This window comes from Zosterops lateralis (assembly GCF_965231275.1).
Source record: "Zosterops lateralis genome assembly, chromosome: Z".
NCBI lineage: Eukaryota > Metazoa > Chordata > Aves > Passeriformes > Zosteropidae > Zosterops > Zosterops lateralis.
The window spans coordinates 40,638,207-40,926,564 of NC_139800.1; the positions used below are offsets into that span (position 1 = coordinate 40,638,207).

The following is a 288,358-nucleotide window of genomic DNA, read 5'->3' on the forward strand; positions in this document are numbered from 1 at the left end:
TTCAGCCTCTGAAAGAAAGACATCATATTGAAAACCACCCAGTTATTCATCGTCTAGGACCCACTTCTTTATTAGTAACATATAAGTAAGAGTAGTTCTTAGCTAGAGCTCACTACATTAGGCAAGTTATTATAGTCCTCTGTGCTGGTGCATAACTTTTTCCATACACAACTCTGTGGGCCAGTAACAAAGGGTATTCCAAGTACCTAAAATCCCAAAACTTGGTTAAAATCCCAGTTATCCTAAGTCCTAGGTAATAAAATCCTGCACACACCTGTCTATACATGTGCTGATGGGCAAAATGGCAGATCTCTCGCAATAAGAGCAGAGGGATGTCTCTTTGTATTGCATGTCTTCCTCAGGGCAACATGCCAGTGAAATGTCACTGCCTGACTTCACATTGGTGTTACAGCCTACCTATTTGCACATCCCAGGGAACAGCAGTCCTCAGAAGCCATGAGATTCAGATTGGCTGCGACTGTCAAAAAAACATTTAAACTCTGTTACTCAGCACTAATTTTTTGGACAACCCAAAGAGTTGCACATTGTGTAGTGAGCTGGAAGAGCTTCTTCTGGTGTGTGAAAGTCCTCCTCAACCCTGACAGCCCCTCCAACAAGCCCATGTACACAAGAAACATGAACATCATTCTGTGTGTGACCTGGTTGCCAAAACATTATTAGCATTTTGAATCTAGCCTCTCCATTACTTTGGTCTCAGTCTTTTCATTTGATTGAAAAAAACCCAAAACTTTTTCTCCCTCTTGTGGAAGTGCATATCTGTTGGATGTAACAAAGGAAAAACTGAGGAAGAGGAAAAGCTTCTGCAACACGTACTGCCAGCCCCAGAACCTTGTGATTTACTTCCATGTGAGGTCATAGGGATTATAACTAAGGACACTGAAAAAAAGATTTCACATTTACATGTAAATCAAAAACATAAACTAATGCTTTTGATAGGATAAAAATGTAAATCTTCATACCTCAGAGTATAAGCCAGTCATTGCCATTTCTGTCAAACAAGGAAGTCCTTGGCCAGCAGCCAGGCTGGCAGTTTGCTGTTCCTTCCTCTGGAGGATCTGTCACAGTCAAGCTCATGCCTCAGTGCCAGGCAGAGGACTGACCTGCTCCAGAGAGGCAATTTCTTGTTTTGATACTTCCTCTGTTTGGACATAACAACGTCTCTGATCGCTTTTGGTAAAATAACTCTCTTGTTAAATTTAACTAAGTGTTCACTAAACTGTGTTGCAGTGTCATTCTAATGTTGCCAAAATCTGCTTGTACCCAAATTTATATTTAGGCCCCTAGAGATGTTCAGCTGATTACACATTCTTTGGAGGGACAACCTTTGCTCAGTTTTATCTGCACGAGGGTGTTTTCGCATTTCTGGCAAGCCAGAAATTCTAGCTCTTCAATCTTTCATTCACTTGCAGAAACCATATGACAACATTTCCATCTTGGAGAGGGGACTTCTCTGGCTCCAGAATCACTGTCAGCAGGGGCCTCTGCCTCCAGGAACAACCACACAGGTTGTTCTATCCCACAACCACATAGTTGCTCTATCCCAGGTCCAAGAAATACATGGTGCTAGGTTAACCTGCAAGCATAGTGTTATGTTATTACAGGTCTTGACATAATGAACCAAATTCTGAGCTGCTGTAAATTGTTACCCATCTGACTATACAGCCACTTCTGGAAAACCACATCCAGACAACCAGATGGTGCAAGTATGCCAAACTTTCCATCTTGATGTATATTATATAGGTATTATTTAGCTAGCAAAAGTAGACTGCAAATGAAACAAGGATTTTTGACCTTTATCAGCTGTGAACTCATCTGCTACTTTTATGTGTCCTGCAAAGAGCAGAACAGTAGTATCAATCTATTTTTAAAATATTGTTAAGTGGACAGGGACAAAAGCAAACCTTAGCTGGGTGAAAAAATTGAAAGAATGTAAGGAAATAGTAAAAATGTGTCTGAAATAACATAGAAGAAACTTATCAGTAAACTTTATAAACTTTATCAGTAAACAACATTCAAGTTTCATACAGTAGTAATTCTTAGGTACTTACAGAGAAAATGTTCTTGTTACATTTAGGTATTAAAGACTTCCCAAAACCTCAACAAGAAGTTTTCAAATAAATTAAAAGAGATGGTCTTTTTTATTTGACAATTATATTAGTATGCAAGTAAGGGTTGGCATTCAGGTACCTAAATGCTAATGGATTATCTGAGATGCTCTAGTACAATCAGCCTGGTCTCCCTTAAGCCATCCTTTATCATACTGTCCCATGTGTCTCAGACCTTGCTGGGTTGACAGCTAAATTTTATGTGCAGGTCACTATTATAGACTCCTGATCACTATCCATTTTAATTTCTGAGATTTTTTCATATTTTTATACCAATATATACTTTCAGAACTCATTGGTCATTCAACAAGGACTAGTAATTAAATGAATTAAATTTATTTCTCTGTAAGAGAAATAAATCTTGTCCATTGTGATCAACCAAGTCGAACAGGGCTGATGTCGTTTTTTGTTTTATATATTGGTCAGAGCTTCCTTATACAAAGAAATTGTACTGTTGGGAAGTACTGCAGCATCCCAGGGACTAAAATCTTTTAGTTCTTCTTCCACTGTGCCTCTTCTACATTTAAGGATTTCACAGAAGAGCATGTGATACATTTCAATCAGGAGGTGACAAATCTGTTGTTTAGATATCTACTGGGAAGATTTGCGGAGGTAGTAAAAATGAAGGAAACTGCAATATTGTTGGACATGGAAACCATTAAGGGAAGTAAGGGTCCAGGGGAGAGAGGAACTGTCAGAGGAACCTTCAGACTGGATTTTTAACTGCAGAAAAATTACCGTAGTTATTAGGATGTGGAGAAATCAAGCACTGACAGCACTGTAAATTCTCTTTAATGGGCAGAAGTTTCCTTTAAAATTCAGTAAACTGTGAATTAAATATATGTCAGCTTTTCTATTAGTGAATTCTGTACACCAGTGCTAATTTCTGACACAGATATAAGGGTTTCTAGCACCTAGGAAATGCAGAATTTTGTTAGATAAACAAAATGTAAACAGTGGCATAAGTTTATGGAATCAGTTCTGAAATGGATAGGTGAAAAAGGAATGCGGATGTTCTCACGTGAGTCATTTCGGGTAACAAGCTCCAAGGCCACTGGATAATTGAGTTGTCACTGTGCTAACTTACTATTTATTATCTGTTCCCAGAAGAGTTGTTGCAGCAGACTATATACTTAGTGACAGGCAAACTTGGAAAATGGTGTAGAGACCCGGCTTGTGCCCGTAGTCTCCACTGGCCACAGCTGGATATATTCACATGTGAGACAAAAATAAATTAAAAAAAATAATTAAAAAAATATTTTTTGAGACATTTGAGTACAAGATAAAAGAGCATATGTTTCCATTTTATCCCATATCCAATATGATCCCTAAAATTACACATTACTTCTGAGCCAGTTACATAAAAATGTTTCAAAGATGAAAAACCCTCAAAGAGTAACATTGATAAAAATTCATATAACGCATTATTGAGCAGCAGTGGTATGAGACTAGTAAATATGATAAAATTGTAACATTCAGCTGTTTATAAGTTATCTACTATGATCTGTCTCTTAAGGAAACTATTAAAGGCTCCTTTTTTCTATCTACATTCATTTTTACGCAGTAAAATTCCTTCCAAATTTCAGATCACCATTTTGAAGAATGCGTTCAAAAGTTCAGAACGCCCAAGCTACCTTTATTTCCTCCTTTCTGCAGAACTCATTGTCATGTCTGCTTATAGACAGTTTATATAGACTTTATATTATGTTTTCTTTGATGATTATATTAATTTTTTAATTTTGTTTTATTTACAGATGCACAGTGTATTTTGCAAGTAACTTACAGTTTTTTCATATTGGAGTCTTCAGACTTTTCTCCTTTTGCAGACTGTATTTTTCCATATTCATACTTTAGAGAGGAGTTTTGGCATACGTCAAATTGTGGAAAGAATGCTTGGAGAGGTCAAGGAAATTTGAGGAGGGTAATTTTTGAATTCTAATTAGTGAATCATGGAAGTCTTTACTTCTAACAACATCAAAACCAAATCTGGAATAAAGTCACTAGGTTTGGCAGATGTAGGTCACAAAGTAGTTGATAGTGAGAGCATTACCCTGGTACACCTTTGGCTCTTCCCTAATATTGACTCTCATCTTTAAATTATAAGAACTGTTAGTAGCAATAACACATTAGGCAGGTAAGAGAAAACCACATTTCTGTATTGCCTGGCCAGATTGCTTTCCTGGCTCTGGTGACAGGTTTTTATGGGTAGAGCTACTCTGCTATGCCGTGCGACTGAATAGTGGGTCTGAGAGGGACTTCATCTCTCATCTGTTCTTCCACAATGTCCAACACCATTATACCCTTTTCACTTCTTTTTCAGCTTACTGCTACCTCAGGTTCAGATCCTCTACTTTTGACCAGACTGTTAAATCAGCAGTTAAAATGAATCACTGACATGTCACTGAAAAGAGATTTTATTACAAAGACAACTCCCCATTATCTGTGTTTTTAAAGATTCTGGTGATTTGAATTTTTAGGGACACGTTATATATTATTCAGATCCAAAAAGAGGTGTGAATAGGTAAGACTCTGCATTTGCATTTAAAGAGCCTTGAACCATAAGAAATAGATGGCTTTCAAAACTTAGAACCCCAGAATTAAGACAGTTTTGGAAAAAAAAAAAGAAACTATTTGCTTTCACTATATATGCATTGATGTCTGGTTTTAAGGCTAGAGATCTCCTAAATAGCTTTGCCTTTTCTTAGTTTCTGTGTGGTAGGCAGCAATAAAGGCTTGCCAGATGTTTATTTTGCAACTTTAGATAACTACGAAGTAAATCACAGGATTATTTTTTATTCAAGGTTTAAGTACAGACATGACATATCAAACGGTGAAATTGTCATTATATATGATGTTCTTAAAATGAAATAATTCAGCATTTGAATATGCTGTACTGCACCACATTGCACCAGTTACTTATTTAAAGAGCTGTCAGTGGGTGGATTATTAGAGCTAGATGTCAAAGGTATAAAGCAGAGGCAAACTGATAATCATTAAATCTGCAGGAATGAGAAATATGGAATTAACCTAGTAGAAAATAAATTACAAGAAACCTTGTCAAGAATGTTAGGTTTTTTTGTATACCTGAATGAATAAAGTTTTGCATTATAAATTCAAAGAATATTTATATTTAGTATTGCATTTGCAACATACTGAGAGTGAAATTTGGATCTAAACAGAGAATAAAAATTAATGATTTTTGAAATTTTGTTAGGTTAACATGAAACATAATCTCTTTTGTAGCCAGATATCTTGCCCGAGTCTAATTCTTTCTCATCTACAATAAAGGATTAATAAATGTCAGAATAGCATTTTTTAAAACAATGTGAATATATTTGGAAATTTCTAAGACCATTGTCTATATTTTTCAAGGGAAAAAAAAATGCCAGCCATTAGCACAAAGCAAAGGAAAAGGATTCAAACATATTTTCCTTTTTTTTTTTTCCCTCAGCTTTTTGTAGCAGTACTGAATAATATGACTATGATTTAGGCAAATAGTCTAGTCAATCCCAGGAGACAGGGCCTTAAAGTCTGGAAGTCATTTACACACAGAGCTGCAAAAATCCATTTGACTCCTCATGTTTTTCCTTCATTATGAAATGTCAATTCTTCTTGTGATAATACCAACAGAAATAATTTATTGGTGCTTTAAGGAAAATATTGGGGTATTGTCTATTTCAATGTCACAATATATTATATGCGCAATATACTATATAACATTATAACACTACTATGTATATATATATATTTATATATATAATAATCTACCATATATAACACAGTAGTCTATTTTGTACGTAATATATAGTAGATGATACAATATTTTGCTGCAAATATGTAGCATTTTGTTGCATGCTGAAAGACACTTTCAAATGTCTGAGGAAGATTAGGGAAGAAGGAATGGCAACATCCAGCAATGCTGATTACGCCAGTTAGCTCAGGTTACCTTCTGTTGTTCAGAGCTGACTCAAGTTATGTGTCTAAATTTATTTGCAAGAAAATGGAATAAATTAACCTTGGCCACTAATAGGGTCTTCTTTGTTTGACCCAGAAAATATCTCATCTGTGGGAATGGAACAAGAAACATTTGCAATTGGGATGGGTAGGGTGCCAAACTGTAGTCTTATTCTTACTCCTTTTAAGTTTTATATATTTATATATTTTCTTCTCCATTTTTTCTGCCTGTTGCTTTGCTCCCTGACTTCACCATAGGAATGGTTTTGCAAACAGGGAGCAAATCATGAACAAAAATATTTTCTTTCCTGTGTACATTTAAGTTGCTACATACTATCTATCAAGATAGTGAACAGGGGCACTGTTTAAAGAATAAAGTTGTTTGGCCTTTGACTTCTAGCTCTTACTTAAGGTTTTACGATATCTCCTCTTTAAATAATATAGAAGTAGCAAAATGTATCCTCAATAGACAAATGAAGTCTTTGTATTTCCAGATTCTCGGCTCCAAACTAGGACTTTTAAATGTATTGTATAGGATGACTTTGAGTCCTTGTTTAAAAAGTATTCCAGATATTTTTCTTTTGGGTTTAGCACCAAAGACTGGGGTGAGCCAGGAAACCAGGGAATAGCAATGTTGCTGCTTGCAGGGGACATTTGCTTATTATTCAGGTTTGCTGAGAAAGAGATTTCTAATGTTAGTATCTTTTCTTACAGTATTAAGCATCATAATCTATTTTTCCTTCTGACCCATGGTAGCTCAGCAAGGTATATTTTTTTACTACTGCCCGAGGGGTTTGTAAACTATACACCTTGAAACTGGAAGCAAGCTAATCCTAAATCTGATTAATTTTGACTGAAATACTTTCACATTTGCCACTATGTGTTCATAGCATGAACTTTGACTCAGAATTAACATACAGTATACCCACCCTGGTATTCTTTATTAATGTATTTTCTCTCTAGCAAATGTAGAAAGGTTAGAGACAAGGACACATTACTGACTTGCAGGTACATCTTCTCAGGTGTGTTATTTACCTGTTCATGAAATGCTGCACATTTTATTCTGGGCCCCAGTAGATTTTGTCTGTGTGCTGGATTTTTTATTTGTAGCATCACAAGACAAATTCATTCTTACTTGGCTACAAAAAAAATCTCAGTGCTTATCTTCAGATTTCACATCAACAATGAAATTTGCAAGTTCTACTTTATTATGAAACATTATCTTTCAACATAATGAAGGATGAGCTTTCAAAGCATCACTTGGATTTTGCAAGTAGAGCAAGAGAAAATTAGTAGAAGTGGAAATTTTGAGAGACATCAATCCTACATGTAAAATTAAAATACTTCCAACTAGGAAGTAGCAGTGTCTGAAAGGCTAGCTTTATTTTTAGATTATTTTTTCCTCCCTGCAGGCAGCCCAGTGACCTCTCTCTTTACTTACAAGGTCTGCTCTGGGGCAGTGAACAGCACTTCTGAAAACAGGGAAAAGGTTCTGATTGCAAGCAAGCGAAACAGTAAGCTGAACTTCTACCTTTATCATCTCCCTCTTGTCTTGCACCATGACATGCTACTTTGGCTTTTGCTCCTGTGTATTTGAAACCTGGGAAACAGTGCTGAGAAAAACACATTTTTGGTGCCATTATTTATGAGAATGCTTGCAGCACATGCTTCTGCACTGCTAACAACAGAAGCCCTACAGACTATACTGCCATAGTTTTACCTTGACTGTTTTCTAGCTCTTGCTGCAATAAACTAATTCTAAAAGAAAATTTACTACTATAATCATGTCACTACAATAATTTTTTATGTTTATGTGCTGCATATAGTACCAGCTTGTTAATACTGCTTCACAGAACAGTCACTTTCTGTTTTTACATATAGTCTTTTTCCAACCTAACCTCACAAGCTGTTTTCTACAGTTTCATTCTGTATAAGAAATAGATAAGAATCCTAATGGTATTAAGAAACTTGAAATTCCATTAGAACTCGCACCAAATGCTGCAGGGAAGGAATACATTTTTCAAAAAAAGTCCTCTTTTTGAGAGGGTGAATGTGAGGCAAGGATGGGCTTCCTTTTTAAGTGATAGAAAATTACAAATCAATATGCCTGCTGTAATAACAAAACATTTTTAAGTGATGAAACTGGAAGTACTTTGCCTTTGATGTAGTGAAAGTGAGGCAAAATAAAAACAGAGCAGAGGGAAGAAACAAAATGAATTGCTGTACATAACATATATATTTATAACATATATAGCATTTCTGGATCTCTGTGTTGCTGAGGTCATGAAGAAACTTTGGCAATTAGATCCTAAAGACAGACAACTTTATGCTTTTTTATAATTTTCAAGTTTTTCTCAATAATATGAACTCTTAACCTTCTTTAGATAGACCTAGGAAGCTATAAAATTTTTATTCCACTCTGTCTCTAATGCACCAGTTTGTAGAATCTCTTACACGAACTTTTCCTTAAAAATCCTTAAAAGAACTTCTTTGACTGTGTCTATATTGATTCAGAAACTACAAAATTTGCTTTCTCATTTTCTGGTGCAACACAGATAATTTTGTGCAATGAGCCTGAATTTCCACCAAACAATGTTTCAATTTTAATGTCACATTAAATGTGCATTAAATGTAGGGAAGCTTAATCCACAGCTTCAGTGGGCCTAATAAATAATGGCAGCAGCCACCGGACCACCTCTCCCTCTTTTCTACTCAGTGTACCAACTACCTGCCACCAAAGGAGTCCATTTAATTTCAATGAAGTAGAGGCACTGAGGAAGGCCTCAGATCCTTGAAAAGGGTTCTTGAGGCTTCATTCTCCTACTCAGTGCTAGAACTGCAGTAAGTGCCACTACATCTGCTTCAGTAATTTGAATCCAAGTCAGGTTTTTTAGCTGATTTTTTTTAACGTGGATTCATAAACTCCTGACAACTTCATTTTAATCCACAAAGAAGATTCTCATGTTGCAAAAATCTTAGTCTAAAACTCTTTTTATATGTACTTCTTTATAATTTCATTATAAATTATAATTATAATTTCTTATATGTCATTATAATTTCTTATATGGTGTATTTAGCAAGGAAATTCACTTTTTGAACTATTGATGTCTAGTTTATGAAATTCAGAACTTTAAATATACACATACAATGTTTGTACATGATCTAAGGAGAACTTTATATTGTGAAAATGTACCTTCTCTTTTCCTGAAGCTGAAGGCACATTTTAAGTCAATCCTATTTGCTCTTGCTTGCTGTCAAGTGGTTTCACTTCAGATTATAAATGCATATGTATTTCACACAAGATTATAAATAAAAGAGGTTTCCAGACCTTTTTCATTGCTAGCTTTCTGTATACCTTAGCTTTCTAAGTGCCATCAATTTGACTCTCATTACTTTTGTTGGTTTAGAATTGAATAACATTTTAGTGAATATAATGAATTGATAAAGGTGAAGAAAAGTTTTTTTAGCTCTGTCCAAAGAAAAAACCACAATTGCCTAAAAAGTATTTTTGTTTTTATTTCTAATTTTCCTCACTTCAGGCTCTTTATTTCCTTTCAAACCTGCTATTTCTGGGAAATAGAAAACCTCACAGTCCATTTGAAGCAACAATAAATAGAAAGCTGTAAAGAAAGGAAAAAAATGACAGTCTCATAAGCTAAACTTATCTTATTGCAGTCATTCATACATCCAAATTTTTTTAACTCTGTTTCTTTTTAACTAGAGTATTAAAATGATGTCTTCTAACATTGATTGAAATCTTTGTTAATAGAAACTTTACCTCTTTATCTACTAAAAAGTCCCATGGTATTATGCTTCCACAATCACTGAAAAGTGATGTGGAAGAACATATTTTATTTTGTAGTGACAGTCTCATATTTTCTTCAGTGGAAAAATTACTAATCTAATGTTTATGTGGAATTATTTTCCATAACTAAAGAGGTATTTCTGTAAATTCAAGAACTGAAAGTGTAGAGATGCCCTATGCATTTTGCTAAATCCTCGGCTTAGAAATTTCATATGATCAAAGAATTCTGAAATCACTCTAAGAATAAAGATCCAGAAAAAAATCCAAAACAAATTTAGATAATTTAAAATGATAAAAGCTAAAAAGGCAAGACAAATACATGAGGCAATAAAAATGTGTTAGATCTTAACTAGGAATAATTGTCAATTTAACATGTCCAGCTTTCACTATATATAAATGATATATATATACACCTTTCACTATATATGTCTGCCTTGCACTATATATAAATACCTCCTGTATTTTCACTGTTCCTGGTTATATATTTAATACCTTGAAAAGGAAGAATCCATCTGAGCTGTTTTAGCCTTCCTTCTCTTGCCCTGATTGTGCAGATGGCCAGAAAAACTTTTGAAATAAAAAGGCAAGGCGCTGAGGGCTTGAGCACTGCCATTCTGAACTGGCTTCCCTGTCTGGCTTTGCTGAGGATGACGCTGAATAAGGCTTCAGTTTGCCTTCACCAGCACTTTCATCTGAGAGCATTCCAAAGAGCATTGCCAGCAGGTCTCAGAACATGCCCACAGGCAAGGTCAGCTCCACAGGGCAGTAACTGCCTGTCAGGTACATTAGGAAAAGAAAACCATTATTATATAATGTGGGAGAGCTAACCTAGCAGTGCAGTATTTGAAACATGTATATTTCTTGCCCATTTAATAAATTATCCAGAATGGTTTGTTTAACAGATACACTTTCATATAATAAGCATGTGTACAATGAACTTAGAAATCATTGTTACAATATTTTTCTTTTAAATAATCATTTTTAGAAATATGTATCTAAAAATAAAACCACAGAATGAAATAATGTCTATGGTCTGCATTAAAAAGTCAAAAACAACTGATATCAGTGCCCTAGCAAAAACAGTTTTGCCATTGATGGTTTCTTGATAGTTTTATCTTTCATTCCTACAGAAGACATAAAAACTGTATATCCCAGAATTATTCTAGTGCATTTCAGGGAAACAAATATTTACTTAAAAGGGAAATATATGAGTAAGACCTCGTTCTCCTAAATATTGATTATCACAGCCTGAAGAGTAGGTATGGGTGTAATTATTCCATATGAAGTGCTTTCAATATAAGCCTGAGCTTTTATAAGTCCCTTTTAATGTTTCTTGGGTATACATTGTTGTCAAAGAATTCAATTCACTGACAAGTGACTCATAGCTTTTAGAGAAAGTGAGAAACATAGACAAATACACGTAGACAGAAAAAAAATATTTTTAATACTATTTCCTACTGTTTAAAGAACTGTGGCTAAGGACAGTCTTGTAATTTGATAGTTTAAAAAAAAAAAAAAAAAAAAAAAAAAAAAAAAAAAAAAAAAAAGCAGGATTTTAATTAGCACCAGCTATAAAATAAAGGCATAGATTTTTTCTTTTATTTTTATTTTATATTTGAAAATATCATACTGGAGGAGATGCAAACCAATTACACCTCCGATTTATTGAATTACAAAACATTATTTATTTAAAGACAAATTTAGTAAAGAATTGTTCTGTGTGGAGGCAAATTGAACTGGTGTTTGAAGTTCAGTGGATATGGAATGGAAATGGAATAATGGGATCAACTTCTAGCCCTGTCAGTTTTCCTGTGTTTTGGGCAATTCAGTTACTTTGCCTGGTTCTGTCATTGAGTAGATACTGTTCAAAATTCTTTTCATTTTATACTGTATGTCTACAAGTGTGTGTATTTTTCCATTACTGCAACAGGATCAGTAAGTTAAAATATCTTGACACTTCTAAGATAAAAATAATAATTTTGACATTTTAAATTTTCAGCCAAATTATAGGCAATAAAACAACAACACAAAACAAAAACCCAAACAAACAAACAAACAAACAACAACAGCAACAAAACCCACCAAAACCCCAAAAAACTCCAAACCGAAACAATAAAAATCCAGAAAGAGTGATGTACTGAATAAGGAATACACAGTCTAGGGAAATCCACAGTTAAAATTATTAAGCCACCAGATACACTAATCTCTTAAATTCTGCAAGTGTATCAACTGCAAGCTATATATACACTGTACCAGACAGTTTGTATTTCTCCAGTGAGAGTTTTTGAAAAGAAATGACTGAAAGTTTATAATAATTATTTTAAAAAAATAAAGAATCCTGAAACTTTTTAGTGTTTCAACTTGTTTAAGGTTTGTGTTGTTTGTCTGTGTATTACTGAGTGTATCCTAAAGACATGCAGATATTTGACAGTCTATTATCACATATTGCCCTGATTGTTTTCAACAGTTTTCTCTTCATTTTTAAGTAACTTTTTCTTTTATTGTAGAATATATAATTTTACAATATGTTGAAAAAATGTAATAAAATTTGATATACAAAATGTATTCATAAACTAATTCAATCAAGAACTTAGGGCAAGATGAACATTTCTTTAATTTATACTGAAAAAAAGCAATACTGTCTGATAGGCTTTGATTTGTCATTGCCGTAATTCTATTTTATTAGCTACCATTTAAGAAGAATCTGACATCTAGAACTTACATAAAGAAAAGAGCTAGTGGCCATTTGACTAATGCTGGTTCCCTTCACCTCATGGAGCCACATCATTTCTAGTACCAAGAAGTTCCCACTCTAAATAAAATAAAAAAGCAAGAGATATGATCCCAGTCTGAATAAAAACATTATTGTTCACTCTACCATTGATCTTCACACACACACACACACACATGCACAGCATACAACTGCAAAAATGTAATGATTGCTGAATCTCTTTTTATAGCATTTGCTGGAACACTATCTTTTTACATAGTCTAGTTAGATATTTATATAGGCTTTGATTACAATAAATTAAGTGTTGTCAGTTTGAATAGAAATAAAAATGTACTAATAAAGAAATTTGGCTGATTAACAGTGTTTATAAGGTCAGTAGTGTGCTTTTCAGAACATCCAATCAATGTGATCAGTTCATAAATACAAACTCAATTTGTGGAGAGAAATAGGTCTATGTTTCAGTATATGCTGGGGTCATCCATCTGGAAAGTAGCTTTTGAGAAAATTACCTGGGAGTCCTGGTGGAACAAGGTTGAACATAAATCAGCAATGTACCCTCACTGCAGGGAAACCCAGTCGTATCCTGGCTGCAATAAACAAAGCACTGACAGCAGGTCGAGAGAGCTGATCCTTCCTCCACTCCTCAGCACTAGAGAGACAGGAAAGGGCCACAAAGATTATTAAGGCATTGGTGGTCTCTCCCATGAACGAAGACCAAGGGAAATGGGACTGTTCAGCCTGGCCAGGAGAATACTTAGAGGGGAATTCAACCATGTACACAAATGACTAAAAGGGCACGTGTGAAGAAGGCTCTTTCCATTGCTTCCCTGTGACAGGACAAGAGACAGCAGGCATAAACAGATGTACAGGACACTCCTCCTCAACATCAGGAAGCACTTTTTTTACTGTGAGTGTAACTTATCACTGATGACATTACTGAAAGAGATTGTGAAGTCTCCATCCTTAGCTACTTTTGAAAGCAATCTTGTCATGGTTACAGGGAACTTCTTATAGGTGGCCCTGTCTGAGTAGGGAAATTGGATCACATGACCCCTAGATCTTCCTACCATTCTATGATTCTGTGAGCTGAAATCTTTGTAATTTTTTTCAGAGCACTGAACAGGTAGCTGCCCCCTGAATCAACACAAGTGTTTTAGAAGGTTTTGCTTATCCTGACTGAGGGAGGAGGCCTGACTTCTGCCACATGTTCTTAAGGCATTATGAGGTTTTGTTTTGCCTGATGTTGTCGGACACTTGTCTTCTAGAGCAAGATAAAACAGTTTTGAGTGAGATATCTCAGTTTGGAGGTAAGTAGCTAGCATGGTGTAAGTTTGTTGACCTAACCAAATGAATTACAGAGCATTATGCATGGATTTCTTACGATGCTGGGAATTTGAGGGCAGAATTATTTAAGAAATTTTTAAACTATACCTTCCTTCCAAATTCACTGTTCTTAATGCATCACATGGCCTGGAGAGGCTGAATTGCATAATTTCTCTGACATTGTCAACTAGACAGGGAAAGAACTCTGGTCAGCTGAGCTATGGGGGTCCTAAATTTTTATTGTTTCTAGAAATGGCTTCAAGAGGATACCAAAAGTTGTATTGATGTGGGTTTTTTTTTCTGCTAACAAGAGGAAAAATCATCAGGTCCTTTTCCTTCTTTGCACCATCCTCTTTGGCTCCCTGGACAGACCAGGACACTGCCAGCCTGTCAGGTTGCGTGTACCCTTTCTCAGGTCTGAGCAAAACTAGCCACCCTTCACCCTCTTTTTATTGAGTGTGAAATAAGAAAAGTTTCCAGGTGAGGTATGTCTCTGTGTGTCTGCTGCAGGTGACCCTGTAGCATAGCGTCTGTAGAAACAAGTATGCATGCTTCCTCCCAGATTCTGGCTGGCCCTAGAACTGCAGAGGAGCTACATGGCTGCTGATGTTTGGTCAGCCAGAACGGATCACACTGTCCTTGGGAGACGTTGGCACCAAAGATTGGTGGCAGGAGCTTTTCCCATGAATTCATCTCAGGAGCACTGAAACACAGTTTGGAAAGATATTATTCAGCAAGATGGAAACAAAACAGACATGAGCTGGCACTGCAGACACCTATTGTGAGCTATTTCATGGTATAGCAGACACCTTATGGAGAAGCAATCTCCATTGGAGCTACTTTTTATGTAATTACAACTGTAGGTTCTCCACTAGATATATGATTATGTGCAAAATATAAGGAAATTCCTAGATGAATTTAAAAAAGGCCAGTGTGAAACAGTAAGACATATTTCCTGCAAGCATGTTTAGCTTTTAGGTATGTTACAGTATACCACAGAACCCTAAGGTGAACTTGGTAGTGGTGAAATGACTCTTAAAGACTAGTACGTGTCAGAGTAGGCAGGCCGGTACTGTACAAGAACAGCCTTACTGCCATAATATAGATTATTTGACTAATTTAAAAAGCATTTCTTTTCTCAAATGTAGCACTAAACAATTCCAGAATAGTGAATAACAAGCATTTACTAATGCTTGCCTAATTAGTTTCTAACTAAACAGGTTTGCTTGTAATCATAAAATAATACTGTGAAGGGAACTCTAGACACTCAAAGATCTTCCTGTTTCAGGGGGCTGTTAATTATTTTTCAGGGAAAATGTACCAGACATAGAGAGAATGTACAGAGTAAGTGTTTCATGCTGTGCTGAATTTACATATTGAAGTACTTTACTGAGACAAACAGACATCTAAATATCAGCTTGAAACTAAAATTTATTAGTTTGTTTTTATAAAAAAAATTCTAAAGTTCATAAGCTTGATGACATGCTCTCAAATAAGCACTTCATATGAATTGAAAAATATCTGTACGAGAATATCATAAAAGCAAACTTTCAGAACTTTATAAAAAGTTTTATCAACAAATTCTGTTCTATATTCTTCTCCTTTTCTGTGAATTTCGTCCTTTTATTCCTATTATGACTTCTGGGAATAAATCATAAATCCCCCAGAGTATACTCTTTAAAAAGAAATGAACTTTATAAATGTGTCACGTAAAAGAATACATGAAATATTTTTAAAATTCTATTCCATATTTAACTGCTAACTTCATATATGATTTATCTGTAAAAAAATTGAAACATAGAATTTTTATGCCTATGAAAAAAATATGAAAAATTCCTTTAAATTAGATGTATATATTTTGCATTTGAATGTCAAACCAGAAAAATCATATCAACACAACACCAATAACTTAAGTGTGAGTTGCTGATTTATACATCATGACACTAAACAATCCAGTAGAATTTTAATTTCATGGGGTATATTTGCTGTGTAAGAAGAAGATCCTTTCTGGTTTTTCAGTTGAAATACCCTAACGGGAAAATTATTTTCTGTTTCTACCTGAACATATCAAAGCATTTTACAGGTGAAGTTTTTGAACTGCCATAGTGAGGGGACCATGGCTGAATGGTTACCATTGTGAGAATCAAACCTCTCTTTCTACTGCCATTGAGTGCAGTGAAGAAAAAAAAATTACATCACATAAAGAATGTTTAATAATACTTTTAATTAAAAAATAGAGACGATATATCTTGGGGATGCAACTACTGAAATATTATGAATGTTTTCTTACCAAGTCTACAGTTCTTGAATTCAATATTAACATCCTATATGACCCTTTAGAAATAATTTATTCACAAACAGGGTGGGATTTAGCTAAAAGTAGCAAAGCCTTTTCTCTTTGTTGTGAGGGTGTTTGGATGGGGTGGGTAACCAACCAAAAATACCCCCAAAACCACAAAAAGAACAAAAAACCACATACAGTATGTTTACTTTTAAATTTGATGCTTCATATAGAATACACAATGTTATTTTATCTTGAAAAGGACTGTTTCTTTGTGCAATAGACTTAAAGGTATTAGAAAACAATACATTTTGTATCTTGTCATGTAGAAAATAAAATACGGCATGCCTAGCAGTTACTCATGGCTAGAAGCATGACTCCATAGTAACTAAAAAATAGCAGAAAATGAGGTTAATGAAGCTACTAAGAACATTAAAACATCTATGCGTGATTCTCCCTTTGAACTAAGAAATTAGCAGGAAACATTTTGTAAGAATGTAGATGTGCTGCTGCAATTCCTGTTTTGTGTTTATCTGTATGACACCTATCTTGTTTATTTCAACTATTTCCCATCTATTTAGATGAAAATGTTCTGGGCTCTAATTTTCAGATATAAGAAGATGTGCAATCAAATCTATATTCCATCAAGTAGTCCAAGGTCTGTTTTTCTACTATTTATTCATGAATACTCTATGGAAAAAAAGTTACTCTATGGAAAAAAGAACAGGAATATACTATTTTTTTCTGACTGAAAAAACAGGACCATCTCCTGAAATAAATGTATTAAAACAAATATAGATAATTAATATTAGTTACCATATCATTTTTTGCTAAATAAAAGGTAAAATTTCTATTATCATGCTGTCTATTTACATAAAAGCTTTCATCTCCTACTGTCTTCACAAATATTAATAAAGCAAGCTAGTCAAAATGTCAATATATTCTTTTCATTGTATAAATGGAGTGTTAAGATTAATGGCTTTTTTCAAGGCCACACATCTAAGGGTAGGATAGATATTCTTGGCCTGCTCAGAGTTCAGTCCACAAACTGTAAAGAAGTGTGCTGAAATTCTATTAATGAAATAGTTTATACGCAGTTGTGCATCACTGAATTTATAATACGTAGTGAGGGATGTCTTGCAGATTTCCTGGTTTTAATCCAGACTTTATTATGGCTACTTTTTAGATAAATGAACATTGGCCTTATAAATTGCTTGCAAGGCACTGTTACTTTTGAGGAAAGTAAACCATCAGTTCACAGACTCCAAAAACATTGCACTGTACTTGAATTAAGTTCTTGCATGTATCAGTATGTTAAAGACAAAAATACTGTGCTGTGCTAAAAAGTATAACATACAAAGATTACCAGGCCCTATCTGGTATCAGTTGGCTGGTAGAATAATACAAGCATTATTTTAGTATTTATTTTTATGCTGTTATCACTAGGTTCCTGATGACAAATCCACAGTGATGAAATCTGGTCCAACTCATTGACAATTTATCTTCTATTTTCTTGGACTTCAGAAAGATTTTGAGTATCTGTTTCTCTTCTGCAGATTTAGGAATCTTTTTTTGATGTCCACTGTTTTACCTAATCCAAAGGCATAAGCCCCGGTGCTACATAAAATTGGGTGACTGACTGGGAGAAGTACACTTCCATTGATTTGGTAAAGGACAAACCAGCTGGGTAACAGATTATAATGAATTTGAGCTTTTTTAGGATACATATTACACAGTAGCTTAGATATGATGTTCAATGTAGTGATTTATGTGTGCAGGGAATTTATTTTGATATCAGTCAAATGCTTTCTCAAGCCCTAGGTTTAACTAAAAAACAACTTAAAAAGAAAAAAATAAGTCCTGTCTGTGTGAGAGGGATGTTGCAAGTTTTTCTATTAGTAGTCTGGTTGTCTATCTCTTACAGTCCTGGAGGAGACTTCAAGGTTTTATTTTTTGCCCACACACATATTACACACATGTTTCCTCATAGGCTGAAGTTGATTTTTACTGTAGATTTACTATTCTATTTAATGAGGGTTTTAGGAATGATTTATTCAGTGTTATTTATACAAAATTTTAGAAACATCAATATTTCATCATACATCAGAAATTCACATGAATATGAGTGAGAAGTTTACATCAGTCTTTGACATAAGGGAATCTGTCTCTGTCTGATTCTTTTCTTAGATATAGAAAGAGCAAAGATTAGGAGGTTTGGGCAATGTATCCAAAGAACAGTGCCAGTTTTTATCAAAAATTACTTTTCAGACAGTCCTTCTCAAATAAAGATGTACATGATTTCTTAGCAAAGCACGGTTTATGAACACCTTTGTTGTTGTTTCTGTTTCTCAAATTAGCAGCTTCAGAATTTTTGTACTCATACTCATTAAACCTTCTTTCCTTACCACCAAAATGCTTCAGGAAAAGGTTAAAAAAAAAAAAGTTTAAAAGACATATCCTTTCTGTTCTGTATTCTTTTAAGCATGTTGTTGTGTGTACTTAAAAAACCCAACACTGAAACTACTTCCATCCCTTTAGATATGTATCTTTTCAGTCAGATTTAGTTTCTGTAAGATTTTTTACTTTTCTTCCTTCTTGATAATGCAATCTCATTAAATGTTCAGAAACGCTAAAAAATTGCCATAGTTTTGGCTGCAGAATTAGGTCCTTAATTTGCAAAATACTGTGATACGTTTCTGTATATTTACTCCAGAGAATATGCATTACACTCAGAGACTAGGCCATAAGCTTTTTCTGGAAATATTTTTTCTATAACGAAGAATATTCTTTTCCTGTAGCATCATACAGCTTATGCGGCTATATCTCTGCCTTGAGTGTAAAAGACTACAATTACTTCTAAAGGTAATTAATTTTATTTCAAAGTATATTTTCTTATTGATCCTCTGCTAACTTGCATGTTACATGTTCTGAATTTATACAGATGATTCCTTAAAGGAATTTTGTCTTTTATATGCCTTTTTCCTTGTACATCACTGTCATGAATAACAAACTGTAGATTTATTTTGACACTGAATACATTTCATGTTAAGTTGCGCACTTGATTTATAACATATTCTTCATTTACACAACACTGGATGTATTGGAAAATGTTTCCCCAAAACCTAACTAAATCGTATTTATACACTGAATGTTGAGGAGATAAATAATTATAAGCCCTTTGTAGCTAGAGCCCACACAAAGCTTTAAAAATGTACCAGCATACGTGCTGCTATTTATTTTCTAATGCACTTAAGAAAAAATATATTTGCCATGGAAAATGTGTCAATGCATAGCAAATTTGTTGGATTAGTGCTCCAAAATATCTATAAATAACCACACTCACCAATATATTATGTGCACTTCTACATATATTTACTGTTGAAAAAAAAAATCAGTATATTGTTGTCAGTTTTAAACTTTTTAATACAAATTCTTTTAAAAAATATTTTCCTCACTTTATTTTAAAAAGTCTTTATTAACAGTGAGGTGGAAAGTCACACAATGGAGTAGAGAATCAAAAAAGGGACAGCACAATGTTGTATGACGTTTTAGCGCACTTCGGTGCCACCATTTTTTTATCCCCATAGAAATGCAGCAAGTAATGAAAAATGCTGCTTCATTGATTTCAAACATGTATGTCTTAGATCAAGGTGACAAACATATGATCACTGTTCCTACAGATGAAAATGGGCATTTGCATCTTCAGGGAGACGCAATTGATTTATTCTACAGATCTACAGATGTTCATTCAACAAAATCCATATATCTTTTCCCTCTTAGAATCCCTCAAAAAATAAAATGCCTTAAAAGAAGACTTTGAATGAAAAGATGTGCCACTCATACAGGCACATTTATCCTTCTCCACCTTTTTAGCTAGTCTGTGAAATAGGGATTTTACTAAGCTTTTCCCTTCCTGCTCCTTTTTAAAATTCTGAGGATAGGGAAAGAAAATATTCATTTGGAACAAAACAAAGTAAGGAAAGAGAACTTTCTCTCTGTGAAGACACACAATAAAACTTTACAAGGCAATAAAACTAAGAGCAAGTGATTGAAAAGTCAAGTTTACATTCTTCCAACTTGTCCTGTTGTGGGTAAACTTTAGGCTTTACTAGGTTTATATGAACAACTCTCATATGAGAGTTAAGATAAAAGACAATCTGTCTTTTATCATTCAATCAATGTCCTTTGGTGTAATATAACCATCATCTTGTAAGTTTTGTCCCACATTGTTACTATATCCCACAATAAAACACAGAGGTCACAGCCTCAAAAAGGAGTCATAATTTTCACTTCAAAATAAGTAGATGAGAAGGTTCAAAGCAGTAAACTTAATAATTCAAAGTCTTCTTGTCATGATTCATGTGAGGCTTTCACCTCCACCACTCCCCATCCACAAACAGGGTATTTTTGTCACTTATTGGGAATAGTCCAGTACTCTGGCCTCCTCCCTAAAGGTGACCTCTTGTCATGAAGCAAATGACATCAAAACCATAACATGGATACAGTTCTTGATCCTGCATCTTCAAACTGATTAATCTATCAGAGATGCAAACAGAATTGCAAAATATCAAACCAAAAAAGCCCTACATGTTTATCTGAACAATTTATGATTGCAGAGCACCCAGGCACCCAAGAAAAAAAGGATTTTTTTTCCTAAAAAATTAAGTAAATCTGTATAGCAGGAAGTAGAAAGGAATGATAGAATTCTGACTGGTGGAAGAAAATAAGTTTTAAACAGAAATTATCTGCTGGATATTTATATTTACAATTACCATTTATGTAAATTAATCTAAGTATTAAAGGTTTTGGCACACCACGTCAGTTTTCCATGTCTTTATAACGTTGTTGAACACCCATGGTAAACATTTTCTAAACTTCACTTCACAATCAGCTTTGATTTTTCGAATAGAAAAACAATGACTGTTCTCATTGCTTTCAGTGGGAGTAGATATAAATCAATTCTGGAAGATATTTAAATTTCAGACTCAAGCCTGAAAGGTCACAGAAATTCTGTTTGTTTTCTCAGATCCAAGCTCTAGACACCCAGTCATCTGACTGGGGAAAACCAAAAAATACTTTGTGTGGGTCAATTATCTCAATATTGTCATCTAATGCCATTTATGATGCCTTCTACCCAATTCCTGTATTCCTCTTCAAAAAGACATTTACCTTCTGTAGAATCTATGACATTCATGTCAGGCCACACAAGTATTTCAGATACCCTATGATGTCTAAAGTGACCTTACAATCTTCTTTTTACACAATTCAAACCTAGCCTTCATATCTAACAATTTGTTTGTACAACATAGATAGCTCTCTTTACTCTGTCAGCATAGTAAACACCTGTTTAATTTTGAGTGGTGTAATCAGACCCCATCTCACAGGTATAGTAGGTACCATTAAGAGTGCAGAACGGAAGTGTTCATGTAGTATTCATGTAGTTCGTGTTCATGCACTGTATAATTTCTGTAACTTAGAAAAAATTAGTCTTGAGGTCTGGAGCAAATCATAGATACATAGTTCCAGAAATACATCTCATATAGTGCACTGAGCATTACTTCTTGACAGAAGCATTATCACTAATTTCCAGGGACAGTAATATTGATCATCTTTTGGTGCTTTCACTCTTGATAAATTAACTATTGCTAGTCTATTACTTGATCTTTCCAAGCAAAGGTCTTGCCTTTTGTCCCCCAGTTTTATTCAAAATGCCCAGAATGCACATAAGTTTCTTAGTGCCACCACCTGACCTTAAGTGAAAATCTACTGCAAAAGAGATTTTAAAATATTTCAACCCACTGTACACTCATCAGTCCTGCTAAGCCCGCCAAAAGGAAGGGATAATGAAGACATCAGTCACATCCCAGGGGAAATAAATAAAATTTGTTCTGGACATCAAATGCCATGGCTCAAAAGCAGATGCTGACAAAAGCCAACAGCAGCTCACAAGGCATTTTCAGTTTGAGGAAGTAAGACGGATCACCATAATGCAGCACAGCAGAATTTCTTTAGTAACACAAAGTATTAGAATCTACCTTTCACCTTAAATGAAAAAATCATCAATCAAATTTTAAAGAAAAGGATAAAAATAAATTCATAACAATTTTCCCATTCAAAAATCATATTCAATGTGTACATTAAACTTCATTTGTAGAAGGTCACATTAGAACAGTTGGAAACTACCAACAATGAAATTGGTTACAATATCTAATTCACTGTTACATAAAATGCATTTACGGTATAATAGCTAAGGAATGCATGTAATTTAAAGAGGCCTGCTACAGCAATCACTGAGACTGAACATATTGAATATAATAAGTCTCAAATCCATTGCATTTAGAGTAGTGTGCAAGAGCTTCTTCTGTCCAGTGAGAGCCCCCTGGCTTAGCAAGAAAGTCAGACTGTCACATTATTATATTAGATTAAATCATTAATGACAATCAGAAGAAGTATTCCTTTTGATTTTCATTGGCTGTGTTTTGCATGCTGAGCTCACTTTTCAATGCAGATTCAGCACTGTCTTCATTTTCAGATCCTTTTGTCTCATTTTTTGAGTATATGCCTTTCTTTTTATAAATGCGTATGGCTATGGCCGTGATGCAAAGTAAGATGAATATGACAACTGCTATCACACCTACAAGAAGAAAAGAGAGAAAAAGTAATGAGAAAGGACAGACAGATATTAACATGTAAGCCAGAGAGCAGGACAAAGAAGGAATGATTACATCACATAATGGAAGGGCTTACAGGAAATCCTCAGAAATGAGAAGACATAGCTGCTTTCAAATCAGAAACAGCACTCTAATATAAGTTTCATGGTGATTGTTTTGAAATTTTGCACCCTAATAATAATAATAATAATAATAATAATAATATTAATATACAAAATTTACAGATCATTATATCTTCTGAAATTTTTTAATGGAAAATCACTAGGGGCTTTGGAGTATTTTCAGTAAGAGGGTTTCTTTTTCTCCTTCACTGTCAAGCCCTAGATCTCTGCTGGTTTGGGAACTCAAGCCACTGCAGATAAGGAACAGTAAGGTGAGATGTTTCTCACAGAGATAAGCAAGATCTTACAGATTGCCAGCCCATCTCCTCTCTTCCTCATTCATCCTTTCAGAATGGTCTTAGGACCTTAGCTTCATGAGTCAGAGGATGGACAGGAGAGGAATTTGAGGAGATGTGAAACAGAAGGGAAATGGATCATGTTCGTCAAAGAGGCAGAAAATAGGACTAGGCTGCTGGGATGGAAAGAGCACTAAGCAGTCTGGATAACAGCTGTAATGTGATAGCCAGGCTACAGTAGACAAAGGGACAGTCCGTTGCACAACTTGGCCACCACTGCAAGAAAAATAAAAATACGTAGTCCCTTAGCACTGTAGATAAAAACAGAGCACATGCCAATTTTCTTGATCTCTACTATAAGCAGCCGTCCATCATTGTAGGAATATAAACGTTTTAATACAGTAGATCCTTCTCTGAAATGGACTTTGGAATAAGTAATTCTTGTTTTTATTTTTATTAACTAGAACCATCATTCTTTTATTTCAATCACTGTAGATTCTCTCTCTAAGGACTTTTCTATAAACCTATTTTGTCTGAAATAGCTGAACTGATACCATTCTCAATTATATTCATTTAAGGGTGTTTAACCTTAAATTTTACTGAATGTTGCACAGTTTGCTTTGTTTTAACTTTTAAACAAACAGGCAGTAGAAAAATTGAGTGCATATTCCCAAATGTGTATAATAACAAAAAAAATGGTATCGGCATTATTACCTTAAAAGGATTGTAACCATTATAGCTTGAAGTTAAAAAATTACTTTGTTGTTAGCATACTTAAAAATCCCCACCCACTCTAAGTTATCTAGTACATAGTGATCTTTACATACAGATACTTATGTAAAATAATATTAATCTTTGAAACACTAAAGCAAGTTTTGACAAAGCTAGACATATAAAAACTCAGAAAACATACTTGTAAAATCTGATCTTCCTTGAAATCAATGGTAAAATTTTCATTTGGTGTGTGTAAAATTATACAGACATAGGTATCTCTTTACAAGCAGGGAAGCTTTTAGACTTAATAATCCCATTTTAGTATCTCTGGTACTACTCTCTTAAAGGTCACTGCTCATGCAGTGTGCTTTTGGATGCACTGACCAAAGCAGGTATCATTGATTAAATGGAAGACACAAAAGTGACTGCAGGTTCTTATCCTAACTCAACCATTCAGAGACCTAAACAATTTTAACTTCAATGAAAAGCCTGGACAGTTTTATTCTACTAAATTCCACTATTTCCTCTGTCTACAGAGGCTTTAAAAACTCTCAGAAAGTAAATATTTTCAGAATCTAGAAGACAGAGGGGGTGACTTTTTCATTCCACTGCCCTTTCTGTCAAAGCATCTACGCAAACTGAAACGGAATTATACTGTAAAACCATCATCTTTATGAGTGAAAACAAGTTATGGTTCCTCGCTTCCTCCCAAAAGAAGAAATATTCCCAGAAATTCTCACAAAGGATGATTGTCATAGGAGAAGATACTATACCTTGAAAGAAAATTAGAACTGACAGAGACATATACTTGCTTCAATAACGGTAAAAGGAGTCTAGTTTCTAATGAGGGTCCAAAACCCCAAACTGTCCCTATTAAGGCTCAGTTGAGTACTTCTCATTTCTCCTAAGAGACAGAACTGGTAGATTTCATATGAATATCCACATGAGATGAATCCTTCACATAGGATTCATATGAGATGGATCTTAAGGATAATCATCCCGAAAGGCACCATGATGGAACTGTACATCCTGATTACCAGTCCTCTACTTCAAGCACACACATATATCCTAAGCTTTATGCTCTATTTGTTCTGACAGAAATAAACAGTAAAGGGACTTTCACGATATTCACCTCAGAAGTAACTGAATTCTACATGGTTCTTCCTCTATTCCTCTGATTAAAAAAAAAAAAGTATTTTGAAAAAAGTTTATGAATGGTCATTTGTAGTTCTATTTGAGCTGATAAAAATGTCCAAAAGAAATAAGAAGAAAATAAAGAGATTGTATGCCAAACAACAGTAACTATTATTACTGTTATTATTATTATTATTTTAACATGCATTTTAAGCTGTAAATCAATTCAAGTGGAAGTCCGTCCAAGAATACATTTCCCTCCCAACAGGAAACCAGAATGAAATTTCCTCAGACTGTCAGAGGACTGATTAAAGCAGTGTTAAGCCTCACACTGTCAATAAAGTCTTTGTTGTTCAGATTTATTAAAGAAGATTTTAAACTTGAGTTTGTAGCAAAAAGTAATTTTTTTTTGGCAAATCAAGAAAAAAATATGGTTCTTTCTTAAATATATGCTTTTTCACGACAAATCCAAGGACTTTTTAAACTCATAGACACCACTGTTATGTAGGTTGAAATTCTGTCCTTACTAAAATGTTTTTCAGCAGAATGTTCAATATATGGAAATATGACATTAATTTATTTAATAAGGAGAGTGTGATCAAATGTATCTTAAAATAACACTTGACTTTTATTTAACTACCAACTGTAGTAAAATTATGAGTTTTTACTAGTTTCTGTATGCACACAAAGCTAAACTGACCTCACTTTATCACTGACAGATTCACAGTTAGAAAAAAAAGTTTTCTGTGGGTTTGTTACAGTCCCTATTACCTCCAATAATTGCAGAGTCACTTCTGATTGCATTAGCTAAGGGCTTGCCCTCATCTATTGGTCCAGAGTGATCTGCAGCAGAAAAAAAAAAGAAAAAAAAAGAAAAAAAAAGAAAATGACAGAAAAATAGAAGACATTTTTTTTAAAAATTTTCACACTGTTACAGTTCATTTACAATATGGTACAGTGGCAGCAGTGTGGGTCAGTAAGCATGCATAGAACATCACTGTAGATGACACTTTGCAGAGATTTAAAAAAAAAAAAAAGTAAACATTCAGATGAAAAGAGAAAGGCTAGAGAAAAGCAATTGCATATAAAAGAGAATTATTTACAAACTACTCCTGAGATGTTAACCCACATGGAAAAATAAAAAGTCAGTTGTGATTCAGGTCATGAGTATTTTATTTGGATTTTGCTTCAGAGATCAGAATAAGTGATAACCATATGCTACCTGCAAATGAATGGGTTGTTTCACTTGATGTTGAGTCAGCTCCAGTTAAAGTTCCACAGTTGGATTCAGTGAAACGCCCTTTTACAATGACAGGGGCTGAGCTGCTTTGGTGCAGTGCAGCCTTCAAAGGAGCAATGTGGTTGAACTGCACTGAAGATAGACAGCCAACAAACCCCTGAGAGTTTGCCTTCATAGTCTCCTCATCTACATCGCTGTTTTCTGTTAATCAAAAGAAACAGAACACAATTAATCATAGTGCAAATGTACAAAATAAAGTGTCAGAAGAATAAATGAATAATTAACCTGTATTCCTCTGAGTATATATTGAATTGCAGCAAGATATGTAGATTCACTGAATCCCTTTCTTGTCTGACTTTATTGAAAAGACATTCAGATACATTCAACAGTCATCCCTCCCTTTTTTTGAACAGATGACAGTTGCTAATCTGCTGAGGGGAATGCTTTTAAATTTGTACAGCAAGTTCCAGAGCAAAAAGTTTCTATCGTAAATAAAGTATTTAAATTAAAATGCAACATTTCTTAATTCTGCAGAAATATAAGACTGAAGAATGAACTCCAGAAAAATGCTTTATATTGGATTTCTTCTCACAAATAAATATTTTTGGAACATATTCATTCCATAGACTCAAAAAGCTACTCCATTCCAGCACCATCAAGTCTGTCAAAACAAAAACCCTGAAGATCTCAGATCCCCAGATCCTGGAAATCCATCAAGATATTTTCTGTAAAATTTTTAAAAATGAGTGAGTGTTCAGATTTACTATACATTTTAAAACATGATACCATTATTGGTACTACAAAGAGGGCGGAAAAAAAAAGATGCCTCCTCGCTGTTTCTCTTAAGTTGCCTTTCTGAAAGCATGTGACAAGTACTGTGCATATTAGAACTCTCTGTTAATTCACCAGGTAATGCTGGTGAACCACTTTTGATGTAGAAAACAAACTGTTTGTTTACTCTGACAGTTCTAATTTAGGCAAAAACTCTGGAAGTACTAGCTATAAAGGAGGACTCATAAGGGAAATAAATTTGCAAATAAAATGGGAATTTCACGTGATTAATTTTCACTTCCAACTTGTCCTGAAACCCACAAATGAACTTCTGATCTTTACAATACCTATCATAACAATTTTAAGTTTTATAGTGCATTCCTCAATAAAATTTAGGTTAACAGCTAAAAATGGAATAATGTGCTCAGGCAGAATGTTGCAAAATAGCAGAGTAGCATTTTCCTCCACTAATCTCTGCTTATTGCAGTGATAATAGACTACTAGATAGATGGATGTCAGCCAAAAGTCTCCTCATCTACACTGATAGATTACATAAGATACTGCTGTTAAACTGTCTCTGCTTTCTTTGCAGCTGTTTTCAGTATCTACCTCTATGCACTGAAGGATCTGCTAGGATGGGATGTGTTAAGAAAAAGATTAACAGTGAAGTGGCAAGAAAACATTTTCACAAACCCTCTGTGACAAAAATATATACTTCTAAATATGAGCCAGATTGAAAACCTCAAGAGGAGGGTGATTTCTGTTATTTTTTAGTTCCTGTATGAATCATTTATTAAACTGCATATATGTATAATAGGGAAAGAAATATTTTACATCCTTTGATTTCACTTGATTCCTAAACTAGACAATATTCCTGGGATAAAGTAAAGCTTTATATTGGGTCAGGCAATCTTGATGATAAAAGTGAAAGGGCTTAGGAAAGACCACCATCATCCACTTTCCCATTAAAATAAAATTTAAGTGACTGAAAGTGACACTCAAAAACAACTCAAGTTCAACACATCACAGACCAGGACACTCAGGTCCCTTTCTGCAGTGCTGTTTTACAGCCCCTCATTCCCCATTATGTCCTTACATCCAGTTACAGATTCTGGAACTTGTCTTTGTTAAACTTCATACAGCTGGCAACTGCCCAGCCCTCTAATTTGTTGCTGTATCTCTGCAGGGCCTTTCTGCCTTCATGGAAGTCAGCAGTTCCTCTAAATTTAGCATCATTGTCAAATTTACCATACCTCTGAGTTCTGCATCCAAGTCATTTATGAAGACGTTGGGGCCCTGTGGAACCCCATCAGCGACAGGTGCCCAGTATAATGCCACCCCATTCACTGCAACCCTCTGTGCCTGACCCATGAGCCAGCTGCTCACCCATCACATTATGGGCTTATGCAGCCATGGGCTGGACATTTTGTCCAAAAGCATCCTTTGGGAGACAGCTTCAAAGAACTTACTGAAAAAGATTACATCAACTGACTTCTCTTGATCAATGGTCATAAAAGGAAATTGGGTTTGATAAGCAAGACTTTCCTCTCACAGACCTGTACTGGCTGTGACTAATGACTGCATTGCCCTTCAGCTGTTTTTCAACGCCTTCCAGAATAATCTTCTCCATAATTATACCAGGCACTGAAATGAGACTGACAGGCCTGTACTTTCCCATCTCAGCCTTGTTACCCCTCTTGAAACCTGAGACAACATCAGCAAGCTTCCACTCTACTGGAACTTGTACAGATTCCATCATTCAAAAACCACTGAGAGAGGTCTGGCAGTGACATCAGTCAGCTTTTAGAGTATTCTTGCTTAAATAGGTCCCATAGACTTAGAGGGATCCAGCTGGAGCAGGCAATTCTGCACAAGTTTTGTTTGAAGAAAAAAACTTAATCATATTCAAATGCAGAAGAGCTCAGAAAAGTACTTTTCTAACTGAAGATAATTCTTTAAAAAAAAAAGCTTCCTTCTGTGGCTTACCTGAACAACATTTTCAAGTACAAGAAATACATGATTTCATATTTCCTTAACTCTTTACATTTAGACCTCCTCACTGTAACAAACACATACTTTTTTCCTCTTCCTTTGTGAGTGTTCCTCAGCCTCTAGATAGGACTTCATTGGAATCAGATCCAAAAGCAATCATATTTCTAAAAGAAATAGTAACTCTCCTTTGAAAGGGGAAAAAACATGTTTTCTTCAGGACAGATCCTGAGACAAATTGGGCTGAGTGCCCCAGAGGTTATTGTAACTCTGTGCTTTGCACTGCTGTGTCATTGCAAAGCCATCATATAACTGAAGAAAATCCCACTTCTGAATTTTTGTAAATGTATGGCCCTTTGGAAGAGACAATACTGGTCCTGGTCAAAAGACCAATAGATTATTTGTCTAAAAATGTACATTTCCATAAATTTGAGTGAGTGCATTTTTATGTAAATTGATTAAAGTTTTGATATGATATTTTATAACAAAGATAAAAGATGCTTTTATTCTGTACTGGTCACTGTGGTATTAAGCTTATGTGAATGTGACTGCAATAAACTACTACACTTCAAAATATTATACATTCCTGATTCAATTTTATCATCAAATTGTAAACTTCGGAAATATTTGTAAAAAAATTTCTTGTAGTAGTTTACATTTCAGCTAATAATGCTTTAAAGTTATGCTTAGGTGATCTTTTCTCTTTTCCATTGTCTGTGCATATCTACACACAAGTTCTTTTCTGGTGTGTGAGTTTTATATATAAAATCTACATTTCAAAAGTATATATTTGTGTTAGAGGTACTTAGTTTTGCAGTAAGAAAAGAAATCAGCTACACTGAGATTCTCCTAATGATGAAACAATAATTCAGATTTTTTTTATGGTCTACGAACATAGTTTCTAAATTTCTTTAATACATTTTAAGCTATTTAGCATTTGGTAATTGCTCTCATTAAAATAACTAACACTGTATCACACTATTATATATTTTAAATTATTCTATCTTTTCTAGATAACACTCTCATAATTGAAAACAACAATCACCTATTTGACAGATAAAGAATTATTTGGATCTCCTTATCCAAATATTTGCATACAACAGCTCAACGTCTAAATAGGGACTGGTGACAGGTGGTGCTTCTCTGGAGTCCACACTGATACCATTTCTGTTCAATATCTTCTCCAATAATATCGAGAGTAGGATTGAGTGCATCTGAAGCAAGTCTGTGGATGACACTAAACTGAATTGTTCAGTTGACATGCCTGGGAGATGGAATGCCTCTTGGAGGGACATTGACAGGCTTGAGGACTGGGATGAAGTAAATCTCATGAAATTCAATAATGGCAAGTGCAAAGTTATGCACCCTGGTCTGGGGAACCCCCAATATCCATACAGACTGAGGGGTGAATGGATTGAGAGCAGTCCTGAGGAGAAGGACTTGGGGGCATTGGTGGACAAGAAGCACAACATGGGCCAGCAGTGTGTACTTGCAGCCCAAAAGCAATTTGTATTCTGGGACTGTTCAGGGCCAGGTTGGATGCGGCTCTGAGAAACTGGGTCTAGCGGAAGGGCCTGTCATAGGGGGGTTGGAATGAGGTGATCTTTATGGACCCTTCCAATCCAGGCCATGCCATGATTCTGGGCTGCATACAAAGCATTGAGGCCAGGAGGGGAGGGAGGTGACTGCAGCTCTCGTCTGCTCTGGTGAGACCCCACCTGGAACACTGCATCCAGCTGTGAGATCCCCAGCAGGAAAGGCATGGATTTGTCAGAGCAAGTCTAGAGAAGGACTGTGAAGATGATCAAAGTACTGGAGCAGCTCTCCTATAAAGACTGAGAGAACTGGGGTCATTCAAGCCTGGAGAAGTCTCCAAGGTGATTTTATAGCAGCCTTCCAGCACCTAAAGGAGGCTACAAGAAAGATGAAGAGTGACATTTGAAATGCACATGTAGTAATAGGACAGATGGGAATGGCTTTAAACTGAACAATTATAGATTTAACCTGAAAATGAGGAAGAAATTCTATGCTGTGTGGGTGAGAGACACTGGAACACATTGCCTAGGGAAGCAGAGCATATCCTCATAGGAAGTGTTCAAGACCACTGGATGAATCTTTGAATGACCTAGCCTGGAGGAAGTTGCTCCAGCACACAGCAGGGGTGTTGGAACTAGATTTTTCATGTCCTTTTCAACCCAAAACTTTCTAGGAGTCTATGAAATTAATTTAGAGGAAAGAGAAATAGCCTTTAAATCTGCACCAGCACCAAATCTTCTTCTAGCATTGGGTTTTACCAATGTGAAAGGTAGGAAAATAACAAGATTTTGAGAATTTTAGTCCAGGCTATTGCTATATTCTTTTAACACCATCAAAAAAATGGTCATTGTAGATAGGCAAATTTCATTTCGCTCATTATTGCAGAGAAACACATATTTTGAAGAATCACCATGAGACAAAAAAATCTCCAAGATTTGACTTACATTATTCTTCACTGTTTCCATCAAAATCTAATCACAGGAAGTTGTTCAAGTACGATACAAGATTAATAGTATTATAGCATCTTCGTGTACTATTTCAATTAGATTTGTTTTTTTCTCCAGAATAGAAAACAAAGTTGTGTTTCTTAATGCTTGATTGCAAAATGAGAGAGAAGTGTACAATTATTTTTAATAGAACCCACCTGATCATTTTTTCAGGAAGCACTTATTTGTGATTGTATCTGTATTTCAACAAGACTGAAGTTTCTTGATTTTGACTCTAAGTAAATCCACAACAACAAATGTCTTTCAATGGCATTCATGTTATTATTTTTCATGCCCCACAATGACATTTTGATCCATGTCTCAGAAAAAAACCCTGCAGTTTTAGAAAACACTGCGGTGTTCCACTCACCTAAAATCTTGCCAAGTGTGAGAGACTTGATTGCATTGAATTCTGTGCCTGAAGACAGAATAAACTTCATTCGTTCCTTCTGGTTAACCTATAGAATGATACAGTGGGAAAGAAAGTAGAATAATGGAAGAGATAGTAGTCAATATTTCAAAAAAGCAGGTAAGATCAAGGCTAAAAGTAAGAGGGTCTGAGGGAAGAATTTGTTATTTATAGTATAAAAACATCAGGAAATAGATTATCAGCTTCCTCAGATCACTGATTATAACTGATATTCTTAAGCATACAACTTAATAAGCCTTTATTTTTCTTATTGATTTGGCTGATTCCTTCTTTTTCACCTCTAAGAAGAAAAAAAATAGCAAATCTTTAAGAATATTTTAAAAAGACACTCAATATTTAACTTCATAAAGATCAAATATTATATTGTAAATACTCTGCCTCTTAGGGTACCTCTAGAACAACTTCAGGCCAAGTACCATTACAAACCCAAGTTATAGCCTCAAAATACTAAATTGTAACATACCAGTATTTTGAATTTAAAAAAAAAAACCAACAAACAAACAAACAAACAAGCAAAAGACCAAAAAAAAAACCAACTCCCCCCCAAAAAACCCCACAAAAACAAAAACAAAAAACCCCACAACTTTTTACATGTTAGTATCAACCATTAAAAAATACACGTTTCTATTTTATCATGGAATTTCTAAAAACCCCAAAAACATCCTCCTTAATAGCCACATTTCTTTGATGATGTAAAAGAGACCAAAGAAAGCTTTAAAAATAGATTTAAATTATTATTTTGGTGGTAATATATTTGTACTGTAGTTTAACACATAATTTAAATTAAAAAAAATGAAAATTCAAGACCTGAAACAAACAACAGCAGCCATTCACATTTACCAAATTTTGAAAATATAGCCATCAAACAATTAACTGCATTTTCCTACAAAATTATGAGGTGATACTGACCTTCTGAAATAAAAAAAAAAATTAACATCAAAGAGATTGGCTAACATTAATTTTGACTGTGCATCATGAGAGTGTTAAATTTGCTTTGATTACATGAGATATTAAGGCACATTTTATCTGGGGGTAATTGCCTTGTTGCAAGTAGTTACTTCATTTTGTTTGTCTACTTCTTTATGATAATCCACCTTCCTCCCCACCTCCCCAACAAAATTACCTCTACAAAGAGCCTTTCCTCCTCTCTATTAATCTTCACGCGCTGTAGCTGTCCATCAGCCATGCTTTTGAAATTGATGCTGAAGACATCAGGATCTTGATGGCTATCTAGCTTGTACCTAATCTGTAAACTTCCTGCAGGGATAAAGAGAGCAAAGGTGTAGTACCCTCCATATAATATAAGCAGTATAGATCATTTACTGCTTCACAGAGGTACTTCAAGGGGAAAACACATGCTTGATCTGTTTAAGGACTTAGCCATAAGAAATAGATATAAGTGAGAAATTAAAGGCAACAGAATGAGTAATAGCAATGTTGGAAGAAGGATATAGTGGAAAAAATAGTCATAAATTGTCTCAATTTTGATTATTGAGTTAAAATCTGGGCAGAAATTTTATAATTATTTTTAAAAAATCAGCTGAGAAAGACTCAGTCTGGTAGCTATCATAATTATGACTTATCAAAATAACTCATAATTCTCGGATAATGTTTTCCCTGTCCAGTCCTGTAAACCTCTGCCCATTTGAAAATTAAATATAATGCAGTGTACTAACTCCTAGATCACTTTCCATTCTTATTGTTAACTCCCAGAATACCATCTGTACACAAATAATCACACAAAGACTTAGAGAAGAGCACAGAAGCAATGTAGTTTCCTGGTCGAAAGTCCATCTCAGCTGCAGATGGACCACAACTTTCTACTCATGCTCCAGAAATCAAGTCTCACATCAGACCCAGGACAATCATGAACAACACGTATTCCATGTCACATGACAGTGAGGATAATACTGCTGTTCTATATCCATATATGTTCTAGGAAAGCACAGAACCTTCCTTGAGCACTGAACCACCGTGACTGTAAGGAGTCTTTGTTCATAAACCTGAAGATTTAACTCTGTGTTTTTAATTAAAAAAAAACCCCACAAAAACAACAACAAAAAACCCACCTAGATGTACATGAAAGTACTGAGAAGAAAGACCCAACTAATAATTAATGTTCAGCTTAAATAGAAACATCAATAATGTTACATGTACTTTTACAGGTATGTATATATGTATGTGTATTTTCATAGGGATATAAGTAGCTTATGAACACAATTTAATGAAATGACCTCTGACTAATTTGGAAATGGATAATGCACTTTTGAAAGTATTTTACTTCATTAATTAGTTTGAGAATGGCAATGAATAGGCTTCATGAATAGAACACAGCTAAGATAAATTTTAATTTTCATTTCCAATCTTTAAAGCCCAAAAAAATTCTAAAGGATTTTCAAAAATAAACATTTTTGACATGATAAAAAACCAGTAGTGAAAGTTGAAAGTACAGTAAGGAGGAGTTTTTCATGTGGAAAGAACTGCTTGATGCAGCTGAAAAACAGATACCATATTAAAAAAACCCAAGACAATATGTAGTTTTTGATTCTGTGTGTTTGTGAGTCTGGAAATCAGTGGGAATCCAAGCTAACATTTATGATGCTCACTAGTGTTTAAGGCATCCAGACTGAAAACTCACCGTTCCTGGTGAGGATGACTGAGAGGTACTCCTTGTAGAAGGAGCCGACATAGAGCAGCAAGCTTGGTGTCCGTGTTGTCCGAAAGGCAAATGTAATTGCTTCCCTGGTCAGTGTCATGTCAGCATAGAAAGAAGAAGCATGAGAACTGGAATTTTTAGCTAACGTGTAGTATTCCTGAAAGTTGTATGTCACAGAAGTGCCAGTCCAAAAATAGGCAGAGATCTCTGAAATAAAAAGTAATTCAATATTTAAATATAATGCAAAATAACACTAGAGATCTTTTTTTGTTTGGTTGGTTCTTTTTTTCCTTCTGCCACACCACAGAAGAAAAGAAAATGTATTCTAGACTATTGTGATAAAACCAAAAAGTAAACACAAATTAAACTAGCATTTAGAACTACAGAGAAATATAAGACAAAACCTGGTCTAGGGCAAAAGCTCATTTAGATGTGTGTTTTAAATATCTGTCTAATGAAGAAGTGAACTTTTTATAGGTTATTTTCTATTGATCAGCCTAGTCCTCAAGCCCAATGTATTCTATCTTGTACATATTCTGCTCCTACAAAGAAGTAGGTGCAGCAATTTGAATCCTAACATACAGATTAGATTTAGCCTGACACATCTCTGTGGTAGAAGAAACTGGTCAGGTGGGAGAAAGAAAAGCAAAACAGAAACTAGTTTATGTTCTTCTTATGAATGAATCACTTATAAATAGCTTCTGTAATTCTGGGATTTCTCACAGCTGTTTCCTGCTAAAAGCAATTGTCTTAGGGTTTTGGATCACAGCTTTCACACGTAGGTGAAATTTCTTGAAGTTTCTATGATCTGGCCCAATATTTGACAAAAAGCTGACTGACAGTTATTATTTAGGTCATCCCACACTTTTAGGAACAGAAGCTACTCTGTCTGCTGAATATTACAGTGCAACCATCAGTCTCTTCTGATGCAGACGAGGAAAACATCATTCCTCATACAGTAGGAACATAACATAGATCTGCAGTGCTAGATACAGAAAGTCTTCAGATGGGAAGGGTTCCTCCCTTTTGTGACGCAGTGATGGCAGGGCATATTTTGCGCTAATTTAGAGGAAAATGAAGTTGTGGCACATAAGCTACTTAATACTTTGCAGAATGCATTTAATACGTGGAGGAAGCAAGAGTTTTTTTGCAAATCTGAATCACATGCAAATACCAAAATTTCCAGATAAATTTCCATTTTTGATATTCAGACTTGATGACTAGTGATCATTAGTATGATAACTTCTAGTTATCATAACTAGTATGATAACTTCACCAAAGATATATTTTAAAAAAACTCTTGGAAAATGGGCTCAGTCCTGCTTGCAAAGATCTTACTTTCTTCTTACAGCAAAAAGTTGATTTAAGTTCTTCTGTTTATTGGTTTGCTTTTCAAAATCAGATTTAGTTTTGAAAGATAGAAATCCAAATGCTGTACCATAAAAATATAGTTCCTAGATTTACTATAGTATCAAAGAATCAAAAAAGTTGCATGAAGGTGCTGGTCCTCTTGGATAATATGGTTCCTGCTTAAATGGTACATATATTGAAGTCTTTACTGAAAGAACAATGTTTAGCAAATCTTACAGATACTGAGTAAATTCAGCCGAATATTTACCTACATTATGCAAACCAAGTATTTTGCAAGCATTTAAACATATCTGTAAGGGGATGTGAAGATCTTTAGCTGGACTGTATGGTCCTTTTTTTCATCCTAATGTTTTCAATAACTGAAAAAGCTAAAAGACATGCTTGCCTTTCTTACAGAATGGACCAGCATAGGCTGAAAAAGTGCAGTCACAGGAAAATCCATTGTATTTCTCTCTACATTTTCCACCATTGTGACACAGGTTACCATAACTGCTACAATGTCCAGGACAGCCTGGTTCAACTCCTGGTGTTATCTTTGCTCTCTCTTCCAGATCAAGGGCCATTCCATTCAACCGTAATGAACGAATGCATCCCAAAAATCCCTTCTGCCTGGATGCTGTTCCACCTGAAAAAAAATTTATAGGAGCTTTTAAACTTTAAAATTATTGATATGCAAAACCATCTTTATAATTTACAGTCTATGAACAGTGTATTAAGACTTTCCAAAACACAAGCTTATTCATGTAAAAATATTTATAACTAGCTTTAAAAGTACTTCTGGTTTCTGTTTTGTCAAGTAATTACAGAGAGGGAGAAGGAAAGGAGAATAAGCTGTATAATTTCATTCTTTCAGTATTCTACCGACTGATAAACTGACCTGTGTATATCTGTCTGTAAATCTTATGGTATGGATGATAATACCTATATAATTAATTTTTTTTCTGTAGAAGCTGGCAGGTCATGGCTTGAACAGGTGAACTGTTAAGAACTGGTGGGATGGCCAAGCTCAGAGAGTGGTGTGGGAATTACACCCAGCTGATGGCCAGTCACTTGATTAGGTGACCTAATCCCCAGGGCTCAGTGTTGTAATATTTATTACATTTATTGGTGATTTAGGTGGGAGTACTGTGTGCACCTGCAGTAAGTTTGGAGATGATACTACTCTGAGTGGGAGTGTTGGTCTGCTGAAAGGTAGAAAGGAGCTGCTAGGGGATCTGGACAGGCTGGACTGGTGGGCTGAGGTCAGCATTGTGAAGTTCAAAAAATAAGAATTCTGCCAATCCTACACCTTGGTCAAAACAACTCGATGCAAGTCTGTAGGCTTGGAGAGGAGCAACTGGAAAGCCGCCTGCTGGAAAATGATCTGGGGTTGCTGGTCAGCAGCTGAACATGAACCAGCTGTGCCCAGGTGGCCAAGGCTGATGGCATTCTGGTCTGTATCAGCAACAATGTGGCAGCAGGAACAGGGCAGTGATTGTCCCCCTGAACTTGGCACTGGTGAGGAACACCTTCAGTGTTGTGTCCAGCTCTAGGCCCCTCACTCAAGTAAGACACTGAGGTGCTGGAGCATGTCAGGAGACAGAGAATTGAGTGGATAAAAGGGTTAAGAGAGTAATTCATGTGAGAAGCAACTGAGGGAACTGGGAGTGTTTAGCCTGGAGAAAAGGAGGTTAATGGGTGACCTGATCACTCTCTACAACTGCCTGAAAGGAGGGTGTAGACATAAGGGGGTCAGCCTTTTCTCCCAGGCAAACAGCAACAGGACAAGAAAGCATAATCTCAAATGGTGCCTGGGCACGTTCATGTTGGACATTAGGGAGAATTTCTTCACTGAAAGGGTGATTAAACATTGTAACAGGCTGCTCAGGGATTTTGAGAAGTTCCAACTCCTGTATATGTTCAAGAAATAACTGAATGTGGCATGTAGTACTGTGGTTTAGTTGACAAAGTCATATTCATTCAAAGGTTGGGCTTGATGAACTTGGATATTTTTTCCACCCTAATGATTCTACAATAATCCTCAGCTGGTGTCTGTTTGGTTCTGCTTTGTCTCAGAAGGAAGCTGCCTGTTCTTCAATAATAGGAAGGTTAACACCCCTCGATGGAGAGGAATACCTGCCAGGTTATATCTGACTACCAAGCATAAGTGACAACTACACAGAGCAATCCTAAGACTAACAAGAGTTGTTGATTCAATCTTTTTCACTGTTCCTTATTTTTAGTGCATTTCCCGATAGCTAACATTTTATTCATCTGTGCTGCTTAGTAAGGTGTGCAACTGACATATCATCTCTCTTGTTCTTTGTTGTACAACTTACTCTGATGTTTCTTGTCCTTTGTTCTCTTTTAAAAAGCAAAAGCAGAAACATTCCACAATGTGTGAGATTGTCAACTATAATTCTCATACACTTCCAGTTCTTGTTTGTATAAATGCTTTCATGTGATCATTCATTTGAAGTTTTTTCAGTTTCAATGTTGTATAATGTTTGGCGTTACATGGAATATCTTGACATAGCTATTGTTATTTTCAGCTATAATGGAACAAAACCACTTGGTGGTGGCAATTTCATGTCATCTTTTAATCAAAATATAAAATTCTTCAATGTTTGTCTAGTCTCCATCTTCTTCCCTTGATACCTTTTAAGGCACAAGTACAAATTTTTATCAGAGCATGCAAGATTTCCCTCCTTATTTCATTTTTTTATTAGCACTCACATTTTTTGCAGCTACAGTTTAAGAACACTATTGCCCTTAAATGTATTCCTCCCCAACACACATAAATAAAACTTACATTAATTTAGTATGAATTTCTCAGAGCAGACATAAAGATCTTTTTAAAAGTAGGGCCAGCTTTAAATGCTCTTATATTGTACAACATATATTTACACCAGAAACTCATGAATTCATAATAAGGCAATATTACATTAAGAACATTACTGTGGATATAACACATAGCTCTATATAGCTTTTTGTAATAGCTAAGTAAATACTAATTAATTCCTTTTTAAATTAATTTCTACTTTTTCAGCATTATATATAATTGCCTTAATGTCATGCTTTAACCTGAGAAGTTGTGGATAAAGAGACACAACAAAATTTCCTGGAAATTACAGAAATGGCAGAACTTCCTTCAGTAAATTACATCTTCTCAAGAAAAGGTGCAAATCTAGATCCTTGCATTGTCCTTCAAACAAACCTCAAAAGAAGTAAACTTCCTTTGAAATACTCTCCTGGAGTAACTATTGGCCAAGGCACTTGGAGATCTATAATCTCAAAATAGTGAACATCTCCACAGATTTTTTACAAAGTTTCTCATGTCATTGTACAAAGTACTTCCAAATGATCAACAATAAATGTTGCCAACATTTTTTCTTCCCCTCCTCACTGTAGCATTTTCATATTTTTTATGATGATAGCTAGGAAATATTATGTGGAGCACTTACCTACAAAAAGCTGGCTGTTGAGCTGCAAGCGAATATGTCCATCAGGTGGAGCACTGTGTGATCTTTGAGGAAGCTGATCTATTTGTAAGGAAGCCTCTTTGACATTCCGTTCAGCCTTCACATAATGCCACTGATTGTCATTTAAGGAATGGCGTGATTGCACTATGACTTCGCTGGGTCCATTCCCCACGTCAAACGAAAAAACCACTTCAGATGGAGCTAGAAAGAGGATAGCAGTAACAGACATTTAAATTATTTCATAATTAATTGAACGGCAAAATAAATAATAGCAGAATAAGCTACTTTAAGGTTAAGCCTACTATTTCATGGGATAAGACAGATTGTTTTAGAGGGAGAATTTACTCCAGGGGCCTGCAGCTCATTCTTCACACTCACTGACATTGCAAGAGCAATGATTTATGCACTGCATGGAAACCAATCAGTTTGTGGACCCCTGGAGAGCACAGTAGTCAAGAAACAGTGAAATGTGCTAGCTTTGCAATTTTTTGGTTTGGATGAAATGCATCTCTTGATTACATGATAATTGATTACTGTTGTTAACTATATTTAAATTATCACAGCTATAATCCAACCAGCATCTTTTATTGTCTATTCACTTTTGTTATTTATTCATAAGTCTTTACAAACATCAGAGGGAAGATTTTGATCGGTTCATAAAATTATGATTTAAATTGAGCTTTCTTCTAAGCAACTCTCACATTACACAGTTTCATGGTTTGCCCAGAAATCTGTAACTAAATCTTCGGATATCAAAATAAAAAGATGAATATGCCAGAAAACTGAAGATCTGAAAATTCTGAATATTTTCTCTGAAAGTCTTTCTTTCATATATTCAAAGACTATCATGTATGAAAAAAAGTATTCCCTAGACAATGGATAGCCATAATTTTGAATTAGTAAGGATTTCATTAGAGGATTATAGAGAAGATTTCATAGATCCAAAAAAAAGCTTCCTATTTATGTCATTGAATTCTGACAGAAAAGCAAAAAATTTAGAAGTCAAAGGAATTAGATGAGCTTCAAATAGTGTTTTAAAAAGGAATTTATTGAACTAGAAAAAATATTCTATGTAGTATTTTTACTTTCTTTTCACCTTTAAAAAATACATTAGATATTTTAAAACATTTAAATCCACTTTGGCCAACCTTTAGACTGAGTAATGTCACACATTTGCAATCCTTTAAGCCCTAATCTTCTTGCTATAAAGTATTTTTTATGTAATATTTGATCCTAAGACATAAAAATAAAATGGGAAATATATAAACGGTTTCACTTAGTAAATAAAATAAAGTATATTGTAAAGTCAATTTATAAATGGAATGCCTTTTGTAATGAGTTACCTCCTCTGCTTCAAAATCAACAGTTTTACATAATAATAATATTTAACTGATGTCTAAGCGGAGTTCCTCAGTAAAATACATTAATTTTAGGATAAATTTCTTTTATTTAGAAAAAGCTGAGAATTCACTCTGCCTTTATAAAGGGATAAAAGAAAAAAACAAAAACAACCACAGTAGGAGAACAAAAGCAACAGAAAGTCCATGTGACTGGCTAAAAAGAATTTCTACTGAATGTTACCTTCTGCAGAGAGGTCTTTGTAATCTTCTGGATACTGTTGGAGTTAAGCCTGAAAACACAAGTTCTGCTTTGAACTCACTGAATGGGCCTATTAAATAGCATATCAGAATGACACACCTGATAAATAATGTTACTGTTTAGATTTTAAAGGCAAGAAAACACATAATAAAGATTTTGAAATAACCACTGAAGTTGGTACCACTAAAAAATTAATATAATCTTGAAAAAAGGGAAGCAATCCCTGAAGTTCCATATACAAAGGCTGAAATAACAAGAATTGGCATATAGTTATCCACTGTAGTCTCTGAAGACTAATCAGAATATGTCAGAAAAAGTGATAAATATAATCACTTAACATTAATATTATGAATATTTTTGCTAATAGCAACAACACTGCAAATTTGAAAGAAAATTTGGATCTATAAGAATCACCAAGAAAATATCCTATGGGATGTAGAAGGATGATACTGGGTCTTTAAATTCGTTATCCTGCAACAAAAGACACAGGCACAGAGCCTTTTGGTTATTTCTTAGGCAGCAGAAGAGAATGCACATCCAGGAGTTCTCTTCTGGCACAAATATATTTTTTGGGTCCTACCTACATTGGTGTTACTTTAAAACTATCCAAGCATTGCAGGAACACTTGTAACCCGAGTGCATTCAAACATGGGCAAAGCACAGCTATAGACTGGCAAAGTGGAGTGGAAGATGTAGTTGATAGTAATCATGGAGAGTAGTCAGTGGCTAGCTGTGGCTAGAACAACTAACAGAAAACACAGCTACAGAGAACCACCCAGAGCGGAGCATCATTTGCAGAAGCAGAAAGAGATTACCAACTAATATGCTGCAGAATGCAAAGTCCTAGCATTTTCCTCAAGGGAAGCAGTTGAACTTCATTCATCCTAGACAGTAAGTTCCAAATTTGGGCAAAGGCCACCAGTAGTTGCATATTGGACTGTTCTGAACTATTTGCAAAGAAACTGCAGAAGCCCAACCAAATCAATACACCATGGTGTTTCCAGCCTTACTTTAAATTTCTGTTTAACTCTTTGGAAATAAACCTGTAGTGAGCATTCAATACAAAATACTCAGACTTTTGGCTAGAGCATGTAACCTTTGGTCCTGTAAGTATTTAGCAGAGTGTACTTTTCAGAGTTGAATCAGTTTTGTTGCTTTCAACCACTACTTCTGCTGGAAATCAGTAAATCAGGAAGAAGTTCAATGTGCATTTATAACTTATTGCAAAACAAAAATAAGGGATCAAGTATCTTCTTTAAGATAAGTATCTTCTTTTACTTAATCTCTGTTTTAAAATATAGTTAGGATGCACTCACCATTTTTGCAACAGTGTTCTAGAATGTATACACAGATGCACTACAGTGTTTATAAATTTATAAAACCAACAGAATAGCTCTAAGTTTCACATTTCCTATTAAGTTTCTGCATCTGTAATTTTTTATTTGAAGCTAGACTTCAATGTCTAAAGATCACTACCCCACGCATAAAAGAATTAGATATAAAGTTTGAAAACAATCAATAAAATACTACAAAAAAATCAGTCATCCAAAGTACTGAATGTCAAATGTTAATGACATAATATGGTTTAAACATATTCTCACATCATTGTCTTAAACAGTGACATCTGACATTTACATTATTTTTATTTATTAAATAAAAAAAATTTGAAACTATTAACAGAACATCAAGTGTAGTCTGATAATTTACATTCGCATTTATAAAAAAGGATATGGAATTTTATATGATGATGAAATCTAATTCATCTTATACCATATGAAATGCTGAAGTTGATTTTTATTTTTTTGAGAAAAGTAGTCTTGATGGAAATACATATTACTCATTTCTGATTGATATTTTCCTCAATCAAAAAAGACATTTCAGGGTCCACTACAAGCAATCCTCCATATAATTTACATATGACATACAAAAAATAATAGGTCTGTCTACTCAACAAATTAGGGTGTTTATGAAAATGAAGAAAATTCTCTGTATGTACAAACAAATGAGATAACTTTCCTTTTTTAAATCCTGAAATTACAGACCAATATGGCCTTTTTCTTTCTCTCACACCTCCCTACTCATATAAAGTAATTTAAAATCCATAAGAATGCAGTGGTCTTTATGTTCATGAATGAATGGGACATGTGACATGAGTCTGTCTTCCTATTATTATTATTCTGAAGAAAAACTTGTAGTCTTCTGATAAATGTCTGAATAAATTCAGTTCTCAGAAACATTCTTTTAATGCTTCTATGATTTAAATGTATATTTTGAAAATGGAAAAATTATTTATCAGACAAGACTATCATCATTGCTTTAGAGAGCCTCCACTGAAGTGCTGATCCAGTACATTTTCTGTATGGCTGAGTTTACAATGCTACTGTCCTTTAAATTGTTCACAGAGCTTTAACAGAAGGCAGTTCACACTGTCAAAAAACATGGCAAAAACAATGTTGAAAACAGGGTACTTTTCAAATAGAGCACTATAGTTTGAGATGATGAAAAACCAATTCATTAAACACTACACAATAGTCTATAATTAAACTACCTACAGAAGGTGTTTTCCTATTTGTTTCATTAACAGAAGATGCTAACATGGACAAAAAAAATGAGAAAGCAGAATAATTTAATTTTTAATAAAAATATTTAATGCTTCCATAGCAATATTTTGCAATACAACATATAGATTTATTTTACACTTCTCCAGAAAATACTGGAGTCTGATAAAAAAACTGATTTGAAAAAAAAAATGAGGCGCTTGTCTAATCCCAAGGTAAAAAGTGTTCTAAAGAACTCTCAGAGTCACCAGGCAAGCAGAAGACTTTTCAATTAATGTGATATTTCAAATTAATTCAAAAGACTAATGAAAAAAATGTTTCATCCTTTCAAATTCTCTCCCCTTTAATAATAAGCAATGTAAGAATAATGCATTGAGTCAATTAAGATAAAGATTTCATTTTATGTTGGTCACCTTATGTCAGATTTAGTGGGATATTTAATTCTCTCGTAGGCAACAAAAGACTATTTCTACTTGTAAGTCTAAGAATTTTGAGTCTGCACAGATTAAATGAAACAAAATTGGAAAAAAAAAAAAGAAAAAGAAAAAATATGAGAATGCTTGACTTAAGATATTGTGCCACAAAATATCTTAGTCACGCATGGTGACTGAGTGAATCTTCCAGCAGCCACAAAAAATGCCTGGCCTTAAAATCTGGAGGAATAGAATTTGGCAGCAGAGATGCACTGAACACAAGAAGCAGAAACAGTCTTAGCAGTCAGGGGCTGATTGCTGTGCCCTTAGATTAGGAAACCTCTGGGGCAGAAAATTTCTTCAAATGGATACTTGTTTAGTCTCAGTGCTGTGATTTTTTTTTATAAGATCTGGTAGTAGTAGAAGAAATAATAAAGGTAGAAAACAGTTTTTAAATACTCTCCCTTTAAATTAAATAAAATCCAATTTTTATAATAATAACAACAACAAAAATACCATCAGTCATGTTACTTACACTGTAACTCTATCCTTATGAAGTCTTGAATTCCTAGGTTCTCTAAAAACACTCCTGAGGAAGCAGTAGTTTTAAAGAAAAATGAGACATCTGCACTGAGTTCTCCATGGAAGGTGGGGAAATGCAGGTAGGATGTCTCTGTGTTGAAGGAAGCTGAATTCCAAAATGTTCCTGGTTAACAGAATGAAAATATGAGAGATACAGTGTTATCTAACATTTCTAGTGTAAGTTTTATAACTGATAAACAAAGGGAAATCTCCAGGTCTAAGTTGCAGTGTTCAAATAGTCTCACATCCACAGAAGCTGCCCTAGAAATTCGTAACAAAAAAAGGGCATTATCAGAAATGTGGAATATTGTTTATCAAGAATAAAGGTGTTCAGCACAGGCAACAAAACCTCAATTATTAGGAAAAAAAAAATCATCTCAGCTGGGAAGTCTGGTCATGGCCTGATGTATCCTTTCATGAAGTAAACAATCAAAGCACCTCTGAATGAAGTGCTACACCTACATTATAGTAATGCTATAATGTAGTTACATTACATTACATATAGTAATACTCTGTTTAGCCTGGAAAAAAGGAGGGTTGTGGGGTCCTTATTGTTCTCTGTAACTGCCTGAAAGGAGGCTTTAGTGAGGCAGGAACCAGTCTCTTTTCCCAGGTTACAAGTGACAGAATGAGAGGAAATGGCTTCAAGTTTAGATTAAATATGACAAATACTTTTTTCACTGAAAGGGTTGCAAAGCATTGTAATAGACTTCCCAGAGTGGAGTCACAATGCATGAAAGTGTCTGAAAAACTTGTGCATATGGCACATGAGGTCATGGTTCAATGGTGAACATGAGGGTGGTGCAAGGCTGACAGTTATGACTTTTTATCTTAAAGGTCTTTTCGAACCTTTAAAACCCTAGGATTAGTTAGTACAAATTATGAGAGCTGTTAAATATATTTTTACATAACAAGGAAAAGAGACTTGTTATCATTGTAGTCCAGTGAAATTTGCCAGGTATCCTATATTCAAAGAATGTAGGACAAATATCCTTGCAGTTACTGTAGAAGAAATCAAAGCAATAAATTTCAGAACTTAGTAAGTTAGCATAGGTATTTTCCTAGTTTTATTTATTTTTAAGCTAGCATTCAATCACAATTTGCAAAATTTTGTTACTGATTATTAAAATGCTGATGTAAGTTCTCTAATATCACCCTTTTCTAATAAGGACATAACCTTCATTTATGCTGTTCAACTAGAAGTACCTTGTTAATATTGCTGAATCCTTACAGATATATCAGTATTTATTTATTATGCTATATTGCTTTCTAAACCAAATAAGGAATTCAATACTCTTATCTGATTGATCACACTCATTGCATATTCTCCTGATAATGTTGTAATCATGGTTGAACAGTTATGCAAAACTGTACTGTATGTGGAGGTGTAGTCCACAGCAAGTGAAGTAAAATTGAAGTCCATTCCTTCATTCCACCAGTGTTCTTAGCATTTTAGGAAGAGTTTGGATCCCAAACGTAGAAAACCCTGGAAAACCATCATGGCAGGATTTTCACACATATTCTGGCAATTTCTCACTGTGACTTTTGACATTCAGGAGTACTGGCAGCTCTAACAAGTTAAAGTAGCCATGGGGACAACATTTACATGGTAAGGCAGCTGTGAACAGATGTGAGGGGAGGGGAACACATAGCTTTGCACCTCGCTCTCCTGTGCTGCCTTATGGGCTTATTGAGGATCCCAACCTGTGAAAACTGCCACCAGACAAAAGCAGGAGCCTTACATATTGGCATCAATTTTAAGCCCATATTCCTCAACTGTTTCAGGTCATGGCTCCCACAGAGCAAACTTCACAACACTTGTGAGTCAAGTGTATCACAGCTATTTAAAAACAATGGGATGGCTGTTACCAGTAATTCAAACACAATGGGAAGTTTAATACTGTAATTTAAACAAAATTGGTACAACATTGCCAGCCTTTAAGAAGAGAGGAAACAGTGGCAGTAACAGTCCAGTAAAGTAATGATAAATTAGCTTCAATGAAGAATTTGAATGATATTTGTAAATCAAAATTGAGTCCTTCGGGAAGGGCAGGGATAGGAAGTTTTACTTTTTCTCTCTTAATTTACTGCCCTTTCTTGTCTAACTGTTCTTTTTCTCAGCTCTGAGAACTATGTGATTTATAAAGCAGGTTAAATACAGGGTTAGGAAAAGTATATTACAAGATATCTTATATTGTTGTAAATCAGGTTGGGAAAAGAACTTCTTCAGTTTACGACATCTGGCTCACAGTCACCCATCTAGTTTTCTGGAACTGTCAAACACCATTTGGTTGGGAAATCAATATAATTTAGCATTTTATCTAAGAAGTAAGACTGCAGCCTTCTATGTACAAAAAAAGAAGGAAGATCCTTCTAAAGCTATTTTTATTGAAAAAACTTACATAAGATTTTTTGGCATATATCAACTAGTTTTACCAAATTAAAACTGTAAAACAAAAAAAAGAGAAAATAATATTAAGACAGCAAAATTAGTCTTTTCAAAACACTCGTGCAATTGCAATTTTTAGCACTCTACAAGTTCCTACTTGAACTGAAATCTGTTCATAATTTGTATCAATTCCTTATGATATATCTAATGGTTGCATCCTCATTCTGCCAGCAGGGACACTGAGTGTTGAAGCAGAGAAAATAAAGATCTTAAGTTGCCAAACAGTATATTTTATACTTTTAAACCATGGATAAAAGACCAGAAGGGAAAACTATGGTCATCTAGTTCAATGTCTGATATGACAGCGACTATATAAATTCCCTGAATCAATTGTCTGAAAAAGAGAATTTAGTCTAGGAAAAATATTCAATTGATTGCATTAAAAAATGTCAATTTTATGGAAAATTCAAAAATGCTTTTACTCTCAGTCTGTGCATATGTATGAATTCACACACAGTCTAGCTTCAAATCCCAAACATTAAATAATTTTCTGATTTCTTGCTTTCAAGAACATAATTTGAAATTTCTTCCTCTGTGAAACTCCTTTTAAGTTTAACACATCACCTCAGATTATGCCCAAATTCAGCAGAGATTTAAATGCTTTCATTAAAAAATGAATCTCAACTTCTTTAATGCTATCCTTTAACCTTACATTCTCTTCCTATATTGTGAAACTGTAATCACAGACTAGTATTAAACCTCTTGATTATGCAGGAAGCTGCAAAGACAACCTAAACAATGTTGATTAGACAGAGGTTAGGACAAATATGAATTAATATTAATTTATATAAGGCTAAATAAGGGGAAAGAGTTGAACATACAGTTTACAAATACTTTTGTTATTGAAAGTAAAAGAAATGCCCTGATTTCTCAGGGTAATGAAGAGAGATGAGACAGATTTTTTGCTAAATTCCAAATTTACTGTGCTGTTTTAATTAAAGTATCACTTATGATTGGTTAATACTGTTAGTCTCTGTTACATCCAAAGCTCACACAATTTGTTTTTTCCTTCTTCATTTAAATGTCAAACAGATATTGAATGGATTATCTGCTTGCATTTACATGCTTGCACTGTCATTTTGCAGTTGAATTTACTTTTTTTTTAATTCAGCCAAGTAAATGACACTCCATCAAATACCTTACTAGAGTCTATCAGTCCTTTCACCAATACTACCCTTATCTTTCTTTAATGTAAATTCATGCTGAATGGTATATTTAAAATGCATTATAGTATCTTTATATTATTTTTTTATTAAGATCTATACCATCAAATTTTTTTGGGCCCAAGAATCAATCTTATGCTGACAGATTATAATCACCCATTTAATACGCATAATTTTGGTATATTAGCTATATTTCAGTATTTTGGATTTATTTATACATCCTAATACTTACTGGAAATTCATAGTAAAAGATCAGAATATTTCTACTCAGCTCTTGTAATAAAAGAACAAGAACAAAAAACACCCAACATAGAAGAGTGGGTTTTTTTTAATCTTTTCATACTATCTTTACTGGAATTTATTCAGCATCTAGCTTTTACTTCAATAATGACAAAAATAATGGAGATAATGCCTTCTTTTTTCATGAAGACCACAGAATTTCTATCTGGTAATGTACTAAATACTTTGTTCATTCTCATATGGTTCAAAATCTTTCCTGCTATCCTGCTCAGTTGATATAGGTTAATGTTAATCTTCCTTATATTTAGATATATTTTTCAATCCAGCAGTCTTACCATACAATTTATTAAACATATTGTATTGTAGAGCAGAAGAGGGAATTTAGAAATTAATCAGTAATAAATCAGTACTTTATTTTGAAGGTGACAGAAAAGTGTGAGTGCTACTTATACGTGTGGTGGTGAGTGTTGCCTAATACTATTGAGTTTTTTTAAGTGGCCATATTTTTCTAGAATATTTTTAGTACTTTCACTGTACCTTGGCATCTTATAGTTAGGTTACTTTATCACAAATGCTGAAAAAAGTCAATAACATCTGAATGCATCTTTTTAAACTTTATAAAATAAACTCTATCTATATTGCCTTTGGGTTTTGGGGTTCTTTTCTTACAGAAGGCTACTCTTTCTTGTCTTGCTCTGACTAATATGGTTAGTTTTTCTTACAAGTAACATACTTCATTGAAGATATTAGTCTTAAAAACCTAAAATAAAGAAGCCAAGTATAGTAATGGAATGTTAAATAAAGAGTGAAAATAAAAAATATGCAACAACAAATAGACAACTCCTGCTGGACTGCATTCGATGCACAACTTTTCAGAAGCACCCAAATAAGTAATTCTAAATTGGAAATTTAGTCAGCGGAGTGCATAGTTTATGACAATTCAATTCAACCAGTTATTCATAGTTCTACTTTATTTTGTTGTGGGCATAAACAATTTTTATTTTCTCCCAAGTTCTTGTCCCACAAGAACTTGATTATTGATATAATAAGAATTTATGATCTTTTAGATTTGAGTCATTTAATGAAGTAATGAACATATTATAAATACCAGTAAACCTTCTCCTCCATGTTTTTTACGTGGTATACTAGTCAGTTATTCTGAAAAACTTGTCTGCCAGATAGAACAAAAATTTATTTAGAAAAGGATATTCCCCTGCGAAATACAATTGTATCATTTAGTTCTGGAGAGCAACAGAAGAAAAAATAAACAATGATCTCTTTGAAAAGTAGTCAAATCACACTGTAAGCTCAAGAATATCTTCTTCCTTGTTTGACAGCATTTCTGAAAAATGGGTATTTTCCACTGGACCTTTTTTGCATTCTTTGCTTTTTGCATTCTTGCAAGGTAATTGTCATTAAAAGTATATTTAATTAAACCCTCATGGGTGTCAACCTCAGGTTAGGAAAAAAGGCTAATAATGGTCTGCTTTCTTTCTGCAGCTTCAAATCACCCCTAGAAGCAGTGGCCTGGCAAGAGAGTTTAAATTTCATCAGTTTTGTCTAGTGTAAAAATTAATATGTAGAATTCAGAAATTACTGCAAGTCATAGCTCTTTACATTATCTGTAAAACTAAATATTAAAGAAAATGTTCATTATCAAATCCACTCCTTATATACAATGACCATTGGAAAAAATCTAAGTCCTACACTTAGTATTTATTATAACACACAATATACTGTACTTAGTATTTATCATAACACACAATATACTGTATATGAGGAATTATAATAATATATTTTAATACAGTCTACATATTATTTATATATATATATATATATATATATATATATATATATATACATAAAATTTACTATGTAGGATATATCACAGAATCAATTACATTGCAAAATGTAATGATTTTACATTACATCCAACTTTTAACTGGACACCACCTTGTCAACTAGACAATAGAACTGAGTGCTCTGTCCTTTTTCCTTAAACACTTCCAGGGGTGATGGCTCCACAGACTCCCTGAGCAGCTCTCCAATACTTAACAACCCTTTATGTAAAGAAATTCCACTGATGTCCAGCCTAAATGTCCCTTTGTGCAGCTTCAGCCTAGATCCTCTTGTCCTGTCACTGTTGTCTGGGCAAAGAGACTGACTTCCATCTGGCTGCACTCTCCTTTCAGGTGGCTGTAGGTAGTGATAAGGTCATCCCTGAGCCTCTTTTTCTCCAGGCTGAACACCCTCAGCTTCCTCAGCCTCTCCTCATGAGACTTACCCTCTAGGCCCTTCATCAGCCTCATTGCTTTTCTCTGGACTTCATTATATATCGTGCTATTAAATGTTTGTACAAGAATTTCATAATATTATACATTATAAATTTATTTTATTATACATTATACATATAATATTTCATAATATTATACATTATAAAATATTATATATATATAGAATGCCACAAATTATATAATAACTTGTATTTAGATATTATATTATATACACCCATAGAATTTGTGGTTTTCTTAACAAATTGCACTTTGACTTTATGTCAAAATCTATGACATAATTATTTTCCTTCAGAAATTTTATTGTTTTCCCGAAATTTAGTTCTTTCCTCCTTAAAAACATGTCTTCTCATAATGTCTTTATGATGTAAATGACTGAGAAAAATTGCATGATTTAACAATAAAAATCAATGTTCTTATTCCAAGGTTTTTTGCTGTATTATGACCATGAACTGTTATTTTCTGAAATCTTTTCACTGAGCTTATTTCAGATCAAAATTGCTTCTTTTTGAAGTCAAATACTACAATGTCGTATGACATTACAAGAATATTTCTCTGACGTTCAGACTGAGTTCTTGTGCTTGTTCTCATATTTTAGAATTTCCAATCACAGCTTGTCTAGAAATACTGTGATCATTCATCATCAGTGTGAAATATTGCAGCAATTCGATCACCCAGACTAAGAAAACATCAAATGAAGTTAGGGAGGTCAAGGTGTGTCACAACTGTCTGTATGTTTTAAAGATTACTCTGAGGAAGCTAGTTGACTTCCATGTTTTAAGATCTGTCACATCTGAGGTCAGGTTAGATAATTAATAATAGTTGGGAACTTGGTGAGTAGTGGAATTCAACTTCTTTCCCCCAGTAATTAGAACTACATAAGCTCTAAATGTTTCTGTCTCATTGCTGCATTTGTCACTGGCTTCATTGTCTGTGGCCACAGTGGAGTCCTGCAGCATCACGGGCTGAGTGAGCATGGCCAGACAACTGAGAGAGGTGGTTACCCCCCTCTATTTGACATTTATAAGAGAACACCTGCACTGGGCTTCCAATTTCCTTTCCCCTAGCAAAGGAAAACATTAATAAGAGTAAGTGTTGTGGAGGCCACCAGAATGTTCAGGTCTGGAGCACTTGTCCTACCCTTGAGGCTGGAGGAAAAGGGGTGCTTCAGCCTGTGGAAGGAAAAGATTTTCTGGAAACCTGATAGCACACTCCAAAACCTAAGGGGAAGTCATCAGAGGGTCTTTGCATTGGTGTAAGGTGTGAGTATCAAAGCCAGTGGTTATGAGGAAAGCACCAAGTTTCAGGCTTTATAAAAGAAAAAGAAAGTCTCACTGAGGACAGCCAAGTAGTGGAAGAGGCTGCCCAGAGAAGCAGTGCAGGCTTGGGTGCTTCACACATCAGTTTGACACTGAGAAACCAGATCTCAACTCATGGATAATTCTGTCACTCTGAATTAAACCACAATACTATATCATAGCCCCATGATATGTACGACAAATGATCAATTCAGAATCAGATGTCACTAGTGAAGCGAAAGAACCCAATGGAATTTTTAAGCCTTATAAATTTTCATAAGAAAATTAGAATTCAGTGTTGAAACACACATCTGTTAACAAATCTTCCAGGCATGACACAAAAATAAATACATACTAATTTATTTTTTAAAAATCTATGTACTTTCCTGAGTGAGCTTAAAAGTATAAATCAGTACTTTACTGGTATTTCTCTTATAAGCTGAAGAAATTTGAAAACCAAACATGATATCATATGATGAAGGAGGAAAATCATGTAAAGAATAAAAAATGTCTAAATATTACATCTATTATATATTAAATGTAATAATTATTATAGATAACAAGTAAAATCATGAAAACTCACAAGGTAACATGTGATTTAAAGAAATTTACCTAATTGAATATTATAATAACTTACTCATCAAATATGGCCCATCCAACTCTTCAGTTGAGTTCTTTGGGGTTATTTATAGCATTTATTCTCCTAATTCCTAATTTTTGGTTACAAACTGCAGCACACATAGAACTTTGTGTAATACATTACTATTGAACATAAACCAAACGTTCTCTTTGAATAGGGAAATTATTAAAAACAAAAGTATCACAACAGATCTTCAACAAGGTGTCAGTTTTGCACAAACATATTATTCTGGTTACCACATATATGTATTCAGAATGTAAACCTAGAATTATTGTGCAAAATTATATAATTTAAATTCTTACATGCAGTTGAAAATTTGCATGTAGATATTGCACACACTGAATCACTCTCCTACAATATAGTATTCCTGGCTGCATAAAAATTCAGAGGAGATAATACATGCAACGTTTTGTGATAGATGCATGCATAGCTAGTGAAGGTTATGCCCCCAGGACATGCTAACCAACTATGAACTCCTCTTCATGTAATGCTTTATTCATAATTTAATTCCAGTTGGATAAACCAAAATATCTGTTTGAAAACTATTATAACATTTTTTGTTATCACTAGTGATGTGTATAATGAAAAATACATTTTTACAATTTTGATGGTTTGCACTGGATGATGGTGGTCTTTTTTCTAATTCCAAAAAGAAATGGATGGAATTTGTAGAGAAATCTATCTTAGGCTTGTAAGAAAGAACATTTAAAAGTTATTGCAAACAAAATGCATCACTGTTTAGCAAAACTCTTCAGTAGTTACTTACTATCACCACGGCAAAGCAAAGGCCCCAGTTTGTAAGCGACTTCCGAATTTGGTCTGTCAGTATCTGTGATCACAATTTCAGTTACTGGTAGATGGTCCTTGTAGGAGAGGAAGCCAGTATCATTAGTCCTGAAAAGGGAAAATGAAAGCCACAGCTCTCCTAAATGTTTCCAATAAATATTTCATTATAATTGACACATTCCTGAGGAAAAGGAAAGAAACTAAGAAACTTAAAATAAAATAAAAAAGGCTGCCTAAGTATGTGTGTGTGTACATGTGTTTGTACATGTGGGATACAAAAAACTGTGAACAGAGACTTATGATTTAGGGTTGATATTGGGCTCATTTGACAGGACTGAAATAATTCATTGGAAGTGGGTGGTTTTATGGTTGTGCTGATCTACACAAGTGTGAGAAAATTCCTTTTTAATAAATGGGCACCTAACTGGCTGCCTAAGACAATGTATTTGCTCAAGTCAAATTTGAAAATTAATTTTATTTTGCTGAGGACATACTGTATCTGTAATTGGCTCCATCATTAAAACTGAATATTTAATGGCTTAATATAACTTTCAAGTAAGTCCAACTTCTTTAAGGTTTTTCCACCTTGACAAAAGTTTTTAAAAAATCAAATAGAAATGTACAAAGTCATGCTGATTACAGGAAAAGCAGTATGCTACAAATATGAAACTCGCAGAAAAGCAAATACGCAACTTTGCTCTGCAACTCAGAGCACACATCTAGTACTTGTAATATTATCCCTAATTCCTTGTTAGAAATCTTTGTTGACTTAGTGCCGGAACTGAATTTTTAAATTACATAAGCATCAGTCTTGGCCCTAAAATTCCTTTCCCTAAATCCATGGAAATGTTCAGTTACTAAGGATTGTTCTGGAAAACAATCTGTCCATCCAATTCATTCAATCTTCCCTCTAAAAGGCAAAGCAAATAGTTCAGAATGAACAGCAGAAACTCATAGAGGAGAAGTGATCTAGAAGCCCCATCGCTCAGAGATTAAAAATGAGACATACCTCAGGAAGAAATCCATGTTTCTCTGAGAATGTCATTAGGCTTAGCAACCTTGTCTTTCAGTGCACAGTGCACTGGGACTGAGACAATAGGGAGAGACTCTGCCTTCGTGCTGAATAAAATTAGTGACTTTTTTCTACTCTCTCTATCGTCATCATCTTCCTCCTGCATACAATTTGTTTACCTGTTTTGGAGCACAGTGCATACAAATGGACATTTTTTTAGTAAACTATTTTGCTTAACTGATGAATGCAAAATATATGGTTTTTTAAATGTTAATTTTTCATGAGGTGAGATATTGCAGGTTTCTAATTTAGTACAGAAAGAAAATCTCTGAAAACACCAGAAGCAGTTGCTTCAGTAAAATGATGCTGTAAACAAAAGGAAACTGAACAGAAATTATATTCTGTGGAGAGGATTTGCAATTTTTAAATTGTTAGGACCATATTTTTTAAAAACAATATTTCTGTTCTAGAATTCGAGAGACTTAAAGTTTTTGATTGGTCAAATAAAGAGTTTAGAGTTAAATCTATGTCTGATGTATGAAACAAGATAGGTTTCACTTTAAAAGTACACTGTCAGTGTTTCAAAACCACGGTGTGTAACTAGTTCTCTGTGCTCAAAATGCATCTCAAATAAGCATTGTTTCTACCTACTTTTTCCATCCAGTGAACAGTGTCTAGTCAACTGATTCAAAACAGTAGCCTCTAGGGAATCAAATACAACTTCAATCACAAGTACCAAAATGAGTGTACTCATAATCTCTGTAACACTGGAGTCACTGGGAAGAATCTCTACCATCTAATCTCTTGTAAGTGTCAAAGTGGATACAAACAGAAATATAAACCCAGAGTTATTATACTCACAATTTAATATATTCATAAACATCTCAGCAACTTACTAGAAGTGGATGTGCTTGTGAAGACATGCATATAATCCTCTCATCTACTGTATTTATAAATATGTTACCATGATAAATTAGCCTGTATATGTGAGCATGGATTGAATGAATGATAAAACTGAACAAGAATATTTTACATCTATGAGCAACTGTCCTATTTTTTCCCTCAAAATGCATTCGTCTTTCAGCATTAATTTTTGTGATAGAAATTAATATTGTTTTCATTTTCATACAGCATAATAATAGGAAAATTCTTAGTGTTATGTGTGTTTCTTTAATCTTTCCATTGGAATAAACATTACAGATATAACCCTGTGAATTTTATTGCAATAGCAAATTCTTTTCTCTCAAAATCTTTAAAGGCTGTGAAGAATTGTTCTTTGATTAACTCCTTCTTATACTTTCATTTCTGTGTCTGTTGAATTCCCTGCTCATTTGAGGGAATAAGCATTTTCCAAGCCAACTCACTACTTGCTTCTTTATAGGAAAGGTGGACCCTCAGAAGAAAAAAAAAAAGTATTGCTTGATTTTGCACACATCAAGCTGCTCCTAAGCATTTTTTTTTACATTTTCCCACTTTCAAAAAGAATAGATGTTGGTGTATTTTTTAAAATGCATATATTAATGTATTCACTGAACTTGATTTATGTAAGTTAAATGGACTTCAAAATTTTTAGAACGTAGAAGTTTCTTCAACTGAAGATCTTTCATCTGATAAGTCCCTCTGCTTTATCAAATCCTATACTTCACTGGAGCTATTGTTGAGAAAGTTGTATCTGATCCCACTACATGAAAAGTCAGGTTCAAATTTGACATTCTAATAAGAACTCATGACCATGTCCCTGTATTATTTACTTGGAAGTTATTGCAAAAGACACCAGAGAGTTTTAGGCAAGGGGAAGACGTACATCCTAGAAATCCATTCATTCCATTTGAGTAGGACTCCATATGAGTGCTTTGCTTCATTGATAGCAAGAGTATTAATTTCAATTATCTATGTTGTAGATTTTAAAGAGTGTAAAAAGTCTAAACCTTAAAGTGTGGTTATAAATTATGCTAAAAATTTAACCTTTTTCACATTTTATTTTAACTTTAATTCCATACAGAAGTCTAAAACTAACTGAAGTTATGCTAAAGAATTATTGTCTAAATCTATAACATACAAAATACTAGAAGACTAGAAAGTATGTGCAAGATTAAACCTTAATTTATATACCTTAATTTATATACCTTATATGGTATATAGCAATAACTTGGTGAAAAATTATGCTCTATAGCAAAGAATCAGATGAAACTATGATAACTTAGATTTGCAACTGCCTTGGTATTATAAATGTGCTAAGGCCTGTCTATTTTCTTTATTTGCTTTTAACAAAAGAAGTATTGGGAATAATCAACAGTAAAAAGTCACCATTCATCCCTGTCCGCATCACAGTTGCAGTAATGCTGGGAATCAATGCAGCTTCCCTCCAGTCCACAAGCACATTTTTGTACAGCAGGAAAGGAACCTCCCCAGTAAGTATGAGTTTCATTTGTTCTTCCAATCCACCAGCTCAGTGGCATCCCATCTAAAAAGCAGGTTAGAGAAAATCAATGCCCAGTCTTGTCTCCTACCTCTCTCAGGTTTCCCATACAAATAATTTTCCAGAAGTTTAAGAAGACAAAAATCCCTGCTCAAATCTAAAACCTTTAAATGACCAGGAAAAAATATATTTCCACCTTCACTTGGTAATTATTCATTTTAATACTTGTTATCATGTATTAAGTGATTGTCACAGATTTTTGCTTGCATTAGTGGAAAAGGGAACTCGCAGTACCTAGTTCAGCCAGCCATGACATTAGAATAATTTATCTTAAGCAGTCCATTTATATAATTCATTTTAAAATGGTCCATGAAATAGGAGATATAATCATCCTAAAAATCAGGGTAGTTTATATTCCCAAGTAAAGATCAATTTCAGATGTTGGAACTACCAGAAATAGAATGAGGAAAGTCACAGAAATGGCCTCATTCAACTACCAAGAGTACTACTACCCACATCTGTGATGATCTTTAAACAGCCGAAGAGTGGTGTTAATCAGAACTGTCCAAAACCAGCTGTTAGGTCATGGACAGCAGATTCAGAATTTATATATTCAGAGACAACAGAAATCATGTTAATGGTGCTTCCATAAGCAAGATGATATACCTAGTGAGCAGAAGTGAGGTTGCTCAGGACTATTATATCTCTCTGTGGTGCATCCAGTCAGCATTGTTTGCAGCAAAATGATAAAACTGTATGTTTCCTTAGTGTTACAGTACTGCAGAATAAGCTTAGAGATATTGCCAAGCAAGCATAGCAACAAAAGAAATATCTACAGAACACATAATATCTAAACAATATGAACCATAAAGATAAACCATCTCAAATGAGATGGAAGAAGGGTGATGGATGCATGGAAAGTTGAGGCATTAGAAGAAATCAAGTGCTGTTAAATTATAGTTTCTTAGAGATGCATTCCTTTTTGTTTCTGCTGGAGCTCCAGTTTCCGCACCTGGCCCCCATGAAGAAGCTGGAATTTATTCCAGTCTCAACCTTACTTACAACTGCTACTGCTTATTAAACCTCACTCTTAGATAAGACCTCTGCTACACTGACAATCTTTCAGATCGTGAACATATTGACTGCATTCATTACCACACAACTGTCAGCCCAGCAGGCCGAAAAACAGTGTGAATAGTTTTTCAAAAAGTCAAGCTTGCATAATGGCATCAATGTCCAATATCAGTGTTTGTGTTTGCAAACCATCACAGGAGGAAGAAAACCCAGAGACTGTGTATAAATAATTTATCAGACAACACTTTAAAAAGGTTCTAACAACGAAGACTGTAAAAAGCAGAATATTTCTGCTGCTTTAACAGCATGTCTTAGGTTTATATTGTAGGAATGAATTATCATTCCCAGTGTTCCACTAGGGACATTGGGGTATGTTTAAAAGCTGGTCTCAGTTATTTGTTCATACAGCAGGGTGAGGAGAGATTATTTACTGAAATGCTGCAAGTTCATACTGATTAGCACAGATTTTTTTCCCTGCCTTGGCAGAAAGTACTGCCTAGGCAAAAAAGATCCATTAATTACAAGTTAGGGATTTCTTCATAATGATCAAATAAATATATTAACTGATGACTTTAATGAGATCATTTGCAAATGCTATCCGGGCTGATTGAATACAATGCATTCCTAAAATATAGTCACTTAAAACCTACTAGGTGGACTGTCTGTTCCAAAAAATATCTCTGGTAAACATAATCAAATTCTCTATTTCTCAGGCATACCTAGCAAAGATTATAAACAGCAGAAAGGAGAGTGATTAAAATGTGTTAAAAAAAGAATGATTTTAGAAAATTTATAGAAATCTCATATAACTTTCACATGTCTATTTATTCTTAGCATTCAAAAATAAATTTTAGATGACTTATCACAAGTGGCTGGTTGTACACTTTTAAACCCTTTATTTTAGCATATTTATGTGCATATTATAAATATGCAGCTATATGTAATATAAGCAGCATAGCAATACAGATAGTGAAATACTTTAGCACATTTACATGCAATCTCCTTGGACAAAAAAAAATAAATTCTTTAAACTTTCTGCTTCAGGCAAACCAGGCTTTTGAACATTTAAACATAGCTTTAATTCGGAGTCCACAGTAAAAGGAAGGTTCATTGGGACATCTTAAGGAGCAGGTTCACTTTTTTTTGCTGTGGAGCTGTTTTCAAACAGATATTCTTACAAGAGCAAACACCAGCCTAAGAAGCCCAGAGATATCCATGCCATAATTAGGGAGAATGTGTAAGGAAAGAGCATAGACATAGAACCTGAGAGGGCTTCACGCAGAGGCATTCTCTCTGCTTAGTAGGAAAGAATGCCAAGGAATCAATTTTTAGCATCGTAAGAGTTTCTGGTGCACAAGTCAAAAAATTTTGCTAGGTTTTTCAAAAAAACAGTAAACAATGAGGGTTTTACCTCCACACTATTTGGAGTGCTTAGATGTTCAGAGTAAAGTCTTTTAACACCAGCTTTGTGTCAGTAAGAGTTAAAATTTAAATAGACTACATAAGTTCACTTTTCTTTAAGTAGATCAGACCTCTCTTTATTTTGTAAAGCAATTATAATTTTGTCAATAATCCGCATTTTAACTACTGAGCTTTTAAAGAATGTTTATATTGGACAGTGGAAATTCAATGTTATTGATGTATTTTGTCAAGTAGTCACAATATGCACATTAAATGCACACATTAACTTCTTCTGGTATCTACACATCAATTTTGTTCTTTTAAGAAGATATTTCCCCAGTAATAATTTAATTCCTTCATTAAAATTAAAAATTCTTGGAAGACTAAACAAGAAGGGATCATTTAATAACAATCTCTGTTAATTTAAAAGTCTTATGAGAGAAATTAACTTGAGAATTTAATTCTCTGAAAGAAAATCATTATAAATCGACACTTTTATTTTTCTGGTTCAAATATCTCTTGCCAAATCTGAGAACTCAATATTTGAAGTAATTCAAACTCCATAGTAGCAAAATGCCATAGCCTTGTTAGAAATAAATAACTTTAGTAGCCAGAAAAATAAAAGGCACAATGCAACATAATGAGGTTTGTCTGCTTTACTTACCTGACTTATCTAAAATTCTTGACTTTTTGCAGTAGTAAGCAAGCTCCTGTTCACAGTGATCTGCAAAGTTTATTGTAGCCTGAAGCTGGTCTAGGCTGGCAGAATACTTGAAAAACACAGTGTGTGGGTTCTCCCGATTAGCACTTTTAACTCTGGTTAGGTTGGTGCTGTTATGCTGTATAATTGTCCACGTTGCATCTTTCAAAACACACATGAAAAGTAATAAAGAATGAGAGAGTTGCATAAGTTAGTATTGAAAAGAGCATGTATGATGAAATCAGCCAAACTTCAAGATAACTTCTTCATAATGGGTAGCCTTTTGGAGCCCAAGAAAGGAATATAAATCATTGAGCAAAAATGAAAACAATTATTCATTGTTTCTATTCATAGGTAGATCATTGTACCATGACTGTAACAGGTATTCAGCTAGTTAGGATTATTGAATAAGGAAAAAATATGTGATGACACCCAAATATTAGTATCAGAAATAAAATATTGTTTACTTGGTAAATTGCAATGAAAGATTAGAAGGAAAAAAAATACTATTGTTACTTTCCCCAGGCTTAAATAATGCATAAAATAACATTAATTCTATCCTAGAATCTGCCTACATTAAATACATCCTTACAGCTTGAATTAATTTATTTTTCTGAAGCAGAAGTATCTTGTGCATACTGTTTGCTATAAAACTAAGATTACATGAAGGTGAATTACCGTCACATAAAATTAAATAGTAGTCATGGTGAAGGCTCATATCATTCTTCTGTTTTGTATTTTGCTAAGACTATTCACCTATGAATAGGAAAAAAATGGGTTTATTCTGTTTCAACTCCCACTTTCAAAACCTGTAAGTCTCACTCTCCTGACCAAAACCCCTTTCAAGGTAGGGGTGAGAAGGCTACCAGTTAAAGCCCATCTGGTACAGTCAAGTCAAGTTTAGATTCATGGTCAGCATAATTTTGCATTTTTGTGGCAAGTGTAATTTGAAAAAACATGAGAAAAACTATTTTTTCCTCTATTTTAGTATTGATATAATATTTTGGACATTCCAATAGTAGTATTCTAACTATATTTTATTTAATCAGCTGCCTATAGGCCACACATGGCAGATATTATAAAATTTCCATAAAGAGGAAAGAATTATGGTCACTTAAGTACTAGTCAGAAAAACGAAATTAAATATCCTTTTTCTAATTATAAAAACCAGCTAGGAATACAAATTTAAATTTTGATTCCTTTGTTTTGGGTGCTAGTGGGGGGCTTTTTGGTAGATGAACATACATACAGACACAAATACATCTAAACATTACACTGAACACAAAAATGAAGACAAGCAATTTGGATATTCAACTCAGTCACACATCCCAAAACTACAAAAAAAGAGAGAAACAATTAACTGCAAAGTTTGTAGGATTTTAACTGACAGTGTGGACCGTAGGCCTTTGAATCTGAAACTGACCTCCAAGTATAAAATCAGGGAATGGTACCTCCCTCCCAGCTGCCTGAAAATAGAGCCCCATGAATGTGAAACACAAGGCAGTGTAGCAAGAAATATGGGCATCTGCCTTCCCTGCCTCTGGTGGGAAAAGGGAATACCAGTCATGAGGAAACTGGAAACAAAACAAATATAGAAGATTCATCCTGTCAGAATGCATCTTGAGATGAAGAACTGATCAATGATGTTTGCTTAATGTGGTGAATAAGGAGTGACTGAGGAAAACAGGAACAGCTGTTCATGGACACACAAGGATAAATCAGACACTACACTGTACCTTGGAGAGTTATACCCACTTAGAAAAATTGTCATCTTTCTGCCATGATTCTTTGGTCTCTTTTAGCCTCACAGGACACTAGAATATTTCCTTTTAAGAGCCTGTGCCAATCTCAAGTATGCTCATTGAGAGGAAGCTCATTTCACTGTAGAAGTCAAAGCCAGGAGCTGACATGGTGAGACTAGATAAATTGCTCCAGTCAACATCAAAGTCTTACTATAGGGTTTCTAAATCAAGTTCTCAACACTTAGGGCATATCTAGTCCTAGTCAGTTCAAATCTAGCTTATTCATATATTCTTTTATACAGTTTTAACTGCATAAAAATAAATTTTTGTCAAACATAATAAAATGTTCCCACCATTTTGGCTGGAAAGCAATTCAAATTAAAAGAGGCTAAGTAAACAGTACAGGAGACACCCACAAATCCAGCAACAATGAATTCCAAAAAAACATTTAAATTTAAGCTTATTTGAAAGGACATATACCAATATATCATATACCATACAGAGAGAACATTAACTGCTTTTTCAAAAAGCAGACCAAAAACAAACTCTGACAGTTAAAACATCTAGTTATATACATTACCAGATTCAAAGAACTGGTTGCAGAAGGGGAACAGGGTTTCCAAAGGTGAGGCTGCAAGGGTCCCAATGGTTGCATTTGTATTGACCAAAAGATCACCTTGCAGTTTGCAAGATGAAGTTTAATATCTATATTCCTCTCAAAAAAGGCCAGATCTAAATCAATTTTTTTCAGAAAGCCATCAGGGAAAGTCAGCAAATTTCTCATAAAATATAACTTATTTCTCGTTTTCTTAAGTATCCTCAAGAGGCTGCAACTTCAGTGATAACAAAGCTGCTCCCCAAAAATGAACTCGTATGACATTGTCTCCATATGGAACACATGCCCCATTTATGCAAAACCTACCAGGAATGCTGTGTTAGCTTCACAGCCTGACTCCTGTTATAATTCTAATTTTTATGCCTAATTATTTGCCCAATATCCTGAGCTAAGGAGTCACCTTCATTTTGTTGTACATGTTTACGTTAAAGTCATGAACTGCAGAGACTTCTCACTTGATAACTAGTGTTTTCAATATAATGAGCATGCATACAGTCACAGCTGTAAGTTAAGGAAGTTTATCACCTCACCTGTCATATTGCAGTATACAAGAAATGGTCCCAAGGGGCCACTTCCATCTGAATCAATATTGTAAAAGCCTGAAGTGTTCCCTCTGTGCTTATAGGCTTCACATGACTGCTCATAGATGGCTGTAAAAGAACACATTCCATCACAAATGTAATGGCACGATTTTACATTTTATTCAGACAACTTAAAAAAAAAAAAGTGCATGATCTTCAACTTCAGGAAAAGAAGTTTGGTGTTTTCTATCTCTGCTGAAGAATGGAGAAAAAATCATGCAAACAAAATTTTGCCTTTATCAGAATTGGTTAAGCATATTTGGTTTTATTTATCATAGAGGTAACACAACACATTTTTAAGCATTTTAATATGTATTTCCAGCAAAAAACTTCTGTGAGGAAAACATGAAATATGGGTGAGTAAATGGTTGCAAAATTGCTAAATAATGCTAGAATGCCAAGGGTCTTACTTAGACCCTGGTAATCAGATTTTGAGGAAACCTCCAATAACTACTTCAAGCAAATCAGATTTTATTTTTGCTGCTGTTGTAATGAAAAGCAGAAGATAAGCATTTTTTGGTCTTCGCGCTTCTTATTTTCTTCTCATTTTAAACTGAAAGCAAGTGTCTTGTCAGAGATTTCAGTAAAAGAACTAAATAAGCAAAGACAAAATGACAGCTCCTTGGTTCCTTGTCATGTATACTTTATATCAGTCTAGATCTAAAAAAAATCTGTGATACCTCTTATATATAAAATAAGTGAGGGAAAAAAAAAAAAGATAAGAGGGTCCGCCTCTGTAACTCTATCTCAGGAAGCATGATGATAATGACACAGCTGGACACATTAATCTAAATTCTCCTTCTCCTTTAACCTTTATATTTCTTTTGAGCAGTCATAATGTTTTGATCCTTCATTTCAAAATTAAACAGTGCTTTATCAGTTATCAAAACCAAAAAAAATTCTGCCAAAAAGAATGAGTTGTTAGATTAATAATGAAAAGTAGTTATGAGTGCTGCACAACTTTTTAAAAAATAAGCTATTTTTTTAACATTGTTATCTTTCTATTTTTTCCCTGATGGTTAATAATATCATATGGCAACAACTATAAAAAGACAAACCATTCATTTTACTTACTTTATTAAATATCCATAATAAACAATTTTGCACAATTTCCAACTGTAATTTTATGGTTTCTTACAGTAAATACTCTTAGCTAAATTTAGAAATGACTAAAGTTCAATTATTCACTATTGTTTTTGACAATAAAAAAAAATTGGTAACTCGTATTATTATGTATCTTATTGAGTCCTAATAATCAGGAAACCTCTGCCTTCCTTTGTCCTCATAGACATCATCAGATGATTCAATTTGTGACTCTAAATTGCAATTTATCAAATCATCTTCATCTTCATTCTGGGCTCATCAGAGTTTAAAAGTATACACCATGGTATTCAAAAGCATCTCTACTATTGACATATTTTCTGTGTTACATAGTTTTTCTAAATACTGTTCTTTATGGCTGTTGTTGACCTTGTATGAGCAAGATTTAAAAAAAATCCCATTTGGGTAGACACACATTCTTTTTGTAAAAGCTGCCAAAAAGGACTGTATAGATTCTATATAGACAATATATAACTATAGAATTATTTATCTGATGATTAGGGCAATCTTTGCATTTGAAAAAAAAATAGAATTGTATAGATTTTACTTATTAAAGGCATGTAATGAAAACAAGAGTGCTTATTTTATCTTCTTCCAAGAACATACTGAAAGTAGTACCAAAGTAAAGCATATCTTGTGAAATTACCTAAATTACATTCAATTAGGTTTCCAAAATGTGTTTATTTTATTTTCTCCTAATCTACTTCCTGATCCAGCAAACTACATAAATGCGTGTTTGAGATTTAGCACAGGACTATCTTTGAACATGCATTTAGTCCCACTGGCTCAGAAATAATAACCATTAGTTGTTACGAATAAAGAGGAATTTACCATATTTCTAAACGATACACGGATTCAGAAACTGGAATTATTAAAGGATATTACAATCTCATATAAAGTACAAAAATTTTAAAAGAAAAAACCTTAAACTTTCAATCATTTTTTTTGTTACATACTTTGAGTTCCCAAGGCCTTTGGTTCCCTCAAACCGAATTATGAATATTTTTTTTTACTGAAAATATTTTATGAATGATAAATTCAAATGTTCTTTGTTTTGGTTTGGTTTATTTGTTTTATTTTGTGCTGAAGAAATTAAATCAGAAGTAAAAGCATAGTCAGAAATCAGAAAATATCTTAGACTTACGATAGTGACAAGTAGCTCCCTTGTAACCAGTATTGGCACAGTTACAGTGGAAACTGTTCCAGGACTGCGAGCACTCACCACCATGTTCACAGTAATTAGGCAAACACCTAAAACAAAAAACAACGTGCATTTTCGCTCTTTTTTCTCCTCACTTACATGCCACTTGTACTTAGCAAGAAAAGCAAAACCTTGAAAAATAAGTATAATGTGAAGGAAGTCATCAAGGTCATTGGCAAAAATTTCAGTGTAAGTAAAAGAAAATTAAGATAATTTCTTTCCTGGTATTCCTTTTGCTAAAAAAATCTTAATTATGTAATAAGCTTGTGAGAACACAGATAAAGTGGAAGATGCAGAATTGTTATTAGTGTTCAACTGGCCTCAATTCAATACAGACTAATAAACCAATAAAAGGTTTCAGGTTTAAATAATTCAATGGCAAGTTTTTCAATGACTAGGATTTCTTCAATGACATCTATCAAAACAAAGCAACATCATAGCAATTTCTTTCTGTTCTTGTAAAAATAATAATAAAAAAACCACATAAATAAATCTGGCCACAACACCTGACCTCTATTTCTTATTCCAAAATCATGTTTACTCTTTTAGAAAGAATTCAGTATGCTAGTACCGACACAACTGACTACTTGTAAAGTCAGTTTCTATTCCAGTAATATGACTAAGATCCTGAAGAGTTTTGATTACTTTCTTCTAGGTATAGAATGGTTGACTGAAAAAATAACTTACCTGTAACTTCTTTGTGTTTAAGACTAGACTAAAATATAAAATAATTGTGACATGAAAAATAAAGAAATTATCTTTATTTTATAAATGCAGCTGAAAAAATATTGAAATAGATTGGCACACTTCAACCAATTATTAACTAGCTTTTCAACTTAGAAATTAGTTAACATTCTAACTGCACTGAGTGTATGTGTATGATACAGCTCAGCAAGTGTAAAATGACTTTACTGTTGACATTAGCCACAGGAAAGAAAACTAACAAAAACAACATGCCCACTAACATTCACAGGCTCTTAAAATACCTCTTAATTAATTCAAGAAGCATTAGGAGAATATTAAATTAGGATTGCAGAAAGTCCAGCATTTCACACATCTGCCCTATGAATAATTCAGGGTCTTTGCACATTTGCTGCTCATGGCACTCAAAGAATTTTATCTTTCTTTCATGTTTATAAACAAGGATAAGTGGCTTTCACAGAATTTTATCTTTCTTTCATGTTTATAAACAAGGATAAGTGGTTTTCACAGAAGGGAATTAAAAAAAGAAGTAGCAGGTGAAGTATAGGTAAAATAAGTAAACTAATAAATGTCACCTAATTTCAAGGAAATACATGACATTTTTTGGCAGTGAAAGAACTGATCTTGTATCTATTGTCTCACACACAAAATGTGTTCCTAAGACTAGTCAACAGATGATAGGGATATGTCTCAATGAATTCTGTTTTGGAACCTGAGGATAAGATTAAGCACCAAGCTTAAAATTATTTTGATGTTAAATACTTTGTTAGGCAGAATTACTTAAATACGCACACTAATATTTTTTAGGTAAATTCTATTTTACTTTCTATGGGTATAACTTACCATCAGTTATTATAAATACAAATTTATATTTAGCAAAACTTCCATTCAAGACTTTCAGTGCATTCACTGACAGCTGCTCTGATTTTTTAAAGTCATATTTTGTGTCTTATGCCTTTTTGATAAAGACATTATCCAAAAATTATGTTTCACATGGTCTTTACTTATATTGACTCCCTGGCCCTACTAATTAATCTTCCTAATATTGTTCACAAGATGAAAAGCTCTGATGAAATTGATGACGCTTGAACCAACCTTAATGAAAATGAAAACAGGTTAAAAGTATAATTTAACATTAACTTCTTCTCTCTGCTTCAAAATAGTATGTAGTCACTAGCTACTTCAAAGTACATGTATAACTACATTATACACTGTGACCCTATCCCAAAGCAAGATTTAGAATACAGCTTTCTTTGAACAAGCTACACTTCTAAAAAAATATTTCTCACATTTTAAACAGTATTTCTAATATTTCACCTATAAAAATTAATTTTTGGATTCATCACCATGTGTGCTAAAACCACAAAAGCAACAGTTGATTAAACATTTAACACATATTTCTTGATACTTTTAGGTGTATGGATTCTGAAAATGATATATTTTAAACCAAGGCAGCAGACTATTAGTAACTATAAAATAATATTGAAAGAAGAATACTGATAAAGAATATGAATGTATCATATAATATATAGTTTTGATAAAGAAAGGGAAAACAATAACTTTGTATATCAATTTTCAGCTACACACTCTTTTTGTGTATTTTTTCTTTATCATTGGTCTAAATTACGGCTATAAAATCCTTTCAAAGAGAGCAAATAACTGCTGCATTTTTAATGCTGATTATTTCTTCATTCTTCAGTTTATTTTTAAAAAAAGAAAAAAAATATTTCAGAACTGTGCAGTGACCATCATTTTTATTTTTGATTTTTTTTCTTTTAAAAGATATAAATCCATTCAATTAGTTATTTGTATTCTGCTGCCAGGACAAAAAGGCAAGAGCTCCTGGTAGGAAATTATATGTTTCTGTGTAGGGCTTAATGTAATTAGGACACACTCATCTGGTCCTCTTCCCTCAGAGACTAAATATCCTAACATTGTAAGGTATTTAAATGACACTGTGTCCTTGAAAGTGATTTTGTGAATGGTTTGTATCTAATTAGGAGTTATTAAACCAATATATACTGATGAAGGAGCTGAGAGAAAAGATATTAAGGAGAAAATATGAAGGGAATTGTTTGCATGCATAAAAGATATATGAGCAATAGAACCATATAAAGATATGTAATGAAATGGCTAAGTGAAGGATCACAGGAAGACTGAAGACTGCAGTCATAACAATTTAAGAACTAGGATAAGGAATTAGAAAGTTTATCAAACAGATAAACAAATGCCATTTGTTTACATAAAATGAATAAAACCTCAATTTATATTCAGAAAAATGAATTATTAACTAACCGTCTCTCCATGAAGAATATAAATCTCATAAAAAATACTCTTCATAAGTTAAATGTGTATATATGAGGTAAAGAATGGATTAAATAGAATTGTTTTCAGTTTATTTACTACTGCATATAAATCCAGGTCACTACGTAAAGAGTAAATTTTATTTGTTTCATGCACTTCAAATGTGTAAAACTACTATAAAACTACTACATTTAAGTGTCAATCACTTCTATTACTCAAGCCATCAATAACTCTGGAATTTGGGCTATGCTTCACGATTTGGAAGTGGAGACGTAAAGACTCACATCAAGACTCCAAGACAAAGAACGGATTTATTTGCACCCACCTGTAGGGAGATATTTACTATCAGGAACATAGTGGCAGAAATGCTCATTAGTTTAGGGCATTCAAAGACATTTATAAATCAAGGTAGGAAGAAAGCATTTTTTCTCAAACAATATAGTGCACAGAATGATACAAGCTATCTATTAAATAAAAATTGTTTAAAACGTAAGCAGTTTTAATTTTGTCAAATATATGTGCTTTATCACCTGGTATTTATGGTGAGATGTAGAACTAGTTTGATAAAAAGAGACATGAAACTTGTTACAAAATACAAGCTTAAAATTAATATGTTACAAATGAGATATATATTGAATTAAATGAGACTGTGTGAAGAAATGGGAAAGACAGTCACAGAAGCAAGATAGCACAAGATAGCACAAGATCAGACAGGATTTCTTAAAGCAGTCTATTTTGAAAAAAAAATATAATGAGGGTAATGAAATTTATAAAAATAGGTGGATTAATCTTCTATTTTTGACAAAATAGGAAGACATATGCTAAGCATGCTGGGAACTGAATATTAAATCTGGCAGAGCCAATGCAAGAATGGTAAAGATAGAAGAAGAGACATAAATTAATACTAGCAAATATTAAAGAAAACAAAACTAACCAACGAAAAATCTCCCATAAAGATGTTCTTTTCCTTTTGTATCACTGAACTTGAGAAAACACACATAATTTTGATGAAGTATGAAAATAATATAACCTCAAGTCAATAAAGTATGAGAAAGTAGTAAGAGTTAAGTGTTCTGACACTTGTATACTCTAAATAATGGTGGATTTCTATATATTGAGATTTACATAGTGGTTTTAAACATAATTTATTTTTTATTTATGCACTTACCATCTTGTTAGAACCTACCCATACAAACTTACATCTTATGGTCATTCAAAACTAAAAATAGCTGGAATTACTTAATAAAAAAAATGTACCATCTCCCTTAAAAAATTTTGGTAAGATATGTCTGTGTTCATAGATGAGGAGATGGCTTCTAAACTGCAGCTCTGAGATGAGCATTTTAGAAAGTCCATAGTTACTGCGACCATTGGAAAATTCATGGTAAATCAGACAGAAATTGATATTAATTATATAGTGAGCCAATTGGGTGATATTTTTCACTCAAAATCTTGCTTATATATCCATTAATGTGTTTGAGTAAAGAATATGCAGATTCCCACATTAGATTCTTTTGATCTGATTATCTTTGTGGTTTTGTCTTTACACAAGCAAGAAAACAAGCAGTATAATAGAAGTAACTTCAATTCCAGAGTTCAAAAAAATGCAGTGATGCAGTGCTTTAGAAGCTGGATGGAAGTGTCATGAGGCCCATCAAAGAGGAGAGGAAGGAGACAGTTGTGATTGAAAAGTGAGAAAATAAGTTAAAGGCAGTAGTATGAAAAAAAGGCAAAAGGAAAAAGAAACATCAATGTACATGGCATCCCAAATACAAATCTCTAGTCAGCCACACAGTAAAGTTTTGACTGAAGCCATACTGTGTTTTTGCACATGTTTATCACACATAGCTACTGCAAAGTCAGGATTAGCTCAGGAAGGGATAAATTTGCACAATTATATATATATATATATATACACACATATATATATGTCTTTAATGGATGATAGGTGTAGAAATATTGGTGAGAATACACAGTACAAACACAATTGAAAGGACCACACTGTAGGCAGAACTTCCATCCTCATCTTGGATGTTTTTCTCCTTAAATTTTTATGAATAATAGCTAGTAAATAGCTAGTAATTTTTTCTTTTTTATCTTTCATCTACAAGGAGTATTGACTATTTCCAAAGTAAGAACATGCACAGCTGTACACTGTGTTATTTATAGGAATGCATAGCAGGTCACAGAAGTAGGGTTGTGTGACTGATCCTGAAACTGGCTAGTTTCTTGAAGCAGATCTCTGCCTATGGTGTTTCCCCAGAAAGATACAATTTTTGAAAAGTCTTATAAGACTTTTAAGTCTTGTAAAAAACAGACTTTTTTTTTCTTTTTTTTCTTTTTTTTTTTTTCTTTTTTTTTTTTTTTTTAATCAAAAGGCACCTTACGAGCTCTAGAAATATAGAAAGTGAGGGAGGATTATTCAAAAGCACATAATTCTCCTCTGCCTGGTGTGTCCTTTCAGTTCAGCCTTTCATCTGGATCCAAGTAAAACACTTCTGGATTAAAGACAGCATAGCTGTCTATTACTGCATTCTCTGGAGTCTACAGAATAAAACTTCTCCTTCCACAGACTGTTTCTGTATTTTCTCCCTCTCCTATCAGGCAGCCTGTGTTGTTCTGCAAGCCCCCCTGCTTCCATTACGCTGAAGTGCAGCAATGTCTTTCCATCAAGCAATTCTATTTCTAGGAATATATACAGAGTTTCCTCTTTGGGGAGGGACTTTCCTTTTGAGGAGAGACACTTCAACTAGCCATTTTTTTAGATAGATGCTAATTGCAAGTTATGACATTAGCTCTGACCATGGTCTTAAAGACAATTGCTCACTCACTATGATGGATACCATCTATTGTGTTTCTGGAGAGGTAGAATATAGGAAACAGCTGTAACTTGTGAAAACATAGTGTTTTAAAGGGTGGATGGGACTACAGGTTACAGAAGAGGATTTGTGTCTCCAGCTTACTTGTAAAGTAAGATATTTTAAATCTGTCAGAAATATAAAATAATTTTAGTCAAAGTTAATTTTATTTGCAGTAAAAGGAAGTCTATTTGCTACATATTCTGCATTTATTCTGGACTTCTGAATTCTCACAAAAGAAATAGAATGTAATTTAGTAAATGTTTTGTTGTCATCAAGTCACTATTAGAAACTAAATGTAGACATAGATAAATTAATGAATAAACATTATTTTCTCACCTGTCCGTAATGCCACATAAATCTATCTGGAGATCACTGAAATTGCCAAAACCATTTTGCTGAATAGAGATCATATCCACTGCTTTGTTATCAATGGAAATAAGTCGCATGCATCCTTGAAAACCACCAAATGAGGTATTACATTCAGACATGTTTCCACTGCTAGGACAACCTGAAAGAATAAAAAATGGAGCTGAAAAGAAACATTTTATTGAAAAAAATTACATATTCCAAAATTCAACTGAACTTTTTTAACCTCCACATGTTTTAAACTTTGTGGTTGGAGGACTTTAGCCAGAAGCTGTTCAGATAAGCCATGGTTGCATGACTGAAAAGAAATACTTCTCTGAAGTCTTAAATTTTTAAAGCATATGCAAAACATTACTAAAAATTTTGTTAAAGGATAATCTAAACAAAATTTCCCAAGCAATGAGTGGAATCAAGATAGGAACAGGTTGACTGGGAGATCTTAGTACCAGAATGTTTGGTTACAATCCAAGGTCACATTATTTGAAAATGTTTTAAGTCACAAGTAAAGTCAAATAAGAAAAAAAAAAAAAAAAAAAATACAGTATTAAGTTATCAGCTGTTTGGAGGATTTTGTAAGGCACTGAAACTTCTTGTTGCAGACCATCAATGACTCAACTAGGAGAGACGCTCCATTGAACCGGCAACTCATGGACAAGGAAGAAATGGGTGAAAATGTAAAAGTTGAAAATAGTCTTGGTTACAGCAAACATGAAGATGAAGCTGTGGAGTTTATGAGCCACAGAGAAGAGAGAAAGAAATAAAACTCCAGAATTAGAGCCCTGGACTTGAGAAGAGCCAATTTTTTTCTGTTCAGGATTTATTTTGAGGATATAATTAGAAATTTACTTGGTGAGCAAAAGGGCTGGATAGCTTCAAGAAAAAAGCTCTTCAGAGCAAAAGAGAAGTCCATAGCAATATCGAAACACTTAAGCAAGTCTGGCATAAGGCCTGCAAACATAAACGTGGAGCTAATGAGTGAGTGCAAAAAGAAAAAGAAAGCCCACACAATGTGGTAGCAGGGACATGCAACATAGAGGAGAATACAAAGACATTACCTGCATGTCTAGGAATGCAGTTATGAAGCCAAGAGGAGATAGAACTTGCCAAGGAAGTTGAAGTGCAACAAAAAGGTTTTTGTAGGTTCAACAGTAAGAAAAGGAAGGCTAAAGAGATTATGGGTATTATCCATATATTCCATGCAGCGGGGGACTTAGTGACAAGGGTCTAGAGAAGAATTGTTTATTTCAAGGTCTTTTTCTTCACTAGAAACACTGATCCTTAGGATTCCCATAATCCTAGCAGAATATGAAAAAAATAATGTAGTAAAGGAACAATGAGCCCAAGGTGCACCTGAAGGTGCTGCAGGAGCCGGTCAATACCATTTTAACAATTGCCATAATCATTGTGAATTCATTAACATTTTAATCCTCAAAGGGTCTTGGCAATATACTGCACTTCTTGATAACTGGAAAAGGCAGGTATTACACCCATCTTCAAGAAACTAGAGGGCAGTTAGTCTTATTGCAATGCCTGGCAAATTCACAGAGCAAAACTTCTTACAGTCAGTTCTAAACATGTGAAGGACAAGAAGTTAACTGGCTAACTTTAGCTTCAAGATCAAATTATGCCTGACTGAGGTCTTTGCTTTTCTGAAGTGATAAGCAGTATAGATAAAGAGAGAGCACTGAGCTTTGCATACTTCAGCAAAGACTTGACAGTTTTCTATAGTCTCCTTATCACCAGATTCATGATATATATGGGTGGGATAAACAGTCAGTTGATGTTGCAAAGTGCACCTGATGATCACTGACCAGAGGATTCTTCAGAGATCAGTAGTTACATCTATAATATCTTGAATAATGACCTGGACAATGAGACAGCATGCACTTTCAGCAAGCCTGCAACTGATACCAAACAAGGGGCAGGGACAAAATGTTGGAGAGCAGGGCTGCAACTCAAAGGGATCAGGAGAAGAATGCCATGAAATTCATTTAGAACAAGTTCAGGATTTTTAATATGAGATGAAACGTATCCATGCAACAATCCAAACTGGAGGATAACTGTCCAGAGACAGGCCTGAGATCCTAGTGACCATCAAGTGGAATATGAGTTGGGGGAGTGCTCCTGCAGCACAGAAGGCTGTGAGAGGGCATACATTCTGTGATGTGTGATTGATCACAATCAGCAGGTGTTCAGAAGTGGTTCTTCCTGCTACATGGCAGGCCAAATCTGGAGTGCTATAGTTCTGGGCTCCCCAGGACAGGAAGGACATGACTGTCCTAGAGAGAGGCCTCCAAGATGGCTGGAAGCTGAATGCAGTTATGAGGTGAGGCTGAGAGATCTGGGCTTACTCAGTCTTAAGAAGAGAAGATAAAGCTATCTGATAAGACGGCACAGAAAAGATGGAGCAAGACTACTTCCAGCAGTGCTTGGTGACAGGATAAGAGGTAAAGGACAAAACTAAAAACCTGCAAATTTGGATCATAAGGCATAAGACACAAGCAACAAGTGTTTTCACTGTGACAGTGGCCCATTTCAGAACAGCTTGCCCCAAGAATTTATAAGATTTCTATCTTTGCAGCTGTGCAAGTCTTGACTGGTAACATCCGTATGCATCTTGGTTTAATCAGACTTGCTTAGAATAGAGGCTTCGGCTACATATCATCTGGGTGTCCACACTGCAAGAATCCAATATTGTGGTTTATCTATTGTCTTACTAATCCTGAAATGCCTGGTTCACTGACTACCAAAAATTTAAACTTTTGTAGCAAATAAATAAATAAATAAATAAATGCTTTTAATTCCAGTTTGATTTAAACCACATCCATTGAACCATTTTTTTTCAGTGGCAGCTAAATACTGCACTACAATGCTTAGTTTTTATTTGTCTCTCTTCCAAGAGTATTATTATTGTTTCTGCAATGATGCACAAGGGTCATCCTTTGATCTTAGCTCAACAATACAGCATTCTAGTTTACAGCATTTGAAGACTGTCTTGTTTCAGGATATTAGGAAGCAGAGAGTTTTAAGATACTTTTCTGTTGCACAGAGCTAATGGGTAATTTGAAGTCCTGTAAAGACAGTGGAGAGGCTTATGATACCGAAAAGAAAAATGACAGTGAAAACTCAAAGGAGTGTGCAACAACATAAATAGCATATTTATATTTTTGAGAAATATAGATTAGAAAATGAATTAAAACTTAAATTTAACAAGTTAATAGATTTTTAGTGTGTATAACTGTTCAGGAACCAAACTGTTCGAAATTGTTATGTTTCTAAAGGCAAACTTTTAATTATCTTCTTGGTGTGCTGCTTTAAGAACAAAAAACATGCTGACTTGCAAAAGTCAAAATAGGAGCACGGGAAGTTTTCAGCACCACACATAGCTAGGCAAATTAATTACAGGTCTAACCACATGCTCTTTACAGCATTCTGCAGTAGAACGGTAACATAAATTCTGTCATTTCTGGTGAAAAATATGATGCTAATTTAAGAATGAAATAAAGTTCAAATAAATAAATAAATAAATAATAAATAATGGATAAATAAATAAACAAATAAAGGCCAGAGAAAATAGGAAAAGTTTACAATTTTTAGACATAGCTATTTCACAAAATATGTCAGATATTTCTCTTGGTGTCTCTTTTTCAAAAAATGTCTTCTGTTAGATAAGAGACAACTACAATTAATATTAATTAAATTGTGTTTCCTTACAATTGTAGACTGGATATTAAAGATAAGAACAAATCATTAAATTTATATTATGTGTTTATTGCAATATTAAATGATCTCATTTCCCCTTATAACTGCAGTGACTATTATTACAAGAACTGAGAGGTGACAGATCCTTGATGATGGCATGACTAGAAATTGAGCTGACATAACACTAAATTATTTTCATGTTTACCACATGTTTTCCTAGTTAAGTATACACATTTCCTGCATAACTTGTATGCATTAAAACAAGTAAACAAATCATCATGTCCCCAGGACATCTCCCTTGAAAGGCTGATACTCATATTTTAACAAACAGTAGAAACACAGTAAATATTCATATAAACTTGGAAAGAAAATAAAAATGCATTGTCTGCTTTTTGACAGTGGTATATAACATAAAAAATTTAATAATTTCTAAACTCAGAAACCCACATCTAGCATTTCCTAACTTTGTATTAGATGCATGAGCTGCAGATTTCAGCTATAAGGCTGAGATCAGAGAATCTGAGGGGTGAACACGCAGCTGGTACTTCCAGTGTTCCTGGAATTATTTTGCCCTCTCCACACTGCAAAACACAAATAGAAGTGCCCTTGTACAACTTAATTGAATATGCTGCTTTTTGTAACTGCCTACATCCCTTCCAAACTGTTCATTTGTGCCATCAACCCTGCAGTGATAAAAATCACCTAATCAGAGATCTGGGAACCTGAACCAATATAGAAGTGTTATTCAATCCTAATATTTTACATCTTTCTCTGATTTCACTGATTATTATCTAAGTCAAGGGGTTTTTCTGCTAGAAAAGAGTAGATGCCAGAGGTGAAAATTCATGTGAATGCTCAGGTAGCAGTTACTGTACTAACAGTATGCCTGTGAGCATGAAATTTATTTAAAACCTATTGTTTCAAAGCAAGTGATCTGTGGACAATGATAGGGTCCATACTAGTTTAGTGTTTTGTATACAATCTTCTCAGTTTTCTCAGAAATTTGAGCATTATTAATAAATAATTAACAATTTAATAATTCGACCATTAATGTTTAAAAGGGAGGGAGTATTAGGTTTCTAATTTACTCAGGTAATGTTTATTATTGCTATCATGAAGCCCATTCCCAAAAGAATTATATTAATGATAGGATAACCCGTTCCACTCTATCAGTAACAATACATGTTATTAGTTACATAATCTCTTGATGATAGATGACTGTTGATATTCCTAGAGAAATGAAGATAAATATACATATAAGTTTTTAGGCACAAATTATATTTGTCAAACATAGAAAAGTTATACCACTTTTGGTTAAAAAAAAAACCAAAAGAAAGTCTAGGTATCATACAAAAAGGGCATTTACATGGGTAAGGATATGCCTAAGGTGAACACTTGAAGTCATTCCAGTGGAAGATTCTCCAAAATATTCATTTAGCAAAACAGTAAGTCTGCAGCAAGAGAAACCTTTGCATGTCTGTTTGATTACCAGCTAGACTATATTCAGTTATCAGATAGAACATCACACAAGTTTTGACAATCTAAAAAGTGACCAAGGGTTCAGAGCTGTGATTTATTCTAACCAATATGGCAAAATTGAAAGGAAACTGAAACTAAAAACATCATAACAGTGCCTAACCAAGCTAGGCAAAGAAGACTTGGAAAGACTTGAAAAGCCAAACAATTCTTTTCATTTGATTAGATATTTCAGGAAAAATTGATGTGTAACTGTTGGATACTGCCAATATAAACAAACAACAATATTTCACCTCCAAAATAGAAAACATCTGAATAAATCTGCAGAGGTATGATGGCATGAGCAGACGAGGTCACATCATTGTCCACTCGTACACTGATACGATTCCTTTTGATAGAGAGAGATACAGAATGCCACTGGCCATTATTTAATCCAGCACCTGAAAGAAAAAAAAAATCCCAAGATTTAGTATAAATTTTCACTTATTGTTACACTATCTAAATGTTTTAGACTTGAAAGGAGAAGGAACCAGGAGTGCAATCACAGCCTACATAAAATCTCAAATGAAAAAGAAATTAAAAAGAACTTAATAAGCACAAGCATTTTTTGTGAAAACAGAACCTATCTTCACATTTTATAAATAAAAAATAAAGGTACTTCAGTGGATAAGTCTTAGTCCTGTAGTACTATTTTTGTAGCCTAATTGTTTGTAATACATCTATTTAATGTAATGACTGCAAAGAGTATCCTTCCAATCCAAGGAAGTTATCATTAAAATATTATTGTGATGGTTGATACAGTACTCTACACATAATACGTATTTTTATTACACTGTTAAAAAGATTTCTCCATATTTTAAAATAAAAAGTAGTCATTATATTACAACACGGCAAAATAGTAAAATACTGTAGATGCTAAAAGCTTCAGCAATCATCGTGTCAATGTCACAAGATAATTTTGCTTTGAGCTGACTCTTTTACTGGACAGGTATAGAAAAATATTCTGAGAGTTTAGCCACAACCACAAATTTACATTACTTCTGGCTGTGTAGGTGTAAGGTGTCACAAAGCAATAAGCCTATAACCCTGATTCTGGAAAGCGCTTACGTATATACACAAATAAATTCTACACAGGGCAGCATGTCACCACGTTATTATCTTTAGTAATAGCTTAAAGACAATCATGTTCTTGCATATTCTTCAGAACAGAGATATTTCTTTCAGTGAAGAACAAAGACTACAGCCTTTAAATTAGTCAAAGCATTTTCTTGACCACAGAGTGTCTATGATTTGTGATTTGTGATTTTGCTATTGAAATTTCATGTTGTATATGCTGCAGTAACAGTCCATGAGTTGACATGTTCAAGCAGAAAGAGAAGAAACAAAAAGAGAAAGATGAGAAGGATCAAATAACTTAAATTGTTAGCATAAAAATTATAAATAAATTATAACATAACTAGGGTCCATAGATTGTTGACTGCCATAATTTAAATACCAACTCTCTGAGTTTGTCTTCATGGAGATATGCCCCATCCCTTTGATTATTTTCATGGCCTTACTCCAGTCCCCTCTAGAGGGACCATGTTTTTCTTGTGTTGGGGATCCTAGAGCTTGAAGCAGTTCTTGAGGTGGGGTCTCATCTACCATTACCCCCAAGTTCTTCTTGGCAGGCCCGCTCTCAATCCCTTCCTCCCCTAGCCTGTACTGGTACTGGAGGGCACTCAAACCCAGGTGCAGGAACTTGCTTTTGGCTTTGTTGAGCTTCATGAGATTCACTTGGGTCCATTCTTCAAGTCTATCAAGCACCCTCCATCCTCAAATCTACCAAGGGTTGCACTCCTTCCCTAAACTGAATCAACTGCACCACTCAGGTTGGTGTGATCAGCAAACTTGCTGAGGATACACTTGATCTCACTACCTATGTCATTACTGAAAATACTAAATCTAACAATAAACTATTTCTTAAAGAAATAATTCACTTTATTTTAATTGTTACGAGGAAAACTACTTCTAATTCTTAGTTGTGAATCCTGCTTCAGTAGCTTCTTGTTCTGGTGGGTAAACCATATTCCAAACCTTGCAATATTTGACTGCTAAGGTAGATAAGAGACTGTCCTAACATATAAATAATGGTATTTCAGACTATCAGAAGTTTTGATTACTGAAAAATTAATAATTTGAATTTTGCACTTTTTGGTTTGTTGATAGTAATTGACCTTAATGACCTACTATATGATTTTGGACTGGCTATTTTATTTCCCCTTCTTAGAGGTTGGCATGATTAGAGATATTTAACAATTTTCATGTAGCTGAACTTAAGACTTTCTAGAAATCCCTTTTATTAAGCCTGAGAACTAAGGAATGTCATTGCTGGAGCACAAGACACTCTGATGAAAACTGTTCATTTTAGCCCTTGAATTGAGAACCTTAACTAAATTCATATTTGCTTGTGTGGAGGAACTAAGTGGTACAACGTCTAAGTGAAAGAGGCCAGTGGACTACTAAGATCTACATTGCATCTGAAACTTGTATTTGTCTGCTGCTCTACGATGAGTTAGAAAAATGCTTAACCAGAAACAATTAAGTTTTTAGTATATAATAAGGTAGCTGTTAAACAAAATGTCTGTTTTTTCTTTTAGTTCCATTAAACCTAAGGGTTAAAATAGGGTCTATGGGATGTCTTGCAGAACAATGATACCTGACCTCAGGAACACATTTATAAAATACAGTGTATATTGATTATTAGGAGATCAGTGGGAAACAACAACAACAAAAAGTTTAGAGAAAGTAATCCATAGATTAGTCTGAAGTATAACAATGAAATCCCATTATTATTTACATCACTTAATTAAAAACTGCATGGAAATTAAAGGCTGGATAGAAATAGAGGGCCATAGAAGAAACTGAGTAATAAGATCTAACATTTACACATATTGTAATTCAATTTTGTCTAATAATTCAAATCAAAATAACTTTGTGTTGATTTTTCTTTTTTTTTTAAAATCTATTGTGAATATTAAATCTATTTGTGACTATTTGATGCGCAAAAGAGGCTACAAATGAAAGACATTAGGCAACCATTCTGCAAAAGAAAGATAGAACTTACTATAACCTAATTACTTATGAACTAACATGCCATTCTCCTTGTTTTTATATAGTTAAAGAAATTCTTCAAAAACACAGGATAATTAATTTAAGACTTGTGCACAAACAAATATGCTTGGTTTTAATTATCAAATATTATATGTGTGTGCACATGCATGTGAAAGTCAGGTCATAAAGTCCTTGCCTGTAGGGGAGCAAATCTTCTGTCCAACCACCCATAATTTAATTAGTCTCCAAATGCAGACTTGAATTGCCTCAGTGATTGCTACAACAAACACTTCAAAAACTCAAGGAAAAGTTTCCCATACTGTTTTGTTAAATAAATTCCTTCTCAGAAGAGAATAAGATGATTTTGCTGTAGCTTTTGCCTTCAAAAAGACAAACACAACTCCTCCTGTTAGACTTTATGAACAGAAAGCATAACCTAGCATGAGAGCATTAAATTCTGTTTCAGCATAGACTGTCAAGATTTATTTTGGGATGTTTACACTTATATTTTATATACTGCTTTTCAGCTTTGAAATTGAATAAATTGCACCATGTGCAAGTCTACCTAGAGCTGTTAAAAGTGCCACCATCATCAGCCACTCTGTTAAAATAACAGTGTATAGCAACAGTTTCTTTAACATACATCACCTAATTGAACAGCAATTGAAATAACTCCTAAAAAGCCAAATTCATCACTGCTAACTACATACCACTGACATTCTTACTAAGAAATTGACATTTTCAAATGGTAAGCCTAGGGAAATCTCTTGTCATTAAAGTGGTAGTCTTTGTGAATCAGTTATTTTAGAAAATAAAAAATACCAGGGCCATTCCCATTATCACCCACAAGAAAAGGATCAAAGCATTTATGTAAATTTCAACATTATCTGTGGTCATTAGAGGCTTATAGTCTTTTTCTGAGTTAAAATAATCAACAGTTTAAAATTTTACTTACAATCATTATATACCTGTAGAAATATAATGAACTTAGCAGTTTCTTTCTCTCTCTCTCTTTCTTCTTCCCTTCCCTGCCCTGGCCTCCCCTGCCCTCCCCCTCAAGGGCATTTTCATTTATTAAGAGGAATTAAAATAAGGAATCAATCTAAAAGAAACAGGGGCATAGAACAAAGATTAAGACCTCATGTTCAAATCCTGTGGCTGTTTCTTTGTCCTGCTTGGTTCTGCTTTGCTCACTTTGTCTGCATTATACTGCCTAGTAAGTTTTGAAAACAATTTAGATCAGTCGATTCTTATTTTGTATTTATACTGATAATAACTAATTTGGGGGTTTCTCACTTGTTATTCATTACATAACTGGAACTAACTTGGCCTCTTTTACACTGCTAATATTCTGCTTTATGAATATGAAATGGAAAATACATGCTTGTGTATGGGTCAAAATAAATCAAAGATCAAATGATGTTTTGGAAATCACAAATGTGTTTTCTTCATCCAAATTCACAATATATTCCTCCAGCTAGTGGACTCTGGTAATTTTTGTCTGTACAGAAACTACTCCAACCCAAGACTCAATTTTCTAATACTCATATATTCCTTGTAATCCTGTTTATCCACCTAATCTCTATCATGCAGTTTTTCCTGTCTTAGGACTTGTCATTTCATATCACGTCATAGAATCCATCTACAAGTAGAGGGAAAAATTCAATTTGTTTGCATAAATAATGAGAAGCTCTAAGGCAGCTGTGATACATGGAATGTCAGAGAATAGTACAATACTGATAAAGTGCTGCTAGGTGAAGGTGATGATAATATTACATGGATATGTTACGGGATATCAGCACTTTATAAAAAGCCTTCAAAGTTGGAGATGATGCTTTTTTGTCCTGCTCTTATATTTCCTGAAAGACTGATAATTAGAAAGATACTTCCTGACTGGGCCAACAAGTCTTGTTCTCACATCAAGTGTCAACAGTGCTCAGAAAAACTGAGGAGATCCTTTGTGAAAGAGTTTGTCCCATTCCTGCCAGGGAGAGAGAAAGTTAAAGCTGGAATCTACTTCAAATCCCAACTGAGTACTCTCTAACATGAATGTGTATCACTATAGTTGCTTCATCCTTTTGTTTTGACATATTTGTTTGCCAAGGCTGAAATTATTCATCAGAAGACTAGAAGGTACTAGCTTTCTGAAAATCTGTTTTACCCTCTGGGATGCCTGGAAGTACATGATCTAGTTTTAGTCCAGTGTTTAACTACAAAAATGACCCTTTAGCTCTCAGGTTTTCCTCAAGTTTTCCTTTTTTTATCATAAACTCAAACTTGCCCTGGTTTTCTGAAACACAGTCTGGTATTGGGCATCCACTGTCCCAGTTGAATGGACATCTCTGCAATTGAGAACTCTAAAAAATAATAGAAGGGGTATTTACAGTGAGTATAACTTTATAAAAGAATTAGTTGCTTCTTACCATTGCAAAGCACTGACAAATTGCAAAAAGACCATCTTAATGACTTAGCTTGACAGAGTAAGAGACTAAATTCCTTACACTTGACAACTGAAAAAGCTGCTTAGATTTCCTGGCTTATACACATGAGCTGTACATATTATGCATGTTAAGCTAAGGACTCAATTTTTCAGTCTATATTACTGCAAGTAATTTCTGCTCACTCATGGGAAAAAAAAAAGAATAGGTATATTTGTGAGAAAAGAAAGCATTTAGAAATAATTGGGTGTAAAATTCCCACAACTAAAGCACAGTTTCACACAAACTAATCATAAAAAAATCAGTCAAGAAACAAGTACCAAGTAAATAACCTTTAATTTTTTTTTTCTTTCATGCACAGAAGTCCTGGGGTTTTTTTTCTTCATTTCTGTTACCTGCAGCGATGTCACTCAGTACTCTTCCTGTTTTATGAAGATTGATTTTCACTCTCCCATCACTCAGATATAAGAGGAAACCACCTAAAGACTGGTGCAGTTTACTGGATAATAGAAGTCCTTCCTTGTTCCAAGTGCGAAACTGAAAACTGACAAATACTTCATCTTGCCCTGATGGGCCTGGCAGTGCCAGGAAACTGCTGGAGCTCAGAAATGTAACAGGAACCACCTGTGGCTCTAAACATGAGAAGGACATATTACCCTAGAAAGAAATAAAGCAAATATGGCATTAGGAAGAGTAATGAGAATTTCTCCATGGAAACTGCAGAGTTTCAAAATATGGTGCATAGTACTTGAATCTATTAGTCTAAAAATCAAACATAAACATCATCAGTTTGGGAAATGTTAACACAATTGTGTGAGCAGAATAGATTCATCTGCCTATACAAAAAGTGGCAAGGACCTTTGAGGGAATGATGTAAGTTCCTAAATTATGAGGCCAATTTAATGCTACTTCAGAAGTTAGAAAGACCTGCTTTGTTCCTAGTTTGGCTCAGCCTCTGTAAGCATTAAGGACTTGACAAATTCTTCAATGACAAATAAATGCCATGCCACTGACTGCGTGTAAACACTTACGTGGGTCTAAATGCTAGGATGCAGAGAAAAATGTTGAGCTGGAACTGATTGTTTAGGATGGTGTTAAATTTAAGAAAAAAAAAAAACAATTTCCAAATAAATGCAGTTGGAGATGTGCACCAACTCCAGTATTTGTTTTCACAAACAGAAAAATTCTACATATAAATTCTTGCTACTTACAAATGCTCAACACATACTTAATTTAAGAGGAAATGTATTTTCAAGCATATAGACTAGATGATGATTTGGATTTATGCACCTAGCATTTACTTTGTGCTTACCTTCTTCTGAAAACAACTGTGTCTTAGGTAAACTTGTGGTTGAATTCATTGAGAAACTCTGACTTACATCGGTACTTGTACTAAGTGATGCAAATCAGAAATCTGGAATGGGAATAATGCATTTTTTGCATCTGGTGTCAGAGTTTATGGTGCTTGATAGTAGTACACTGTGCACTCTAAGCTAATGACTTGCTGACACTATTTGAAATACAACTAATTTGTTCTGGAGAAAGGATTAATAAAGATTAATGGTTTTGGAATTTAAAATACACTTAATTTCTCTTCAACACTAAGAGGTTTTAAACTTTTGAGCATGCATAAAACTTTGACCACACAGTAAGAAGCTTTAAAATCAATTTAAGAGAAATACTCACTAGTCCCTGGTGTGGCAAAGTATTAAAGTTTATGGGTCTTCATTTAATTAAAGGAAAACACATAAATAAGAAAAAGCTTTGTCTTATGAACTCAGCTGTACAGACATGGTCAGCAAAACTGACACATAGTAAAAAGGTACTCATCAGATTAATAAACATTTTTAAATGCTACAAGCTGGCCATTTGCAGATCTCCCCAGTAAAGTGCCTATTTAACTGGGATTCTGTGATAACAGATTCCTTCTACAATATTTACATTATGAAATGTCTCCTAAATAGTTTTGAAACTAGCACAACAATATAAAACATTTGACATGAAAATAAAGAAATTTCCTAATACAGACAATTTCACAGATGCTCTTCCACTAGTCCACCCAGAGCCTACTATAATTCCCCATTGCCCAATATTCATAAGCATCATGGAGAGAATACTATGCAGAGGTACCAGCTTAGTTAATTTTGGAATATTTCATGTGAATTTCACATGTGAAGCGACACCTCTCCGTTTCTTCTATGACAGAACCAAATTTGAATCTTCGTATTCTGAACAGAAATCCAAGTTAAAATGTTGGGATCATGAAAGCATTTAATATATTTTTAATTATTCTGAGCTGACTTCTATGATACTTCTGGATTTTCTGCTACTGAATAAGTACATGTTGCAGAGATGACCCTTGTTGTATTAGGAGGAAAAAAAAAAACTAAAACCAATGGCAAAAGATTTAGTAAAATTTCTAGAAAGCCTTTTTAACACAGAAGACATTTGTTCTTTTATTGGAACTGTTTCTCCAAAAAGTAGGAATTTGGATAATATGACTGTCGGCCATGTGACTGTTGGTCACAATAAATGCATTAAACACACCAACCTAGACTACAGGTCTTCAAAGGTCAGTATAAATTGAAAATCAGAACTTATCTATCAAAATTATAATGCTCTGGACAAAGTAAAGCATATCAGTGTCCCGAGCAATAAAGAACTTTTAAAATGTACTGCTGGTGTTATTAGCCAGGCCATTCTTATTACTCTGGTACAAAGCCAAAGATTTGATGGTTTCTTATGCATCTTGTTACTCATTGAATTTTGTCAACCAGTTAAATAGCACACAACACTGTGATATCAGACACATCTAAATATCAGCTAAAGACCTCAAGAATAAAATGCATCCTGCCTTTTCTACTAGAGTGAATTTACACAGCATAAAATGAAAAACAGCCCAACTTAGTAATCACTTTATTTTTCCTTTATTACCTGACATAGATTTCACTCAAAATGTGTGCTAACAGGCTGAATTTGAAAGTGGTTATGATCTTTTTCTCTGTTTTAGTTATTTATTCTTTCTTAATTATAAATCTCTTACCACAATGTAGATCTGAGATTTATGCTTCCTGGCCAGGTCAATAATGTTCACTCCATTATAATAAATATTTTCAAAACACCCATGAAAATTCCTCCGTGATACTGTCCCTGATTTTCCAGGCACTGGGATCCCTCCAAAGCTAAGCTTAGAAAGAGAAGAGAAATCAATAATACTGTTAAGTAATTGTCTAAGAAAAGAAGTTGACAATACTGTAAGAGCAGAAGTCAAAGACTGGCCTATAATGCATCTGTTGCTTCTTGTGTATTTCACTGTATCACATCTATATACTAAAAGAACAGGCTAACAAAAATTAGGCTATATCAAGTCATATGTACGTAGCAAATAATTCTGACATTTTGGCTTTTTTTTCTTCTTCTGATGTCTCTGAGCAGTGCCTTGATCAGTTTTCAGGGTCCATTACAGCTGCAAAACCAAGGAGAAGGACAAGGCCAAGTACATGGAGACTATGCAAAACAGTGTAAAAAGGGAGAAGAAAATTAGCAACAATTTCTTTACAAACTTGAGCCTAACTTCTCCACTCAGCGCAGTCCATAACTACCACAATAGAGAACAAAAGTGCATTAAAATACATTATTCTAGGACAGATTTGAAACAAACTAATGGAGGTACATTTTTTCCTTTCAAAATGCTTAGGCTGTGCAGTTCCTTTGTATGGTGCTGTAAAATTACTTAGTTTCAGAAAGAGATTGGAAGATTTAATAAAAATAATAACCCATTGAGAGCTACTAAATTCAAGAATATCATTCTGTCTAAATATGACCCTGCCCTGAGGCAAAAGCCACTAGAAAGCAGTAAATTGTTTTAGAAAAGCATCACCATAAGAGAGACCTTAGTTCTGCTCTAGCCTATGTCTTAACTCTTGGACACCATCAGAAATAGGATTCCAGTATAAATGAACATTTGAGTTCACACATTTCAAAGCTATTCTGGACAACATAGTTAAAAAAGGTCAGTCTAAATTATTAACTTTTAATTTTTAAATTTTTGCTTAATGTTTAAAATAATTTTACCCAAAAAATCAACTAAAATAAAATATATAATATTTCAAAAAGTTATTAAATTAATAAAAATTTATAGTCAGAAATGCAATCATAAAAACAGTAGTTTTTTCTTTTCTGAATGTTTTTATGCTTTCTTTTTACTTGTGTTAGCAACACGTATTTCAAATTATAGTATGTGGTAGACAAGAGGAAAATTTAATTTGCATTATTGACTGATTTAGTGAAAGATATCTATTTGTCAGCCAGTTATTTTCTCTCTTGCTTTTCTTTTTTTTAATTGGTATGATCCTCCAAACTTTGATATTATGATTTACATTCAGAAACTCTGAGCAGATATTTTTGAAATGGAATAATGCAGACACAGAGCAGCATGACATCTTACTCTAAACACTTAAAAATTGGAATGAATACAATAAAGTCTGCGGGTTCCAGACATTCTACTCTATCACTCATTGTTTTATCCAACAAGCAGTACAGGGCAAACATAAAGCAGCCAGTCATCACATTACAGTTGTGAAATAGTGGTATTTTTAACCACAGGCAGGAAAATTTCACAGCATACTACATATACTACTTTTCATGAATCTACTACTTGTGCAAGCAAGATTTTTTCACAGTATAATTTTCAGATCTAACAGGAATTAAAATCTTGATATAAACATTTCTAAAACGGTTTTATGCTGATATATTTCAATTTTCATCAAGTTTTATATTCATAACATTAATATTCATTAAATAATAGCACTAAGTTGGATCTCATTCAGTCTGTTTACAATATTGTTTATCACATTTGCAGCTCTAATGAAACAAAGGTATTAAAATAATGAATTCTGAGATGAAAAAGATGGTCTTTTGAATATACTGAGTTGAGAGTCTAGTGGAAGATCTGTAGTCCAAGAACATATCTTTTTGTTTGATTCATTCCCTTAACAGACAGGAAAATCCCCAAGGTCTTAAGGACTACAAACTTCCTTAAGTTTTGTTTCCTTTGCCTGTTTCAGTGCATTTGCATAACAAAGGTAAGAAATGTAATAAAGGAAAGGTAATTTTCACACCTCATAATCAAGGTCCAAATAACTGAATTCTCCTTTTGCATGAAAATGATGAGTGTGTTTATCCACTGTAAAGTTTACTTGATTGTTAAAATGCTCAATGAGAACAGAATGCCAGTGTTGATCATCCAAAAGGCTGCCCAGCGTAATATTAATTTGGGCATTAGAAGGATGAGTTTTAGTATCACCTTGAAAGAAGAAAAATAAAAACTATTAATTTCATTCAAAAATATAATTATTCAAAAAATATACTGCTAGTTTATCATACTTTATACATTAAAATCCACTTAACAGTTTAAGAGAAGTTTTAGTCAAATAATGCCTAATAACTATATTAGACTTTATGAGACTATAGCTGTTACCTAAATTAATGAGTAGGGACAGCTTCCCTTTAGTTAATTCCATGGTGATGTGGTCTCCATTTTGTCCTTCTCTGTGGAGGAGAATTCCATCACTTTGCATTGTCTTAAACTTCAGAGAAATGACATCTTTCAGTGCATTAATGAGTTTTTTATTTAATGTGTAAATTAGACAACTTTTCCCATCAAATCCAACCACCTCAGACCCTAGAAGTAAAGAAATGAAAGATAATGTATAATGCTATGTCTAAAAGAAACAGTTGCATGTTACTTCAATATGGTATGAAGTTCCATCACTAACATCTCTAGATCCACCTGTGCACAGTAAATTGTCCTTTATTTCTTCCCCATATATTAAGACTGTTGTGTTTTAATGATGATGGTATAAATAGCTAATAAAACCATGTGAGAAGAGATCTGGCCTCTATTCAAATCTAATAATGTTCTCATATGCTGAAAGGTAGGTCTTCCTTTCCTTGGAGCTATAAAGTACTTTGACCATTTCTGGTTTTACTCTTACTCTTAGGCTGAAACTCTCTATTAATTTATTTGCAATTCATTCCAATGAACAATCCAGACCAAAAAGAAAAAAGCCAAGGCTGCTGTTGACCTTCGGGAAGTCATTAGGGCTAACTGACTTTATCCCAATAGTACAAAAAATATCTGTCAAAATCGGTACAGATTGAACAAGACACACACAAAGGAACTGATAACACTATAAAAAGCTCATAGAGTATTCACAGTTCATATGTAATGAAGAAAAATGTAATTATCCTTGAAAAATACATTTTTGAAGTGAATAAAGATGTCAAGGACACTCCATAAAATATGAAATTGTTTCTCAACTGAGTGGTTAACTTCTTGCAAGTCAAGAGAAAATCATTATCTATTTACTAACTTATATATAATTTTACAAAAATATTTTTCCATATTGTCAGCATGGAAATGAAATTAATTCAAATTAACTCTTGTACTCTAAGGTTAATAATTTATACTCCATTTTCAGAAAGCTCTTGTCAAGTGAATGCAGTTATGTTTTTAAATATAGTTTCTTGATTTTCTTTATATCATGATAACAAAGAATTCATTTATCAAATGTACAATGAATAAATATGACTAAATATGAACACTAGATTAACTATTTTTATGTCATTTTACTTCATGTTGTCATTGAATGTGGACAGCAAAGGTATTAATTAATGTTGAATTAAAATAATGAATGTGATGTAGAAGCCTTCAATAAAGGCTTCTATAAGACCACTTGTACACTTATATATGTCTATCACAACAGTTAACTAGACACATTCTTAGTAGGCAATAATAACTAAAGATTGGGAACATATTCTTCTTATTAGTTACTGGGACAAGAGCATAAACAATATTAACATAGATCTCCAAAATCCCTTACACTATTCTGCAGCACTAGTTCCTAAAAAGCAAAATCTGCTTTGTCTAAATTTGAAAAATAAACAAAATTAAATTTTGCCCCCACCCTCACCCCATGAATTAATGAAGATTGTGAAAGGGTTGCAGATGACAATCAAAATTCTTGTAACATTTCTCACACAGGCCTTGTCTTCACTGTCCATGCGTTACCTCTGGAAATACATTTAAAGAGTTGTCAGAAAGACAGCTTGAGTGAACTGTGGGGTTATAAGGATAAACAGAATGTGGGCACAGATCCAGGGTACCATAAGATTTTACTCTCTTATTTACTAACTACTTGCAACTTCCAGTAGTTGCTGGACTTCAAAGTCCCTCAAAATGAATTTTCTTTGCTATTGTAAATAAGAAAAAAACCCACAAAAAGCAAACAGGTGGACTTGTTTTATGAACGCTCATCTTTTGTTTTCACAATTTGCAACGTGTCTTCCTTAAATTAAAGTGATCTAAATCCTTAGTACATTATGAAAATATCTTTGGAAATCACGAAATGCCCCTAAGAAACTGGAAATTCTGGAATCATCACATGCCACAGGGCCAAGAATCCTAGTGATCCTAAGCAAAAGTTTTGGTTGAAATACCTTTGAAAAAAATTTTTTTCATCTTTATATCAATTAAAATCAATGCTAATGTTCCATAAAGAAAAAAAAAACCTTAAACCAGTGCAAACCAATTGGTCATTATTCCGGTTACGAAGAGGATATATATTCCTTTTTTTGACTGATGTAACTGTGATGTTGACTTAAAACATTTCAGCCAGGAAGGAAATGCTGAAAAAGCCTCAATAAAATTAGAAGTGGTAGAGAACAGTGCAAAAGGGTTTGCTCAATATCTGCAGTGGTTGTTGTTAGGTATCATAACATACATATCTAACAATTTTTAATGTGCATTATATATTATTTACGGTTATCTATATTCTACAATTTTATACATTTGTCATTTTAATATTTAAACCTATCTTTCTGCCTTCCATGTTGCAAAAAAATCCCCACCTTTTTGTTTCTTTGGTTACTATTTTTAGACCACTGGTTTTCAGAGGATGAAATAAGAAAGTATTATAATGAAGAGGGAAAATTGTAAGCTAAACACATTCCTAATATCTCTTTTTTTTAGTGTCATGACACAGCTTAGCCTGAACTGTGTTTTACATGGCTTAATTGTCACAATCTGGCATTTCAGGAACAAGACACAGGAAATGTCGGTAGAGATTCATTGTTCTCTTTTGTACACACTGAATAGAAAGAACTATCAGGCAGAGGCTTCAGACAGATTTTGGGCTTAGGTTCAGCACAGAGTATTTGTAGCCTGCTCATAGCACAGAGGTTTTATCAGTTTATACTAAGGCAGGTTTAACATCTGGAGGTAGAAAACATTTTCCTTCCTTCCTTCCTTCCTTCCTTCCTTCCTTCCTTCCTTCCTTCCTTCCTTCCTTCCTTCCTTCCTTCCTTCCTTCCTTCCTTCCTTCCTTCCTTCCTTCCTTCCTTCCTTCCTTCCTTCCTTCCTTCCTTCCTTCCTGCCTTCCTTCCTGCCTTCCTTCCTGCCTTCCTTCCTGCCTTCCTTCCTTCCTTCCTTCCTTCCTTCCTTCCTTCCTTCCTTCCTTCCTTCCTTCGACTGTAGAACATGGGTAATAAAACTAAGAAACATGGCAGAGACAGTAGAGTGAGGAGGGAGAAGAACTCAACAGAAAAAAAAAAAATCCACAGGGGAACTCTTTTAACATTCCATGTAAGTCCATAACTGACTACCCTTATTTGGCATGTCTACACCATGAATGATGAGGCAAAAATGGAAGGATATGTCTGGAGCGTACTTTACAAACATCTAAAATGTGACAGACAGCCCTTGAGCTAAAAAAGTTTATAGGAGAAAAGGAATTGCATTTAAAAAAAAAAAAAAAAAAAAAAAAAAAAAAAAAAGGGAAAACAAGACCCATAATAATATCTGCTTTATCTTACAGGAAAATATAATGAGTATTACCAAACCTCAATGAGATTGTAATTAAAGGGGAAATAATATATTTGAGAACAGGCAGAATCATTCAGAGCAGGCATTTGACTGCAAGATAGCAGATTTGATGTAGTGTCAATATTTTCCCTATAAGGTAAGTGTGACTTCACTATGACAGCAATGGATTCTTTAGGACATAGATACATGCATTTTTTCATATCACTTTATGGAGTAGAGAGATCTACTTCTTTTATTCTTGAAATTTTAGTTTTAATTGTGTAATTTCTAACAGGAAAGACTGAAGAATGAAATTAGTGCATTTGCACTTGAATACAGAACACAGTCCACATACTTGATGGTAAATTAAGAGAGTTGTTTATTCCTAAAAAGTAAACTCAAATAGCTGGTGAGAGCTCCCTAAAGGAATGGATGAGAAAATGGGACATATAAAACATGTGAATCAAAGCTAAAGTAGATATTATTGGCATTTCTGCCTTTTTTTTTTTTCCTGGTCCCACTTTGAAAAGTACACAGTCATTCAAAAAGAGCCAGATATAATTACTGTAACAATAACTACATGTCCACATTGTGCCTGATAAATGGAGAAAAAGACTGGAGGGAAAGAATTAAGATCCTACATTTTAAAATATTTTTTGAAACTATAAATCTATAATTGCCTGGTTTGTCTTCAATGGCAACCACTGAATTTAATTAGTAAAAGCACTTGGTAATCAATAGATGTTCCAAATAAATACAGAGATGATAAAACGTCTGCAATTCATCTGGAATTACAGCATTTATAAATAGGAAAAATAAGCATTTCTAGAATACCCAATATCACTAATTCAGAGAAAATCTTAATCAGCTTTAAAAAAATTTACATATTTTTGACACCATTATGTTCTTCCCATACTGCATTATAATGAATAATGGATGAAGTAAATATTAATTTTAAACTCATCCTAATCTTATAGGATAACTATAGTTGATTTACTTCAATAAGCTATCTATAGATTAAATTCTGTGCCAAGTATGTAAAATACAAAAAATATATAATCTTCCTCAAAAATAGTTAATGGCTACACAAAAATTATTTTAATTTCATAACTGCTTAGCACAACTGCTAAATGCTTTCTTTTATTAATTGCATGGACACTTTTCTATATTTTTCCTTCAGAATCATAGAGATTTCCACTGCTGGGCAATAGGCATGACACAGAAGAAAGCCATGATATGGATCTTGCAAGTTGTGATGGAGAAAATTATGATAGGGAATGTAAAAAAATCCAGATTTTAGGCATGGTCAAAAGAGAGCCCTTCAGTTTGAAAATGTTTGAGAGGAAAACTGAGTAAGAATTTAAATACTATCACATGCACAAGTTGAAGGACTGTGAAGAAGCAAAGTTGATGACTATCAATGAATTTTAAAGTGAAGCTTAAAGAGAAGAAAAATTAATCTCCCATCATGTACCACAGAAATCAGGTCTCAAATGGAAGACTCAGATGAGATTTTAGCTGGGAATGATAAATTCATCTGTTCAGCCTCCATTTTTAAACTTTAGTTGTTCTGGTACTTAAAAGAGTTCAGGGTAAATTGAATCATGGTCATATCTCTCAGTTACTTAATTTTCAAGGCCATTTTCTCAGATTGTTCTAGGAAATGTGAGTCATGTCCCCAGTCTCAAGGCAGCTGTCACTGAAGAATTTTGTGTGAGGCCCTTCTCCTGGCATGAGATGTCCATTTTCTGGGATGGAGAAGTTTACCTGGTTTTTGAGGTGACCTAATCTCCTGCATCCAGGTTTAAATTTATAATATCCTTAGTTCACTACCTTTTACCAATTTTACAAAGTCAAGTCTAAGACAGAAAGCCCAGAGGTATGTTTGCCTGATATACACTTATACACACTTAAAACAGATATATGGAGACCATCTAAAAAGAGCTCAACCATACAAAATATAACTTATATAAAGAAGTTGAAAAAAAAAAAAAAAAAAAACCAAAAACAAAGAAGAACAGACCAAAGTATACACAAAAAGCAATTAAAGAGGTTGCTGAAAATAAATTCTGTTTCCATCAAGTAGAAAAGATGTGAGGAATAAAAAGGAGGAAAAAATTTACTGGGAGAATTTTTTTTTTTTAAATCCAGGCATGAAAAACTGTAACAGGAAGATGTCAAGAATATTTACACCAGCAGATCAATAAAACCACAACACACAATCTACTTTCAAAGGCTTATGTCAGTTATTAAGGGCACAAAAGCTATTCTAAAAGTATCCCTTAAATATATAAAAACTTCAAAGTGTCCTTCAAATTTTTATTTGTGGGTCTACCTACTCTTCCTGGCTCAGGATCAAGATCACATAGATTTAAAACTGTAAACATTTCCCATATTTTGGCTTTCAGATAGATAGAAAGTATACCATGTAAAGATGCAATTTTCAGGACTACGGAAAAAAAGCGAAAGAGTTTGCATTAAATCAGTTATTGGATTACATCCACATCATTCATCCCAATACAGAAAGGACTGGAAAATAAGCATCATATATTGATAGTTGATGTAGAAATAGTGAAGTATGAACATACACTTATTATATCGGTTTTATTTGAGATTAAATTTAGTCTTAGAAATCTACTTTCAAATGCTATTTAGGTAGCAAAAGACATTGATTAAGATTAATTTCATTTAGCTGACTCAGAAATAAACTTACTATATGTGCATCCATACACTTCAATGCGCATTCCAATCCTGCCATTTGGATTCCAGTCCAAAGGCACAAAACGGAGAAATCTTGCTTTAATAGAATGCTGCAGCTTATAGTACACGACACTGTCTGCATTTGTGTTTCCAGAAAAGGCCTAGGAGAAAATGAAAAAGAAATCAGCCACATCCACATTGAATACAGAAATACATGGAAGTATCACTGATTTTTTCATTTTATATACTTTATTTGCATTTCATCTGGCAAATAGTCAAGCACAGGAATATTCCCATCAAAAAACATGTAGAATATCCTCACATTTCATGGCTCTACCTAACACTTTAGCAAAAGAAAACAGAGTAATGTCTACAAATTCCTTCTACTGAAAGATTAGATGGATTTCATTGCAAGCCTCTGTTTCAAATACACAGTATGCTGTATTTAAAATGATCATATACTGACAGATCATGGTAATGAAAGACTTGTTTCCAACTAAAGAATCTAAGTTATTGTAAAAGGAATGTTTTTCAGTGTCCTGTTAAAAAAATAAGAATCTTTATTTCTGTTGTTTACCAAGGTGAAATAAAAAAGTAAACTTCTTTGTTGTACTGAACTCATAAAACTACTTTCCCTTTTTCTTACACAAAGAAAACAGAAAGACAAAGAAATGTAATGAAGAAAGTAAAGAAAAAAAGAGCTGTAATAATAAACTTTAGCATTCTAAACCTGGAGAATATATTCTGATTTCTCTGGGTTGTGTGGTGCTTTTTTGTCATTACCTGTTTATGATATGGGAAGTAGAAAGAATTTGTTCAGACATTTCGAATCTAAGTATCTGATAGCTCTCTGAAATATTTAGATGAGCAGTATTTAAAAGATTATACATTTCTGGCTGTATGAACAGTGCTGTTGCCATAGCTATAAGCCACAGATGTTGCAGCTGGAGAAGTACATAGCAACCATCAGCTTTAGGTATGCAGCTTCTCTTTCCGTAAGTTTTAGAAACAGATGAGCTTCTCTGCATTCATTATTTATATTTCTATACACAGACCTTTGCACTTTCTCTCTCCTGTACTAGTAAAATTCCAATAAATTCTAATCTCTGAACATCCTTTTCAATGGGAAAAAAAGTAAAAATTATAAAAAGACCCCAAACCAGCCAATCAATCAAAACAATAACCAGAACAGTTAGTGAATTGGCTTATTTAAGCTAATAATATCAATAATCAATAAGCAATGAGAGTTAGTGACTTTAAATGTCCATTTTCAGTTTATGCTTTGTAACAACACAGGCAAGGTAAAGGAAAATATAAATACATTATAACAAAAATCAGGGAAGACTTACTATTTGGAGGGTGAGACCCTTCCAGACCTCATGTCCTGTAGCCTGTAACAAATATAACTATCCATGAAAGTGCCAATTAGTTTGTTGCCTGAACCAGAACCAGGCCCCAGAAGTTTAAGTACTGTGAGCCAATTAAGTGTTCAGTTAAGATTTAAATTTCTTGCAAAATTGTTTTTGGATAGCAGCGACCTCATAAAAATTAATTTAAGTTCTGAAAATGCACTGTATATGACTTGCCTTTTTTTTTTTTTTTTTTTTTTTTTTTTTTTTTTTTTTTTTTTTTTTTTTTGTAAGGTATATTTAAACCCTGTGGTCTTAATTGAAAATCTAGGGTTTGGCTTCAACAATAACCTAAAAAAACCTCATACTAGTCCTTTAACACCCTTCAGAATGGCCAGTTTAGAAACCAGTATTTTAATTTTTTTTTGCTTAATTTTACAAGGCTTTTATCTGGGAAAACCACATTTAGAGTGTATGGTGTTGAGTATCAAATACGTCTTCACTGCTTGTTGTAAACAGTCTAAAGATTAAAATACATATTTTGGGTTTTTTCAGTTTAATTCCTCTTCAAAGAAAGAGGACAAAATCAGACTGCTTTTCCTCCAGGCTGCAGTACTAATGATGTGCCCAAAATCTATGAAAGCAGCCTGTAAGTTTCTTAGAGGAGAATTATAGTCCAAGTGACAGACAGTTCTGTCTTTACGGCGGAACACAATTACTGTTTCATGGCCCAATCCAGCAATCTTTAAAACATAGAATCATAACCATATAATGAGCTTCTTTCTTCCTACCCCCCTTCTCCAGACTGTTCAGATCACTTCATTCTTATGCCAAATCATGTGTAAGGAACATGCCACTACTTTAGATTATGCAGAATCCTCACAACCTACACAGACATCTAATGATTAAAAAGAGGTAATGTGGCCCTCAGTTAACAGGAATAATACATGCAATAATTGCACCTAATAAACACAGTTTGCATAAGTATTAATAGAGTTATACACTTAATCCAATATAGATGCCTGGTGAATCTTAGTTGATGCATTTATAGGTACTATATTATACTGTGAACAATAATAATATGTATTATATGTAACTGCTGTGTGATAGCTTAAATACATACCTATCTTCCTCAAAGATGGTAGTTTTTGATACACTGAAATACTATATTGCAATTTAGCTCTAAACACTAACAGGGCCACTTGGCAGCACAGATATCTAAATAGATAACTCTCCACAGCATATTATATTCCATGAACTAAAAGTATTCTGGGCTGTACTGAAGCCTGAACTGCTCTCGAATTTGGTTTAACCATCCTACTCAGCTTCTAACCCAGTAATTTCTTTATCTCAAGCTACTTTAACTCTGCTTTGAAGACAGAATTGTTCAGTTCATCATGGTGTCAGAAATCAGATGTGCTCTGGACTGCATGGTAAAGCTAAGTCCTGTCTATAGAAGAGCATTGTAAAGGTAAGCTTACATCAAGGCAAGGTAAAAGAAAAAGTCCTTGGTTTCTCTATCTACATAGAAAGCACATGTGGGTGTTGCCCAGAGATAATACAGGCAAGCTGTCCAAAACTTTCTCACAAATCGAAAATTCCCACAGAAATGAAACTGCGTAGGACCCACACTTCAGAAAACCTAGAGAATATGACATTTATTTACAAATATAACTTTTATTTTATAATATACCATACATACACTGTAAAACATAATACTAAATAATAGGCACAAAGCTTCTACCTATGTTGTGTGCTCATTGTGGTAAATATATTAATTACAAATATTACTTAAATAAATACACATATAAAAATAAATATAAAAATACTTATCTGCAAACCCCTGTTCAGTGTTTAACAACAAGTACTATAATAGGACCAAACCTGAATAATTTTGTTGGAAGAGAAGTTGTGGACTCACCTCTAGATGGGTCTAATTTCATCATGTGGTTTATGAATTCTACTACCAACACCAGAAAAAGCAATTGAAAAGAACAGTGTGAAATAACTTGGAATGTTTGTATAAACTACTGCATAAAAATAATGCTGCAGGATTAACACATCTCTCCCATTTTCTCCCAATACTTCTAAGTTGCATCCAAGCTCCTATAGCAGTATAAATTATTTACATCTCAGTAAAAAAGGAGTACCTATTCCAAATAACTTAGTACACAGTACAAATACACATCAATTGGTATGTTTTCTGAACAAGAATCCAAACACTCAGACTGATCCTTCTCATCCTATTACCACTGTGGTGAGTTATTCTTAGTCTATTGAAGTTGCTCCTGAAAGTCAACAGGTATAAACTGTTCAGTTAAAGTGAAAAAATGTGAAAGTCATTCACTCTGACCAGAAAACATTGTACCAGAAAATTGGCTCCTTTCCTAGATGTCCACACTGCAATTATGGCCAGGACAAAATGATCACAGAGGTTAAATTAACAGATTTTTAGGACTTCATTCGTTATAAACAATATATGCAAAAGCTGGCTGATATACTTCATATAAAATACTAACAGTGGCATTATATTGAGAAGTCCTGTGCCATAAGTCATTCACTGTATTTTTCATAGATCTTGCCTCTGAATTGTTTGAAGATACAGCTGAAATATACTTAAATTGATCAAAACACACAGCTTTTACACATACTCATAAATCTGAGTGTCCATAACATTTTTTTGTAAAAACAGGAGAGCACATATTAATTACAACCTGATTCATATAGACTAGATAGAGGAAAAAAAACCCCCATAAACCAGCAAACAACCAAACTTGGCAGAAAACCACATAAACTGTTGTTCTACTCAATGTTCACTGTTTGTAACACTTAAATCCTCACTACTGCACTATTGTACTTACAGGTTTCCATCACTGTCACTCAGAATAGTGGGGTAAATTGTTTCAATATTCTTTCAGTCTATCTCTTTCTCTTATTTCTTTACATTTGTTGAGTGTTTTATTCACGGTCATGGTTCTTCCTCTTTTTTTGGTTTTTCCTCTTTTTTTGTCTTTCACTACGTGAGTGGAATATTAGCATAACTTTACATAAGAGAACAGCTCCCGAATTAAGAGACAAAGAGGATGAGACCACACTTGCTGGGTAAGGTAATTTATCAAAGGTGACACCTGATATTTGTTAATGGACTCTAGATTTTCTTCTGCCTTTCTGCTTCTTTTTTTTTTTTTTTTTTTTTTTTTTTTTTTTTTAATGGTGGTGGGGGTAGTGGTTTTTTTGGTGGATTTTCTTCTTGAGAAAAAAAAATGAAACAATTTGCTTCCATATTAATATAGAAGAGGGAGATTTCAATATCTGAAATTAGGCTAATGGAAAAAGGTTGTGGATTTTTTTCTTGTCACAGTAGTAGCAGTTAGATACAGCATTTCAGGGGTGTATAAACGTACTCTAGGACTCCTGAACAGCTACTGTTAGTCAGAGGTTTTTTTCAACAGCTAGCCATGCTCATTTGGAAATGTGCTTAATAAAATGTACTTTCTGTCTCTCTTTCTTTTTTCCTTTCATGTTCAATATAGCTGAAATGAAAAGGTACTTAATTTTCCAGATGACATGGTATGGGGAATAATAAATAAAATAAAAATATTTAGTAAACCACCAGCCACAACAGTTATTTTGAATTCCCCCATCCACCTTATTTCCTTTCATTCATTCAGATGTTGCAAAAAATTTTATGCGAAATAACTTGTCACCATCAGAGGGAGCTCTTGTATAAACACAACTAAGCACAACATTCTCCCTTTAAAAATTATCATAACAACTCTTTGTTATAAAATCCCAATATATAGTATTAATCTACTATATTTTAATTATACCTAATCACATGGACCTCAAAGATATTCCTGAAAATTGAAAATATGAATGTGTTTCATAACAGTATTACTGGAATTCTACATAATCTTTAACAACCATTGAAGATTAGCTAACTCTTAATCTGAAATGAATATAGATAGGCTTTTTATACTATGGATTCATAGTCACTGAATTTAGATTCTGATACTCCACGGGTAACTGTGACGCTTTCAGAAGGTGACAATCAAAGTAGTTTTGGTAGTTTTAATTTCACTTCCCCCCCCCCCTTGTTTTTTAATAAATCTATTTGAAATAATCTGTAAAATATGAATACAATGAATTTTGAATCTAGGCTAAAGTGCAACTGTCCTTTCTACTTGCAAATCAGTTTGAAGTTTAATTACTACTCTTCTGGGTAAACTAATGTTTTTACGAATGGCATTTAATCTGGAGTGCAAAATTGAATTTCTACACTTAGAAATAATAATCTCTATAAGTGTTATGAAGTATTTTCGAAGAGCAGAAACATGTTTAACCTGTTTTTTCTACATATTTCCTCGTAAATGTTGAAAAAAAATTGTGCAGATGATATAGTTCTCATTGTATGAAATTTATGTAGGAATCAAAATACACTATTGTACTTCTGTAACACATGACATAACCCAGAGACTACTAGAAAGGTAATTCAGGTAATTTATAACTAAAAATACATTTAGGCTAACAGCTGTATATGAAATCCAATGAAATGTCAAAACAGTATGTAGGAATTCTGTTTGCTCAAAGCAATATGAAAAAAACCCCACAATTTTATTAATATTATAGTGTACATTTTCTTTTCATAAAATTTCACACCTTGCTTTGAAATGAAATTAAATTATTAGAAAGAAAAGAAAGGAAATAAACCTTACTAACTATGCAACATAGAAATGGCATAGCAAATACTCATGTCCTGAAGATCATAAACAATAAAGTTGTCCAATAAAAGGTTTCCTACTAAATTATTTCTGTGGCTTTTCATATATGATATCTCATGATTTCTACCTTTAGAGAATTTCTGTAAATGAATTCTTCTAGTCATCATTATGGATTTAGACTAGTGTATAACATTAATTTAAGAGGACAATATATTTCTTAGATTGCTACAACATTAGTCAAATATCTCACTCATTTCTCAAAAAATCTTAGTGACTAAATTTGACTTTTCACATAGGATTTGCCATTCTGATAATTGGAAAACCTTTCAAAAGCAACGAACTTCCATACTTCTAGCTTTACTCTAATGAAAAATACTATGAAACAGAAAGCCAAAGAAACTCACTGAGATTAAATGTTTTGGATAGGATGTGAACAACATGGCTCTAAGAACACCCTGTATATTAAACTAATTCTGTGCAAAAGTGTTCAGCAAATGTACATTAAGGTTGCATTCAGTAGTAGAAATATGTGGGAAATATTTCCTGTTAAGAACATTTAGAATACAAAGGTAGAGCTTCAGATTTTCAGAAACATCAGCATTCATGGTGGATCTTACTGCTCTAGTAGGCATCTGATGCCTCAGAAATGTAATGCAGAGAGCAAAGTCTGCACTGTAAACATACTACTAGATCACTTAGGAACACTTCTTAGAGTGCTCTCTTTGAGCCCAGGGGATGCGTCTTAACCACCACACTGAATGCAGTAAAATCAAGTTCCTAATTATTTTTTCATATGGAGAATTCATTTCTGACACAGACTTCAGGCATTTGGATAACCTAAGCAGCAAAATAATTGTAATTCATTCTTTCTGGTACTCCTGTGCATTTAAATATAAATTAATGACTAGCAAATACCAGTGACCAGCAAATCTGGCATGCAATGAGAGCAATCTGGAACACATGATGGGCAGCCAGCAGAACACACATACCTTCAACCCTCAGCAAACGGGTACCTTTGTAGAAGGGAAAGAACTGACTGATACAGTGGTGCCCTGATGGCAAGCAGAGAGTGGGCTGAGTGCCTACATAGAGGGCAGGACTTTCTAGAAACAATATTTAGTAAAATCTTCAAATAGAGATGGGAGAAGACAACTTTAGGTGACAAAGTTTTTTTCCAGGTACAAATTTGAATAACTCCATGGCTCACAGGGAAAATACGACACATGATTTGCAGCCTGAAGACACATTAGCGATGGTCACCAGCTTTCTTCATAAGGCTTTCTGGTGGAAAGTAAAAGGAAAGTCAGGTAGCCATACAGTATTAAAATAATTTTGATATATCACTTCCTAAGTGAAATCTAAAACAATCAGGCTCCTTTACAACTTATCCCATCTCCTCTACAGCATATTTTACTTCATCTTCTCCGTTTGCTCAGGTAAAAAGACAGAAAAAAGAACAAAAAAGAAAAAAATAAACTGTATCAGGAACCGACAATGTTTTGATTCAGCTATCTCAGCTCCTGTATCCCAAGTTTAAAAACACAAGTCCAAGTTGCGCTAGTTTTGTTTTACTTCAGAGACAGGCAGAGTCCCAAGTGTTTATTTCAGAGTCCCTTGTGTTAACTGCATATATCACTGAAATCTAGCTCCACGCTAAGGCTGTTACAGTAAGTGAGAAATGCATAACTCATAAGTATGAATCTAAAAGTATATAGTAAGAATACAACAGGGTGAACATAGCACTGAATTTCAAACTTTAAAGCTCTTTTATGATTTTTCAACTCTAATAGTCAGAAATCAGACTTTACCTGGTATAAACGGGAACAAATTTCACTCAGCGAACATGACTTCACTAACAATAACTCTGGTTCTTCAGAGGAAGTGGCTGAATATATGGGAATAATGGTGGTAATTTGTCATGCTAATCTCTTTAGTTTATATAAACATAGCAAAACAACATTTAGTTGTATCTCTCTGTGTACATCTATCACTAAGGGTTAAAGCTAAAATACAAACCAAAGAAAATGAGTTGAAGCTCTCACAGATTGTAAAGTGCACACTGTGAGACATTTAACCTTTAACAATCAACCATATTCTTTCAATAATTTACAGCTTTCTGGATAAAGTGGCATTGAATACGAATATAAAGGATGCTTCTTTATGCAAAAATATTCCACCTTAAATGAAAGAACCAACAAATTTTGTTTTCACTTGGTATTCCTAGAAGGAAGCTCTCATGCCAACAAGAAGCTTGTGAGACAAAAATGAAGCCACACAACTCTCATGAAGTAAAATGTTGCCAGGTTTTAATATAATAATTTCCAGAAAACTGAATTTGTATCTGACACTTATGAAATGGTCTAAGAATAAGACAGTGAAAGTCATTTGTGCATGGCACTGGAAATTATGATCGGATGACTACAGGTACATGGCTGGTCATTTCTCTCAATCTAAATTATTCTTTGCTCAAGAGTATTATGGAAATTAATTTTTAGTTAATTAGTTTTGATACTCAAAATAGATGATGTGGGAATACCTTTTCTAAGAGAAAAAATACCACTCCAGAGTGAAATAAAGATGCTGCTAATTCCATTTTTAAACCAGAACTGTGGTATGTGGATAGCACACCATGGCTTTCTGTACAGTAGGAAAAGAAAATAACTAAATAATAAGATTTTCTTTTTTTCTTTTTTTCTTTTTTTTTTTTTTTTTGTAGACATTGCTTGTGGAACTTAGAACTCCATAAAATACTATTTTCTTTTAAAAGAATCTTAAAAATAAGAATGCTAGTTCTTTGATTAAAAATTTGTGGCATGAGATTTAATTTCAAACAGACTTTTAGATGATTTTTGATGTATAGAAACCTGCAGTAATCTGTAGAAAAGAGTGGGATAGATTAATTTTTACTGCTTTAGGGTTTTTTGTAATATTTCAACCTAAAAGATCATGCTTACATTGTAAGATCTTTAATTGTCTATGGCGCATAGTGGTGCTGCAGAATGGTTATAAATTAAGCTATTTCAAGTGGATAATTTTAGTTTACAAGTCATCACTACCTACTTGGTGCATCTGGAAAAAAAACAAAGTGCAATGCAGATGGAAATTGAGAATTACCCTCTTGTATCTTGAGAAAACAATGCATCTGAACAGATGAACTGATTCTGAAATGTTTTAAAAACTTTCAAACTGAGATCTAACTAACTGAGAACCTGAAGGAACTCAGAAGTATATCAAAATTTGAACTGTAATAGTGGGCTTGTTTTTAATTTTTTACATTTTTACTTAGCCTCCTGTAGGTGTTCTTGGGAAAAGAAATTATTATGTGATTCTTGTAAAAACCACAAAAATCTGTCCCAGTTTTATTCCCCCAGCTGAACTAAGGACATTGTAAAGTTGCAGAGTGTCGTGGTTTGAAAGCAAAACGAATGAGATGCTCCAAGTCAGAAATATAATTTAATAAGAAGAAAGGAAAAAGAGTAAAATAAAATAAAACAAATGCAATAACACAAAGGACCACTGACAGAGTCAGAATACAACCTGAGCAGGATGGTGGAAGCAGTCCAGATGAGGTGCTCTTCCTGAAGCAGTGATCCTGTAGAAAGGTCTGGTAGCTCTGGTCCTCTGGGAATCCAGTAGGTAAAGGCTGCTTGCACTGTCCCAAATCCCAGATTATATCCAGGTGAGAATGCTTGGCTCCTCCCCCTGGGCAGAGCATCTCACAATGGGATGATGAGTTGTGAAGTGGGTCCTTGATGGCCCATTAAACAGAGATAACTCCTGGAGGGAGTTACCTGTGAGTCATGGGCAAGGCGTTGATGGGCCATTAGCAGAAGACACCCCAAAGGCAGGGGGCCTGGGAAGACACTGCCCCACCTGGTTCCAGCAGTTCATGAAGATGGTGATAGAATAAATACTTTGTGTACATCCTACACTACAACCCAGGACACAGAGATGCATATTTGAAAAATTACTCTTATTCAACTTTATAAATACAGATTGCAACAGACAAAAGTAATTCTACTGAGGACTTTTTTCTCTTTCATTTGCAACCAACATTTAATTGCACACAATTTAACTCACAATTCACTCTTAAGGACAGCAAGTATTTCAGGTGCTTTCTATTCTATATATAAAAAGCAAAAGGAAATAATAGGTGTGTTGCTGACATCTGACAGGGCCACTCCACTGAAGCCAGTTTGATGAACTTTTTGTCACTACATTGGAGAACAGCTTATTCCTTCCCTTTGATAAGTGTGTATCAGTATGTGCGTGTTACAGTAGAAACTCCATTCTATTTCCTAAGGAAAGCTGAAATCTGGAAACAAATAAATCAAGATGAAGAAAAAGCACAAAGCTGCCTAATCACAATTCAGTGAGGAGTGATTTCCTTGGAGAACTGAGAGAGCAAAGGTTAAAAACGAATTTCTAGATAGAAATACAATATAATTAACTGAACAATTACAGAGTAATTCACCAGTGGCTTTTACAGTTACTAGGGGCAGATGAACATTTGGGGAAAGGAAGGTGATGAAACATTTCATCAGTTCATACGGGCCCTCCATCTGGTATTGAGTGATCCACTCAAAGAAGTAGGAAGTGCCTACAGAAGTCAACTCACTCATTATCAAGACCATTCTCAAGTTTATAATTCTTGAGCTCTAATTTGTTTGAAAAGCTGGTAAGTACATACTTTGTGACAGCTACGTAAGTACTTTTTTTTTCTTTAAACCTATGTTAAAAGATATGAATTAAATTAATGTGTCATATCATCTTACTTTATAACAGGTATCTTCTCTTTGAAACAAGGAATTGTTTGCTTCAAAAAGTCCTTGTCATCATTTAATAAATCAATGATCAGGCTGATTACAAAAGAAGACTGCTTCTCTTACGCAAATTAAAAGCTTTGCATCAGATGTCAAAATGAGCACAGGAAAGGGACATGACAATTGAATATGGTATCATCTGTAAATATTTTTAGATTTGTCAGAAAATGGAAGTCATTCTTCAACTATCAAAAATATTTCAAATTATCTTCACATAACATACAGTGAGTAAAAGATTTCTAATACTTTCAAAATGTAAAATGTCATTAACATTGTATTTAAAACATTAATAAATGGCACCATTTGTTATCTAATTTTTTTCAAACCACAAAGTAAGAATCTTTGTAAGTATTTATAAAGAGTATCACACTGCTTAGTAAATGTACTTAAAATACAAACAATTCTGCACAAACATTTGAAATAAATACAAATTTTAAAAATCCAATAAGAAACACACAATGTAATCATGGATTACCGCAAAAGTTAATTTCTAAGGTATTACATAATCTCTTAATGTAATTCTTAAATAAGTTACCCTTATTTTAATACTTTTGCAATTTTAAGCTACTTATGATAGATTAAAACATAGATTTTTAATTCTGAAGTATTATTAACTGAAACTCAAAACTGAAAAAATAAAAAATACCCACCCAAAACCAGCCTATCAAACTTCACAGACCCTGCTTTCAGTACATATGACCACTTAGTTTCTTATTAAGTCTGTGTGAAATTTTAGCTGTCATTACATCTGCGTGAAATCTGTCCCAAGGGTGTACTTTTATGAGGACAGTAGGAATACATGAAACTTCCTCACATCCTAAAAAGGCATGTGGTCCTTCTGACTGCCAGTCTGCCTGATATTTTCTTGTTATCTGGTAAAGAAAAAGATTTAAATTACCATCTCTCATACAAAGATGGCAATTCCAGAAGCTGGTAGTACTGATCAGCTACTAACGTACACAGTACTGTAGACAAAGAATTATGCTCATCTTGCTGAAGAGATAGAATACAGTAAAAAGAAATTGAGGAGAAAATGGTTCTGCTAATAAAGAAAGGTAATAAATTCTAGGACCACAATTAGGAACTGGAATGATTGAAGCTGATAAATGAATATGAAAAACAAACTTAAAGGTATTATTCTGCAGGTTTTTTTTCTCTTTAGAGAGGAAGACTATGAAATTTGGGGTTGGAACATCAAACATCTGTGAGTTTATGTACTGTGTTGTTCATGTTGTTAGCATGATTGGATGTTTTGACAGTGATAACTAATAAAAAAAAAGACCATCTATTCAAGACTGAATTTACAAATTTATCAGTATCCTAAAAGAGAAAGAAAAAAAAATCCAATAGAGAATAATTAAACATGATCCCCATGGCTGGCTTTCCCTCCTGTAACCCTATTAGACAAAAAAAATTACTCATCCATCATGTTAGATGGATAAACCAAGTTTTTCTATTTGACACTTTCTTCTAAGGTCTGAGGTGGCTCTAGCAGCTTTTAGCTGCTAAAGATCTTGATGGGAAATTCTGCAGCAGAAATCTATCCCCATCTATACCTACCCGTGCATGTACATTTATGCAACACAACAGAGACTCAGGAGTACCACAAAAAATGGCAAAATTATTCTAAAAAATGTAAGTATATAGCTCCTAATCATTGAAAATAAGAGAATATCCATTGTTTTGTAAAGGATGTTGTAACAGACTCCAGCCTAGTTCCTTCTTACCACTCAGTCCAAAATAGTGAATACTTACCTTCATGCTCGGGGATAAAATTCCCACTTAGACCTAGTATGCAGAAGATTCAGAACATCTTTAAGCAATAATTATTAAAAAAACAAAAACATACAATCATAGTTAATATTGTAATAATCTTTCATTATTTTTGTAGCTTTTTTTCCTTGCACAACAAAGGCAAGCTGCTGCTGCATTGTCTACTACATATGTGCTTCAGAAACACAAAACTAAAGAAAGGATTTCTAAGCAAGGTTTCTTCTAGGAATGGACTCTTCTAGATCAAGCAAAGAGTGGCTGCCACCAGAATTTGCAGACACAGACGACAAGGCTGCTATCTAACTTTTAAAGCCTCCTTTCCCTACAGGCTACTTTTTTGACCAAGACCTCCTAAAAGTCTCTTGGCAGCTTATATTCTTGCTACTTTCTGCACCTGACCAGACTGAGGACCAACTTTCAGAAATTGTATGTCTTATCAAATTCTGTTCTAGGACTATTCCATGGTTTTACAGCATAGGTCTTACCATGCTCACAAAGGAGTAAATTGCGTCCCCCAGCTTGTTCTGAGCTCTTTGACTGATGTCACTGACTGCAATAAAAAGAGAACCATCAATTTCTATTTTGTCCCAGTCATAACCTTTCTAATCATTTAGCCAAACCTACAACCAGCCTTATAAATCTAAAGATTATCTTGAACCTAGAGATTTCTGTAGTTTTCTCCAATTGTGGCCCAAGGAAGAAATACCCAATTCCAGCTCAGCAAAACTAAATTAACAGAAAAACTCACCAGAGCTGTGCAAGTAGTGTAACAGATCACAAGGCTTTGAGCTGCTCATGCAGAGATTCTTGCTGGTTGCCCTAAGTGATACAAATACATCTTCAGCTTGGATGGCAGTCAGTGTCTCATTCTGGGAGGACACTGCAGTTGTAACTACCAGCTGTCCTTTTCTGGCCACATCAGGGTGCCTCCATAGCATGCTACTCTTTCAATACATCCACTCTCACAATGCCAGAGATTTGCTCCCTGTCACTTAAGTTTTGTCATCCTGCTGTTCACCTTGGTAAGGCTGCCTGAGTATGGGGCCAACAAGCTACACACATACTCAGACAAAAAACTTGTCCTACACAAGTAAACTGTACTTCAAATGCAACCTTCAAGTCTTACTATAACTTGTATTATTGAAAATACAGGGAAGTTTGGGAAAAAATACAGGTTGTTATGAATGGAATTTCAATCCATGTCACCAAATTCTGTTAGAATTGACTCATTGCTTCAGAAAATCCTAAAATAGGACCGTATTAGAGACATTCCTTCCATGTTAAAACTAACCTCTCCCAGATGAGCAAAATCAAGTCTGAAACTTAATGACAGGCTTAATCTATGACAGAAAACATGGTAAACGCAAGACTTTTTCGATGGTATATTCACCATGGAGTGTGAAAAAGAAGAAAAAACACCGGAAAAAACCCTACTTGTTAAATACAGAATATTTATTATTCTAATACATGTCTAAGAAAACATTTTTGCTCAGCTATAAGACTGCTTCATAATTCCACTCATATCACCTAAATTGACTGCATTTTTAACAAAGCAAAGCTCTGACATCATGTGAAAAACAGACTAAGACAACAGTTTAAAATAATTCCTTTGAGGAGAATATTTTCAGTTTAAATAATAAATTTAATTTTTTATTAATTAGAAAAAATAGACAGAAAAACATGTCAGATGAAAGAACAAAGTATGTGGAAAATGCACCATAACAAACCAATAATGCAAGTTAAAATAATTGCAGTGTGCTTTATTTAGACTTAGGGATGCATGCATGATGAATCAACCACTCAAGCCCGCCTTAAGTAAAATCTGTTTGTCAGAAAATTAGCTATGGATACTTAATCCAATTAAGAACTTAGCTCTTTCTTACTGTTTTGCTCCATCAAACTGGAACTTGTCAGTCTTAATTATTTCTCAATCTTCATATTTTCAGAAAGTTGATTTGTGCTTTTGGAGATTTGCTCTTCTGGGGTTTTTTATTCTTTTAATCTTCTCTGGGTTTTTTATAATTTTGTTTATTTGTATTACCCATTTCAAAAGTCAGTTTACTAACTATATGTATTTTTATTATTTTTGAAAGTAAAAAAGCATAGGCTATAGAAAAACTAAAATTAATTAATTTTTAAGCCTTAATACACTGCAAGTGGCTTTGGAAGTTTGTATTTTTATTTATTTCTTAAAAATTTATTTTAAATAGGCTACCTTAGGATGCAAAAGATTGGAAACTAAGGGAAAATTGCACTTAAAAATATTCATGTTTCATATTGTTCCTGGACATTTTAAATATATTTAAAATCACGAGTCAGCTTAGCCTTCAGTTAAAAGAGGTATGATTGTCTTCCTTTTTCTCTACATTAAATCTCTTTTTCTATGAATTTGAGGTTGAATTTGAGGACTTGACTGAACTATTCTTAAGAAAAATTTAATCACATTCAACTTTTTATCATTAAGAGATAAGTTTATAATTAAATCAAAGTACAGCAGTGCTTTTCATTAATAAAGTTCTTCTAACTTCAACAACAAGAACAAATAAAATTTTTGCCATGCAACTTACTTATATTATGTACACTATATTCACATATCCCTTTTTATATTTTTCTGCATGTGGGACCACACAGATTTTGCAGTCTTGCAGAAGATACCACTAAAGAGCTCAGATTTTTACTGCTGGCATTCATGACAATATCCTTCAAATTTTAAACTTCTCCTGTCTACACTGCCAGAGGCAAGGTACCTCTTGTTCCTAAGGCTCACCATCACAAATAGAATTGGAGAGGTTGCAGTTGTTCAAAAGATTAGATCTTGCACTAAAATAATTCTGACAGAGGATTTTTTTCAAGATTGTTGGTTCTTTGTTTTATGGAAGATAGTAACTGCACTGACTATCTGGATCTAAGAAAAAATATATCTCTTTTTTTTAAAGACTATGATCTTCTAGCCTTTTTAAACAAGAGTTGGTACAGGTTCTGTTCTATGTTAGATATTTTCTGTATAGGATTTTTTGGCTTGAATAACATTTGTTTTCTGAGATAGCATAGTGGAATGAAAATGTAATTTAAACTCCACACAATACTAATTAACCAAACTGTAATGCAGACTCCATATGAACAACAAAATCTGTCTTCAAACAAATTATAATAGCACTATGATAAATATTGTCCAAACAGATAAGAGCCACAGAAAATACCACAGTCTGATTATCCATTATACAAACATCCCAAACTTAATATCAAGGATGTGTTTGCCATATGATACAAACCTTTGGTCAATTAATTCTTAGAAGGAACAAGTGAAATTTTCTGTATTTGAGAATATTAAAAAACATGGAATGTTTATTTCATCATAGTGAGCATCCCTAGTTATTTGTACTTACAAGATTTTTTTCTTACACAAAATACATACACTGTGATATGAAATATGCTTGTTTTAGTGACAGAATTCACTATTACCTTTATCACTATAAAGATACTCTTGTAATGAATGGAGGAGTTTTCTTGAATACAGTATCTACAAGGGATAGTCAGATATGCTACAGTGAAAGATCTGTCTCTCATTTGGTCTTCAAAGGACCAGTTTAAGCAGCCTACTCAGAACAAATATGCCCAACGGGATGAGTTTCTTTGAGTCATGAGCAGGGTATGTTATTTTTGCTCTAGTGTACTGGTAGAGGCAATGAAAAACTGACCTTCTTTTCCTTCATGCCACTGTGCTTACAGATTTCTGTCACATTCATACCCAATATTCTTTTTCCAGGCCAAAGAATCCCAGTCTATTCAGTCATTTCTTCCATGCCAGCTGTACACTTTTTGATCTTTTAAAACATAATTTTCTGAATCTTTTCCAGTTCTACTATATTATTTTGCAATGAATGCTCAGATCTGCACTGAAAATATGAACAACACATATACATTCACAGTGGAACAAGAAGGTTTTCTGTCTCATTCGCCACAAATTCCTTAATAATTCTAACACTTTGTATTCATCTTTGTTCCAGAAGATTAGGCTGATAATTATAAATGTTTTAGAGTTTTCAGTTGTTTTCCTGGAAGCAGCATCCCACAGTCACTCATTTAACATTAAAGGACCATGGGGTTTTTTGGGGGGTGTAGTTTGGGGAATTTTTTTGCCATGTACATTTTGATAGCAATTAAACTAAAATATTTGTATTTCTGATTAATTACAGTACTTCATATGTAAATATTAGGAACCCTTATAAATGCTCCAGGCTAAAAACTAAATCATAACTTTATATGGGAATATTCTTTCTCTTTTTTTTCTTTTTTCTCTTTAATTTTTTTTTTAGTTTTAGAAGAATGCTATCTTTATTAATTTGCATGATATTTGAATATGAACGTGTGATAATTTGGCATTGGGTATGTAGATGAGGATAGGAATTTTACAAGAACTCAACAGTTTGTAAATGTTACAATCATCCTGCTTCTACCAAAACTAAATGTAACACTAACAATTTCTCTTTTGCTTCCATATCATGTGAATAGTTTTCCCTTCTGCAAAACGGACGTATAGAAACATAAAAAATAAAAAGAGAAGGTGAATTGCTAACATAAACTTCAGGAACACTTAAACAGAATACCATTTCATTTCATCATAGGGCAATTTGGGTTGGAAAGGTAATTTATTCCATATTCTTGCTTAAATGAAGGTCAGATATTAGGTCAGACAAGGTCACTCAGGGCTTTCCCAGTACCTGTCTTTCTATTTTGCTGTGCAAGTTCGTATCTGTCACATGAATTGTCACCAGCCTCTAGGAAAACTCTCTTTTCTCTCCTTTTCTCATTTTCACAATGGGTTAGAAAAGCAATGAGACAATCAGAGTGCATAATTATGCACTTCTTCTCTTTATATCAGATTATTAAGGATTTGATTCTTCCAAGATGCAAAGTATATCATATCTTGATGAAGTCACTTATATGAGACACTACTTCTGGTAATAGTTCTCCAGACCACCCAAAGCAGATCAGAGGTTAACAGAGCAATTTCACTTCGTATTGCAAAAAATACGCTGGATGAGAGATGAAATATCATAGATACTACATGACCTGAATAATTATATGCAGGTGGTTAGAGGGTGTTTTGAGATTCTTTAAAAAAAATTTACATGATGCTGACTGTTACAAACTAAACAGTTTGGGAAGTATCCTGAGGATCCCATTTTATTTGCCAGATTCTTGGAAATAAAAATGGGTTATTAATCCAATTTTACTTGGGTTTTATTACTTTCAATTCCCAAATGCCATTTGCAAACAGGGAAGAAAAAACTGAGAGAATTTGATTCTATTTGTATGAATTATGTATGAATGTGTAGATAGTATAGAACATCAAGAAATGGTATTATCTTTCTAATTTTAAGATTCAAAATATATATGATAATTAAAAACGCCTAAAATATATTAACTGTTCACCAAATTTTCCCTGATGTTTCACCTCAACTTCCACACTAGGTTTTGACATTGTGCCACTGCACTCTCAGAAAATGCAAACGACTGAACTACCAAACATAATTTACAACACAGTAAGTATCTTGGAAGCCTCTAAAAGCTTCATTACATCTGAAGTATTTGCACCCCAGGAGAATGGAGACACATTTCCCCTAAATGGTATTCCCTAAACAGTGTGAAAAAAAATACCAGCAGAACCACTGATAATGAAAGACGACTTGTTTGTTTTCATTACTTCAGCATATCCAAGTTAATGTCTTATATATAAACTGACAGAACATTTTTACAGCCTGCTACTACCTGAATTGTCTAAGACCAAATAAAATAATGGAAGAATATAATGAAATTCAACTCACATAATTCTTCAATTATATCTATTTTTACTGGTTCCATCTTACTAGTGTCCTATTTGATATCAAATCAACAAGGAGAAGCCAAAAATTATCATTTCACTGAGGGAAGAAAAGTTATTGAGGACAATGCAGATCTTTTTCCTCACTATGGAGTCAAGTTTTCTCACATCTACACTAAAAGAATCTTTATCCTGTTTTGCAATTTTTTGAATTTGCCTTGGCTGAGTTAAAGAAACACTGCAAAAACTAAGTAACATCCAACACAATTATGCATTTTGCTTAGTTGTTTGGGCTTACCCTTCACAACTAGAAGGTAAAAAATCAGCATAATATCATCCTAACAATGTCAGGTGACATTTTTAATAATGCAAATTAACTGGGAACTTAATCAAGATTTTAAAAAAAGGAAATTTACATCGAGACCATGATAAGGCTTTTCAAGATCTTATCTTCACCATTTTTTATTGTTCCCATCATATAAGTCTACGTAAGGTTAGACTCTGTGTCCAGAGGAGGACTATGAAGATATCTGAGGGCTGGAGAACTTGTCCTATGAAGATGGGCTGAGAAAGCTGCACTGTTCAGCCTGAAGAAGAGAAAGCTTCAGAAAGAGCTTAGAGCAGCCCTCCAGTAAAACCGGGCCTACAAGTAAGATGGAGACAGACTATTTACAGGGGCATGAGGACACAGGACAAGACAGAATGCCTTTAAACTGAAAGAGGATAGAATAATATTAGGTATTAATTAGGAATTAATTTTTTACTTTGGTGGTGGTGAGGCACTGAAACAGTTTGCTCAAGAAGCTGTGGGTGCCCCATCCCTGGAAGTGTTCAAGGCTAGTCTGGATGGGCAACTTGGTCAAGTGGAAGGTGAACCGGTCCATGGCCAGGGGTGTTGCAACTCGATGATTTTCATAGTCCCTTCCAACATCAACCATTCTATGCTTCTGTAAGTATATTAATAATATATTTGGTTTGGGTTTCCTTGTTTGTTTGTTTCTAATATTGGTTTGATTAATGTAACAAGCAGGTTCTTAAGAAGTATCAAATCTCATCATGCTCAAAAATATCTTAAGATGCAAATTTCTAAAATTTTATTACCATAAACTTGACACATGGTTAGTTTACTTGCATAACTTGGGGCTAAATTTTTGTTTCTCTATCTTAGGGAGAAATCCATCAGTGGAGAATCAAGGGAATAAATACTGGTTTTTTTCACCAGGTGCCATTGCAAATGAAAGGAATGTCTCTGGGAATAAATGGGATACAATACAACCTGAGGAACATGAAAAGACGAGCTTACAGAGTTCCTTTGGGAAATTTTTTGAAGAGGCATTATGTCAAAATTATTTGACATAATGAAATACAAATAGACTGTACAGGCAATCTGAAAAGTATTAATCCCTCACCTGTATTGCTGGATTTTCCAGTATGTATGATAGCTTTGGGAGAGATGCAGGAGGAAGACAGAGAGAAGATAAAGATAAGAAAGACAGCTGAATTGCAAAAATGATGATATAAGAGGAATGGCAGAGTTAGGAAAGTATAAGACGATTTAAGAAGACAAACTATGATAATTTGTAATTAGTATCTTCAATAACTTAGTCAAATTAATCTTTACAAATACATTAATATATATATTAACATACTCCTTTTATTTAAGACACATCTGAGATAGTGCTAAGAGCTCCACTTCTAACATTTAATTATTTCATAATTGATCTAAGAGTTTTCAATGTCAGCTATATTTCTAGCATATCTCAGAACCGTCATGGTGGTCAACAACTTTCAACATGGAAAGATGACTGCATGAAGTTTAAAAAAGCAGTTTTTCTGAAGGACTGGAATATATAAAACCAACAATGCAAGCTGTTGCAATGAATTTCAGGCAGAAAATAATGTTGTCTGTAATGGAATACAGACAAGATAGTAGATTAAAAAACATCAAAGGATACAACTCTAATGAAAAGTATAACTGATTTAAAAATAAATCACAATTTATCTTTTGCAAAATGACAATTTCAGGATTTTACTGAGAAAAATCAATGTAATATTGACAAGTAAGAGATTTTTTTTTTTCACATTAGGGTGGTTTTAAAATGTTTAAGTAGATGATGATTTTTTAAATGCAAAACCTGTTAAGTTTGTTGGGGGGGTAGGAAGGATGTTTGGTAGTTTTCTGAGTCCATCTGTTTACATTGCTGTGGCCCAAAGTGATACTCACTCTACCTCGATTTTCTCATGATGTTGGCATTTGAACTTTTCATGAGAACTATATTCCATAAGGATAAAGTGGGTTAAAGTAACCTAAATTTTAGGTATGAGGAAAGTTAACATATGAAACCTTTAATTTTCACACCATGCAGGACAAGTACCTTCTATGTAAGAGTATAAAATGTGCTACATGATGAGCAGACATCATACCATTGTTTCATATTGTTATTTTTGAGGTTTGGATAGAAAGGAAGATTCTCAGCAATCTTGCCAAAAAGGACAGAATTCTGATTTAATTCCTCTTATGATGTAAAACTTGCCATTACCAAGATCAGAAAGATTAACCATTTCTCTCAAGAGCAGTGAGTTTAGCAGTACAAGTACAGACCTACATTCTTTAAAAAACTGAATTAAAGGAACACTTCCAATTGATTATTTAATTAAGAGCTAATTCTCTGTACTTCGTTTAAGATGTATTCACAATATGCCACAACAATTTGTTTACTATTCACAAGTAATGCTGGTTCTATGTAACTGTAGTGCTAACTTCTCTCAATTACTTGAGGGTAGAATATTAAGAAAATTCAAGCCTGCTGCTGCATCTTATTGATTACTGTTCTGTTCTCACAACTCCACATATGTCATAGACATTTACACTGGAAAGCAAAAATTCCAAAAATTAGACTTACAAAAAAATAGTGAGTGACATATTCCCCTTAAAGACATTTATATAGATTAGAAAATTAATTTCAGTGCTGTTGAATCAGAGACAATCCCTTTCACACAGATGTAAAGTGTGTCTGAAGAACCAGTTATCTCAGAATTGTTTTGTTACTGCAAAAGAAATTAAACTGAAGTACTTACAAATACCTTAGCTTTTCATGTTTCCAATGACACAAAAATACTGGTATTTTTCCAGTGCAAAAGGAACTATTAATGGACATGACATAAGGCTTTACAAACATGTGACATCTGTTCTGATGCTGAACTCTACAAATCCTGAAACAGCAGTTCTGAAAAGTACACTTTTAGGTAGCAAACTTACTTTTTCTTATCAAAAATAAACAGGTTTATCTGAAAATCTTGGTCCAATCCCACACTCAGAGTAAGACTTGTCTGGCATAGAAAACTTTATATTAAATACTTCATGTTCGCAGATATAGGCTTAACATAGAAGTGAACTCTCTAATGAAATCTTATTTAAGTCTTGCACTGCAAATATTACTTGTTTTTAACAAAATAACCTTAAAGTACAAGTGATTTTCCCTAGGACACACACTAGAATGTAGTATACGATCTCAGAAAATAAACAAGAGGTATCAGAGGTTTCCCTATAGAATTCTAGGGACAAACTGATCCTATGATATAAAGCACAAACAAAATCAAAGGCAGGCCACAAAGAGAAAACACAATATAAAATACAGTGCAGAGCAGTTTCCATCTTGACTGCAGTTGAAGAATAGCTGTTGCTACATAGTATATCATTTTTATTGTAGAACTCTCTCAGATTCTAGCACATCTCTGAGGAATATCTTGAACCACAACTCAAGTAAATCAACAAAAATGAACTATAACTTGACAAAAGCAGCTTTTAGAGATTTAAAATTATTTCCTTACCATTTAAGTCATTGTCATAATTGTAATTGTAACTGTCAGGAGCCCAATTAATTCACATATTGAATTCGCTTTTTGGTACACCTGACCAAGACAGAGATACTACACTCATGTATGAATTGAGACATTGAAGTGAGCAAGAAATGAGAAAAGCAGCTTTTCATTTCTAGGTGACACTTTAAATTCATTAAACTTAGCAGTGACTGAATAATATAGACAAAGGCTGCATGTTGATCTGTGGAATATTTTGTTGATCTTAATCCCGTTTCTAATGGAAAGGCTCAGCATTCTGTCACTCTGTAGGCCAAAAATCTGGAATTAGTTTTTGTGTTTTGAACCTTACCAGCTTCCATCTAAGACTGGAAATTGTAATACAGTGTCCTTTGGTGGAAGAGACACTTTCAGGTTAGGAATGAAAAGGTCTGCCAGAATAAAGGTAGCTTCTTTTTTTAGCCTGTGGTTTGTTTTAATAAAGTCACTAAAAAGTGAGTTTTTTCTCTGCCTGAATACATGGTATATTACAAATATATGCTCTTACACTACTTATAGGATATTTGCGATAGCACTGTTAAAGTTATTGATTTTCAAAGAAACTGGTGAACTTAAAAATCTAGTGTAGGGCACACATCTGCTGAAGATTTCGATTTTGGTTTTCATCCAAGTAGTGTACAATGGGAATAATGTGGTATCTCTTTTTTGCAGATTGGTTTTCTTTGCTTTATGTAAATATGAAATACACAGGTAAAGAAAGCATCCAAACATATTGGTAGGTTTTTTGTTTGTTGGTTTGTTTTGGGTTTTTTTTAATATATTAATGGTACATTTACTTGTTTTTTATCCTTCTAGGTTATTGAACTTCAGTTGACTTGAATCTACAAATCACTCACTTTAGATACTTCTCTTCTATTTAAAAAATGAAAATAAGACAAACTATAGAAAACTTAAAATAAAAGAAAAAAGTACTTTTTAATTTTAATCTAAACATCTTTAAGATAAATTCATCAGCTCAGATGAGAATTTTGCTATTTTTCCTGTATTTGCTATTTGCTATTTTATTTTTGTTCAACACAAGCAGATTTTTCAGGTTAAAAAGTGTGTTGTGCTTTACTATTCATTTTAAAAACACTCCCTACTTTATACATCATGACTGTCTTGGGAATACTCTCATAGCCTCTTCACTACCCCTTACTGTTTCTTACAGATGTTGTATCCTAAGAATCCCTTCTATTTGGGTTCCTTGGACTCCTTTTTTCCTCATTCTCTTTTAGAATGTTTTTATTTTCACTCTTCTTGACAGAATGCAGCAGTTAAATGTTATTAAGCATATTACCTAGTTTAGCAAATAAGAAGAGAAAAGATCTTTTTACTTACTATCAAGAACAACTTTGGTATTAGGATCCACAAAGACTTCGGATATAACACAATCACCTCAAGTTTTCCTCATTATCAGAGTCTCTGAACTAAACATCTTTATCATCCCACAGACACTAATTTTTTTCATTCTGCTCTTAGATTTTTTTTCCTCATGAGTTTCAGGATTTGGTAAAATTGATCTTCGTTTAGAAGACAGTAGGAGTAGAAATATATGACACTCCACAATATCAGTAACCCAGTACTGTTAATAAAAAGTAATAAATACAGCTTAAATGCTAACCTGATCAAAGGAAATTTAAGTGGCTCATAAAGCTCTTGAACAGTGGAATGCTGTTTATAGCAAAACTTTCCATATGCCCTTCTCATATATAATACCTTTTTCTTTCCATTAATGTCTTTTGAGAATTAAACTGGGTTTACTAAAAGGAGTTTTACTGCAGTTCCTTTTTAAATAGTCCTCTGTAGGATGGTATATTTATGCACTAATTTGGTACTCCTGAAAATTTATTATCAGGAATTAAGTCAAATAATTTACATCACCTTCCAGGAGCATAACAGTAATATAATGGTAATTTCTTCCCTCCCCCTCCTGAATTCTGCATTACGAGGCCTTAAATCTGCTAAGACAGCAGTGCACTGATTTGTGGAAAGTGTTCAGAAGAGGATTATGTCTTCAAGTACGTGAATGTAACTGGGATGGAAATATTTTCTAATGGAAGACTTCTATTTTTCTCTCTCTTAATGGGACAAGATAGAGCCTTTTCATTTCACTGTGAAATCTAAACTACTGCTACATGATACACAAATATTTTCTTTTAATGAAATCACATAACATTATACACACAGTTTCTCAATGTTCATTAATTGAGTCTGTTTTAAAAAGTGACATGAATTCAAGACATGGCCCTAAAAGTTGTGCATCATAATCTGAGAATGAGAAGTTATGTTGGGGCTGATCAGGGCTGACCATTATTTTAAACTGTAATAAACTTAAATGACATTGAAACCATTACCTGCAATAAATCTCTAGTTTCAACAGACCAGCCTCACTGCCCATCGTTTTTTGCTTTGAGACATTGCTCACTGAAATAAAAAATGGATGCAGGTAATCTAGAAGGCTACCAGTTTGTTCCCAGTAAGAGGCAAATTCTCTGCATGAATTCCCAGAAAACCATGGTATCAGACAGTCAAGCAGCTGAGCTCACTGGAGTGACAGGCAAAACAAAACAAGGTGAGGGTCGCTCTAGTCCTACCTGTCTTGCTCCACCATTGCCTGACTTTTACTTTTTTAGCATTAGAATAGCAAAGACACCATGTAAAAAATTAGTACAAAACCAAGGTCATTAACAACAAAATGCTGAAACTGATATCTATGTCAGGAATTAATTTCTTTCTCCTTTTGCATTTTTTTAAAATTTAGTAACTCAATGAAAATATTTGAATTATTTAAAGATGCAAAAAATGCTTAGAATCATTTCTGATGGTAAAATATATACTCCTTGCAAGAATGGAAAAAAAAATGCCATGAAATGCAAAACTTTTCTAGGAATGGAATTTAAATGCTGAAAAGCCAAAAATATTTCTAGGAATAAAAACTATTGTTTTAATATTTTAAAATACACATCTGGACATATGTAGCACCCGTTCTAAAGACCTCATAATTTACTTTCTGATTTACTAGTTACATGATGTCTCTTCTGATATACTAAAAATGTTTGATTTCTTTTTAATGCAATATTTCTTTGAGAAAAGGTTGACTCCATATAGCATAACTAGTTCCTTCTTGATTTCAAATTTCATCATATGTAAAATATGAATAAAACTATTTTTTTAACCCTGATTTTTCCCTTAATATTTCACATATTGAAATTTAAAACATATTAAAAAATATTGACTGAGCCTGAATGTACATGAGAATAATAGATTCAGTATTTATCTAGACTGAAATGCATTTAAATGTCAGCACTACTTTTATGAAGAAATCTTTCCATACCAAAGATATTTTGCACTCTTCACAGAAATTAACATTTTGCTTTCTTAGCAACGTTTAATGCAACCAGAAGGACAAATTGACAGTTTGGAAGTAAATCAAATTCCCACCCTGCCTCAATAAGGGCATACATTTTAGACAAAATACTTAATTAGACAGAATACCTTTTTTTCTGGGACTTATTTATGTGTTTAATATATAAAAGATATTTCATATACCTATGCAAATACTATCTGCATGATAATCAAATTTTATGCTTTGTTCAGTTGTTACCAAAATATAATGTCTACAATCTATTATGTTCTTCTTCCATGTGAGATTTTGTATCATAGGCAACAGAGGACTAGCAGGTCAAACTTACTAAAGAAGATGGTTGACAAATCTATGGAGTTCACTATGACTTGAGTGAGTGTGCTTGACCCACATTTCCTGAGAAACAAAGAAAGATAGAAGTCATACTAAAATAAATGCGTGGCTTTTCTTTCTTTTGTCTCCATTAACCCTGGAAATCATACAAATAATCATTGGGTGAAAATGCCTTTTAAATTTCAATTCTTATTTTCACTAGGGATACGCATAGCAAAAAAATGGCTTTTTCTTCGTTTTACACCCTGATTATACCCTGATGAAATCTCATTTCTGATTATTTACATTATGCCTGAACTAATCCATTATACTAATTTTCATCTCCATAAAATAACTTTGGCACCAACAGAATGACTACCACATTCTAATTTCAAGGTGAGATATTGTAACAGCAACGAAATAAATGTTTTCACACCATGAAAACATATTGACAAAATTCTAACTTGTAATTGCATCAAATCTTGTGCTTAAATGACATATGCTGAGACAGAGTAATAAAGTTTTAATTTTAATCATAGATCATTAGTGATGCTTCATGGTAAATTAAAGCCCAAATCAAGTTTTACAGTAACAAATAAAAAATTCCAAAATACTTCAGAAGCAAAAAGTCCGGATAAGGCATTTATAAAATAGTAAAAGAATCCACCCTGTTCAAGATAGTTATGACAGTAGGCTAATCAAGCAACTCATAGAAAATGAAATATATTATCCAGAGCCAAATTACATTCCACAGAATTGATCAATAAACTCTCCAGTCTGAAATAATATATGGCTACAAGAGAAATGATATGGGATTTTTTAAGACAATTTTATAATACTAAGTACAACTTCCACGCTTCTATTTTCTCTATAGTTCAATCCCACTGACTGAGAAAAGGGAAATTAAATATGAAAGCATCCTCTTTTAGAATAGGAAACAAATAAACAAAAAAATTTTAATTGTCTGCAATATTAATGATCCCTTAATGCTCATTGCACACTCTAATGACTAGGTTGTCTATCCAGTACACAGAAGGAACAAACTGGAAATGTTAAGTGATCTCTTAAAAGATTAAGAACATAAAGATGTCCTACAGAGAAACTCAACCTCTATGAAATTATATAGAACATAAATGTAAAATATAATGTAAGTCAGTTTAAGAACAGCTCTTGATTCACTATTTATTGTTTATTGACTGTTGCACTCCTTCAATAGCATGTTTTGTCTCAGGAAAATCATACAGTTCCATTTATTTTAGTGAAAGTCTGAAACATATCTGATTTTCCCACTGAAACTGTCACATCCAGTCAAAACTACTTGTTCTTTTAGAATGACACAGAATAATTTTGAAATGTATACATCTCACACATGAGGTTCTTTCCCACATTTCTATTGGAAGCAGTTCTTAATCAGTTATCAGCATGAAAGAAGAAATCCTTCCCATCTAATTGAATACACATGGCTAAATACCATGACACAGCTTCATACACACTGGATTAAACTACTTCTATCTCAATGACAGCAAGCCAATCCCTCCGAACAGCTGAAAAACCCATGAAAGGTTACACAGTCTGGTTCTGAATAGTACTTAAAATACATAACTTTTCTGACTACAGTAAGGAATATAAAGAAAACTGAAGAAGAAAACTGTTTCACAATGAAGTTTACTCACCATACAAATCTTCTTAATAGATGTGACATCCCATCATTCCTGAGGGATATTTGCAGTGCCAACCACACTCAGTTTCAGCTTTCTGTTTCCCTAAAGAATTGCCTGTTGAGCTCAAAACCACTGTGGTATTTTCTAAGGCTAGGATGGTAACTTTGCCATTATTCAGACAATATTCCTAAATGCAAGTGGACAATCAACTACAAAGACAAGCACTGGAGTTAAATGGAATATTTATGTGATTGATGACAAGCACAAAGTTGGATGATAATTCTTGTAGGTCGTGTGTAACAACTACTTTTTTCTTTCTTTCTTTCTTTCTTTCTTTCTTTCTTTCTTTCTTTCTTTCTTTCTTTCTTTCTTTCTTTTTTTTTAACCACTCCAAAGTATTATGATTGTCCATGCAGAAGACAGAAAAAAAGAAATTTATCTAGGTTAAAAATTATCTTTATATTTAAGATCCGAATATCTGGATGCATTAATATTCGCAGCAGGACGTGCATGAAGCCTCCATAGCAATACTCATGACTGTCAAAACTCAGTGTCATGGGTTGAAACAGTATCTCCCTGCTAGAACCCTAGAGTTCTCTGGGAAGACAGGGACCTATAGGCGGGGGGCAGGTTTTGGATTTCACATGCAGTTCTGACCATTCTGGAAACGGAAGGCGACATAAAAGCTGAAGCTGGGTTGGAAACTTCCTCTTTCCCTCCTGTCCGGCGAGCAGTAACACGTGGGCAGCCGAGGGGAGCCCGGCTCAGGCCGGGGCTGGCCCAGGGTGGCCGGGCCGGCCGGGCCCCGGGAGCCGCTGCCCCAGGGCAGGGGAGGCCGGGCTGCAGCTCGGCGTGTCTGGGGCTCCTGGAGCCGCTGCCCCAGGGCAGGGGAGGCCGGGCTGCAGCTCGGCGTGTCTGGGGCTCCTGGAGCCGCTGCCCCGGGGCAGGGGAGGCCGGGCTGCAGCTCGGCGGGGCCGGTCGGGGGTCTGGGCCGGGGCGGGGATCGGGGCTGGGCTGTGGCAGGACCGTGCCCCGGCCCACCTGGCTGCCGGCACCCCCGGCCCGGGGGAGGGCAGCATCTCTCCCTCCCCCCGCCCTTCTCTACGCTGGGCCTCAAAGAGCGGCTGCGAGCGGCTGGCGCCGTCAGATGGAGGGGTGGGAGAGAAGATCCATCAGCCTCCCCCCACCGGCATGGCCGGAAACGTTGTCCCCTGTCCGGCAAAGATCACCTGAGCACCGCAGGACTGGGCAAGTCCTCACAGATGGAAACTTTAAAACCCTAACTCTTCTCGGAGATGAAAGAAAAGGCCAAATTGGACACATGTCAAGGGACAAGATGGAGATCTCAAATCAGTAAAGGAAGAGTGACTTTTTTTTAGCGGTAGACATGAGTTGCCTTGGTTCTAGGCTGAAAATCTCCTATGGATTTTGGTAACAGGATAATCTTTTAAATCATGCACAGTATAAACTGGGGAGATGATTTGTGGATTTGAGCAAAGGTATCTGTGATGAACTGAGTGAACATTTTTGTGCCCTCATGAGAGGTTGAACAGAGAGACGTGAGAAGCCCTCTGCTTCTGCCAGCCTCTGCCAGGCTCCACTGAAGAAGTGAGAAGACCATCTCTGTTTCGAGTTGAAAAATATTTTTTTTTTTTTGAAACAGCTGATTTATAAAAGAGACCACCCCAATTTGTGAAATCCATGGCCCATAGGTAGTCATGGGAAAGGATATGTGATATGGGAAGTTCCACAAATACAGACTTTCCTGGACGAGCTGCTTTTTGTGTGAAAGTTACTAAACCACAGGAATGACCTCTCTCTCAAAGACTGAATGAAAAACTGGTTTTTTTAAGTGGTACTGACCTGGAGTTCTGAGTTTTGCCTCTTTACATTGTAAAAAAGAACAGTTTGTTGTGGCAGAAAGGGTTGAGTTTAGAAATTAATTTGTGGGTTTTTTTTATTTTCTTATTTTCTTCTCTTAATGTATGTTAATAAAATTTATCCGGTTTTGCTTCTAAGTTGAGCCTGCTTTTGCCTTTTTCTCCCAAAATCCTATCTCTCACTTAGTAAACAAATTCAGCAAATGTAAAACCTCAACAGTTCGAAAATATGTAAATTAGGGAAGATTAATCAAATTTTCAGATTCTTCCTGAGAATGTAAAACACGTCAGTGTGCTTTCTCAGGTATTTCTTGACTTCTGTGAGAATGAGAGAGTGAGAGAGAGTAAAAAAAAGGGAGGGAATCAGGCAGAGGGAGTGGGACAAGGTCAAGAGGGAGAGGTAATGAATTTATTGAAAAAGACAAGCCAGAGAAGTAGTTTGGAAAATTAATTTGACTTTAGAAATATGAACATTGTGTAGCCTTCGTATCAGTCTATGTGCTATATTTTCAAGGAGTAGGTAAGAGGATTTTAGTCTTGAGCATCCAATTGACCCTACCTAAGATCCTAAAATTTTCTAGCTACCCATCATGTCTGTGTGTATATAGCAAAGGTGTCTTCCAATTACTGACGGAATTTTGAGGAAAAAGAAGGCAAAACAAAAAATAAGAACTGCATTTTTCACCCTTCCAAGGGAACAAACTGCACCTGTAATGGGAAGAAGTGCTGACATAACATGTAATGAAAGATAAAATCTAAAAGTACTTATCAAGGTTGTGTTAAGATCCAGTATCTTGCTCTTCATTTATATCCTGTGAACAAGTGTCATCACTCAAGAATATTGCATATGTAAGTGGGGTATTCAGGGTCTGTATGCAATCGGTACCAGTGCTCTAATGAGCTGAAAAAACTCCATGCACAAATGAGGTGTTCTTGCTTTCAAGAAGCGTATTTGCTGTTTGAGATACAGAATGTCAGAGGGATCTAGCAGGTAATATAAATATATCCAAAAAACCACAAATACAAAAAAGTAAAAAACAAATCAAGAACAAATATTTTGGACTACATCTAAAGGAATATATGAACATGTTTCTGATGAAAGCTACGCACAAAAAAAGGTATTCTGAGCCATGTTCATGTACTACAATTTGTCATTTTTATGTTCTGTATCTTTACACCAAATTAAACTCTAGTTTTATAAGGAAAGTCCAGGAAACATGGATATCTGACACCACTGACTTGCTTGTAGAACATTAAAAATCTTGGCTTACACCGTGTAAAAATCCTCTTTTTAAGAGTTTTCTGAGACTTTTGCTCAATATCTGAGAATGCTGGTTTTATACTTAGTAAATAATTTATTTTATTTGATCAAAGTGTTTGATGTTTGTTGTCATTAGGAGGAAAACATTCCTTCTGCAATTTTTTCTCTTACTATCACTTTTGATTTTTATTTCCAAGTTGTATTTTAAATGTAATGAATAATTTTCTCTAGTAATAATTTTTGTGTTTCTGTTATTATAGCATTTAGTATGTTATCGGTTGCATCAGTAGCATTATAAAAGAGAAAATGCCACAGTACATTGACAGCACATTAACATATAGATTAAAAACAATTTAGTCTTTTCAAAATATGCGTAGTGTGCATTTATTCGAAGCTACCTACTTTCAGCTAGCAGAAAATTTAGCAAGACTATAAAGCTAAACCAAACAAGTGGCCCGTAAGGTGTTTCATGGAACTTTCCATTATGAACTGCTTCTGAAAGCCATTAGGTTCCTGACCGGAGCACAGTCATTTTTCACTAACTTTGTAAACACTAATATGTAACAGTTTGTAAAGCTAGAATTAAAAATTACCTTTTGTGCTATACTTAGGTTTTTCTTTTTGCAAAGTTATATTCATGAGTAGTTCAATACTTTCTTGAATTCAGCCTGTACAAGCAGCTAAGATTTTTTTCCTAAATACCTTTCTTTAATACATAACTTAAAACTTCTATAATACAAACTGCTGAGCGTAACACTCTAAATACTTCCTCTCCCAAGCAATCATACTTTATTTGTAAATATAAAAATAAAATATTGCCTTTTTAAAAACACTGAGAGAGTTGGACAAGAGGAATAATTGTAATTTGGTAGGATCTATTATGAGCAAAGGCCTATATTACTTAATTTTCTTCAGGCTTTCTCTTTTGTGCACAGTAATTTCAAGGAGAAATACAAAAAATAAAACCGCTGTTGCTACAATATATTTTTCTATATTAGCACACGATCAAAGAAAGTATTAAGCTGGTGTGGTCGAAGCACTTATTGATACACGTCTGACTGTGCTGGAATTGACACCTTTATTAGTCTCAGCTTGCAGACATTTAGGCAATCATGCAGTTTCCTGACTTGAGTTTATATATTGATTTCATGCAAACAATATTATTAACACTAGGACCCCATGAGTCAGAACAGCAAGTGACAAGCAACGTCATGTAATTTCCATGTCAATAGTCCTAATCAAATAATCCCTAACATGTTTAAATCGCTCTTTGAGATAGAAAAGTCTTTGTTTAATTTGTTTTGTTAATTGTGAGAGGAAAGGGAAACTACTCTCTAAAGAGGGTATGCAGGAGAGTGCACTCAAAACTACCTAAAGAAATTAAATCACACCCAAGTGAGGATCCCACAGAACTCTACAAGAAATGCAATCATAGATCTGAATAAGATCATTAAAAACCCAAAAGAAATACAGATGAAGAATTTATCAGTTCCTGGAAATACGATAATTAAAAAATCCCAAAGAACTAGACAGAAAAATATTTAATACTTGCTTTCCTACTCTGTGAAAGAATAGATCAGCAGATGTCCAAACAAAATGCTTAGTTGTACAGACTAGATACAAATAAGCATAGCTGAAGGTTTCACTTTGATGAGGTTCTGACTGTGTACCTATTTGTACTGTGGTGCATGTAATATGAAGTTCTCCCAATATTTTCAAATTATTTTAAATGGTTTCTGGAATTGTAGTGTTAATGTTTCCATATCCCAGCAAGCCTAAGTAAATTCCTAGTGTGAATCATGTATCATAGGCCAAAATATTTTTCCTGGTGCTATAAAAATAAATAACAAGAAGCTGTGTCAGTGTTTTAAGTCATCTAACAGAATGACAAAAATAGTACTGAATTGGATGGTGTTTACATTAGATTGATCTTACGGGGTGGGGGGAGGGAGAGGGGGGAAAGTTTACTCAAATGGTGAGGTCTCTGCTGTTCCCGATTGTTCCATCCTTCTTACTGCCTTAATACCAATGTTAAATTGCTTGATACATAAGCTACTCTGTTCTTAGCATTTTTTGTTTTGTGGTGCTTTTTCATATTTGTGGGGGATGTGTGTATGTGTTCATAACAAAATTAATTAACAACTCCTAGATTTTTTTGGTCTCCCAATATTTATTACACTCTATTAAGTAAATATTGTATCAAGACTAACCTTCAAAATAGGGCTGACCTAACATACATCTTCCTCCTTATTCTCTGCTTTCACAAGTCAGAGAAAAAAATTCTTGAATTAATTTGAATTCAGAACTTTTGCCTCTTTCTTGTGAGAGTCACCAAAAATTGGAACAGGCTATCCAAAGAAGTTGAGGATTCTCCCTCTCTGGAGATATTTGGAAGCCATCCAGACACAATCTTCAATAAGGTTTTCCAGGGGACTCTGCTGAAACAGAGAGGTTGGACTAGATTTCTTCCAGTGAACCCCTCCAAATTTAATAATTCTGAGATTCTGTGTTCAGTGATTAATGAGTTGTGAAAACATAAGAAAAGTTTAAAGAAAGCTTTTTTTACTTATCAATGCTCTATGATATAGAGCTGAAATTTGCACTGCACTATACTAAAGAAATATATACAATGAAAGAAATCAATTTTGATGACAGATTAGTTTAACAGAGTGTGCTTTCCTATTTGTGATAAAGAATTTTAAAATGAGAGTATGGATCTGGAATCCATCTCCTGTTCACTATCTGATTAGTCTTCACTTACGATGGAGGCAAATACTGTAATTATTTCCTTGAACAGAAAAAAACATAAACAATGTACACACTTCCTTAGCATTTTTTAGAACATATAAATAAAGAAAACCTGAAACAACACACCAAACAAAAAAATTCCCAATCAACCTAAAAACCCCCTAGCAAAGCAAAGAAACAAACAAACAAAAAGTCAACAAAAAAAACCCCTCAAAAAACAAATAACAAAAAGCCCCTGAAACACATATGAACAAACAAAAAGAAAAATATTTATTACATACAATGTCACTTAGTTCAGTAAGGTAGGAGGAGGTATGGACATGAACAGGAAAGACATTTCTTGATGAATCCATAGATCCACAGAAGAGGAACTGATGGAGGCAAGGAGTAAATTTTAACATGCTGTCAGTGGAGAATCAGAAACCATGACAATTTTACTTTAGTCTATGTACAGGGCTTTGCAGCAATGCTTTGTCACTGGCATTGGAATTTTTGCTGAAACTACCTTGTTAGGGCAATGAAACAGCAAGTACCTCTGGACAAGTATTTTCCATAGTGTGTAATAATACAAGAATAGCACTGGATTTTGACCAGACAATTTGGCTTTGGGCAGACATTTGGTGAAATTCAACTGTCAAAAATATTTTTCTTTCTACTTAAAGTGAGTTTTTATTTCCCAATGTAAATGATACCTCTGACCTGTCCATTCCACTACCTTGATGGTGTTCTCCATTGAACCAGTGCTCGCCATCAGATATACTGACTATCTAGAAAATTGTAGCAAAGAAAGATGTGGTTTTATATATGGTCTTGTATATGTCCCCTTGTCATGCTTTTTTGACATCATGTTAACTGTAAAACTAACCCTAGGTGCAATTATATCATGCAAGAAATACAGATTAACATAACTGGAGTGGAATTAGTATTCTTTTATTAAAAATGCATTAAAAAGATAAGGAAAAATACAATTTTCATGTCTCTCATACTATAAAATTTGAAAAACTAAAAGAAGATATACTTGGAAAAGAGGAAAACATTTACACACGGAGGGATGTAAAAATCTATCAATATGCTCAAGACAATACAGTCATTCAAGAAAAAAAGGGAAGTCATTTGTAGTGTCAAACAAAGAAATAAAATTTTGTTTGTGAAGAAAAAGTTCAAATTCACATTTCAGTTAAATTTAAATTAGTATAACTGATGAAAAAGAAAGCTTTGTGCAAAGACTTACAGTTAAATATCAGGAATCCAAAAAATTTTAATCTCCTACTGGATTTGAAGATCTAGGCATAATAAAATGTCTGTATTATCTTAACTTTGGAAATATAAGACAAAATTGAACACCTCACCTTCAGCAAATATGACAAAACAATAAACCTGGGTCCACTTTATCTCCTGTTACTTATAACAGCTCACAGTCTGTTAACAGATCCAACATTTTAAATGGCTTCAATGCAAAATATTTTCAAAATTTAAAAAAGAGCGTATTTTGCTTTCCTCAGAATAGTAAGTTTCTGTTCAAGTCTGGTATTTCTTAAGAAGAGGAAAAGCAGAATGCAAGTTTTTTAAAGCATACTTTTATTTACCAGAATCATAATCTCACTTCTGCACAGATGCTGATAAACAAGTTTATTTATTTTTTAAACCTTGCTGAGCAAGCTTTTTAATTCAACATATTTTTTTAAAATAGTACCAAAGAAATGTTCCCTAACAATAAGGTAGAAATTTGTAGTTACCATGAATGAACTGAAAGGTAATATTTAAACAAATTTCAAGCTATGACAGTTCTCCTAGTAATTTTTAAGAGGCCTTAAACATCTGTCTTACTGTTAATAGACTAATCTTACAGCTACATGCCATCAGTTTTATGCGGTGATCATTGGTTTTTGAATAAAAACGAAAAAGCCCACATGAATTATGCATGGATTTTATTCTAAGTGTATTTGAGATTTTGTCCATTTAAATCATTATTCAAAAACGAACAGGCTGATCCATGTACAGACCTGAGGAAAAGGCATAAATCCACTTAAATTTTTTTAAGAAGACAGAAAAGATCACTACAGAATTCTTCATGTGCAGATTTTTCTATATAACATGGAGGGTTTTACTTTCTTTTGGTAGCTAAGAATGTAAGACCAATATAGAGGGCTCATAAAAGACAGTGTTCAACACTGTTGAAGATAATACACAGACACAAATCACAAGTTCTTTTTTAGGGTGAACAATAGACTAGAAATAGAGCTGTTTTTCTAATGACAAAACTTATCTTCTTCTGTACATACATCTGTCCCTTGTTCCCTCTCACTATTGAAAGATATTATTGTCCGTAAGACCTTTCCTTCAAAAAAAGGCCTGAACTAATGAAGACTGGACAGATTTCCATAATATAACCAGCTGGTCAGAAACTATTGTTTTCCAGTAATCTGTTTCAAATAACTCTATTTCCAGTTATGTCATTTGAGCATAAAATTTCTCCTAACAATTTGTCTGGCATCATAATATTGCTACTATCACAGGCCACACTCAAATATGGTAACTTACACTGAAAACAGCTTTTAAAAAAATGTTGCTGCCAATACTTTCTGTATTCTAGCATTATTATAATAGTAAGATAAAGTTGTCAAGAGAGCTTATTTTTATTTTGAAAGGCAAACTATTACAAAGGGAAAGAAAATAACTATTAATATGGAACTAAGTGAGTATAGCTTTCTAGAATAATTTTTTTGAATAAATATATCCATTTGTTGTTCCCCAGAAAGACTATGACAAGAGGTATGTAGGCTTAGGGATACTCAGGCCCCTGAGCTGGAAGGCAGGGATGAGGAGAGAAATGATGGGCTCAAAATTGAAGGCGAAATAGTGACTTGCTACATCACTTAGTCACACACAAACCAGATGAATTCTACGAAGCCAGATGAAATTCACCCACAGGTACTGAAGGAGCTGGTTAGAAGTGCTTAGGAGAGACTTCCCATCATTTATCAGCAGTCCTGGTTAATCAGAGAGGTCTCAGGTGATTCAAAGTTAGCAAATGTGACCCCCATCTACAAGAAGACCCAGTAAGAAGACAGAAGTTTACTCTTTCCCTAATGTAAAAACATTATTTGCACAGGCGTAATGACTCAAAAACACCTCAAACAACTACTGACTAGATTTAATAATATCATGGTCAGTGACAGTATAGAGACAAGAGATGTACAGAGATCTCTAGTTTTAGACAGAAGCAATTTTTTTTTCCAGGAAATATTCTCAATTTTTGTCATGTTAGCAACAGAGATACTTTATTATAAACCATGAGTTGGAGGTTAGGGTTTTTCCTTTTGTTTTCTTTCTGTCAGGGAATTTTCCCCCATTTTGTTGCTAACAGACAGTAACAACTGGGTACTTAAGAGAGAAAAGAAGTTGCCCTGGGAAGGATGCAGCTGGCTACTCCCTTATCTGAGGGTGTCTCTTGGAGGGACAGAGATACAGTGAGAATTGGGCTGGGAAAAAGGGGGCTGGGGAGCTCCTGGCTCTCTTGCTCTCTTGGCTTAGGCGAAGGATGGTCAGACTTTTGCCATCCCGTCCGCCATTTCCGCGTGAGGGTGCCGCGCCACAGCGCCCCCTGCCGGCGCGGGGGAATCACCACCGGGAGCCACCAGCGCCCCCTGCCGGCTGCGCCCGGAACCGCCCAACGGGGAAAGCGCTGGAAGAGCGGGAAGAGACTTCACTGGGATTTCTGCTCTTGGGTTGGGTTGGCATGGCCGTCCTTTGTTTGCCTGGTTATACATACACACACTAGTAAAGAACTGGTATTCCTTTCCCCATATCTGCCTGAAAGTGTCTCAGTTTCAGAGTTATAATGATTCAGAGGGAAGGGGGTCATATTCTCCATTCCAAGGGATGTTACCACATTCCCTGGCAGGCACACTTGTCTTTCAAATGAAGACACATGTTAAAGTATATGAACTGCGTATATTACTTTACAGGTATCTTCAGGAATGGTGATATTTTCTGGGAAATGCTGTTACTCTTTCCCGGATTCAAGGTTTCCACTGTTAGGCATCTCACTTAGTCTAATTTAAGGGTCTTGTAACAGGAGAAGCAAAGAAAGACATGGATAGATGAAGACACAGCTTCAGACTCTGGAAAGATTAGATATACATATTTTTTCTTCATTAATTTGCAAATTTTAATTCTTTACTGCTCTACTATTGATGAACAATAAGATAATGGGACAACTGAGTTTATGATGGCCATTTTTTCAGTCTGAGAAACATTAAGGATAAAACTGCTGTCCTGAATCTGAAATTCTTTCAACTCTCAGCACCCACTCTGTGTGCCAGAATGTGATGAAGATTGATAGACAGCCAGGAAGAGAAACCAGAATGCTTGCAATTTTCAACAATGCTAAGAGGAAAGGGAAAGATTTTGCTGTTGAGATCACCACAAATCCCTCTTTCTACAACTCTTACTGCTCTGAATAAAACATCTCACCTGTTCAAATTCAAAAGCAAGCTTTGACAACTTCATAAGCTCAAATACAGAAGATATGCAGAAAAAAAACCCAAAACCTTTCATATTTAGCAGGAAAAAGGAATCCCCTAAAAAACAACAACAGAATTGACTATTTTCTTTACTTTCCCCACTACACTAGAAAAACAACTTTCCATAAGAGTCTAACTGGTGAAGACATCATAAGACCAATCTAATCATAAGTTCATGTGTTAAATCAAGCCACGCAGTTTTATAGATTAATTTAAAACTTCAGATATGCAACTCCTCTTATCTGATCTGCAACATACTTCAGCCTGCTTTTATAAAAATCAATACAAAATTAAGATATGAAGAAGAGTTTAAATGAGTGAATTTTCTACTGGAATATTCCAAAATTTCTCACAATGTTCTCAACTTGCATGAATGTGATAGCTCTCTGAAACCTAGACTCGGCCTTAGAAAAGCAAAACCTCAAGAAATCATGTGCATTCAGGGCTAATTAAATACACTGAATACATCAAATTAAATACACAAAATACATCCGAATCAAGGAGCAAAATCCTGTCCAACTCATTGATTTTGCTAGGTGAAAAAGCATGAAAAATTTCTACTTTACATTGCAGTTTTTCCCCTGCATTAAGTAAAGCCTGCCTTTGGGTCTCTCATTTCAAAATTTAAATGACTTTAGACTCTTAACCTGGTCATAACTTTGCAGCAAGCACATTCTCATAAAATCATCACATAAACTCACCTCTTAATTAGCCTATATATTATCAATTCATTAAATCTTGACAGAAAATTGCACTGGACAATTTTCCTTAAGAAGACATTGGTGTGATGACTGGTAGTGGCTAAGACTACTGTAACTTAATAATATTATTCTTGTGTCTTAATAGTACTTTCCTGTAGCTTTATACATGCTTCTGCATGCTTTTCATGGCCCAAGGGGAGAAAAAAAAGATAACTTTTCAGAAATATACAAAGAGTTTGAAGCACAGGAAGTTTTCATTTTCACTTCTCAAAATAAGTATATTTTCCTAGGGACCAGAGGTGAAGCCTGACCTTCATACTCCTCTTTTTATCTCCATACAACAACACAATAGCAACAAACACTAAGACTAAACAGGTATTAAAACATAATTAGCAACAATTGAGGATATGTTCAATGCTAGAACTCTTTTGGACATATCTGAAAAATTTTGCATTCCAGTGATAAAATTTTCAAGGTTACTTGTCATTATATATTTGAATTGTGATAGACTGAAATGTTATGGTTAATGGCTCTTAACAGGAATAAAAGCCCAAATATATCTGACTGGAGGTAAATAATGCATTCTAAGTTTTGAAAGATGTAATATTTTGAAAGAGTAATATAGTGTATGTCTGACTATAAACAGATTCATAAAAGTAACTGATAGAGCTGTTAAAACTTCCACAGCCAAGGCTAATATAGATATATGTATCTCTTTGAAGCAAAATAATCAGTTTCATCAGCAAAACTATGCATAAAAGCTAAAAATTACTTTTCCACCGTTTTTCTATTTCCAATCAGAAGACTGCTCAAGAATAAAGCCTAAGTTAATAGCTCACAAATTTGAAGAAAAATTCCATGCCGACTGCAGTTTGTGTCTAGATGCTAACAGCACCTAGTTTTAAATATTCCATTAAGAACAGAGAAGCCTAGCACAAGTATCTACATCTACCTGATACAGATTCAGGATATTATGCAGTTAAGTTACTAACATTTTTCTCCAAACATTCCTCTCAGTAATCCTAATAAGTAACAATTAATGTTGTGATTATAGGAAAAACCTGCACAGCCAGCTAGTTAAAAAAAAATGATTGTTGCAAATTCCATGGAATCCCATAAGAAATTCTCTGATGTCTTCTACAACATAGAATGTGATAGTAAGACCAACAAATATATATAGAATCCACAACCTGTTTACTAACCCAAACAAACCTTTATCTAACAGGTAAAAATAAAATTCAAATGGTTTTTATTGAAAATTATTTAAATTACTCTAGTCTACCCAAAAAAATCTCTAGGCTCAATTCCTGTTCAAAGATGTGAGCTTCACAGAAGGAAATCTGCTGAAAAACTTGCAGATAAATTAACAGATATAGGAAATAAAAACTTTCGATAATGGAGATATTTTTGTTTAAAATAAGTTAAATGCTGTAAATTAGAGTATTTCATGAAACTTCTCTGGTACTTTGACTCAGATCTGAAGATGAAAAAAACCATGGACTCCAGCTAGCGTATTCACTGATAACTATATGGAAAAGTAAAGGGTTCTTTGAGGCATATTAAGGTAGCTCTTTTCAGAGATACTTTAATTAGGGCTACTTGACTTTGAAAAAAATAAGGTAACTTAAGAAGTGGGAAAGAAGAAAGTATTAAATGAATTTTCAAAGTATATATCTGATCACATGGAAATCTTTACTAGATATGAATTGTCTTGCTATAGTTGCTGAATCACTTATTTAAAACACACTGAAATATTCGTCACACAGTTTAAGTCTAGCAAGTTTTATACAAAGGAAGAAATATGCAATAAAGTTCACTGAAGCCTACTTACCTATGACCTTTAAAACAAGTGGTAGCAAATATCACTGTCTGGCAGCACAAAACAGATTTAATTTCGTTAAACACCAGTCTACTAGAGAATAAAACCTATTCCTTATTCCACAGAGAAATGCAAGATGCAAAATTCAAGTACATATCCAGTAGAGGAGTAATATTCCTTTCCATTTCTGAAAAGGCACTAAAATATAGAAAACAGAAAGTACATAGTATTGATATTCTGGTTACTAACCTTGTTTGTCCTTACATGATTCAGGTTTCCAATAAAAAAATCAAAAATACATAAAGTACAAGCTTGTAAAACTTAAGTAAATTCTATGCCATTACTAAGGCTATGAGGATTACATGGATCCTTAGACAACTATAAAAAAATATGCACAGTGGAGTTTTTACCAGGATACTGGTCAGATCAGTATCAATTGAAGGTGATATTGATAAAATAAGACATTTACATTACAAGGTATATGAACATTTTACTTCAAAAATCAACAGAAATTGTATTCACTATCTCAAAAAGATCTTTCTGTGTAGCTGTCTATCTTAAACATACAGATTTCATTTTTAGCATGTACAAGGAAGGCTAAGGTCTATTTGGAATTAAATCTGGAAAGGGATTTCAAGGACATTGGTCATAAAAAGATTAGGGAAAATGTGGGTCGGATGCGGAATGGTGTAGGTCTCCTGGTGACAAAGGACACCGAGAAGTAGAGGATACTGAATGCTTTTTCTAGTTTAGTCTATACTGCTAAAGGCAGACCTCAGCTACCGCAGACACCTGGAAGCAAGAGCACTAAAACAGGTTGCCCAGAGATACTGTGGTGGCTCCTTCTCTGGAGACATTCAAAATCCACCTAGATGTGATTCTGTGTAACATGTTCTAGGTGATTCTAGTGATGTTGTACTAGATGATCTCCAGAGGTCCTGTCTAACCCCAACCACTCTGTGATTCACTCTATATTTAAACTGTATTTGCACATTAAGAAAAATACTTTGGAAACAGATTTTCTTTTCCCCAAAAGTGTCTGCATTCTAAAAGTGTTCAGAAGATAATTCTTACCCATTATTTACAACCTTAACTACATAAATAAATTATGAGACAGTGGTTGTCTAGGTTTCCAGTAAATGCTTAGGCATGGGTCCACGATTGCAAGTGTGATGTTGCACACTAAACAGCTCATGTTGGATCATACAGCAGGGTAGCAATTTCTTATTCCATGTTAGGTCAGCACAAGAAATAAAAGAGACTTCTGCTGTGTTTATGAAACAGAACAGCTACAAAAAAATAATAGCAGATGTTAGTTCCACAGTAGCCTGAAAACTGTTATTCAGTCATGTAAGAGAAGATCACTAGCCATGGCATGTGTTTTATAGAAATGCAGATACAGAGAAAGAGTAGTAATAGATGAAATTTGGATTGAAAACACTGAAATATTATTGACAAAAATCAGATTCCTGAAAGTTGAAATAGGCATTTGGGCATCTAAGTGTACGTTGAAGTTGCCAAGTTCAAGAAACACTTAGATCTCCAAAATCCTATTTCTACTTTTAGGACTCTGTAGTTTAAAAAGTTTTGTAGAGGATATTTAGTTGTTTAAAAGGGAAATGTGACAATGATTCAAACATTACTATGTTGTAGACATGATACTTTATTAAAATAACTCATAAACTATTAAAATGTCATGACCATCACACTACCAGGGTTAAGATACTCTAAGCTCAAAATAATTTGAGGTTTTCTCTGAAGTTCAATGACTAAAGTTTTTATAAAAAATCAGTTCTTTCACTTTGTTAACTTTAAATCTCAGAAATTATACTAGGCATAAAACAAATCCATGTATGACAGAGTCATTCTTCCAAATTAGGTCTGAAGTCCATTTCTGAAAGCATTTTTGCAATATTTAAAGAGAGTGGCTGGAATAAAAAAGAGAGAAGCTGAATATGTGGACTGCTACTACTTACTTGCTCAATAAACCTTGAGCAAACTGAACACACTCTGTTCTGACTGTAAAGATGCAATGCTTTCTTCAGAGACAGCTTGATTTCTTCAAGCACACAATCTGTCTGTTGCAGAAAACAGGGACAATATTTTCCCAGCCATAGCACAATTTCCATCATCCATCATAAGTCATTTTCAGGCAGGCATATGTGTTCAAGCGCAAGATTCTCATATTAGAATGAGAATGATAGGGATCAGTGCAATATCACTCTAGAGAGGCAAACACCTGAGAGGAGAGACACAGAACTAATTTTTTTTTGTTCTAATGCTTTCTGTGGCGTTTTGCGCATACATATGAATACTACAGTGTTATTGTTTATAAGAAAACCAATAGGTAAAGGCAATACAAAATAATTTGTCTTATATCACAGTGAATTACTTAATGAAAAAGGTGTGCTAGCATCAATATATGGATGCTATATATAGTATCAATACATAGCATGTCTCAGTAGAGATAATATATTTAGTGTGCAGATAATCAGAGATTCTAACTATGATAGAAATAAGAAAGTAATTACCTTAATGAAAAAGCACTATTTTTAACTTACAAAAACAACTCAAGATAATAGGAGTAATTTACAGGATTTCTGCATCTTAGAAGTGCAAAATCATTTATAGCACAAGCTCACTAAATAAACGTACAGAAAAGGCAGAAGCAAAGAACCAGCTGCTTGTTGTTTCTCTTGTACTACCTGAATATAGAAAGTTGTAGCTGCTTTTCTATTGCTTATGATGCAGCTGGAAACTGTCTGGAAAACAGTCCTGACCAAGACCAGTCCCAGAAACCAATTCTAGCACACCTTTAATAGCTTACATTACAGAAATCTTCAGAATAACAATGTATCATCCCAACACATTTACATTTGTTTCCCAAAGCTGCTGTTAATATAATGACTGCAACATTAACACACACATTTAAAGTAACCTGTGAATATCTAAATCTAGAGAATATTTACTTCTGCATGCTGCTGGATTTGCGTATTTTCAAGGCATCTTGCTGTCCTTGGTTAAATATACATTTTTTAAACGTGTGTGTCTAGCTTCTTCTTCCACATATGGTCTGCCATAATATTAATAGTGTCAATATATATTTTACCCATTCTGGCATAAAAAATTCCTTTAATGTTTACCCACCAAAATGATATAGATTTTATTTAAGGCACTGCATTTTTTGCTGATGTTTCAATCTTTTTTTTCCTTTCTTTTAACTTATCTTAAATATTCTGGGACAGGTTAACCTTGATGCATGCATTCATCTCTTCACTTAATGTAAGTTATTTTATACAGAACATTAATCATTGTGACTGCAAAATTAGCCTTATTAGATTGCCATTTAAGCATTTAAAAATAGCACGGTGGTCAGAGTGCTTTTAAAACAGAAGTAGATAGAGAAATGCAAAAGCTCAGAAGTCAAGTTCGGAAATTTTTAATGTTTTAAATAAATATTAAAATGTTCTCATCATTAGTGGAAGTTTATGCAGTTATTTACAACCAATTTCACAAAGTGATTTGCACAATAGTCCTCTGCCTGTATTATTCCACCAAAGATTCCTTGTATTTCTGACCTTCTTCATACTTAATTTTTCATATTTCCCTTCAAGCTCCTTTTATACACCAAGTTAAGAATATTCTTCTCCTTTGTTTTTTCCTGTCTCTTCCTGCTTTCCCCAGCATCTCTCCCCAATCCACAAAACCCATCAAGTGCCCCTTAGTCAGTTCACGTACATCACCAAGCTGGGAAGATGTGTTGATATGCTTGAGGGTAGAAAGCTCTACAGAGGGATCCAGACAGGCTGGATTGATGGGCTAGGGCCAGTTGCACAAAGAGACCTTAAAGATTTACTCCTAACACCCGTGTTGTGGGCAGGGATACCTTCCATGAGAAGTGGTTTCTGTCACACGTTTTCTCTTTAAGGGGTGTGGCTCCTCACACTCCTCTGCACTTCAGCATGTGTCCTTTCCACAGAGCGCAGTCCTTCAGCTACTCAGTGATCCAGTGTGGGTCCCCCATGGGGGTCATCACTATATGCTCTACTTTAATTCATAGATAAAGAAATTATCTCTTTCCTGTGACCAACAGAAATGTCAGGCAGTCTAAGTCACATTATTTCAAAACTGTAACTACGGACAATGTAGTGATAAAGTACCCATTGAAATTATCTATGACTTGGCTTGCAGAAGGAATCAAGAGAAAAGCCTTTTGGGTTCAAAAAGTAATTAGCAGAAGTCCAAAAAAGTAGCTAAAAAGTACAGTCTTTTCGTATTAAAGTGAAGCAAATTATGATCAAGAATGATGATCTCTAAGGAGGAGGATCACAACAAACATGAATCACAGAGCCTAAGAAAAGTCACCAGCTTTATAAAAACAGTGCATTCTTGAAACTTATAATGTGATCATCACAGAATACTTCTGATTAGGTATTTCTTAACCTGTTACTTTGCATAATTGTGAGTTATTTTACACCATGGGAAGTCTCCAGTAAAATATAAAGCCCCAATTCCTTTAAAAAGGAAGTTGCGAATATGTGTAGCAATGCATACACAATTAATTCTTCACCATTCATCAACTGTGCTATATACCATTAGAATAGTAACTGTTGCAGTGAAAATACTTCTGTGCAAACTCACAGGCCTGAGGATATTATGATAAAACAAACTTACAGTTTCAACTTCAGCTAAGTTAAATTAAACAACCAGTAGAGCTCAGAACACAAATATATGTAAAAAAAAAAAAAAAAAAAAAAAAAAAAAAACCTAATTTGTTGTCTAAAACATATTTTACTAAAATGCTCATAATTTCCCCAAACTTTAACTGTCTTTGTCAATTAGTTTTAATTTCTCTCTTTGGAAATAATTTCTAAAAGGAGGATTCAAAACAAATAGAAGTAAAACTCAATTCCAGCTGTGGAATGGACAAATCATTATTCTCACAGGAAAAAATAAAATAAAATCCATAAAACTGAAGGCTGAATATATAAAAAACAATTTTGATACAAAACTATGAATTTAATTAAACCCAAATTTAGTTAAACCCAAAATTCTAGTTGAAAGGACCAGTATACATAGCCTTAAATAGATAAATATAATTACAACAGGAGATTCTTCACAATCAAAATACAGGTGATGATATCTAGAATTGTAGGAGGAATCCAAATACATATCATGTGGAAAAATGAATAGCAATACCTCTAATAAAGGTAGTATTTAAAGACATAAGGTTTCCTAGCACTTCTTGACCAAAACTAAACATATATATTTTTTATGATGTTTTACTGTATGCCTCCCTGAGGTCTGACAGAAGAGAAGTGAAAAGAGTCTAACTTAATATACAAAGATATTTGAGGCCTTTGCTCATTTTAAAGGTTAAAAGAACCATGCAAAAGACTGTGCTTTGATACAATATGTGTTATTCAAATACTTCTATACTTATAGTAAAACTAAAGAAAATATAAAATTGAGTTGAATTGATTTCTTTCCAGGACTAAACTAATCATTATCTAAGGCAATTATTTCTGTGCAAAAACATGTGTTTTACCACTAATAACAACTATTTCACTTGAGAATTATATCTTGACCAGGACTGTATCAATTCCTTAAAGAGATGTAAATATTAATTCTACTAAGGCCTGACTGAAAAAATCTTACAATTAATATCAAGAACAAGACAGGAAATACTTACAGTTTAAAAAGACAGTGACATTAATATCACTGAAGACTGAAATCAAAGTGTATTGCTGAAATAAGAAAAACTATTGTAGAACCTACAGCTAACAATACTTAACAATACTTTTTCTACAATGACAGGAGCTAGGAATTCAATATAATAGAGTTAGTCTTTCAAAAACTCCTCTAGTAATTATAGGATTTAAGCAATAAATAAAATCCACACAAAATACGTACTTCCAACAGTTATGAAACAGCAAGTAAGGCCTACATTTAGGTCATCAGTACAACAAGAAAACTAGAACACTGCGACCAAAATATGTTGCATGAGTAAAGACTACAGTCATCATGGTTCCTTCTAAACCAATTCCCAATCTACGGAAAAGTGAAAACAAATATTTAATATTCAGCAGCAGGGAAGGGAGAGAGTCTAATTTCACTTAACGTCAGAATTTTTACATCCAAATTCATCCAACAACCAGTGAAGTGTTTTATAGGCGGGGGAAGGTGAAACAGTTCATTTCAACCTCAGTAAGACACCTATGGTCAGAGGAACCAGACTTGGAAAAAACTACCCTCTCCACAGACTATTATGAGAGTTTTGATAACTAGATCATTTGCAGGTGTGTAAATAGTATTCTTTCACCTCAGTTGTTATGAAAATTTTACAGTACATGAAAAAACTGTAGTAGCTGCAAGGTGGCAGGGGTTTCAGAACCTTAAGATAAGCCATAAGGAAACAAAGGCAATTCAAAACTAAAAAAAAGAAAAGAAAAATAGAAAGTAGGAAGTGGTGAATTTGCAGACAAGGGAAGCCTCTCTACTTAAGCCTACAAAAAGTGGTTATGAAGTAAAAATCCTTTTATCTAGTGAGAACTTCAACACAGAGCCCTCAGAACTGGACGTCTTCCATCATTCTAATGCAGAGTAGTATTAAACCCCAAAAGTTATTCCTGGTAAGTACCACTGTAACAGGCCAACGACTGAGTTAAAAATAGAAGTAACACAGTAATGCAGTAGATATTATAAAATGTTGGATGTTCTTGCCTTAATGAATTTAAGCATGTCATTTAACAAGTCAGCATACAGAGATCACAGTCGGAGAAAATCTATAATATAAATAGGGATTTAAGAGTTTCACTCCAAGACTACATTTTTTTATTAGTTTAGAAAAGAGAAAATATATTCCCCTAGAAGCAGAACTCCTAAATAAAGATACATAAAAAAGATCAATAGACTGCCCTGAATTTGATAGTTTGCATCCTTGAATTATTCATTACTGCCTGCAAGCCATACCTTCAATCTGCATTGCAATCATTAAAATAATCATTTTTATTAAGTTTGAGATTATGGAATTGAAGCTCCATCTTTTAGCTCCTATATATCTAACAATCCCCTTATCCAATGTCTGCATGAACATTTAACTGTTTTTCAGAACTTTCATTTGATATTTTACCAGTGGCAATATTCAAGAAATAACAATCTGCATCACTATTTGCAAAACCAATACTGTATTTCACAAGAGCTATCATGGAAGAGATCAAGCTGCCCTTCCTCTCAGATATGTTTTGTCAGTCAGTCTTAAGATGAGCAAAGACAATATTGTAGCAGCTTATGCTCATTTAACATTTGGAAAATTGATTGATTTTCTTACTCCCCACAGCCATATGGATTAGAAACTCATTTATTTCTCTTTGTTATGAAAAAACAATCTGAAGTGGAAGTATGTAGCAAATTTAAAAAGCAGGATAATTATGCAACAAGTAAAACACTGCATAATCTCATTATACCATAGATGGGTTTTGACAATAAGAGTTACAAGAACATTTTGAATTAAAAGTCAACAAAATCAAAATGCATAAAATGAAATACATTTTAACAGAATGTTTAACTGCAGCAGAAATAAGTGAAGTCTAAAGCTTAGAAAAATTTAGAAATTAATCAGCTCTATGCATGGAAAACAGAATTCACTTGACAGGATACAATAACATAACACAAGTTAAAATATTCTTCCTCTAGTCCAAGCTGCCAATTATTGGGGATCAAAGGAAGATGCAATCTTTTTCTAAAACTGTATAAGCCACCTTTTTATGTAGATTTTGGACATCATCTGTCTGGTTTTGCATCCTTTGCCCTCATTTATATTCATGCAAAAAGAAAGTAATGATATAATTAATGGCTTATTAATCATCATTATTATTTACAAAGCTAATCAGAGATAAGCTGATTATTAGGTTACAGCATCAGAAACTAAACTCTGAATTTGATGACCAAAACTTAAATATTGCTTAATATTTTTTTTATTATTTTATTTTATTTTATTTTATTTTATTTTATTTTATTTTATTATTTTTTTAACTAGACTGGGATTTGCTTGGTTAAGATTTTAATTTCTTTAGTTGTTTAATTTTATTCTTACAATCACTTAAAACATGCCACAAAAAATAAAGCAAATGTTCTGTTTTGTTTTGTTTTTTAATTGTAACTAAAAGCCAAATTTCATGCACTGGAATCAATTGGGAAAATAAGTTTTGGGAAAATAAGTTTTCTATACATAGCAAGACAAAAGAGATTTTGTAGTACATTTTCATTCCTCAGAATAATTCCTTGTGTCTTACTGGAGTAATGCTACGGCTCGACTTTTGATGTTTGTTTTCTTTTTATTGTCTTTCATCTTTGCGAGAGCTAAACTGCTTTGTATACTTAATTATATAAACACTTTCAGAGTAGTTCTTTATATTCTACAGCTTTACTTAGATTTACAACAATGAGCAGTCAAGTCGCCTTTAAGTCTTCTGCAGAAACTTAATTCTCATTATTGAAAGAACATACCCAGATGCTTTCTTCTTGACGATACTGCTTCCAATTTTGTCCACTGTCACTGAACATCAGAAGGTAGCTTGTTACCCAGTCTGAGCTCCCATAACCACCTTGAGTAGCAACAGCAGTAATTTCAGTCCTTTCACCAAGATCAATCTGAAGCCATTGATATTTATTGGACACAAGTGGAGACCAGCCACCAGCACCTTAAAAAGAATGAGAAAGAGTGAAAAGCATTCCTTAAAATAAGCAAGTTAACACAAAACTTGTATACGCAAAAATAAATTAGTTCATCTGAGCAACATTATCTAATGAAAAATGTCCTTTTCCAATCTACAATTTTCAAACTAGATGATTGTTAGCAGTCCTTTCCAACTCAAATAATTTGATGATTTTCTGATTCTAATTCAAGATATAGCTTCATCATAACTTGGTATTATTTAGCAAGTATTCTGAAAATTTATTACTAGATATTTGTAACCAAATATAACTACTATAAATTCTTGATTTATTGATAAGGATTTGATTCACACCCTTTGCTTTGTCTCGAAGTTCTACAATAAATTTTACAGAGTAATTTTTACCAACTAGACTCTTCAAGTAAAAAAATCTGAATTTTGTCTTTGTATTTTATGCATCTTAATTTCATTTTATGTAGACTAGAAGATCTCCAGAGGTCCTGTTAACCTCAATGATTCTGCACGATTCTGTTCTGTGAGGAGTGGCTATGTAAATTTGCATATGAAACAACAAAGCATTTTTGGATGACAAATTTGCACATGCTTCTTAAAATGACCAAGAAATTTGTAAGCAAAATGATAGGAGAGTATGAGGTATACACATGCAGTTTCAACCACAGGCACACCTGTCTGCAAAAAAAAAGTCACCCAAAATGTAGAGCTACACTTCCAGTATTTTAACTAATCAGATATTGAGGAAGAAATCATATCAGTTTAGTGCTTCTTTTTCTTCCTTAGTTTGTTTTTATTTACTCAATCATGCTAGTTTTCCTGTAAAGCTGGGTGGAAAAGGTCAGGGGTAGGTATCAAACAATCTCATAAGAAAAAACTTGGGTTTACAGAACTACATTGCAAAATATGCAAGTATTCAGACACAGCATCTGGTGCGTTTTATCTGAGAATGGGGTGATAAAAATTTAAAAAATACTCATTATTTAAGGATAGATTTAGATATTACTCTGAAAAACACATTGTAAGAGGCACCTTGAAAAGTTCTTAAAGCATGCATACATGGAACCGGAACAGATATATCTAGTTTCCACAACAATCAGTTAGCTACAGTGTAATTTTACGCTTGTATGTACTTGAAGATATAGAAAAATTCATAGCTAAATACAACACATTGCTTAATCCTGTTTAGAATCATGAGTCAAGTTCTTAGCATTACCTCCTCTAGGAAAGAAAAAGTAAAAATAATTTTTACTTAGGGATGTAGAACTGTCACTTAAATATAAAATGGTGGGAAATCATATAGGTAATCACAAAAAGTGAGGTCCATTGCACGAGTGACGCAGAAAGAGCTGAGAGAAAACCATGAAGTCCCATATATTTAACAATTCCTTTGTCCACACAGTTGTGAGGTAATTAAAATGTAACAGAATTTAAACTATGGAGTTAAATATGGTGCTTATTTTTTCCGCTTCTTTATCTAAATCAGTATTTAGAACTTTATGTAAATACATGATTTCAGTGTCTGCATCTCCATTACTCAAGCAGATTCTGAAGCCTTTCCTTACGACCACGTAATTTAAACTTTTAGTGCAGCACAGTGTGATGGCATAAAACAAGAAAACTTGGTGAACAGTTGGCATGGGAGGTTAAACAAATGACCTAGGAGGTCATACCCCTAGGCAGAGTGGTCCACCCAATGCTTTCAAGGTGGTTTTTAACAGTCCATTGAATCTTTCCACTTTCCCAGCAGCTGGTGCATGGTAGGAGATATGGTACACCCACTCAATGCCATGTTCCCTAGGCCAGGTGTTCATTAGGCTATTCTTGAAATGAGTCCCATTGTCTGACTGAATCCTCTCAGGGGTACCATGCCTCCAAAGAACTTGCTTTTCAAGGCCTAGAATGCCATTGTATGAGGCACAGGATAGGTCTCCAGCCACCCCATGGTGGCTGCCACCATTGTGAGCATGTAGTGCTTACCTTGACGTGTCGGGGGTAGTGTGATATAATCAATCTGCCAGGCCTCCCCATACTTATATTTGGACCACCGCCCACCATACCATAGGGGCTTCACCTGCTTGGCCTGCTCAATTGCAGCACATGTGTCACAGTCATGAATAACCTGTCCACGGTGAGATCCACCCCTTGGTCTCGTGCCCACTTAGAGGTGGCATCTCTGCCCTGATGACCTGAGGCATCATGAGCCCATCGAGCTAGGAACAACTCTCCCTTGTGTTCCCAATCTAAGTCTATCTTTGACACCTCTCTTTGCAGCCTGATCTACCTGCTCATTGTTCTGGTGCTCCTCAGTAGCTCTACTCTTGGGGACATGGGCATCTACATGGTGGACTTCTACAGGTAGCTTCTCTACCTGAGTGGCAATGTCTTTCCACTCTTCAGCAGTCCAAATTGGTCTTCCTCTACGCTGCCAATTAGCCATTTTCCATTTCTTCAATCATCCTCATAGAGCATTGGCTACCGTCCATGAACCAGTGTAGAGGTAGAGCTTTGGCCACTTCTCTCTTTCAGCAATGTCCAGGGCCAATTGAACGGCTTTGAGTTCAGCAAGTTGGCTCGATCCACCTTGTCCTTCTGTAGCTTGTGCGACCTGTCATGTGGGGCTCCATACTGCTGCTTTCCACTTCCGGTTCATCCCTACGATGCAACAGGAACCATCAGTGAAAAGAGCGTAGCGTGTCTCTTCTGCTGGCAGTTGGTTGTATGGTGGAGCTTCTTCAGCACACGTCACTTGTTCCTGCTCCTCTTCATCTGTGAGACTAAAGTTTTCACCTTCAGGCTAATTTGTAATTATCTCCAAAATCCCAGCGCAATTCAGTTTTCCAGTATGGGCGTGCTGTGTGATGAGAGCAATCCACTTACTCCATGTAGCATTGGTGGCATGGTGGGTAGGGGGAACCTCTGCTTTAAACATCCACCCCAGAACAGGTAGTCACGGTGCCAGGAGGAGTTGTGTTTCAGTGCCTATTACCTCCGAGGCAGCTTGGACTCCTTCATAGGCTTTTAAATTTCCTTCTCTGTTGGAGTGTACTTGGCTTCAGAACCCCTGTAGCTTCAACTCCAGAATCCCAGTGGTCAGCCTCGAGTCTCCCCAGGCACCTTCTGCCACAGGCTCCAAGACAGTTTCCTGGCTGTGGAGTAAAGCATGTTCTTCACATCTGGTCCCATCCTGACTGAGCCAAGGGCAACTGCATGAGCGATCTCCTGCTTGATCTGAACAAAGGCTTGTTGCTGTTCAGGGCCCCAGTGGAAATCGTTCTTCTTGCGGGTAACCAGATAGAGAGGGCTCACGATCTGACTGTACTCAGGAATGTGCATCCTCCAAAAGCCTATGGCACCTAGGAAAGCTTGTGTTTCCTTCTTGTTGGTTGGTTGAGACACTGCTGTGATCTTGTTGATGACATCAGTGGGAATCTGACACCGTCCATCTTCCCACTTAATTCTTGAGCAGGTCCCTTAACTTTGCTCTTCTTGAGAGCAAATCCAGTTTCCAGCAGAATCTGGGTGATCTTCTCTCCTTTCTCAAACACTTCAGCAGCAGTATTCCCCCACACAATGATGTCATCGATGTATTGTAGATGTTCTGGAGCTTCACCCTTTTCCAGTTAAGTCTAAATCAGTCCATGGCAGATGGTAGGACTGTGCTTCCACCCCTGGAGCAATTAGTTCCAAGCATACTGCACACCCCTCCACGTAAAGGCAAACTGAGGTCTGCATTCTGCTGCCAAAGCAATGGAGAAAAATCCACTGGCAATGTCAATAGTGGCGTACCATCTCGCTGCCTTGGACTCCAGTTCATACTGGAGCTCCAGCATGTCTGGCACAACAGCGTTCAGTGGTGGAGTCACTTCATTCAATGCATGGTAGTCCACAGTCAATCTCCATTCTCCTTCAGATTTACTCACGGGCCAAATGGGGCTGTTGAAGGGTGAGTGGGTTTTGCTGACCACCCCTTGGCTCTCCAGCTCTTGAATCATCTTGTGGATGGGAATCACAGCATCTTGAGTTGTTCTGTACTGTCGGCGATGCACTGTTGAAGTAGCAATTGGCACTTGTTGTTCTTCGCTCTTCAGAAGTCCTACAGCAGATGGGTTCTCTGATAGTCCAGGCAAGGTGTTCAATTGCTTAACACCCTCTGTCTCTACAGCTGCTATCCCAAATGCCCATCTGAGTCCCTTTGGGTATTTGAAATACTCATTTCAGAGGTACTCTATGCCCAGAATGCATGGGACCTCTGGGCCAGTCACAATAGGGTGCCTCTTCCACTCATTTCCAGTCAGACTAACATCAGCTTCCATCAAAGTAAAATCCTGTGATCCTCCTGTCACACCAGCACCAGAAACAGATTCTTCCCCCACATGGTTTGATAGGAGTACTGTGCACTGCACAGTACCAAGCCTCATATTTTTGTGGTTCTAATGTGCCAGGCCAACAAATCCACACAGTCCAAAAAACACAGTTTTCCTTAGCCTCTACCTGGCTAGAGGCTGGGCCCCTCTAAGCCTGGTCATCTGTCTTTCCCTGGGTAACTGGAGCTACTTCCTTCTTAGTGGAACTTCCTCCCTGAGTCTTGCCACCCAACAATTCACGCAGCCGTTGTGCCAGATCATCAGTAGATTTTTTATCCCATCTCCTCATTTCTTCTCCACAATCACACAGGAGGTACCACAGCTTACCTCGTGGGATGCCCCCTCCCTCTCTGTCTGGGGAATGTCTGCATTTGGTGCCAGAACCTCTGACCTGTACCGTCAAGATTTGGAGAAAGTCTTCTTTCATCTCTTTAATCTCGTCTCTGACTGTATGGTGATTCTCCTCTATTTTGTCTTCTAATTTCTGCGGATGGGTTTCCACAGCTGCGATTCTGGCATGTGTTGGGCCATGCACAGCATCAAATTTCCTTGCCATATCCAGCACGCTCTCCCCCATGTCATCCCGCTTCATTATTGCTAGAGTGGAAGAGTATTCTTGTGGCACAAGTCATACAAGTTTTCACCACATCATGGGCGTACATGGTACCAAGTCTGGGTTCTAGTGTTTAGGTCATCTGAGAAGACAATCTCCGCCACTGCCATTACTCTCAAGCATTGAATCCCTTGTTCTATGGTCTTCCACTGGGTTTGCTGCATATAGAGATCATCTGCACACAGATATCTTTGTGCCACATTTCCCAGGACCCGTTCCCAGAGACTACAAGGGGTAGCCTCCCTCATCATTCTTTGGTCAATAACTGGATCATGTGACAGGGATCCCAAATGCCTCGCTCTAGTGCCATCCAGAATTGGAGCCTCACCTGCAGCATTCCAAAGATGGACCAACCAATTATGGATTCATCCGGTCATCGAGTGTAATCTTTTCTTAGGCCTCAAAGGTCCTTCAGGGAAAAGGACTCAGTAGTGGCTCCTGATCTTGTGCCAGCTGGTTGGGCTCCTGATTTTGTGTCCATTCGGTCAGCTTCTGATTGGGTGTCATTGGGAGGCATTGAGGGTCCTTCACCTGCATCATCACCCACTGGTCAATCTGTTTTTTGTGTGTGCTTCTTTGCTAGGGTGACTGCAGCTCTCTTAGACTCACTGTCTAGTTTAGCTGCTGACTTAGGCTCTCTATCTGGTCCAGCTGCTGTCTGAGTGACTGCAGTAGCTGCTGATTTATCTCCCTTCCCCCCTGCCTCTTTCTGCTGCCCCACAGTATCTAGCAGCATGCGATGAACATATGCCAGGGCCCAGCTTATCACAATAATCCTTTTGTCCTTCCTGGCACTTCTCTTTGAAGTATTTCCCCACCACAGCCAGGTTCTCATTGTGTTCACATGGAAAGTCCCAGGCTATAGGGTCAGGAAATTCCTTCAGGGTTTGGCCCATATCCTCCTATTCTCCAGACCACTCAGGGTTTTCCACACCTGGGCCTACTTCTGGGTCAGCCTCCTCATCAGCCCTTCTGGAAACCTCAGACCTTACTCTAGACAAGCTGCAAACCATATAGAGGAAACTCACCAGATGAAATACCAGGAAGGTGGTATCTTTAACATTCAGGGGACACCGAACATTTCCCAAAAGTGATGTAACCAATTCAAAAGAGAAGAGGGACAGGAAAGACTGAAAAGCTTCATCCCCTATTTGTCCTCTAAACAAAGTGGGTGCAATTATTCATAAATCCCCAAAACATGCTGCTGGAACTAGGACACAGGGTAGGATGAAAAAACCATAAACCAAACATACCCGGCACAAACTCTAGTGCCTGTATAAACTTTCTATAAATCATGATCACTGAGCCCAACAAAATAGCAATCCTAATTTGTGAACCTCTAGTGTAAAAGCTATGTGTTAGGGACAACACTGGAGCTAATTTCAGATCAGAAAACAAGCCTAGGGACCAAAAAGGTATCAAAACCTCAAAGAAACCTAGGGAACAGAAATACAGCAAGGACTCTATTCCAAGAGACATTAGGAATTCAAGGAGCAACACGGCTACTTTATCCCCACACAAAGTACAACCAAAATGCAATCAATAATCAATACAAGTTTTTTCCACTCTCTCAAGCCATGCAGTTGGGCATCAATTAAAAACAATTTTGTGGTCCACATTCACATCATACACTGTATCTGTGACACACACCACGCAACACTCAACTGCCAACCTAACTTCCAAAGCCTCAGCTCATGCACGAACAATTTCAAAACAATTACAGACACAGCAATATTCTGCCATGCTGGGTTATCCAAAGCCTTCTTAGAATTATGTGTAACCACGCTAAATTTGATGACATTTTTGAACTTTCCACTTGAAAGGCAGGGTTGAATTGTAGTCAATAGGAGTAGTCTGGCAGACTACTGAGTACATAATTTGTACATTCCTTCCAGGACAAAAAAAATTTCACTTGGTGACTGCAGAACTTTATTCAGAATGAAGGCAGAACTTTATTCAGAATGAAGTAATGGAAGTTAGAAGGATGTCCAAAAAAATGCCTGAAAAGTTGTCTGTTATGGCAGTACTACTTGGTACTAGAGGCTGAGGTAAGTACTCCTGTCTTTAGTACTGTGATTTCCAGAAGTTTTTGCAAGGCCACCAGGCAATCTATACCCCTTCATAATACTGCACTAGATCCAGAAAAGAAAGAAGAGATACACAGTGTTCTAATGTCAGGGCAATTTGACTTGAGGGATTACAGTAAAGATGCAGTCCCAGAAGTCATCTATTAGCCCTGTACTGACCAATGCAATATAAAACCTACAAAGAATAACCACCAAGCAGAAGCAACATGATATCTCCAACAGCCTGTATTAAGCCACAGTCTGGACCACCAGGCAGAAGCTGCAACATGTTTCCTGAAACATCATAACACTGTTTCACATGATGCTTTCATCTGTCAAAGACTCTTCATGAGCTTGTGTCTGACTGTCCAGCAGCCAGGTGTCCTCCCAGCATCTGACTGGCACCTGAAAGATCACAGATACAAAATGTTTGCCCAGTCCTGAAGGAAACAATAGTAGAGCATGTTAGCCTCTCACCCAGCACTCTTTGCAGTGTGTCCTGTCCTTGCTGCAAGATTAATGAATGTACCAAACTGCAGTCACTTTTGGCTGTAGAATACATTTGGGCATGGTGATGCACAGAAGTTGGCTGCATAACAGATGTCAAAAGGATGTTGTTTGTCAGATTTCACGCTGTATGGTGTGCATGTTTCTGGGAAGATCTGGAGAGGTCTTAAAATAGCTTCTCACAGGGATGCAGATACCATGTGTATTAAACAAGGGTGTGCCAAAACGTATGAACACATAGGGACAGACTAAAATTAACAGGAAAATAATTCTGTCATCTCTAAACTTCCTGAATTATCGACTTTGAAGTCTTCATCTTATTTCTCTTTTTTGTCAGTGTCTTTTACATAAAGCATATGTTTTCTTCAATTACATCTGAATATAGGTTCTACAGTAACTGATCTTTTGTTGCTAACTAACAGCAAATCAGAAAAATAATTTTCAAATGCGAGAAAACGTATATAGAGTACCTTTTTTTTTAAACTTCATCTCAGGGGGGTTTTAACACTTTTTATTTTCTACTGTCTCATGCCAATATTGAGATTATTTATATGCAACATACCAAAAATCTACACTCAAGCTCCCCAAGCATGCAAGACCCATGCTTTATTTCTGTTAAAAACCCCAAACATTACACAGTTCCTTTTTATGAAGAGCATGCTGAATTGAAGCTGAATACACAAATAATACATAAAATCTTTTAATTTCACTTCTTATTCTACTAATTTTTTTAAAATACCAGTGCTTGTAAAATGTTTTTACACATGTGATATAGTTTTTTAAAGTACAGTAGTTCACTGAACACATTTAGCAATACATTTTCTGAAGCACCAACTCCTTTTCTTAACTCATGAATTGTTGCAGTGTCCATTTTGGGTTTTCTAAAGTTCTGTATGGTTTTTGTTATTAAGTTTCTGTAAATGGTTCATCCCTACCAACCCTCTTTTTCCAAATCCCTGTCATTTCCCTTACAATAGGCCTCTCCCAGTTCTTTGTAATCCTTCTCTGATAAGACCCATTGACACACCCTATAGCTCGATTGCTCTGGCAATAGCCAGGTGACTCAGCCAAGCTTCAGGTCCCCCACTCCCCTTTTGCCCCAAAATGGCCATACCAATGCCCCCTGCTCCTGGGTCACTCCCCTTCATTTCCAAAGGCAACGCCCCCAGTACTTAAGGGCAGGTGAGCCCTGAAAATCTTGACTTGCACCTGGGCCACGGCCTGAATAAACCTTCCTCGTCCCCAAGTGTGAGTCCTCTCCTTCTTCCAGCCACAGACACGTCTCTGTGTGGGATCTGGACCCACAGGATTATATGGTTATCTGAACAGCAGAGCTGGCTGGAGATCAGCTCGGAAGAAACCATAATGAATTTTTGTCTTTCAATTCCATTTTAGTAAGAACTTGCCAGCTCTATTTGATGGCTCGTAAGTAAATGGAGGATCTATGGCGTCTGAGAGAATTAAATCAAAGTTTAGAGTTTCCATCAGTCACTAATACACACTAGCTGATAAATAGTCTCCTTCATTTTATATGACATTAATCAATAAAATATTAAATGATTGAAAAAATTCCTAAGCTTTTGATATTTTTAATGCATTAAAATTGATTAATTTGTGCTAGATTAAAAATCTAAGCAATCATGTGTCTTTCATATTTCAAATTTTGCCTGTGAAATTACATTATTCTTGATTTCTGTTTCTACAACATTACAACATTTATTTTCAAGTCAGTTAAGGGAAATATATTGGAGTTTCATTACACATTCACTCCAAGCAATGCTCTTCTGTGGGAGTTATACAAGGTGGCACCATTCATTAGTTCAGTCAGTAATTTCTTCATCACTACAACAGTCAAACTATAAACAAGACTGCAGTCTGTAATCTGTCCTGGATTTATGCACTAAACCTCTGGGAGGAGACTTGCTTTCCTTCAGATACCCCATATTTCTAGAATTCAATTTTTATGCTCTTCATATGTAGTTTAAATTTTATATCACCTTTTATGCTTTTGAAGGTTAAATATCCTCTACCCCCTCCCATGACCATCAATATAAACAAATCAGAACATTGAATGGATATTATTCCATTACCCTGGTTCCTATCTGCCAGGATATGTGTTTAAAGAGCTTTTACTTTCATATTTCCTTAGCTTCACTGAGATGATAATACAATTATCACTAACACTGAAAATAGAAAAAAAAAAAAAAAAAAGTCAGCAAAGTTATCAAATAGCTGCAAGAGAAGAAAACTAGAAATGACTGAAGATAAGGTCCAAAAACTCACATCCAGGGCAGAAAATACCCAAGTATTGCTACAGTGGACTTGGAGTGCTGTATCAAGTTAAAAATTTTTAACCCTTATGGCAGAAAATTTATTAGGTGATGCTTAAGCTCTCTGAACTTGCTTTGTGTAGTTATCAGGATGCCAGGCCACTTTTGCTTCATTTTAAAAACTCTGGACTACACAGCATAGAAACTGTAATAAAGACTGCCCCTTTGTATGAACAGCACCCCACCTTTTGCTTATCTAGCTCTAACACTAGATCATCTATATTGTTTTGTAAACTACAAAACAGTTAACACTCATATGTACCTTGACATCTGCTTCTTCGCATGCAGTTCATTAGACCATTTAGCCAGCACTAGCACTTGTACCACTCTTAAATTCTGTAAATTTTCTGCAAATTTAATTGCAATAATTGCAAGAACTGTATTAGCAAAAGTTCAGGTTTAAAACTAACACACAGAAAAAGATGCTTTCCTTTGGTTAATCAAACTGTGTATTTTCCATATGGATCATTTAACAGAAGCTGATTTTAATTTCAAGTCAATAAAGCTGCAGCAGGGATGAATTTGCCTGCCATTATTACCAAGCAGATTTTCTGCATGCAAGTAATTGACAACTGCCTTCTAAGGTTTTAGTGAAATGAAAAATGAAATGAAACTGTTTTACAGCATTTAAAACCTGTAAAATGCCAAAATACAACACTATTTCATTTCTTAAGCTGAATGGCATCCTCTTTCACAAACTGAGAATTAAAAAAACTACGTGTATACTTCTATAAACAGTCCAAGAGTTTTATTCTTTAAGTTTACTGACAGAAAATGAAGTGGGGAGTGGGGGAAAATATCTTATAAATGATGTTGATGGATTGCTAGCAGGTGACAACCCTCTTGGCCCCTTAAAAAAGCATGCAGAGTAACAGTACTGCTGTGATAAACCCCTTGTCTTTTACATTTTAGTTCTCCATGTTTGAATGAGGCAACTGAAGACATAGAGTTCATACAATTAGAGATTACCTTTTATAGCCTAGCAAAATGCAAGAGAAGTAATTATCAAGAAGAACCTAAATAGCCAAAGATGCCAAAGAGCGTAAGTCACAACTTGGTCCATTATTCAGAAAGGCCATGTGAAAGCTATCACAGCAATGTTGTTCTGAGCCGTATTTCAGTGATAAAAGACATGGACAAAAGCCTCAAAATTTGAAACCAGGGATAAACTTTGGGAAGTAAACCTGAAAAGAGATCAAGAACCTCGAGCTATGTATAAGAAATACAGGACACAGAATAATTTCTTTTTCACACAGATTGAAGAAGCCTGAGAAGGACAGCTAGATCAGAACCCAGTTCTGCAGTCACTGTTTCACATATAAAATTTCTGCATAGTAATTTTCAACTACATTTTTGATACCTGTTCTCCTTTTGTATGCAGGATGCTCTGCCTAAGTGGAGACATAACAGCCTGAACTTTACCATATTTGCAAAAGTTATTGATTACAGATGGAGAGGAGGGGTAACACTCTTAATGTTGTTAAAGAACACTGAGCCCAGCATGGCACATAAAATCTCAAAGCTAAATATTCTGAAGATGTGACTAACAACATCTCCCTACAGAAATTCATAGCAGTGAAGATGCAGCATATAGACATCCTTGTAAAGGAACCAGCAAGTGATAATAGTCATAATTTATCTAAAGGTGCTGAGCTAAAGGCTGCTGAGCTGACACAGCTAGCTTTAAACATACTAATGACAGCCAATCACTTTATACTATGAAAGCCCAGTCCCTCTTTTTACAACAGGGACTTGCAACACACTATTTTTAGGAGTGCATGTGGAGATTCCTCCCTTGAGTGGGGATACCCCCTCAAGGTTACTCTGAAGCTGAATGAAAGCATTGCTCAGGGTCATAAATATGGTTGAGTAACATAAATTTCCAGTTAATAATTATTTTGCTAGTCTTAATATAATTACTTTAATATTGCTTGAAAAAAGAAATGCACTATAATAGTAGTTGAAAATATACTGCGCAGGAAATAATCAAAGCTTTAATCAAAGTTTTTAGTCTAATCATTACCATCATCAAGTTCAAAAAAATAACACACTTCATTAATATAAATATGTTTGGTTTGCTGTCCTTAATCTTCTTGGAGAAAGTTATGTAAAGGCTGAATTACACCTACATAAACCATTAGATATAAATGTTTGACTAAGTCTGGTACTAGGATGGATCCTGCCTCACCTACACTCCTTTCTAAGGAGTTTACAAAGCAAAGTATTTCTTTCAGAACTTAGTGACTTCTCAGGAGAATCTCCCTGACAAACTTTATTTGAAGCTTCTATTCTACTGTTTCCTATAAGACGATTATCAGGACTAAAAAGTCTTTCTCATAGTCACATATTACCTATATTTAACACCTAAAATACCAAAAGAGCATTGAGTGCAGGAAAACTCAGCTCTTCAAAAAGAGTTGTTATTGCCTGACAAAAGACCCTAACTGGTCTCAAACTGTACAGCCTAGGAAACAGAACCACAGACTATTCCAAACTAGAAGAGACTCAGAAGGATCATCGAGTCCACCTCTTAAGTGAACGGTCCATAAACGGATCAAACCTGCATCTTGGGTGTTATTAGCACACCATGCTCTAACCAACTGGCGTTTTCATCTCCACAGTCTCATCTCCCGATTTTAAGATTTGCAAGTTAGGAGGATACAGCACGTTCAGCTAAAATTTAAGATCAGAGAAATACCACTTTAAACATTACTAAAACAAGGGGCTTTGAATATTTGGGGAATCCTAATTAGTATGCAGTTACTTTCTGCATGAAAAAGACATTACTGATTTGGAGAAGACTAAAAGCACGTGTGACCTGTCACTTTACCAGGGTATAGAAAGATTCCATGGCTGTCCTCCAGGACAGTGTCATGGTTTAGTATCCTTCCATAACTGGATTTCATAGGAAATCTTTCAATGTCTTCACAATTGCCGTTCTATTTTGGGATGGCTTAAATAATATAAATGATGTAAATAATACAAGTTGTATCTAGGAAACCAAGTATTAGCTGAAGCTGTCCTAACTACTTAAGATGAACTGATGAAAATAAGAAATACTTATACATAATCCAAGCTGTTTTCTGGTCTTGTCTTCTTCCTATGTTATAAACTGACAGATATCAATTAAGTTCAATATAAAAAAAAAGTACAGAAACAGAATGGATTCTTGGGTATATTTCAAGGAATCCAAATCAAGATTTCCCCTTCAAAGAACTCTTCTGAATTACGTCCTCTTTTTGGAAAACAGTACTTATCTCCACATAAAACAACAAAACCAAATCTATTGCACTATATAAACTTTGAAGGTCTCCAGTACTCTCCCTTCCTTCTGAACATATAAGCCACAATTTTCTGGATTTTTAGGGAAGCTCTTGGCCAGGTTTCAGAAAATACAGTGAGAGAATAACTAAGAGACAATTTTTTGAGGTCTTGATATCAGAACTTCTCACTCACAAAAATATATCACGAGACGTACTGTTTGAACAGACTGAAAAATTCCATTAATGGTATCTGATTCTGAAATCTCTAAGTTACTTCTGCTGTTAAGAGATTAATGAAGTCTTGCCTCTTAAAATCTGAAGATTGAGATGAATTTATCACAGTAATTTCCAGAAATAAGTATAGACACAGCAAGTGTATTTTGGCTTATCCACGTAGGGAAGCTATGTTTTCTAAGGAGTAATAATTTCACAAGTGGCATGCAGAACTCTGTCAACAGAAATCAAAACTACTAAAAAATTTCAGCTACTTTTGAGGCAGAACATAAAAAGCGCTATATTAATGCTTCAGTCAGAAGTTTCTAAGGGAGGTGGGTGAAGCAGCTACTTCAGGGGCCTCAAAGGTAGAATAAGCTTAATTTTGTAGGAAGGTCTAACCTTATTTTAAGATATTCTAAAACTGAATATCAATTAAGTAAACGTGTACAATCTTAGAAGAGAAGGAGCAATTGTGTTTATCTTTCCAACAGTCAGAATATGTAATATTTAAGGAACTTAACTTTCAAAATTGTGACAGGTATTATAAAATGAATATTAGGTTTTAATAATAATATGTGACAAGTAGTAGTTACTATGTCAAAAAGAGTTTCCGAGGCATTTTGATTTTGAATCAGCACAATACAAAGGCACTAGGAAATAGTATTAATAGTGACTAAGTTTGATCTACTTTGCATCATTCAAACAGAAGAAGGTAGATAACTTTATTTTAGGCTCCCTTCTGCATTAACAGTAAATTAGGTGAGTGATCATTTCAGTAAATCTCATTTCACATATCTTCAGAAAGCTCTGAAGACATTTCTCCTCAATTAATCACTATGTAAATATATCAGGAGAGATAGACTGATAAACTAACATAGTCTATCAAAATAAAAACATACTGGCAATGGTTCAAAAACCTATCAAAGCCACAATTTTGCTCAAATTTTTCACCAGCGTACCACACAGTGTTGTGAACCAGTGCCATAAAGTAAGCAACATGTGGTGGTGCTTGAACTCAGTTCCAGTTGGACTTTTTGCAGTTCCAGTTCGGTTTTATAAGTGGTGTTTAATGGTTGTTTGAATTTATATTTATTCCTATTGTTCAAGATGGCCTCCCCTTCCCTCACACCTTCCCGCCAATTCTTGGTTGTCCCAGTAACCCCATCCCATAATAGTTGTTTACCCAATTTCTGTTAAGTGTCAATCTTTTGGTTATGTAACTTCCCCACCCCCTCGTTATGCATTCCTCCTCCTCCAGTTACTGTTCATTGGTTCAAAGTTTGTTCACCCCCTGGTTACAAGTTTGAAAAAGTTTATGATTGGTCCCACTCATTCCCACCCCCTGTAACCCACTCAATAAAGAGCCGTGGCTTTTCTGGGTAGGTGTCTCTCCGGAGCACCGCCTAGGGGGTTACGCGACCCCTTGGTTGGCTATCCTGAGAGTCCCGCCTTTCCTTTCTGCGACGCATCCGCACCGTGGTTGGGTTGGCTCACTCCTCTAGCTAAGTGGCCCCCGGGTTGTGGTGGCGGCAGGGCTGGCCGGAGCCGCACCCTTGGCAGCCGACCACTGCAGCAACACTTTTTGTACACATTTGGAAAGCCCAGGTTTGAGTAAAAAAACCCTTTTATGCAGGTAATGAAACTGTAATTGTGTAGGATATCACCTGAACCACTCTGAGCCACTTCTGCATTATACTAAGAAGGTGTTTTTTTCTTCCTCCAGCAGGAGACAGGTACTAAAAAATGTCATTCCAAGAGATTTATGGTGAAGAAAAGCTCTTGTTCTCCACAAAGTTTTTTAGAAAAGTGGTTTTGGAAACATGTCAATTCATTGCAAGATATACATCATTCTTTGCTATTACCATCCCTCTTTACTTGATAAGCAAACTATCTCCCTTATTACAAATCAAGAATTTCACATAGCAGTTTTTGGCACGTATTCTGACTATAACCCAAGACTGAAAATAAAACCGAACTTAATGTGGGAGATTATCTCCTTCTTAGGAGAATGTATTCTTAAAATAGTGCTATTCTCTTCTCAATATCTAGTCTCTGGTGATATCCATTAGGTGCTGTATTAGTAAATCCTGCTCTGCATGAAGTTCTCATCTGCATGAATATCTCATCACTGTAAATTTTACCTAAGGCACTTATTTTGTTAATAAATGATTTATAGAAAATTTCACAGGGAAAACAAAAATAAAGAAATTTCATTGCCACCGTCTTTTGCTAAACTGAGTTTAAGCAGCATTCTCACTTAAATTTCTACACTGATGTAATTTCTTGTATATACAGCATTATGTCAGGAAATATAAACTATTGTGTGGAAATGGAAAATACGAATTTATTGCTTAAGTATTTGTTACAATGAAACAAAAAAAACCCCATAGCTAGCTCAAATAGACAGTTCATCACAGATTTATAAAGTTACACAACTTCTTTCAAGCTAATAAATTTTTACACATTCTTTATAGAGCAGCTGCTTTCACTGAGCCACCTTTTTCCCTCAGTGGTCTTGCCCAACATGTTACACTCCTGTCTTGTGATTTAAAGCTAGTATGATAATTAGCCATAGTTTTCATGGCCAAAAATATTTTTATATTGAGAAATATTTTTTACAGTCAAACATCTGCAGTTTGTTCACTTGTAGATATTTTAGTATTCTTCTTATTTCTTACTTACTTGCTTTGTTTTCATTAATTCCAGGTTGAAACAACCAGACCAACCCCAAATCTCAAACCAAATTAAACCTGGTTGTTCAGCATTTACTCCTGGTAACTTCAGGCTAGTGTGCCATTCCAATATTTTAATGACTATGGCCACAGAATTTAAAGAAAATGAAAACAAGCTTAAAACATTTTGCTTTGATCATTTGGCCTTAGTATATCTGACTCAAGAAGACTGACTATTTTAAGTATTTATCACTATGACAACACTCTGATAAGGTTTTCCAGGTTTTCCTAATACCAGCTACAATGTCCAGTGATGTGAATTACACCAAAACATACAAATACGTGTACCTAAATTGTATTTTTCTGATCCAAACATTCATTTGTGATTTGTCTTCCTGTCTCCTCAAATATAAATCTACCACTTTAATAGGAAATAGTGACACTTATTAAGAACAGATTGACCCAAGTATGAAATAACTAGTTTGGTTTTTTACACTTCACTGCAAAAAGACCCTGGTAGATGAGTATTTCAGATATTATTGCATTTTCCTTGAGGATTTGCCTATTTCTTTGAAGTGTTGCACAGCAGTATCAGTGAACTGTAAATGGATCAGCAACAAGTTCAAATACACTATCAAACTACATCTTAAACCCTCTGACATTTATCACCCAGTTGTAATATATAACTAGATGTATCATGTCCAGTTTTCCTTAGCAAAGTGGTATGTTTATATACTTTACAACAAAATGAGCAGGATGAACATGTTTGTTACAACCTTGGAGGAGATGAACATGTTTGTGCTTGTCATTTTTATCACTACTTTAATCTCAATCCTCAGTAATCTACTTTGGTACTTCTGATGGTTCTTCTGGAAAATCTATTTCAGCCTTAAGATGCTGATTCACTGACTTTGCCACCTGCTTCAGTACACATGATGCATTCAGTACAGCAAAGCAAACAGAAAAATGTTGACACCTGTAGTGTCCAAGCAAAAATACTCTAAGTATATGTATTTAAAACAGAAAAGCTCTCTTTTATTTCCATTTTTGTGGGTGTAAATCATTACAGATAGCATCAAGGAGACACTGGCCAGCTCCAGCTGGTTATGGGCCTGCATGTATATCTGACATGCACAAAGAGAATGAGAATTTTTTTAGAAAATAAATGCAGAGTCAGCCTTATGGTCTTTAAAGTCTGTTTGTGCTTACATGCACAAAAATATGAATATTCTGCAATAGAATAACAGATACTCCATAAGTTAACTGAAATGTCTAGTCTGATAACATTTTGGCTTTGTGTAAGGGAGAAGTACCACAGTATGCATGTATACCTGCAGTTCCACTTATGGACATTTATGAAGGATTTGACATGATCATGAAAGGATGAGGTAAAACTGGTATATGCATTATGTCCTACATATACAGTATTTCCCTAATTTGTTGTTCTAGTCATTACTCCCAGCATTTTATTACAAATGTTAAAAATGTACAAATACAAATATGTAACTCACAAATATATGCCCCAAGAAACTTAGCACTTCATTAATTGGTATCTGTAGATGACACATTATGCCAGATCCTCAGCTGTGAAGTTAGTATAACTCTCCCTAACTCCTGTATTTATTTTCCAATAATATTTTTCATATTGACCTGAATGGTAAAATGGTGCTAGAAGAATTTATTATGGAGCTTTTACAAAGTTGAGATTAGACCAATCATTTACCTTCTATGGTTTAAGATTCCTATTCTTATTAGAAAATAAAAAAATAAAAAAATATACTACTTCCCTCCAAATCCAAGCCAATTTCTGGTTTTGTGTATTTGTGTTAACACCTATATTTTTCAGAATTCATGCATTATGATGTCATTATTTCCCCACATAATTTGGAAAGAAGCACTCACAAATAAGAAGAGATTTGAATGTTTTGAGATTTCAACCTTTTGAGACAGACCCCTGCCTCAGTTTTGTTGACATAAAGCCTGAGAGTATAATAACGATGACTAGAAAAAATAACAGAGAAAAAGGCATTGATGGAAAATTTCATGATTAAGAAATATAATCACATCTGGCTTGATTATCTAGGAGACAACATCTTTGTTGGTTAAATGTTTAAGCTGTAGAGAGTATCTATAAAAAAGAGCTTTATTATTGTTTCATACAATATTGGAGGACATTTATTAATTGAGTTACTTAACAATAAAGAAAAACTGAAGTTCTATTCATTAAGTTTTGTCCCTGGAGAAAGCTTCATTTTTCAGCATTCTGGATTTTATTTTATATTTTTTTTCAGAGTATTATGATGATATAAGTCCTTATTTGTGATTTTCAAAAATAGCATTATAATGTTTATGAAACTAAATCAGCCAACCTCGTCAGACAATGAGTAATTCAGGGATTTTTTTTATTTGCATCAGTTTTAATACAACTGGTATATAACTGTAAAGCACAACTAAGCCGTATTACTTATAAAATTATGTTTAACTGAAAAGCTTTTCTCTGACTAAAAATTGTGTATTTATGCGTATTCAGATCCCATCTTTTCAGGTCATCACAGATTTTTACTTTGAATGACAGTCATTACGGACAGTAACTGGAATCAGTCTATATAATATACGTAATGGTAAATAAATCATAATACTGGTTATGTAGGAAAGTTTCTACAGCTTTCAGAAAAGTAATATTACTTGATGGACTGAATAGTGCAACTTCTGGAGGCTACCATGATCCAACTTTATTTTTTTCTTTGTAAGTATTACATTACTTAAAATGTTGCAGAGAATTTCGGTAACAGTCAAAATGAAACAATGCAATCCAGTGCAAGTTAAGAACTCATTTTGTGAAGTGAGACTTATTTAAAATGATCACAATGAACTGTAACTTCATCTGATGTCAGAAATTACTGATCAAACTATTGTATTTTTAGGCATAAAATCACTTCCTTGCCAATCATTTTCATCTTCTCCCAACACACATTTAGATAAAATGTTAATTAATAAAATAAATAAATTCTTTTAGGACAAAATAAAAGGCAAAAATATAGATATTAATAGGATGCGACTGGACAGTATTTTTCCTTCATTTAAATTTATATTTATGCAATTATTTATTCCTAACTACAAGCTGAGGTCTAACAGCACTATTGTTATGGTGCTGCTCTTTCTGTAAAAATGTTCATATACCAGATATACCAGCTTAACTAACTCTATATCCTAAAACATTATCCTGGATGAGAGGATATCCAAGATTTCCTAGATAGAGATTCAATTAAAAAATCATACTGTTCTCTCTGCCTTTTTTTTTTTTTTTTTTTTTTTTTTTTTATGTGCAAAGTGTTAAGGAACTGCAGACTGCTTTGAGTTGGAGTTTTAACTCTCTATATTTAAAAGATTTTTAGAAGTATATTATGATAATAAACATCACACATTTATATACAAACATATCTTAAACACATCATATATATATGTGTGTGTGTGTATATATACACATATACTAGAAAAAGAGAAGCTGACTCTTTCCATATGAAAATCATATATATATATACACATACACAGAGAGATCCCTTAATGTTCCTTAAATTCTAAAAGCACATTACTTATTTGATATAGCAATTTAAGGTGGCTAAAAACTGTAGAATACTAATGGACTGCAAACAGATTTCTGAATTCAAGAACTCACTTCTACTTACTTCTGGGCAGTCCAAACAGATTTAGTCAAGGATTGAAGCTAGCTTGATTAAAAGCTGACCAAGAATAAAAATTCACTCTCTGCCTCTAAGAGATGTGGATTTAGAGCTTTAAACTTCTAACTGAGCTGTAATGTGTACTACACTTCTGCCTACATGGTAATACTTTATTTGCTTGGCTTTGCAGGTTTTGCACCTTATGAGGAAATTCTGTCTACTTAAACAGGGGAATGAAGATGTAGTACAGTAAACATTTCTTAAAATTGAAAACTAGTATTTAAAGAATATTGATTTTTGGTATTAAATAAGTATATGGTAGTGAAACTGTTAATCAGTAATTAAAGGTGAATAGTTCATTAATTACTCATTAATATTTGAATCTTTTTTTGTTGTTTTCATTTGTAGAAAGAAATAACCCTTATTTTAATATCAGTGTCTTCTTTTACTGGGCTACAACAAAATCACAGGCTAAACAAAAGGAAATTATTTCCCACTGTTTTTGCCAGAATGTTAGTTTTACAGTAGTGCAATAATAATAATGTTGAGTGAGTGTTGAAAATGTCAAATACTGGAGTTGGTTGAAAAGTTTATATTCTGCTTACCAAAGCTAAACCAGTTTCATATCTTAAGACCAAAATAGAAGGCAAACCTCGCAAAAAGCTAATGACACACTTCAAAAATTATGCCAATAAATGAAAAGGAATGCAGATATTGCACATAAAATGTGGGTAGGAAGGTCAACATGATCTTAATTCTGATAATTAAATTTAACTGGAGTTTGCAGAAAAAATATAATTTTGAGCAGAAATAAACCTTCTCTCCTAGTCAACACTAGAATGCTATAGTAATGAAACAGATTAAAAAAGGCTGTTAAAAATGTCAAATTTTTCACGAAGCTATTTGTTGGGAAGCAGGGTAATAAACTTTCCCTTTTTTTGTCATCAGAGACATTTTATCCCACATTTCTTATCTCCCATGTATTACAAGCAGTCACAAAATACAACACCAGGCTCCCCAAGTTCTAACTGTAAAATTTTTACATGTTTTGCATTTCAAAGTGTCATAGGGGAGCTTCTCTTCTGGAAGGTAATTGGGATTTTTGGAGAGCTACTAACATGTAACTACTTCAAAAATAAGACAATCAAGAATGTTCTATTCCCCACCATTTTTACAGGGTTTATCCACAGTATCCACAGACTTAACCACAGGGTGAAAGAGAGGAAATTAAATTGAATACTTTTGTAAACTACATTAGTATAGAATGAAATGTGTAATTTTTAATTGGTTAAATTAAATGTACAAATATATGATACTCCATAAAAAGATACTATACTCTCACCAAAAAGCAAGTATCTTATTCTTAGGTAACAAAGTATTGGTAATTCAGAGGTCAAAGTACAGTCTCTAGAAAAAAAAAAAAAAAAAAAAGACAAACCCCGCCCACAAATATTATGTTCAGTTTTTTCTTATAGTAGGTTGTATTTGACAATCTACTATACCAGATACCAGAGAAATAAGAGACCTGATAGCTGAAATTTCACTTTCAACTCCTATTCCTTTAGTAATTAAGCATCAAAAAAGTAGGTTGTATTTCACTGAATAGGATGCTTACAAAAGGGCTTGGAATGGGCCACAAACAATCACTAACCTACTCTCAGCTGATCATATTATAGGGACTGTTTACAATTAGATGTCAGCTCTGAATGTTGACTGCTCAACCATAACTTGCCAAGAGCTACATGTTCCTCCTCCCTTATTAGGTTACATGAAATTGAAAAGATATAGATCTGGATTTCAAATCCACTGATCTGTAAAAAAGGTAGGAAGAATTACATTATAGGAAATCTTGGTAGTATGGTTTATTATTAAGGTTATCCATTATTGCCAGGTATTTCAAATTCTGTCAGACTTATAAGTAGACTGAAAACTTGCATCTTTCAGGCTTATTTCCTCTCTTTTTCTAGTTTTTGTTTTTTTTCTTAATCTGAGAAATGTCTTTAGCAATTCTAAGATTCATATAAGGATCTCATTTGTTATTAGGTGACCAGTATGTGCCAAGAATATGCTTTTCTCCTCCTTTTTTCTTATCAACCACCACATTTGGCTGATACACAAAACAGAAACAAATTATCAAGATATTATTAGGTTATTAGTTAACACTGAAAGGTCTGCCTGCATGACTCCACGGAAGTATTGGCACTGCAGAGATTTATGGGGTAACACCAGGTATGAGAACTGAAATGAGAAAATTTATTTTGCCGTTCAGTTCCATCTGCTTTCTTCCAGTGATGAGAAGCCAGAACATTCAATACAGGAAGATAAGAGTTTGATCAAAGATGAGATGTACAGATTGGTACAAAGAATGCTGTGATTTTGAGTGGACTTCAGTTATAGAGATTACATAACTGCACCAGATTCATCATAAACACTGAAATGTGTGAGTACATGAAGAAAGTATTTAAGTAGGCTGAAAAAGGGAATGGTAATGGATGACACTCAGAAAGAATAAACTGTGATCTTGGAAAGAGCATGTTCTCTGATTGTTGGTTTGGTTTTAGTGTGTTTGTTTATTTATTTGTTTTTTATTTTCTTCCCCATAAATACGGATGCTGTGAGATGAAGAAAAGGCAAGGTTAAACATGTTGCACAAATGAAAGATATTGTCAGTCGTTACCTTTTTGACACGGATGAGATTACTAAGACACTATTTGCTTTTGATTCAATGAGAAGTCAAAAGCTTATTGATACCAAAACATGTATTAGTTGCAGGTAACATTCAATTTCCATAGGGATTTTGAGATGGAAAATGTATTCTGATAACTATTTTCATATTATATGGGATATCCTCTAGCTGTAAGATCAGTTCTTACCTGTGACAGTCAGCCAGGAGCACTGCTTTCATATCTGGTTTGAATTTCTGGTAGTTCAACTGTGGAATTGAGTCTAGGCAGTCTGGAACCTGGACTAAAGGCCAGAAGGACATTTGTAACCACATGAGCCAAAACTTCCTCAGCAAGCACTAAGCCACAAAAATAATTGTGCCTTTGTCTTTTCTGATGTTATAAATTGTGAAAAGGTTAGGGAAATATGTAACAGGCATATTAAAGGACTTGAGAGCGACTGCAACTGAAATACAGCCTGAAACTGTACTGGGAATATGGTTTCCCTCAAGCAAAATTTTGACATTTAGAAAATTCTTGTTTTTTATTATGTATGCCCTCCCAGGACAAGGCTCCAGCTGCTTCAGATCCTGGCACTAGGTCAAACATCACAGCAGTATTCATACTGCCATTCCTGGTGTTATAGTTTTGTGTTCCAGAAATCCCAGTTTGGTCTCAACTCTACCAAATTTTTCCTGGTTTCTTTGCAATCCCTAGTCCCAAAAAATTATGAATACCTGAGGAAGAACTGCTTAAAAGTGGCTCACAAAATCCCATTTGAAGTGAAAATACTGTTTTTGAGACTACAGCGAGAGGTATGAGCAGTCAGATAGATGAATCCGGAAAACAATTTCTATGAATTCTGGGAAACATTAACACAGACAACTTTTCTGGATTTGTTAGAGAAAAAATACCTTACATGTTCTTAAGAAATGAGAACAAAGCCATGGCGGTTTTTTGCTTTCTCATTTGAGTGTGAAGAATCCTATGAAGGCGTATGGCCCCTTTAGCATTTCTATCCATAACAGCCTGATTATGTTAATCTTTGTTTCCATGTAAACATATCAGAAAACTTTAAGGACCCAACTATGATCATATAATTAATTTTATGTGACAAATACTCACGTAACAGCAAAAATAAGAGATTCTTTGTTGGAGTTATAAATAGAAGGTGAGGTGGGCCTTTTCTTTTCTTTCACTTCATCAGGAAATAAGCTGAAACTACTTCTCTTGTTGTTTTCTTCTTTTTGTACATATGTATATATATACTTATACCTCTAACACTTGCGTTTTGCAAAAGATTAAATGATAAAAGCTTTTCCATATTTCCGCAGGCTAGAAAAATAATCAAGGCTTCTTAGTTATCCAAAAGGCAAAACAATCCCTTGAGGAAACACAGTAAACAATGTAATGAGTTGTGAAAGCTATGATTTCAATGGATCGTTTCATTTTTTGCCTGAACTGCTCTTTCATGACTACGCTTCTAAGCTTACCAATTTCAAGGTCGACTTTTTGCTAAATGTAGACAGCTGGCCTTCTGCATCATGTTAGAGTCTAGTCCTGTGAGTATATACAGATATTACATATTATACAGTGATTTCCCTACAAAATGTATTTTAAAGTTATTACTTTATTTTAAAGTTATTACTTTCACATCCTTTTAAAGGATGTGAAAAAGGTAATATAGAATGAATGAAGTCTGGGTAAGTAGAAAAAATGCCTTTCAGTATATGAAAAAAACCTTATACCTAAATGTGGTCACAGAGCCAGAGGGTAAGTGCAGAAAGCAGAGTAATACAGAAAAAAACCCCAAAAACCAATGATTGAACTATTACTTTAAAATAAAAGAATCCTGATTCATCATTAAAAACCAATAGCAAAACCAAACTCTGTTCTGGTTTATTGTATTTTAGATTGTATAGGAGGCACACAGTTAATGATCAAAGAGCTTTTGTTCCTATTTCCACTGAATATTTGCGTCTTAGCAAAATGCAAATGTATGGATGTGTTAAACTTTGCAACACTGTAAGTATACTTACATTTTAGTAATTCAGAATAGTTAATCCCTAAGAGCTGCACCTTGGAAAACTATAAAGCATTCACTTTTTAAGGAAATTGTACCAGATATATTCAGGAGCAATTAAATATTTTTTAAAAAGAAAAGCACTAGTTCTCTTTTGCCAGCTAGTATTCACTTCAGAATGCAGTACTCTTTTTAGTGATGTAACGAGTCACACATTTAATATTAAAAAAATCAAAAGGATATTCAGTAAACATGGTGGTTATTTGTGAGAACATACTGAAGACCTAAAGAGATAAAACAGTATTGTAAAAAAGGAATAAAAAAACCAAAATTACATGCGTTGTCCAGAATTCTTACAATGAATGAAGCTAAAATGTTTGTTTAAACTCTTTTGGTTTATTGATCAAAACATTTTTATAAGATGTCTTGAAACCTTTGCATATAAATATTGTTAAAATAAATTGAAAGATGTGAGAATGGTCCACTGAATATCTTATTAAAAAAACTTTTGTGTAAAACAGGCTGGCATAAAAGGAAAAAAAAAATCAAAATTATTTTTTAAAAAATATGTATTTTCCCAGTTCTTTCTCATTCCAAATCAGCCCTGACCTTGTTTGCTTTGAGGTGCTTTACATATTATTACACATGCAGTATTTAGGCTCCTGAATTAAGGATAAATACATGTTTGGCATCAGTTCCCATTTTGTGGTCTGTTCTTTGTTTGTTTATTTTTGAGCTTTAATTAAAAACATCAGTGGTTTTATAAATATGCTTAAATTACAGACATCCTGTTTCAGAATTAAAGACATACAATAACCACAAAGGGTTCTGCCTTCTAGATGTAAATTTATTATCCCTCTCAACAACAGCAAAAGTGAAGATCCCACTTCATCCCTTCATTCTATATTTAGAAATCAGGTGCAATTAAAAATGAGGCAGCTTAATCCCTTTTAAAATGTTAGAGGTTGAACGATCAAGGCTGTCTAAAAACTGATTTATGAGTGAGCTCCTGCCAGCTCACTCACTTTTGACAATTTATGCTTTAGAATCAATAGACACTTCTGATTTCCCATCAGAAAGACATTCATCTTTTTATAGCTTAAAGATCTTCTATTAAAGGAAGACTTCATCTGCTTTATATCTAAAAAAATGAGCACAACTTTTACTCATCACTCAAAAAACAAGTAAAATATAATACTGAAAAAAATTTGATTAAAATCTATTTATACATTTTCTTAATATTTTTATTTTATTATGAAAATTATTCTAACAATCCCTTTTAAAAATTAAGAATTTTCAACTCAATATTCACTGAAATATTCAGCTATCTTTTGAAATGATGCTAAAAGCATAAAGCGTTCTGTATTGTATCTGTGTTTAAATTCACACCTTTTCATTTCTCACACCTCACAATATTGGAGATTTCAGCTGTGCATATTTTTAAATCAATGCCTGATCAATGACACTAATTATGTACTTAAAATCCCATCTGCATTTCAAAATTGTATTAGCTGGGCATGTTGTATCCTGCTCGCTCAAGATATTCAGTAATATAACTATTTTTTTCCATTTGAGAAATTTTAAAAGAGATCATTTCAACCTATCAATAAAAACCAAATTATGATTAAATGGAAATTATATTTCTCTTATATTATTACCCACCATTCTTGGCCCCTATTAAGCAAAACATGCTCTTTCAGTCTTCACAGTACTCTTCTTTTTTTTTTTTAACTGAATGTTGCAGGAAAATACTAGCCTGCCAAAGATGCAAATGATCTTAATTTAACATTTTCCTGGACATTCAGTTTCTCATGGCTACTTTTTTATGATTATATTACACAAATTCCTAGGTAACAGACTCAGAATTTTGTTTGGAATTCAAATCTTAAAGTCTTGAAGGTCCATGATGAACTTTCAGGTTAATTATAATATTTTGAGAGGTAATAATTAGCTTTGAAAACAAAAATTATCTGTTGTGAGACACATTTGTTAATGTAGGCAAAAATTTAATAATCTGGATTTTACTTTAGGTCTTTAATTTGGTTTTTCCTTTAAACTTACTTCCACAAACAGGATTATTTAAGGTTACACTTTTCTTTGTTTATCTTTCTGCCCCAAAACAGCAGAAATTAGCTTTGTGGTGACGATTTTGTGAAATATACTCATAGCAATGTAGAATTTCCATGAATTGCAAAATATATATATTTTTTTCTGTTCCTCTGCAGGTCATACTATTTATCAATTACTTCTTCATGTTGCCATGCAAATAGTACAGGGAATGATCTATGAGTGAGACATCCTGCAATCCATGCATGTTCCAGGCAGACAGCAACCTTAGCGTGAACTGATACACAGGTATCTGAGAGCAGCACCATTTCTATTCAATTCTCTACTGAAGGATTAGAGAATACCTCAGCCAGAACATATGATAACTTCGTTACAAACACTCATTTTCTGACCTCAGAGTGTTTGCAAATCGGACTTTTGCAATGACTATCACTGCATACCTGCAACTCTGGCATGTTAAGACACTGAAAAATAAAACACCCAAGTCACCTTCTAGAAAAAGTGTGAACATGTGCATAAATAAATAGGATACCCTTAATTTTCTTCCTAGACACAGTCATGATGAGACTAATGCACAACTGTATTTCAGTTCTCAAACACAGAACAAAAGCCATATTAATATGTAGAATAAATGACTGTATAAAACAGAGAAGCTTCTACCCCCCAAAAAAAACAACTCCATAAGCAACTCACTAGATAACAACAAAAAATGTAATGTTCTTATTCTTAAGAAAAAACCCCCAGCATTAGTCCTGGTAGTCTAGATCAGTTCACATTCTATATAAAGGATGTTGACTTTTTTATACCCCAGTATACTGAAGACTGAGCAGCTTAATTTACTGATGACCTTTTAGTTTCATTTAACATGGTTGGTAAGCTAAAATCTACAATTACCAGTGTGACACTAGGAAGAGACCACAACAACAGAAAGAACATTTAAGAAATTATTTAAATTCTAAAATCTTCGTGACACTGTAATTTAGGTCCCTAATATTTAAAACTGAAGAAAGCTACAAAATCATACAAAGGAGCTGGCATGCCATACTCATGGAAATTTTAAAACCCACAGGTTTTTTTGAGGATTCACAGGTTCATTAAATCTTTAACTGTAGAAAATTACTAATAGAAATATCTTAAATCCTGCAAATGATAAAAGTATTTCTTTTACAATGTATTATAACCGATTGTTTCTAAAATGGTGTTATTATGTGAACTAAAATTTGTGTTAATACACTTACAATAGAATCCTTAATTTTGATAAATAATAACAGGAAATTAAGAGGCAGGCAAAAAAGGTCTCCAAAAAAGGGTACTTCCATAATGGACTTAAAAATACTTACAAAAATATCTACTGACTTCATCCAAATCAGTTCTGCCCACTCTACCTCATTAGAGTAGATCATCACATCACAAAATTTAAAACAAGCAAGCTAACAAACAACACTGAAAGTACATTATCACTTCTCTTTGTACATAAAAATATTGCTGATCTAGCTATTTGATCTTTTTCTACTGCTTTAAGCCATTGGGAGGAGTTATGTAAACATTTCCTTTGAGAGTGAAGTAAATCATAAAGTCAAGTACACAGAGTTGTCTTGCAAGTTCATACAGACAAAACTGCACCATCGCAGTTTTGTGTGATAGTTATACCAGGAGCAATGACTGGAATTAATTTCAACATGGCCAAGAATGTTAGTGGGCTATCACATTCTGGTCTGTAGAGCTCCAAACTTTATTATTCCCTTGTTCAGTTATATATATCAGAATAATTTGTTACAACCTCTCTGGTTATCAGTCAAGGCAGTGCAACAGGGAAATTTATCGAAGAATGATGGAGAGACTTCACTGTTCACTGAAAATCTGAAGAAAATAGAGCAACAAGTATACATTTGGTTTATTTTACACTAGTTTTCACAACCTAGCACTAACTTCTCTGTTTAACTCTTTATATGCCATAGGAAGTAATTGAAAATTATTCTTCTGGAACATAAATTATTCCTGGTTTGAAAGAAAAAAAAGGGGATATAAGACTGCTAGACAGAGACTGCTGCTTTTCATCTGGATCCAGAAGCAGTGAAATTTATTCAAAACAGCTAAGTAACAGAAATTCCTTGCTAATTTCACTTCAAAAGCCCAGAGCAGAAGCAGTTTGTGACAGAAAGTTTAAAAATCTGAATAAAAATGGTATTACATATGCAAAAATGCATTTTGCATACATAGTGCCATTATCTAATAGATCTGTGTATTTCACTTATTCTTTATTATTACAACTATCTTTAAAAATCAAATCCTATTGTTAGATAGAAATCAAAAAGCTGAGACAAGTCAAAGTCACTTTTCACCAGAAAGTTCTACTTTGTATATTAGTCAACTAAATATGATGAATCTGATACTTTCTAAAGACACGTTTCAAGAGTGCTTGATTTACTTTCAGCTCTTATCTCTTACCTGAAGTGGCTTAGTTCACGATTTTCTGTATCTTTGAAATATCTAAAGATGTCAATTATAATGTAAGATGTAAATTTAACATAATATCATAAAGATTATGACAATATTTATATGAATTATCTGCCTATATGACTCTGAGGAAAATAGTGACTAGGATATTCATTAGAATAACAGAATTTTGTAAAGCGTTGAGATTAGTCTAGGAATCCTGAGTTCTCCATTCAGCCAATCCTGTACAGCACTAACATTATAGTATGAGCAGGATGTTGAAAGGGAAAAAAAAGTATCTTCTATGCCAGAAAGTTGGTCCTTAAGAAGCTGAGGAAAACTATTATAAATGAGATGTCAGAGAAATTCCCTGTACAAGGAAAGTCTCAGAACTTTTTGTAGGGGTGTGGCAGGAGGAATTTTATATTTTTATAGCATTCTCCTATAATACTGAAAATTTCATAATTCTCTAAAAATTGGAATTTATGACTCTCAGCCTTATTTTGAACTACAGCTGAAATTAGTCATTATTACATGACATAGAAGATTTTGTACTTTTTTTAATTTAAGAAATTTCCCAAAATCTGGTTTTATCCTATCTAGTAATTGGTGCTTTTAAGGTTAACAAAAAATGTTTTAAGCTCCTTTATCCTTGGCCCAAACATGCAAGAAAAAAAATTAAGAAAATCAGACTATTACTTACGATCTATTATCCATCCCTCAAAATATTAAAGGAGGCATGATCTTAAATTCTTTGCTACTGCAAAAACACTCCCGGGAGTCAAATTCTATTTTCACCCTTTAAAAGATATCACATTGATTCAAATTTTGGATAAAATTCAGCCTTTATCTAAAATATTAAAAGTATATTATTTAGAACTATCTAAACCCAGAAAAATAAAATGGCAACATCCAGATTTCTATTTTTAATTCTATTAACTTTAACAAAAGGAACAGTAGACATGGGTTGTAGCAAACTTTATTTTTGAAGTAATTTTTTATTTGATCTTGTTCTCAAGCCAGTTCAAGGTTGCTTGTAAGAGTATCTGGATACTGCAGTTCAACACATTTTTTTTTCAAAACTATTGTTCATATTTTTTCTATCCCTATAACTATATTTCAGGTAAAAAAAAGAGTCCCAAACAATTTCAACAATGAAGTACCCTTATTATAATTTTTTTTTTTACTTTTTCTGTGCATTTCACCGTGGATTTTGTTATACCAATGATGAAACACAGGAAATAGCTGACTGAAACCTTTTGTTATGCTTTGTTATGCTTGACTTAATTTTGATGACAAGGCTGGAATTAGGTTTCTTCAAATAACTGTACAAATATTCCTAACTCCCCATAAATGCTCATGAAGGCACGATGGGCTATAAATATTTAAAATATTAGGGAATCTTTGATCCTATTTGCCCTTTCTGCTTAAGAGTAACTTAGTTCCTTTTTTCTTCTTCTTTCTTCCTTTTTTCCTCACTTTTTTTTCTCAACCCCACATCCTTTTCCAGTATCAGAATCACAGCATATACACATATGAACAGAAGATACAGCAAAACAAAAGCAGCATAAATTGAAATTTTGATGTTAATGCAATAATAGTGCTTCAAATTCTACCTTTAATGAGGCTGATGTACTCCTGAAAATTTCTTAAAATTGTGTACGTGCAACATATGCATGTGCAACGTCATGTGCAACTTTCCTATGTGCCCGTATAATTTTTAAGTTGTCTAATACAGTCATTATAAACATTTTCTGCAGAAGAAGTGAAGCTTTAAAATGGTATTAGAAACAATTTTGTAATTAATATGGTGAGAGATGCATGGTATTGTTCTCACTGAAAGATATAATTATTGTAGTAACTATAGGAAAGAAACCAACTAAACAAAACCAAATTGATTTCTTCCTCAGAAACTTCATGGTCATGGACTTTCACTGGACAGTAGAACATCATTTGTTCCTTTATGCAGAAATCAGCATAGTAGTGCTTATGGTTTTCCGTTTAAAACCAAAAGATTGAGATTGTTACTTCTGCCTTTTTCCTAACATACATATAGACATTAAATGCAGGTAAGTCATAAAATCATGTCATATGATGTTAGATGGTTCAACTTAGATTTGCTGTTCATTTATAAAAACCTAATGATTACCATCAGACTCGATCTTTTTTTCTCCTAGTTTCCTTTTTTAATTCATTGTGTTAAAGCAAAAATATCAATTTAATGTATTTTATTTGCATACTATTGAAATGGAGGAGGTAAGCTTTTTCCTAATTATCCTTTGGTGACACACAATCTTAGCTGCAATTAAGTTTTTTCATTTGTCTGCCATTTTATTTTAATTGTTAGCATTACATTATGAAGGTTAAACTGCTTCTTATAAAAATTGATGAAAATAGACCTTCTTATTGTGACAGAAATGTTTTTTTCTTTAATTGACTTGATGTTTTCTTTAACTACTGATTGCTAGAATTCATTTATCCATTTTGACCTACTTAGTGTGAGTTCTCAAAAAGTGATTAAAGTATACTGTTTTATAAAAAGAAAAATAAATATGGAGTTTACAGTACCATACTGAATAAACTATCCTTTAAATATTCTCTGTAACAAAAAGAATGTGATAAAGTGTAGAACAGTGAGTGTAATGGTAAGGTAAAGATAATGAAAAAGAGAAGTTCCACATATACACCAGAGGAAAAAAATAGACTTGGTAGCTGTTAAGGCATTCAAAATTTCAGGCTGCTTTTGAAAAACTGGCAGGGTAAGCTGACAGCATAATTAAAATACATGTTTTCTTCCTACTTCAGGGAAAGAGAAGTCTGCAAGCCAGTTTTTTTGGCTACTTAACAACTTCTATATTCAATTTTCTTCTGTCATATTTTGATCAATTAATTGTGTGTGAATATGGGGCAAGATAATCACAGCCAAATCCTTATCCAGCTTATTTAGCTGTCCAAATATTAAGGCTATTCCAATGGTATGTTCACTCTTGTAGAACAACTGTCTTCTCAATTCTTTTCTTGCAAGATTTCAGAAGTTCATTAATTCAAAAGAAGGCCTGTGCTCTTGGGTATAAAGCTCATGGTATGGTGATTCATAGTTCAATTAATGCATCTTTTCCAAGAGTATTGGAATGGTGAATTAAGAGAGTGTGTACAACCAGCTTGTCAGCCCACTACAGACAAAAACAGAAAATGATGAGCTCAACTATGACACAACCTTCTCGCTATGTGGTAAAGGGCTCTTTCACAGATCATGGCTGGAAAATAATACATCAAGAATTTGCAAATAGAGCAAACCCTCTGTACTGCCAGACTTCAACTGAGCACTCCTCATGTAAATTATTGGCAATGAGTGGACACACCCTTGATGGTCCTGGTTAGATATTGGTATTTAAATTCCTATCACTATCCTAGGCAGGCATGTTCTGAATGTTGGCTGCTTTTTCCCTTCTTTTGGGATGCCTCATTTCACCCTATAAAGAAGTGCATTTTACCTCTGTTCTTTTTTCCTTTTTGTTTCATTTACTCTCTTGTGGATAGATATGTAAAAAGAGAATACCTCCCCTGAACATTTTTTGTGTCATCTATTCCCACTGGCAAAACAGCCTAGAATTTCCAACCAGACTTTCAGGATCCAGAATTTTACAACACAGCTTAGTGGCAAAGTATAATGCTATACAGAAAATAAGAACTTCTTTTTTTCCTGTTTGCTTATGCACAAGTTTGTTTGTTTGGGTTTTTTCATTGTTGGGTTTTTTTGTTTGTTTGGTTTTGTTTGTTTGTTTGGTTTGAGCTTTTTTGTTATTGTTTTTTGGGGATTGGGGTTTTTTGTTTTGTTTGGGATGTTTTTTTCGTAGAGAAGTAGCTAAGAAGAATTGCTAATTTAGTTCACTTCCCAAATTAATCTCAGTCACAGCTTTATACAATACAGTTCCTATTTGATAAGTATGACCTCTGCTCTTTCCTCTAAATACTTTGTAACTCACCTTGTTGAAGTGTTTATTTCACTCGGTATATTGATTACCATATCTCTTCATAATTGCCTTGCCATGATTATTCACTGTTTCACCAGTCTTCATGCCATTATTTCATCATAAATGATTTGTGCTTACTTCCATGTAATCAACAAAAGTATTGAACAAAGTTGGCCCTAGAGTTTCCTTTGAACTCTTGTGAAAACACATTTATAAAGTAATGACAAATGCATTATGAGGTCCGCCAGCTAGATTTTCATACATTTAATTTGGACCACATTGATATGGTGCTATTATTTAAAATTAAAAATTCATACATTAGGCCAAAACTCAAACTCTACTTATATTAAATCCCTTCATTTTATGTCTGCTAACCTCAAATAATTAAATCAAGGGTTTAAAAAATTTATTTTTCCATTAAAAACATTCAACTGCTATTAGTGTTTGAGGTTTTTTTACTTAGCTCGTTACTTAATTTTTCTATCTAATTTTCCATTATTGCAAGCAAAGCTGATGTCAGAGTAACTACCTTAGCAGTTAGGAGGAGTATGCATTAGCTGTGCTTGAGTATTGAGTATCTGAAAACTTCAGGGAATCATCGAACTAGTAATAATTAAAACTCTGAGGAACATTTAATGAGTTATTCCTGGATGTTACCACTTTCCCTAATGCTAATGGACTGGAAATTTTTGTTATTATCAAGGAGTTCAGCCACATTATCTTTTTGCTTTATAGAGAGAAAGCTGAAACATATTCTCAGCTCTTTTACTAATCATTCTCTGCTGTTATCATTTTTTCTATGTCTTCACATGAAGTACATATTGTACTTTTATTTTTTAGGACACAGTTTTCTCTCCTCAATCCCTTTAACTTTTCCTATTGATTTTCTTCATTTACTAAACACAAGTCTATGAGGTTAAAGAACTATTTCAGTGCAACTTCTCACATTCTTGATAAATTATCTGCTACTTTTTAACTTTCCATTGCCAACTGAAACTATAGATGTACATGCATATTTAGTTTATTTCTTTATCGATGAAGGACAACATTTTGACTCCTGTGTAATCTGTGTAAAAATACTCAACTTTTTTTTTCTGTCTAAAATGTATTCAATTTTCCCTTTACTTTGCCATTTTAAGGAGCAAGCATATTATAGTATTGGAACCACAATATGCTTGTTCTGAATCAATGTTAGGAGGTCATAATCATTCCTAACCATTAATTTTGGCTGAAAAAAGAAGTTGTTTTTCATTCAAATTAGAGAATTATCTATATTAAAGGCAAACCCACCTTAAGTTATCACACAATTTCTTTGAAAACTCTAATGATGTGTTCATTGCTTCCATAAAATCACTGACAGCACTCATCACATTTTCCTAATAACAGATTTTTTTTCGAACCTATATGGTTTAGCAGCCATTTCCTGTGTGGCTGAATGTTTTTGCTTATAAGCATGTATGTGTAATGATTGGCCTTGTTCCATCCAAATAAAACTTTCACCTACAGATATAATCAGGTTTTGCATGGGAAATTCACAGAAAAGAGTTAAACAAAAATTCAGTGTAGAAAATGTATTCCTGGTTCCATAACAAGTACTGAGTTTCTACTCTCACTGATAAATCAAAGAATAAAATATAAGTTTAAACTAATTTAATTAAGATTAATTTACTGAAGACTGAAGAAATTTTCATCTCACCTTATCTACACCATTCCATAAAATTACATCTGAATGAACCAAAAGGTATCTAGCCAAACAATCTGCCCATACTATTAAACAATGACAAATGAATACAACATTCAAACTTATGCTCTGTTGAATACCGTGAACTTGTGGTACACAGAATGAGAAGGTATATAGTCACAATCTTCTAATTAGACTATCTGCTGTTTTGTATCTACATGCGTTCAAATGATACCAGATGTAAGGTTATAAGCATTTCTAATGTGTGCATACATACAAGGCAAAAAGAAGGAAATTATACATCTAAAAATTGCATTTTAAAATGGCACAAACAACTTCGTAGCACATGAGAGGGCCAAATGAAAAAGCTTTCAAACATACATTTTTAGAGAGGACCAATATGAAGATGCTAACTTTGATGATAATACATGTGTTATTTAAAATTCTAAGAGCATATATTGCTTCAAACTAAGGGAAGTCTTTTCAGGACATATAATTTCCATTGTTATTGCAACTTCATTCAAAACAGAAGCTCATGCTTATCACATCTGCACACTAGGTTAATAAAATAGATTGGGATATTCCTTCTTCACTACAGTGTTTCTATCCCTCTGACATGGCAAATATTCCAGTAAATCATGGATATTCAGTGACAGAAATTATTTTGGCAGGACAAAATATTCCTAAGATTTATTTTATATACTTCTCAATTAAATAAATTAATGTAAGATATAACAATGGACTACATGAGAGAAATCGGATGTATTTGAATGTCTCTGAGCAACTACCACTAATACTGTGGCTGAATTATTAAGACTAGATTTTTACCTGTTTCAGTGAAGTTTACTAGGATGGCACCTTTGAAACAGTTTGCTCATCTGATTACTCATCGGTAATATTAAAACAGAAGTCTGTATCCACAGATGCTGCCTCTTCAATAAGCCCACAGAGCAGCTCCAGCCACTGAGTGCTCATGCTGGCAGACAGGTTACTGTAGGGTGGGAAGTTGAGATTCATAACTTCCTTGAGCTGAGACTACACTGTCATACATACCTGGTATACAAACACTGGACAAAAATTATTTTAAAGAGTAACATGCTCTTGAATATCTAAACTGTTTTCATTTCAACCCAGAATTAACAACTGACCAATAAAATCCACTCACCCTCTCTTCGATTAAGCCTTGCAAATCCAGGGCTGTGACTGATAGATAGCTCTGACGAACTACTGAATGATGACTGAGGCAAAGAAGACACCAGCTGATCGTCACAATTATCTGCCAATGAAAGATATCACATACAGTTTAATCACTCAGACAACACTTAACAGAACTGTTAACACAACCGTGGAACTGTAACAGAATGAACTCTGCATCTGAGAGTGGCATATCTCTAAATATTTCCTCTTCCTGTATTACATGTAAAAGCATCATTACTGAAGCACAGGTTTTGGGTTTCTTCATGAGACTACCATGAAAATTTATCATGTTCTTTAACCAGATGTTTCTACCCACTTCTAACTTAACTTCTGAGATCATATCAAGAAATGGTTCACTCTTCACTCACTATGATTTACATGAATAGCAAGTAACACATTCAATTCTCTGTAGCAGCACCACGTTACAACCTTGCCACATGATTTTTATTTGCTTTAAACCTGGTGCCTGCACAGGTCTTTGCAATCACTTTTAATATGCAGTCACATTTAATACAGCTGTTTCTTAAAAAAAAAACAAACTATAAAGCCAAGCAAACTGAACAAAATTAAATAAAAAAGTAATCTCATTTCTTTTAAGCATACTAAACATGACAAAATGGAAATTTCTTTTGCTTTGCAAATGATATCTGTGTTTGATACAGATACAGCAAAGTAATCATTAGCTCATAATTATTAGTATGCAAGTCCTAACATCATACAGAATAAAACCTGAACATTTCAGAAAAAGAAGACTTAACTGCAGTTCACAATCAATTGTGAAGAAACAAGCAAATGCTAATCAATAATCTAGCTTTAAATGTCTCTCCAGCTGAATTACTATACATGATATGTGTTCATTCTCCATTTAAATTTGAAATGTATCAATTGAGAATTGACATCTGATCTAGTTTAGCTGAAAGAAAATTAACTTTAAAAAACTCAAAGAAGTACAGCAAGTCCTTCCCTAACTGTACTGGGTCTAGTATCTGTTCTTTAGAGAAGGAGGAAATTATGTCAATTTTTAGCCTTCATGAAGTGTTTCTTTTCAGGACAATCATATTCTTTGGATGCAACTAGTTTTCAATTGAAAAATCATATGTGAATTCTTCTTTTTCCAACCCTTCTATTTGTCCACCAGGTTACACTGTCAAAACCCATAAATATTAATGAATATAAAATTTTTCCTTACCTTAATTAATAATTAAGTGTTTCTGCTAAGTAATTATAGATATTTCTAATTAGCAGCAAGACTTATATGAATGTCCCAAGAGGATTTTTTGATCACATTCTATTTTTTTTAATGTTGTTTAATTTAGTTCTTTGAGGAAAGCTCTTTCTAAAGGAAAGGCTTAGTACTGGCCTTGACTGTTAAGAGTAAGAAGTTCTCTCCTAAATCCCATAAATAATATCCATTCACAACAACATATTAATTGCTCTTGAAAATATGCCATATTCTACCAAATTCAGAGTACTTCACTCACAAAAAAATTACTATTATTTTCTTACTTTTTTTCCTGTTCTAGGTTTACACAATAAAAAGTGCAGAATTTTATAACTACTCTTTAATATCTAACTGCAAACTCATTTTTTCACTTCATTAGTCACATATTAGGTTTACAATAGTGAAAGAAGCTGTTCTACTTGGGACAAATTGTCCAACTGGCAAGCACAAAAAAGAAAGAAAATGAAGGTCTTATGAGTAAATGCATTGCACTGTATGACTTAGAAATGGATCTCATTAGTGAAAGGTTTCTTTACAGCACAGAAAATAGAACTTATTAGTCATAAATCGCATTGGAAAGAGAAGAACATGATGATGCTGTGTTTCCCACAGAGAGCCACTTACACTGCTGATTCAAGTGTCACTGATCCTTCCTCTACTGCCAAAGCCTATATTGAAAGTCTAGTTACCAAGATGGATATTAAGAGACGAAAAAAAAAGAGGCATTTTTACTCAAATTTATTTGCATGATACATAATCACAGACCTACAGAATCATGGAACAGTTTGAGTTGGAAAGGACTTCTAAAGGTCATCTAATCCAACCCCCTGCCATAAGCTGGAACATCTACACTAGATCAGATTGCCCAGAACCCCATCCAATCTGATCTTCAATGTTTCTGGGTGTGCAGCATCTACAGCCTCTCTGGGCAAACAGCTCAAGTGTTTTACCACCTCCATCATAAAAAATTTCTTCCTTGTAACTCATCTAAATCTCTTTGAACCTCTTTTGGTTGAAAATGATTACCCCTTGTTCTATTGCTACTTTCTTATTAAGTATTGAAAAGGCCACCATTAAGTATTGATAAGGTCTCTGTGGAGGCTTCTTTTCTCCAGGCTGAACATTCCCAACTCTCTCAGCCTTTCCTTATAGGAGAAGTTCTGCTCCATCCCTCTGAAAAATCTTTCAGATCTCATTTGGACCTGCTCCACAGGTCCATGTCTCTCCTGTACTGAAAATTGCACAGCTATTTGCAGTAGAATGTCTCATCTCTCTCAAAAGCCTCACATTTTAAATGTTGATCTTCTGGTGAGAGATGGCATGTGTTATGAAATGAATCATCAGGAATGAGAGCATGCCATTAATACACAGAAGCACTAGTAGATAAACAACAGCAGGCACACTACTTTTATATCACCCCTGGGTATAAGTCTTCACAAACTTCAATTCAGAATAATAAAAAAATGGTACATTTCCGCTGGATGGATGATACATCTGCCTTTGCAATGTTAGCTTCTGCCAAATACATTTTTCACCTTTTTTCCTTTTAATGTACCTGTTGGAAAGCAATCAATGGTACTGAATTATTCTACCCAGATGGTCTCATACATGTGTATTTGTGAAACATACATATTGCTTTGAGATATTCCCAGAAGAATTCTATAAGCACTTATCATTTATCATATAATAGTTTATGTCAAACTTGATTTATAATAGAAAGGCACATAAAATTTTGAATATTAATAAAAGGTAGTATCCAAAATCCAACAGTGCATGATATGGCTTTTTGCCTTCGTACAATAGGAGAAATGAACAAAGTGTCACAAATAGATATACGTTGAATAATAACAAATTTCTTTTACAACAACCACTTTGCTTTGTTTCAGGAAAATGACTTCATATGAACTTCTGCTTTATTGCTTAGCACATGTAGCTTAAAACATATTTTGTGGCAATTTCCATTGTGCAATTTACCTCAAAATTTAGTATGAATTCCAGAGTGAAATCAAAACACTTTGTAGAAATTGTCAAGAACCAGATGGTCAGTATCAACTTGCTTCTCAATGTAAATAAAAACAAACAAATAAATAGTCTCTACTGAGTGACAATTCTGTATGCTTTCACTTCATTGGAAGACATTCTACATGATGTGCACTGTTTGAATTCAGTGCTTTCTCACATGGTACCAGTGACTTCATTTCTCTTGGCCAGCCTTCTACTGCACAACAAAACATATCTGGTAGCTGAAGGAAAAGTAGGACTTTCCAGTGGTATTTTTTTCACACAGCTTCTCTAGGCTAAAGGAATACTTAAGTAGTCTATTCTACTTTTAAACCAAGGAGTTTTAGCTAAAAGTTGGCCATCATATAGCACTTATTACTTTTTTATGATAAAAATATCTTTTTTAAACAATATATAAGGATACCAAAAGCATAAAGAAACCCCAGGTTTCTGTAATATGCACAACAATCTGGTAACAAATAAGATTTTGAGAAAGAAAAAATATATAAACAAAACACATATTACCTGTCATTCAAGAAAAGTTATTCAAGTCATATAAGGCATGCCTTTCCATATACCGCAATTCCAGTGTGACATTAATAAAATTTATAAAGCAACTGAGGCATTTTAAAGGAATAAAACTCTTAAGTGATGCATGAATAAAGTATGTCTATAATTCCTCTTCCAGCTCCAAATAATATTCCATTATGCATACTCAGAGTAAAGCAAGAAATTTTTAATACACGGGTACTATAAATTGCATAGACCATGCCACAAGAACAAAGGAGTTCAAACAGGATATCATCCTGTAATAATAACAGTTATAATAACAATAGTAAGAGTTATCATGACTGGTTATAACATTATGGTTGATGAAATAAATTTTGTTTCCTCCACCAAACAGCTGCTTGCTGAAATTAAAATAGTAATAAAAACAGCAGAATACTGGGACAATCTGAGATTTATTTATTCAGAATGCATAAGTATATATATTAATTTCCATATAATGAAAAAAGCTGATTTCATTTACAGGCATAAACCTCCTCTTTTCTCTCTTCTCAAGGATATATGGCAGTGATTTTATTTTGAATGGAATTTCTTTATCTGAATTATTAGCTTGGTCCACAATAAAGACTAACAGATTTTAATGCTTTTCAATTTCACTGAACTTACTCTAAATAAGCAAATGTCAACAAATAGTGCCTAGCTACTACAGGTTGATGCGAAAAATTATATTCTGTTCACAATTATCAAAAAAGCACGTGTTACATCAACACATTGACTTCACTCATAACATACCTTAACTCAAACATCCCAACCCAAGAGCATACACAAATTAACATATTACAATTTCACTTATTTAATTTTTAATGAAATTATTTTAGGCTATTATATTGTTGCATACATCTTTTTTTTTTTTTTTTCCTTAAATTTTACTCCAAACTCCCTCAATCAACAAGAATTATCATTTCCTTAATTAACTCTTAACTTCTCATAAGGGAGGACAGAAGTAGCATAAAAAGAAAAAAAAGGATTATAATGTTTGGCTTCCCTAGAAATCTATCAAGTTCTTTGGTTTTATGAAGGACTCAAAGAAAATACTGAGTACCTAAAGAGCAAAGCAACACTTTAACATGAAACAAAACAACCAACCAAACAAATTTTTTAAAAAGTAACAAACAAACAAAAAAACCAAAAACCAACCAAACAAAAAAAATCCCCATCAAATCAAAGAAAGTTTTGCAGTCTTTTCTCAAGTAGGTAAAACAAAATATCTAATCATCAGCCAAGTAGAATAGCTAAAAACTACTAGAAATACACTCACAGAACAGAAAAGGGAGCTCTGGGAGCCTCTCAGAAGTGTAATAATGTTCATCTTTCCCATACAGGTAAGCCCTAAGAAAGATCTATTTTGCCATGAAATTTTAATAAATTAATATCTATGATGAAAAATCTCATGAAAAGGAATGAGGCTAATAAAAATAAAGGACATGTCATACTGTAGCAACAAGACTAGTGCCTCCTAAAACCTACAAAAAGTGCCACAAAACCTACCCTCCAAAAGGTATTTAACAAATCTTTGGTTCTGTCATGTACACTTTAAAGTTTCTTTTCCCAACACTGTGAAGACCAAATATTCTCTAGCCTGTCTACTCTTTTCAATAAAAGAGACTTTATTTTCCACAGGAGTGAGCACCCATGTCATTTTACCTAATAGAAATTTTAAATATGTTAATTGTGGTAATTTAGTCTTTGGTCAGTGTGGAGGCTCGTAATTAGTTTCAAAAGAGTCATTGAATTTAATGAGATTCCTGTGCCATAGATAAAAAAAGATTTCCCCCCTCCTTGTTTTCCTGAGAGGTTTTGACCATTATGCCTGTCCCAGTCTTAGTGAAATCTTCATCAATAAGAGAAATGAGGAGAAGTCGACAGATTTACAGACCATTAGACCTTTATGCTTTCTGGCCTTCTAGCTACAGAATATGCAATGTCACTTAAGATGATCCCGGCCTGTCATTACTGCTGCTGCTATATGCTTACGCTTGTATTTGCTTCCTGGACAGGGATAAATTATCCTTGTTCAGAGAGCCTAAGAACTTCTTTATCTCAGGTCTACTGCTGGCTATTTGCAACTAGAAGTTTAAAAACAACACACTAGGAAAGTTACACTCTTTCATTCATGCCTCTTGATAGCCACCAGGGTTTTCCATTCTTCAGTTCAGTTTATGGAACATATTAGGCATTTGCACATAATTACATTTCAACTGCATGAGTTGAAATAAGTTCATAAATGCCTTGCTTCTCTAAGGTTTTCTGCTGTTTACTTCTTTGAAATATGTTAACCTTTCAAGCTGAAATTTTACTAGTGACTAACTCAGGATGATTTTCTTAATTTATATTTAATTTAAACACAAGTTTTCATTAATAGATTTCACTTATTTCTTGGAGGCAGTGGAAGGAGAAGGTAGGGAGCTGATTGCCCAAGATAAAAAAAGAAGGTTAAAGACTTTGAAATAATTTCTCTGCAAATGTAAAGACTTTATCAATGACATAACCTGAACGGCAGGGCTGATATTTTTCTTGAATTTGAAACAAAGTCTCCCAGTTTTATAATAAAGTTTTTATCTTTTCCAGATAGCAGTTAACACAAATTCAGCACATATGTCTGACACTCAGCAGTCAATTGTTCCTTTTATATTCACATCAGGCATGTGATTTTTACCTTTACAAAATACATGAAATGCTGTATTTCCTTCCTTTCAAGGAGCCATCCCTTTTTCACAATTGCAGGTATTTCATGCCAACAAGAAATCAAGAACATCTAGTGAGTACAAAAAGCCAAATTTCCTCTGTGTTCACAGACAACCTTGTTCTCCAAGGACGTGAAAGAATTTTTGCGACTTTAAATGGTGAACTTAAAAACACAAACCAGAACAGTTATAGAGATCAGAATTTAATTATACAGGAATGGAAGGGATACAAAAAATATATTTCCCTGCAGACATTTGCAAAGATTTACACCTAGTAATATATCTTCAATGTATCCTAGAGCAAATCAAGTAGAAGGACTTTTCTACTAGATGAGCAAGTTTTGTGTTTTGACTTGAAGGCCTACATCTTCTCAAAAAACAGTCAGAATGCCAAAATTATGACAACCACATTACAGATCACAAAATTATGACAACCACACAAATCACAGAATCACAGTTTTGTGGGTTCCTGTGGGCCTTATTTGGTTGCGTAAACTCAAAATAATATTTCATTAGTGTTTCTATTACCAAAATATCATGCATTTTCACTGAGTTTTGGTGGAGATCTTTGCAACATGGACTACAGGTTGAAAAAAACTTTCCATATGAAAAAGTAGTAATACATTAAATGCTAATATAATCTTATGAGTAAATAATTTAATTCAGTAAGTCTAATGGGTTTTATAATGTCAGTTGGAAGTTTCTCAAGCACACATGGTAGAAAAAAGACAAGGTTTTTGGAGAGAATGAAAACGGATATTGTAACATACCATATATTGTAAGGGAGTAGAAAAAATACAATTTCGAATTAGAGTATTTCATATTGACCAAAAGCATATAAATTTTATCATTAACTTTCATTTTTTCCCATGTAATCATGCAATATATGGAAACTAGTTTTGTAGCATCATGACATGTTCATTCTCATGAAGTATGTCTTTAACTTTCTCACTGGATGATTAAATTTTCACCATCTTAGTGCTATGTCATAATACTTTTTAAATTCGGAATATTTTATTACAAATTATTTCTTTTCTTGCAGAATAACATAATCAGATAACATATACATGTTTCTTAAGATAATAAAAGCCTCTTTAACACAAGCAAGGATATTTTACACACCCTGTTACCAGAAGTACATAGAAATCATTTTTATTTTTCCTAAACCAGTAGATGCAGAGAGAATTCACATGAAAGTAGGAAAGAACAGCTCGTCTGTTTTGATAAAAGCTTTGACTGTGATTTAATTACATCAAACTTTGCTCAAAGGTAGAGGGTTTCACTTAAATTACACTTCACCCAAGCAACAAACTTCCCATTCTTAAAAACAGAAAGAACAGTTCCTCTCCACAAAAAAAAAAAAAAAAAAAAAAAAAAAAAAAAAAAAAAAAAAAAAATTTATATTTAAGCCCCCCTCATTTAATTCATGACTCTGGCAACAGGCTCCTCACGATCACTTCCAAAGCTCTTCTTCGCCTGAAAGTACCTGACAAGCAATGAAACTCAAGAGGCCCAAATGCTGAGGGCAGTATAGATAAAATCTATTATTGCTATGTAGGAAAAGAGGGGAAAAGTGTATGCATTTATTCATTTCAAGATTAAAAGGGTCAATACCAAATTGATTACACTTACAAACTATAAAATTGTCCCAGTAACTCATGCCTACACACACACTGAGTAACAGTATTTTACAGTTGTAAATTCCATTTATAATTTTAAATATCTTTACTGCTAGGGAACAGTATGTTTTTTCCAGATCTAAGATTTTCAAGACAAGATTTAAAGTTTACCTTCAGCTGTAAACCTTTGGATCTCGCTGTCTTGTCTCCATATGACTGAAATAATCTTCTTTTTTCACTATTGTCCTGGTTTAGAGCAAATTTGGGAGGAAACCTCCAAATGAGGATCTTCTGGAGAGCAAACCCAAATGGGCCCTCCTTCCCAGCCAGTCTGGGAAAACAACTTCCTTGGAGAAAAGTGGAAAAAACTATTTATTTAACAAACAAACTGCCCACAAGCTAAGGAATGAATAATATGAAACAATAAAACCTCTCCCTGCTCTGAAGAGAGATGGCAAAACTGAGAGAAGTCCTTGCTATGCGTTAGCTCAGCTCCCTCGGTCTCTTATTAGTCCCTTCAGTGCTGAGATCCAGGCCCAGTGGGTCATGGGTGCAGCTCCTGGTGCTCTTCTGGGTTTTTCAGTCCAGAACATATTTAAATAGTCCCAAGAAAAAGGAAAAAAAAACAGTCCAGGAAGCTTTTTTGCCCCAGCTAGCTAGACTAACTAAAAGAAAAAAAAAAGTCTCTGGCTGCTGTGCGTGCGTTCGATGAACACACAGTCCAAGGACAAAGAGAAGATGCAGAGTAGTGAATGGTTTTTCAAAACAAACTGTGCGCTTCTTCTTTCCCTGCTCACTCTCAGAACCAGTCTTAAAGGTCCAGAACACACAGCACACACAGAACAGATGATAGGGGATACAGGCATCATAGTCACCCTAGGACAACTATCAGTTGTATTATTTCAAGTGAAAGTTTATACCAATGGTGATAAAATTACCTCAAGAGTTCTTTAATAAAGCAATTTCTTTTAGTCTTATCCCATAAACCTTATTTTCCACACCATGTATCACTAAGTAGGCATACTTTAAACAGTCAGCATTTGCAGCTTTTTCCTGAAGGAAAGGTACAAACAGAAAAACTGGTACCTGGGGTCGATGCTCTGGTCTGAAAGTTTCCATCGATTACTTTCATATACCATGTTTGTCAAACTTACTCCTCAAGGCTCACGATGGTGTTTCATGAGACACAGGGTACGCCTCCAGTCATCCTCTGCTTTCCACCATTGTGAGCATGTAGCTCTTGCCTTGGTAGATCTGCAGAAGTGCGACTTAACCCATCTACCAGGCTTTCCCTTTTTTGTAGTTTGACCTGAGCTGAGCTCAGTTGGTTAGAGCATGGCGCTAACAATGCCAAGGATTGTTTTAGGATTTGATCCATATATGGACCATTAATTTAAGAGCTGGACCCAGTGTTCCTTATGGGTCCCTTCCAGCTCTGAATATTCAGTGATTCTGTGACCACCACAGAGGCTTCACCTGGCCTGCTTGAATCACAGCACCTGACCCACAGTTATGAATAATCTGGGGGATAGTGTCCATGGGTAAGTCCACCCCTTGACCACAACTCCATCTGGTGATTGCATCTCTTTCCTGAAGACTTGAGGCATCATGGGTCCACCAAGTCAGAAATAATTCACCCTTATGTTGCCAGTCCAGACCCTCCTGAGACAAATTAATCTTGGCAGCTCGATCCACCTGTCTGTTGTTGTGATGCTCTTTGGCAGCCCAACTCTTAGGCACATGTGCATCTCATCATGTACTTTTACAGTACATGTAACTTCTCTATCCAGGCAGTGACATCTTGCCACAGTTCAGCAGCTCAGTTGGGTTTGTCTCTGCACTCCCAATTGGTCTTTTTCTGCTGTTCTTACCAACTATACAGGGCATTTGCCACCATCCACGAGTCAGTACAGAGACAGAGGGCTGGCTGTTTCTCTTTCAGCAGTATCTAAAGCCAGGCTTTCAGCTCTGATTTGATCCAACTTATCTCTCAATAGCTTTTGCGACTCATCATGTAGGGCATCCATTTTTGATGTATCCCTGCAGCATGGAAAGAACCATCAGTTCAGAGCATATATTGCTTTTCATTTTCAGGCAGCTGATTATATTGTGGGGTCTCCTCAGCACATATTCCCCTCCTCCAATGATGATGATGGTCCCAAATTGTTGCCTTCAGGCCAGTTAGTGATGACTTCCAATATCCCTGGGATATTGGGGTTTGCTATTTGAGCTCGTTGTGTGTACAGCACAACCCACTTACTTCATGTCACATCAGTGTCATGATGTGTGGAAGGGACTTTGAACATCCAGCCCAGCATCAGCATTCAGGCTACCAGGAGGAGCTGCACTTCAGCGCCAGTCACTTCTGAAGCAGTTCAAACACCTTCATAATCTGTTCATTAATTCTTTTTCATTTGGAGTGTTTCAGGCCCCAGATCTTTTGTATACACAACTCCAGAACCCCTTGAGTCCCTGGATACATTTTGCCAGAATCTCCAGAAAGGTCAATTCTCTCCAGCTGCAGTGTAGAGCACATCTTTTGTATCTCATCCTGTCCTGACTGGCCCAAGGGCTACTGCATGAACAATACCCTGTTTAATTTATTCAAAAGCTCGTTGTTGTTCAAGACCTCACTTAAAATCATTCTTCTTCCAGGTCACATGAGAGAGAGGGTTACAATCTGACTGTAATCTGGAATATGCATCCTCCAAAACCCCCCAGCACCTGTGAAAGCCTTCATTTCATTTTTGCTCATTGTAGCAATAGCTGCTATTTTGACCACATCCACTGGAAACTTGACAGTGTCCATCATGCCATTTGTCCTGGTCCCCTCCAGTATACAGTTAATTTTTACAGTTGCCAGAAGGGAGTTATGACATTCAGGTTATTCTGTACCACCTCATGTCATTACTTGGTACAGGGGAAAGAGGACTCTTCTTGGGAGAAGGGCTTCCTCCCCAGTGAGGAAGTGTGGTGGACCAAGAGAAGGGAAAACTCTGGTTCCATGCTAGAGAGAGTGGCTTAGGTGAGACTGGTTCTGTGCCAGAGGGAGTGGTGGGGGCAGTATGGCAGAAGGGGCAGTTGGGTATTGTCTATTTTTAGGGGTTTCCTTGGTAATCAGTAACATTTCTTTTTGTACACTCTGTTGTTAGTGGTTGTGAGTGTCATTGCTGTTATTGTTTATTTCTTTACTACATTGCTGCTTCTCATAAGTTGTTCTTATCTCAACTTTGATCTTTACTTTTTGTTCATCCAATTCTCCTCTCCAGCCTGCTGGCAAGGGAGAGAGGGAAGGCAGAAGGGAGCAAGTGAGCAGGAGTGGGGTTTGAAGAGGCTCAGTAGGAACACCAAGTTGGGGAGTACTATTCCTAAACCTTGACAGCAGTTTATCCCTAAAAATTCAATTTACTGGGGAGGTCCCTTCATCTTACTTTCTTTTATTGCAAAACCCACCTTCAGGAGGATTTTAATTGTCTTCTTCCCTTTCTCAAAACCTTCCTCTCTGTGTTGCCACAATACAATGTCATCACTGTACTGCAAATTATCTGGAGCCTCACCCTTTTCCAGTGCAGTCTGGATCAGTCCATGGCAAATAGCAGGGCTGTGTTTCCAGACCTGGGGCAGCCAGTTCCAGGTGTACTCCACACCCCCAGGTGAAAGCAAACTTCATTCAGGTCATGATTGTCCACTGTCAGTTTCCATTCTCCATTGGACTCACACACTGGCCATATAGGGCTGTTAAGGGGTGAGTGAGGCTTGCTGACCATTCCCTGAGTCTCTGCCTCACAAGTCATCTCATGGGTGGGGACCACAGAGTCCCAGCTGGTGCAGTTTTGCTGCAGTGCAGTGATGTGGTAGAGATCAGTACCTGCTCTTTGACCCTCAGCAGCTCCACAGCAGAAGGGTCCTCTGAGAGAACAGGCAAGGTATTCAGCTGTTTAATTTCCTCTGTCTCCACAGAGCTATCCCAAAAGCCTAACTGTGTCCTTTGAGGTCCTTGAAATACCCTCTCCTGAGGTAATCTATGTCAGATCCATGCAGCTTCTGGGCCAGTCATAGCGGGGTGTTTTTGTCATTCATTCCCAGCCAGGCTCACTCCAGTTTCCAGTACAGTCAGGTGTTGGGATTCCTTTGTCACCCCAGAAATAGAGATGGATTCTAACCCTGCATATCCTGATGGCATCTGAGTGCACTGTGCTCTGGTGCCATACCCTTGCATGTCTCATGTGCCTGGGCATGGGATCCATACAGTCCAATAGATCTGACTGTCCCTTTCCTCTACCTGGCTGGAGTCAGGGCCCCTCTAGGTCTGGTCATGGCACTCATTGCTCACTTCTTGAAAATATAAACTGTGGTCTCTTCAAGAGAAGCAGAAGTTACACCAGCCTTTCTATTCTGTCTGAGGGAGGACTTCTGCTTTGGAAAATGGAGTGGCATTTATCCTTGAAGAATTTCCTGTGGTACCTGTTCTTCCTTTCAGCTCACGTATCCATGCTGTTAGTGCAGAGGTAGGTTTTCCATCCCACTTTCTCATGTCCTTCCTGTGGTCATGTGGGTAAAACCACACGTTACCTCGTGGAATGAGCCCTCTGTCTCAAAAGCATGGGGTGTTTGCTCCCAATAGCAGAGGCTCGGGCCCATGGCGGCACAGCGTGGGACATTTTCTCTGTCATTTGCTTGAGTATTTTGAGTGTCTGCAGTCTTGGACAGTCTTGGACAGACATGGTACATTTTGGAAGGGAGGGGAAAATATGATCTTCACATTCCCAGAGACAGGTAGTCACCTGAAGCATTGTTTGTTCTTCTTTCACTGATATCAATGCTAATAGGATGGTCTACAACCATGGCACATTCTGTACAAATTTCTGGCACAAGGATTTTGTACACTGGTCCTCACCTGGATCTATAGAGATCTATAGCTTATTATCTGAATACTTATGGAGTACCTTTAGGTCAGTTAATTCTCTCAGGTACTGGGTACTTTTCTCCATTGTGCTCCAACTGCCTGGGTACACTATTAGATCATACTTGAGAGAATACCTTTCTCTCACAGGAGTCACCTCTGAAGGCTGAGAATTTCTGTCCTCTTCCCAATCCCCTTATCAATATGTAGATGTCAGGGCAGGGGTCCCAGTTGCTTGGCCTCACTAGCATTAGTTTCATATCGTGGGCCACGATATCCCAGCATCCAAGCAGCCAGGTCACTCAGGGTTCATTCAACCAGCAGCCAAAACTTATTTATGTATCTCTCAGCTCACTCAAAGACAGAGATCAGGTGATTACTTCTTGCCCTGCCACTTTCTCCTGTTCTGAGGGCCCTGCTTCCTCTTCATCCCTCACTAAGCCAACTGATTTGTTCTTGAATTTTATTTTTGTATAGGGTCTGCTCTAGTGGGATGGGTTGCTCCTCTGGTTCAGCTGCAGTTTGAGCAGCCTTGCTGCCTATTGCTCTGCTTTCCTCTCCTCCCCCTGAGAGTTCTGTGTAGTGACAACCAGTGTCTAGTAAGCAGTAGCCACAGCCCAGCAAGTTGGATAACTTTGCGCTTCTCTGGAGCTGTCACAATTTATCTTCTGGATATTCTGTCACTTAATCAGGATTCTGTAGTTTTTCAGGGGTGAACTTCTGAACCATTGGAGCAGAACAGTCCTTCAAAAGCTGGCCCATTTTCTTCCATCTTCCATGGCATCACCCACCCTCAAGGGAGGTATCGGAAAGACCCACCTGAAGATCTCTTTTGTCACTCTTCTGTTGACACAAACATGGGTGTAAACTACACTCAGAAAACCCTGCAGACTTAGCAACAAGAACATGCTTTCTTTAACATTAAAGAGAAATTAAAAATTCTCAAAAGCTGTTTTAATAGCTTGAAGGAAGCAAAGGGTGAAAGGCTGCAGAAATTAATCCTCCCTAGTTCCTTCCAGTGGGTACAGTTATTAACGGATTCCTCAAAAATGGTAACAATCAAGGTAAGGATAACAAAGCAACATTGAATACACATTCCAAATTACCTTCATTGCCCTTGAAATTTTCATGTCACAAGCTGGTATCACATAGTACAGCAAAAAAAAACAACTATGATTCCTCTCTCTGCTCTGAAAAAGAACATTGTGCATATACAGGAATGTATACAGGATTAGGTATCACAATCACATGAAGAGACAAGCAACATTGTGACCAGTGACTCTGGATCTAAACTAAAAAATTATTAGATCAAATTTGTTTCCAATCTGCTGTAGAAACAGAAACAAAATAAAACAATGAAAAGTAACAGTATCAATACTAATGATACAGTGTACAAGAAAAGAGAGGAAAGATTCACATGCAATTGCTCACCCTCAGTGGAGACAAGAGCCAGAAACTCCCTCTGCTGGGCTACTGACATGGAAGGGAGCCCATCCCCAGAAGTTGATGTGAAGTGGTATAGAATAACCCCTGGGTCCTGGCCATGTCCCCTCCTGGCAAAAATTTATCCTGTCCTGGCCAGAACCAGGACACTTCACAATAGAGATGTTTCAGTTCCCTAATCAGTTTAATAGCCCTTGTCTGGACTCGTCCAAGAGCTCCATGTCCCTCTTGTTCTTTGGAGCCCAGAACTGGAGCCCAGCACTCCAGATGTGCCTCACCAGGGCTGAGTAACAAGATCACCCGCCATGACCTGTTGCTAATCCTCTTCCTAATGCACTCAGGAATCCTGCTGGCTTTCCTGGCCTCAAAGGGCACTACTTGTTCATGGACAATTTCTTGTCCAACAGGATCCCCAGGTCCTTCTACACAGAAGATGCTTTCTAGCAGGTCGGGTCCCAGCCTGTGCAAGTCCTCATCCCACTTTTTTATCACCAGCACACTTGCTGAGTAGGCAGCCTATCTCTTCATCCAAGAAATTTTATTAGTAGTAGCACGCACTTTTTATCCCAGCACATGCCGTAGACAAAACAGGGACTAGATGAAGTACTTGTCTCTCAGGTATCCCTCTAAACAAAGCTCAATCTAGTGATCTCACCTTAGCTACACCTACATACTTCGAGATTGGGATTGAGCCAGTTTTTATAGAATTTAAGATTTCCTGTATTAATAGCACAGAAGACAATTCTTTAATGAAAGTTTTACTCAGCAATACCTCACACGACTGAGTTATTCAAATATATAATATTAGTAGTTCTTTTATCATTGTTTTTTAGTTAATAAAACATTTACTCCTTCTGATTATTACTAAATTTTTAAGTTTAAGAATTGATCTGAATCCTACAGCCTGAGCTGATGCCCCACAGTAGACCACACCCGTATGATGCTACACCAGTTTGTCTTCTACATCATATCTAGACCTTATGAAGATGGTTTCTGCCACTAAAAATGTTCATTACAACTTCATCAAAGTTCAAATACAATTCCCGTTGGCTGAAAAGTTTTTTTTAACCACTTTATAACTTGGAAATGCCAATAAGGAATACTGGTATTAAGAACTTTACAGAACATGCGGACATGCATGGACTACAAGAAGTAACACTCTCTGGTTTTGTAATATTTGGAATCTACTGAGATTTGGTATCATCATGTATAACAAACATGTAATAGGCAGTCAGATTCACTGGCATGAATAAATAAATCTGGTATAATTAAAACAGGCAATGGAAACAAAAAAAAATTAAATTAGGAACATCAATGAAAAAAGTATATTACATTTAGAAATATACAGTGTTTGATTTCTCAGGAATACCTGTACAAACTTACTGTACTGACTTCCTAATAAAAATGAGTAGTATTTTGCAAAAAGGAAATTTTAAGCAGAGGTAAGATCTCCATATAACATTCATATTTATCTATCATGTTGTATAAGGGTACAATCTAAAAAATAGTAAAAAACAAGCATAAATACTTATAATAGAAATGTTATGCACTCCTCACAAATCTTGAAGCTTTAGGCTGGCACACCTCATTGCATGTCACTGCATGCTACAGTGTATTCTCCATTATTATACTTTGCTGGAATATACTTCTCTTTAATTTTTGATGACATTTTCTCACTTGCCCCTTCAGCTAGAGAGAAGTCACCCACTATTACCTTTTGCATGCTTTGGAAGAATTATTCTGAGAGCTAACATTCTGAACTACCTGCATAGATAGATAATGCCTAGCTCTTATCCAGGTATTTTCAATCTCATCAAATTCACTTTCAATTAAGAAAGAAGATAAAAAATTTGTAAAATTTCTTCTTATGAAAAGAAGCCCCATAACATCAGATAACAACCCATATTTTTTGATTTCTCTTTGTCTTTCATTTCTTAGCTCAGTTACTTTGCTGTTCAGTCCTTATAAACCATAGTTGCCTGTTTGGGACTATTTGTCAAAGAAAACACCAACTGGGACGAGCTCCTCCATTAATGAACATGCTGTGGTGCCCCCTTTTGAGTGCTTCACTAATTCTTACAGGCAAATTTATTTTCCAAGTCTCCTAGGGATTCAGAAAGATTTAATTTTTCCTCCTATATTTCCTTCTATTCTCTTCTTGAGAATCAATCTTCATAACTAAAATAATGTTTGTTCCACTTCCTTTAAATATGCATTTATATCTTTCCTATGCTGGCTGACATATTTATTTGGCTAGGTAGTGAACAGCTCCTTGCTCCAAAGGGATACATCCCCTCCAATCTTTGGACTGTGCTACAACACATCTTTTGCACTGGATGACTTATTTAGTATTTATAAGTTCACTAGGGAAGATTAAAAACACCTATGTATGACTATCCATTCATTCTATTTGAGTTGGGAGAGAATTTGAGGTGACCTACATTATGCTACATCACAAGCACACACTTAAAATGTCCTGCAGGTTTTGGCTACAGTCCAGTAAACACAGAAGATTGAGTTCTTTGTTGAGATAAAAAACATTTGAGTAAGCGATGTCTTTTCCATATTTCCCAAGAGAAAATATTCTACAATAATATAACAAATGTTAAAATATCTGGATGGATTCTGACTTCACAGGAACAAAACCTAGCAATTTCTTCTGTGAGTGGAGATACAGAATGGATACAGCATTTCTCTAGGAGTTACACAGAAATTTCTCTGAAATATCTCAAAAATTATCTCCTCTCTAAAATAAAACAAATCAATAGTTTATGTGAAACCCAACAGACATTGATCAAATCTAAGACGAGTAAATAAAAGAAGAAATAGCAAAATTCCTTCCAAAAAAAAAGGAGCAAATTTCCACTCTTCGTTCAATGTTCAACACCGTCTCAGAAAGAGACAAAGGAAGATATGATCCTTTACATAATCCATTAGTTTTGCAAATTTACTCCACCTGGCTCAATGCTAAGCAGTGAAAGTTTCACTTCATACCGTATTTCCTTGGGACGTTTCCCTGAAAATCCTCTCAAACAGTTTTCTCTGTTAAACTGGATTTTGGCACAACTATCTGAATAACCAGCTACTACTGCAACTGCTATTACTGCTAGTACTAACAACATGAAAGAAATATGGAGACAATTTGGATAAGTCTTTGTATAGCAACCATAGTTGCAAAATCTCTTATAAAACTGGTGGCATTACTGCTTGTAAAGAAACAAAGTGGAGAGAACTACACCCTACATATAAATTTGTTTAATTTGTAAACAAATTAAAGTTATGCCATCTTAACCTTATGATTTCAACAGAGATTTGGTAGTAATAATCATTATCATCATCAGGAAGTCCCCTTACAATAAGGACTTTAATTTCTTCACAAGTTTAGTTGAAGCTGCCTGTGTATCTGGCACTGCATTAAAATGTAGCCTAAGAAAAATGACGGCACCACACTTGGCCAAGTCAGTACAGCCCAGAGAAAGGACCATAACCAATTTATGTTACATACATTTTTCCATTGCTTTAGCATTGGAAATGGAATTGAATACAGGAACTCCCTAATACATGTCCAAATCACTGAACAGTGAATCTCAAAATAATTCTTGGTTGATGGTGCGTAGGCACACATTTAAATTAGTACTTAAGTTTATGATGATAACATTAATACAATATGGCACAGAGTGGTTGACATTAATACAATATGGCACAGAGTGAAAGGAAAAAAGAGTGCCATCAGTGTTGTACTGATTCTACATTTTCCCAAAGCATACTCGTTCAAAGTAGGGAAATAATTTCTTTTCCCCTTTTTCCTCCTTTTTTCCCTTTTAAACACTTTCAATAACTAAATTATTAAGCAAACCTTTTAGAGAGTTTTTGAAACCTCATTCACAACCAATTTAACTAAAGTAACTTAAAGCATGTCAAATAATGGACAGCTTACTATAAAAGAACAAATACATAATGTACAATGTCTTCCTTGTGGGTTTTTTTTTGTTGTTGTTTTTAACTGCATTTCTAAGAACGCATGGCAGAGAGGTATCATGTAGAATAGAACTGAATTTCAAGATTCTCTTTCATCAACATTTTATTCATCATTTTTTGACATAACTTGAAGAAAATGTACCCTAGATACCAATTTTTTTTTGTCTCAGGAAGGGATGTCACAGGATTACAATGAAGTTTTACTGTTCAATTCAAATACAAGTCACACAATGCCAAACAGTGCAGAAAAGCAGTGGATGGCAGTCCATTTTAAATTATGGTGTCTTTTCACAATGACTTCTACAGTGATTGGGAAGAATTGCCTTACAATAAGGAATTTTTGGTTGGTTGGTTCGTTTGGTTTGGTTGCACAATTTCAGTGCAAGCTAACTGTGTACTCGGAACTTCACTTAAAACTGTAGACTAGAAAGCATAGTGGCACAAAGGGATTTCAGATCAACCTAGTCACCACTACATTTAGGAAAATTTAAATAAAACATCTAAAATTATATGTCATCATATTCTAAGAATTTTAAATTATTTAAATTGAAAAGTAACATCTCAGATGTTTATTTTCTGTTAGTAAGTTATTTACTGCTTTTTCTTTATCACATTATGGCATTTGCAGATTTATATATATATATTTAATATATATATGTATTTATATATATTATATACCCTGGAACCTATCATTTTCAAACTAACTTAATTCTCACCCAATCTCTTTACGACAGTGAAGTAACCAGAAACAACTGGCTCAGATAACACAGTTACTTAGCTACATCTGTGCTGACTAAAGGTAAGTAAAATAATTCAATAACATAGCTAATTTTTGGTAATTTAGTATGCCCGCAAAAACCTTCAGTGCCAAAAATCATGTAGGATCTCATTTAACATTCATACCAGGAGTGCAAGGCTAGAACTGACATGATTTAGGACCTTCTGTAACAGTTCAAAGTCATGTAGATCCCCCTAAACAGGATGATTTTCAGGTCATCAATTCACCAGCTTCATGACTGCTTTAAATTATGAAAGCAAGAATAGTTATCTGGTCTAAAGCACTAAGGATTTTTGTGTTTTCCCTCAGAAGAGAAGAAATGCATGAGAAAAAAATAAAGTCATTATGACGTCACTGAGTTTTGAGTAAATCACATTGTGCTTTCAATCATCACCATATCTTCTGCACTCATATCTCTCAATGTTATTTTCTATAGGATAAGAGAAGTCTTGTAGACTTTACTGTATTGCTAGATTCACAACATTAATATATATATATATTTATTTTTTAAAGCACTCAGCATCAAAACTCAAAACACTGGAACAGCCCTTTGATTTCAGAAATTCAATGTGAGACTTTGTAGTGCTTGAAGTTAGGAAGCCTTCATTCATAATTACATTAGCATACAAGATTAAAGCATTTTGGATGCAAACTACCTTATGTACATGTACATGCTATGTACAACTATACAGGGGAAGATTAACTTTATTGATCTCACACCAATTCTTTTCTTCCTTAAGATTACACTTACATTAACTGTAGGATCAATACAGGACTTCCAAAACATAGGTGTATTTTAACTATGAAAACACAGTATGTGCTAATAAAACCTCACTGAAGGAGGCAATATTATTTCTCTAAATCATTACAGCTGAATTTCTTTGCTGAACAGTAAGCTTTGCTCATCTTAGTATATCTAACTAAATATAGGACATATCACTGTTGCTTTGGATTAATACATGATGTAGTTTATCACAGGGAAAATGGATTTAAGTACCATATTATGTATATAAAACACATAGTAGAAAGCCAAGCAATAGTGGAGATACTTAGCTACAAAACTAATTTTCATTCCTAGCTACAGTATTTAGTTTAAAATCTTCAGTTTAATTTTTCATTTTTTTGAAAGATTTTGTGAATATTTTTCCCTTTTTCAGAAAGTTGAAAATAAAAATTCTTATATTACAAACATCTTCTACAGTTACTCAAAGGAAAGAATTTCATGCTTGACTTGGAGAAATTTTAAAATTTTTAGATACAAAATAAATTTGATGTTAGCACATGGCTTATCCTATCTACACTTTTCACATCACATTACACTTTAACAAAATGTTGAGGTCTCTTATTATTTAGCTGGTATGGAAAAAAGTTGTATTTACAAAAAAAAAAGTTCCAGCAGTTATGAAAGGTTACATAGACAGGAAGTATGGAAGAAGGCTCCAAACATTTCAATGAAGAGGGATTATATATCTTTACCAGAAACTACTCAAAGCTGAAGCACTACACTGAGTTTGAATAATGGAATTTACTGAAAAACAGGAAAAAAAAGATCAAAGAGTGGAAGTATGAATAAAATGAAAGCAAACTTCTATAGGTTTTTAAATTAACTCAAAGAAATTATTTCATATATCAATTAATTAGATCCTCAGTAAAGCACTCTGAAAAAGAGATAACGTTATAATTAATGACAACAAGAAAAGACCTGTTAATACAGCACATAGGAAAACCTTCGTTTTACTTTTTTTTTTTTTTTTTTTTTTTTTTTTTTTTTTTTTTTTTCATTAAAATGTGGGTAGAGTAAAAATGAAGGCATAAGGAAAAAAATATGTCCAGTAGGTGGTAAAGAAATCCTAGAAGAGTACGTACTTCATAAAATAAAGTAGTATCTGTAACAGAACTACTAATCTGTACCAACCTGGTGTCTGCAGGAATTGCAAATCACACACAGACAACTGCTGCTGAATGGTGTCATGCCCAGTCTAGAAAGCTGGGGCAAGAAACAAGAAGGAAGAATTGCCCTTGGAGCAATTCTCTTTCATCTTTCCATGTCACTATTACACATGGTGGTACCCTATCTTCCTGGAGATGACAGAACACTTGTCTGCCAATGGGAAGTACTGAATAAAGTTCTTGCTTTGCTTTGCTTGTGTGCATGGCTTTTGTCTTTCCTATTATACTGTCTTCATCTTGACCCATGAGATAAACACTCAAAAAACAAAAGTTACACCCCAAGTTTACCTTCCTTCCATTTTATATCAAAGAATAAGTTTAAATGAAAGATAATAGCTAAGTTTTTCTGTCTTACAAACAATTCTACAAGCTTCTCTATGCAAACAAATACACTGAGAAGTTTTCAGAACAACTTGGAATTTAGTAAGCTATCAGATAGAAGTTATAAAATCGAACAAGAGATGCATGATTTACAGTGGAAATTCTATACTGTCATCCAGCACTGAAAAGAAGGAAAAACCACTCTGTCTAACCCACAATTTCCTCTAGAGGATTAGCATTGCCACAGACTGATGCAAAAGTATCAGAAAAGTTTAAATAGCTTTATAGTTTACATCATGTTTTATCTTCCTTTAGCTATACACAGATTAAAAATATACTTGATTCTACGGATAATATGAAGTATTAGAAGATTAAAACCCAAACATTGACATTACTTTTGAAAGCAAAGTGAGTTTGTACTTAGTCTAATATGTATTACTTTATAATAAAGCCTGCTCATTTTTTTTTCATAAAAAACCTTTTTTCTTTTCCATAGACAATTCTAATATTTGCATTATAATAAAATAGGATTTTTAAACTGCACAGATAGGTAGCAATTCGTTTTTAAAAACTGAATGGGAATTTTTATTATTACTAATTAAATTCTATGATTTACAGAAAGATTCATTTATTCAACCATACACAACTCAGTGGAATTAGTCATTCACTGGAGATTTGTTTTTATCTGATATTATGAGACACTTGTCAAGTGTTTAACTCTCCAGAAAGGCCATTTAAAGTTCATTTCAGAAAGAGGGGCTGCTATAATAATATTTCAGAAGAGTTTGTGATAAGTAAACAATTATTCCCAAAGGCAAAATTCTACAATTTCTAGGTTTGTAAAGACTAAAAATATTCACTTATAATTCATTTACCATTTTTACTGTTTCTTGGTAAATCTGGTTTTGATTTTAAAAGGTATGACTTGGTCCCATCATTAAGAAAGTGAACAGAGCATAAAATTGCTCTTCCTTTTCTTACGGAACTGCTATAGGACTTTTATTAGCCAAGAACTAATTTAGTCAAATTTTATTAGTCAAGGATTCTGAGGAAAACACACAAGGTGTTGTGGGTTTGTTTTTTGTTTGGTTGGGGGTTTTTTTTTGGTTGGTTTTTTTTGTTTTTGTTTTTTTAGTTTTGTGGGGGGTTGTTTGTTTGTTTGTTTTGTTGTTGGTTTGTTTTGGTTTGGTTTTTTTTGTGTGTGTGTTTTTTTTGTTTTTTGTTTGTTTGTTTGTTTGTTTGTTTTTAACTTGAATATTGACCTGAAGTGAAATCACACCTAAAACTCACAGTATTCTTGTTTTGGACACTGATGACCTTCAGAGAAACAATACTCCAGAAGCAGATATCACCACATTGTAAAGAAATTATTTGCATGATGAAGTTTAGATTCACTGGAATTATGGAATAAATCTAATGCACTTCTGATATGCTTCATGCAGAGGTTGTTCTGCAACAAAATTCATCTATTCACACTGTTAAAAATAAATCAGTTTAGCATGGGGGTCTTATCTCAACTTTGTCTTCTATACTCCTTATTATCCTTACCCTTTTCTATTCTTGCTTTTTTTCCCTCTCCCCACCACATAGAAACTTTTTGGGTTGATTCTGGTTTTGGATTGATTGATTTTAGAATTTAGTCTGTTTTTCTCAGTCTGTCTCAAGCATCTAGGAAGCAGTAGAGTGAACCTTGCGAATGACCACTGTCATGATTTTGCTTTTATATTATTTGCTCATATTTGCTGATACCTTTGCAGGCAATTCTTTAAGTGACCATAAGATATTCAATCACGACACAGGAGTTCACCCAAATCTTATTCCAATGAACTGGCTTGTTCTACACATCAAAAAGAATTTATTTGAATAACAAAATGAATGAAGAAAGAAATGGGAATGTTCCCATCTCTGGTTGCCTGACTTTTTCCCTCCTCTGACCCTGGGTGGGAAGTATATATGAAATCAAAAGATATGTAATTCACAATCTGTGTGAAACAGGAACCTAGAATAACTAATTTCTATTCTGTTTTAAATTTAAAAAAAAAAAATAAAAATCAAGGGGCAATAGTATACACATCCACGTTTTTTTCTGTCAGATTTTCTTATTAGACTACTTTTCTGAGATGCTCAGCAAGCATCTCAGAATTCAGTGCTTTACAAGGATATACACTTCCACTACAAAACAAAGCTCTAATTAAGAGCACAAAGAGACTTTAAAAGGGTTCAGAATGAAGAAAATTATCTTTAAGCCATATGATTAAAATACTTCCATCACTGAAGAGAATTTGAGTCAAGTTTATTTGATTTAAAAGTAGTATGTAACTTAAAAAATACCAATTTTACAATCATGTAATTTATTTTTTGGAAGGTAAAAAGTATGTTTTAAATCCAAGAATGGTCTATTTAAAGTGAAGTGGTGCTCAATACTTTTGGCAGAATAAGCCTAAATGCTCTCAGATGGAGATGGTGCACAACCATTTTCAGGGAACTACAGTCTGTCCTTGCTTAACCTGCAAAATTCATTATACTCTCCTTCAGAACAATATTGTAGTATTTACAGTAAAAAAACAAGTAACAGCAAATTAGAAAAAAAAATCACAGCCTTACATTTATTTACCTACTTAGAAGTAAAACTAGCCAGCAAAATATCTGGCCATGTTCATGTTCCGTTTACTTTTCACAACATTTGCAAGAAAGATGTATTACAAACTGCTAAATTCTTGAGGCTCCCTCTCTGAACTTAAGAGTTTAACCAGGAGCTTATCCTTTCCATGGTGTTCTGGTCCAACACAGACCAGAACTGAAATAAATTTTCTCTCCTACTTTAGCTCACAATACACATTACTGTGATATCTGAGTGTGTAAATTTTCAAGATATTTTACCTTGACAAAACTTCTGAGATATACGAGGTGGCGTGAATAAACAAATAAAAGGTTTGGTGGCTGTCTCACAAGCAATATGCAACTAGACAGTTATTTTCTCACAATTCATACAAGAACTTAAAAAATCTACATCAAGAAAGAGTTACGATGTTTAACCTGGTTCCCTACAGAAATAAGGCAAATTCTGTAACTACATATTTCTACAGTGTGTAACACTATTTATGTCTTTCCTTTATTCTGCTGTCCAACTTTTTTTTTTATGTTTCCTTATTTCAACTCAATATTAAGAACAGGAGAGGTTGTAAAGATAGCAAATTCATAAAACTTTGAGATCACAATGGGAAATGACTTTATTAAGGATTCCAGATGGACTTTCTTCTTATAAGGCACCACAGAATCTACACAACCAACTGCAAATAATCACAAACACAGAAAAATGCTTACAGTGGTACTCAAAATGTCTTTTATCAGTTTATATACATTCAATTTTATACTGCAAAATATAAATCTATGGAAAAATGTAAATACAGATTTATATTGCAAAATGTAAATCCATGGAAAGGTGGCCATTTTACTGCTGATATTTTCCTTTTCCTTCTCAAACAGAAACAAAATTAATTCATTCATACAACATATTTCACATGCAAGTTATTGAATTAGAAAACCCCTAGGTATATTAAACAAAAAATTGCATTTTTAATTAAAAATTACATCAAATTTTAATCAAAATTTTAAACAAAAATTCTAAATATTAAAAAATATTTTTAAAATGAGATATATGGAATACAAACTCCTAGAAATTCAATTCCACCTTTTCTTATTCCAGCTTCATTAATTACTCTCAAACCCATATAATTGTTAGAGAAAGGACCAAGCCACACAATGACATATCTGCATATACATTTGCAGCTTTTGAAAGGTTAAAAACTTTAATCAGCTGCTGCCAACCTCTTCCCCTTCCAGAAATTCTTATTTGTAGAAGTGAAATGATTTTATTATTATCATGTCAGATCTGATAGTTTTTCTTTTTGTGATTCTACTTATAAATTTCAGGTTTTAATATGAGGGAGAAATAAAACCTGAAAGAGAAGAAAGAAAACTGAGGTTCTTTTCCACTACATTGGAGAACAGAACATGTGCACACAGGCATGGTATGCAGACAGGCATACAGTTGTGTAAAATCAGTGTGTGTGGCAACTGAAGAAATGTGCTGATGATGTCTTAAACACTGCTGGGAAAGAAAGAAGTTGGAAAAGGCTCTACCAATATTAAAAGGCTTCAAAAGTTTTGACTGCCTATGAATAAGATTTACACTACTAATTTCTAAGGTCCCAAGAACCTTGACCTTTAGCAGGAAAGCTCATGGTGAGCCTGCAGGAAATAAAGTTTAAAAACAAGGAAACAAACAAACAAAACCAAACAAAATCCAACCAAACAAAACAACAACAACAACAACAACAACAAAAAATACAAAATCCAGACAAAATAGAGATACATATAGGAAGGGGAAAACTAAGCCTTATTCCCCAGTACTTTTTTGTCATTGTCAATACTTAGTGCACTCTGCTGAATCTTACTCTAAAGCAGGTCAAAATTATTATTAGGTGTTTTAGCATTTTAAGGTTGAAGTAAAAATATCATGTTTTCTCCTCATAAAAGTCATAAATATTTGCAATCTGAACGCTTATAAAAGCTCGAGTCAATTATCAACTCACAAAGATCATGAAGAAGCAATGTCATCAAGTTTACTTTCTTCTTCCCATATTTTTTTCAGGGTTGAGAAGGCACTATGTTATATGGAATACTAATCTTTTTTTTTAGATAAATGAAAAACCAAGCAAACAAAATCTTAAGTCAAGCAGATAAATACACACTCTGATGATATTATCAAAACAATATATGATAAACACCGAAGAAAGTGTATCTTATATAAGTTATCTTAAGGGACTAAATGTCATATAAAGGCACATTTTAATATAAGCCACTGGCAGTTCTCTTCCATCTCAAGTCAATGAGGTACTATTATAGTAGTCATATTATTGTCTAATGTAACAGTTAGCTAAAAGTTGCTACGTGGTAAAAGTACACTAAAACTGGGAATGAGCAAAAGTAATTTTCATAAAACCATCATTACATTTAACTGCTTTTATTTATTCAAAATGATGGACCATTACTGTTATAATGCAGCTAAATTTGCTTTTAAGTTTATACAAAATGAGAGAAGTCAAACATTTTCTAACTCCAGACAAATGACATAGTATTTTTTCCTGCTTCATCCAGAAAAATGTCTATATACTACTATTTTAACTATTTAAAATTATTAATGTATGTTATTTCAAGATCTACAAATGTTATTTCAAGATCTACAACGTAGATACTTAGAATCAAGTTGCACACTTTTTGAGATCTATGCAAGATTTTGAAAAGACTTAATCAGCTAAGTGACATAAATTAATAACTCTTACCACAAAATCAAAGAGATCTAAAAATTTCTATGCAGGGACTAGAAAGTGAAACGTATTTTTAAGCATTAAAAAAAAGTGTTTAAACAATATACTACAATTACAACATTTCTACTGGGCACAACACATTTAGGCGATAAACAGTACTTACTGCTATTAGATATGCTTTTGTTTGGTGAGCATCTAAATTTTACAAGGTATTTTTATGAAATGAAAACCACTTATTCATTTGTAACAGTTCAAATATGTAACTTGATCTAACCAGATTAAGAAAAGCAAAAGAAAAGCCAACAGCACAAAATTAACTCAGACTGTTCCCTCATAATATAATAAAAAGCAAATATAAAGTCCAGGTGAAGTATTTTTAAAAGCAATAATCCCAGAAAAATTTCCAATACTCATATTACTTACACATTTATCAGCTATTAACATCCTATTTTATGGTGAAATTTAAGAATTAATTCTGAGCACATGTGTATCTTTTAATATCCATACTTCTGCATATCATTGCATCCAACAAGTATAGAGTGGTTATGTTTATTGATAAGACATTCTACTTTCCACTACACACATCTCATTTCCTCTCAAAGTATGAAAACATCCAGGCTTAAATATGAAATTTCCTTGCTCACCGAACAAATATAATATTAGCTACTAAGTTATATAAAAATTTCTCTCAAACTATTTTAGAAATGTTACTGATAACTAAAGATACTGAAACACAATGCATAATGTAAATAAATGAAAAACAAAAAAAAGAGTCAACAGCTGTGTATTATGGCACCCCAGCTCTGCTCAGAAGTTTCTGTCTCTGGATTCTGAAAACTCAATACATGGTACTACAGATGGAAATAAAAGCACCATAAACTAATCTAACAGGGTGAATTAGAACTGACTAAGTGGACAAAACCCTGTGTTAGTAAAAATATAGAAAGGAGAAGATCAGAAAGGTAGAATGGGTATAGAACTGGTAGTAAAAATCTGTAAATCTGACTTAGAATAGGAGAGAATTTAGGAAAATTCTGAAAGGAAAGAATATTTGAGAAAATGAAGGTAAATCAAAAACTAGATCAAATGAAACAAAGTTTATCTCATGTAGATCATGTCAAAGTAGTCTGGTTTTCTGTGACAGGCAATTTTTAGATGGAAAAGCAGTGGCTGATTTTATCTATTGTTATACGGGAAATTGCTAGTCATTCATGAGTACATGAGAAAAGGAAACCACATACTGCATAAAAACAGGAAAATAGGAATATGACATACTGAGAAGGGAAGAATCAAACCACCCATGACTTAATGATCACAGAATCAAAGAATTCCTTAATTTCATTAAGACCACGAAACAAAAACTACAGATATATTTATGAATTCATCTCCCTGTACAATTAGGTGTCATTCATACAGAGCAGAATCAAGATATCAAAAGAAAGAGCTAGGTGATGGCAGTGTAACAGAGAATGAAGTCTGGCATCAGAGAATACAAGGTCATGTACCTGACAGAAAATAACAAGAATTTCAGCTCAAATCTGAAGCTCATTAGACAAACATGACTGAAGTGTACTAGTTAGTCATAGGATGATATAAAATTTTAAGTATGAACAACTGTAAAAAAGCAAGTGGATGCTTAAAATTCATCACATTCAATTGATGTCTCAACATGAGTAATTACAAATCCATTCCTAAGTCCCAAAGATATGGATATAAACAATTTACTGTAGGCTAGTCCAAGTGGATAACATTCCATTCACAACCCTCAATCATCTGGACAGATAAGAAAGAAAAACAGAGCAGAAAATTATTTGGGGTTTGATTTCTTTCCTTTTGTTCCTTTTTACTTAGGGATTTTTCCTGTAAGTTGCTAGGAAACACCAACAACTGGGCTACTTAAGAAAAACAAAAGAAATGGCTAATCTCAGGAGAGGAGAGCATCTGGTTGCACTTCTCTCATCTGGGAGTTTCTCTCTGATGGGCAGAGATACTGAGAATTGGGCTGGTAAAAGGTGGGGCTGGGGGCAGCTGCTCCTCTCTCTCTCTCTCAGCTTTGGAGGAGAAGGGTCGGAGCTGCTGCTGAGAGAAGGGAATTCACTGCTGCTGGAGCCCAGCCCAGAGCTGCTTCCTCTGCCGTGAGTAGAGCTTCTGCTCACGAGAGCAGCCACTGAACTGGGACCTTATTATTGCCTCCCTCACTAAAAGAGGGATTTTTCACCATCTGCTCACATGTCCGGGATCCTGAGCTCGCCTCTCCCTGCCCTGCTCAGAGCGGGGACGCCGCTGTCCCACCCCTGCTGCTTCTTCAGCACCGCTCTGAGTTTTCAGAGCACTGCAGCTCCGCATCCCCTGCCTGCCCAGGAGTCCTGTCATCCCAGTTTGCTGCTTCCGAGAGTTCTGCTGAGATGGACTGCCTCAGGGTGTTTGTGAAGCAAAGCCTCTCCTCCATCCCTCCCGGTTCTTGGCCCCGCCGCCATTCCAGCGTTCTCCCTGAGCCCACCCCACAGCGCCCCCTGCAGGCGCGGGGGAATCACCACACCTGCCCTGCCCGCCGGGAGCCCCCAGCGCCCCCTGCCGGCTGTGACCGGAACTGCACTGATGGGGAAAGCGCCGGCGGCTGAGGAGTCACTGCGCTCTCAGTGCTCTTTGTTGTTGATGCTGTGGTTGTTGTTTGTTTGTTTTATTATACACGCTAGTAAAGAACTGTTATTCCTATTCTCTTTGCCTGAGAGCCTCTTAATTTCAAAAAATACAAAAATTCAGAGGAAAGGGGTCCACATTTTCCATTCCAAGGGAGGCTCTTGCTTTCCTTAGCGGACACCTGTCTTTCAAACCAAGACAAAAATAAATCAAGATTTTGTTCCCTCTGGATTAAGAGATTTACAGAAAGGTAAAAAGTTCCTTTTTTAAGAGTCATTTTCACATTTTTCCTTACACATTCACAAGCAAGAATACAGTAGTGGGATAGAAAACAAAATCCAGTGCTATTGATTGCTTGTGCTCAGATAGAGTTCTATTGAAGTAATTGAAGTAACACATTATAAAGCAGTAAAATATACTGATGAAACCAAGACTTAACACCACCCCTCACCAAGTCTAAAAAACACCAAGTCTAAAAAACACCAAGTCTAAAAAACAGATAAACCAAATTTTTTAAAATTGACCTTTAAGTCAATTATCATTGACTTAAAGTTTTTTAAAGTTTGGTTTTTAAAAGTTTGCAAGTGCACTATAATTGAGAGTCAATGAGGAACATTGGGCCAGTCAGCCTTAGGAGTTCCTGCTTTATTTTGATAGCTAACACTATCATATTTATGTGAATAAGTAAAGCTATTCAAACTGCTTACATGAAATAAAGAAAAACACAGGTAATGAACAAGAATACTTCCTTTCAACCTGTTCCTGGAATAGAATATCGCAAAACTATGATGAGATCTTTCAAGAAGAAATATAAGAAATAAAGAAGATCTTGCACTCCCTCATATTTCAGTAGAACTAAAATACTGTGTTAAAATAACATTGCAAAAATACCACATATTAAAAATTGCTTTTAAAGAATTAACAAGGCTTTAGAGATATAACTTAATTTTCAATTTACTTGCAAAATATATCTTGTAGCCCAATAACTTTTTTCAATAAGAAAGATTATTTTGAAAAAAATTTGTCTTCGTGGTTATAAGACCAGCCTGCTTTGTTAGCGTAATTATCACATTTCTTATCATTATGTTAATTTTTTAGTCATGAAAATTTGTATGAGATATCTACTGTTGTGCTTACTCAAACTATAAATAAAAGGATCATTTTAGGCTGAAGATTGTATCTTAATCTCTTGGCAAATACTAAAATCTCAAAAATACAGTAGATAAAAGAACTCTTGGCTGTTTTTTTCTGAGGAGTCATATTGTTTGACAGAATTAATTCATTTTTTCTCTTGGCCCTAGTTTCTCAAGTCTTTCTTCATCCTCTTCAATGAAGGCAGTATTTGCATGGAAAGAAAATCCCTTGCTGAACATTTCTGTTTAGCGCTGCCTTCTCATATTTCTACACCGCTGCAAAAATCACTGTAGAGACAAAAAGACTACGTTGAGCTGCCTGTCTTATCTTGTTTGTCCGCTTAAAGAAATGTGATTCAACTTAAGAGAAAAAAAATGGAGTGATCTAATAACATAGCAGAGGGCCTAGAAAAACACTGCATTTCACTATTGCTTAATGAATTTACCTACGATTAAAAAAAACCCTCATCTTGTCATTGCACAGAATGCTCCTGCTCTAATTATTGAAGTATTATCTATCCATTTTCTCTTCAAGGTAGTACCTAATTATAATATCAAACCAAGTATTTCTTACTGTTAGATCAATAATTTAAACTTATGGCAGGAGTAGCGAGGAAAGCAACTGTTTTGAGGGGCTTAGCACTATCAAGACACACATACCTAGAGGAGGTCATAGCTATTTTTCTCCTCTTTTGACATAAATCAGTGTTTTTACTTTGTTCAATGGTGTTGCATAAAATTATTAAAACTTCTACCAGTGACAGAAAAAGATATATTTAAGTGAAGTTTTCTGATATTTGGAAAGGCATCCCTTCTTACAGATGTGAGCTCAATACATAGAAGCTGTGAATGACACACCTAAAAAACCACAGAAAATGTTTGTGTGGGATGTTTGGCATTTGTATTTTTACTGTGAATGCATATCAGAACTAACTTTGAAAATTATTCTGAAGAGTAATAATAGATATTTTCCTGATCATTCTTAGTCAGGGTCTGCATCAGTATCTGCAATTCAATCGCTTGTGTCCTGTGTTTATATTCACAAATGTGAATATAAACACACAAACATCAATAGGAAAACCATGTTAAAACTGAGGACAAAATAAAGGTCAAAGAGAGTTCTGCAGTGCGACACACATGGAAAAAAAGCTGATGTATGCTACCAACATCATTTAAAGAAATTTTAAAATCGCCATTATAAAAATAATAACAAACAACTCCATTGGTTTGTTAAGTAATTATTTACATATAGATTTGTGGGTACAGTTACAAGTGTAATCTTGCCATCCTAAAGAATTCATTGATACTATGTATAAAAATACTATGAAGTTTAATTCCTGAAAATTAAATGATGAAAAGTTCTTTCTTGGAGATTTCTTGCTTTTGTGGTTTTCTTTTCTCCACTTTTTGAGTCACCTAACAATACAATCAATGTTATCTGAAGTTTCCCAATGATAAAACCAATTCTCAAATCAAAACCAAAAAATAGCTAAGATGCACAATCACTGCAAGATTCAAAACAAGGGAAGAATCAGGCCATAATTTCTTGCTCTTTTACAGGTGCTGATGCCAGCTAGGTTCCTGCAGAAATCTTTCCTTAGACAAGGATGGATTGGGAGCCCAGAATGGACTCAGACTCAAAATCCTTTAGAGCCATACACAGATATTTCATCCCTTTGCTGAGATAACTCATTAGGTTGTTTTATTCTTTTCCGCAATTAGAAAGATTAATTCTTTAAAAAGTCATTGGAAAGACTTCACTTTGTGCAACTATTTGAATACTGGACTTAGTTACACAGAGGGTGTAAAATATCAAAAGCCACGATAAAAACTACACAAAGTGGTAACACTGTGCATGCACTGCTGACATACACAGCCAACCACTGTGAGTAAACCCATTTGCTAATACACAGACAATGTATTACAGACTGGCTATCAGCAGTACACAGGTTTAGAGATGTCATAGGGCGACTATGATGCCTGTATCCCCTATCATCTGTTCTGTGTGTGCTGTATGTTCTGTACCTTTAAGACTGGTTCTGAGAGTGAGCAGGGAAAGAAGAAGCACACTGTTTTGAAAAACTGTTCACTACTCTGCATTTCCTCTTTGTCCTTGGGATTGTGTGTTCATCGAACGCATGGACAGCGGCCAGAGATGGTTTTTTTTTTCCTTTTAGTTAGTCTAGCTAGATGAGGCAAAGAAGATTCCTGGACTCTTTTTTTCCTTTTTCTTGGGACTATTTAAATCTGCTCTGGACTGAAAAACCCAGAGGAGGACCGGGATCTCATGCTGTGGCCCACCGGCACCTGGACCTCGGCACTGAAGGGACTGATAAGAGACTGAGGGCGCTGAGCTAACCCATAGCAAGGACTTCTCTCAGTTTTGCCATCTCTCTTCAGAGCAGTGAGAGGTTTTATTTTTTCATATTATTCATTCCTTATGCTTGTGGGCAGTTTGTTTGTTAAATAAATAGTTTTTTCCACTTTTCTCCAAGGAAGTTCTTTTCCTGGATCGGCTGTGAGGGAGGAGCCATTTGGGTTTGCTTCTCCAGAAGAACTCCATTTGGAGGTTTCCTCCCAAATTTGCCCTAAACTAGGACAAGTGACTATTAGGCTCTTCGTTTTTTTAGGAGTTGTTGATTCAAATATTCAAATATATGCATGACTTTCAAGTTCAAAGGATCCATCTACTCATTCCCTATGAAAACTGCACATTTCTCACTGATATAAGAAACAGCAATGAGCAGAGTGGCCAAGGCCTATCATGGCAGCCAAATCATGTATCAGAAATAGAGATAATTCCAACTCTCGGAAAACTTGCCAGGGAAACAAATGAAGCCACAGTAATTGAAATAATCAAGCATCTGAATTTCTGATGTCTACAAAACGCAATTGAAGGAGTTTATGAAATAAGAGTATCCCTCACAGTCTGGCTCCACAAACCTTTGTTTTGACTGATCATATAACATTATTTCATACTACTCCACCATCGTAAAGAGATCTAAGACTGAGTCAATTTTAAAACAACATACATATATTTTTTATTTTTAAAAAAATTAAAACCCAAAAATTCTACATAGAAGTGTAAATATTTCTAGAATAAATGAATGAATTTTCAAGTCCTAAAAAAATCTGGGGAGGCATCACTCTTCAATTTTAATATTATTTGAAAGTACAGTAAACTAAGACATGGGCATGTGTGGTTTGCCCCTGTCCACATTCTACACTTTCAACCATAGTATTAGATGTAAGTTAGGTACAAATTCTATTTTAACATTTGAGCCAGAAAATCAGACTTCCAAGCTACAGTATAAAAACAGTTACCTACAAAGCTACACAAGTACAAAAGTGGAAAGGGGAAAGTCAAATTCTAACTGGTCATCAGTAGTAAAATTGTGACTGAGAAATCATTTTGTGTAGAGAGCAAGAATGTCTTAGAAGTAAGTAACAGTCTAGGAGCAAGACTGCCAAATACACAACTCCCTACTGTCTTGTAGCAATCCAGAAATAGCTGCAAGGGCCCACATTCGGGCAGCAGAACTGGAAGAAGGCCTGGAATCAAGGGTGGGCTGAGGTGTGACTACTCACAGGGCTGGTACTTGGGCAAGTGGTTAGAAGGAATCTGTCTCAAGAGGCATCTACGCAGACTTGTTTCAGAAGCACTTATTTAAGTGGGATTCTGTTCACTGTGCCATTCATTAGTTATATTTTTAAATACATATTTAAGCATGAACATGTGTTTTACATGCCTTGACAGATAAAATAAAAATTCCCCAACAGTAGTTTAAGCAGAAGATCGCTTACTATTTCAAAAAATGTTTTATTTTCTTCTGAGTCACGCAGTTAGTCTTTGAAAATAAAATTTCTGTTTAGTCTGACAGAATAACAAAACTCCGCTATCATAAAAATTCCATATTCTAATACTGAGAATACTGATATAGCATAGTATTTCTTCTCTCAGTGCTGATAGATTAATTTCTGGAAATATTACACTGAATTATTTGCTTACAATAACTTTAAGTGGAGCAAGATGCTATCTGTCAAATATTTTTTAGGCAGAAATTAAAAGGTATTATAAAATAGACCACTATTTATACTCCAAGAAGTGATTACCACCCACTGCTATTTACCATCTATTTACCTGGTTATGTTTTATGAAAAATTACAGTTTAAGAGACATCCAATATCTTAGAATGTTCTAGTCTGAAAAAAAGAATTTGTACCAAACAATACCTGATTTTCTGACTGAAATTGTCCATTACTGCAAAAGTGGTTCTAACGTATTTTTAGCAGTGGGGTTCCAAAGTCAGAGGAACAGCGTCTTCATCACCACTTTCTCCTACACATAGCTCTTTATTGGCAAGAGACAGGGTAGGAAGGATGACAGAAACATTTAAAAATTCTCATGAGTGTGGGTCTTCCAGGTTTAAGGTTAATTACATTTACTCATTGTGAATTATTGAGAAAAGGACATATGTCCTGTCTGGGATGTTATTTTTCGAATGTCCTTCTACATTAATTAAAACCACAAAAATAATATAAAGACTATAAATATCTATGCAATCAGTAAATTATAACATATGAACCTCTCATTAAAAACACAAACTGTTGAGACAGCACTAAAGCATTCAACAAGATAAGGATACATATAAAAGCTAACACTTAAATATGAACATCACATTCATAGCACTGGTAGACTTTTTAATAATATCCTTAAATCTGTAATATTCAAATATGCACAACTATGCACTGAAACTTGACATAATTTGATTCTACTCAACGTACGTTTTCAACACCTGAGGCATTATCTTAGAAACACTTCCACTGAGACATTACAAAAATATATCAGAAACATCAAAACAGAGACCATCTCTTTGGTACCTCCATCACACATGCACACTTTACTAGAAGTGAGAGTTAGATCAGAGAATTCTCTGTTAGAATTTCTCAATCTTTACTTGTGTAGAATATCCACAGAGAATACACTACCATCGTTCCCAAGAAGCAGAATTTTGTCAAATTTCCACGTAATCGCTGCAGAGATAAAAAAAGAAAGACTTATCTTCCATGGTAGATGCCTACCCTACCACCGCGCAGCCCCAACATGACACAAGATGGGGGAAAAAAGCTTGTTTCCGACTGCAATTTCCTAAGTAGATCAGAGATAAAGTTCTGCATAACTGCAAATCCTTCACTCACCCATCACTCTAAATTTGGAGCAGTCTCACTGGATATCTACTACTTCTGGGCTACGAAGAGCAAACTGGCAAAGAGATGAAGACAATTTGCAAAGGGTTCAAAAATAACAACACTTCATTGCAGACAGCACAGAAATGTACATATGGTCACTTGCACACCAACTTTCTTTATCCCAATCTCTAACTCTTAAATTCTTTATTTTCCTGTCCACAGAGACTGAATCAGAACACAGTAAAGCACAGCTATACAACATAAGGGTGATCTATGAGGCAATGTTCACAAAAGTCAAAACATGTTGAGTAGAGATCAGAGGTTTTGAGCCCTTACAAAAGAAAAATGAAAAAAAAGAAAGACATCATCATACTCCAAACACATTAACCATATAAAAGGAGTAGATGCTAAAATGATATTCCATAAAAAAAACTTACATATTTCCTATCATAACTGAAAGGATTCTTCAGGACAATGCAATAGCTATGTTTAACCTGTCACCTGTGTCTAGGTGAGAGTTTTACACTTAATTATTGTTATATGCACTGCAAATTTTACCCAGATATAAAAGCACATTTATAGTCTCTTACAGTAACAGTGGATCTATCAAAATCTAACAAAGGTTTGGTAGCTGTTTGATCTATTAATGAATTCCTTTTGTATTTTATTTTCCTGGACATCCAAATAACAATTTTACAGAACTGTACCCTGAGAAAAACCCTGTCATAATCATCTCTTGTGCCAGGCTAACCACTGCTCTCTAGATCTTCCATAAGTACACCAGGAAATGAGATTACAAAGCACCATGGTTCTGTTTGTGCTGTTTTACAGGAAGAGAAACATATTCAGTGACATACATACATGTTTACAAAACTTTTTTATGTAAGAGCAAGTATGTTAGGAGTAAAATTATGGGTATTTGCAAACAAGTATAATGACAATCTCTCCTTTCTCCAAGAGTTTGGTTCATTCTGAGTCTTAATTACTGGAGGACATGCCTACTGTTTGGAAAAGTAGTCTCCAAAACAGACTTTGCTCAAGGACAGAAATGTAATCTCTGATGGGTATGGTGGAGCTCCAGAGCCTGCTGGCGTGGTGCAACTGAAAAACAGTCCTAAAACCTCCACACTCAGGCTGATAAAACTAAGAGTTTACTGCAACATACTTTATCAATTGCAAGGCACAGCTCAGCAATCGTCAGTGTGCTCCATTGCATCCAGATAGTCCTGAAAGAATTTAGTTTTAAGGGCTATTTCACCCTTAAAAATTAAAATCAATCATCTTGATAGTTTTTTTTCAAAAAGCTACCATTGGCTCAGAAAAATAGCAGTAGTTTCTTGCTACAGGCATAGAAATTCCCCAACCATAGGAACTAGCTAAAATTCTAAATTCTAAATTCTTTTTCTTCTCATATTTATTTTTTGTCAAGTGGGACAAATGAGTAATTCTTGTTTGTTATACAGCTGTGTATCTGCGTCCTCCAAACAAGGCACAGCGAAAGTATTGGTACTTAGAAAGGAAATAAAGAGATCAGTTATATTCAAACTATGCAGCATATCACTGTTGAATTAATATTCAGCTTATTCTTTCTAAAGCTTCAATTCATTATTTATTTAGGCAAAGTTCCCATTGATTTCCCTAGGAGCTGTAGTTACAAAGAATAAGGATAAGAAGATTCAGTGCTATTTTTAATTGAAACAAAAACAATCCCTCCACACAAAAAAAAAAAAAAAAAAAAAAAAAAAAAAAAAAAAAAATTAAACCAACCCAATTACTAAATATTTTTTATTCTTATAAATAAAGAAGGGTAGCCAAATTTCACTATGATCACAAAACTATTGCAAACTAGACTACTGCACAGCAGAGAGGCTTCGCTTCCAGTCATTGACTAGAAATTATAGTGAGAGCCACAGCTTACTGGCTGAAGCCTAAAAAGCCTTCCTAATCTAAATAACAGTCAGTCTGGAAGATAGAAAGGCTTTAAAGTAACAATAAAAGTACCAGGATATTTTTATTTGTTTTATTATTGGTTTATGAAAATAAATGCTGTAGAGGGTTCTGGGGTTTTTTTTCATAATAGATTCTCTTTCACTCTATGCTTTCTTCAGAAGGGGAAAAAAAAAAAAAAAACAAACCAAAAAGCAACCCTACAGGTTTTGACAAGACTGGGGTTAAAATGGAGCTTTAGTCATGGTTTATCAAAGGGGTGGAAAGATCAGACTGTGGATAGAACAGTCAGTTTCAGCTTATTTAATTTAATGAGATTGCACTTTACCAGAACATTCTCTATGGTCAAAACATCTTCACACTTCCAGGAATGAAAGACAGTCTCACTGGTAGGACATTTCCAGCTCCTCAACTAGTCCTTATATTTTGTCTAGTACTAGCAATAGTGGCAGCCTTAACTCCTGGGAAATCCAGGAGAACCTTTGTTACCAAACACAAAAAAAGTAGACTCAGGGAGTCTTAACAGGAAATATGAATGAGTTGCCAGGTAGTATAACTTGTACAGTAATCACCTGTAGACAATAATCAATACAGCCTTGTACACTTTTTTCTAAAATTATTTACAGTAAGATATTTTGACAGAACTGGAACCCATCTCATCTAGTGTAGATGTCTACAAAGCGTATAAATGACCTAGTTACTTAGGCTAAGTCATAATCAGTAGTGAACCAAATGGCACTTTTATACCGCAAATTAATTGCCTTTGCATGTGATTTCTTCCTTCCATCTTTGTCGTGACTTCTTCACCTAAGATATATTTTTTTTCCTTTCATATTACCAGAAAGGGATTTATCTAGCTCAGATGCAAGTATCTAAGTTTCAGATTTTTAGTTTCAGAAAGATAAATCCCAATTTTCCTGTCTCTGCAGAAGAGAGAAGTTAGTCATGTATCTCAAAAGTAAGCCACATTTGCAAATAAATGAAACAATTAAATTCTCCCTTTCCCTGCTTATCTATAATTCTATTTCTAATTCCAAAGTCTTGAGCTTCAAATTACTATTTTCCTCCATAGCATTTAACATCATCTGGTCTCTAACATAATTAGTAATCCTGAAGGAACCAACTTAACCCCTCCCCTCAAAATTTTCAGATAGCTGTAGAATATCCATATCAAGCATATTCAGCCTAATTTAACTCAGGTTACAGCAGAATGCTGCAGGTGAACTAAACCAGTGTTTCGGGCTCCCTGTATGCAGCTCAGTTTGTCTAGAGCATCACTTTTATTGTGCATGTTCCCCTCAAAAGGTTTTACTCTTGCTGTCTTGCTCAAAACCTCTGCTCCAGGCCTTCTTTAATAACAATGTATTCTGTTTTCTCTTCAGTTGAGGTTTATTAGATTATATGCTATCTGACTAATATTTTTTGTATCCTATCTAACCAAATATTTAATGAGACTTTTCTTTAGTTTTTCTAGAAATTTTCTATAAAGGTATTCTTACACAATAACTCCTAACAGGTCAAGCAAATACAGATGGGGATTTCTTGTAGCAAATATTAAATATAATCAGAAAAAAATTATAAAATCTTATTTCTAGAAACAGCTAAGGTTTTGAAAAACATTTTCTACTTAGATTTAGAGGAGGACAGAGAAATACCTGAAAAAGTGCAAGATCTTCTTCAGCATTTGGCTGAAAAAAGAATGATAAAGTAATAAAAATAAATTCAAATATTCCAACGTACTCTTTCTAGCCTACTTTTCTCTCAAGACTCCATATGCAAATATTTTAATTGCTAAAATAATATTATAGAAACAAACAGACAAGGAGCAAGCTTCCTTGCTTTGAACAGCAAGGAACAAGCAATAACTTATTCTTGAACACAACTAAATAACAAGATCTACTTAATGCAAAGTTATTAGACCCACTACCCAGCTGGATAGATTTTCTAACCGTATTTTTTTCTCTATCCTTTGAGAGTTAGAGCCCTAGAGGCAGTTTTCTTCATTTGTTTAACATCTGAGTATGATATTTAAATAATAATTCTGTTGTTCCTAACTTTAATCTACTTTAAATGAAGTTTTCAGGATTTCAATCACTTTTCAAATTATTGCATTACAAATACTTATAAAGTAGATTTCAGGCAGTAAAGTTTTTACCTCATGTCCACACAATATTTTGGTCAGTAAAAAACAGCATACTAATTTGTAGTAAATACTTAAAACTTTCTTCTGAAAAGCAAAATAATTGGACACCAATCAGACACTGTGTTTCACAGATACTCTATAGAGTGTAACAGCCTGTAATGGTATACTTGCACATATACAAACAACAAACACAAGACATATAAGTAAGAATGATAAAATACATAGACATAAAACATTGCTGAGGTAAAATTTCAGTAAACCACAGTTGGCTAAACCGTAGCGGTAAAGGTGCATCATTTTTTACAAACAAATAGAGCAAAACATTTTCATCTTGACAGCATGCTCTTTCTCCTTTTTGTTTTATGTTGTTTATCAAATTTAGCAAGACAGCCCTTGTTATAATGATATTTATCTAACATATATCAGTATACTGAGAAAGACATCTCTTCTTCAATTTTTAATCTAGAAGTCACACATAGGCCCTGACTGTCAAAATTACAAGTTACAAAGAAATTCTATATTTAAGAACTACCAGATTAATTTACCAAAACACTTAACAGAATATGAGCAATTGTACAGAAACTCATCATAATCAATGTTTTCACTATTGTTTTTGCTTTTCCATCCCTCTTCATAAAACAACTGGAAACTCAGAGGGAAAAGCAAATTTTAACTTTTCTTTTCAGAAACATCTTAAAGATAATGTGCACTTCTGGAGTCAGTGACAGACACAGACATGATTAATTTTAGTACTTGTTATTTCTTCACCATTTTTAAGAAGTTGCCTGGAGTGTTCTAGGAAGGAAAGCCCTTTGAATTAGTGATGGCTCCAACAGCTCCCACCTCTGTTATCACCTTGTTAGTTTTGAGCAGCTAACATTAAACATTAAAAGCACTGAGAAGCAATTCTAACCTTCCCACAATCCTATGTGATACAGCACAGTAAAGTCTCAGATCTACATGCAGCACCAATGCACAGGTTTATTTGAGGGGGAAAGAAAATAAGTATTTTAATGCTTCTTGACTACTCAATTGTTCTTCGATTTGTTTGTCTGGAGTGGGGAGGTAGCAGAATTGAGAACAGATGGGGGAATATTCGGCCTATTTTTTCTCAGCTAAAACTTGTTAGAAGGTGAGATTGTTGAAGATTTTCAGAAGATGAATCAGTATACAGAATACTGGCAAGTATGTTATATGAGCTATTGTGCTGGTTTTGGCTGGGGTAGAGTCAATTTCCTTCACAGTGCCAAGTATGGAGCTGTGTTTTGGGTTTGTGCTGAACACAGAGCTGATAATACAGAGATTTTTTATCTTTTATTTTTATTGCTGAGCAGGGCTCACACAGAGTCAAAATCTTTTCTGCTTCTTGTACTGCCACAATGGCAAGGAAGTTGAGAGTGCATGGAAGGCTGGGAGCAGACACCACCAGAACAGGTGATCCAAATTGACCACAGTGATACCCCAGACTATACAGCATCATGCTCAGCAAATAAAATTGGGGGAAGGGGGAGGAAGGGTTGGAGGGGGACATTTGGAGTGATGTCATTTGTATTCTCAAGTAACCATTAAATGTGAAGGGGCCCTGCTCTCCTGGAGATGGCTGAACACCTACCAGCCCATGGGAAGTGGTGGAAGCATTCCTTGTTTTACTTTGCTTGTGTATGTGACTTTTTCTTTTTCTACGCAGAGAATTACAAGATTTCAGAACATTCTGAGTTGGAAAAGACTTATGAGGATCATCAAGTTCAACTTTCCTCAATCCACAAGTTTTCCTTTACCCTTCTTCATCTTGAATTGCTGGTGGGAGAAGCACTGAGTGGCTATGTTGGGTTTGGTTGATGGTTGGAGTTAGAACACCACAGACCTATAAATATATCACAAACTATTTTTTTGTGGAATTTTTTCTAATTCAACAGAGAAATGTCTGGAAAGAATATTAAACTTGAGCTTTGTACCTCATATACCATGATAGAAGCATGCATTATTTTATGAGACTTAGGCAAATCGCCTTAGTCAGAAGTTGTCTTTCTTGTGGATGAACATAGACGTAAGCTTACATACTCTTATGTAAGAAAGAAAGAAAGCAGAATGGCCACGACTAAATATTTACAAAGACATGAAGAAGTTAATGCTTCCTCTGGAACTTCTAACCAGCATTTAATCAAAATACAGTATGTCCTAACCTACACAACAAATGTAATAAATAATTAACATATGACCTACTGCATTTTCTTCCTGTGGTTGATTCTATCATACTTTGAGAATTACTTGTCATTACTTGTCTCTCACTTTCCTCCGATCATGAGTCTTCCAATCATGACCAAGTTTGCTCCATCCATCCTGCTGACTGGGCTCAGGAACACGTGTATTAATGGGAATTTTAAGGCCTAGAGCAATGGGATGTGAATTGTTGATTATACTCAGTGTAATCAATCCAAGGCTTTTCTGTGAATTCAAAGCCTTTAAACTCTGAAAAAAAAATTATAGACTTTTCTTCTAGTATTAGTTTAGATTTGATGTTGATACAAGTTTTTGATGTTACTGTACAAACATGCCAAAAATACTCGAGATGTCTGTAATGTTTTATTCATGTAAATAATTGCCCAGAGATGGCCTGATCTCTGATGAGGTCTCCACTGCTCTCTCACAGCAGTGATAGATGATAATAAACAGAAAATAAATATCAATGAGGCTAAAAGAAAATTAAGGAAGTGACTATTTTCTCCTCCCCCCTTCACATCAACCACAAGCTAACAGTAAAAGAATTAAATTTTAAATTAAATTGGTTTTGATAAACAGCACTTCAGTATATTTTTAATGCAATTCCATAAAATTGTCAGTTAGTCTATGGAACTGTTTGGCACCAATGATTAATATCAGAATGGTGTTTATTTCAAAATTAATATACAGTGTTTTCCTTGTAGCAAGCAATCCTTTCCCAGAGGATAATACTTGTACAATGACTTGCATCTGATGGTAAAATCAACGTTTGTGTTCATTCATTCCTATTTGAAAACTTCAGTTTCATGAACAGTCATTCTTGGTCAGCTTTAGACAGGTCCTCTCATCTAGCATTAATGAGAAATTCCCATAATATAAAATAAAATCAACAGCAATCATAGTAGTAGTAGTTGTAGTAGTAGTAGCGACAGCAGTAGTAATAATAATAATAGTAATAATAATAATAAGCATTTATGCATTTATAGAAATCGTGGTCATCATAGTACACATGTGAAAATCTGAATTCATAACAGCTTCTGTAAAACTGGAGAGTTTTAACACAGAGAAGTAGGTATGCAGAAGTGAGAATTTGCATGGAAACTCCCCAATTCCTCTTTATTTCTATTCACTGTACAATTTCCCTTAATAATTTTTAGTCACAGCTGACTTGATGTGTATAGACAGTTTAATTATGTTTTCTGCAACACTTCAGTTTTAGAGAGTTTTACCTCTAAAGAAAACCCTGCACCTACTGGAGTACCAATTTCTAGCAGGGTCTTAAGTGATGATTTAGTAACTTGTTGATTTACAACAGTAGAGACAGTTACCAATAAAATAAAAATGTCTCATAGCTCTAGTGGAAAAAACTTCCAGCAGTACTTGCTTTAATCTTTCATTTAAAACTCACACTTGACCTTATACGATTACTTACTAAGGCTGTGCACTTCAAACTTCTTTCAACTACACTGGAAGTGCAATTCTTTGGGAGGAATAAAGCATAGGAAACCTCTAAGCAGTACCACTACAGAACTTTCAAAATATTCAATATTTCAGTACTAATTTTTACTTCTCTTGGTTTGAAGCATCAGGGTTAATTTCCAGGGGAAACAAATAAACCACAAAATAAGACCCTAGAAATAAAATTTCATATTTGAGATTTTAAGGTCTGTTAGCTCCTGACAACCCAAGAACTTCAAAATCATTTTACTCAAAAGAGGAATATTGTGATTTCTTTAAGACAGAAATATTTCTGAACACATCAATTTTTGATCTAAGAAAGTTTCTTTGGACAACTGATATAGTAATATTACCAATGACAACATTGTAAATATTCAAGACGACATTTAAAGGTCTGTAATTTTGTCTTTTCTTACTGGCTGCTGGCCTTAAAGGCAAAGCAAAACTTAAGTATTCAGGATCTCTTACTATAGAAAGAACCATAAAATTAAAACAAGTAAGATATATTAATACGGAGGAAAAATTAAAAACCTGTCCTATTGTCTTGGATGAATTGCAGTCTATTGGAAAATCTAGCCATCAAATTAATTCAAGAAAATTAAACTTTACTTAGTTTTGTAAATGTGTTTGAATACATTAATGTGAATAGTAGAAGTACTCACTGAAAAGGATTTCAATTCCTGGTTAACATCACAAGAAGAAAGGAGTAAAGAAAGTTCAAGTAGGTAAATAATGGCTCCTGCATGGATCTACCATAATCAGTAATTACGAAAAACCTTTTCTTCTAAGGTAATTTTTTGAACAGTAACATGCTATCAAAATTCATACCATACTACTTCAGATGTAAACTGTCACTTCTAAAACAAACTGCTACTCCTACAGAAATTTTCATTTCCAAAGCAATACATAGAGGGACTTTTTTCCAGATTAGACATTGAAAATGAACAATATGTGTTAGGCTGACCAAGTTCTCTCCATAGGTTATTGTTCATTGTTTAATTTAAATATTTAATTTATTCTTCCCATAATAATATCTCGCCTGTAGCTTGGGCAGAGTTCTTGTATTTTCAATTCAGATGAGTGTTTGACATAGTCAAATTATCCAGAATTGTCTGAATTATTCCTAAATAAAAATTATTCCTAAAACAAAAAAGTCAGAATTATACCTAAATAAAAAATATTTGAATTTATTAGCATATACTTGAAAAAAAATCTGTTAATTCAATTCAATCATTTGACACAGGATTTTGCCCTGTATCTGAGAAAGCCAGTAGTAAATGCATTTTATACTTGATTTGTTTTATCCTTCAGAATTCTATACTGGAAAGAAGCTTGAGCCTCTTCTTCAAACCTTGCTTCCTAAATTGTAAGAGTGACCTCTAGTGCTTCACCGCTTTGCTGTGTGATGCAAGTCTTTTTTGCAATGGTTTTAATATGCCTCTCTGTGAGCAACTGATTTAGTTCCGTGCATAGTGCCAAATGCTATTAATGTGCAATTCAATTATCATGGTCTTGTGAAAATGGATGTATTCATAAACTGTACAATGCAGAATGATGAAGAGAATTAAAGCTGTGACTGGATTGCAGCAGGGTGTTTAACAAGAGGAACTTAGTATTCATGTTTAGGGCTACACTATGCACTTGAGTATCAAATGAGATATCATTACTGAATGACAGCACAAGATCATTTTAGTGCTGCAACGTGAATGTCTGGCTCATGGGAGCATGTTTAGTTTACAAACCATCCATATGCTAAACCCTAGGCTATAGATCCATTGAGCACTTCAAACTTCTCTGCCATGGCTCAAATGTTTCCAGGGAGCTGTCCCCTGTCACTGGGCTGTAAGGTTATTCTTGAACATTCCTCATTGCTTTGGCATACACTTTCTTCCCATAGAAGCATTACTTTAGCCCTTCTCATTCCGGTGATGCACAACCAGTGCCTTAACAGGAAGGGGAGAAAATATGCTCCGTTCAGGTTATGAGCATCTGGCATTTAGGCTACTGCACTGCCACAGAACACAAAATGAAATCCTTCAGATTACTGAAGCTAAATCAAATGAAACAAGAACAACTCAGTTCTATTACTGGATTGTAAAAGCCCTGAAAATTAATTTCTGAAAAAGTTTTTTCTTTTTTAATTTAAAGAGAATTAACCCAATCCAACACTGGAAACAGAGATTTTCAGATACATATACATATGTGTGTGTGTCTGTGTGCTTGTGTGTACCTATCTATCTATGATTTGTCTCCTAGAGAGCAAGACTGTCCTTAAAACTGTAATCATGGTCTTTATTTTGTGATAGCACTCTACTGGCTAACTCATTTAAAAAAATAAAACTTTCTATTGTAACTGTTAGCATTCTCCTCTGTAGTCATGCATGTACAATACTCCCTAAGCAATCAATGCAGAGACCTTAAAGTCTTGCTATACACATTTTTCCTTGTTACATTTCTACTGCTTTTGAACTGCACTGTGATTGCCATTAAAGTTGAGTGCCAGCTTAATCCAGGATATGCAGATACCAGCTTTCAAAATTTTCAAATGCTAAAACCCACTACACAATAGGAACATTGCACAATAGAAGTCTGCCAGTAATTTCCATGTAAGACACAATTCCTTGGAAAATACTGCACTTCAAAAGAGAAAACAAAAATGAAGATACGGCTGAACAAGCATCCCCTAGCAAAATGCTGCTTTCAGGCACTCTTACACAGTAAGCTTTATAAACAACATTCGGTACACAGACTCACGACAAAACATCTAGAGAAGAGTTTTAGAACATTTTCAGGCTAGCAGCTTCCTGACATGATCTCGAAGCATAAAGGTTTGTCTCAAAAATTAAATTTATTCTAAATGGAAAAAAAAATAATCCCGGAAGTTTTCAAAACACTCTGGATTGAGTTTTAAATCATACGCAGTACTTACATTTATTCCCTGCCACTGCCATACGCTGCCGATAAACAGACAGGAGAAAGAGCAGCCTCAGGAAGATTTCAGTGACAAAATCCATGTTCACATTCATCGAGGCACCCAAAAGAACCAGAGTATTCGGGAACCGCTGCGCTGCACTTCAGCTCTGCTGCTGCCCCTTTGGCCGCCCGTCCCCGGGGAGCTCCCCCGGGCAGCCCCTCGCTCACCGCGCTCCCGGCACCCGCGCGCACCGCCGCCTCTGCTCTCGCGGCAGCGAGCCCTGAGGAGCGGGAGCGAGACTCTCCCAGCGCCGGCAGTGGGAGGCACCGGGGCTGCGGCGGGCGGGCCGGGCCGGGCCGGGGCGGGCAGGGCGCTGCTGGCGGGCCGGGCACGGCTATGGGCGATGGGCGCTGGGCGCTGGGCAGTCCCGGCAGCGGGGTGGGGGGAGCCGGGCCCGCGAGGGCGGTGCTGGGCGGCGCGGGAGCGAGCGCTGCCTCTGCCCGCCCGGCCCGGCGCTGCCCGCTGCCTGCTGTCTGCTGCGCCTCGGCACCGCTGCCTCTGCCTCTGCCCCTGCCTCTGCCTGTGCCCAGCCTCTCCTGAGTCTGCTTGCCTTTTTTTTTTTTTTTTTTTTTTTTTTTTTTTTTTTTTTTTTTTCACATTTTCAGCTGCAAAAGCGTTTCAAGTTCTGCTCTCTCAAAGGAAAGCGGTTTGCCTGTCGCAGAGAACCCAAGCCTGCGAGTAAAACCTGCAGCTTGTTTGTGTTTGAGGAGTGATTGACTGACTGCCCCTCAGAAAAGGGCACCACCGCTGTCCCTGCAGCGCTTTATCGCTATTAATGCTGGCATTAAAGAATTGCATTCTCAACTCCTAAGCCTGAACACCTAAACATAATATGAACGTATGATTGCACATGGCTTTCCCAAAATACTTTATCCCCCAAATACCACATAGAGTGCTTTGCTTCCTATACTTTTAGAAAGCTCACTTTAAACTCCTATTGCTTGTGCTTGGGAAGTAGCTTCATTTGAGAAAGAGCTTCAGAGGAATTTTAAGTCATTATATTCAAACTATGTCCTAAAAATGTGTGGGTTTGGTTCGGGATTTTCTGTGGTTTGGTTTTTCTGGGGTTTTGTTTTGGTTGGTTGGTTGGTTTTTTTGTTGTTGTTGTTGGTTTTTTTTTTTTTTTTGGGGGGGGGGTGTTTTTGTTTTTGGTGGGTTTTTGTTTGTTTGTTTTTGTTGTTGTTTTTCTGGTTTTTTGTTTTGTTGGGGTTTGTTTTGTTTTGTTTTGGGTTTTGTGGGGTTTTTTTCAGGTTTTTAGGGTTTTTTTCTTTGTTTTGTTTTCTTTTGTTTTTTGCAAAACAGTGTGTACACTAACTCTAAAGACATTATTTCTCCAGTGTGAGAGATTTAACTGTGTGCTAGCAAAGTCGTGACATAAGTGAGGGTAAAAGCTGCATGAAAGGACCACATCTATGGCACCTTCACTGCTGCTTCTCAGCGTTTACACTGTATGAACCTTCTATGTTTTGGCAGAATTTACTATGACAGTACATGACAAAACTGCATGCCTTGTGACTGTGAGGTGTATAAAAAGCAGGCATAAATAGTATTTGTATATTCAGCCCAGTGATCCAAACTTTGTCTTCCTACTTCACGTGAACTATCTAGCAGCTCCTATATACCGATGGGATTTTTCATCTTGAGTGATCCTGCTGTCTGTGGGTTAGACACTCAGTATAATGTTGCTGGCTGTCCCTCTTCCATGTTGCTAAGACTATAGAATTTCCTGCAAATTGCCATGTAGAACTGTCTGGTGTCAAGAATAACTGTGGATTAGACATGAAACATGAATTAAGCTCCCGAAGATTCTGAATTTTTGTTGATTTTTTAAATCAGCTTCCTTACCCCTTGAAGGATGCTCTTATTCATCTACAGAAGTAAGAGTAAAATGTGTTCTGGTTTCATGCTACCTAAGCCAGACTGTGTTAGGCATTACAAAAATGTATGTCAGCTCAGCCAAAACAACAAAAATAAAAATTTTGAAAGGTGATTAATGGTGGGGTTTGTTACATTCTTTTAAAAATAGCAAATCAGCATGAGTAAGAAAAAAGGGGCCTATTTCTAAATTGCTGTATTGGGTAGAAAGGTTCAAGTTAAGTTAATCTGTTATTCATCTGGCCTTCCACTTCTCCATGTCAACTTTTATTTGAATGAAAATGCATGAAGAAACTGTATTAAAGATTATGTGAATCATAACCTGCTTTCTATCTCTCCTAAATCATCCTTTAAATTCTACATTCTGTTTCCAGAGTTTAGTACATCCACAGAGTTGCTTGTCCAGAAGCTGGATTTCTTTGCTATATAGTTCCTTGAGTTAATATTGACCTTCTAACTAAATTAATATGAGCATAAAAATGTTCCATGTGCTGCATCCCATCTCTAAAGAATATCCCATGAGATGGTCCTTGACTCTGCAGCTAGATAAAATTTCATGCTTAAAAATAGGACAAATATCTCATAAAATCTTGGCAAGGACTTTCAATGTAGTGATGTTCTTTAGGATTAGCTCTAAGATCCCCAGGGCTTTGAATCAGGAAGAATTATTATTCTAGTAATGTAATGCAAATTCAGTAAAAAGGCCAATGCCATTGTGGGTAAATATTTGTCTTATAAAATAGCTTACAGTCACCAAAAAGGAACGTCTAACAGACAAAGGTCATAGGATTTTCTGCTTATTTTTGGACTAAATTGCATGCAAATATACACATGGATATGATGTACTTTTTATAATTATGGAAAAGCCAGTCTTAGAAAAAAATGATATGCTGAAATATGTACATATGTTTCTGTTTGGACAGACAGAGTTACAGAAATCTATACAGTATGTATCTGGAATATCAAGATAGTCATCTATTTATCTAGAGATGAATCTGTGGTATCTGACACTGGTAAAGTGCAAAAAATAGCATAGCTTGACTCACACGGAATATTGCAACCTCCTCTTTGCTTCTGCATCATATCTTCCTCCTGCATCCATGAAATATTTCTGCTCACATAATGTTATCTCTGTATGCCAGTGTCTCGTTTGCCATTTCTCTTCCATAGAGTGTCCAAATTTTTCACTAACTTCTGAGCTACTTTTGTGGAACCCAGACAAGTCTTTCTGTTTCTTACAAGCCTCTTTGTCTATTGTAATTTTTAAATTGCCCCCACTCTTCCAGTGTTTTGTTTTTCTTCTCATATCTTGCTTTGAAATATCCCTCAAACACCAAAAACTTACTCATTTTATTTGCCTTTGAAATGTAATATCATGACCACTTGATTTGATAGAGGATCCTTCCCAGTTGATCTTCATATATATATTCTTTAGAAAAACTGCAAGTTCCTCAGAACAACTGTGTCTTGTTACAAATTAATCCTTACAGCTAAAACATCTGCAAAATTTAATTGTTCAAAATTTGAATTAGTTGATTTGGGTATTGCCAGCCTTCCTTTGCAAATGAAGGATCTTGACATGAAGTCCTTTTCCTTAGCAGACAAAAACTAATAGAAATAATTCCTCTTTAAAATTATTTACACTGTGACTTTTTGTCTATGAAGAAGAAACATTTTTAAACACATGCTTCTGGTACTATTGTGATCCACTTAGTCATTGTAAACCAATTTTAAAAAGAACAGTTATGAACACTTTCTTCTGCTTCTGGTACAAAATCCACTTCACAGCACAACAATTGTTTTCAGTGCGTCACAATTATTCACGACACACTATTTATTAACAAAAAAAAAAAAAAAAAAATGCTCACAAGGCACAAAAATAGAAGTGTGAAAAGTCAACAGCATCTGTACAGGCTGATTGAGAATATTTGTCTTATTCCTTCTCAGTAAATTCCTCATTCAAAGACATCGACCAGATTAGAAATTACCTATTCACTTACTACCTTCTTCACCTCACCTTTCACTAATTCAACTCCACCAAGTCCACATTTACTATCCAACTAGTATTGACACTGCAACTTTATTTCAGGAGACTAGAAAGAAAGATAAAAATTTTAAACGTTTATGTTCGTCTTTTCCTGTTTAGTTTTCTTGGTCTCGTCGTCTGCGTCATGGCCTTGGTTAACCCTCCTTCTAGTGCCACCTGCTGTAGTTGTTTTGGTATTACAGGTTTATCTTTACAGCATTTAGTCGTATAATATAGCTGGAGAATGTATCTTTTTAATGCAATCGAATTCTTTCATGATCATGTAAAATCTGCTTCCCAGTACTATTCCCAACTCTGCAGAAAAACACTGCTGTAATTGTCTGCAGAGACTGCAGAGAGCAGAAATGCTCGAAGAAAAATATAAATCAAAAATAAATGAACAGAACCACAAAATGCCAGGTATACTAATAATGATATTTGTAATGTTTTTAAGTCATTTAAAAAGAAAAAAAAATCCTATCCACATTATACTTCTACATGTATTTTTTAATCATAGATCTCTAGTAGGTATGACATAGGGTAAAAATTGATTTTCAGAAATAAGGATAGCATAACTACTAGTCTTAAAAATGTTTTGGGGTTTTTGTGGGGTTTGTTTTGTTTTGTTTTGTTTTGATTTGTTATTTTCCAGTAGGATCAGGATAGTGCAGGTTGTCTTATTGCAAAGCTGTACATTTCCTTTCAGGCTGCGCTTGTTAAAAGGGGAAGGGATGGAAGTCATGTGTATGGCTCATTTTAGCTCTTATTGCAACTACACTTATTGCACCTACACTAATGACTTCATTAAGGATTTAAAAAGTTGTGTTTTTTCTGAGACAAGACACAGAAGACAAACCAGAGCAGACATGGCTCCATTCACCTACAGAAGAATCATGCCTTTAACATTGTTGTAAATCTGTGTTGGAAGGTTGTTACAAATGTGCTGCTACACAGAGAGTAGCTTTTGCTGCTCCTGTCTGACCATTCAGGTTTTCCACCTGAAAGGTTACCATGAAAATCCTGGGGACAACTTTTCTTCAGGGTTTGTGATAATGCTTCCTCTTAGCCCTTGTGAGTCTTCTCATTTCACAATCAAGAATTTTATTATTTCCATCATAAACACTCTGTGTGTTGTGGCTCCCAACACAGAAAATAAATATAGGATACTGGAAAATGAACTTATACACAGAATCATAGATATTTTGAGGTTAGAAAACACCTCTAGGATGATAGTGTCCACCATTACCTCAGGACTGACATCTATGCTAGTAAATCATGTCTACAAGTGCCACATCCACGTGCCCCCTAAATTCTTTCAGATATGGTCACTTCATCATTTCCTAGGAAGTCTTTTACAATGCATGACCATTCTTTCAGTCAAGAAGTTGTTCTTAATATCCAATCTAATTCCCTCTGACACAATTTGAGGCCATTTCCTTTTTTCCTGGCATTGGCTGCCTGGGAGAAGAGGCCAATCCCTACCTGTCTGCATCTTCCTTTCAGGCAGTTGTGGAGAGTGATAAGGTCTCCCCTGAGCCTCCTTTTCTCCAGTGTAAACAACTCCAGAGCCCTCAGCCGCTCTACACAGGACTTGTGCTCCAGATCCTTCACCAGCTCCACTGCCCTCATCTGGACTTGCTCCAGCGCCTCAATGTCTTATTGGATCAAGGGGCCAAGAACTGAACACTTGAGGTGTGGCCTCACCAGTGCCCAGTACAGGGGGACAATCACTGCCCTGGTCCTGCTGCACACACTATTGCTGATCCAGGCCAGAATGCCATTGGCCTTCTTGGCCACCTGGGCACAGCTGGCTTTTGTTCAGTTGCTGTTGACCAGAACCCCCAGGTTCTTTTCTGCCAGGCAGCTTTCCAACCTCTCTGCCTTCAGCCAGTACACTGCCTGGGGTTGTGTGATACAAGTGTAAGACACATCGTCTCACCTTGTTGAACCTCATGCTGTTGTCTTCATTCCATTGACCCAGTCTGCCTGCATCCTCTGCAGGGCATTCCCACACCCCAGTAGATCAAGACTCCTGCCCGACTTGGTATCATCTGTGAACTTAAAAAGGATGCATTCCTTTCCCCTATCCAGGTCACTGATGAGGGTATTAAACAAAACTGGCCTTAAAAAATTTTCTAAATATTAAATATTTACTAGTGAAAATAAGAAGAATTGTAATAGTAACAGTGATAATAATAACCACAATGATAATAAAACAACAGTGTTTTTAATGTATCATATGTTACATGGGTATTTTTAAAAAATATTTTATATCAAGTAACTTGCAGAAATAAATGTGTGAATAATAAAAGGAAGTAAGAAAATAGTACTGAAGGACTTGATGATAAGGTGCTTTGGTGATTTTGTTTCTAATTAGACCATGTCTTGAAGGATAGAATATCTAAATGCATGGAGATTAGAAAGGCACAGTGAAGGCATAAAATATAATACGGATTTATCAAAGGCAGATCACAGTACACAAAGCTTACAGTTCTCTTTGATATCTGATTTCTTCCTAAAGGAAGAATATAAATTCTTGACGTTGGATGCATATGAATATGATACTGTTATGATGTTTCTTTGATAATGTAAAAAAGATGGAGGATAACAAAGTATATATGCAATTAATCAGAAGGAAAGGCAATAAAGGAAGGTGGGAAAAAATGTCATTTATGTATAAGTCTTGCTTTATGTATTCATTCATGGCTACAGTACAAATAGCAGAAACAGGCTTGTGGGGCTTATAACTTGGGAGATTTTTAGGAAAATACACTCAGTGTAGGAAAAGTATCACACAGATGACCTTCCCAAAGAAAAGTTAGAGAATATGCAATAATAAAATATGCAAGAATGTGCATTATCTGAGGCTAATATCGATGACACCAGCTGTAAGTTAGTTCTTTAGTTGGAAGCAGAAGATCCTAGCTGAATCAGCCAACTCTGAGATGAATATAATCTTAGCTTGAGCCACAATTGTGAGATCAATTGTAACCTGCACAAGGAAGGTATCTGAGCTGGGAATGGAGTGAGAGCCAAAGGGTCTGAGCAGAAATAAACAGGGGATCCAGAGACTCCCTGTCCCATGCTGTCTATCAGTGTTTAGAAACATGAGTTTGAAAATTTTCAAGAGTGGTGAAGAGCCAAGAGCCCAAGATCCATGCCTTGGATTGGGACACAAAACCCCAGATGTTCTGCAAATCTTTTCAAATATTGGGAAAGCTTTTGCTGACTTTGCCAAAGGATTCAAGTGAATCTTGAAGACTCTGGGCTGTGACTTCTATTTGATATAGATTCCTTCATCAGAAACAGACAATTAAGATGATTTTCTTTAGGTATTTATGAAGACTAACTTAGATAATTGCTCACTGAGTGTTTGGGTTGGTACAATTCTCATTCTCAACTAGCATTCCCTGGGCATCACACAGGGAGCTTAGTTGCTTGACTGGAATCTGGAGATTTCAGGCACCTGAAAGTCAAGTGAAGCATCTTGCTATGAAGATGCTTGCTATAATCGTGCCCAAGGATACAGCTACAAACACAGGTGCAAGTAAGACTACAAAGCAGCTTGCCTGGAGCTCCATTATGTCTGTCTACCCAATCTATGAAAGTGAAGCTTAGCTCTGTATTTGTCTGTTTCTCTGATATTTCCTGTATTTCTTTCTATATCAAGCCTAGATTTCATTGCCATGAATGCAAGAGTCATGAAAATTGATTCCATAATAGGCCTGGGTTTATTTCTCTATGCAAATGACAAGTCTCCTTGAAGTAAGACTATACTCTGCTTGAAGAAGGAATATTAGGAAGGTAAACATGAATAAGATGTTTATGTAACTTTTTTTTGACTGTATAAAAATCAGCACTACAAGACTTCAGTTATATGTAATTATTTCATGTTCAAAATCTATCAATTCAGTGGAAAGCAGTCAACTGTTCAGTTGTTATACAACAGAAGATTTAACTTATGCAAGCCTTATTCCCACCATGTAAGGAGAAAAAGGCATATAATATGTCTTCTGTAACTTAATTTGTGTGAAATTGTCATTTGACAACAGAATTAGGATACAAATCTGGTGCTTTGTTGAAGCAATGTGTAACAGAGAGATAATGCAAAAGAAGAAAGGCAGTAAACAGGTTTCTGCAAGTTGAACAAGATCAAAAATATGGTACTCAGCTTTTTCAAAAATGTGACTCTGAATTGAATGGGCAGGTCTCACCTGCTTTGTCAGCACTAAGAGTAAGCTGCAGATAGCCAATGTTTCATTGATCTGGACTGCATTTTACAAACCACGGTCAGACTCTACATACTGTAGGTTAACTGTTGTTGACATTGTTCAATGCATTGAAACATACACACAATTCTCTGAAGGGAAATTATTTAATTCCCTTTTTCCCCCCCTGTTTAGATATCATTTTGCAGGCATCAGAAAAGGGAAAATCGCTTTACTCTATATGTTCTTGTTTCTCTTTCCTTTGTTATATGCCTGTGGGGATTATATGCAAAGTATCCAGCATGAATATTTTTCATATATATATATTAGTAATATAAACATCACATGATACAATGAGCAACTCTTAATAAAGCAGTGCCTAGCTGGTAAATATGTTCATTATCTCTTCAAGGTGTAAGATGGCTTTGGAGGTGTGTTTCAGGTAGGTAGTCTTCCTTTATTGCATTGTGAAACACACACTGAGAGAGAGAGACATTCAGTATATGAGCAGTGAAAGAAAGATTAGCAACCACATGAGTAGTTCTCCCCATCCATATCAGTGAACAATCAAGCTCTTGCAAAGGCAGTTTCTTTCTGAATTTAAAATGAGCAATTGTCTTGTCTGATGCTCTTTTATATAAAACTGAAAGAAAAAAACATTTTCCTGTGCTTTTTTTTTTTTACTACAGACTTGACTGGACAAAGTCACTCACTCGTTTACACTGCCTTTTTTGCTGAAGAATGTATTAAGAACCTAGACCAGCTCTTGTCTGAGAATGAGAAATCCCTGGGAATTATGTTTTTCTGTGTTTGATCTCAAGGGAAATCTCCTGAGATACAACATCTCAAAGGCCTAGGATGACAAACAAGATGCAAATGAGCCAGAGGTGCCTAGCTTTTCCCAGATTTTACTCCATCCTTACTGCCAGCAAGACTTTTCACACAAGATTGGGAAAAAACCTAATAAAAGCAAGTAACCAGTAGTTTTAATGCACACTGCCATGTAGTATTGTCCTGTTTGCTCAATGCTTACCCTCTGCATACTCACCTTTTCCTCATTCTGAAGGCGGTACCTGTCTTTATATATGAATTTCTCATGCTGCTACTGCAGTTTGCTTAAAACAACGTTAACATCTGAGTTTCGAAGCAAGAACTAATACTCAGCCTGGAAGCAGCACAGCATCCGCTAAATGTTATACATTGCAAAGCAGAAGAATATCTTGAAAGGAGTACTGCAGAGACTAAGCGTCTGTATCTTTGCATTAGGAATCAAGATTCCCATCAGATCCTCACACTTGATGCAATTACAGGGAAGCTTATGTTCTTTAGGCCTTCCATTCTGCCATTTATCCCTCCTGAAACAGTAGATAATGCCCTGGGTTTTCCACAAACCAAGGTTTAATATTGATCTTTCTCTGTGCTTTTCCCATAGAAGGGAGCAATTTGTCTGTAATATAACCTTGATTGAGCTTTGTGTGCCCTGTCAATATCAGCAATACTGCTAGTGCAGTTAAAAACTAAACAGAGTTAGGAAACATGCAGATTTTATGGAAATGTAGAAGAACGTAAGCAAGCAACAGACCGACCGACAAGCCTAAACATTAATTATGTCATGCTGGAGAGAAATGCAAGGGTGTTACAAAATTTGCTACAGTCAGCCAAAACAATCAGGTACAGTTTTGTTCCTATTTTTGTTCCTATTTATCATAATCTCAGAAATACACATTGGCGAGGACTGGACATGTATTTCTGAGATTAAAAAACTAAGAAATACAGAAAAAAATTAGAGGACTTTTAGGTTTACTCCTATTTACTCCTAACTTTACATCACTAGAGGCTCTATGGAACACATCTGTTGCTGCCTTCTGCAGAAACTCTCCAACTTTAATGAAAATTTACAGAAAAAAGTTCTATACTCTTTTTAATCCCCAGTCCTATTTTCTTATATTCAGTAAAAGTAACATGGTGAAAGTCATCTATACTGCTGATATGAACTTTCTTCACCTCGAAACTTTTTTCTTTCTTCTGAAACCTATTTAAAAACTTTAAATGCATAGTCGGTGTAATGCAAGTCACTATGTTGAAAATCTGACACAAAGATTATAAAGTGATAGGGCTTTTTACTTTTACAAAGTCCTTGGTTAAAAAGTCCCAATGTTGTATACTGATAAATCTGCTTATTCATTTGTACATTGTGCATGATCAGACATTAATCTCATATGTGTCATGTTCAATGTGTTTTATAGTTGTTCTCTTCTTTTGCTATTTCATGCTTTAATAATAGGGAAGAAACAAATTAAGTATTCCACTGGCTTCACTGTCTTTTAAAATGCAACTTCGTCATGCACATTCTGAATACAAATGATAATAAGCTATTTATTTTTTACATCACTTGCATGGGAAACAGGGATAGTTAAAACCTGGGACTTTATATTGAGGACAGAGTAATGAGATTTAACTGATATATAACTTTATCTGAATAGCCCTTATTCTTTGCATTTAATATGTAGATAGAAAAGAGCGAGTTGATAACTAATTACACCTTTATATGGAACTGGTTTCAAAACTCTCAATGAAGTCATATTTCAAGAATGTATTCACTTTTACCTCATGCAGTTTACTTTCCAGAACTTTAGAATACTTGCAAACAACAAAAAAATTACAAAACTGTCTCTCTTATGTCTGCGCAGGGGACTATATTTCTAGTGTTCCAATCTCAGTCACAAAGCTAACAATGGGAGTCTTATTAAAGCAGAAAACTGACTGAAAGCAGAGTAATAATAAAAAGCATAACCTTTTATACCTAGATTAACATCTTCAGAACAGGAACCTGTGGATTTATTTCTGTTACCACATATGACATATAATTATTATTTGTCTTGGATATCAAGGAGCTGATATATTCTCGGTATTTTGACTAATTGAAAGTTAACTAACTTCATCCTGTTGGTGTTGGGTTTATATGTGATTTCTCAGCCTTTGGAATTTAGTTAACTTGAAAATTTCAGTCATCTTTATTAGCAGAGAAAGCATAAGCCAATACTTTGGGTGATAATCTTACTCAGGCTATTGAATATTTTTTTTTGGCACAGCTTTTCTGAGTATACCTGAGCCTTTTAGGGCAAGATCAGAAGAAAGGCAGCAAAGATTTGTCAGTTAGGTGTTCCATCCTAAACTGCAGAGCCATGTACTAGTCCTGATATCACCTTTGATAACCAGACTTCATCTGTCTTCCTGTGCTGAGCAGCAAACAATTTTTCTCAAACATGGCTGACCACCATAATTACAGCATTCACCCTGCTGCATCTTTCAAAGGGCAGTTCTAGCCACTCTGGTGAATATAAAAGGGATTTAATTATTTAATATATTACTGGCAAAAACACCCAGCTGTTGTGGCATTCTATCTTTCCTCTTTCACAATGGTCTAAATATTGCCCCATGAGTGGCAAACACTACACAGCCTCGAGAAATTGAAGCCCAATTCCACAGATGACAATATGAAAGCTAATTAACAAACCTGGAGCCTTACCCTGAGGATTGTTTCTGCATTCTGCATACAGCAGGCAGTTCCCAGAAGACAGACCAAATCCATGATGCTTGAGGGGTGTTCAGATGCATTCTCCTGACTACTAGGCTGTAATATCATGTTAGCTAGTTTGCTTTTTTCCTCATTTTTTATGGGCCAGGGAATCTTAAACTACTTTTTTGACAAGAGAATAGCTTCAGAAAATGGGAAAGACTGCCTTCTACTATTGAAAATCTATACTTTAAGAAGCTGAGAGAAAGACAGAAAAATCATGGTTGTAAAACATTGTTCTTATATCCTACTGTAGAAGCAGAGTACAGGCTTCTTGGGGAAGGAAGGCTGATAAGTAATTGAGATTGAGAAGGATTCTGGATAGAATACAATTTATTTATAGAATACCAGAATGCCAGGTTGTGAGGAGAGCTCAAGGTTCATCTGCTCCAGCCTTTCCTGGAAAAAGCATAATCTAGACTACATGGCCGAGCACCCTGTCCAGCTGAATCTCAAAAATGTTTGATATTGGGAATGAGTCGCTGTTCTCACTGTAAAATATTTCTCTCTTCTTTCTAATCAAAAGATTTCCAGGTTTAACTTTTACCTATTACCCTTTAGTTTTTCTATGTGATTTCTTTTTTAAAAAAAGGATTCTCCTCTCTCTTCTTTGTTACCACCCTTTTAAATACTGGAACATGGCGATAAGCTTTTCCCTGAATCTTCTTTTCTCAAGGCTGAACAAATACAGTCCTTTCAGTCTTTCCTCATGTGGCAAGTTTCCCAGTCTTTTAGTCATCTTTGTGGCCTTTGCCTGGAATCTCTCCAGCCTGTTCATATCTTTTTTGTATAGCAGAGATTAAAATTGGAAACAATATTTCAGGTGTGGTCTGAGCATGGCAGTAGAGCATGGCAATATCTTCTTTATCTCTGCTCCTGATGCAGAGCAGAATCCCATTGGCTTTCTTCACCACAGCAGCACACTCTTCACTCATATTGAGCTTGTTGTCAACCAGGTTACTCAGGTCCCTTTCCACACAGATGCTGCCCAGCTGGATAGATCCCAGCCTGTGCTGGGCTTCTGGATTATATTTTCTGAGGTGCAAGACCCTATACTTGTCCTTGTTGAGCTTCATAAAGTTTTTGTTAGCCCATTCCTTCAGTCTATCCAGGTGTCCCTGCAGGTGCTGAACTATTCACTTACCCACTCAATTTTGTTGCAGCACAAGATATCATCAAGGTATAGTTGATCCCATGATCCAGATCTCTTATTAAGATATTAAAAAGCTTTGGTCTCAATTTTTATTCTTGGGAGAGAATCCTCCCTCAGGACAGGTTGCCACTGTGAAAAAGAGCTGTTTACCTTTGTTGCGGGATTACTGAGCAGCAAGACTAGCGCCATTTTTAAGAAATTGTCTCCTCTGTCACAGGGTCTGTTCTACTTATTTACTGTCATTTTCTGTGTAATCAGTCTGTGTAAAAAGCACAATTGCTCTTAGTTCCTTGAAATAAAACATGCAGGCAACTATTCTGTGGGATGTGAATGATAAAAAGAAAAATAAAAAAATACAACGTCACAAATTAAGTATGAACAAAATTGATATTTGTATCATGATGCCTTAAGTAACCAGCATATCTTTTTCTAGAAATAACAATTGCCAGAATGTAAGAAGAATCATGTTATAAACACACACAAAACAGAAATATCTGAAAGGACTATGTAACACCATTTCCCTGTCTTTCTTGAATTTAAATCTTTTAGGATAACTCCTCTGGTGTGAGAATTGTTAAATTTGTAAGCATGGGTTTTGTATTATCTGTTTTATAAAACAGTTTTATAATATTATAAAACAGTTTTATAGTATTATCTGTTTTATAAAACAGTTCCTTTTCATCTTCAGTTTCTGTCATCCACAGACATCCACAGCCAAAGATACTTGTCTTGTTCTAGCTGATTCTCTGTATCAAATTTGAGTCTATATGGGCTTTAAGGAATTTTAACTCTCCAAAAGATTTAAGGGACTTGATCTATGAGATTACTCAGGAAGTCAGAAAGCCAGGAAATGCTGTACAATGAGTTCAGAGATAGCAATGTCTGAGATTAGTAGATGCAAGGCCTGCTCTCCAATACAGGTTGGATATAAAGAGAAGTGGGGAAGGGATAAATATCCGCAATAAATTGCAAAAGGTTAAGGACCAAGATACAAAGGGGTATATGAGTAAAGCATCTGGAACAAGCAGAAGCTGAAGCAAATTTTGTAAACTCATCCAAAGGAAACTGAAAACTTTGTACCTAGTAAGAAAAATCTAAGCTTGGAAACAAGTTTTCCATTATCTGTGGAAGTTCAGGAAACTCATAGGTGAAAATTTCTCTTTGTTTTGGCAGTACCATTGTCAACAGCTGCAATCATTTGTACAGCACAGGCTACAGTGGATTTAAGAAGAGCCCCAGCTCTTGAGATTTCATTAGGTTTTTTGTGATTATGGTTCAGTACTAGCAATGTTATCCTAACTGCTGCTAAAATGTATGCATGAATATAATAATGTGAAGATGAGAATGTCCCAATAAAGAAACATTTCACAAAAGTTTAATTTCTTATTCCAGAGCACTAATTCTTTTCTTGAAGCAAAAAAGCCATTTTACAAAAGTAGCACAATGTATAAAGTGTGATTATCCCTTCAAGTAAGTAGAGTGACACTATTGTGACAGTAATCTTTAGGTGACAAAATATATTTTTTTCCCAGTTTAATACTTTCAGAGTGCCTAATATTCTAATAAATTAAACAAATTAAGAGTATTACCGAAGAATTCTAGCTGCACTTCCTTACTATTAAATTAAAAACAACAACAAAAAAAAAAAAAAACCAAAACCGAACTTATTTTTTCTTTAAGAACCTGTTTTCTCTATGACATTTTTTTGTTTTCTCACCGATTTTGTTTAATTTCCAGTAACTGTCCAAATGACATTATCCCTTTGAACTAATTGAGGGGCAGAAAGAAATAACTAAAGCAGTTTTGGGTAGATGAAAATTTATGGAGCAAAAGTGTAACAAAGCATTCAGAAGCTTTGTTTCCAGAAATAAGGAAAGGTTTGCACATCCTCTTATATTTCTGAATCATCCTGTCATCATTAATTCAAATTAATGAATAGCCCTCTGTAGAGAAAATATTCACAAACTGAAGGCAGCAGGTTATGCCCAGAAAATAACACACTGAATTCACATAAGCATATCCTGACTTTATAGAGAAATTGTGAGCATAAATTTATAAAGCAGTGGTCACTCACTGGTGGAAGTGTCACTTGAATGCTGCAAGATAAAGGTCCTTGTGTAAGAGCCATCAACTCTTGGCAGTGCCTGGTCTGTTCTGTACAGTTTTTATACCCTCTACTCCAGCTTGGGTGTGGACTTTTCTAGTTTCTGAATACAATCCGCAGTTATTCAGAAAACAGATGCTGTAAAAGCGATGTGTCTGTTTTTATATGATTGCCCAACAATGAGAGAATTGTCTGGCCAGTGATCTGTGTTTAACTCTTTGCTTAAACTGTGGAAATACAGTTTCTTCATCTTCCCAGAGATTTCTGCTAACTTTACAAAAGAGTACTTTAATGTGTTATTCAGCCACCACAACAAGGGTCAGATATCTCGGTTCTGAAAGTCCTAAGCAGTGTTTGTTTTCTTCCAGTTTATGCTCTTTTTCACACTGTGAAACTTTTATTTTTGCTGGAGTCATCCAGATTGCAATGAAGGTGTGCTCAGTTTTCTGCCTTTCAGATAGCATTACAGTTAAGGCATAATCCTATGCAGTTAGAAGATATTTTCTATGGAAGATTGGTGGCCATGGCACCATACCATATCGGAAGAAATACCAGAAGTGGGATCTTTTACTTTTTCTATAAAGACAAAAATCTTGAAGGAAAGACATAAAATTAAACAAGTCTTTTGTGATTTAGCTAGTTTTGATAAACAGATTGTCTTTCTTGAACATTTTGATTTGTGCCCATGAAGAATAGAAATACAGACTTTCAAATTAAGACAAACAAGAAAAAACATTTTCATCTTTAGTATTTTTTAATTAAGAGTTTGGACTTTAGGGGTTTTTTTCAGATTTCATGTTCTGTGTGGCCATTTGGAAAACAAATGCTTAAAATTAGCACAAAATGTGCTCCTTTGTTGACACCTACGTCATTAATTGACCTAGTTTCTAAGTCTTGTGAAAATAATTCTGAGACTTGGAACTGAAGTTGGAATTTTCAGAAAAAACAAAGAAACAAAACACCACTGACTTGAAACCATTTAGTTTAACAACAAGAGTAAAGTTCTGTTCTTATTAGACATCAAGTTCCACTATCCAGCATGATTCAACGAGAAGAAATGCATTCTAGCTAGACTTATAATATTTTCTGCATTTCTTGTACCAGTGACTGATAGACACATATTTCATAGAAATAGTGAACATAGGCTGTAGACATGGAATATTCAACTTAGAATAGTTTGAGTTGAAACAGAACTTTTGAATGTCCTCTAGTCCAACCCCAAATTCATGATGAAAATTACTTCATGCTGTTTAACGTCAAAATTTATATTATGATATTTATGATTTAAAAAATAGAAGAAGGTTGTGAATGGCTGGCAATCTACTCTGCTTCTAATTGCAAACCTGCATTAGTGGAAATATCACAAGGAGAAGAGCCAAATGATGCATAAATATGTCCATTTGACTATGACAGAAATGAGACATTAATTGGAGGAAGGAAAGAAGAAATTGGATTCTGGGCCTGATGCAACACTATGTATCACATATTGATTTTCTTTGCTTTTATCTTCAAAGAGTTCCATATACTTGGTGTGGTATAGAGTCTAACCTTCGAATCTCAGCCATTGCCTTCATTTCCCATACAACTTTGTGCCGCAGAATGATAACCTGTGAATGGGTGCCTGTTGGGAAGAGACTCAGATACAGGTAATATTCCTGCAATTCCTGTGTGTCCTCCAAGTAGGTTTTCATAACTGAAACAGTAAGGGGCACTTACTTTAAGACTCTTCACTTATATTCTCTTTTCTCATATTGGCAGTCAAAACTGACACTTGGTTTCTTTACAGAAGATGTTCTTTTGATGAATCGCTCCTTAGTGAAAATGAGAAGAGCAGCAGAAGAGGAGGGATTGTAAAATACATTAACCAGGCATTTTGATTGAAGTTCTGAAGCAACCAAAACCTGCAGGGGGCAAAGCCATAGCTTGCTTGGTTTTCTTTTCTGAGTTTCCAGTCTCTTAGACTTACAGACTCTTACAGACTGCTAACTTGTGACTCTGAGTCTGGCAAAGAATAGTTTAGCAACAAAATGCAGAAGGCAAAACAAAACAAAAGCAACACAAACAACACAAACAAAAAGCCAACAACCAAAACGACAAAACAAAGCATGTGCAAGGTAGCAAACCAAGGTAGCAATATTACCTTTATGTTGATTACAAAGAATAAGCTAATTTATATGATATCTCCTAACCTCTTTCACTTATCAAAAAAGCAGATGTTAGACTATTCCTTGTAGTTTCTCCTTTATTCATATTCTCTGACTTTTGCCTTGTAGTTTCTCCTTTATTCATATTCTCTGACTTTCGCCTTTCTTTTTGTTTAAGTTCTTGCTTCACCAATATTTTCTCTCCGTATCTTCTGCTTCCTTGTCCTCTATCCTACCCCTGCTGGATTTGGTAATGAATTTACCATTATGAGATACAGTCTCTGCTCTGCTTCAGAAGTATATGCAATATAGAATACAGAACATAAAGGTAACTAACCGTGAAATATGGAGGTAAGCGGCCACTATGGTGGCAAGAGACACATAGTGTTAAAGTAATACCAAGAAAGACATCTAAGGTGATTTTAAGAAAACAAAAACCCTGCTGAGGTAAAAAGATGTCTCAGACCTAAACAATTCATCACCATGAAAATAATGAAGGTCCTTTAAAGGATAATTACAGACTCTTTTGAATACTTAAAGCCCTGTTAGGAATCTGAGAAACATTTAAATGGCTTAGTGGAATCATTAAAAGACAAAGTATATGGATAGATAGAAAGAAACACACTATCAAGATGATTAGGTGCATTAGAGTTAATAACACATCATTTTTGCATAGAATATGTATCAAAACTATTTACATATTAAGATATGTATTGATAAAGTTTGACCATGAAGGAAATGCCACCTAAATCCTTTACTCCAAAGGTAAATTCTGTGGAAGTAGGCTGAAAAATTATTATATATTCTTCATACCCCTGTGTAAAACAGTTCTGCGTATTTGGTAGACTGAATGGGGATGCTCGTATTCCTTATTCTGTCCTGTTGTGCATGCTTGAAAGAGATCCCAGAGTATCAGGATTCTCTAATTCCTCTGCACAAACAATGTAAACAGGGTTCTTCTGGGTATTTTTTCCAAAACACAAATGAGCTTCTTTATGACTGCATATATAAATCATTGGCAAACTTTTGTGGTTTGACAAACTAGCAGTGGTTTGTCCAAAACCTATACTTAGATATGATCACTTCAAATTTATGATGTAAAATACTATGTGTGCAGTTTCTATAAATCTATTTATGTATCATTTTCCTGCTCAAAATCTGAAAGAGAAATAGACATATGTTACAGGTTTTAATTTCAGAGCATAATTTTGCACTCTAAATATGTAGTCAAATTCTTTGTTTTGTAGAAGCTCATCTTCGTTAAAGGGAAAAGATAAATTCAGCCAGCTGTATCTGACCTCTGATCACATGGTGATACCCTTATTCATATTTGTGAACCTACAGAATGACTCTACTGTACATTTTCATGAAGCCACATCCCCTGAAACTGGTAATAATTAGGATTTGAAGATTGATGCTGCAGTATATATTTATGTTACATACAAAATGTGGCTGTTTTGTTTTTCAATAAGCAAAATATCTACAAGGATCTCCTTTTTGTTCTGATTTACTCAACAGCAATTACCTCTAGCATTAATATAGCAGACAGAAAATTTTCAAGTTAAGTTCCTTGTGAATTAATAAAACAAAATGAAATTTCTAAAACACATTTTCCTCATTATATTACTTTAAAAATCTATATTGATGCATTCTTTCCCATCACAATATTCTAAAACTAACATTTTGAATTACAAAACCACAAAAAATGTTTTATCCATTGTAGAATGCTAGTGGATTTTTACTCTTTGTTTCATTTCTATTGGTCATCTCGTGGAATAAGGTAAATAACATCCAAAACTCAAGTACCATGCCTGAACTTGCTTTTGAGATTAGAAAATAAACATATGAATATATAGATAATAGCTTGTATGGACACAGATTTGCAGTTAGCTTGTATGGACACAGATTTGCAGCTAGCGCCAAAATATATTTCACAGTATATAATCAAATGAATAAGTAAAGTCATCAAACATTTTTTTCTATTTGATAATAACTGTATGTACACTGAGCACAGTAACTATGATGGGCTTCCTTGTGTATAAAAGATTATTTGAGCTGTCTTTGCAGAAGAGGTAGAGCTTCTATGAGGAGCATAACAAAGAACAAAGCAGAAATAACCCCTGGAGGGTGCAGACATGTAACCAGTCTTGGCTGCATTAGTAGCCTGGGGAGTCACGGGCTAAGCACGGCACACTTGTGCCAGAAGCCTAGATGCAGTACAGCTTCACAATAACAAAAGTACAAAGATGTCTTTATATTCCTCTCTCCTCAGCTACAGCCAGGGATTTCTTCCACCCTGCTCAATACATTCCAGATCCATAATAAAGGTGAAGGGCAAAACAATTCTGAAACCCCAACTGCTGTATTTATTTTGAAGATATGCATGCTCAAAGATGCTTTATAGTCACAAACACAAATCAATACTTGACAGATTCACAGCATTTCTGGAAGGTGTACAGGAAAAGCAAAAATGTCTCCTGGTAGGGGTAGCTGTGCATAAGTGTATTGAAACCACTGATAAATGTGCAATGTAAGTTATAGCTGGGCATGAATGAGCAGCAGCATAGACATGGTTGCCTTGCAACAGTCACTATAAAGAAGCATAGCACAGAGACTAACCTAGCTAAGTAAAAAGACCGTGTGAAATGAAACATCTTTAACTCATGTATGTATTTTATATAGATTTTAGGTTGAGCTTTTAATTTTTTTGAAAGACTGGTTTTCTGGATCAGATCTTGATTGACTAAAGGAACAATTATTTTTTTAAAAAGGTATTGGTTATTGCAATATGAATTTACATCACAGAAAAAATCTGTATACAAAAAATAGGACCACCCAGTTCTCTTAAAGCACCTAATTGCATCTTCTATCTATGTACTACATAGCCCATGAAAATGGAGATGTGTTATTCTTCTGTAACCATTAAACACTTTCTCTAAGAAAAAAACAGGCTGTCAACCTTCAGTTGTTACATACAAGATAAATTGTGGATTATCTGTGCTATGAAGATTCATACCACAAAAAATTAAGTGAAAATGCTTTAGAAAACAACAAGTAAAAAGCTGTACAGATACTTAGGATTCTCAGAATAGATGTCTAGAAAGCAAGTCATACTCTTAAATATTTGAACATTGCATTACAAGCTGGGGATTTTTTAAGGAAAAATAGCTGTCACATACAAAAAATTCAGCGTGGGTGTTTACTCCCCTAACTCCCTGTCAAGGTGAAGATAAGCTGATGTGTATTTCACATTAATGACTGTATGTAGATCCTATTAACTCTAACTGCCTAATGTATTTGTCAAGAAGAGCAAGGCCCTGGAGTCAATTTGCAAAGTTTTCATGAATTTCACTAGTCGGTTGAAGGTAAAATACAAAAATAACATGTTTACTTTGCTTAGAGAAAAATAATGCTAGATGCTACAAGAAAACAGGAAAAACTTAATCTTTTTTATAGTATTCTGTGTTTTACCAGACCACAATTTTATTTAAAATCAATTCACAATCTGCTGAAATAAGTAGTCTTCATTTAAATGGGAACAATTAGTCAAATAGAGCTTCAAGCTACAGATGTGCTAAGCTATCTGGATAATTTCATCTAAAGATGCACCAGGATGGAAGATTAACTTCAGAACTTTATTTTTTGAGTTAGTTAAAATCTGTTTCCAGCGCATCATAGCAACATGTATATCTAGAGCTGTGCACAACTCATATTTCTGTTCCTATGTTTTCTGAATGCAAATTCCTACTCTGATTATTTCAGAAAATATAAAGATGTCCTCCATCATTTTCATGATTATTTCAGACGTCTGTCCCTTGTCTGCAATTATGAAGTTCTTATCCAGTCCTGGTTAAGCAGGGAGGTCTCAGAGCACTAGGATATATAGTTAGTAATTGATTACCCAATATGAGGGCCAATCTAAAAGGGAAAGTAGAAGGATCTGGAAAATTATAGGACTGTCAGCCAGGTCTTGTTGCCAGGGATGGTCGTGGAACAGATAGCTCTGATTGCAATCATGTGGCATGTAGAGGACAAACCAGGGCATCAGGGCAGCCATATTGAGTTTGTGAAAGGCAGTTCCAGCCTGACTAACCCAGTCTACTTCTATAACAAGGTGACCTGCTTATTAGATGAACAAAAGGATATAGATGTTATCTCTGGACTTGGGTAAAACCTTTAACACCATATAAAACTTCTAACACCATAATACAGTGCACTGTACACGTTTACTGTATTCTTCTGAAAAATCTGGCCTTCCATGGTGTGATGGGTGTACTCTTCACTGAGTAGAAAACTGGCTGAATGGCCACGTACAGAAAGTTGTGATGAATATAGTTAAATCCAGTTGGTGGCTGGTGCCCAGTGCCTAGGGCTCAGTATTGGAGCCAGTCCTGCTTAATATATTTATCAATAATCTGGATAAGGAGATCAAGTGTGCCCTCAGTAAACTGACAGATGGCACCAAGCTGAGTGGGAGAGATGAGCTGCTGGAGTGTGGGAAAGTTCTGCAGAGAGGTATCTGGACAGGCTGGATGATGTGCAGAAATATGAGGTTCAGCAAGGCCAAGTGCTGGGTTCTGCCCTTGAGTCACAACAATCTCAAACAGTGCTACAGACTTGGGACAAGCTTTCTGGGCTGAAGAGTTGCCAGGTGGAAAAGGATATGGGGGTGCTGATGGATAATGGCTGAACATGAGCCAGCTGTGCTCAAGTGGACAAGGAAGCCAGTGGCATCCTGTCCTGGATCAGCAATAGTATGGCCAGCAGGACCAGGGCAGTGATTATCCCCCTGTACTGGGCACTGGTGAGGCCACACTTTGAATCCAGTGCTCAGTTTTGGGTCTCTCACTACAGGAAACCCATTGAAGTGCTGGAGTGTGTCTACATGTGAAGAGAAGGATAATGGAGCTGGTGAAGGGGCTGGGGCACAAGTCCTATGAGGAGTGGTTGAGGGAGCTGGGGTTATTTAGCCTGGAGAAAAGGAATCTGAGTGCAGACATTATCACTCTCTACAACTGCTTGAAAGGAGGCTGTAGAGAGGCATTAGCCTCTTGTCCAATTTGACAAGTGATAGGCAAGAAGAAACACTCTCAATTTGTGCCAGGGGAGGGTTGGAGTGGATATCTGGAAAAATTTCTTCACTAAAATAGTGGTTAGGCATTGGAACTGGTTGCTTAGGCAAGTGATGGAATCACCATCCCTGGAAGTGTTAAAAAAAAGTGTGACACTGATATTTTTGAGTGCCATTTAGTGACGAGCATAGCAGTGCTGGGTTAGTGGTTTGACTTCATGATCTTAGATGACTTTTCCAACCATAATGATTCTGTCACTCTAAGTTCCTGAAAAGGGGGCAATTGTCCTGCTCTGTTCTATCCTGATGCAGCCTCATCTTGAGTGCTGCATACAGTTTTGGGCACCTCAATATACAAGAGATATAAAGATATTAGAGTGTCAAAAGGAGGGCAACAGAAATGGCGAAGGAGCAGCTGAGGTCACTTGGTCTGTTCAGACTGGAGGAGAATGAGGACAGGTGTCATTGTAGTTACAGCTTCCTCATGGGGGGAAGAGGAGGGGCAGGCACTGATCTCTTCTCTGTAGTGATCAGTGGCAGGATTCAAGGAAATGTCCTTGGAGGTTGTGTCAGGGGAGATTTAGGATGGATATTAGAAAAAGGTTTTTCACCCAGAAGGTGTTTGGGCACTGGAACAGAGACCCCAGGGAAGTGGTCACAGCATCAAGCCTGGGAGAGTTAAAAAGTGTTTAGACAAGGCACTCAGGTACATGATGTGATTCTTGGGATTGTTCTGTGCAGGAACAGAACATGGATATTATGATCCTTGTGGACTGGGTTATTCTATCATTCTATGATTCTATGCACTGATTATGTCAAACTTCAGTATGTTGTGCTGTAAAGACTCAATCAATTCTTAAGCTACACTGAGATCCTTCACCTCTCAACCATTACCTTAAACTTACAAAGGTAAATGGAAATCTTAATTTCTTTCTTCAAGGTCTTTGAAAGATCTTTTTCCTATTTTCTACTTCTCTTGGTGTTCCACCCCCTGCCCCCCCCTCCTTTTTTTTTTTTTTTTTTTTTTTCCTATGGACTATCCGATTGCTTTGTCATCTTTTGCTAACATCTGGGTACAATATTTAACACAGCTCTTTCTCTAGATCTTCACCCCCTATATTCTTTCTGCAGAAGAATATCAGATGAAAATGGCTTCTCTTATCTAGGGGCATAAATAAATACATTGATCGATTCATTACCCATAGTTTCATTTCTGAGCTATATTTTTAATGGCCTTGGTAAATTTGTCTTTGCCACCCCATGAAAAATTTGTCTTAGGGGCCATTTATTAGCCCTTTTCTTTGATCATGTTTCCTCATGAAGTGGTCACTTTCCACCCACCACTTGATGTCACATTCCTACATTGAAACAGTACTATAGTTTTGCTTACATTAAACTCTTTGATAAAAAAATTAATATTGTAATGTATTTTTTGGTTAAAGGAAGAAGTATCTGAACACACATCACTTCAAACTTACATGAATCTACAAATCCAATTCACATAGACTAAGACCAGCAAGGATTTTTACTTATTGTTGGTAACATTTATCCCAGCTATCAGAGTAAAAAAACCTCACAGAATCAGTCTCTTTATTATTTAACCAAACTGAATATAGTATTTTTAGTATTTTAGAGCATATTCATTGATTTCCAAAAAATTGACTGAGGTTTATTTTTGTGTAGTTGTAGGTAATAATATTTGTTAAGCATCAACATTTTCTAACTATATAATGTCAAAAGCTGTCTAAGCAATTGAGTTACTATATTACACATCTTGTTTGACTATAAATATAGTGCTTTTCCTTGCACAAACTGCACTTGCAACACAAATCCTGTAGCTTCAATGTAGAAAGGAGTTTAACTATAAGTTCAGAAAAAACATGGGATTTTTCAATCTGTGAGGTGCAAGACATTGGCCTACTTAACTCTTTTTTTCTTCCCCACAGCACTGAGTACAGCTCATGAGTTTTTAAATTACAGATGGGTTATCAGTTATGAAATAGATGTGTCTTCATAGATACCATTCTGCCAGATGTTACATTAAAAGTGGTATAATTTTAACTTATTGCCTGCTAAGAAATAAATTCTCTCATATAGCCAGGACACAATATAGACCCCTCCTTAAACCCACTTCAAAATAGAAAGAAATGGAGCAGGTCTTCAAATTTGTGGATTCATTTGACAGTCTCCATAAAAACTAAGACAGCAAACTTGCAGTTAATTATGCATATGAACTGCCACAGACATGGCAAAGCAAAGAACTTTTACCTTCTTATATATTTACATGCTTATTAGTCAAACACCTCAAATATTAATATGTTTGAAATTTTTTCCTCCAAACTCTTATTTTTTTTCCATATATAGTCCTGATTTCTGTAGTTACAAACTGTGTAGGTGCTCTGCCTCCTCTTCCTTGTGTGTGAGTGCACAGTATACTATGCACATGCTCTCAGAGTAGGGATGAAATAAGATCCCTTTACTACATTATAAACCACCTACATAGATTCTTTTGTTGTTGCTGTTGTTGGAGTTTAGGGGATTTTAGCTTTTAATGGTGTATGTCTCCAAGTGTAAGAAAATTCTAACTAGTTTTTGCTTTGCAAAACATGAAATAAAATATTGCAAATTATTCTAAAAGAGGGGTATTACAGTTCTCTTAATTTTTCTTTTTTTTTTTTTTGTAATTAAAAAAACCCCAAAACTATGAAACTATGACATTATAAATAGCAGAAGAAATACATAATTTCACTGATGTTACAATGCTACACTCTTTTCTGAGGAACACTTACTGGAATTAATGAGGGGTTTGGTGTTTGGGGTTTTTTAATAATTAAACATAGAAAAAAATTGTTAATAAGCAAATTTAATTTCATTATAAAGCACCTGATAGATTCCCTCACAGTCTGCTGCAATACATAGTATTAATTAGAAATTAACAATAAGATAAATGGTTTTCCAAAAGAAGTTACAAACTACTAGACAGAAACATAAGTCCTCTTCTTAAAATCTGAAGTTATATGTACTGTCACCCACAAGGTATTTTTGCTTTTAGGTGAATTCTGTGTACAGAAGAAGTTGTCCAGTTATCCATTATGCTGAAATATGCTGTACATTGTGTGGAGATCCAGGTCCTTTTCCACATGGGACTAGCAAATTTTGTCACCTCTAAAAGAACAAAATAATATTTACCTGAGTATGATGTCATCTAAAAGTCAAGTCTTCATCCAAGCCATAGCTTTTAAATGGACCAGGATATTCACTTTTAAAACATGGAATAACTTTCCTGCTAAATTACAGTCTTTGGCTGATTATTTATATAGATTTAATTTCATAGATAAGGGGACAGGGAAGCATCCAAAATAATTTAGGGTAAAATTACCTTAACAATTTACTATATAGATATATCACAGTATCAGTTTACAGAATGCCCTCCCTCAGCTGTAAATACAACCAAATTACCCCATTTAAAGGCCTGAAGAAAACAGCTACAGAATTCAGACAACTATGAGAAAGCAGTAAGGGTAAAGTAGTAATTACCCAAATTCCTTTACAAAAAGCAGCTCTATGTGCTTTCATATCTTCTTCAGTAATACCTAAACTTATTATCTTACAAAGAGATTTTATACAGGACTATCAGAGGCACCTGCCAGTTATGCAGTAATCTTGCTCCAGGGACCCCCAGTGTGGAAAGCCAAACTGGAGACAGCTTCTTAGGTCAACCTACCACTGATTCAGTGACAGCCAGCACAGGTGGCAAAGGCAAAGACCACACTGACACATTCCTTTCTCATACTTTCTACCAGCATCAGGACAGCCTTCCATAAAATGTAATTCAAAGCATTTATTTTAAACCTTTAGACATTGAATCTAGCATCCCTTCAGACCTGTGCTATAACTCTTGCTCCAATTACCAAATGTTCCTCCTCTATCTCAGCCTTGCTAGGAGCTTAGAGCCAAAACTGACAGTTTAAATTGAACCACATTATTTGCTCAGTACCACACACCCATGGAAGAAAAATACATGTAAAAAATCTCCACATGTAAAAAACTATGAATTTATTTTCAAACATAATAATCACAAAATCTAACTTCTGTGGACTAGTGTGACAAGCAGCATCCTCAGTCATTTATATTTCAGGCATATGCAACCCTCGTCAGCAATAGATATAGCTCATCACTGTTAAAAAAGTTTTCAGACGAAAGAAAATAAAGTTACCACGCAAAGTTGATTCCTAGCATAAATCCAGTAGGCGTATCAGTGTAAGGAATCAAAAGGTTACACTACACTTTAAGTCAGTGTTGTCCATCAAATAGGAGTAGAAAGCAAAGGGAAGGCTGCAAGCCAAACAAGATTTTATCACCATCTATTGCCAAAGGAAATTTTTTCTTCCTACTTCACACTATTCACTTGGTCTTCAGAACAGTCTAAGCCAACAGAGAAGGCAGACACAGAAGAATTTTACAAAATTATTGGCTTCTCATACTTACCCCACAAAATAAAGGGTCAGAATGAGAGTAAAATGACTGAATAGCAGAAAAATCTTTGGTAAACCCTAGACACCCTGTGGAGTACATGAAGGTATCAAGACCCATGTGATAGGTGATGGAAAGCCATGGTTCTTCTTGAGATCTTTCATGTACACGAAACATATACTTTCTTTCAGTTTCTTTCAGGGTTATCTTAACTCTTGTTACATTGAATTTAAAATCGTTGGAGCAGACAGAAATACCATTATATTTTCCATGTAAAAGAAAAATCCAAGAAGGAAGATTTTTGCACCTGGAAAGCAATAGTTCACACATTGCTATGTGACTTTAGAAACTCTAAATAATATGTAGTAAACATTAACAAAAACATATTTCTTTCTAATAAATCTAAACAGAGTAGATGAAAGGAGTAATTGTAGACTGTTTGCCTACAGTCATATCATGTTTGAAAATTTATGTCAAAAACCCTAAAAAAGGCATTTAATTTTTGTCATAACAATCAGGGGAATCATCTAAGTCCAGTAGTATATTAGTAAATATATCTCTTTGAGAAGCTTCTCATGAAGGTATTCTGGAAAAAAACAATTTGAGTGCAGCTAGTACAGGATGAAGGATGAAGGATTTGTATTTTGCCTTTTGACGATATTATTAGAAGATAAGTATAAAAATATTTAGTTTTCAGAAGTTACAAGTAACTTGAATCTCACAAATCCTATTATTAATGATGGAATTATGAAGTTCTAGTCTAGTTCTTTTTTTGTTATATTTTTTGCCATTGATTATCTATGAACTCAGATGGATTAAGGATATGGAAATTATCCTCTTGCTGCAGCTATGGAAAAATGTATTCTTGTTAAACTAAAGTTCTGTTCTCTTTAGATCAATAAATGTTTTCACTTATTCTCAAATTTAATTTTTTGTATATTCTTATTTTATACATATAGCATGATTTTTTGATATTGACTGAGTGTGAATCGAGAGATATAAGAATTTTATGTGAAAGAAGTATAGTTTCATATTTTTTTAATGAACAGTTAGCAGACTAGATTATAAAGTTTTGACATACAGTGGGAGGAGAAGCCTCATCTGTCTTCTACCCCTCTCTGCTATATCTAAGATCTACAGCAATCTACATTTCATTTCCCTAATATATGTTGAATTCACTTTCCACCCAGGTTTAAACTTAAACCTACATTTTTATTGTGCCAGTAGAACTAAGATGAGGTGCAGAGCCACAACTAGCTTGATTTGAAACATTGTGATTTTTACACAAATCTTATGACTTATATTGTCTGCTGTTTCATCAGGTCAATCCAGGGTAACTGAGGTTAATAAGACTGAGTTATGTTTTCTTTATAACTCTGCCTTTATGGTAGCACACTTATTACTAGAGAAATAACAGTGAGAGTGAAGAGAGACAGTACGGAATATTACATAGCTATTCTACTGTGCTTTTTAACTTTGTTCCAGAAAAGTTTAATAATTTGGTGCAGGTGTGCAAAGAAGTATTTGTACCAATAAGTAGTTTGCTTCTGGAAAGGCTATAATTGAAATTTAATTAATAATTTTCTTTTACAGGCAGTGGGAAAGCACAATTTCAGTTGTTCCTGATCTATATAAGACTTTAAGATAAATATGATAAAAGTTTGAACTGCAATTTCCATCAACAATATTAACGAAATTTTGGTTCCTGTTCTGTTTTGTAAAATTATCCTTTGGCTAATGCATTTCTCTGATAAATATGAGACTTATTTCTTTTCTTTCCTATAGGTTTTGTTCCTCTTGTTTTGTCTTTCCAAAAGACTACTGTATCTGTCAGGCCACATGATATTCTCAGGTAGCTTTTACTCTAATTGTTCTTATAAAGAAAATAAATACAGATTACTTAAAAAATAATAAACCCAGAGAACTACAATTTTTTTTTCCTGATAAGTGGATTATCATGTGAGAGACTACAATTTTTTATTATGATCCTAAATTTCACTACACCTTGAAAAATGTGTTACTCACAGAGACCTATTTTTAGACCATGTGTCCTTCCTTAGAATAAACTCTGTCTAGCAGACACAACTTATTTTTAAGAGCAAAATCAGTCACCCAATATTGCTTTTGTTTCTCTTCTACTAATTTTTAAGATACGTTTTCCTATGGTTAGAAGACTGAACAGCTCTACAGAAATGGCAAACTAAGTTCATGGATCCTAAATTATAGTCAGACCACCTCCTTGCGGAAAGGTCAATGGGGGTGCAGAACACTGAAAAGACCACAGTTCTGCCGCCTTAATCCATAAACTATATCAGTTCTATTAATATTCAAAGACAATTCATTCTCCTGACAAATCAGAAAAACAAAAGGGGAGAGATTAATCAAGTTATGCACTAAACATCATAATGAGCCTTGGAAACTGTAAAATGATTAATTAACATCCAATATAAAATTAACCCATTTTCAATGTTTACAGGTTCCATAGACTAGAATATGTCTTCTGCCTCATAGATATCACTGAACAGATGAGGTTTCCTGGACCAGCATGTAATTCTCATCACACTAAGGACAAATCCAGAGAAATGGGCATAATTTTTTTTATCTTCTTTCTGTTGCCTACAGAAGTCTTTGAAACGAACCCATACTTTATAGACTTAACATCTTAGTATGGCCTCCCATTTCAAAAAAGAAAACCTGATATATTTGAAGTTGGCAAATTCAAGCAATTTCACATGTACAAATTTCTTCAGTTTCAAGATTATTTTATGCCAGAAATAAAATACCATAATCATTCATTCTTAAAGAAGAGGAAGCAAAGACACCTACTCCAAGTTTTGATTAATTAACTTACATTGCACAATTTAAAAATCGTGGCTTTAAATATCAAAATGTCGACACTGATCACCTTGAACAAGTTTGATAGAAGCATTTTTTCTGTCAGCATGCCTATCTTAATTATATCAACCTTAATAAATTTAGAATCTTCAATTCATACCATTAGCATAATTCCTAATTTTAATAGACCATGATTGTCACATGAATATTTAGTTTAGAATATACATAGCACTGCTAAAAGAGGATCCTGCTAATGAAATATATGCTATGATTAATAAAAATGACATTTTTCTATCACAGTTGTGAACTTCAAATTATAAAGGCCTTTTTTTTTATTCAACATATTTTAACAGTAGACTTTGAGAAAATTAAAATGTCAGTTTCAGGGTTAGTTATGATCCTACACAAATACTTTTTATAAATTATTATTTTTTATAAATTTCTACTTTCACCTTAAAATGCTGATTATTCTTCTACAAATGACCATTTTTGACTTGTTACTGTCTTAGTCAAATACAATTCCCTGAAAGTAGAGACCTTATTTTTACAGGGCTACTTTTAAAGTGGTCACAATTCAAAACAAATAAGAAGGCAAAAGTGGAAACCTTGGTGCTTTATTTTCAGTTTCTTGGAAGGGTTCATCTTGAACCTGTAACCTCCACCAAGACATATCAAGGCAAGAAAGACTTAATATCTCTCCTTTTACAGATTCTTCCGTACTAATGAACGGCGAGCAGATTCACACAAACAATTAAGTAACCAATGAAATTATCTCAGTGCCATATGCACCATATTAGTATCTCTCACAATAAGAGAGAGCATACATAAAGATTCACTTCACGGGATTCAGATGTCTCAGAAGCTCTCTCATACAAAGACCTCAAATACTGGTATGACTACATTTTCATATTTATTTGTACTACCACTTGGCTTTTAGGTGTAATCAGTTGAGAAAGGTGCAGGTCAAAGTAAAGTCTATGACACTAAGCTTACACAACCAAAAAATACATTTAAATTTGAGAATCCTCAAGGTCAAAAGTAGCAGAGCTGTTTGTGCATAAAGTGATTTTGCTCAGTCAACCATTATTATTAAATAGAATCTTGCGGGAGTGGGCTCCTGGAGGAGTCGCACCCGGCAAAGCGGGCAATCCCAAGACCACCGGCTTTGGCAACCCCTCGCCACCCACGATCTGGGGCTCTTCCCTCGGGGCTTCACCCAGAGCTATAGAGTCGGAGAATAGATGAGAGAGGCCTCTCGGAGATGAAGAACAGGGAAGTTTATTCCACGGCTCCCGTCTCGAGAGAGACCAAGAGCATTGCTTGCACCGGCTTATAAACACCATATGGGTGGGTACATGAACATCCAATGAACAAAAGGGAGGAATGGCTTCCCTGACAGCAACCAATGGAGAAAGCATGGGGTGATGCATACATTAAAACTGAACAAATCACAACTGTATAACTGGGGAATTCTCTGGAACAAGGGGTGGGGTACATTTGACAGACATTAAAACTTGTTATATAACATAGATGATTGACATGACTGTCTTAACAGAAAAACAACTATTATGGGATAGGTATCACTATGGAAATGGGAAAAGGGCGGGAAACTCTGAGGGGAAACTCATATTTAATTTTTAATATATAATATTTTAACTGGGTAACTGTGAACCAGCAACACCCCACCACAGAATCTCTCAGAGCAGTATGTTTTTTCAACCAGTGCTACAAAACAATCCATGAGTGCATTGCTCAGAATTTTCTCCTCACCTTCCCCCAGCATTTATTTCCATGTTTTTATCAGAAGAGGTTATAAAATAAAGCCATCAGTGATGAAGGAATAAAACGGGATTTAATATATGTTTCCTGTGAATGTCTGACAGATGTCTGTCTGTATAGAAATCCCCAAGATATGTGGATGCAGAGAAATAATGCAGTTCTTGAATATTGGTAGTATGCAATTTGAAACACCATTCTGTGATACATCAAATTGTCCAGGAATGCTTGTGAGTATTAATGCTGGTGAATTTGAAACTGCCTACAAGTATTACTGATCCAGGAGAATTAGTTTTAAAGAGTTTAACACTAAATTAAATATCCCAAATATAGCATTGTTTTTAAGTATCAGAATCCCGTATTTGCCTACTCACACCAAAGCCTTCATTTGTCTCAAATGAAGTATGAGACTATTTTGGAAAGAAACTGGAAGACTCTCCAAGTAATGTACTCAAATAGGCACATTGTTGCCATTTATTTAAAAATTTTAAGTCTAATTCCACACAAAAGATGGCCAGGACAGCTAGAGAATTAGCATCATTTGGATATTTGTCAAAAATGAATGGCAGGTACAGAAGCAGAAGAGCCTCTGTTGTTTCCCGTAAAAACCACCTAGATTTCCCTTAGACTTTTTTGACAATGAGGAAAGTACAATGAACCAGCATTCAAAGAAATTGGTAGTATAACACAAGCTAAGGCAGACCTTAAAAATTACTTTCTTAAACTGCCTGTGGACAATTATAATAAAATAATTCTGTTTGTAGATTTTCTATAGAGAAATGAATGTGAGCATTGCTATTTGGACACGTCATGGTTTTGGACATGTTATTTCATGTTAGTATATGTATGGAATTTTTTAATGTGTCTTGTTTATTTTCTGTTGTTCATTTATCATAGAGAAGTATTGTTATTTATTTTTTTCAAATTGTACAGACCCTGGATTTGAATTAATTTTTTTTAATTATTTTTTCTTAAAATATTCCCTATTTGAGCAGATTATGGGGGGGCAAAAAAGGAAAAATCAGTTCTTTATTTAGTTATTTGAAGTTAGGTAAGCGTCCTTAACTTTCAATTATTTATCTAATTTTGAAGTTGATTGTACTGGAAGTACATTAGACCAAGTGTGACATTTAACTTTTTTACATATCTCGATGTCTAGAAAGAGATCTTTTAATGGACAACTTCACAAAGGTGTCTAACCTAATGCTTCAACCCTGCTTGCTTTGTAATTGCTTTCCTATTCCCTCCTCAAATAGTCATCAGTTTTCCTTGCTTCCTTTGGAATATGAAGCCAGTCTAACTAGTATATTTATATGTTGGTTTTCTGTATTTCATCCTTCTTTTCAATTTGGGGTTTTTGTGGGGTTTTGGTGGTTTGTTTTCTTGTTTGTTTTTGTTTGTTTATTGTTGTTTGGGGGGTGGTTAGCTTGCTTTTTTTAAAAAAAATAATTTTTTTATTATTAATTATTTTTATTTTTATTTAATCTAAAAAGCTACCAGGCCTTTATTCAAAAAAGTCTCAATGGAAGGAGCAGCCATACCTCATGACAGTAGAGGGTATATGAAACTGCATTTATGTAATTCAGAATGTATATACCGGTTGAAATTAATTCAAGACTTTTAAGAAATAAATACATTATTCTGCAGTAAACGAATGCTTTAAATTTGAATTAGGATATATGGCATATAGGTGCCTCCTTACTAGAACTTCAACAGATAAAATAAAGTACAAAAGTAATATTCAGGCACTTCAAAGTTGCTATTGAAGTTCCTAAAAAATTTGCATAGCATATTCTGTCATCAGCGATGTTGCGCAGGGTCAAGTATAAAACTGAATTTAGGAAGTTATATATCTTTTATAGTATCCATAAGAAAAAAGGATATTCAGAATGGATATAAGATTTTTTTTTTCTTGAGGGCAGTCAAGCAAAAAAAAGTAGGTTATTCATACAGGCCATTTAGGCACCATATTCAGACGTTTTCAAGCCCCACTGGATGAAGCCTTAAGCAGCCTGGTGTGAAATCATAAGTGATCCTTCTGCAAGAAGGAAAGAAGCTCCTGAGGTCCTTCTCAACCTGAATTGACCTAAAATTATTTTTATTCTCATTGAAGGGCAGAACCAGAATAAAAATACATATAAAAAGAAAACCAAACCATTTTTTAAATTACCTTCAAGAACAGGTCCAAAATCCAGTAATTGCAGATAGCAAATCTATTATTAGTGGCCAGAGTCACCAAATAAGTCCTGAAGTATTTTCCTTTTTTTCTTGTAAATGTATTGCATTACATGAAATTTTATTTAAATGTATCTTTCCACCAAACTTTTAATTATTGCTGGGCCATTCATTTCTTAATACAACAAACACTCAAAAAATTAAAAAACACCAAAAAAAGCTAAAGTGATGAGTTTTTACTTTTTAAAATACTTTTATTTTCATTTATAGGATACTTTTAAAAATATAAAAGCGTTACATAGTCCTTAGTATTTCTTAATATATACTTAATATATCAAGAAATCAAGATCAAGAAATAATTTGCTGCATTTGAAACCCCCTAAATGCAGTACAAATGCTATTTCAGTAGCCATCTTATCCTAAATTCTTACAAAGCAGAACCTCTAGTTTGTTTCTAGAAACTGACTAAAATGCATTAATGTAAAACAAGACTAAATAAATTATTTAAGTGCAAACATCTTTCTTGCTAATTTAAATAATAATTAAATGTTATGATTTAAATTACTACATATAAATAAACTCATGAAGTACAAAACACACAATGATATCAGGACTGACATCTCGAACTAAAATTTGAAAATGCAGTCGCATTCTGAGATCACAGTCTGACACAGGAGAGGAAGGTTAACTAGCAGATTAATTGGTACTTGGAGTTTAATGAGCAAAAGTGAAAGAATTGTGCAGGAAAGATAACATTAATCTCAAATTCATATTTCAATGACTTTAAAAACAATAATAAAAATTTTGTACATGTTATTTCATTTCATGATTATATTACTACATTTCATTTCTCACTGTTACACTACATTTTCCACATTTAGAGGAGAAATAATAGGATGCTTTAAAAAATGTATTGAAATATACTATTTACATTTTTTAAAAAAAACAAGGAACAATAATTTGTTCAAAAGAGCCAGATATTGTCAACAACTATTAAAAGCAAGCATAAGCTAGAGTCACATAATAAGAGATTAGACAACATCAAGCCATACTAATTTTTCCAGGTATTAATCTAATTTCATACAGTCAATTTCTCTCCACTGCCAGCTATGTCAGTTGATGCATATCTTGTCCCAGTTTTCTTGGTTACTGATGGTTACCAAAAGACATTTTTTCCTTATGGACCACAGCATTATCAATTTCCAAGTTAATCCATCAAATTAAGTAGAAAGAAAGCTTATTTTGCTGTGGATGTTCTGTGAAATGCATAGTGGAGGTGAAATAGGCCAGGCTAGGTATCATCAGAAAAAGTTTCTGAGGAGGGCTGTCTAAAAATAACAGTGAAAGTCAGACACTTCTCTGAAGTCACTCTTCCCATAGACTAGTTTAGACTAAGATTTACAAAAAGTAAAAATTTATGAACAAAATGCAAAATAGTCACATGTGGAGGTGTGCGCATGACCCCAGTTCTGTTCTTTTATTAAAGCTTACAGTTGTTAAATTTACATTTATTGCATTTGCTCAAAATGGCCTCCTTTCTCCTCAGGTTTTCCCGCCAAACCCTCAGTTGCTAAGTTACCCCCACCCCATAATAGTTGTTTACCACTTTTGTTCATCTGTCAATCTTTAAGTTATATAATTTCTCCTCCTCCTGGTTATGTAATCCCCCCCTCCCCTTGTTATATGTCATTGGTTGAAGTTTTGATAGATCGCTGTCATGCCACATCCCACCCATTTTCCATTGGTCCTTGATGATCCTTCCCTTTGATACCCACCCCTCAATAAAAAGCCGTGCACACCAAGGATTGGGGTCTCTCCGGAGCACCACCTCGGGAAGCATGCTCCTGTTGTTGGAAGCTCCTGAGAGTCCCGTCTCTTTACTTCTACCTGCGCTGTAGCTGGGCTGCACCACTCCTCTGGCTAAGTGGCCCCTGGGTTGTGGTGGCGGCAGGGCTGGCCAGAGCGCCGCACCCCTTGGGTGAGGGAAGCCGACCACTGCAGTCACATAAATTACATCAATCATTTTGCATTGGCACAAAAGAAAATACAAGAGAAAAAGAACAATTATAATTCACTTCCTCCCGTCCTTATTACCTTAAAAGGCAGACTGTCAGACCTTTTGAATGCAGAGGACTGTATACTCTGCTATAATGGTAACTAGTAACAAAGTCAGGAGGATTTCCAGTAGTGATGCCAGCTATTGATCTACTCTATTATTTACAGTGGTTATATGCACAGTTAAAAACACAGTATATGCAGGAATTTCATTTCTTAATTTACTAGTAAACTTCATTAGTGAGTGAAGCACTGAAAGAGCTTACTTTATTTTTTTAAAATCTACACCTCAGCTGAACATGAACAAAGTATTGCCATACTCTAAATGAGGTGCATATGTAGCAGTCAACCAGGCTAGGGTTAACACAAGAAAAAAATCTAAGTGTTATCAGGCTGCAAAATTGAGTCAATATTTTTAAGAAAAAAATAGAATTGATGAAAGTACATAAACCAGTCAAACTACAACAATATTTGTCTTAGTAACTGCTGTATGACTTTGCTGTTTCTTACTCATCAAATTCAGTGAAAGAAGTAGTGAATGTTTTAACTTTAAAGCTTAAACCCCTGCCTGATGGAATAAATGCTTGGCTATTTAAATTAAGAAGCGCATCAAGTAACCTTCAGAGTTTTTAATGAAACCAGGTCCTGACAAAAAAGCTGTACTCAAAATAAAAAATATGAACAGTACTTTAGGCCAATATTTAAGGACACTTGTGTACATTATGAAAATGAGTTTCTGAATATTAAGGAAAAATTCAAAAAGAACTTAGGAGGAGCTCAAGAAAGTAGCTGTTACAGGAGATATTAAGAGATCTAAACCCTTTTCAACATATACCATAAGCATTCAGTAAATATCCCCATTATTTTGTACAATTTTTTCTTTCAAAGTCCCATGACTTCCATTTTGCAGACCTGAAAAACATTTGTCCCATTTTACAGACAAGTTGACTTTGTAGAGAAGGCTGATCCTCATGGTTTCCTCTATCTCATATTGTCCTGTGCCAGAAATTCAGGAATATCTGACAACTGTGGTAAGGACTACCTTTTTTGAATTTGAAAAGTAAAACATTAACATTTCAACTCTGCCTTCAATGAAGCAGGATCAGTATTTAACTCATTTTTGCATGCAAGAACTTCTAAAAAAATTAATTATTGTCTCTCAAGTTTTGTTTATTGTCTAATATAGCTTCTAAATGGATTTTTGTTGAAAAAGTTACATAGCACTACAGGTGGCATAGAAGTGATCTATCTGAGTCTAGCTGGTGCTGCTTCACATATGTTTTTTTTGTAATTCACTGATTTTTTTTTTACTTTATTTCTACTACATATGTTAACTGTCTCATGTCCTTTTAACTGAAAGCAGAAAATTATACAATAAAAATTTTATTCAGATTATCTTACCCAGACACTGCTTTACAGCTGTGTAATAGTCAAACTTACCTTAGCCTAAAGTTCCACTTTAGAATAACTAAACTAAAAAATGTGACCTTCTGAACAAAGAAGACTTTACTTGCTCTAAGGAGGAGGAAAGAAGAGTTGGCATTGTTAAAGAAGGTAATAAAATGTTTAGTTTTAGCTTTGTACTAGGCATGGCTACCAATGATATTTCTATTCAGACATATATGATGTTAAATTTACATAATTTTGCCAGGACAAAAACATTTTTATCCTGGTTAAACTGAATTTCTTACTTTTAATGTAACAAAAAAAAACCACAAAAAAACCCCACCCAACAAACAAACAAACAAAAAAACAACAACAAAAAACCACTTTCTGTTTAACAAGCACCAATGCAGAATGACTCTGCAAAGAGTCTCTACATAAATTCAGTTCTTGGAGGTAAATTGTACCAAATTCATGGACAGGTTCCCACTTTTAATGTATCCATCTCTCAGGAAATGTTGTTTTTAGGACTTAATTTGAATCCATTTTTTTTTTCTAACGTATGTCACCATTAATGTCTAAAGACCATGATTTTCCAGTTTTGTGCAATAATTATTTTCTTCGAAGTGCTTGTAGAAATCTATTTTCGTCATTGCATGCTTAGGGAAGCATTATCTTGTCACTTACATTGTTGAATCTACACTGTGTGTAAACTATACATATGTAGTAACTTAAGAAATAGTATTTCAATGCTAGAAAAATGCTGATTCGCTGGCAGCAAAATGACATTTACAAAAATACCACAATCTCAAAAGCATTAACTAATGTTCTTTCTTTTCCTTCTGTTCTACATTTTAAAGGAAGATGATGCAAATAAAGTTAATTGCATCCAGTCCTAGTTCAAAAATTATAAATAACTTTTCCTTACTAAATTTTCTCTTTTCAGTGTCACTGTTCTGAAATTTGTTCATTGTCAGGCTGCATGTGGTGCCTCACTCTGGGGTCTTTGCAATCTCACACCCTGTGAAATCTATTAAACTTCGTCTGATTACTCCCATGGCACACAAAGCCTACTAAAGGCTAGAGTTCTATTCATCCCAAATTACAGTTCACAAAATTTTAAACTTATGACTGATATAGATACCAAATTTTCTGAAGCATAAGCCTCTATTCAGAAGAAAAATAAATAAATTGGTTTCTATTTGGTTAGGGCTTTTTCTTAAGTAGCTTATCCAATATTATCATATTTTATTATGCAATGATTTCCTGCAACATTAAACTGTGCCATTATCTAGATGCTCAAGTATCCTTTTCTTTCTACCAAATATGCATAGTGAACTGTCATTTGCTCCCAAAATAGAGAGCTATTCTTTAATAAAAGAAAAGAAAAATACAGATATTAGTCAGACTCTTTACTTCTTTAGCAATAGAGTAAATCTAGCAGCATCTGAGCTTTATTGTGTATTATAATGTATAATTTACAATGTAGTAAAACATTTCTAATGCCTATACTGTGCACTGTAGCATATTAGAAATTTATTGTTCAAAACACTATAAGTTTCCATGCTGTACTTAAGTATTAATCAGTCTTATTCAAGAGCTGTTTAAACCGTGCCTTATATTTTTACAAGCACATTTGTAAATTTTTATTAAATGGGCAGGAGAAAATAGGTGGCTAGTCCTGAGGGCAGACCCACCCCGTCCAGCAATCCCAAGGTTGCCGGTTATCAGCAGCCCCTCACTACCCGCAACCAGGGTACTTTTGAGGGTGCAGTTCCAACCGGAGTCAAGGAGTAGGAGGAATGAGAGAGGACTCTCGGGAACGTTGGACAGGAGAAGCTTATTCCTCCAGCTCGAGTCCCAGGAGAGACAGTGCCCGAGAGACCACGAGCTGAGTGTACAACCACTTTTAAACTCGAAAGGGGTGGGTATACAAACATCCAATAAGAACACTGAGAGGAGTGGTTTCATGAGCAATAACCAATGAAGGGATATGGGGTGATGAATACATCAATTCTGAACCAATCACAACTACAGATTTGGAGAACTCTCTGGAATAAAGGGTGGGGTAATGATGATAGACAAAGGCTTATGTTATATAACTTACATGACTGACAACTCAACATTAACTCGTAAACAACTATTATGGGGTAGACGTAACCATGGAAACAGGGTTTTGGCGGGAAGGGATGAGGGAAGGAGAAGCCATCTTAAATAAAGAAAAACTGTATAAATTTAACCTTATCGAACTGGAACTTGATAACACACCACCACAGGCTAGAATTCATTATTTGTTGTACAAAGAGTGAAATTAAATAAAGTATGTCTGGAATTCTTGGTTTTTAGACTGTTACTGTGAGTGACAGAAAAGCTGGCCAGTGAAGAAATATTTCTACATTTATTAATTTCTTAACATTTCTTTGGAATCTGTTTTAGAAGTTTTTGTTAATGTTCAGTTACACAATTCATTGGCAGCTCTATCTTTTTGTAGCTATGCTAAAACAAACCATCATATTATAAAGAACTTGTATTTGCTGTCTATACACTGGTGCATTTATAGTTCAACATCTCATCAGTTCTTGACCTTTATTTTGTCAAGCAGTGGTAAATTCATCTAATCACTGGAAAAATGTTAATTGAAAGAACCAGAAACACAAACTCTGTCTCTGTAAGCCTGAGACAGTTCCTATAAATGGAGACAACCAAGAACATCCTCACCATTATTCATAATTTTGAAATTAGGTTATCAGTTTCAGTTACTTGCTCTTATTGAGTTCAGTTTAGGTAGTTAACTGAAGAGTCACAAAGGCCTAGTATTTAGAAGAAAAATTATAAGACATACTGTCCTAAAAAATAAATCATTAGAAATTCTTTTCTGGAGCAGCACTGTAATGTGTCATTGTGTTAAACACCATTTAAACTCTGGCAGCTTCCCTTCTGTCACTTACTAACTGTTCTTAATATGCAGAGAATAATCTTGGACAATTGTAGATAACTATAGCCAAAAGAAAATGCAAAATTACAAATTAAGAAATATTTTCATTGCTACAAGTCTTAGTTGGGAGAAAAAATAAAAAAAGTCTGGAGAAAAAAGAGCCAATCAAAGTCATTTACTTGAAATCTATATCTCTAGCTTTCAGGAGGTCCTTCTTGAAAACATTGTATCTTTCACTATATATATGTATGTGTATATATATATATATATATAAAAAATTAAGCCGTCAGTTGAACAGAAAGAAAACATAACCTTAAATACCATTTTTGAGTCTCATAGGGTAGAAAACCATTAATTTGTAATCTGCACACATACTTAAGATGTAATAAATTTATTATTTATAAATTTGACCATTTTGGTTTTCTTCCTGAAACTTTTGCTCACATCCTGTATTTATTCATTTAAGGGGTGGAAAAAAAATACAACCGAAACATCTGACTGGTCTGTGTATCTTAAACAAGCAACAGCATTACATGCCTTAATATTTCAGAACTTAAGAGGTTAGTAAAAACTGTCCCAGAAAGTTACAAAACCCCCTTTCTATTTCCTCACTCATTTTGAAATACCTGAGTGTAAAATATATAAAATGAAAGCTGTAGCTCTTTTTCTGAGAAAATGAAAATTATCACCTCACCTTCACCAGAAGGAATAAAAATATTTCTGAAAGAGAGAACTTAGGTTAAATATTTCTATCATATTTATGCATTTCCTGCTTCTCCTCCAATCTTTCTCAAAAGTTCTTAAAAATTAAGATTCACATGACCACCATGGATAACAGAAGACTCATTCTCTTAGTAAGAGAAGTAGTGCCAAAATTCTTCGCAGTCAAGATTTAGTTATTATTTTATATTTGCATGTTTTGGACAAAGCATATTAATTAATATCTGGTTAGGTAGATGTTACTCTTTAGTGATGTGCCACTTAACAAATAACTTTGACCAGATTCAGGCTGGCACTATAAGTTTGGAAGCTTTATGGAATGTGTTGCATACAGAGCACTTCCATATTTTGACAAGGACAGAATATATACAGAAAGATCTCTCCAGGCTATTCAGTGAGAGCAACCCCTAGCAAGAAATTGTTCAAATATGCTTTGTATCATTTTGCTTCATGGAAGGGGAAATGTCCTGGAGTGAAAGGGTAGAAAGGGAATAATTTTCTTGGCAGCCCCCTGCCATAAATCTTTGTAAGGCGATGCATCTCCTGCAGGGATAATGAGGATGCAATAGACAGAAAAAGCAATTACTTAGTTTGACATAAATCAACAATACAGAATATGAATACTGCTTTTAAGTTGTCCTATTTCAGAAGAGAACTACACTTTCGTAACTCTAATTTGTAGTGATAGAACTACTACAGATTTTTTTTGCTTCCAGTTTACAGTAAATTATTGTAGTATTTCTGACAAATACATAACAGTGCCTGCACTTAATTCCAACAGGCTCAGAAGTTCACAGCCATACTAACTGGACCACAGGTTTCTTTTCCTCCTAGTACCTTGCTAACATCGATTCTCTTCAAAGGAGTCAGACTCAGGGAAGGCTCTGCATTGGAGACTATAGTTGTCTCTGTGCAACACCAAAACTTTGTTTGACTATCTGCTTACATGGGTATACGGAGTATTTACATTTTTATTCTTCCACTTTTCATTTGTTATTCATAGTCATTGTGTATTTATATCCATGTTTGGAAGAGTAGGATTTTCTCTTACAAGTTTAATTTTCCCTCAAGGCTACTGATTTGGTTTTCATTACTGAAGACTTGCTGATGTAACTTATCTCAGCTGCAATTGCAGCCTGTCTTTACTCCAAAGATGCTGCAGCTTGCAGTTTATCAACTTTCAGCAGCATCTTAGCATGTTTTGCACCAGAATCTGCTGGTTTGTTGTGATTCCAGAAAGAAAGGCACTCAAACTCTGCAAAGTATCAATTCAAATACTGTTTATTAAAGATAACACTACACAGAAAGAGTAATCTTAACTCTCTCAGATGCTGGGAATCTCAAGCTGTGCAACGTCAAATGTGTCTTCAATCTTTGATCAGGACACAGTGCACAGTGGTGTTTCTGTCTTTGAATACCCCATTTTAATCATTCAAAAAAGAAGAACTTTTTCCACTGCCAAACATGAATAATTCTCACACAAAATTTCTTTCTGAACATTTAGATGATCTAAAAAGCAAGATCACCTAATTGCCAGTATCAAGTAGACAATGCAGTTCAGTGTCTTTTCACAGGCTGTGGCCTTGACCTCTGGTGCCCAGTCATGTGGAGAGACCTATCACTAGGGATCCCAGGGGTCAGTGGAGATCCTCATCATCACCCTGTTCTGATGATGCAGAGCACTGGAGCTGTATTAGAACTGGTGCCACGAAGTGCTTCAACATCCCAACATGGCTGATTGCATTCCTGGTGCACATGATGGAGATCCACTGGCTCAATGCACAGTTGCAGGCCAAGTGTTTATGGGTCGGTGGCCACTTCATGGCACCGCGGCATGGGGTTGGGTGGTTTGGGGCCCGCAAGGAATGGTATTGCATGATATGTTTGGGAGAGACATGAGAGGCTGCAGGGTGGGCCCAGAAGCTGCTTCCCTCCTACCCATGTCCTGTGAGTTTTGCCGAGCCATGGAAGTCCTGCAGAAGCATGGTAAAAGCCCATAAACAGGAGCAGAACAGTGAGAGCCCACACACCCAGCACGCCACAAACAGGCAACACCTCATGACAGCAATAACTCAGGACTGTGCCAGGGGCTGTCCTCTCTTGACAGCATCTCTCCTGGCAGGTGCAGACGTGCAGGAGCCCAAACTGACCTCCAAGAAGCAGTGAATGCTGAGGGAGAACACCAGATCTTGCCCCAGTCTCTCACCTATGCCCTGCCTCGGTCCCTGCAGGGCAGTGCTGTCCAATAGCCAAGGAGGCTTGCTGTCCACAGGTCCTACTCCAGGGGCCAGAGGCTCTTCACTTTCTCTGCACAGTGAATATGGAGTCTTCAAGAAAGGAATGCCTGTCCCCACTGGCCTGTCTGCCCATCTCTTGGAGTCTTGAGGACCTATGTGTCTATGTGTCATGGCAGAGCTCCATTTTCATAGACTCCTTCTTCTGGCCCCATGCCATCATTGATCTGACCATTGTCAACCACGTGGAACAAGGCCAGTTCTGCAAGGTTGGCCTGGGGACAGTAATGAAGCTAGGGATGGTCTTTCACCAGGATCCCCACTGGAGCTTCTGTCAGGAACAGACCCAAAGCAAGCATGCTTGCTGGAAACATCAAGGACAGGGCACAGTACCCTGTGATGTGGAGGTGCATCCCAACAGTCTCCCAGACATGGCTTAGACAAGGATGTGCTGCTCCTGGAGATCACCCACACCCTCCCATAGACCCAGGTGCTGTTAAAGTGGAACTTAGAGCCACTGCAGGAGGAGCTGTTACAGTGAAGAGACATACTGAGGGCCTGAAGAAGTGGGCTTACTAAGGTACAGCTGAGCTGGATTTCCTGCAGGACAGTGTCCCCTCAGAGCTGCTGTGGGTGGATGTGAACTAGGCTGCAGACAGGGGCATCACCCCACTGTTGTAAGCCTTTCTGTAAGCCCCTCTGCTGGCAGAGCTGGACCCAGAAGAAGATTAATACAATCTGAATTTCATTAATCCTGAGCATCTCATGAATGTGGGGTCAGGAACCCCCTGGGTTGCCCCAATCCTATCCAAAATATTAAAAAAGACATGTTTTTTCTCTAACCCTGGCATGAGTCTTCCATCTATCTCACAGATGGGGGTGCAACACCCTGAGTTCCTGACCCCCATGGGGACTGAGTACTGGTGAAACCCACCAAACAGGGCAGTTGGGGTATCTGGTACTCCAGTGAGTGTGCTGGCATCTGGAGAGTTAGATGGGCTGGAGAACTGGTTGGTGGATACCACCATGAGCAGTGACATCAGTTCAGGGCAGTGCTGGTTTCATGGCTAGATTTGGTGGGGCATGAGTCTTCTTGAAGGGGAAATTACAATTATAAGTGCTCAGCAGTGGTAACTAGAGCTGAGGACATGGGAGTATGAGTGGATGCGAAGCTCAACATGACTCAAAAACATGCACTTGCAGCCCAGAAAGCCGACCATATCCTGGGTTGTATCCAAAGCAGCATGGGCAGCAGGTCAAGGGAGGTGATTCTTTCCCTCGGCACTTCCCTCTTGAGACTACCACTGGAATACTGCATTTAGATTGGATTGTTAGAAATAAGAATACTGAATTAACAAAATATGATATCCTGTCTGTGCAGATGCTTGGAGTTCTGTTCCTTTACTCTGTGAGTTTAGCTAATCTGTTACGGTGAAAGTCACAAATGTTTTTTTCATTTGTCTTCACTAGCCGCTCAGCCTGCCTTTGCAATTATATATAAACGCAACAGGACCACTACAAACTTGGGAGATGAAAAATCCATGGCATGAGTTCATCTTCATTGTTACTGATGAAAACCTAGCAGAGAGTGACTAAGTCTGTTTTTTACTAAAATGATTCATAACTCCTTTTATCATTTGCATAGAAATAAGTGGTGATTAGGATCTTGTTCAAGATCTATATTAGGAAATTAACAGCTTTGGCAATTATCCTGTTTTCAGGATAATTTCTTACATTTCTATAAGCATTCTCATGAGATGGCAACAGATTCCTTTCAATATGAGAGTCTTTACCAGCGGCATGTCAGTCTGGAGGCGTTAGTAATGTCTTCTCTTGTTTAATGGTGTATCAATGTTTCCTTCTTATAGTATTCTAGCAGTCAAAGAAGAGTTATGCTACTTAGCTGCTGATGCAATTTTCTTACATGATACCTGTTAAAGTCACCCTCTAAATGTCCCTTTTTGATAAACACTGAAACAGTTCAGTTCCCAGTCCATACAAAGTTTCTTCTGTTGAAAGAAGGCTAGATAGTCTGCAAATAATGATCTCTTGAGACCCCTCTGGTTGGCAGTACAACTTTCTGCCCTACCATCCAGATCATTCAACACAGAATCATAGAATAGCTTGGACTAGATCATCTAATTCCAACCCCCCAGCCCTGGACAGGCATGTCCCACTAGAGCAGATTGCTCAGAGCGCCATCCAACCTACACTTGAATACTTCCAGAGATGGGCATCCACTTTTCTAGGAAAACTATTTCAGTGCCTCACCACCCACTGAGTAGATTTTCTTCTTAACGACTAGACTAATCTGTCCTCTTTTAGTTTAGAACTGTTTCCCCTTGTCCTGTCAGTACTGTCCACGTAAAAAAGCTACTCTTCCTCTTTTTATAAGCCCCATTTAGATACTGGAAGGTCTCAACAAAGTCCCCCAGAAGCCATCTCTTTTCCAGGCTGAACTACCTCAACTCTCTCATCCTATCTTTATAGGAGAGATCCATCTCACTGTCTTCTTATCCAGCCCATACCTCCACAACTTCTCTATGAAGACTGGGGACTGAGGTTTTGTTTTTGAAATAAGGTTAATATGCTGTTTTGCTTGTAGCCCATGAGTGGTCTTAAACATTTAAAGGGACAGCGGCAATTAAGTGGCACTGCCTTTACCCTGTGCTGTTGTTAATATATTGTATGGCATGTAAATCATCTCCTATGCTGTAAAGGGTTTAGCAGTATGTATTTTCTATAATAATTCTTGTCTTTTTCAACTGCTGTAGTACACCAGACAGGCACAAGCCAGAAATTGAATCATGATACAAAGGGATGCCAACAGTGAGTAACCTATTGCTGTACATGGTTTTCAATAAAACAGATGCATTTGTTTGTACTTTTAACTTCTAGGAGCAAAAACAGTCACTGGAATTAATATTACTATCTTAAGCAAAGACAAGAAAATATTTCAATATTGCTCACTCCTCATGTTAGTTCTATTATTGAATGAAATTCTCAAATGAAGCCCTAATGATTCATTAAAGAACAATAAAAGAGTTAAAGGAAAAGTTGTCTCTTTCTGTCACGTTGCTCTACCTTTCCCCTTTTAAAGTGAACCAACTTGTCTAATGACCTAAAATCATTCAATAATCCATCCTTTTTCTTCACCAAAATATATATTTTCTCTATACTCTCTAAATAGATCTTGAAAAATATACCAATTATCTTAAGACCTGCTTCTGCTCTTCTCAGCTCCTCTGGGATTCCATTAGATGTCTTGCATATAATGAAAGAGGAAAAAAATGCTGTCATGAAAGAAGTTTATTGCATCTCCCTTTTCTGTAGGCTAGAAGATGTTACTGTCTCTACTGCTACAAATTGAATTGCAGAAGGTAAATGTGCCAACACTTTAAAGTTTAAAAAATAAAAAGAAAAAAATTTAAAAAAAAAAAAAAAAAGGTAGAAGTAACTGAAGAACATGTGTCTTCAGTACAAACAATAGGTCATCTAAGCCTCTCCTTTTGCCTTTTATAAGTACCTTAAATACTTTACGATCTCTTTTAATTTTTCTTAGATTATTTCCTGAGGGTGTTATTTTTGATAACAGGTCATCATATTTGCTGACAGGTCATCTTCAGACACAGAACATCAGACCTAATAAGTAAAAGTTTTTAGAGATCTGTCAAAGTCGTAAGTGCCAAGTGCACTCCTTAACTTCTTGTAGCTCAGCTGAAGTTCTTACTTCTATCAATTCTTTGCCCCTACTCACATTTTTATAGTAACTTTTCAATTATTTTGGCATCATTCCACATTTGGAGGAAAAGGACGGAGCAAAGGAGGGTAAAGGTTACCCCAAAAAATTTAGGTTTTGTATCCTCTGAAAGAAGAGAAAACTGGATTTGTGCACCTTCCTATTCAAGTGATGGAAGTTCTAGAACTGAGGTGTTTATTAGGTTAAAACTTAAGCTCCCTAACTCTATGTGTGCATTGCAGAATCACCTAAAATACTATCCAACAACTTTTTAAGCAGAAATTTATAACAAAAGCTTCCTTTAACCAAACAATCTATCACTAACTAAAGTTTAATATGTACTCTATTGGAATTGAGTGTGGTAGGAGGAAGAGATAGGAGCTCCCCCAAGGCTCTCTTTTAAAGCAGAAAGAGTTAATAATTAAAGCAGAAAGGCATAAGTAGTAAGACACAGGCACAAATTTGAACCATACTCTAAGGAAAGTAGTAATAAAATTGTTAAGGGGCCACTGGAATATGGTAATGTTCATTTCAGTATGATTATGTCATCAAGTACCTTGTGAAAGGGGATGGCAAGGAAATGGGAGAAGCTGTTAACAAAATATACAGACTGACAAAAGTGACAAGTAAACATAATGGAAGCAGACTCAAGAAGTAAACCTAGCCAACACACTGACTGATGAACTACCAAGGAACTACAAGCAAGAGGGGCTTGATGGATGAAAACCTGAGGATCCAGGAGGTTGGAAGGCTGGTGGGCTTGTGCAAACTGATGGAGAACTGTGCAGGAGAAGGGGACTGGGAAGAAATAAAGGGAAGGTAGGCAAAAACATTATAAAATGGGTTAGTCAAATGTAAAATAGGACAGTCAATTAACTTTTCTGACTAAGAGTAAGATGTGATCACTGCAGACCATCCCATCTTCTTAAATCATTTTTTTGCTACATCTCTGCATAATTGCACTTATCCTGTGTCTGTTAGTGCTGCATGGGCTAACTAACAGCTTCTTGTCACTCTATGTGAATGAGTGGCTTGGCATCAGCAGCTGGAGCAGGACCACAGTACACAGAGTATGTGCTTGGGGCTGGCTACTGGAAGAGGCTGAATGTCCATACAGCTCCCCAAGCAGAGTGTGTCTGCCCCTCTGTCTGTATCATTTGACTGCAAACCATAAACAGGACAGCCCTTAACAGTATGTCTGTTCTGAAACGTTTTATTCATTCTCCCCAGGACATCTGAACTTCAGTATCTAGTTAATATTGGAATGGTTCACGCTAGTAAAGTCTTCTTCCAGATAAATGTGAATTATTGAGTGCTCCCTTGCTAACCATGGTATTTATAATTCTCTAAGCATGCCTGTCTTTGTATGAAGAACACCATTTGATTGCATTTGAGGTGGGAGAAGTTATTCTACAAATTTGTTTTAGTGATATTTTAATACAACATGGGAAGAAATTTCAGGTGGATCTAGTGAGGACAGACATAACCTTTTTTTATTATGCTTCACCTTTATGAACTAGAAGTCCAGGCAAATATAATTACCTTCATGGATTACTGTAGTGAGTTTTCTTTGTATTAAAGACGTATATTATATATTGGTGCCAAATTAAACTGCTATGTTTGCCAACCCTAATTCACGCTTGACTCTGGTAGCTACACAAATAACTGATTTTTGGTCTTTTAAAAAAATAGAACTTCTTCTGAGCTCAGCAGTACAGTTTCAAAATAATACGTTAATACTAAATTTACATATTATGTGAAATTAATTTCTAGGAATATCATTAAGATGCTTCATAGGACCAAATTTTAAACCTGAGATGGTAGCCTGAAATCAAGGAAGTGTTTTTTTTAAATCCAGGTTAACTCTTTATTCCAAATTCTAAGAATAAATATATCATGAACAGTATAGTTCTTCAGGTTTGTGTGAAAAAAATTCTTTCCATCTTAATGGTTTTCCATTCCAATTTTTGGCTTTGCAAAATAGATAAGTAAATGGGAAGTATTAGTTCACTCTTATCTAAGAGATGTATCTAAGACTGCACTGTTCCATCTCCTTGAGCCTCTGTTAATCTGTGTTCTTCATGAGTCCACAGCACAGAATGTATTTACTTCTGCACTTTTTTACTGACCCTGCTTACTCCATCCTAACTTCACTTTACCCCTGAATGGGGTACTTGTCTTAGGTTCTTATCTCAGATATAAATCCTGGTGGTGCTTTTAACTTAAAAAATAGATAGTGATGAGAGATTAGTTATATTAGTACTTATGCTGCTCTTTAGAAGATCAAATATTTTAATTTTCAAATGAAGTTTTATTTGTTGGAGTTTTGGCTTAAGCCAATGAATGAGTTCTTTTTAATTTGTTGGCTTGCTTTCTGGATGAAAATTGATCTCTTTAGCTTTTATCCCAATAGAGTTAATTTTTAGTTTGGGAATTTTATATGTATTACTGAAAATATTATTCTCTCTTTGAGTACATTTTTTTCCTACTATAGTAAGTTTTCTAGAAGGAGACTGTATTATGAACTGAATTGTGTGGTGAAACCAATTTTTTTTTTCCATCTATACATATATATCCTCATACATAGTTAAAATTTATGTAAAAATGTATAATATAAAAATTAGAAACATATCTTTTATGTGTATAATAGGAATACATACATGTTTTTACATGTATATTTTATATAACCATTGTGAATACTCCTGAGTTAGAAATTCTGATAAAACACCACACTGTTTCAGGGAATGCTTGTTATTAATTTAGTAGATATTTTATTTTAAGACTCACAAACAGAGTTTTTTTCTGCCCATTTCATCTTATTGCCAGAACTACCCTCAAACAGGAAACAAGGATGCCCATTATTTTCTTAACTGCCAACAGCAGTGCAACTCATATATGCTAGCTATCGTGAATAAACATCATTCTGTATCAAAATGTAAAACTCAATTAAAATAATTTCAGACTAGGTAAAACTACTATCATCTTATCAAAGGAAAAAGCCTATCTATTCCGAAAATTAGTGTCATTTGATATTTTTGATGGCCTTGCATATTTTCTCATTCAGACTGTAAAACACTATGTAATGACTGGAGCTGGAATGCAAATGTTTTGTTTCTCTCTTCATATATAAGCTTTTTTAATAGGGAGCTTCATATTTTATGATCCTTTTAAGCTTACAGCTTTATGCTGAGTCATGGAGTCTTTGTTGTTATTTATGTTCAGCTGGAGATTAAATTTCCTCTTTGTATTGATTAAAAAATAAACTCCCAAAAAGCACTTGAAATCTTTCAGAGGCAGTTCCATTTGCCAATCTGTACACTGTTTCCTAATTTCTAAATAGAATCTGTTCACTTCTACCGAAGTCTGAATATGGATTTTAAAAATAATAGTAACTAAAAAAAAATAATGTAAATTAAATCCATCTTTATAGATATAATGAGCAAATCTGTATATATCTTCAAGCTCATGTAAAAAACATGTGTCTTCTCAAAATGCAAAGCAACATGGAAGGGTGTGTGTCATACCTCTCATACTGAACTTTGTATGGTAAAAACCTAGGGTTATATATGATTATTGTAATTTATAACTGTAATTTAAAATAGCTTAAATTATTTTAAATATATCTTCAAAACCAATTCAGTAAATTTCAACCTTAAAAGTTGCTAATTATATTTTATATTCTTTCCTCTGCATTTTTATAATACTGATAAAGAGAGGAAATAAATACTACTTTCAAGTGTGAAGATGGCTGGCCCAAAACTAATATGCTATTCTGACAGAAAACCTCTGCTCTTTTATGTTAATATTTTATTCCAATAGAGAAAAAAATACTCAAAAAATTAAACCTGCATTCAGACAAAACCTTTGAAAAATGAAATTGTCACTTAAGAATACATCTAAAAAGTTCCATTGTAAATAACAGAGAAGAAAATCTAGATTTAGGAGTAATTGGTTGAATAAAAATGTTTGACTGGTCCTGAAAAAATGAGACTCAAGTTACATGACCAATTGAGATAACCTGAATTTTTATCCTATAAAAAATAAAGCAGAACATTCCTTCTCTAAAGACTTCTGTTCTGAGCCCAAGTCTATATCAGATAATTTGATATAATATATCTGCACTAATTTTTAATATATATACACTATTGTCAGACATGGAACAAGGACTGTGAGCATTCTGAACCATCAGTGCCACCACATGAACAGAGAGAAGTCAAGTCAAGTATTCTGCACTTCTGAGGCCACCAGATCATCAGTGTTTAAGCAAGATCCATCAACAAATCCCAAGTACATCCCACATGAGATTCTGTCACACCTTTAAATTGCGCTGTAAAAACAAACTTAGCCTCTTAGTGTTCCAGTTACAGATACAGTAGCTTTTCTGTGTAGGTGAGTAGTACAGTAGAGAGCAGCTGACTTTACCAGGATAGTTTGCTGCAAAAGCAAAGTGTATCCATCACTCTTGGCAGAGCTTTTAACCTCTGTCAGGACACAGTTTAATCACTGACTTTTCCAGTTTCTGATTTAATTTGCTATATCAGGGAGCAGAGCTAAACTTACATGGAAAACTTGTTTTCTAACAAAATGAATAACATGAAAACCAACATTTGAGTTAATTGTGAAAATAAGTTACCAATACTAGGAGGAAATTTATTAGATCATAGCCATGGAGGGGATACAATTAAAAAAGGTAATATTAACTGGAGACTACACAGAAGCTGATTTCTGGTAGTTTTCTAAATGTTTCTATCTATCATGCTGGGCCTTTAGAAATACTAACTTGGAATAATACATTTTGTGGCTGAAGTGGGAGGCGATTTCATTGACAGTGGTGTGTAAGGCAACTATATAGAACAGAGAAAGAATAAAAAGTCATGACACTGACAGAACAGTTGCTAGAGAAATAATAAAACTTCATCATAACATTGTAAAGTTGAAACTTCTGCTGTTGAAAGTTTAAAACAGATATAGTATAGAGTCATCATAAATTGAGTGGTTTTGTCAATATAATTTTCTTGCTATGTAAATTTCTTATCCTGAATTTTTAAATTAATATTTCATTCTTGTTTTCTGTCAACCAAACTCTTTTTATTTCTAGACATAAATATTATTATTTTTGTTAAAATAGATAATAAAATAAAGAATTTACATCCATTTGATAAGTGGGTGAAAATATTTAATATATTTTCTGAAAAAAAAACCAACAAACCCAAGCCTCAAATAAAAAACTGCAAATTTAAGGAACAACAACAACAAAAAAGACTGTAAAAAGGAAAGTTAGGTATAATCATTAAAAATAACTTAAACCTCAAATAAAAAGGGCAAATTCAATATTTTCACAAAGAGCCCTGTAACTTGTTTTAGAGTCAATATGTTCATGAAAGCCTGAAAAATGCATCGTCACTGAGGAAATCAAGATGACATTTTTTTTTCTGGTTTGAAGATGTCATACAACTCTGCAGCTACACAGTCACAATTCACTTACTTTATATGCAAGAAATTAAATAAACAGCAGAAGTGCTGCAAATCAGCATTCCCAGTAGCATGATAATAATATGCAATCTTTTAGCAATAATTTTGCAAAGAATATGTACAGCATACAAGAAATTCTTATCTAATGGATGCTTTATATGCATGGTATAAATGCACATGGTTGTTTGTGTTTCACCAAAAATTCACTAGTATAGTTGACTCTCTAGTAATCTCATCCTATAAAAAATGGAAATTTGGAACTGTGCTGCTTCTTTTTAAGAGGACTCTGATATATATTTCTATCATTTCAAATGTCAATCAAAAGGAAATTTTATTCTCAATTACACATGAATACTAATGTTTCAGTTAGTAGATGGATCAAAGAACTAGTCTTTTAAGACAGCTTACATTTCAATAAAACAGATGTCAAAAGCATAATATATCAGGTATTTCATAAATGAAACTTTGAAAGTAACATCTCAAATTACCTTGGAATTTTACTGTGACTAATTTGATATTTTCTCTAAGAAAAGAAATATATTTCACCCTGTAATTTGAGCATGTGATTTAAGCACCTCATCCTTTCTTTTGTTGAATGTAGATTGGCGTTTTGGTAGGGTACTTCTGCAATTTTTCTTTCCAGGAACAAACAATAAAATGTTTTAGGAAAACCAATATAAAACATACCACAGGGAAAGTATTTCTCTATGACTGCACCAGTACTTATCAAGGTGATTAACAATCACAATGCCCAGCTGTTTGTAGGCATGAATGAAGGCATCACATGTGCTGAAAGGCAAAAAAGGTATCTCCATGTGCGACATTAATTATAAGCAAATGGATATGGTAAGCATGTCATCTTGTTTTTACAACTCAAATATTTGGCATTTAGTACAAAGGAAGGTTTGAATGCAAGGCTAATAATGAGAATGGAGTATAGGCTGCAATGAGGGAAGCTTAGGATGCCAGGCTGAATTTCAGGGAAGTTGATCTTTCATCTGTCTAGTCACTAGTTTTTGAGGCTCCCCAGCTTTAGAGCCACTTTGACTGTCTCAGCACTGTAGTGAACCCTTAGATGAGGCATGGCAAGGATATGTTCACATCTGTGCCAAAGGATAATTACTAAAGAAGAAAAAAAAACCACCCAAAAAAAAAAAAAAAAAAAAAAAAAAAAAAAAAAAAAAAAGAAGAAGAAGAAGAAAAAAGAAAAACCAAATGAAACTTACAAGGAGAAGCAGAAGAATGATGGCTAATGGGACAACACAATAAAAAATTTTCAGAGATGGATTTCAAGAATGACTTTGAACTAGGAAGCAGAACAATATTGTGAGTATGTGTGTTCAATATGAGCTGGCTAAAGGCAAACAAGAGAAGAATCATCACAATGAATATTCTTACTTCAGCAAAATACGCGCAAAGATTTCTGAACTACAAAGCAATGCATCATATATTCAATGAGAAACGATATACAGAGACATAATTGTACGCAGATGTAGCCTCTTCTAATGGAAAAGGTTGTCTAAACTGCTGGTGCTGATGGATAAAGTAGGATACTTTATAATGTCCCTAAATGGAGTTTGCCACAATTTCTGAATAGCTTGGCTTAGTAATTAGGCAAAATGTATTGAGCTTTGTTGTTGAGACCAAAGACATGTACACCAAACACTATTTTAAGGGTTATGCTTCATTTTATTTCCGGTACAAACCTCCACATCTGCCTAGTCAGCTACAAAAGGAAAAGAGTCTGACAACAATTGACTCCACATGGGAAGGTACAGGACTGATACACACGTGTGACAAAATATTATAGCCAAGATTCCTAGGCTGCTCATCAGATTAGTTGTTAATATACTCTATAATATTACTTATCTCAACAGTCCTGAATGAGGTAGAATTCATATTTTAAATGAATTTTTGAGTGGCTTCAGGATGCCCTTTATGCTTAGGTTCTTCGTGTGCAATTTCTGTTACCTGTATGTTCCCTGCACCTACAATATTCATTACATTATAGGAAATGTTCACCTACAACTTATTTCAGTAATTAATGTACGCCAACAACATTGTTTACTGAACATGAAACACTGGCCCTTGCATTTGAAAAATTATATACTACATAATTACTCAAAAACTGGTGATTCTCTTCCTTGTATCTGAGTTTTAGGTACTTAATCTTCTACTGGTAAATTGTTTTATCCTTGTATTTCTTTGGTCTTCAAAAATATCTACTGACCTCACTTGCAATATGGCACAGTTTAAACTGCCATTTTCCATATGTTTTAAGTAGATTATTTGACTCTAATTTATCTCCAGGCGTTTTTCTGCACTGACCTGGTACACCAAGTCCCTGCACTGTTGTTTCTGGGGTTTTCATTTCCATTTATCTTTTCTAGCCTCATCACTGTTGACTCTTGTTTTGTATGTTAGTCAGACCAGACGGTGTACCATCTTGAAGGATCCACCCTATAGGCGATCTACCTAATTAGACAGGCTCAATTTCTAAGGCAACAGCTTGCAGTGTCTAAGGGGTCTTCTGTTACAGATACCACCACAAATCATTATTCAGAGTGACATTAATTAATTGGTCTCTTCCCAGGATTTACTCTACTTTGGCAAAGACATTGCAGCGTTTTATTTGTATTCGTTCCCCCTTCTCTCCATTCAGCTTGACTTAGGAACCCTAAACTTTTACTATTCATATGAAAGATAAATCATTTTATTGCTTGTTTCTGAACTGTCAATCAATGCTTTGTCATGGCCTTGTGGCCCTTTAGTTGCTTAGCTGACTGGCTGCTTCCCCAAATCCAGTCATCCCTGTTCATAATCTGGAAAGCTTTGGGATTTCCCCAGTGGAGCATTTACTCATTTTATAGTTGAATTATATCCTTCTTGGAAGAGAGGCAAAGAACTTGTAACATAAACAAGTTTCCTCCTTCCTTTACAATGGAAGTGATGGTGAATGTCAGCCTAATCCCTAAATCTTTTCAGTACATTTCTTTTCAAATGTTCATTTTCATAACTGCTCTGAAATCATTATTTTCTTCTTAATATTAAAAGTGCCATACAAAACTGGAATATGTTGTTCCTACTTTAGAACAGGGGCAGAGAACATTAAGTGATTTAATGTAACAGTTTCTGCATAGAGGAAGCACACATTAACCCTTTTCGATGTCCAAGTCCCCCTCTTCTTTATGCCACTTCAAAAAAAAAAAAAAAAAAATTACAGTAGCTTTAAGAAATGTATTAAGAGGAAAAAAAGAGGGAAAAAAAGTGATAAAACATCTTGCAGCATAGAAATTTATGCCAATAGAGGAGGAAGCATTATACTGAAGCATCTCAGTTTGCAATGGCCAAACTTAATTTGTTCATTTTATTGCATACATTTAGAGTTAATGTTAGTTTTTTTCTGTTCACTAGAAATTATTGCAACTTGCTGGTTAATTTTTAAGGCAACCTTTGGAAAACCATGCCTTGAATCATGTTCCAACTGTAAGGTTACTACATCCACTTTGTTCATACAATCAGTTTCACAGTGAGAAACATTCTGTCATACAGCAGCAATAAAACCTTGCCAAATTGCCTTTTATGTGTTAAATTCTCTACCAAACAAAATTTGCTTAAATATTTTAGCATATATATTTTTAATTCATGCTTAAAAAGTTAAATAATATTGATTTTTTTTCTTATTTTATCAACTGGCATAAGGTAAGAACTTTAAAGTGGCAATTTCCCTTCACCCTGTCCTTTCTCCAGAATTATTTGTGACTTTGAAAAGACTATCACTATTAATATTATCCAAACCAAAACAGTATTTATTATTTTTAATATTATTAGCAAACTAATAACAAGTACTGTTTATTATTATTAACAATAATCTTTAACATACACCTTTATGAAAATGCCTATGAAATATTTTGGCATGTAGCATAGGCAGAAAAAACCACGGTATTTTGATTTAAATAATTTAAACTGGGAAATAGGAAGTTCAAATTTACATGTGAATATATTCATTTTTGAAGGCCTGTTGCATGGTGCAAGTATTCAATGTATGATAAACCTGACCAATATGAAACTCTGAGGTCAAAGTTGAACCAAAGTTTCCCTGATGACCTTTAAAACACATGGAGACTATTTAAATGCATGGAGATGTCTCCTGTGAGTTGATATGTGTAACACTGATTCTCCTCAGTGTCCATGGCGCTTGATCAGACCTCTAAATGCAGTTCCTTTTTCCAGGTGCAAAAATAAGTATTTTTTTTTCACACAGACAGATTTCTCAAAAGGTGAGAAAGGAAGTTCTCCCCTGTTTCCTCAGAGTGGCTCAAACACCAGGTTACAGGCTCTGGCTGAAAACACTCACCCTTCCTATTTGAACTATATCACTATGCAGAACATAACGTGAAAAAGCGTAAAAAGAACAAGACTACTCTAGTAGGAGACTGAATCTTTGTTAACACATCCTGCTTTTGCCATCACCTGTAATGATTAGTTTTTACCTGAGCTGTTCTATTACTTACAATCTTTTACTCCTAATTTATTTACTTGCTTTACTTTGCGTACTTACACACAAACTACTCCAAAATACTTAAATAACACACTACTGCAAAATCGAGCAGATTATAGTGAAATCCATGTAAACCGTAAGGGTCATAAATATCTAAATTTCATACAACTAGATAAGCAAGATATTTTTTCAAAGTGCTGAATTATCAATGCATGAGTACAGAGGAGTATTAGAGCACATTGAGAATCTAGTAGATGATAAAACACACTAATTAAATAAGTTGTAGTAAAAACATAAAGGTCTGTTTCAAAATACTAAACCTGAAATTGATCCAGATGTGAAAAATGGTAACAAAATTCTCAAAAAAAGAACTAGAATAAAAATTATATTAAATACTGATTAGCAAAATTAACAAGTCTGTGCACGTATTTTAAACATCCCTTTTTAATATATCCCTTGGACTTAATACATCGCTTGGATGTTAATACATCCTTTGGACTAGTGTGAAATGACACTGAATGATCAGTGTTTATATTTATATATCTGTGGCAGGTTTATTTTAGTACAATTTGGTTGCAATGGGAAGGAGGTATGTAGCCATTTTACTTATTATCTGAGTTATATACAATATAAAAGTATAAAGATATCACTTAGTAAAGTAATGATAATAGTGTTAGCGTAGGAAAGAGCACACAATCATGGACTGATTGGGTGCAGTGCTTGATTGAGGGCTCTGGAAGCTGGGGGTCCCCTGGACCCAGATCTCGGCTTCGTCGGACATTCAAAATGGACACAATTTTATACCTTTCTTGTTACATAAGATTCATCATTTAACCCCATTGTTCCATTGATTCTACCCAAGTAACAATGATTCTCATGATTCTTGCTTAAGATTCTGGTTTGTGAGAATAATCATATTTAATTATCAAACTAACATTACAATTAACAATAATATCATTTATTGTCCTGATGATTGTACAGGTACAGATCCTTCTGACCTAACTTTATTCTCAAGGCGTATGTACTTTATTAAGAATCACCATCATCCCCCCACTTCTCCCCCACTACTTAAGCAAAGCTATACTTGATTTGGTTAAAACAATAGCATGGAATAACATCCTGGTTGCAGTGAAGCCAATGTCCCATTCTCGGGCCCTGCTACTTCAGAAATCATTTTAACCCTATACTATCAATAGGAAAAGAAAGAAAAAAAGAGGAAGAAAGTGTAACAGTAGATAGTGGAGAAGAAAGGTGCCACTACCCATGAATCCAGAAACAAAGCTTGATTGTCAAAATTTAGATGTGCATTGGTTGAAATGATGGTTACAGCCTTCATTTGTTGAGGATGGGGGAAACACGTGAGACACAATGGGTTAATGTATGCTCAGGTTCAGGAGGGAACACCAGGCATCTCTTCAGTGGCAGGGAGTATCACACTGTTGCAACATGGTGGATCACGGCCCTTCAGCAGGCCTTAGAAGGCATTGTAGACCATTAAAGACACAACTGCTGTTTCTTCCATCAGTGTAGTTGAGCCAGTTATGCCTAATTGGATGGGACAAATACTAGAATTGAACTGGAATAATAAAAGATGAAGTAAAACTGAGATTGAGCAAAAGAAAAGAAAAACACAGAATAAGCTATTAGCCAGATGCTAAGACTATCTGATGCCTTAAAAGTAATCTTTACTTTTTTTTTTCAATGTAAGAGAACAGCTATCAGGAGGATACAGAAAATTATACAAAAAAGGGTTTCAAGAGAGCACTAATGTAACTAAACCCAACACTGATAAATGAATATAAGAGCAGACTCAATCTGCAGTTCAAAAGTGGCTATCAGTCTAATCATCTAGTGTTATCTTCTCTGTACTTCATACATATGCCCACACTTAAACACAATTAGCCAAATGCTCACTTTTGAATGTTTGTGATCTCCAAGAAACTTGTTTAGCAGTTAGATTGCAAAGAGCAGTTAAGTGTTTCATATATTCAGCACTGAAAACTTTAAAAAAATCTTGCTTTCGGTCACTGTTAAAACCTTCATTGTTTTTCACAGATATACAGCAAATATGCCAAATGGATCAGAGCACTCTAACCACCATATACTATTGATGATTACTGCAGATTTTCTGCCACATAGTAAAGCATTATGTTATGGTCAAAACAAGCATTCACAATTTAATTAGATATGAAAAGGAAAAAAGAGTCATTGTTTACTGTATTATCCCTTGGTATAGCTCTGTAATTTGCAGCCATTTAGTAAAAGCACAGATGAAAGGTTGCTAATCAGATCCTGAGAAGAGAGCAATCTCTAAGTCTAAATCTAAAGTCTTTTGAAGATTATTTCCTACTGACAAATAAATAGTGAATCCATACTCTCAGGCCTAGAGGAGACATGACTAGGACATATGAGCAAACAACCAAGATAGCTTTGAAACACCTTTGGAACTTCTCTATCAGAGAATTTCTCTGGACAATAGCATGGTTTATAGTTACTCAAGGTTAATTGCACTAGGTTAATTGCGCACATGACACAGCTCAGAACACGAGTTGGAGTCAGTAAGTATACAAACACATAACCTTATATAGCCACATAGCCTATGTTTACTCTCTAGTTCCAATTAATTTTATGAAAATTATTAAAAAAAAAAAATCAAGAATGAGTGTCCACCCAGACTGTATAATTTATTAGTGCACTACTGGTGTTTTTATGCATTAGTATTAGTATAATTGCATTGAGAGAATTAAATATCGAAACGCCTATGTAGACCAATTAAAGTGTTGTATTCATCTTTTTCAGCTGATCAAAATTTTGTATGCCACTTTTATTCCTCAAGAAACCCTCAAACAGTTAATTTTGAAAACAGTTACAAAGTTTAAAAATAGCTGAGAGTGGCCATATTCATCAAGAATTTCAGTCTAGTATAGAAAGCTCCTTTTAATGTCCAAACACATTTTATTTGAATTACCTTTCATGAACATCTTTTTTAATTAAACTCTAATTGCTTCGGTACTTCAAAGTTATATCCCTGACCTAAAATTAATTCATTGTTTATATTCGTTAAGCTCATTGGAAGCCCGGGAGGCTTCACGATCTGTTCTCATTGTCTAAAAAGAATCACTGAATTACTCACATACACAGAATTCTTACTGTCTTACCTGATATATCATTTATTATTACTAACACCTATTACACTACCATAAATAATAATGTTTGATCTATAGTGTACTAGGAGTAACCTCTTCTTCCTAAAATTAATGTGTTCTTAATACGACCTTTTTTAATAAAAAAATTTTGTGGAGAATGAAAAATACTTTAATTTGTACCAATATTTCAGACAAACAGAAAAATGGAAGAAAACTAGCAAAAAAAAATTTTTAAAACTCTAATAAAAACCCCAACCAAATCAACTAAACAAGCAAACAAAAAACCAAACCACAAACAAACAAACAAACAAACAAACAAACCTCTACTAACCAACCAACTAAAAATAGCCAACCGAACAAGAAAAGACTGCAGTAAGAAAGTTGTTATGTCTGTTAGGGAACAGTGCATGTAAAGCAGCTTACATACATTTCCTTTTCTTCTAAGCATAAAACTAGAAATTCTCCTGTTCACTGAAGGAAATGGGATCCTAAAAAATTCTACCAAAAATGTAAGCCAGCAGCCCAGAAGGATCAAGAATGAAGGCCAATTGCAGAATTCAGGTTACTGCAAGAACCTGGATGACCAAACCTTTTCTCTTAGTTAGAAGGGGAGAACCCAGCATAAGCAATAGCAAATCAGCATTCAGAACACAAAACTGCCTAGATTAAAATAAAAGAATAAAACTTAAGGAAGTAGTAAGTGTATTTATTCACTCTCATATTTAAGACAATTATGATACACACTTCTATGGTGAGGAAATATCCGTAAAAGCATGTGATTGAACAATCACATCTACTTTTAGTGTAATTGGGAATTTTTTGGGAAATTACAGCTTCTATTACACAGATTCGTTTTCTTATTCTTTTAAATTTCAGACATGATTTCATGGGCAGATCAATGTATAGAATTGACTTTTTCCAAAAATATGATCTGCACTGCCCTTATATTGCTCTGTACAATGTAAGACCCTTATATTCATTGTGCAAATATGTCTGTACAAATATCTATTTTAAAAAATTATTCAGAATATTTTTCATATTGGTTACATTTCCCATTTGTAAAGCTTTATGGTCAAACATGAACAAAGGCTTTCAAAATCAATGTGAATCATATTCTAACCTTTGTGATTTGAAAACACTGCCTAAGAGAATAGTATCTCAAGTTGTGTATGAATGTGCTTAGAATGGTAAGACCTCTTGATTTTCTAATACCAAAAATTGAATCAAATAAAGCTCATTAGCTCTTAATAGTAACCAGAGAAACAAGACTAGTATAGTATTAATACTCTCTAGAAAATGCAAGGAAAAGTGTAACCACATCCATATTCAGAAATACAGTTAATTCAGAAGCACTCTCCAGTCTCAGTCTGTGTGCCTCTGGGAATACCTAAGGGTTGGCATACACATATTTGACAAAGAGTGTGAAAAAATCAAAGCAATCTAGAAAGCATGATAGAGGAGCAAGAAGGAAACCATCTTACCCTCCACAAGTTTTCACAGGAGGAGCTTTTAAAGTTTGAAAGAAAAGAAAAAGTAGGAGAAAGAATTTGATTACAGTATCTCCATTACAAGAGACACTTCAAGAGCTTGTTAGTAGAAGCAATGTTGCTATGGAAAACATCTTATTCTATTACTTTCTAAACACCATGACATTATCAACTAAGGCTTAAGAGCCAACATATTTCATGCCAGGATTAATATTTCTTTATACAGAATATTTCGCTCAGCATAATTCCAAGGAAGACACAGATGCTACAAAGAATGGAAAAGAAAAAAGGGAGAGAAAAAAAAAAAAATCTCAAAAGAGGAATCATTCTGCAGTCTTGGGTAATGAGCATCAGGATCACTAGGTGCCCTGCTGATGACTTTAGCCTCCAAGATTTTACTTTTCCTTTGAGACCTGAGCAATCTTTGAGCTGCTTGTTAGGAAGGACACAAACTGACTGCAGTAGCAGAAAAAACACAGAAACTTCCAAGTTTTCCAACAGTGCTTCCAAGACTACTTGAAAAAGAATCTGTCTTAAAGATCTGAGGTACTAGCTCTTGTATTAATTGTTTAGGGTTGTATCTCACACATTTCTAAAATTGTAAGGTTTTCCCTCAATCTTTTTTGCCAATAGGTTTTAAAAATGCTTCTAATACACCTAATCTAGTTGAATGGAGAATTGTGTATTAGAAAAGTGAACCTTCAAGCTTAGTCTGGAAATGCATACCAAAGATACCCAGCTCTCTTGCTGAGAGCAAGATTGGGCTGTTATCACATAACGAGTTTCTGGGAAAAAACTACGAGTCTGTAGTCTACGAGTCTACAACTCCATGTGGAGACCTCAAGTCCATGGATGAACTACTCTCCTTACTCAAGTTTTCATGAGATGTATCTCATCTCTAAAATAGTTTCAGTATAAAAGTAGATGAAGGACTGCTCTAATTGTGTTCAAGCACATGTGTCCACTCTATAGCTGTGTATAATTAAAAAGGAAGTGATAGTCCTCCAACCTAACATCTGAGATAATAACAAATACTTGATACTGCTGGAATAAGGTCTTTAATCTCAGTCTACAAAAATAGCAGCAATTTTTCACTCCAAAGAAGGGATGAAGAAAAGAAAGAGATATGAGGAAGTGAGATGTCCTACATATGAGTAGACTCTTTGAACTCTTTTTTCTCCACTTTGGTGTATAACCAAATAAAGTATAATAAATTAGAACCTAACCTAAAGTAACTTGTTTAACTCTTTGAAACACTTATAAATTATTATTATATTTCTCTAAGACTTAGGATGGTAGATAAAATGATAACAACACACACCCACTTTTACTTGCATTACTGAATACAAGCTAAAAAACTATTACTTTAAGCTCACAAACTATTTTGGAGCTATGAATGAAACTCAGATAGTAATCTAGTTGTTTCTAAATAAATGGCAGTAATAGGAAATGCACCTTATTTATTATTGAATATACATGGTCTTGAAATCCTTGCTAATATAAGAACGGTTAAATGAAAATTGTTTTAATTATATGACCTATGCAAAAAACACTCATGTTTAAGAGTGAAAATGAATTCTTCCTAGATTTGTGGGGGCAGGGGTTTGACTAAGGTTTAATTTATATTTTTTCCTGAAATAACTTTTATGAGAAGTCTCACGATCAAGATAGGCTGCTTGTTCAAAGACAAGCAATATACTTTGCCAGACAGATAACAAATTTGTGATGAGTAATACTCAAGTCATAGAGAAAAACA

The 288,358-nt window shown here is 34.9% G+C and overlaps 1 protein-coding gene across 1 annotated transcript; it reads right to left on the minus strand.

Annotated features, from left to right (window-relative positions):
• Positions 1-22,660: 22,660 nt before the first annotated feature.
• Positions 22,661-225,565, minus strand: CNTNAP4 (contactin associated protein family member 4; the record flags this gene model as incomplete). Its single annotated transcript, XM_083883231.1, has 24 exons — positions 22,661-22,854; positions 25,908-25,979; positions 26,359-26,577; positions 32,029-32,116; positions 33,212-33,345; positions 34,727-34,951; positions 36,501-36,740; positions 39,559-39,777; positions 44,682-44,852; positions 53,576-53,703; positions 56,915-57,071; positions 60,166-60,363; positions 63,090-63,209; positions 65,386-65,492; positions 71,646-71,817; positions 77,147-77,293; positions 82,780-83,041; positions 85,428-85,571; positions 87,505-87,689; positions 87,864-88,067; positions 93,961-94,108; positions 143,079-143,272; positions 178,981-179,091; positions 225,469-225,565. The coding sequence occupies 24 exons, from the start codon at positions 225,563-225,565 to the stop codon at positions 22,661-22,663; spliced, it is 3,936 nt and encodes a 1,311-aa protein (XP_083739357.1).
• Between the last annotated feature and the right edge of the window lie 62,793 nt (positions 225,566-288,358).